The 234262-nt window shown below is 46.4% G+C and overlaps 2 protein-coding genes across 3 annotated transcripts; one reads left to right on the forward strand and one right to left on the reverse strand.

The window, feature by feature from the left end:
• Positions 1–7530: 7530 nt before the first annotated feature.
• PARP12 (poly(ADP-ribose) polymerase family member 12) lies at positions 7531–51812 on the forward strand. 2 transcript variants are annotated; one of them, XM_060305238.2, is made up of 12 exons: positions 7531–8239; positions 12057–12192; positions 14930–15230; positions 17567–17665; positions 22990–23113; positions 33651–33837; positions 37745–37886; positions 40784–40880; positions 46489–46561; positions 48341–48471; positions 49349–49500; positions 50731–51812. In XM_060305238.2, the coding sequence occupies exons 1-12, from the start codon at positions 7950–7952 to the stop codon at positions 51054–51056; spliced, it is 2058 nt and encodes a 685-aa protein (XP_060161221.1). In that variant the 5' UTR covers positions 7531–7949; the 3' UTR covers positions 51057–51812. The 2 variants fall into 2 exon arrangements, with proteins under 2 accessions (XP_060161221.1, XP_030709843.1); XM_030853983.3 differs by having other exon boundaries at positions 7532–8278.
• A 1691-nt stretch (positions 51813–53503) lies between these two features.
• Positions 53504–204926, reverse strand: TBXAS1 (thromboxane A synthase 1). The gene is made up of 13 exons (XM_030853987.3): positions 204684–204926; positions 169287–169380; positions 166285–166337; positions 137232–137328; positions 129046–129162; positions 113011–113099; positions 111112–111260; positions 109234–109364; positions 104902–105216; positions 63297–63388; positions 58449–58586; positions 56374–56536; positions 53504–54002 (listed from the first exon to the last, which is right to left on the reverse strand). Exons 1-13 carry the CDS (start codon positions 204770–204772, stop codon positions 53928–53930), a joined length of 1602 nt encoding a protein of 533 aa, XP_030709847.1. The 5' UTR covers positions 204773–204926; the 3' UTR covers positions 53504–53927.
• Between the last annotated feature and the right edge of the window lie 29336 nt (positions 204927–234262).

The following is a 234262-nucleotide window of genomic DNA, read 5'->3' on the forward strand; positions in this document are numbered from 1 at the left end:
AAGTGGGATGCTGAAGCTTTAAGAGCATTTTTTTCGATTCATAACAGTATTTCCCATCTTTTGCCTGCAGGCAGGGAAAGTGTACAGTATTTATTTTGTTTCTGTTCTAAATTTGTAAGTTTTTAAGTAGCTTACATTGGTTATTATAGGGGAGGACAAGTGACTTGTTTAAAGTTGTATTTGGTATTCCTACTTTCCAATTTCTGTACTTTAAAATATTGAAATTAAAATTGGTATTAATTCTGTTCTGATTTTTTTTTTAGCACTCGGTGTATTTTTTGCTTATTTTGTTTGAAAGCATAAATGTTGAAAGTTATATAAAATGTGTCTTTGAAAGAAAAAAATCTGAATTCTATATCCAGCTCTGTCTTTCTGTTCCCTTTTTCTGCTTATTGAGTCTTGGGAGAATTATTTAAGAATGTGAAAAACTGTGTCAAACTTATGCTCCTTACGAGTTCTGAAGGTTTCAACGTAAAAAGTAATGCGTCTTATTGCTTTATGGGATGCGCTGCTGGGGAAGCAGTTGCTGAAACAGAGGAACACAGAGGGGTGACTGGGGAGAAAAGGCTGCTCTGTGGCCACGGGTGCGGGTGCTTCCCGACGGTCACTTAAGAGCCCTCGTTGTCCCCAGCCTGGGCCCCCCCCGCAGACGTTTCCTGAGCACCTGCAGAGTCCCGGGCCCAGCTCTAGTGCCAGAGCTACAGGGTGAACAAACAGCCCCAGTTCTCAGGGAGCTTCTGTGGCTGTGAAAGGCGAGGGAGAGCGAGGCGCCCTGGGCCTGGCTGCCTCGTGCAGGTGAGGGCGGAAGTGCAAGTTTACCGAGGAGGACCAGGGGCCTTCTGGACACGGTGCTCTGGGGGCTCCCAGCTCCGGGCCTGGGGGGATCTGAGTGTGCCGGTACAGAAGACCCAGGAAGCAGGACCAGTGGGGGCAGCGCTTCAGGGCGGAAGAGGGGCCTGGGAAGGGAGCGGGGAGGAGCAGCCCGAGCGGCGCTGGTTTCTGGAAGGCAAGACAACCGAAGGGCCTGAGGCCTCAGCTCTTTCACTGCCCAATACCTGCAAGAGCGTAGGGGGTGCAGAGGGCACACACCTCAACAGCCTCACAGGAGTGCTACCCAGGGCACGTTTACACCTCCCCTTTCTACTTCCTGGCCTGCTTTCGTCCGGCTGATGGAAACCCGGATCTGAACAAATCTGTTCTTTGGTAAAAATCCGCATACTGTCTGTAAGCCTTTGGGCGTGTTGACCCTTCATTAAGCTCGTCTGTTAGAATTGATGATCAGGACGTGCTGTCCTTAGACTTTAGCCGGATTTCCGTGTTTCTGCCAAGCAGTGAGACGGTGAGATACACCAGTAGGGATGCGGGGCGTCGGAGAGTGCGGGAGGGGTGGCGTCTTAAGTCCTATGCAGGCAGGCAGGGTTTGGAAGACGAGCCCTCGGTATCTTTGCTTGAGTCCTCACTGTGGACCACGCATATTTTCCTTTCTTCCTCACAGCAGCCCAACGAGCCAGGTGCTGTCCTTCCCATCCTGCAGATGGAACCGAGGCCAGAGGGTAAATGACGTGTCCGGGTTCACACTGCTAATGAGTGGGACTGAGACTGTAATCAAAGCCCAACTCTAAAGGCCGTGTTATTTCTCTGATTATTTTTAATTATTGTGTACTTTCAGTTATTGAAAAGGAATAGATGGTCTTTAGGAAAGGTTTTGTTCAAAAATTGTCTTTGTAGGCACCCATTCTGAATCAAAAATGTATTTTCCTACAGACGTTTCCTGTCACTCAACTAAAGTTTTGAGTCTGTACTTCCCCAGGAGCTGGGCACACATGAAAGAGTGCGGTTTCTCTTCTAGGACCTCACCTTCTAGTGAAGTTCGGGCTGTACACAAGGGACACGTGACACATGAACCGAGCATGAATTCCCACGGTTGCGGTCCCCAGGGTCTGCACAGAGGCCGTGCCTGTGCACCCTCCGCGGGCCTGCGCAGCCCCTGCGGGATGCGGGGATGTGGGGATGTGCTGATGCCTCCCGCGCTGCCCCTCGGCCCTGGTGAGTGGCTCGGCCCTGGTGAGGAAGGAGAAAGAGAAAAACGGTTCTGGGTTCTGCCGGCGCGAACGCCTTCCGGACCCTGGCTCCTCTCTCACCCCCACTCCCATCCACGTCTGTCTCCTCATCTTCATTCGCTTTCGGTCTCCCCCATCTCCCCTTCCTTGCCGGGCTCTTCCCACCCTCGGTCCCAGAAATACTCTTTAGGCTTTTTGAAGGGCTAATTCTGAAGTTTCGTAGATTCCCATTCCTTCCATGCCAGAGCTGGAGAACAATAAAGGGCCTAAAAATAGACAGTAATATGTGTAAATTTCCTAAGTTTTTCTAAGGCAAATATAACCTGGGACAAAAGATTCACAAGAATAGTAAGAAATAGTATTTGACCTTCCCCTACACATTTATTCTAGAAGCTTCCATACCTAGGGAACTTGAGATACATTTCAGGTTCTGGAATAACGCACACCAAGTTAGTGGTGGCCGGTGACCTCTGGGGACTGGGAATAGGGATGGGGAGATCACTGAGGCTGGGAACTTGCACACACTTTGGTTTAATGATTTTTGTTTTCTAATTCAAATAAAGTATCAAATCTGTAATTAAAAAAGACAAATGTGTTCTACCACAGGGTATGGATTAGCTGCCCTAAGGAGGCTAATTGTACCATGGTACACATTCACACCCATCAGAAGTCAGGCCCTGCTGCTCCCTGGGGTTCTGCACTGGTGACCTAGCAGGGCTGGGCTGGGTCAGGATGCTGCACGGGACACAGCAGGTCACCAGGGGGGAAACCCTCCCTCCTCCCCAGCTCTCAGCCTTGTCCGTGCTCCCATCGCTGTGCTTCTCACTCACCAGTGTCCCTTGTTTTGTCTGAAGAACCAGCCAGCGTTTAGGCCTAGGACTACATGTATTACTCTCCTGTCATCAGCACCTCCCCAGAGTTTGGCATAAATCTCACTAAAAATACATTGAATAGACACATGAACAAACACAGATAGTCCTCATTTTCATGATTCCCTCCCCCAATCCCTCCCTCCCTTAGAACCTGAAACAAAACTTTATGGTAATGCTTTGCAAACTTTACTGTATATAGGTGTGACTTGATTTGAAAATACAGATTATACTAATGGTTATTGTGTAAAACTACAAAACAGATTAATTAGGTTAAGAAAGGATTTTTTTTTTTTTTTTTTCCTACCAAAAGGAAAGGAAGACGTGCTTCCTGAAGGAGTTACTGAATTCCACGGAGCAGTATTTTCAGAGCTTTGAGGCAGGACCCTTCATGGGTGCTGCTTGCTGTGCTTTAACTCCTGGGCAGGGTGATGATCAGGGAAGGGATTGCTGTGTACTCCCCTCCCACCCAGAGACCAGCTCTGTGTAAGGCAGGGTATTGGGAGGGCAGTGTTGTCAAGCCACACAACAACAAAGTCCTGTTATACGGTTGCTCAGACAATGAGACTCCCACTTCCCCATGATACACACTAAAGAGGGGTCACGCAGTGACTGTTCCCAGAACAACTGAGGTTTGCCCACGGTGACTGCTACTTCCCACAAACAGTAGAAGGACCTTTCAAAACAGGCTCAGTCCCTATAAAAGGATTTAATTGCCTCATAAGCAAGTCTCTACTATGTTTCAAGTCACCACTCACCATCTTCTATCCTCCCAACTCTTTTACCTTCTGTGTCTTCACTGTCATTTGTATAATTTGTATTATTGTCTTTATTTATTTATTGTCTTTATCACGTGTCATGTATTCCCCCATGTTTTCATTCCTGCAATGGTTTTTTTGGTCTAACTTGGATGTCCAACCCCTGATCTTTCCCACTATCTCTTACACTCCCTTCACCTTCGCTCTCCTTCCAACCCAGATTGGTTTCCATGATCTATTAAGACAATTTCCCCCTTGCAAAGGCCCTCTACAACTTGTCCTGATCTCCCTCCAAGTTGTTCTCAAAAGGTAAAAGCCCAATCCAAGTTGAACCCAACTTCCCTGCAACTCAGAAGCAGCTAATCTCTGCTGGAAAAAAAACCAATCGCATAACCAGGTTGACTGGTTTAAGTTTAAATTTATGATCCTCAGACTTACATGGGACTTAATATTGTCTAGCACGCCTGTGTTTTTGTGGGAAACTTGCTCTTCCATTCTCTGAAACAAGCTACGATCCCGGGCTTACATCTTCTCCCTCCCTGGTCTCCACTCTAGCCCCACTTGCAGCTGAGAATCCTTCTTCACATCTCACTTGGAAAATAGAAGTCTGAATTAGTTTCCCGGGCTGCAATAACGAATTACCACAAACTGGGCTTAACACAACAGAAATCTATTCTCTCATAGTTCTGGAGGCTAGAATCCGAAATCAAGATGTCGGCTGGGCTGTGCTTCCTCTGAAGGCTCCAAAGAATCCTTCTTTGCCTCTTCCTAGCTTCTAGTGACTGATGGCAGTCCTTAGCCTTCCTGGATTTGTGGGCATCATTACAATCTATGCCTCCATTGCTATATTGTAAGCAGATAAGGTAGGGGATCCCTGGAGAAAGAAAACCAGGCATGGCTTTCTTTTTTTTTTTTGGCCACACCGTGTGGCATACGGGATCTCAGTTCCCCGAACAGAGATTGAACCCATGCCTGCTGCACTGGGAGTGTGGAGTCTTAACCACTGGACTGCAAGGGAAGTCCCATGGCATGGCTTTCTTGACACGAGAGAAACCATTTTAGGCCTAAGCCATTTTGAGATCTAGGCCTGGACACAATGCTTGCCCTTGAACAGGTCTCAGTAATTATGGTCTTAAGGGAACAAAAGAACAAACTGTCATTAGGCAAGAGAAGTAACAAGAGCAAAGATAACAAATCAGTTGTAAAGACTCTCAGTTCTGTTTCAATGGTAAAGACTAGTCTGAAGCACTTACTTGAGCTGTTTTGCAGAATTTAAACCCCCCTCAGGTGCTCAACCACCAGATAAACTGGAACCTAAGGGATGATACTGTTGACTTTTCTGAACCTCATGACTTCAATTAACTAAAGCTTGGGCTCTGTCAACTTGGCCCCAATTCTATGCTGACTTCTGCTCAAGCCCTTTCATGAACATGCACCTACCCTTAGCTTAAAACTTCCCCAATTTTGCTGTTTGGGGAGACAGTGCTTTGCGAAAGCTCTCCCGTGTTCTCCTTACTTGCTGCAGGTAATAAATCCTTCCTTCTCCCAGTCGATCTTTGGCTTGGTTGTATCTTTTGGCTCAACACCCAACCAAGAAACGAACCCAGTTTTCGGATAATAGCATCATCCTTCCTTTCTTTTTTAAAACATGTTATTTTTATTACAAAACAATACTAAAACCACAATTAAAATTTAAAAGTTAAGGGAATTCCCTGGCGGTCCAATGGTTAGGACTCAGTGCTTTCATGGAGGGTGGGGCCCAGGTTCAATCCCTGTTCCAGGAACTAAGATCCCACAAGCCTCATGGTGTGGCCAAAAATAAATAAATAAATAAAATTTAAAAGTTAAATTAAAAATAAAATTTTATTAATAATTTTTTACACAATCAAAAAAATTTACCCAGCAATCCCACCACTGGGTATATACCCAGAGATAAACATAATTCAAAAAGACACATGCACCCCAGTGTTCATTGCAGCACTATTTACAATAGCCAGGACATGGAAGCAACCTAAGTGTCCATCAACAGATGAATGGATAAAGAAGATGTGGCACATATATACAGTGGAATATTACTTAGCCATAAAAAGGAACGAAATTGGGTCATTTGTAGAGACGTGGATGAACCTAGAGACTGTCATACAGAGTGAAGTAAGTCAGAAAGAGAAAAACAAATATTGTATATTAACACATATATGTGGAATCTAGAAAAATGGTACAGATGAACCGGTTTGCAAGGCAGAAACAGAGACAGAGATGGAGAGAACAAACGTACTGACACCAAGGCGGGGGGAGGGGGGGAATGAACTGAACTGGGAGATAGGGATTGACATGTACACACTAATACGTATAAAATAGATAACTAATAAGAACCTGCTGTATAAAAATAATTTTTTTAAAAGAATTAAAAGAACAATTAAAATCCAAGAGAAAAATTGTCCCTCATCCCATCCCCTAATTAATTCATTTTTATTTGTCTGTGTTACTATCTACTCTTGATCCATACACTTAATAGATTTTTGCACTTTCGTAGTAATACTATAAATAGAATTTTATGTTCATTTTAAGTTAATGTAATACTATATCTTTCCCCCACAATTCTTCCGCCCCTCAACTTTCCTTTCCCACTTTCCCTGTACCTCCTACTGCGTACTCTCTACAACCAGTGTCAGTGCCAACAGCACTGGGTCCTTCCTCAGCTGTCTCGACGCCCATTCAAAAATATCCCGCCACATTCACACACAAATGGGATTCTCTTCTTGCTATCGATTTAAACTTTTTTTTTTTTTTTTTTGCGGTACGCGGGCCTCTTACCGCAGTGGCCTCCCCCGCCGCTGAGCACAGGCTCCGGACGCGCAGGCCCAGCGGCCATGGCTCACGGGCCCAGCCGCTCCGCGGCACGCGGGATCCTCCCAGACCGAGGTACGAACCCGCGTCCCCCGCATCAGCAGGCGGACCCCCAACTCACTGCGCCACCGGGAAAGCCCTAAACATTTTTATACAGCTTTCTTTTTTCACTTAACAACACATCGTGGATGTCTCTCTAGGTCAATAGGCAGAGATTCAATGCACGCTGGTTCGAGCTGTGTTAACAGTCTGGACAACGATCAACCGCGTTGCTCCCAGAACCCTTCCCCCTCCACACAAACGCTTTTATACATAACTTCTTTACCGTTCCTTTGACTTCTAGAAGATTCTCAGAAGAAAGATTTCTGGGTCAAAGGTGACGCACATTAAACATGTTAATTAATTAATTTATTTATATTTGCGGTACGCGGGCCTCTCACTGCTGTGGCCTCTCCCATTGCGGAGCACAGGCTCCGGACGCGCAGGCTCAGCGGCCATGGCTCACGGGCCCAGCCGCTCCGCGCGCGGCATGTGGGATTTTCCCGGGCCGGGGCACGAACCCGTGTCTCCTGCATCGGCAGGCGGACTCCCAACTACTGCGCCACCAGGGAAGCCCCATTAAACATTTTAATAACTATTCCGGGATTACTTTCCCAAAGGGCTCTAACACTTCACATTTCCATCAGCGACGCTTGTGAGGGTCCCTGTGCCCCCAATGGCCTTTAATATTCCATCTTCACTCAGCAGGGGTGGGGAGAAACGGCTTTTATTTTTAAAAGGATATACCCTTTCATGTTTAAAATAAGGGATTCACTGCCTGCACTGAAAAGAAGGCTAACACTTAAGCCCGTTTTCCAATTCAGCGTGATTGCTTTCCCCTGGCGAAGCCCCTGTTCCTCTTTCCAGTTTCCCTGAGCGTCGTCTAGAGTTCGGCTTCCGCGACGCAGCCCGGCCGTTTGCAGGTGGGCGTTCCCTGCCGCGCCGCCTAGCGCCGGGGGCAAAGGTGCGGGGTCAGCTAGCCGCGCTACTTCCCGAGGCCGGACTCTGAGGGGGCGGCGCGCGCTCCCGGGCGGCCCCACCCCCCTCGTCCAGGCGAAGGCGCTTCGAGAACGCCGAGCGCGGCCCCCAAGGCTGTGGTGACTCTTATTCTTTCACCACTTTGAGGGACCCGGCGAGGAATCCCCGGGACGCCAAAGAAGCGGCTGCGGACTTCCGACGGGGAGGGCGTGAGGCCTAGAGCCGCTGGGGGTGCTGGGGCCGGAAGGCGCCGAGCCCCGCTCAGCTGTGGGCCGGGGGCGTGGCGAGGCCGGATTCTGTTTCCCCCCAGGCCCTGAGGAGCTTTCGGTTTCATTTCCGGCCGGCGTCTCCACCTCGCGGGAACCGCCCACGCCCCTCCAGTCCCAGGCTCGACGGCCATGGCTCCCGACGCCCTCCTCCGTGAGGTGACCCAGGCGCTGTGCGCGGCCGGGGGCGCCTTGGAGCTGGAGGAGCTGCGGCGCCGCTTGCGGGCGAGCGTCGGCGGGGACGTGCTGGAACGGCTGTTGCGGGAGCGTGGGCGCTTGGCGGTGGCGCGGCGGGCGGCCGGGGACGGCGCGGCGGCCGTCGAGCGTCTGGTGCTGGCCGTATCGCCGCTGCGCGTGTGCGGCGCGTACCAGGGCTCGAAGCCGAGCTGCGTGGGGCTCTGCGCTCAGCTGCACCTCTGCAGGTTCGTGTTCTACGGCAAGTGCAAGATCCTGAGGGACAGGTAAGGCGCCGCGCCCCGGAGCCCGACGAGGGGAGACGGCCTCTTCGCTCCCAGCCCGGTCGTGGCCCTTCGTAAATTCGGGGGCGACAGTGAGGTGGCTGTTCCCTGGCCTCTCCCCGGAATTCCCGTCAGCGAACATTTATCGAGCATTTACTGAATCCCCGGAACTGTGCGCCGGACTCCGCGTCGAGCGGTGTCCTCTGGGCCCCTGCGGTCTCGGAGGGCGACTTAGAGCCCAGCAGGGGGTGGGACTCCCTGGGAGGGGCAGTACCGGGGTGGGGCTGGAGGGCGTTGGCCGAGGGAAGAGGGAGGGAGCTCCAGAAGGGAAGGGGCTGCGGCTGACTTCTGCTCGGAGCTCCAGAGCGCCCCGGGCCCCAGAGCTGGCCGTGAGGGCCCACGCAGAGGCGGGATCTGTGCCCAGCAGCCGACGGACTCTTGTGAAACCTTGCTTACAAGCCGGCAGTGGCTTCTGCTGCATTTAGAATAAAATGCAAGCTCCTTACCGTCGTCCCTCAGGGAACTGGTCCCTGCCGGCCCTCCATCCTGGTCCCCTCCGTTGATGCCTTTCTGGTCCTGGAACACTCCCAGTCTATCTCGTGACCTCTGCTCTCCTGGACCGCCTTTCCTGGTTTGCCTGCTGTATCGTTCAGGACTCAGGCATCACTTTTCTTCCTCTCCATCACATTGTTCCGTTTACTTTTCTCATAGCGCCCGTCATGGCCGCGCATTCCTTCAGTAGAACTGAACACTCGGAGAGCAGGGGCCCCTCTGTCTTGGCCCTGGCTGGCCTTTTCCGGCCCTCAGCTCTGTGCTCTGCGCCTGGCAGGTGCTCAGTGAGATTTGTGGAGTGGATTAATGAGGTTAATGCTAAAGAATTTGGACCTCACCCTGAAGGTGATGGGGCCCGTCAAATGGCAGGCGGGTAGCCATCAGGTGTGCGTTTGAGGAAGAGATCTTAGTGGCGCGGTGCTTATTTAGAGGAGGATGTGATGCAGACCTGTTTGGAAGCTAGCCCCGTTATTTAGAAGAATTAGTTTCTTTTCTTTTTTCTGCCGTAACATGGTGGACGTTATTTGTTGCTCACATCAGGTCTAAGGGTAAGGTTTAATAGTCAGCATGGGGTAGGGACCTTGATGTACGCAGTCATTTAGGGACCCAGGCTGGCGGACCTAGACTCTGCCCTCCTCACCCCATGGCTCCTAAGGCCATCTGGGTATCAGGTTCCGAGGAGCAGGTGGAGGAGATGGAAAGTAGAGAGCTGGTGGGAGGTTTTTATGGGCCGGGTCTGGAATGGTAGCTATCTTTCTGTCCATGGCACCTGCACCACAGGATGTCTCATGACTCTGCCTGGGTGCAGGGGGAGCTGGGAGATGTGATCTCTGGGAAGCACCGTGAAGAGGAAGGGACATGTGTGTGAGGAATTTGGGAGAGTTGGTGAGAGGGTGGTGACAGGATCCAAGAGGCGATGACTCATTTTTCTTTATTAGTGTTGACACAGAGCTGACTTCCCTTTCTTACTGTTGACAGAGAGCAGGAGAGGGTTTTGTTTCAAAGTGTGCCCAGGGGGTAGCTATCCAGGTCTGAAGCTTGGGAGGATCACCAGGGCCCTGAGATGCTAGTTTTGGGACTTGCTGGGCAGTGTATGCCATGGCTGCAGCACCAGGAGTGGGTTTGATCCGGGTGGAGGCTGAGAGTGGAGGGAGCCCTGGGGCAGTCGGGCCTGCAGGGGGAGCTGGTGGAGAGGCAGCACCTCCGGGCGGGCGGAAGGAGGGCACACCTGGAGAGGAAGGCAGACGCAATAAATGGTGGATGGAGGGACCTAATGACGGGGACCACTGGTGGGCCTTATTAATGTCCGTAGTGGGTAAAATAAAGATGGCAGCCCTATTAGGCTCATTCCCAAAATTTGGGGTCAGATTTTATTTGTCTTGGAAATCTGGTATTTACTGGCCTGGTTGATCCGGAGTTTTCTTCTTTTTTCCCTCTTCCTTGTGGTTTACATAGGACAGTTTGTTGAACCTTCCTTTTCTGGCTGTTTCTGGGTTGCATAAGGGAGAGTGGGTGTGGTCAGCTGCACATTCTATACTTTCCCTGCGAAATTACTTGTCTTCCTCAACCACAGGGTCAGCTGTCTCAGAAGTAGATCATCACTGCTGCTTTTGTTCATTGGCGACAGTTGGGGAGGGTCCCAGGGCCCCAATTCCATCTTGTGCTTAGGGGGCAGTGAGCACAGTGGTTCAGAGCCCAGCTCCAAGGCAAGCCTGCCTTGTCTCTACCCTGGCTCTGCTCCTTGCCCGCTGAGTGATCTTGGGCAAATTAGTTTTTATCTGAGCCTCAGTTCCCTCATCTGCAAAATGGGATAGTATTACCCACCTTATAGGCTTGTTGAGGACAGTACGAGTTAACTCACGAAACATTTAGGCAAACCCTAAACATTTAGGCAAACCCATTTAGGCAAAATGAAACCAAACATTTAGGCAAACCTAAGTTTGTGGGAGATGCCCAATGAGTTTTAGTAGCCATCATCATCATCGTAATTACCAAGCCCCTCTGCCTAGAATGTTCTTCCCTGCTCTCCGTGCCTGGTTCCTCAACCCTAAGTATTTGGCTCAGGTTTTATACCTTCCAGGCACCATCCCTTGATTGCTTCCTCCACTTCTGTCGGGCTCAGGTGCCCCCTCTCTGCGCTGATGCATCCTGCGCATAGCTGACCTTGCATTTCCCACAGCATTTTAGAGTCATCTCATGTCTGTGTCTCCACTAGAGAGAAGGAGAGGAGTTGGATGACTCCAAGGTTTTCAGCCTGTGCAGTGGAAGAGGGAAGTTGCCCTTTACTAAGATGGGGGAGCCCATGGGAGGCGCAGGTTTGGGGGAGTAGATCCAGGGGTTCAATTTTCTTTTGAGATGCTTATTATAGGTATGGCAGTGTCTTGAGTCAAGCAAATGCTATTTACCTGACTCTTCTGGGTCCTGTTGACTCAGGTGATCATTTGAAGGCTTATCTTTGGATCATTGGGGCGTGGTGCCAGTGCCTGGCTCACAGAGAGTGTTCAAGAGGGGCTTGTTGATCAAAAGAATGCAGGAGGGGAGCAGAAAAAAGGGCTGGGCCTCAGCAGTGGTGTGTGTGTGTGTACACGCCTGTATCCACACTCATTTATTCAGCCAATGTTAAATGCCAGTAAGTGCCCAGAGACTGGCACGCTGTGACTCTGGGGGAATGGCTCCATCATTCTCATCAAAAACCTGCTGAGAGGTGCTTGCAAGGCACCATCTCTTCCTTTGTAAATAAGCACTATGATTTTTCATGGCATAGACATGCTGGGTTTCTCTGGTGCCTCTAAATAATGTCAGGAACTATTCCTGAAAATTTTTCTTAAAGATTGATTTTACCAGCTGTATTAGTTTGCTTGGGTTGCCTTAACAAGGTACCACAGACTGGGTGGCTTAAACAACAGAAACTTATTTTCTCACAGTTTTCAAGGCTAGGAAGTCAGAATTCAAGGTGTCAGCAGGTTGGTGTCTCCCGACACCAACCTTGGCTTGCAGATGCCTTCTTCTCCCTGTGTCTTTACATGGTCTTCCTTTTGTGTCCTGATCCCCTTTTCTTATAAGGACGCCGGTCAGATTGGATTAGGCCCCCCAGTGAACTCATTTTAACTTAATCACCTTTTTGAAAGACTCCAAATACAGTCACTTCTGAGGTACTGGGAGTTAGGACTTCAACATAAGGGTTTTGGGGAGACGTTTCAACTGTGACCCTAGCCCTGCTTCTTTGCAGGAAGGACTGTAGGAACGGTCACAACTTGACGTCCGAACACAACATGCGCGTGCTGAAAACTCAGGGCGTGGACCACCTCAGCTTCAGTGAGCTCTCCGTGCTCTTGTTACAGAACGACCCCTTGCTCTTGCCGGAGGTGAGTGCCAGGAGAGGGTGGGCCTGAGTGTAAGTGATGAGGGAGGGACCAGTAGGTGGGGAGACAGGAAGACATGGCGGAAGAGAGGCTAAGGGCCGCACTGTGATCGCTGGGGTCTGCCTGGAGGGAGACCTGGACTGAGCTCCTGGCTCTGCTGATTTTTAGCCCTGAGATCTTGTGCCAACCTTGCTCCCTCTTGAAGCCTCCTTTCCCTCTATGTCAGTTGGGCTGGTACCTCCTTTGCAGGGCTTCTGTGAGGTTGGGGGAGCCCATTTGGCCAGTGGCTGCAGCCAGTTGTTACACAGAGCGGAGGGAGTGAGAGATTCCAGCTGGCCCGTCCCTGTCTAGCAGGACTTAAGAAAAATGCAGGTACCACCAGACCCCGGAGGTCTGTGGGGAAGTTTTCTAACTTGGGTTGATGTGAATTCTCATACTGCATTTCAGACAGTAACCACCCACTTGTTTTGAAGCTCACTGCAATGGTCATGGACTAGCTTGAGTCCTAAGAGAAGCGGACACCAAGGTGGGATTGGAAGTGTGAGAGATTTATTGGGGAGGGAGCAGAAGAAGGTGGGGAAGGCTTCAGATGGCGTTGGTGCTCTGACATCTGTGGCAGGAGAAGGGGAAGGAAAGGGACCCGGTAGGAAGAGACCCTGACTGCAGTGCAGTTCTCAGGAAGCTTCTACCCAGCCAGCGAAAAGTTCTGAGCTAAAGTCCCTGTTGGTTGGCATCCTGTGTCTCCCCAGAACAACCTGCCCAGTCATTGGCTGAGAGCAGCCCTTGGGAGCTCCCTCTGTGTAAAGAGGGCGGCTGCAAAGGGCAGCAGCTGGGCCGAGAGTTGCCTGTGCTCTGTGGCAGGTCTGAGTGGTCGTTCTGTGGCCAGCACAGGTTCCGTGGGATGCTCTGGCACTGCTTCTTGGATGAGGCAACAGGGATTAGATGGGTATATTTTAATGACAGTGCTTCCTTATTACTCAGTTGGAACCTCCCATTTGAGAAGGATGCTACATAGCAAACGACTGGCACATAACAGGTATTAAGTGTTTTCCTTTGCCTTTTGAAAACTAGTATAGATTTAATTCACCTAACCTTTGTTGACAATCCATTACAGATGAGGCACTGGTGGTAAGGAGGTGAAAGACCCTTTCTGCTCTTCCGGGGGGCACAGCTACTGGGTGGGACAGTAGCGGATGATAGCAAGGTGCTGTTGTAGGTGCTTTAGCAGGAGTCAGTGCTCTGGTCTCGGGGGCACAGTTTGGGCACCGGGGAAGGTGCCCTGGAGTAGATGGTGTCTGCTCTGGGTGCTGGAGGGTGAGTGAAGGATGAAGGTGTGGGAAGAGGGAGGCAGAGAACGGGGGCCTACCTGGTCAGGGCACAGTGTGTAAGTCCTGGATTTAGGGGGAGGGGAGAGAGAAATGCGAAGGTGGAGGCTTAGCCATACAGCCTCCTGTGTCACAGGCAGGAGTTGGGGCGAGGTTGTGTTGGGAGGGTAGGCATTAACTTTTTGGAGTGATCACCTTGTTAGTGGTGTGAGAACTGAATCAGCAGGTGACCGGCCTGGAATGCGCAGCCTCTGTCTCCTGGGGTGTGTGGGGTGCTTCAGGACACAGTTGCCAACACATGGGGGCTGTGACCAAAAGCTCGGATCCAGGGCAGCTCTCCTGCCAGGTCCGCTACTCTCAGGCTAGCCCCCTTATCAGTTGACCATTTGGCGGCCGCCACCATGAGTTGAGCACCCACTGTGTTCCAGGCATTGTATTAGTCACTTGGTATATTTCTTATTTAATTCTCACAATAGCCCAGCAATGTAGGTGGCATTATTCCCATTTGGTGGATTAAAAAACGGAATCTCAGAGCTGGTGAGTGGCCTGCCCAAGGTCAGACAGCTTGTAAGTGGCAGGATCAAGGTTAGGGCCCAGCTCCCTCTGATCTTTTCCCTCGGGGCTTCCATTTCCAGAAGGGACCCCCTGCTGATCTGGGCCTGGGTTCTGTAGTCCTCTGTTCAGTGTAATGCCTGTGAGTTGAGTGAGTGGGCCCTTGGTGGTCTCTGGTTTAGTTCCCATCTCCAAGAACATGGAATGTAGAGGAAAAGGAACAGTTGATTCAAGTTCAAGCCCCACCTTACCAACAACCCAGTCCAGCAGGTACTGTATGTGCCAGGTGTGTTAGACAGCTGTGTGACCCAGGTCAAGCCTGTTAGCTTCTCTGAGTCTCATTTTGCACTTGGGAAATGAAAGGGCTGTATTTGGCTTTCTTGAAGATACTTTAAACCCTCAGAGCCTCTTTGACCTAGAATTGGAGAAAAAAAGTGTTGGGAGAAACTGGGCCCTGGGTTAGAGAGAGTTGGTGAATCAGTGGGGGCAGGGGGTAGGTAGCATGTAAGGTTTGTTAGTAGTGTAAGGTTTGCTGTGTGAGTTACATTAAAATGTTGTTTCATGTGAAGGGAGCAGCTCTGATCAGCTGGATGTACTTTGGATTTTCCCGGCGGAGGGGCTTGTTCTGAGCAGTCCGCTGTCCTCCCCGGGTCCCATTTACCAAGGGCATGTGCTAGCGGCGTCCATCTAGAGTGAGGGGTGTTCTCAGAGCTGTGCGACCAGTGTCGCGGTGGGATCGCAGCCTTGGCTAGGTCTCTGGAGGAACCTTTTCCTCTAGTAGGAAGTAGTAGTAGGTTCAGTAAGGAGGTGGTGTTGTGTGAGGCCTTTCTAAGCTGCTGTCTTTTTTCCTTCTCTGTTAACAGATCTGCCTTCATTACAACAAAGGACATGGACCCTATGGCTCTTGTTCCTTTAAAAAGCAATGTGTCAAACTCCACATCTGCCAGTATTTTTCACAGGGTGAATGCAAGTTTGGCACTGGCTGTAAGAGATCCCATGATTTCTCTAATTCTGAGAACCTGGAAAAACTGGAGAAGTTGGGCATGAGGTCAGAGCTGGTGAGCAGGCTGCCTTCCATTTACAGAAATGCTCATGACATCAAGAATAAGAGCTCTCCCTCCATCAGAGTGCCGCCTTCTCCCTGTGTGTCACAGGGGACTTCTGGTAAGGCTCTGGGCTGGGGCTCCTGGATGCTAGCTGACTCCTAAATGGCATGTGTAACTTTGGGCAAGTCTGTGCTGCTTCTAGTAAAATGCAGTTGGCCATCCCCTCCTGGCCAGTGGGGACTGTGAAGATGAGTTGAAGTCAGAGCTGTGAACGAGCAAGACATTCTAAACAAATGCCGACTGGTGTCGAGGGTGGGTGAATTCTCTCTGGGCCTCATCTGCATAGAGATGGGAGATGCTGCTTCTCCCTATCCAGTCTTCCCTCTGCCCCCCTGGAGAGCTTGTTTTCCAGTGAGGGACCCCAGAGTTAATGCCGTGCTGTACAACTCTGGGGCCATCCTTTGCGTTGCATTCTGTTTATATATATATATATATTTAATGAGTGAATGAAGCATATTTTATTTACTTACTTATTTTTGAATGAAGCATATTTTAATTTCAGCTTTCTTCTTGACATGAATGGATCTTTTTCGTCACTGCAGATTGACTTTGTTCACCGCTCATCTCTAGACAGTGCCGACCACAGTAGGCACTGAGACATTTGTTGAATGGATGAATCTGTCAGGACACTTTTTAAAAAAATTTTTTTTGAGAAATATCAAGCTTAGTGACAGGCAAATGGGATTTTGAACAGAGATTGTTTATTTAATAAGCATTTCTTGAGTACCTGTTGGTTGGGACGTGAATACCATGGTCCCTCAGGGAGGCTGTGATGCCTTGGTGTCCTTTGGATTTTCACAGTATCTGCTGTAGGCTGGCCATTCTGATGATCCATTTTCTCATTCAACAAATTTGAGTCCTGGCCATGTGCTGGCCACTGTCCTGGGCCTTGTTTATACCTTAGTGACTGTGAGCCGTGGCTCCCCCCCACTTGTTAGCTGTAGTGATAATCTAGGATTTTTAATAGAACACTTCCTAAAATACCAGTGCCAGGATGACCAGCAAACAAACTTATCACTCTAATCTTACCTGATTTTTATATTTGAAAGTTGTCCTTGTCATATGTTTTTTCTTTACATTTTCTTCAATTATTTTTGGTTAGTTTCTTTCAACAGTAAGAAGCCTAGAAGCAAACAGGTTTTGCTTTAAATAGTTTGTTAAAAGTGTCAATTGGATTATGGCCTTGTTAGAAAGGGAGGGGAGGATACCTGCGCCTGGGGGGAGAGGGAGGCCAGCTCTAAGGCTCCACAGGTGTGGGTTTTAAGGTGCAGCCTGTGGCTGTCTGAGGGGCCTATAAAACAACAGGGAAGATGAATAACAAAATAGGGAGGGTTTGCTAATGAGTTTTATATGCTTATATGGTGGCAGTTGGGGCCCACCGAAGTGTAATTATTGGGTAATGGCTCATTGAAGCACTTCTAGTAAAGGTAAACTTTGAGAGCACTTGCACGCTCTTGTTATATTACAATATTTGAAAAAAATTATTTATTTTTATTTATTTTTGGCTGCGTTGGGTCTTCACTGCTGTGTGTGAGCTCATTACGGTGGCTTCTTTTGTTGTGGAGCATGGGCTCTAGGCACACGGGCTTCAGTAGTTGTGGCTCGCGGGCTCAGTAGTTGTGGCGCATGGGCCCTAGAGCGCAGGCTCAGGAGTTGTGGCGCACGGGCTTAGTTGCTCCGCAGCATGTGGGATCTTCCTGGACCAGGGCTCCAGCCCGTGTGCCCCGCATTGGCAGGCGGATTCTTAACCACTGCGCCACCAGGGAAGTCCCTACAATTTTTATAATTAACCTAAATTAGGTTTCATTTTGAATTGTGGGCTTTCTGTTTATTGTTATTTTTTTGTTGGTATTGGCACCCGATTCTAATAGTTCATTGACAAGTATTTGCTTTTGCAATCAAATCTAGTTTATAAAATGCAGCCTTCACTTGCTCTCTGGGCTCATCACATCAGTAGGTACAGAAGGAAAATGTGTTGGTTAGTGGTTCCCCCCTATTAAAAAAGTGTCCCAGGTTCCACTGTTGAAGGCTTCTGATTGAGTCAATCTGAGGTAGAGCCGGGCACTTCTATTTTTAAACAGGTCTCCTAGTGAATTGGGTGCACAGCCAGAGTTGAGAAAAGACTCACCCCCAGCCCCCAACAATGACATCCTGGATTTGGCAAGCAGCCCTGTGACCTTGGGCTCCCTGATTCCTCCCTAAAAAGCAGAGGGCCCACCTTATGTCTGAGGGTCCTTTCATCCAGAACTTTATAAGATTTTGTGAGGTTGCCTTGCCCACTTTTGCCTCGTGCAGAGGGATGAATGAATCCTTTTTTCTCTCCTTTGTACCTTGAACTACCCCAACTCCGTGTCAGAAGCATCGGTGATACATCTTTGCAGTGTTTCTTTGTAGAAAGAAGAGATGCAGGTTCTGTGTCCCCAAACACTGCCAACCAAGAGGAGAGTGATCAGATTTGCTTGTTCCATATCTGGAAACGTTGTACCTTTCAAGGTGAGTCAGGGGAAACCCCTTCATCCACTTGTGGGCGGGATAACTGCTTCTGGTTCCCAGAGCTCTGCTCTGACACCACCCCTCGAGGTCCTCTCCCCGCCGTCCAGAGAGGGTCAGGCCATCTTAATTGTGAGCTGGTGGCACTTCAGTGATTTTGTTGAGGAGTTGAGGGTGGTAGGAATTACTTGAGTTTCTAAAGATCAAACTGTAGATGGGGAGCATGACTGTTTGGTTCATGCAGCAAATGAGTGTCAAGTGTTGCCCCTTGGTCAACGTAGCGTGAGGTCAGAGACCTGCAAAGGCACTTGGATGCCCAGTCTAGTGTCCCTTATGGAGGGAGGTTGTAGTCTCAGAGATACCTTAGAACCTAGGAATGCCCTCCCTCAGGAGGAGACACCTGTGTTCACTCTTGGGGGATGAGTATTTATTTAAGTTTGGGGTTTCTCTCCACATTCTCTCTTTTATCAGAAGTAGCAAATCTTGTTTTTTGTGTGGGTGTGGGTGTGAGACTGTATTTTCACTAAACCTTTGTTCTTGCTGCTGTCCTGGGCTTTGATTGAAGAAAGATTCCTTCTCAAATTGGTGACTCTGCTTAAAAAAAAAACAAACGCCGAAACTTCCTGTTTTGTTTTCAGTCTTTAAAAACTACCCAAGCAATTCATGAATACTTTCACTTTGTAAAAGAGTGAAATGATACAGAGTAAAGTCTGAAGTCTTCCTTCAGCCTTCTCTGAAGGTAAACACGTGATGTGTGGTCATATTTGTTTCACATATTTTTCAACAGATGGGAACATGCACGTTATTTAATCTGCTTCTTTTACTTAATGGTGTGTCCTTGAGATTTTTTTCTACATTAGTGTGTATGTGTATGTCTACCGGGATTTTAAAAACAACTTTGTAGTATTTGATTAGAGTGATTTTTTTCCCTTGAGCATCTGAGTACACATGTGTATTTCCATAGATAGATTCCTGGAAATGGAATACTAGGTCAAGGAATATGTGCTGTATATATACATATATATATATGTGTGTGTGTGTGTGTGTATATATATGTGTATATATATATGTATATATATATATATAGCCTTAAAAATCAACGTTATTAGTTATAATTTACATGCAATAAAATGCACCCATTTTAAGTATACCCTTTGAGTTTTGGTAAGTATGTTTGCCCCTGTAACTATCACTATAATCTAGATACGGAACAGTTCTCTCATTCCAAAAATTCCCCTTATGCCCCTATACAGTCGATCCTCACCTCCCAGTTTCCCGACCCAAGGCAATCCTGATCTACTTTCTGTTGATGTAGAGTAGATGTGTGTTTTCCAGAATTTTATATAAATGTAATCATACAACATGTATTCTCCTGTTGCATGGATTAACTACAAGTTGTTTATCCATTTATATGTTGATGAACATTTGGGTTTCCAGTTTTGGGCTTTTATAAATAAAGCCTCTATCAGTATTCATGTACAAGTTTTCATGTGGATGTATGTCTTCCTCTCTTGGGTAAAGACCTAAAAGTGGAATGTCTGATCATATGATAAATGTGTGTTTAACATTATAAGATACAGCCAGACTGTCTTCCAAAGTGGATATATTTCACCTTCCCACCAGCAGTGTGTGAGTGTTTTGGTTGCTCTACATCCTTGTCAACACTTGGTATTGTCAGTCCTATAAATTTTAGCCATCCTAGCAAATGAGTAATATCTCATTGTGGCTTTCATTTGCATTTCCCTGATGAGTAATGATATTTAACATTTATTTTCATGTGCCTGTTGGCCATTTGTATGTCTTCTGTGAAGTATCTGTTTAAATCTTTTGCCTATTTTACAGGCAGATAACAGTTTTGTTAAGATATTAAGTATATTTCATACAGTATACAATTCACCCATTTAATAGTTTTTAATATAGTCAGAGTTGTGCAGCCATCATCACAGTCGATATTAGAACGTTTTCATCACCTCCAAAGAAATCCATAACCATTAGCAGTCACTACCCATTCTTTCCTCCCCCCAGCTCCTGGAATTTACATTATGTCTCTGGGTTTGCCTGGATATTTCATATAAATGGAATCATACAACGTGTGGTCTTTTGTGACTGTTTGGCCCATTTTTTTATTGGGTTGTTTGATCTCTCATTATTGACTTCTAGTAGTTTTGAATATTCTTTATTCATGTCTTTGTCAGATATAGGTATTGAAAATATATTCTCCTAGTCTGTGTCTTTCATGTTCATTTTTTTTTTTACAGTATCTTTGGAAGAATATGTTTTATGTTGATGTCCATTTTAATATATTTTTTAATGGTTTGTGTTTTTTGTGCCCTAAAAATCTTTGTCTCTTCCAGGCCCAGGAAAATGTCTCTCCTATGGTTTTTTTTTTCTTTCCAGAAGTTTATAGGCTTAGCTTTTATGTTTAGGTCTGGTTGTTTCTCTTGATCTGTTTTCTCCAAAAATTATTTCCTTAGGGCTTGATTCTTCTGTGTGAGTTAGCTGCCTGTCTGTGTTATTTTTCCTCGTGTGTTGGGTGGCTCTTGGTTGTGTGCCCATGTTGGTACTCAAATCCCTGTGCCTACTGGTGGAGGCCGATTCTGATTCCAGGCTTAATGGGGAAGAGGCGGTAAGTCTTGCTTGGTTGCGGGGGCTGCTAGCGTATGTTCGAAGGTCAGGGCGGGGGCTTTGATGGCTTTCTCGCATGCTTCTCTCTCCAGCCCCTATATCCACACCCACGTGTTCCATGGGACAAAGAACAAGGTTGCTGGGCACAAGCAAGGCGCTGATGGGGCACTTGCTCCACTGGGTCCTGATTCCTCTCAGTGCTCTTGTCCAGGTGTCTTTCTTGCTCCTTGTTACATCTGACTCTGAGTTTGTGAAGCCCCCAGCTCCTTCCTACTTCTGGGGTGGCTCTCTTCTGCATATTCTGCATGTATTTTTCTCTCTTTGTTGGTTTGGTTCTTACTGCTTCATATTTTTAGGAATTCTTTAGTAATTCTGGTCTTTTGATGGTACTTCTGTTTTCCAGTGCTTTTCTCTGTGATCTGTCATTTTAAGGGAAGTAGGGAGAAAGGGGATGTGGATGTGGGTACTTTGCCAATTTGATTTGGTTTCTGTGACTAACCTTCTAGAAAACCTAGACTTGGGAATGCAACAGTGAGGTGGGGAACATTGGAAGAAGGGAGGGAAACTGAGAGACGGGACAGAAGGACCAGGAAAGTTGTAGCAGAGAAGGGGCTTTACACCCCCAGCGCTGAGCTAGGACTCCGCTCTTGCCATCTTCATGGCTGCAGTGGCCTGCGTGGCATCCTCCTCCTCAGGGCACCTGCCAGCTTGTGAGCAGCATGGGCTCCATGCTCAGGTTGGATTAAGAGCTAGAAGCCTCAGGCCTCACAGTGCCTTCCCCTGGCCCCTATGTCCTTCCCAAGGAAGTGTCAGCCTGGAGAGGGGTGGGTGGTGCTCCTACCCTGACAGGTGCCTTCTTAAGGGGAGAGCCTTTCTTCAGGTTGTCCAGGACTCACCTGTGCTGGGCTGTATAGATGAGCGACTGAACACTCATTCCTCATCATTTCCCTTAGTGCCCCTTAGGAGGAAACAGGAAATCTTATTTGGTCGTGACCTCTGGACCACAGCTGTGGCCTTATCTCTTCAGGTCGAGCCCCTGGTTATCACTTTATTGTCCACACCCCTGGTCAGGAGTCTAAGAGGGCTCCGTTTGGCCTGGTGTGAGCCATCCCTGCCCTAACTCTGGACAGGTCAGGACATCCTGACTCCCCAGTGGGGCTGTTTCCAGCCTGGTTGAACTTGGCAGAGATTTCCTTGGTTGGGGTCCCTCCTGTTCTCTAAGCCCTGTCGGCCTGGCCCCAGGCCTGGTCTTTGACAAGCCCAGGCCGTCTCCCCACTTCCTCCCCGGTCCCTGCCACCCCATTGCTCCCTGGCAGGGTCTCTGGGAAAGAAGTGGCGTTAAGACTTGCCTGAAAGACTGCGTACGATGTTAGAAAATTTTAATTTTTTTCAGATGTCAAGTTAGCCATGCTTTACTGTTACTATTTTGAAAGATGAATTAAAAATGTACAAAAGACAGTAAGAAATGTCTTCATCACAACCCTTTTCCCCAGCACCCAGATTCCCTTCAGAAACAGTCATTATTACTAGTTCCTTGAATATTTTTCCATCAAGATTTTATACAAGCACAAGTGTGTATGTTTAGTCTTTCTCTTTACACAGGTGCACTCTATGAACGCTCTTTTGTATCTTTTTTCACTTAACTAGATGTTTAATTTTTTGGACTATATATTTTTGCGGTTCAAAATTCAAAACAAATCTCTCCTCATAACTTTGTGCTGTGCCACCCAGTCCTCCCATCGCCCCCACCCCCCCACACGCAGCAAGGAATAATGTGTGCATATATGTGTATTTAGTCCGAGTCTGGCTAATCTTGTTTTTTCTGTTCTTTTACCCAAATAGAGGCATTCCACACCTATGTATCTTTCTATCTAATAGTATAAATCCTGCAGGTGTCAGTGTGAAGATTCCCATTGCTCTTCTTTCGTGTCTCTCTTTCCTCTCACAACATTCCTCCGTCAGGATGTACCAGAACCTCACAGTCTGTTGAAAGGTAGAGGGAGGGTGTGGGCAGCATTCCAGGTGAGCGGCTGGCATGAGCCAAGGCAAGGTGGGCAGGAAGTGCTAGGAGGTACAGGCCCTGGGAGCACACGGAAGGCATGGGGGAGTAGTTGGATGGAAACCGTAGACCAGGGCTGTGTGTACAATGCCTTTGGGGGGTGGGGTGTGTTGAGGATGGGTGAGTAACTTAGCAGCCAGAAAGATCAAGGTGGGCTGAAACCACACTGCTGACCCACCTGCTGTAGGACCTGCTGGGGTTGGGATGGTTCTGGTAGAGACGAACCTGCTCCCGTTTCTGGTGTGATCACGCCCCATCCAAGTGTCACGTGTATAGCAGTAATGCACCGACAGACTGCCCCTGCAGACATGGAGCCTTCGACCGTCTATCTCATGATCAGCTTCTTTACTCTCATGACATGAAATTCATACATAATGTAACCCACCAACACACAGTTTTTAAAAAATCAGTTTAATGTGTTTAATGTCCTATTAACAAGGGAGAGATAAAAGGAAAGTGTATATCCTAAAATGCATAGTGTTTGGTATCTAAATGCTCAGGTATGACTGCATTAAAAAAGGCTCCCTCACAGATTTCCAGAATGTTCCCAGGTCAGCAGGCAGCCTCATACCCTTTGAGAACCGTGGGACTGGGCCAGGCTGTGTATTGCCAGTGTGCTCACTTCTTTATATCTTTATTTCAGAGAGGTGCAGTAGAGTTCACTTCCATTTGCCATATCGGTGGCAAGTCTTAGATGGAGGCTCGTGGAAGGATCTGAACAAAATGTACCTTATTGAAGAGGCCTATTGCAATCCTGCAAGAAATGGGTATGAAATATGTCACTTGTGTCTGCTTTGTGCCTGGGCTTTTGTGTGTGGTACGGGAAGTTTAGACACAGAAGGGTTTAGTTTTGATGGGCTTCATACACAGACGCACACACACAGAGTAAGGAGGCGGGAAGCTCCCTGCACGAAATTGGGAGTTGATGGTCCTGCTGGTGGCTGGTGCCCTTGTTGCCCCATCTTCCTCTTTTTTCACGGAGGAGCTATGGGGAGAGAAGGGGTGGGTACCAAGTAAGTTCTGAATTATTTGATGCTGAGATTGATCATGTAAATATATCCTCATTGATTAGTCCAGAAAAGGAAGAGGCAATCATTTGTGAAATTTACAGCCTTTGCCTGTAAAGTCATACAGCTGAACTACTGTTTATTGTTCAACCTTTTTTATTTTCCTAAGTATGTCCTAGTATTTTCACTTAGTCAGTTGAGAGTAAATGGGGAAGTCCTGGGTAGCCTTATTTTCAAATCTTGGATTAAACTTGCTAAAATGTGTTGCCAAGAAGAGAATTTGAGCCCGTTTTTTGAGTGGATAAAATAAATTTGTGCTTAGGGTGCAATTATATGCAAATTGCTACTGGTAAAGCATGTGAAACAAATTATCCCCCTTCAGAAGATTAAGTGGCTCACATAACCAGCTCTTACCTACGTCCCCCCTTTCTTTCTCTTCCCTTTTTTTTGAGGCTTTTTAAGTTAAAATTTATACTCGGTGACATGCACAGATATTAAGTATATAGTTCAGTGAGTTTTGAGGAAGGTATGTACGCTTGCAGTAGCCAACGCTCTGATCCAGCTGTAGATCATTTTCATCACCCAGAAGGTCCCCTCCTACCCCCTTCCAGTCAGTGCCCACCCTGTAAACCACTGCTGTTCCAACGTCTGTCAGCACAGATAGTCTCTCCTGTTCTTGAACCTCATCTGAATGGAGCTACTCTGGACTGTTGCCTGGAGGCTTCTCTCAGGGCTCTGTTCTTGACGCTCCTCCCGGGCCACGTGTGTGCAGGCTTCCTTGGGGTAGGCGTTCAGGGGTGCGCCTGCTGGGAGGTAGGCTGGTCCCTCCTCAGTTCTGCCAGGGGATGCCAGATTCTTTTCCACAGTGATTGTACTGCACATTTGGTGTAGTCTGACGTCTGCGCTTTTCTAGTCTTCGGTGTAAAATAAGGTCTCCATTTTCATATCCCTGAGTCCTGGTGAGGGAAAGTGTCTCTTCACATGTTCAGTGGCCATTTATGCTTCTTCTGCTGTGAAATGTCTGTGCTTGTAGTTTGTTTTGTTGAGGGGGAAGGTTGTGTTCTTCATTAGTTAGTTTTGGAACTCTTCAAGTTTCTGAGTATTAAATGTGTGTTGAAAATAAATGAACTCCTGTCAGCTTATGATATCTGTTAATGAAGAGAAGTATTTATCCATTCTTTCCTTTATAGTTTTATACTTTTTTTCTTTTCTTTTTTTTTTGGAGGTTTTATACCTTTTGTGTCGTAAGAAATCCTTCCTTATCCTGAGACCATAAAATATTTGTCCTGAATTTTGTTTAAAAATTTTTAACATTTTAAGAACTGTATTAACCTCTCCTTGCGTGTGGTGAAGTGTAGGTCCAGTTTCATTCTTATGCAGATGAATTACCAGTTTTTCCAAAGACCACTTTTTAAAAATATATTTAAAACATTTAGAGTTTGGGATTGACATGTATACACTGTTATATTTAAGATAGATTACCAACAAGGACCTATCGTATAGCACAGGGAACTCTGCTCAATATTCTCTAATAACCTAAAGGGGAAAAGAATTTGAAAAAGAATAGATACATGTATATGTATAATTGAATCACTTTGCTGTACACCTGAAACTAAGACAATGTTGTTAATCAACTATACTCCAATATAACATAAAAAATTTTAAAGAAAGAAGTAAGCCATTAAAAAAATAAAATGTTAGGATAAAAAAAGTAAAAAAAAAAAAGTATTCAAAAAGTAAATCAAAAAAAAAAACCAAAACAAAAATCAAAATGAGACAAATGAACCAAAATATATATGGGATAAAGGATAAACCGCATAGAGAAGAAATATTCCAAGTGATTTGTTTAATATGTTGTAATTCGGCTCTACATCTTTAGAAAGATATGTTCTTACGGATGAAAGAACAGCAAAAAAAAAAAAGTCTTAAACTCTACTCAGCAAAAAAATAAAATTTAAAAATTGTGATAAAATAGACATAAAATTTACCATCTTAACCATTTTTAAGTGTAAGGTTCAGTGGCATTAAACACATTCACATTGTAGTGCAGCCATCTACCATTCATTTCCAGAAGTCAGTCGATTTTTAAACCCGCCAAAACTGAGCCAGATTTGGCAAAATGTGAATACATTTTATAGCTTAATTTCAGACTTAGCTGCTAAGTACTGCTTTTGTAAGTAGGCCATCTTTTTTGCACCTGTTTTCAGTGCTGTCTGTGTCAGGTGTTGAGTTAGCAAATACACACCCGTCTGTTTCTGGCCTCTTCTGTTTCATTGGTCTGTGTGTCTCTGTGTCAACATCACACTCTCTCATGTAGAAGAGCTTTACAGTACGTTTAAGCATGTGATAAGGCAAATCCCCACCTTATTTTTCCTCAAATTGTCTTGCCTCTTGGTCTTTTGCTCCTCTTTAGAAATTTTAAAATCTGCCTGTTGGTTTTCACAAAAAACACTGTTGTGATTTTTTTTAACTTGAAATTGCATTGTCTATTATCAGTTTGGGGAGAACTGACATCATAATGATGCCAAGGCTTTCTATTCATATACGTGATAGCATCTCATTTAAACGTTCTTTACTATTTTTCAGTAGTTCTCTAATTTTCTCCATTAAGGTCTTGTATATCTTTTGTTAGATTTTTTTTTTCTTTAGGGATTTATTAGCTTCTTCATTTCCTTTTTCAAAAAAAATTTCTCCAGTTTTTTTGAGAGATAATTGACATACAACACTGTAGAAGTTTAAGGTGTAGAGCACGATGACTTAACACAAGTATATATTGCCAAATGATTACTGCAGTAGGTTTAGTTAATATCCAGCACCTCATATAGTTACCCCTACCCATTTTTTTTCTTGTGAGAATTTTTAATATTTATTTTCTTAGCAACGTTCAAATTACCATACAGCATCAACTATAGTTAATCATGTTGTGCATTACATCCCTAGTTACATTTTTTTGTTGCTGTATTTTCTCCCTGCTGATGTGTAGAAATGCAGTTGACTTTTCTATCTTATATCCTGCAACTTTACTAAAATACCTTAACTCAGAATCTACTGATAATTTATTTGAATTATCTGTATAGTTATCTATATGTTCTAGATATCTGTATAGAAATTAATATCTGTGAATAGCAATTTGTTTTCCCTTTTCAATTCTTACACATTTTATTTCTTTTTATTGTCTTATTATAGTGGCTAAGATCTCCTGTACCGTGCTGAATAGACGTGTTGATAGCTGAAAGATTATTCTTTTCTTCTTTTTTTCCTAATTGTAAAAGGAGTAATTTTAAAATGTTTTTCCTTAAGCATGTGTGAATGTTTGGAACCTTTGGCATTGCTAATCAATTCTAGTTTTATTCCTAGTATGCCAGGAGTTTTTTTTTTTTAATTGTGTATGGAAATTGAAGTTTATTGAGTGCTATTTCTATGTTAATTAAGAGCCAATGTTTTGTTCTCCTTTACTTGTTAACGCAGTGATTTGCATTAATTTTCTAATGTTAAGTCCATTGCATTCCCAGACTGAAGTCATACGTAGCCTGTGTACACATGCACATATGCACATGATGGTGAACTTTGTATTGCCAGTATTTGGTCTAAGATTTTTGTATTTACGTTTGAATAAGATTGGTCTATAATTGTTTCATACTGTCTTTGCCTGTTTTTTAATTGAAGTATAGTTGATGTACAATATTATATGAGTTACAGGTGTACAGTATAAATGATGCCTGGTTTTTATATTATGAAATTCCTAGCCTCATAAAAATGAGATTGGGATGGATTCTTTTCCTATCCTGAAAAAATCCTGTGAAATTAGAATTATTTTTTTCCTGAATGATCATGTTTCTAAAAATTTCTGGGCCTGATGTTTAATTCCTGAGAAGATTTTAAACTACTGACCCAATTTCTTATAATTGTTTTAGGACCAGTCAGGTTTTCTGTTTTTCCTTGAGTCAACTTGGTAAGTTGATATTTTTTCTAGGAGTTTGTTCATTTTATTTATTTTCCAACTTTTACTGTCATAAAGTTACTTATAATATCCCTTTTACTGTCTATGCCATCTTTAATTTTGTCCCCTTTTACAGTTCTAATCTTTTTTCTCTCCCTGTCTTTTTTCTTGATCAATCTTGCAGAGATTTATTAATTTTACTAATATTTTTCTTTTTTAGAGGAACAAACTTTTCTCCTTTTTTGATCTCATAGATTAGATGACCCATGATTTATTTCTAAGTGTATTTTAAAATTAGTTTTAAAATTTAAATTCAAATGGATTGCATTGTGGTCAGGCTATATAAGAGATTCTTCGAATTTTGTTGAGGCTTGCTTTATGGGTGTAGTACATGGTTAGTTTTGGTAAAATTCTGTGTATGCAGAGTCTTTTGGATGTGGTGTTAGATGAAGTGTGTTAATTGTGTGGTTCTAATCTTCTTTATCCTTATTGATTTCTTTGTCTGCTTCTTGTGTCAGTTACTCAAAGGTACGTTAACATTCACTATGAATTTGTCGGTTCTCCTTGTAATTCCATCAATTTTTATTTTATATATTTAAAAACTATTATGAAGTATATAGAAGTTTAAAACTTTTATCTTCCTGTTAAATTGAGCCTATTAGCAATAGAAAGTGGATGCTTTTTATTTCTAGTAATGCTTTTATGCCTTAAGTCTGTTTCGTTTGATATTAATATATATAACTAAGCCAGCTTTTTTTTTAGCTACTGTTCACTATTTTACTTTCAAGCTCTTTTGTTTACATTTTAGTTATATTTCCTGTAAACACTGTAGAACTGGTTATTTTTTCAGTATGACAATCTTTCTCTTTTAATCAAAAGTTAAATATTGTGGTTTATCCATTTGTTGTGATTACCTATACATTTGAATTTATTTATTCTACTGTCTGTTTTGGTTTTTGCTATTTGACCTGCTTTTTCTATTTTTCTTTTCCCTTTTTGATCTTCTCTTAGATGTTTCCACATTTGATTTTTTGTTTTCCCCCTCATCTACTAATTTGGAAGTTACATAGTGAATTTCTGTTCTTTTAGTGATTACCCTGGAAAACAGACCCTGTAACTTAATATACCTTAGTTTAACAATTTAAGCTAATCTATACCTTTTATCATTCTCCTGAACAATAAAAGAATCTTGAACACTTGAATTCTGACTAGTTCCATTCATACTTATATACTACTTGTGTGAATTTGGGAAAAGTACTTAGCCGTCCTGTGCCTCAGTTTCTGCATATGTCAAGTAGATAAAAATAATAGTTCCTATATCAAAGTGTTATTTTGAGAATTAAAAGAATTAATGTGTGTAAAACACTCAGAACAATGCCAGGCATGTAAGATGTGCTGTGTAAATATTGCTTCTATTATTTTCTTAATCCCAGAAGTTAGAAATTAGCCTTGTTTTATACATTCAGTATTTGTTTAAATTTAAATGTTTACCATTTTGGTTTTTTTAATGTTTTCTTTTAATCAATATTTATTTCATATTGAAGTATAGGTTTTTTTTTTTCTTTTTTTTGGCCTCGCCACACAGCTTGTAGGATCTCAGTTCCCTGACCAGGGATTAAACATGGGCCACAGCAGTGAAAGCCCGGAATCCTAACCACTAGGCCACCAGGGAACTCCCCGAAGTATAGTTGATTTACAGTGTTGTGCTAATGTCTGCTGTACAGCATAGTGATTCAGTTATACATGTATATACCTGTTTTTAGATATTCTTTTCCATTATGGTTTATCATACGATATTGAATATAGTTTTCTGTGCTATACAGTAGGACTTTGTTGTTTATCCATTCTATTTATAAAAGCTTACATCTGCCAAACCCCACCTCCCACTCCATCCCTCCTCCAGCCCCCTTCCCCCTCCCCCTTGGCAACCACCAGTCTGTCTCTATGTCCATGTTTCTGTTTCTGTTTCATAGATAGGTTCATTTGTGTCATGTTTTAGATTCCACATATAAGTGATATTATATGGTATTTGTCTTTCTCTTTCCGACTTCACTTAGTATGATAATTCTAGTTGCATCCACATTGCTGCAAATGACATTATTTTGTTCTTTTTTATGGCTGAGTAATATTCCATTGTATATATGTACCACATCTTTTTTATCCATTCATCTGTGGATGGACGTTTAGGTTTACCATTTTGTTTTTGCGCACAATTCTTTTGTTCATATGTTTCTGTGAGGATCATTTTCCTTTGAGTTCATGTTCTAGAAGTTAGTTTAGTGAGAGTCTAGGGGCAGATGTATTTTTTGTTTGTCTGAAAGTGTTTTTATTTCATCTTCATTCTTGAAAGATAGTTTTATTGGGTATTTTCTCTCAGTTCTTCAAAGATTATTCCATTGTTTTCTGCTTCCATTGCTTCTATTTAGAAGTTCGCTGTCAGTATAAATGTGTTAGTTTTTTGGGGCTACCATAACAGATTGCCAGAAACTTGGTGACTTAAGACAACAAAAATTTATTGTCATAGTTCTGGAGGCTGGAAGTCCAAAGTCAAGGTGTCAGCAGGGCCATGATCTGTCTGAAGACTCCAGGGGAAGATCCTTCCTTGCTTCTTCCTAGCTCCTGGTGGTTGTTAGCAGTCCTTGGTGTTCCTTGGCATTCCCAGGTTTATAGCTGCATTGCTGTAATCTCTACCTTTGTTGTCTCATGGCTTTCTCCCACGTGTCTCTGTCTGTGTCCAAATTTCCTTCTTCTTATAAGGACACCAGTCATTGAATTAGGGCTCAAGCTAATTGAGTATGACCTCATCATAACTTGATTACATCTGTGAAGACCATACTTCCAAATTTACAGGTACCAAGAGTTAGGACTCGAATATATCTTTGTAAGGACACAGTTCAACCCATCATGATAGGTAATCTCTTTTTTCTCTCTGACTACTTTAAATATCTCGTCATTCTTTGGTGCTACAGTTTCACTAAGATCTGTCTATGTGTGGATTTATATTTATTTAATCTACTTATAATTTGTTGTGCTTTCTGAGTGGGAGGCTTTATGTTTAATCAATTCTGGAAGCTCCTCAGGCATGATCTCTTCAAGTATTGCTTCTCTGAACTTCTGGTTAGACATATGTTAAGGTCTTCTTGCTTTATCTTTTATGTCTTTTAACTTCTCTCATTCTCTCTGCTGTATGCAGGGGAATTGCTTCACTTGTTCACCCAGTTCACTAGTTCAGCCTTGTCTGAGTGCACTGTGTCCTATCTATTGTGGTTTAAATTTTTTAATTATTATATTAATTCTAAAGGTTAATTAATATTAATTAATTAATATTAATTAATTAATAATATTAATTTCAAAGTTATCTGGTTAATTCTTTTTTTATATAAATTTATTTATTTATTTGTTTGTTTTTATTTTTGGCTGTGTTGGGTCATCCTTGCTGTGTGTAGGCTTTCTCTAGTTGTGGCGAGCGGGGGCTACTCTTTGTTGCGGTGCACAGGCTTCTCATTGTCGTGGCTTCTCTTGTTGCGGAGCATGGGCTCTAGGTGCATGGGCTTCAGTAGTTGTGGCACGTGGCTCAGTAGTTGTGGCTTGTGGGCTCTTGAGCGCAGGTTCAGTAGTTGTGGCACACGGGCTTAGTTGCTCCGTGGCATGTGGGATCTCCTGGGGCCAGGACTCAAACCTGTGTCCCTTGCATTGGCAGACAGATTCCCAACCACTGTGCCACCAGGGAAGCCCTACCTGGTTCATTCTTATAGTTTATTTTATTTTATTTTATTTATTTTAATAACATCTTTATTGGATAATTACTTTACAATGGTGTGTTAGTTTCTGCTTTGTAACAAAGTGAATCAGTTATACATGTACATATCTCGCCATATCCCCTCCCTCTTGCGTCTCCCTCCCACCCTCCCTATCCCACCCCTCTAGGTGGTCACACAGCACCGAGCTGATCTCCCTGTGCTATGCGGCTGCTTCCCACTATCTATCTATTTTACATTTGGTAGTATATATAAGTCCATGCCACTCTCTTAATTCGTCCCAGCTTACCCTTCCCCCCCCCATGTCCTCAAGTCCATTCTCTACGTCTGCGTCTTTATTCCTGTCCTGCCCCTAGGTTCTTTAGAACCATTAAAAAAAAATTTTTTTTTTAGATTCCATATATATGTGTTAGCATACGGTATTTGTTTTTCTCTTTCTGACTTACTTCACTCTGTATGACCGACTCTGGGTCCATCCACTTCACTACAAATAACTCAATTTCGTTTCTTTTTATGGCTGAGTAATATTCCATTGTATATATGTGCCACATCTTCTTTATCCATTCATCTGTCGATGGACACTTAGGTTTCTTCCATGTCCTGGCTATCGTAAATAGAGCTGCAGTGAACATTGTGGTACATGATTCTGAATTATGGTTTTCTCAGGGTATATGCCCAGTAGTGGGATTGCTGGGTCATATAGTAGTTCTATTTTTAGTTTTTTAAGGAACTTCCATACTGTTCTCCATAGTGGCTGTATCAATTTACATTCCCACCAACAGTGCAAGAAGGGTTCCCTTTTCTCTACACCCTCTCCAGCATTTATTGTTTGTAGATTTTTTGATGATGGCCATTCTGACTGGTGTGAGGTGATACCTCATTGTAGTTTTGATTTGCATTTCTCTAATGATTAGTGATGTTGAGAAATGTCTAAGTCTTCTGCCCATTTTTGGATTGGGTTCTTTGTTTTTTTGATATTGAGCTGCATGAGCTGTTTATTTATTTTGTAGATTAATCCTTTGTCAGCTGCTTCATTTGCAAATATTTTCTCCCATTCTGAGGGTTGTCTTTTTGTCTTGTTTATGTTTTCCTTTGCTGTGCAAAAGCTTTTAAGTTCCATTAGGTCCCATTTGTTTATTTTTGTTTTTATTTCCATTTCTCTAGGAGGTGGGTCAAAAAGGATCTTGCTGTGATTTATGTCATAGAGTGTTCTGCCTATGTTTTCCTCTAAGAGTTTTATAGTGTCTGGCCTTACATTTAGGTCTTTAATCCATTTTGAGTTTATTTTTGTGTATGGTGTTAGGGAGTGTTCTAATTTCATACTTTTACATGTGGCTGTCCAGTTTATCCTTAACTCATACTTGTGATACTCAATTTAACTTTCAAAAACACTTCATACATATTGCATATTTATATCCAAGAACTCTAATGTTTGTTGTCTTTGGTGGACTGATTGTTTTTGCTGGGTTTTGCTCATGGTGTCTTGTTCCTGATTTATTTGATTGTAAGCCCATGTTTGCTGAAACTTTACCTGTGGAAATTCTTTTGAGGCCTGAGTTGAAGGTGAATTCCTTCCAGAGGGGATTTGTGTTTGCTTCTCTGGGAATTGCCACGGTGAGTCTTTCAAGTTAATTCTCACGCAGGAAGTGTGAATTAACTTTTGTGAGGCCTGAGTGGTTTATGAGTTCTCAGTGGAAGTTTTCTTCCTTTCCATCCAGAGCTAACACTGACACAGGCAAATTTCCTTGCTGACTTTCTTTGCAAAGCAGATTCCTTTCCTGGCCTCCCTTCACTAAGGATATATGTAGTCTTTTAGGATCATGGTTTTATGCAGAAGTGTCTCTTCGGAGATTTGACCCCTGACCATATTCAGATCCTACATTTGTTTTCTGTTTCCTCATTGCTGCTAAAAATAGGGCTTTTTGTCGTTACTCACTGACACTGCCCTTGGACAGCCACTGGCTTTAGTCCTCATTCACCTGTCTGGTTCCAGACCTTCCGTTTGCTCTTGGGGCACTTCAGCATTTGGAAAGGGAATAGATCCTGGTGGCTCAGAGTACAGGCTGTTCTGCCAAACTGCTTGACTTAAACCCCAGCTCTGCCATCGATTAGCTGTTTGACCTTGGACAGGTTTCTGAACCTTCCTGGGCTTCTGTTTTCATATCTGTGAAATGGGGATAAGTTGCAACTTCAGTGTTATGAAGACTTAATCCCTTAATATGTACAAAGCACTTCGTACAGGGGCTGGCCCACATGCATTCAATGTATGTTAAACTATTTTTGGCTTCTGAGGATTTCTGTTTCTTGCTATCTCAGCAATGCATTTTAAAAAAGAATATTTTAACCAGCGTTTTCTGTGTAGTGAAAGGAATGTCATGATAACAGGTTTTCCATATTACTGTGATTTTATTATTTTCACACAGCAAAATGGATCTTAAAAAGCAGGTCCCGCATCCCACCCCAACACATTTTTGTAAATGTTCAGGTCACATGTATGTTCACATCTTCCAGCAGAGTATCTAGAAGACCATGGGGGAGCTGAGTATCTGAGTCCATGTGGCTGGTGGGTTTTCAGTTTACTTCTCATGTTCTTTTGTAGGATCGTGTGCACCAGTAGCTTTCTCACTGGTTTTCTGAACTTTAACTCCATGACGTTTGGTTCCACCTTGGCTCGCCGCCTCTCCACGGCCTCCTCGCTCACCAAACCTCCACACTTTGTCCTCACCACTGAGTGGGTTTGGTACTGGAACGATGAATTTGGCTTTTGGCAGGAGTATGGAAGACAAGTAAGTGTCACGGAAAGAGGGTGAGTGTTCCTTCCTGAGGGTCCATGATGGGGGAGCCTTTCCAAACATGGGCACAAGGATTGCTCTGGGGAGCCCTTGACAGAACCAAAGATCCCCAGGTCCCCTTATGACGCACTTGCTTTGCAGGAATTATGGCAAAATGGGATAATTTATAGTTCATTTGTATGAGGTTCCATCTTTGAACAATTAGCTATCTGTTCGTTCATCAGGACTGAATGACTTTAGTTGTAGTGAGATCACATTTCGTTAAATGGGGTAGAAAGATGCCTCTCTTACTGTTGAGCAGTAACTCCAGAGCAAGTGCCTGTGTGTGCTGGAGTGTTTGTGTAGCTGTGGAATAAAGCTGAAGGCTTTTCAAAGCTAGCTTTCTGCCTTATCTGTAGCAGCAACTTTACAGAAGGTGGGCAAGTATACGAAAATTGACTGATTTCAGCTGTTGATTTGGTATCTGTGTCGAATAATTGCTGCTGTTAATTATTCAAAGATGTTTGTGGATGAATCAGATTAAAGGGAGCCCCCTGGTTACCTGTAGAGGTATAAGTATAGGGAGGTCACCATTTCAATAGTGACACCTTCTCCCAAATGAAAATTGGGATATGTGGTCTAATAGACATTTGTATTCTTCTGGGTTGTAAGATGCTATAGTAGTAAGGCTTTAGTTTCTACTGCACTTGGGATATCTTTTTCTCTGGGACTCGGTAATGTGAGCTTCATGGGAGCTTTTGCCACTGGTGTGCCCCCCTGCTGAGGGTGGTGCCTGTACCTGGCAGATCCTCAGGAGTTAGACTGGCCAGTTGAAGGACAGAGGTGTTGCTGCCTATGCCCACTGGCCAGTTGGACACGGTCACTCTCAGGAGATGGCTTGTGCCCTCATTCTTCCCCTCCACTTCTGCCAGTGCCGGCCTTCCCGCTTCACTGCTCTGTCCGTCCTCTTCCCAACCCGTCTCCCTCTCTGAGCGTCCTGGGGGTTCCTTCTGTCTTCCCTGGATTTGTCCAGGGAGGCTCTCCAGCATTGCTCTGGGTTTGGTCAGGAGGGGGGTGCAGAGGCCAAGCCTGGCATTGAGCGGGAGAGATGATGATGAGTGGAGCTCACCCGGAGGCGTCATGGAGGAACACACAGCAGGCAAGAAGCAACTGGCAAATGTGACAGCCGCTCACGTTTTGTTTGGTGATTCGTCCCCCTTCTGGGAGCTGAGTGGGATGATACGGGACCCTGGGTGACTTCAGAAACTGCGTTGTCACAACTTTGGGGACAGGGGTCTTTCTCCTCCAAACAACCGAACTCAGGGTTTTCCCTTTTTCTTTTCTAGGCTGCTACTCCTTTATTGCAGTGTAGCCAGAGTGCATAGTTTAGAACATTGAGTATTTAGAATAGCGAGAATCTCTGGGAATAAACTGTGGGTTTTACCAACATACCACACGCTGGTGCATTCAGATGTGCACGTGCGGACTCGGTGACTTTCGGCTGTATGGTCTCATTTTGTACCAACGGCAGGGCCCCTCATAGGGTGACCTGTCCATTCTAGCTCTTCCTTTTCCACACACTTCTGATGTCACCCTATAATTGGATTTCTTTCTTAGTTTTCTGCTAATTGCCAGTTCAAGACAGTTTTCTCTTGATTATCAGAAAAGCTGGGTTCTTTTCTGCCTGAGCTCAGGATATACGCCCAAATTTCAGGTCCAGGTTGCCTCCACCCTGTATTAATTTCCTGGGTCATCATAGCAAAGTACCACAAACTAGGTGGCTTAGAGCAGCAGGGGTTTGTTGTCTCACAGCTCTGGAGGCTGGAAACTGAAATGCAGGTGGCAGCAAGGCCATGTTTTCTCTGAAACCTGTAGGGAATTCTTGCTTGTCTTTTCCTCAGTTCTGGTGGTTTGCTGGTGATCTGTGGTGTTCCTCAGTTGTATTTGCATCACTCTAATCTCTACCTGCTCATCAGTAGCATTCCTCATGTGGCCGTCCTCTTATGAGGACATTGGTCATGTTGGTTAAGGGCCCACCTACTCCAGTATGATCTCATCTTAAATAATTACATCTGCAATGACCCTATTTCCAAATAAGGTCACATTCCGAGGTACTGGGGGTTAAGACTTCAACATGTCTTTTTGGGGGTTACAGTTTAATCCATAACCTAATCTTGTGTATAAATGTGTTACTCTTTTTTGGCCCACTGAGTTTTCCCACGTTGAACCTGCCGTCCCTGAGGTGGTGGGCTCCACGACGCATTACCCCAACCTGTATCCGGGCTGGATTATTCTCAACAGTCTTCTTGTGTCGATTTACCTTTTGCCTTTTCCCCTCTCCTGTGATCTCCTTTGGTTTGATCTAAAAGCTCTACAATTGCCCTCACCCTTTTGTACCCAAACAACCCATCTATCTCTGCTTGAAAGGGAAGACTTCCATTTATTCCTCCACTTGCCAGAATCTTACTTCTGTTCATCTGGTCACCATTCATGGAACGCCTGCAGGAGGTGGGACCCGGTTCAGCACAGCCGTCACCAGCCATAGCCACTGGCAAAGGGCCCAGGTGCCAAATCCTGTGGCATTGCCAGTCTCCACCCAGCTTGTTGCCCACTCCCTCCTTCCTTTCCTTTCTTTCTTTAATTAGATTAATTATTCAGTTACTTATTGTTTTCTAATATTACATGAGTTTCATGTGTGCAACGATGTATCTTGACTTCTACATACACTGCAGCGTGCTCACCACCAAAGGTTTATTTTCCATCTGTCACCGGTTGGCCTCCTTTACCCATTTCACCCTCTCCTCACCTCCCCTTTGTTTCCCCTTTGGTAACACCAGTCTGTCTGTGTATCTGTGTGCTTGCTTTTGTTTTGTTTGATTTGTTTATTTAAAATTTTAAAAGTTCTTATTTATTTTATTGAAAAAATGTTTCATATGTCACATTTGAGCCTCACTCTCCTTTTTTGCTCCTCCTCTGTCTCCTTCATGGGCTTCTTTTTTCTACTTTTCTTTGTGAATGTTGGCGTTTCCCGGGGTCTAGCCTGAACCCCAGCTCTTCTGACATTGGTGGCCACCTTGAGTGATGTCTGCATCTCTGTCTGTAGACCAGATTCCTCTCCAAACTTCAGACTTGTATGCCCAGGTATCTGCCTCTATTTCTGTGGCACCTTTGCTTTTTGTTCCAGGCACTGTGCTAAGGGCTCTCTGTGCCTTATTTTAATCATTTTTCCAGGTCTTTGAGGATGGGATGGTCCTATTGTATAATGACATGAGTATGATTTAAATTCTGTTGTTATTCCTGTCATAGAGTTGAGATCATTGAGGTTCAGAGAGGTTCCAATAACGTGCTGAGGTTATAGAGGAAGCAGATTCGAGAGCCAGAATTCAAACTCAAGTCCATTCCAAAATCTTTGATATCATGTAGGTAATGGGAAAGAGGATGAGGGATCAAAATGGATAATTGAAAAAATAGAGCTCTCCAAGAGACCAGAAAAAGACAACAGCAAGGAGAACTGAACTCTGATTAAAGTGTGGTGGGAACAAGGGACAGAGGAGGTAGCGTCGCTCAGGCCCTCAGTGAAGCAGCATTTGAGAATTCACCATTGATGTTTCACCTTCCTTTGAAGGGTTGTATCATCCGTCATGAGTAATTGAATGCCCTCTCTCTCATCGCTCCCATGCATTGTCCGGGTTAGCGGGGTCCTCGTGTATGGGCTTCTGTTTCCTGAGCAGCTTTCAGGAGGTAGTTGCGTCGGCTCCTTTCCTGTGCCTCCCTCTCCTGCCACCGCACCGTGCCCGGCTCCTCTCCTCTGCCTCCCCCAGGACACAAACAACCACCGTGGGCACATTTGTGGGTGGTGCAGACGGCCCCCAGCGTCTGTCTTCTTCTTGCCTTCACCTCGTATCTGGCTTTGCCTTCACAGGGCGTGGAGCACCCCGTGACCAGCGTCAGCAACAGCGATGTGGAGAAGGCCTACCTGGCGTACTGTGCCGCAGGGTCTGACCCCCAGGCTGCCACTCTGAAGTTCCAGGCAGGAAAGCACACATACGAATTAGACTTCAAAGGTACTTCCTGGAGTTCCCTGGTGGCCTAGTGGTTAGGATTCCGAGCTTTCACTGCTGTGGCCTGGGTTCAATCCCTGGTTGGGGAACTGAGATCCCGCAAGCTGCTTGATCTGGCCAAAAGAAAAAAGATACTTCCTGACCCTCTGCACTCACCCAGCAGGACCTGGTCATCTGCTGGCTTTGCCTTTTCCATTTTAACCCTGGAGAAAGTCCGCACACACATTGAGAGCCAGGAAAGAGAAGGATGGGGTGGTCCCTGCTCCTGAAGCGCTGCCAGACTGGAAGGGGGCATAGAGGCCCGCCAGAGGGATGGGTGGGGAGCTGCCTGGGGGGTGATAGGAGGGGACAGGAGCCCTCCTTGTGGAGGACAAGCAGCATCAGCCTGTGGGCAGTGGCGGTTGTCCTGTAGGCCATGGGCGTCCCTGTGTCCAGGTCGCTGACACGTGTCATAGTGGTTCTGCTGTGCAGCTCTGCTTTCTGTAGACACCTTCAGCATAGATGGCCGGCCGGCTAAACACGTGGTAGGCACACACTTCAACTAAAAGTTGTTGGGAAGCAGATTTTCAGATGCTCTGCTCGTGGTATCCTGAGTCTGGGCCTTGGCTTGTTCTGGTTGCCTTGACAGACAGGCAGATAGACAGAAACAGACCAAACGCCCTTTGGTCAGGCCTTCCAGTGGCTTATTTGTGACTTTTTTTTTTTTTTTTTTTTTTAAGTTTCAGGTTTTTTGTGGCTTCTCTCAAGCCATTTTCACAGAGATTTATCAGTCCATCCCTGTTCAGTTCAGTTTTGCCTTTAAATTCACATTTTAAACTCTGAATCCCTCTGAGTTTTCATCATTTTTCAAGAAAATTAAGTGGGCCTTCCTTTAAGCATAGTTTATTATTTTCTTTATTTTTGTGGACCTTCTGTTTGGAGGGCAGCAAAGTGTTTTTGGTGAATTATCCTAAATCCACTCTGTCTGCTTGCTTTTAGCCAGTTGGTTTTGCTTGTGGTTTGTAGCACTTGTGGTTTTACTTAAAGTAGAATTGCTGCCCTCTCAATGTGCCTGTACAGAGAGCCTAAAAGTTTCTTCTACGCTACAGCGAGAACTGCTTACAGTCTGCAGTGTCAGCTGGGGAACACAAGTCATATGTGAGGTGGTTTGCAATCCACAGTCTGATAAACTCAAGTGCATTAAAGGGGATGGTGAGAAATATATGAAATAATAAGTCAGGACAGGCCTGAAGAACAAGTCTATACACCTAGTACCCATCTGACTGCTGCTGACCATAGTTTGAAGTATTTCTTTAAAGTATCTGGACTATATCAAAACAGATCAAACAGAAATGTCAGATGTAGCCTTTATCATTCTCAACATAGGCAGCAGCCCCAGGGGACAGAACAGTTAAGATGAGGGTGGGGAAGAGCACACACATTGAGTTCACTGCAGACTGCAAGAAAAAGCATGTTTGCTGCAGACTCACTCAAGCTCACTTGGGTGGACACAATTCTTTTGTTTGTTGGTTGGTACATAACAGTAGCCACAGAAGTACTTTGAGGTGAGTTAACTTCTCCCTTCATAACCTGACTGCTAGGTAGAGTGAAAGCAAGTCTCAGACCGCAACCTGCCACTCACATTTATTAACTAAATATTTATGAGGAAGCAGGGACGTTTAAGAAACACGCACAACTGACTCATTCTGTAGGATCAGGGAAGACTTGGCTCTGCCTTTTAGACTCCTGTCGTGAAACAGTCGCTCAAGGCAAATGCCAAGACTCCAGAGGCAGAATTCTGACGTCTGTTAGCTGGTATCAGCTGGGCAGAATCCCCAAGATCAGGGCTTGTTTAGGGACTTCGCCTAGTGTATCCTCTTTGAGGGCAAATTAGGGAGAAGGCCTCATATTTACCCTGTCTAGGGGACGGTGGGGAATGGGTCTCACATATATTTATCCAGTTCACTTATCTTGAATACCTTTTCATTTCACCAGTAAAAGCTCATTTCGGGTTCATTGCAGTGTTAGTCAACAAAAAGCCCGTTTAAGCTAATTAGCAGAGTATTGGTGGGAGGTTGAGTGATGGGTAACTGAAGGGGTTGTGGTAGCCATCTCTGGATTATATGGGCTCCCGATTAGAATGTGGGGACCCCCCAGGAGTGCCCATCGTGATGACCATGTGGGCTGTGGCATAAGGGACACAGTGTCGCCTAGGTGATCACTGGGTGTATGCTGAAATGCAGTAGGGTGAGTTAGTTTTTCAAGTGAAAGAAAATTGTTTGTACTCTACTGCAGAAAATAAGACTTGACAGAGTTCTCCTGGTGGGTCGGGACATGTAGTCTAACTTAGAGGTATTGTGATTTTTTCAACATGAACGATAGTTCCCCTGTCCCCCCACTGCTGCCCTCAGGAGGAATCTGAGAATCTTGGGCATGGGGCAAGGATTTCATTTATTAAAGACAGTCCAGTTTTTAAAAAGTTGAGAAGTATTTCTGTAGGGTAAGTTTAGTCAAAGTAAGAAAAAAAACTCATAAGAGTAAAATTATTATATTAACTCTAAATTCCACTGGCTCAAGATGGGGTAAATCGGTCTCAGGCTGGGCTGAAGCTTTTTTATATCCAAGCTGGGAAAAATTGCTGAGCAAAATAATAGTTTAAACAAGATTGGAAGGAACAATTTAAAAGCACTCATGTATAATTGATATGTCAATTACTAATCATTCATCTAGTCATTAAACCCAGTCTCCTACAGGTACCTGTTTTCTTTTTGAATATTTGAAATGTGTAAAATTGCCTTATTTTTTTAACAGACTGATTGTGAGCTTTACATTTGGATTAGCTTTCCAACCCATTTAATTTGTGTTTATAAAACATTGCTATCCCATATGTGTATATGTGTGTGTTTGTTTGTTTTTCCCAGACTTCGTTCAGAAAAACCTGGTCTATGGCACAGTTAGAAACGTTTGCCGGAGACCCAAATTCGTATCTCCCCAGGATGTGAAGCTGAAGCAAACCTGGTAGGTGGCATTTGGGGAACTTGTGTGTGTATCAGTTGTTGTGTGCTCTGCTGCAGGTACAGAACCTACTCAGACTAGCTACAGCATTAAGAGGGTTAGCTGGCTTGCAGACTTATGCCCTGGCACTCTCTGTCTCTGTTTCCTGTACCTGGCCCTCCTCTGAGTGTATTTGTACTTTCCTTCACTTAATACCAAAGTGCTGCTGTTCATTTGAGTGATCTGTAAGAAGGTTGAGGCTTCATGAAACAGAAAAATCAGTGTATATTTACCACATTCAAATGAAAACATAGTAGCATATATTATAAAGCTATAAAATACAACATAAATTTATAAAAAGTAAATGTTTGGTGTATAATCATTTTAATGATGATGCAGATGCAGTTAACAAAGCATTAAATGATAAGCCAAACACAACATAAAATAAAGGAAAAAGACACCAGAAAAATCACTTAATTAGATGTTTTATCTTTAAGTTTGCCAGTGATGTTACTGAGACATCAGGTATTCTTGTGCAGATCTTTCCAGAAGCCAAAAAGTTCTTTCTTAGTTTAGACTAACTTAGAGAATGGTGAGGAAATAGTAATAATCTAACTCCTGATATTTTCTGTTTCCATCTTCAAGTGATTATATCTTTTGTTTTATAACTTGCAGGAAATCTTTTTAAACAGCCCTTGGGGTTTTTCTGTTCATTTGTGTGTATGTTTGTTAGGTTTTTTCCTCTGGTAGCAAACTGTGGTTTTTGTTTCTAACAAAGGGTTTTAAGTTCCTCTTTTTCCTCCAGTTGTGTCATGTATGAATGGCAATTCCAGTGTAGAGTCACCTGTAGCAGTTTGACTACTGACATGCGTATTCTACTAGTTGGAAAGGCTTTGAAACAAGAGAAAGGATTATCCTTGTGGGTAGAGGCTTTGTGACATGTAACTATAGGGCTGCTTGTTGTGATCTGCTAGCCACTCTAGACTTGAAGCCAGCTCATCAGCTGGTCTTTTCAAGTGAATAATTGAGTCACAGACCTGAATTTTTGTAAATGTTGAAATACACCAAAAATTACACCAATAAAACCCCATTATTTTAGTACTTGGATATCATGGAATACCAAAAACAGGTGCTGCAGGCACTAATTGGCCAACTTCATCCCCAGGGTGGGATCCCTTATGTCACAGGCTGCCAGAAGCCACAAGGGTAGTGCCTGGCCTTCTGTGCATTTAGGAGCAGGCAGGGCCCTCCTGCAGCTGATGGGCAAATCTGTGAACTTTGCAAACTGATCAGACCCCTCTGAATCAGTAGTTTTAGACTTGAGGCAAGTGTGCTAGGATTGGAGCTGGGGGAGGGGTCAGTTCTCTCCAATCCCCACGGCCACTTACTGGGGGAGGGTGGCCTGGATGGTGAGAGATACCATGGTGCCCATTAGTCTGGGTGTGTGACAGCAAGCCGGGACTGTAGCCAGAGCTGTAGCCAGCGCTGCTGTTAGCGGACTGCACCTTCCATCAGCCGGAGAAATCTGGCTCGTTTCTGTTTCACAGAGAACTTACAGTGTTTCTGTTTCTTCTTTTAAGATTTCACAGATGGACTTCAGTGGTTGTGTTTGTGGAGCATGGCAGGGTCATTTAAAGAAGCTAGAGGGAAAAGGTATTATCAATCCAAGCAAATAGAGTACCTGTGAGTCTAACAAAGTAGCCTCCTGGGGTTTCCGCTCCCTGTTTCCTTCGAAGCCAAGTGTGCCTTCCTTCCTCCCTTTCTTATTAAAATTTATTTTTGGCTATGTGTAAAACATGATTTAAAAGTCAAAACTATATGAAAAGGTACACTCAGCAGTCAGTATTCTCACTGTTATCTCCACACTGTTCCTATGATGGGCAAACATTTTCATCAGTTTCTGGTTTATCTTTCTGTGTTTATTTTTGCAAAAATGAGCAAATGCATATACATAAAAGTATCTTATTTTCTTTTCTTGCATAAAAGGTAACATTCTATATATACTATTCTGTACCTTTTGTTTTTTGCTTAAAAATAGATCATTACTAGATTTGTTGTGATCATTTCACAGTATATACAAATATTGAAAAAAAAATTACTCCCTTTCAGTTCATTGAAGTCTTCTAAATTCTGTTTCTGTCTTCACAGTTCTCCATCATTTGCATACCATAGTTTAATCTGTCCCCTTTCGAGGGATGTTTTGCCCTTTTTCAGTGTTTTGCTGTTACAAGTATGATACCACAAAGGATGTCTGGTGTATATGCTATTTCATATTTGTGGAGGTGGGTCCTCAGTTTAGAGTCCTAGAAGGTAAATGCAAGTTCCTCTTTGTGGGGTGGAACCGTTAATGCACTCACCCCAGAATGTGTGAGGTGCCTGCTTCCCTCCCCCTTGCCAACAGAGGGAGTCATCAAGCTCTTGGATTTTCGCTGTTCTCATAGGTGGGAAAGGGTGTTTCAGTGTATTTAATGTACTTTCTCTTATAAATGAGGTTTAATATTTTTTCCTACATGTAAGGGCCATTTGCCTTTCTTTTTCAGTGGACTGTTTGTCGTTTTGTCCATTCTTCTCTCAACATTTTGGTATTTTTCTTAAACATTAAGAGTCTTCTATCTAATGGGGAGATCAGCCCTCGGTTTGTTATATAAATTGCAGTGTGTTTTCTTCGTTTGTTGTTTGCCTTTTGGCTTTGTCTATGAAGTATTTTACCATGCAGAAATATTTATTATTTAGTTAGTTAAATTTTGTTTCAGTCTCTCCTGTGAATTGCTTCTGGATTTAGTTTTGGTTAACTATGAGTCATCCTACTTCTGGACGTCATGTTTTAGTCTCTCCCTATCCAGAGCCTACCCTAGATGCAGTTTAGAAAAACTTACCTGTCTCCTTTCTGAGACTGGATCTCTTTTGTTGTCACTCTACTTAGTTGTCAGGGGACCATGGCAGACACCACATGTCAGAAATAAGAGTGGTTATTTTGGTTAAATTCAGAGTAAGATACGAGGGATTCAGGATCTCCCTGCTATGTCACACACATTGGTGCAGTGAAGTGCGTCGTGCTTCCCTCTAACTTGTGTGACAGTAGCTGGTGGTCATGACTCCAGCAAGCAAGTCTGCTTGGGCCTCTGTGACCACCTGGGACTCTTGTGTGGGTCACTTGTAGTTATTTTCTCTTGAAACATTGAAGATATCACTCCACTGTGCTTTGGTTTCCATTGCTGCTTTTGAGAAATCAGCTGTTGGTCTAACTGATGCTTTCTTCCAGAATCACTTTTTTTCCCCTTCTGGCTGCTTTTAAGATTTTCTGTTTGTCTTTGTATTATGCACTCTCACTGTGATGTGTCTGGGTATGTGTTTTTATTTGTCCTGTTTGAGATCCTTTCTGCTTCTTAAGTCTGTAGGTTGGTTTGTCTCATTAGTTCTATTTGAAAATTGCCTCCATGCTGTTCTAGCTACTCTCTTTTTGGAGATTCAGTTTGGCTCTGACCAGGTTCAGGCCTTTTCACTCTGCTCTCCATGTCTTGGCTTCTTCCCTGCCTTGTTTGTCTCCTTCCTGCTCTGCGCCACATTCTGAATAATTTCACTGCCCCTACCTTTCAGCTCGCTCACCCTCTCTTTAGGTCATCTCATCTGCTAGTAAGCCTGTCCATTGAACTTCTTCTTCAGGGATTGTATTTTCATTTCTACAAGTTCTGTTTGTTTTTCTTCTTTTCAGACCCTCCAGGTCTTTTTAACAGTTTTCCGTTCCTTGCATATGATTTTTTTAAATAGATATTTATTGGAATATAATTGCTTCACAATACTGTGTTAGTTTCTGTTGTACAATGAAGTGAATCAGTCATAATGCATACATATGTCCCCATAGCCCCTCCCTATTGAGGCTCCCTCCCACCCTCCCTATCCCATGTCCCTAGGTCATCGCAAAGCACCGAGCTGCTCTCCCTGTGCTGTGCTGCTGCTTCCCACTAGCTAATATTTTACATTCGGTAGTGTACGTATATTGATGCTACTTTCACTTCACCCCAGCTTCCCCCTCCTCCCCCATGTCCTCAAGTCCATTCTCTATGTCTACGTCTTTATTCCTGCCCTGCCACTAGATTCATCAGTACCATTCTTTTTTTTTTTTTTAGATTCCATATATATGTGTTAACATACAGTATTTGTTTTTCTTTTTCTGACTTACTTCACCTTGCATATGTTTTAAAGTTTGTCTTTTATTTCTTTAAACATAGAAAGAATAGTTGTTTTATAATCTGCCTGGTAATTTCAGCATCTTCAGTCTTCATGGGTCTGTTTCTGCTTGATTCTTGCTTGTGGGACCTTTTCTTTAGTTATTTTTAAACTGTGCCATTTTCCTAGGAAAGTTATTTGTGGGAGTTCTTTGAGGTTTAGGATGAAGGTATACGTCTCATGCCAGCAGAAACAGAAGGTAAATCTGTTGTAGGAAGAACAGCATTCTGAAACTGAATAGGAATGATTTGGAGTTAGAGTTTCACAGTCCTTATTTCTAAATCCTTTGGGCCATCTGTTTTTTAGAAATGGGTTTTTATTTCATTTTTAGAAAGAGCATGTGCTGCTTTGTATTATGTGACATATGCAATTAAACATGCTAATATTTTTTGCAGTAAAAATATGCATAGTCACTTTAAGAAGGAAATATATATAGACCACAAGTAGCCTCTTAGCAGTTCAAGTCAAATTTCTACTGCCAAATGAATTTTGACATCAATTTTATGTTTTAAAAACTGTTTTATTTGCCAATTATACGTCATTGAGGCTGTTTTTTTAAATTAATTTGTTTTTTATTGGAGTATAGTTGATTTACAAGGTTGTGTTAGTTTCATTGAGGCTGTTGGGTTTTAAAAATTTTTTTATCATTGTGTTCTGAATTCACAGCATTTTTAATTTATTTTTTATTTAATTTATTTTTGGCTGCATTGGGTCTTCGCTGTGCGCAGGCTTTCTCTAGTTGTGGCAAGCAGGACTACTCTTTGTTGAGGTGCACAGGCTTCTCATTGTTCTGGCTTCTCTTGTCGTGGAGCACGGGCTCTAGGCACACAGGCGTCAGTAGTTGTGGCATGCAGGCTCAGTAGTTGTGGTGCGTGGGCTTCAGTAGTTGTGGCTCTTGGGCTCTAGAATGCAGGCTCAGTAGTTGTGGCGCACGGGCTTAGTTGCTCTGCGGCATGTGCGATCTTTCCGGACCAGGGCTCGAACCCATGTCCCCTGCATTGGCAGGCGGATTCTTAACCACTGTGTCACCAGGGAAGTCCCATTGAGGCTGTTTTAATGAAAGTTTCAGGGCTCTTTGAATTTCAGAATCATGGATGAGGGTTTGGGTGTGCTGCTTCAGTCATATGCTCAGTCCCTTATGTGTTGGAGTTGGGATGCAGGTGAGAAATGGATCCCTCTTGCCTGATTGGTTTTGGGTTTGGTTTTGGTTTTGACCACATCGGCAAAGATGGAAGTGCTGTTACGTTGTGGAGAGTGTGGTTATGTGCTTCCTCGCCTCCTCCCTGCTTTTACAGAACCATATGCTGACGCTCAAGACTGATGGCCTCGGCTGCTGGAGGCACCTCTGGGAAACCTACTTATGTCTAAGAACAAACTAAGTGTTTCTCTTTACATTTTGTAACAGCGTCAATTCCCAAGGCCTAAAGAGTATCCCTGAGCATTGGGACCACTTGGCCCTGTCGGACACCGGCTTTAAGGTATGAGACTGGCACTGCCCCAGGCTGGGGAGGAGGTGTCCTTAGACACAGGTGAGTGTGAGTGGACCACGCTGTGTCCTCCGCCTCTGAGAGGTGCGTGCGAGGTTTGGTTTCTTTCAGATCTTGGGGATTTTACGGCTAGATGACTACCCAGGAGGTGGCCATGGCTCGAGGGGAGAGGATGTATGGTGGAGGGAGGATGACGAACTGGAAATTTTCTAGGAAGGGCATAAATAAGGAGCTTAAGAGCTGCTTAGCTAATAAAAGTTTTACTAAGCAAGGAAAGGGAAAGAAGCCAGCAGAAGGTGTGGTGTGATGAGGACCATCTAGAAGGGGAGTTGCTGTTGGGAGGTGCTAGGAACTTACTAGAAGATGAGAGAAGGACAGTCTATTCAGCGAGTTGCAGTGGGTGCCACGCTGAGTTGAGTAGAGAGCTTAGGCCGGTGTCCGATGACGCCCCATGTACATGGAGCACCCTGACTGGCCTCTGACCTGGCAAGCACTGTGCAGACTGGTTTTTCCAACATGTGCCTGGGAGTCGCACAAACACACCCAGACACCAGCAGCCCTGGCAGGACGTGTGGAGGGCTGGGCAACTTTCAGACACAGTACTCGGCCATCAGGGGACCAGGCGACTGTATTTCAGGGATCAAGGAAGGTGTCACCGGGTCCACACCTAATGATGGCTGGCGCTTACACTGGCAGAGGGTGGGGAAGGACACGCCAGTTGATGGGAACTGGCTGGGGAAGGAACCCAAGTCAGGACACAGAGTGTCTCGGGTGGCGGGCGTGCATAGGCGGGGGCTGGGGGACAGGAGATGGAGGTCAGGGCCGAGCTGTGGAGTGTCCTGGTCAGGGGGCCGAGCCGCGGGCCATGATAGGTGCGGGAGTCCTTGCCAGGCTCCATGCTGGGAGGGCAGGGCTTGAGGGAGAGGGTTTGGTGGCATCTAGTGAGATGGGAGCAAGGAAACCAAAGTCAGATTTTGGGTTGCAGAGACCCATGGATGTTTACATAGAGTCCTGACCATTTAGGGTCTTTGCGGGGTGAGGTGGTTATTATACAGCTGCACTCGGTGGGGGAGGACGGTGATCCCGGGTCAGGCTGTCACTGGGCCAAGCCCCGTGGAGCCAGGAACAGGGAGGCTGCTTGGGGTCCAGGCTGCAAGGGCAGGGATTTGTGGCTTGTCACTCTGTGAGACAGTTGGGGGCTCTGAGTCAGGGGCCCCTCTGGGCTCATCAGGAGTGTTGCTTCCCAGAGCCAGACGCTAAGGGAAGGGCGGGCTCAGCTGGGAGGGCGGGGCGCCCGCGGGTCTTGCTGAGCTCCTGGGCTGCTGTGTGCTGTCTGCCGGCCTGGCCTCTCGCTCAGTGCTCGCTGTGTGTGGGGCTCACGCAGCATTGCTGCCTGTGGCAGGGTTTGCCCCCTCTCTGCCAGATGTGTGTGTGCCACATCTGTTGGCACCAGCTCCGTGGTCTTGTCGACTCTGTAGTCGGCCCTGTGTGGGGTCAGAAGAAGAGCAGCGGTGTGCTGGGGGCAGCCAGGGTGGTACTCACATAGCATTGCCTGCCTGTCCTTTAGGCTGGCTTCACAGTGGAGAGGAGAGAAGTGACCACAAATAGCGTGCATCCGGAGCCTGCAGAGACTGCCCCTTGAAGTAAAGGGGAGCGTGGTAGACGCCGTCTGGGTTTGCCTGTGGTTCTGGCATTTCATGAGCAGCCTTGGAAAGAGATGTATATTCTACACTTTGATGATAACAGAGTAAAAATATTTGCCCCTTACAGAGGATCACCCTCCCTTCGTCCTCAGAGGAGTTTCGAAAGATCTGGAAACTCTTCACCCATACGATGCCTCTCTATTACGTTCAGAAGATTGAGCGGGTCCAGAATGTGGCCCTTTGGGAAGTCTACCAGTGGTGCGTTGGGGGCTCGCTCTTGGTGGGCTGGTGCCTCTGTCCCCTCAGCCAGCTGCTTACCAGACATGCCCCAGGCTACAGGGACAATCCGAGAAAGCAGCTTCTGTTTGTCCAGTGCTGCTGGGATCAGGAGCTGTTTCCCTCTCCTGTCCACCTCCTCATCCGTACAAGCTCAGTGCTGGCATGTTCTTCCAGGGAGATGGGAGGCTGCGGCTTCCCTAGAGACAGAGCTGGCTCCTGCACTAGTGCCCTCGGCCTCCCTGAAGACCAACAGGGGACGGGTCCGAATAAGCCACCCACACCCTGGGGAGTGTAAAGCTGCTGTCCTGGCAGCCAGAGAGCAGGGGCCTCCTTCTTGTGCCTGAGGACTGGCATGTTCTCAGGCACTTGTTTGTGTGGGGAGGAACCCACATCAGGTCACCGCAGTGGGCCTGGGCTCCTGCTGACCTTCCCCACAAGAGGTTGGAGCAGTGTAATCTGAACTCTGGTTCCAGTGATGCGATCAAGGTAACTTACAGGAGAGGGAGAAGGAGGCCCTCCCTCCCACCCCCAGCCAGCATCTTCCAGCTCCCCTGGCTAAGCTCCAGGCGGAAGCAGGGTGGTGGGAAGAAGCACACTTGCCTTCCAAGGGCTGGTCTGTCTGCTTTGGGGGTTCATGGAGCAATGCAGGCCTGGAGCCCTGGAGGGAAGGCTTCCCTCTGCTTTCACCCAGGCCCTGCTCTCACCTTTTCTGGCCCCTGGCCCATGGCTGGAGTCTCATGGACCTGTGGCTTCTGGCCTCATGACACATCTAATTAAATGTGTTTCTTGGGCCGGGTGGCCTGTGTTTGGTGGCAGGCATTCTCTGCCGCCAGCACGTTCACTCCCGTGATTCTAGGCAGAAGGAGCAGATGCAGAAGAGAAATGGCGGGAAGACAGTGGATGAGAGGCAGCTGTTCCATGGCACCAGCACCAGTTTCGTTGACGCCATCTGCCAGCAGAACTTTGACTGGCGGGTCAGTGGTCTTCATGGTACTTCCTACGGCAAGGGTAAGTGCGAGGCGGCCTCTGCTGGCAGAACCCTCTTTGCCTTGCTGTCCAGGGCTCGGAAACCACTTTAAAGCAAATTGATGGAGGGCGTGTGGGGAACCAGCATGAGCTGAACCAGCGGTTCAGACTCAGCACTGGCCAGGATGTGGGATGCCCAGCTGGCGGCACCTTACTGTCATCCCCCTGTGTGCAGCCCTAGGCCTGACCCAGGGTTTGAGCAGGGGTGGCCCTGCTTAGGCTGTGGTTTGGCTTCACTGGGAAATGGGTCTGCATCCCTGTGGGACCCTTCCCAGCCCTGAGTCAGGTCCCCACCTGCCTGTGCTGTTTCCTTAGAGTAGAAATCTGAATGCTCAGATACGCTCATGTAAATATGTCATTCTTACTATAATGTGAGTTCCCCGTTTTCCTGTCTCTTAGTTATTTTTAAACTTTGTTTGAAAATAATTTCAAACTCACAGGAAAGGTGCAAGAATAATATTAAAAAAAGAAACCTCCCATGGAAATTTTACCTAGTTCATCAGCTTTAACACTTCACATTGGCTTTATCACCCCTTCCCTTATTTCTGAACCATTTGGGAGTAGGCGGCATACATCATACCCCTTCACCCCGTAACACTTCCTAAGAACAAGAACATTCTCTTCTGTAACCACGACACGGTTACTAGATGCAGAGAGTCTCGTAGTGGTGTGATCTGCAGTCAGCATCCCCTCTGCCGAGTCCATCCGTTAGCTTCCGTCCTGCATGCTGACGGCTGCGGGGTCCAGGTGCACAAGAGCCAGTGGTGGGCTGTGAACCTGAATATGTAGGCGCAGCTTCCAGCTCAGGCCCCCATTCGACAAGGCTCATGAATCTGTACATTGGGCTGCCGGTGTCTGCGCCGTGTTCCTTGTGTGGGGAACCACGGAACGTTCCACACCAGCCCTGGGAGGACGGGCCCGACAGCCCCGTTTTATGGCTCAGGAAACGGAGGTTCTGGGCGGGGGATGGGGGCTCAGTAATGAGGTGTCCAGAGACCTTTAGGATTTGAGTGACAGATCTTAACTTGAAAGGAGTTTTCTGTCTAAGAGTTTGGTGACCCCTCTGATGCTCCTTACAAAGGAAAAGCTGGAAAGACAGGGGCTGAGGGAGGGCAGAGGCCACTGACCTCACCCGGGTTGCAGGACACTGGCGTGCCTCTTCCGGCCGCGGGCTGTCCCCCGGTGCCCAGCCCAGCCCTGGTGTCCTTGCAGGGAGCTACTTTGCCCGGGACGCCGCGTATTCCCACCACTACAGCAAAACTGACACCAAGTCCCACACGATGTTCCTGGCTCGGGTGCTCGTGGGCGAATTCGTCCGAGGCAACGCCAGCTTCGTCCGTCCCCCGGCGAAGGAGGGCCAGGGCGACGTCTTGTACGACAGCTGCGTGAACCGTGTGTCTGACCCCTCCATCTTCGTGGTCTTCGAGAAGCACCAGGCCTACCCGGAGTACGTCATCCAGTACACCGACTCCCCCGGGCCCACTGCCGCCACCACCAGCCAGTTCACCTTTGCGTCCTTCTTCGGTGTTCGGCAGTGAGCACCCCGATGGTTTTATGCCTTTCTGGCTGATCTTACTTGAAATAGCTATTAGGGAAAGTTGTTTTTTTTAAACAAAAAATTTTTAATGAGCTGTTCATTTAACATTGACTTCGTGATGAAGTTACGTTCTTAATCTCTGGCTGATAATATTTTCACTTTTAAGTCACTTTTGGACTAGCCAGTAGTGATTGTAGGTGAACCCATTATTGCTTTTTACTCAGGTGTTAAAGTTTTGTTTTTTACTCTTTGTTGACTTTGCTGCAGATTGGCCCCAGGCACAGAGTTTCCAGACACTGTTTTATCGATTGGTTTTAATTTTCAAGAGTTTCTGTCTCTTCAGTGGTTTGGTTTTTCAGGGTCTTGGTGGCACCTGGTTTTGTTTTTGTCCGAATGACACAGCAGCCGTGGTGCAGGAAATCCTGGGTTGTGGGCCGGTGAGGCACAGTCATTGTGTCCATTGCTGTGTCTCTAATCTAGGCGGCTCTTCCGCTGCTTCTCCTGGGCTTCCAGCCTTGAAATTGGCCCATATATCATGTTGTTAGGACCATGGCTACTGTGTGGTGTCACTGAGTCCCTGTCGGTCTCCCTTAGTCCTAGCAGCCGTCACCATCACCCAGGAAGTGCACTCACCCTGGCAGGTGCCTCTGCACCGAGCACCCTGTGAATAAGAGTTTTATGTCCCCATGAGATCTGAATACCTGTGCTGCAGCGTCACGTCACAGCAGAGTCTGGGAATAAAAGAATATTTATCTGACATGGGTGATGGCTGCAGCTCATTCTTCAGTGTCTGTTTATTGAGCACCTGCTGTGTACAGGCACTTTTCTGGGGGTCGGGATATAACAGCCCCCGTTACTGGCCTCGGGGAGGCTGTGTGTAGATTTATCTTGCGGCCAATGAAGCTGAAGGTTCATGGCCCCTCATTTGCTGGGACCCTTTCCACAGCCTGAGGAGGGACCCCTGCTGTATGGCTGCGTGATCATACATTTCGGTTAAATTTGCAAGTTACATATTTGTTTTTTTTCTTTCCCTGAACTCAGCTTTCAAGCCCCACAAAACCCAGATCCACTATTGCACACTGTTGTGGACACGGAGCAGGTGGTGTGTTCTTGTGTCCTCCACACACAGTGGTTGGTAGGGGTCTCTGCTGGGCGGTGGAGGGGCCGGCAGGATGGCTCCGCCTCATAAGGCCATCTGCCTCCTCCTGGATGGCTGGTCCCATTGGCCTCAGGTTCAGTCCTCAGCAAGGTGTCCTCTCCTCACCTGCACCCTTCCTTCCCGTTCCCCAGCCTCCTGATACAGTGTGTCCAGTCTCCACACGATGCCTCTGCCTGTAGTTCTCAGATCCAAGGCAGCTGGGAGCTGGGTAGTGGGAAGCAGCAAGAGTGGTCCGTCTGGGAGTGTGGGCGAGGAGCGTGGCAAGGGGAAACCTGGGGCGGGAGATGATGAAACGCTCCAGGGAAGTCGGGTGCACTGTGAAGACTGCCGAGGGCTCTGCACTTGCTGACCTTTGAGAAAGCACACTGGCAAGTACCTGGACTGGACATTTGAGAAAGGGATGGGGTACATGTAGCTCAGTTGTGGGTGGGAGCATGGGGCAGCTGTTCCTGTGGGCACTGGAGGGGGTGGGCATTGTGATGGGAAGAAGTCAAAAAGACCTCTCAGAATTTTCATGCAGAGGTAGTAGGATCCAGAGCAAACGTGTGTGTGTGTGTGTGTGTGTGTGTGTGTGTGTGTGTGTGTGTGTGTGTGTGTGTGTGTGTGTGTGTGTGTGTGTGTGTGTGTGTGTGTGTGTGTGTGTGTGTGTGTGTGTGTGTGTGTGTGTTTGACAACAGAGTCGTGAGGCTGACCTCTTTTATATTCTGAGAGGGGAGTCTCCAGGGGAGCGCTCTGGGGAAGCATGGCGTGCTGGACGCAGGGAGGGCAAACAGCAGAAGCAGCTGCTCGCAGCCTTGGGTACGGGAGACCCCTTCTCCCAGCTCTCCTGCAACAGCCTGCACTTCGTAAAGGTGGCTCAGCCTGGGTAGCCCAGCCTTGCTTGCGGGTCCCTGCTCTGTTATTTATACAACATCAGCCCCTTTGCACTGTTCGGATGTTAAGTAGAGGAGGGCGCTGTGACCTGGGTCAGCAGCCTTGTTTTACAGGTGAGGAAACAGAGGCACAGAGGTGGCAAGAGCAGCAGCCATGATCACAGGCTGCTGGTGGCAGATCCGGGATTCAGTTTGCAAGTTCTTTGTTGCATTTGAGCTTCTCAGGAACACAATAATTACTTTTACTAAAATTCACCTCTGTATTTTGATTATTTGATCAAAATTAAGATAGGATGTTCTTTAAAAGAAAACGTACACTTCAGCCTCTATCACTTTTCTGCACATTAAACTTATAAAGTTAGTAGTAGCCTACCTAGGAAAATCGAGGCATGATAAAGCATTTGGACCACGCTTGAGGTTGAGCTTCTGACGAATGTTATTCTCTAAGTTAAATGAACCAGACGCTGAAAAGGCCCCCGAGCTGGGGCCATCAGGACCACTCACCTGAGCGTCCATGTGTCCCCTGCCCTATCGATTCCTTCCATCCTGAGGCCAGAACTTCTTTAAAAATCCAAGTACTCAATCATTTTGTCAAAACTACGTTTTCACTCATTTATCAGCAATCGCTGATTCAGAGAGGTGGATCCGTTGCTCAAACACTATTGGCAAAGTCAAAACTAAGTGCAACAAACATTTATTAAGCATTTAGGAAATGTTACGTAAGTGGCCTCTTTTATACTCATATGCCAGGCACGCTTTCAGTTGCTTCGGTGATGTCTTTCCAAAAATCTGAATTTCCACATGAGGGTTTTCTTTGAATTAGGGGCTGGTCATGACTTCGTCAGCGGGAGACGATCCTGATGTAGACGCCATTTTTTGGACCTAGGGCAGATTTGGATTCTAGCTGCAGCGGTACCTAAAATAGAGGAAATTAAGATATTTGTCATAGTTAATCCTACCGACAGGAAAACTTCCTCAGAACGGGCCGTGAAGCAGGGTTATGGGAATTCGGCTGAGGGCTGAGGGCCGGCAGGCTGGGAGTGAGCAAAGCAGCTTCCCCAGGGGGACCTTGAGAAGCAGCAGAGCTGTGTCTTGGGCCGGGTGTTGGACGGCGGCTCACCACCTTTCCCCTGTTAATAAAATACCGCAGGGGAGAGGTCCCACATTTATCCTTCTAATAAGCCTGCCTAAAGTGGGAGCAGCTCACTTTGCAAATGAAGAAATGGAGGTTCAGAGAGGACAAGCGACCTGCCCAAGGGCACATGACTGGAAAGTGGTGAGCAAAGCCTCAGACCTTCCTCATCTCCCCTCGTCTCTCACCCTGGAGCCCAGCCAGTAACTGAGTAGATCACTCCCCAGGGGCTTGGGGAGAGCTCCCTGCTGAAGGCCCACTGCCATTCAGAAGGCTTTCCTTATGTCCAGCTTAGGCAGACCGATGGAGGACTTGGAAGAAAAGCCACAGAATTACTCAAGAAGCAGGACCTTGAGCTGCGTGTAAAAGGACTGTTCAGTGGCTACCATGAAACCTTTAAAGGAAAGAAGGGTCACGAGGCCCTAGTGCTGGGGCCGGGTGGGCTTTCAGATGTCTTTGAGAGTTCAGATGGGAGACCAGTTATATGCTCAAGAAACAAGACGATCTAGACCTGCCCTATCTCGTGCGGTAGCCACTAGTACGTGTGGCTGCTCGATGCTTGAAGTGGGGTTAATGCAAATGGGGGCAGAATTTTTGATTTGATTTGATTTATTATTAACATATAAATAGCTGCACGTGGCTAGTGGCTACAGTATCAGACAGTTATAGGCACACTTCGACTTCAAAAAGAAAGTAGAGGTCTGTTGTGGCTGGCAAAGTCAGGGAGGGCTTCCTGGAGGAACTGGTGCCTGGGGTGGGGCTAGGAATAGGAGACGCCCTGTGAGCAGGGCTTCTCAGGGACCACTTCGGGATTTGAGGGAACACCAAAGGACTTGGAGGATGGGATTAGACTGGGGGTGGGGAAGGGGCAGGGATGGCATTCCAGAAGGAGCAACAGACTGAGCAGGCAGGGAGGAGTGGGTGGGAGGCTCTTGGAGTGGGAAGTTGGGGTGGGGAAGGCAAAGTGAGCTCAGAGTTCTCCCTGGACCCAGCAGGCTTGGGACTCAGGGCTGGATCTTGAGCTGGGGGAGTGCCAGGCATAAGCAGTGTTCTGGGACATTGGTCTGGCTGCTGTATTGTATGTCAAGATCAAGGGTAAATGAGACAAACCCCCAGAGAAAGTCCTGTACCCATGGAATGCCTAAGGCAGGCAGGGGCCTGCTCTCCTCTGCTCCTTCATCTTGATTTGGCTCTCTGCTCCCAATTTGCCCCTCCCTCCCTCCAGCCTTAACCATCAGACCTTTATGGACATCATCACATACAGTTCCTCAGCCTTTTGTATTTCAACCCAGCTCATTATTCCTCCCCAGCCAGCAGCTCGCCCCAGTCTCCCTGTTTGTCAGAGGCAATGCCACTCTGAATCTAGATGTTGTTACCATCTGTCATCGTGTCCTTATTATCTGTCCCCTTACTCCCTCCTGTCCAGGTCTGCAGCCGTGCTGAGGGGTAGTGAATAGGCACAGAGGAGAGCACTGTTCGGGTTGTGTGGGGAGCCGCTGATACTGTGCAGAGAGGCACTACATGTAGAGGAAAGAGGGAGGGCTTGAGAGTGAGTGAGATCTGGTTTGAACCTCAATTTCTTCACTCTCCGGCGATTCATTCCTTTGTTCATCAGTGTTTGTTGAATGACCGAGTGGGCACCTGCCACATGCCTGGCCTGAAGCTGGGTGCTGGAGCCTCCAACAATGAATAGGACAGTCTTTTGGTCCCTGATCTCAAGGAGTATGCAGTCCAACTGTGTGACGTCAGGCAAGTTATTAATCTCTCTGAGCTTTATTTTAGCTCCTCATCTGAAGAATGGGAATCATATAATTTACTCTGCAGGGTTACTGGGTTCTCTTTGCTGAAGAGGGGAGAGCTACAGCATGGTGAGGCCCAGCCTTGCTGTACAGAGGACAAGAATGATAATAGATAACACAGACTCGGGTTATGTGCCAGGAGCTTATCTGAGCACTTATGATTGATTCAATCCTCACCCCACAAGAAGAGGGAGGAGGTGTGCTACTTCTGCTACTGTTACTTCCTTTTACAGATCAAGGAACTGAGACCCAGAGAGCTTGAGGAACTCGCCCCAGCTCACGCAGAGCCGGGAAGCCACCGTAGGCATCAGGGAACTGGGGTGGGCACCCCCTGCGCCCTGAGCAGCAGGGCTCACCTGAGTCTCGGGACAGGCTTCGAACCGGAACTTGCGCAGGACGTGGAGCAGCGTCAGCTTGGCCTCCAAGAGCCCCAGTCTCACCCCGAGGCAGCTCCGGGGACCTGCCCCGAACGGCAGGTACGTGAAGGGCCGCTGGCGCTGCTGGGCCTCGGCTGTGAACCTACGGGGCAGCACGGTCAGCGTTGGCCTGGGTCACCACCTCCCTTCCTGGGGCTTCAGCCACTGGCTCTGGCTGAGGGACCCCATCATCTGAGGCCACGCTCCCACCACGTGAGGCCTAAACCCCACCTCGGTCTACAGGATCCTGTTTTTTCCTGGACCGGTCAGTCCCTAAGGCTTTGGAGCTGGTGGCCACTGATCCATGTGCTCCCGTGCGGCTCCCCTCCTCCTGTCCTGCAAAGCCCCGAAGGCACCGCTGAATTAGTAGAATCACCCGGATCGTCAGCATGGCCCTCTCTGCCTCTCCTGATAAATTCACTGTGGTGTTAATGAGCTTTGCAGGCTCCCTAGAATCCAGGATGAAAGTCTCAAAGAAACCACAGCTCTCGCTTCACCCATGGCTCCAATTTCCCCAGTGGCCAGAGGGTGACACTGGCTGGCTGGCATCCCCTTCCTAAGCAGAGTCCCTGGGCACCAGACCCCTCTGGAGGCCATGTCCTGCCAGTTTGTCTCCTGATGCCATGCCGGGCAGCTGTCTCCCTGCCCACACTCACCTTTCTGGTTTAAACACTGAAACTTGAACCACTGGGGGTGGCAGTATTTGACCCGCTGGAAAGCTCTTCTTCAGAATGAATTGCCGTATCTGCTCCCAGATGACAGCATTTGCCACGTGTGTTCTGTGACAGTAACGCTATGTGACAACCACAGCTCCCTTCTTACTACCTCTGGACTTTATGGGCCCAAGAAGCCCTTGACCCACCTTTTCAACATCATATTAATGCACTTTTTGTTTTCAAAGGTGATGCTGCAAGCCTTGCAGCTGCTGTTTATGTTTCTTGATATTTACCATAATTCCAGGAGCTGCTGGGCAGCAGAATGTTATTTATCTGGGTCCCACTGCCCATGGTTTCCCAGGGACCAGGTTGTAGAGTTGGGGCCGCATTAACAGGAAGCTGGAGCCACTAACAGTGGGAACAGAGCTGCAGGCTGGCCAGCCCCCCCATTTGCCAGGAAGCGATATCCGTCGACTCTGATGGGGAGGGGGTGTAGATGCCTGCTCAGACACTTTAAATTGGGAGTATAGAAATGAGATCTAGACAATGGACCAAATCCATGCAGGGGACAGGAGAGAGGATCCAGGTCTACCATGTTAGGGTAGCTGGTTCTCATGAATTCCTGGAGAAATTGTTGATGCTCTTGTATTGGAACAGGCATTAAGTTTAAAAAAAGGAAACAACATTCTGCTACTTCTTAATGCATTCCTGAAATGTGTCCTTGTTTCTTGGAACAAATAGTGGACACCCATTTGAAATTGCCTTGTTGGGCTTCCCTGGTGGTACCGTGGTTAAGAATCCGCCTGCCAATGCAGGGGACACGGGTTCGAGTCCTGATCCGGGAAGATCCCACATGCCGCAGAGCAACAAAGCCCGTGCGCCACAACTACTGAGCCTGCGCTCTAGAGCCTGCGAGCCACAACTACTGAGCCCGTGTGCCACAACTACTGAAGCCCGCACGCCTAGAGCCTGTGCTCCGCAACAAGAGAAGCCACCGCAATGAGAGAAGCCTTTGCACCGCACCGAAGAGTAGCCCCCGCTCACCACACCTAGAGAAAGACCGTGCGCAGCAACGAAGACCCAATGCAGCCAAAAATAAATATAATTAAAATAAATTTATTTTAAAAAATTGTCTTGTTACCTGTATGCAGTGCTGTGGAAATGCTAAATCTCTGGATTATGTTTTGGGCTTTTAAAAATGGTACAATTATTTCCTTTAGAAATTATGCCTAAAAAATGTCTCACTGCCATGACTTTTGAGTTTTGGGGGACTTTACTAAATCTGTGTCTCCTGGCAGGCGCCTCCAATCCCCCCACACTCACATCCCCCAGGGCCTGTTTGAAGGGGGCAGTACTCACCTCTCAGGGTCGAAGGTCTCCGGGCGCGGCCAGTGCTCAGGGTCATGGTGCAGAGCGCCCACGGCCACCTCCAGCACGGCGCCTGCGGGGATGTGCTGCCCCAGCACCTCGCAGTCCTGTGCCGCCTCCCGTGTGAACCTGCGGGGACACATGGGTCACCCCCGCCTTGAGGCAGAGCAGAGACGGGGGAGCTCCAGGGTGGCCATGCTGCAGTGTGGGATGAGGCTGGGGGACAGGAGGGTCCGCCTTCTTCCCGGGGTGGCCGGGATAGTGACCCATCCCCCATCCCATCCCTTCTTGGGCCATTAACCCTATGCTGCTCTGGACCCTGTGGTCTCTAGGTTCCTCCATTCCTTCCTTCAGCCACCCATCAAGACTGAAGAGCCCATTTTATGCCTGGTGTTGCGGTGCACAGGTGCCTTGGAAGTGGAGGCTTTGCAGGGTTATTCCGCCGGCCACCTCTCCTCCTTCTTCCCATTCCCACTGGGACCTCTTTCCCCGCACACACACCCTCGCTTTACCTACAGGAGATTAGGGTTTGAAAATCTGTTCCCCTTCGTTGTCTGTGTCGCTATGGAGAACTGCTACTAGGGAGGAAAACATCTTGGTCAGATTGTTTATTTTACCAACTGGCAATGTGATAATCCCATTTATGTTTTGTTTTAAAAGGCTAGACTACATATGTTTGCATATGAACATGAAGTTTATGGAAGAATACCTAAACTTCTACCATCACCTCCTCTAAGGGATGGGGCTGGGGTGGAGGTTGGCAGGGTACCAGGGGTGCCAGTTTTTTCTTTGGATTCTTCTGTATTTCTTAGGTTTTTTTAAGTAGAAGCATATCATTTTGGTAAATATAAATAATTATTTTAAAAACTAAAAACAATCTAGGATGGCTTTTACCTCAGGTTGCAGGACTCGGCTTCCCTAGATATCTCAGAGGAGATACAGTTATTATACTAATTACTGTTATACCCTGTTCCTGCTTATAAAAGAAATTAAGAGTACCAGCAGCTCCTTGCAGCATTCATCACTCTATTATGAGCCTTTAATATATCAGGAACATGAAAGGCCAGGGCTGTGAGACACCCATTCAGATCCGAAGCTCCTAATGCAATTATTCTGTGCTTGGGGCTAAGTCACAAAACACTCTTACTCAAATCAGAGCGGGCAGGGGGCTCTGACGTGCGCAGCCTCAGCTCTGAGCAATCAAATAAGGATATACTTTGACTTCCTTCTTTTTCATCTTTACCAGAAATAGCTTGGACCTGGATGCAAGACCCCCTAAAAGCCGGAAAATGAGGGCTTCCCTTCTGTAAGTGGTTGGGCCTCCTATCTGGCTAGACTGCATACAAAGCCAGAAAAATCCGCTGAATTATACTGCCTGGGTTCCTGGGTTGACATTAATAACACTTCAGTGAGAATTGTTATGTTTTCCACAAAGGCCATGTTGAGTTTTTTATGGATAAAGGTGTCAGTCAAGTGTGTCAATGTTTGGGAAAAGCCAAGCATTTTTCTAAGATTAAAATAATAAAGTAGGGACTTCCCTGGTGGCGCAGTGGTTAAGACTCCGTGCTCCCAATGCAGGGGACCCAGGTTCGAACCCTGGTCAGGGAACTAGATCCCACAGGCATGCCACAACTAAGAGTTCGTATGCCACAGCTAAGGAGCCTGCCTGCTGCAACTAAGGAGCCTGCCTGCCGCAACTAAGACCTGGTGCAACCAAATAAATACATATTTTTAAAAATTAATAAAGTAATGGGATTTCCCTGGTGGTCCATGGTTAAGACTTTGCCTTCCAGTGCACGGGGTATGGGTTCGATCCCTGGTCGGGGAGCTAAGATCACACATGCCTCGTGGCCAAAAAACCAAAACATAAAACGGAAGCAGTATTATAACAAATTCACTAAAGACTTTAAAAATGGTCCACATCAAAAAAAATCTTAAAAAAAAATAATGTAAAATAAAATATAAAATAAAATTCTCACTGTCGCTATGTTCACCCCCAAATCCTATGCCCAGGGCCAAAACGAATTGACCTCTTGTCTGGGTGAGAATAATGATGACTTGCCTCTCTCACTTCTGTTGTTTGATAACAGAAGTCAGCAGAGTGATATGATTAAAAACACCAGTGGAGTAGGTATGGGGAAGGGAGAGTGTGGCTTGCCCGAGACTGGAGCCACACGGGGTCAGGCCATTCAACTCTAAGCTCTGTGCTTCTTTTTCTTTACTTCATACCTTACACGGCACACTGCCTGCAGGGGTACTGCGTTTCTACATCTACTGTCCCACTGATTCTCCCAACACTTCTGGGGTAGGCAGAGCAGGTGTTGTGTGCCCTCTGAACACACAGGAAACAGAAGCCCGGAACAGTCTGGAACTTACCCAAGATCACACAGTAAACTAAGGGCAGGACCGAGACTGTCTTGACTTTATGTCTAGACTCGCTCTGTCATTATGGAGAACTGGCTCTATGTTTTTACTGGGAATTTTAACGAACTCATCCAGATACTCTGGTTTCTGTCCTGTCCTGTCCTGCCCTCCAGGTACTCTCAGATCACGAGCATCCTGGTTCCCCAGAGCAATGCCTTCGCTGACTTCCTTTTACACTTTGCTGTTTATAAAGGGTCAGAAGGAGAATTGACTGCAGAATTTTGGTATTGAAGAGACTGCTGACTTTGTCTCTCAACATGTCATCTATACCAGGTCTCAGGTGATGAATTCTTCATTGAGTTTAGATCCAGGAAATGATGTGTCTTTGATCAATTTATACACTTTCCTCCCACTAGAGAATATGACTGTTCAACTCAGCTGCTTTCCCTCTCTGCCAGGAGTCTCAGCTACCAAGCCTGACCCCGGTTATTGCCATCTCTGGGGTCCTGTAAAGGATTCTTTCCTTTAAACAGCCTTTGTTCTGTTTTATCACTGAATGTCTTATTTTGAATTTCACGTGTATAGCAGCTGCCCACAGTTCCCTTGGAAGGAAGCTGGTATAAATCATGCAGAAACAAAGATTGGATGACAGTTTGCTCGGCTCCTAAAGAAGTCGGGGAAGGCCTGTGGAATCAGGTCTTAATGCTGGCGTCAGGAGAGCAATGAGGCAAGCCCTGGCGTTCCTTGTCTGCTCCCAGACCAGGAGACTGAAACCATGTGTGCTTGAGGATGATGTGATCTGACTCACACCCCAGGAATTCTCTATATTGGCTCTGGGTCTGAACATTTTGGACAATATCTACAACCACACTCTCTATGATATTTTCGGTTTGGAATATAATTTTGAGATACCTACAAATCATCCACATTTTCTCTTTTTAAAATGGCAAAAGTTATCTCCATATGGTTTCTGTGGTACATTACTTCCTAGAGATGCAGAGTGGAATTTATGATATACAGTTAAATGCTTTGTGTCGCTTCTGTTTCTAGAACCTGAAATCTGGCAATGTGTCACTCTCTAAGGGCCTGGGGACCAAAGTGAATACCCCTGTGCTCCATGGGATGCCTCTGAAACCAAGAGTACTCATCAGTTAGACCCATTAAACTTGCCTTCATTGATCAAGCTCACTTTAATTGTTGCTACAGAAAAAGCTGCGTGTCCTGCAAGCCTCACGTAGCTTAAACAATAAGATGTTTGCCCAAGTTGTTTTTCAGGAGCTTGGAGTCAGCTGTGTCTAGTTGGAGCTTGAGCCAGTTGAGACTGATTAAGACCACCGACCCTCCAACTGGGCATGCGCGAGTGTTCGCTTGGTGACCTCTTGACGTCAGAGGGCCCAAAACTCCATCCTCGGAACGCGCTAACGCAGACGTTTTCTGAACTTGGGTCCCGTGGAGAAGCCTGTAGCTTAGCTGCACCTGTGCAGAACTACGATTGCCTCACCTTTTTCTCATCTCCAATCATTACCTTTTCCCATGCTCCCAGGACCCACCACGCCACAGCTTTGTCCCATAAATACCCAGCGCCCCTTGCCATCGGGGAGGCAGATCTGAGATTTGTTCTCCTGTCTTCACGCTTGGCTGCCTTGTGAATGTATCTCTTCTCTGCTGACAACCTCAGCATCTCAGCACTTGGCTTGCTGTGCGTGGGGTGAACCAGCCTGGTTCGGTAACATCTTGTTTTGGGGGAGTTTGAAAGAAGCAGAAGACCTGATTCCTGCTCTCAAGGCACTTACAGGTTGGTGTGACTGGATGACTGCACACTGGTGAAATGTTGCAGAGCAGCTGAGAATTATCCAAAAATATAATATGAAGTAGAGTTAGCGTGCAAAGTGCTGGGGGAGGAGAGGCAGGAAACGGGTGAGGCTGGCCAGGTTTCCTGGAGTGGTGAGTCTTGGATTGGAGCTCTGAGGATGGGATGGGTGTGGAGTGCTGGAGAATAAGAAGGAGCGTCCCAGGCCTTGGAAGTTCCCCTGGAACATCAACTCCAAGGGCTGGCATTTTATCTGTTTTGGCTGATTTTCCAGTGTGGGGCACAGAGCAGATGCTCAATAAATAGTTGGTGAATGAATGAATGAAGTGACCAGGGGAGCAGCAAAAGCCATCTAAGGGCTAGGAGGTCAGAGTTCGGCTTGGGTTGGGGAGGAAGGTCATGTTAAGAAAAGACCAATGACGCTTTGAAAACATGGTTAACATATAGGAATATAGGCCAGACATTTATTGCTATGGTGACCCTATGTCAGGCATGGCGTCCAGTGCCCCAGGGGATTAAAAAACCCAAGTTTCAGACCTCGACCTCCAGGAGCTTGGGTCCAGCATTCTTCATAACCCAGGTGGTGACAGACTGAGGACTAACAAGGACTCCAAACAGTGATGCTGAAGGGGTCCTGGGGTGCAGGGGCCCTGGGGTAGGCTTACCTGAAAGCCGGTGGGTACATCCTCAAGGTCTCTGCAATCACCATGTCCAGGTAGGGCAGGTCTTTCTGGAGGTGGCGGTACTCAGGGGCCGGCTGATGGAGGGGTGGTGACAAAGAATGTTGAGTTAGACCGAGTCACACGGTGTTCTGTCTTTTCTGCTAACTTTAGAGTCCCAGCTCCAATGTTTGCACAGACTTAAATGGAAACCCACAAGATGAAAAGTGATACTATGCGAATTGCGTTAGATTAGCACTCTATCAGAATATTCCGCACGTTCTGTCGTGCTTGTTTCCCAGTGCTGTCCGTCACTGAAGATGGCCAGGCCAGGCCTGGGACTGCGGGGCCTTTGAGTGTCAGAGAAGTTTGTAATAAAGCAATGGCAGCAGCTGCACTGCTAGCGTTTATTGAGAGCTGAAGATCTGGCAGGCTACATGTTGTACACACTCCCTTATGAGGAAAGAAATTTTTACATATTGAGATATAGGAAAGCCAATCTGGCTTATACGTGAGTTAACTTGAATTTTATGCTAACTAAAATAGCCTGTTTGTGGCTTACCAAACATACATTGTACATCTGCTTTAATTATTAAAGGAAAGGGCACACTGACCAGAAGTAAAGAATGTCCATGTTAAAAATAGAGATTAAATGCCTCTCTTCCTGGGACGCCAATGCTTGTACTTCTTCAATGATAAGTCTCCCTTCCCAGGTGCCAAGGCCATGTTGATTTGCTGTGTACGTGCTGGTCTGTTTTTTTTGGGGGGGTTTTTTTTTTTTTTTTAACCTTGAAGAAATGTAACCCTGACCCGTTTAATGTTCCTTGTTCTGAGAAGATATAAAACTGGACTGAAAACCCTGCTTCTCCAGAACAGTTTCTCAGAGTAATCTGGGAAGTGGGCTTCCAGGCTAGTTCTCAGTTTGGCTCAAATAAAACTCTTTTCTGTTCTTATTATTGATTGTTTATTAATTCTTTTCTTTTTTTTAATTTATATTTTTTGGCCGTGCCACATGGCATGTGGGATCTTAGTTCCCTGACCAGGGATCAAACCCGCACCCCCTGTAGTAGAAGCGTGGAGTCTTAACCACTGGTCTACCGGGAATGGCCCTGTTTATTGACCATTTTTGTTGACACTTAATTTAATGCTCCAGCAAACCAATGGAACAGCTGTTCTCCCATCTCTTAGATGATGAAACTGAGGCTCAGAGAGGTTGTCACATGGTAGTAATGGGCACATCATAAAGTTAAAAGACCAATAGTAAAGTAACAACAACAACAAAAATCACCACATCTAGAAAGGATCAATGGTAACAAGAACCCAAAGGGCTACAATCAATCAGTCAGAAAAGAAACTCATCAGAAAAGTGGTCAAAGGAAATAAGGAGGCAAAAGACAGAACAAATATGAGTTGCCATGGTGAAAAATACAAATTAAAACCGTGAGCTTTGGTCTTCACTCATCAGATTGTAAAAAGCTGTAAATGTTGATTTACCAGCATCTGCTAGGGAGGAAGGTGTGGAGAAGCACAACTCCAGCACCCCGTGTTGGGGAACCCTAGCATCCCCTCGACGACTTCCACTGGGGTGACCCTGTCGCCCTCTGGCCCTCACCCCGTGGCCTGAGGAGGAGGTGATGGTGAACTGAGAAGCTGGATGTGGGCTCGCATGTGAGTGGGATGAGTTAGGGTGGGGTTATAGAAGCTTATTAGCTGCTCTGCTAGTTTCCGCAAGGAAGGATTTCCCCCAGATACTCCCGTCCTCTCTCCCCACTCCCAACAGAGCTTGAGTGAAGTTACCTGCCTGATAGGTGACAGCCTCATCTTTCTAAATCACTTAATGCTAATCAAAGAGGAGTCTTCAGTTTGGGAGGTCGGCTTGCTTCTGTCCTCCCCTCTCAGGACAGCAGGGGGCAGCACTTGGGGGCAAGTCCATCTTGCCGGCCCTGCAGTAGCTGCCACAGGGCTGCCCTGCGTAGGCTCTATTCCAGTGGTCATTAATGATGTGCATAAAATACACAGTATTTTATGCGGGGACCAGGAGGGGCAGAGGGGAGAGTGATGGGGCCAGGACACGTGGAGGCTTGACGTCCCTGGTAAATATCTTAGCTAATCTATTGGAGTCTAGCCATCAATGTAGTGTGGCCATTAATAATGTGCATAAAATACTGAGTAAGAAAAGTCCAGTTGCAGAGAACATGTGCAGTCTAATGTTTAGGAATTTGAAGGGCAAAAATGAAAACAGTTGGCTTTTCCAACATTCTCCATCTTCATTTCTGGGAACTGTTTCTTTAGAGGGTTATCTCTCGACCCTACACTTCCACCTCCATCCCAGGCTATGAGGGCGGGCCCGATAAACACGTGGCCAAAGAGAGGGGCCCTGTGCTTGGGGTTTAATGCTCTGTGGGTTGCCATCTGGAGATTCTTAATCGTCATTATCTTTGAATTTGTGTTTTGGGAGTAGAGTCTGAGGGGACCATGGAGCATGTGCTGGGGGCTTGGAGCCTCGCCCACGAGTGGTCCCACTTTGGCCGCCTCCCCAGGATGGGTTCTCAGCTGCCTGCTGTCTTGCCCCTGTGCCTGGGGCCCAGCCCGGCCACCCGTCTCTGCTTTGCCCTTGGACCACTGTTGCCCGTCACCCCCGACAGGGGCCTGGGCTCAGGCACAGAGAGGGTAGGAATGGGGTGCATTCACCCTGAAGCATCTCGTGGTGGGCACATGTCAACCGTCCCTGCCCCGGGCTGGCAGCACCATGGCTGTGTCGGCCCGAGCAAGCCTCTGCCCACCACTGGTCCAGGTACAACACGTGTCCTGGCACAGAGGTTTAAAGATCTCTGAGAGTCACAGCCTACTGTGGGTTGGGGGCTGAGCCTGTGGGAAGGGGGGACACCTGGCTCCGCTTCCCTAGACACTGCCCCAGGATTCATGGGCCTGGCGGCTGGCCAGAGAGGGCAGGGCTCTCCCAGCCCACCCCGTGTCCCCACACCCCAGGGCGAGCCCCCTTGGGGAAGCCTGGCGCACCCTCTCATCCTCCTTCCAGTCATCAATAGTTTGGTTTGTCTTTGTCTCTTCTGTCCCGTGAGTCACGAAATACAAATTATGTAATTCAGTGATTCTGCATGTGCATTAAATGCTCTGATCTTAACATTTAAAACTGTGGTGTTGCATGATCCAGAGATGAGTGGTAAAATTCGTGCTAATAATGTATAATTTAGAGTTTTCTTTACTTAGACTGGTATTAAATAGAAAATTAAAAAACCACTGTGATAACTTGAGAGATGAAAGAAGATAGGAAGAACTTTTATATGCACTGTTGTTGTTTTTATAAATTTATTTATTTATTTATTTTTGGCTGTGTTGGGTCTTCGTTGCTGCTCGCGGGCTTTCTCTAGTTGCGGCAAGCAGGGGCTGCTCTTTGTTGCAGTGCGCAGGCTTCTCATTGTGGTGGCTTCTCTTGTTGCGGAGCACAGGCTCTAGGCGTGCAGACTTCAATAGTTGTGGCACATGGGCTCAGTAGTTGTGGCTCGCTGGCTCTAGAGCGCAGGCTCAGTAGTTGTGGCACACGGGCTTAGTTGCTCTGGCATGTGGGATCTTCCCGGACCAGGGCTCAAACCCGTGTCCCCTGCATTGGCAGGCAGATTCTTAAGCACTGCGCCACCAGGGAAGTCCCTGTATGTACTGTTAATGGCATTGTCCCCCGCTTTTTTCATTTTGCCTCAGGTCCGACAAATTATATAGTCAGCCCTACAGGCCACGGTTGGTTGGACCAAGAGTGGGTCTCTGATACGAGGGCACCAGCCTGGACATTTGGACCTGAGACAGAGGAGAAAGGAGTTTTTCTCCAGCAGGTGGAAGCTGAACACGGGTGAGTTATGGTCTGTTGGTGGCCATGTTCTGCCTTGTGGATTAATGAGCAGAAAATCCGTTTGCCATGAGAAAGAAGCAATGAGTTAGATGTGTGGAGAAGCAGAGGCAAAAGACCGTTTCCTGGTGTCCTGATTGCCATCTGCTCCTGGCAAGTAGCCCTGTGGGTGGCATCTCAGTACTCTTCCAGTAAGTTCCCTTTATTTATTTATTTTTTAACATAAATTTATTTATTTATTTTTGGGTGTGTTGGGTCTTTGTTTCTGTGCGAGGGCTTTCTCTAGTTGCGCCGAGCGGGGGCCACTCTTCATCGTGGTGTGCGGGCCTCCCACTGTTGCGGCCTCTCTTGTTGCGGAGCACAGGCTCCAGACGCGCAGCTCAGTAGTTGTGGCTCACAGGCCCAGTTGCTCTGCGGCACGTGGAATCTTCCCAGACCAGGGCTCGAATCCGTGTCCCCTGCATTGGCAGGCAGATTCTCAACCACTGCGCCACCAGGGAAGCCCTAAGTTCCCATTTTTGACCTAACTTAGTGACAGATGAATTCTGTTATCTGCAACCAAAGGAGTCTTGACAAATGCAGAAATGTAAACAAAACAAAACAGTGGTACTGTGCACCAAAATATAGAACTCTCAATATATCTCAAAAAGAAAAAGAAACCAGATCTGGGAGTAGCATCCCTAATGAGTCAATGGTATTGGTTCCTCAAACAGAATTGGCTGGGAAGCTGTCAGTACTTGAAAGGGAACTTTTAAAGCTAGGCCAAGGGAAATTTGTATTATAAAGTCAAGTCTTCATTTATTTTCCCCGGATGAGCTTTTCACCACTTCTTAGCTTTGGGCTCAAGATACACGTGTCAACATCAGCGTGCTGGTCCAGCAGTTCTTGATGTGGTCGAATATTAGAAGTGACCAGGTGGCTTTTAATATATAAGGATGCTTGAGCCCTGCCCCCCAGGGGTTTGATTGTTGGTCTAAGGTGGGGGCCTGGGTACTAGTTCTGTACAGCCAAGGGCGTGACACCACTGCATGAGTCTCTGTCTGACCTGCCCCAGTGATCCTCTCTGCTGGAGGCGTGGATGGATGGAGTCGGGGAAGGCTCAGGCCTCTACGTTTTAACCGGATCCAGGTGAGGCAATGCAATTCAAGCGCCCACTCACTCACGCACGAGTTCGCCCCTGGGGACCTGTTTTTGCCCGCCTATAGTTCTTTCAGGAAAATCCGGGATGGGGGGGGTCCTGCACCAATCCTGCCAGCAGAGGGCAGCAAGCCTATGGCAAATGGAGACTCCCTGCGAGGCTGGGCTGCTGCTCCGAATCACAAACTGAACCCAAAAGGACCTTGGAAATCTTGAATCCAAATTCTTCATTATAGAGATGAGCAACGTGAGACCCAGAGAGCAAAGGCTGTGAGCTCAAAGTCACACAGATAGGATGTGGAGTAGAAAAGCCAACCCCTCAGGGAACACCCACTGGTATCAGGTGCTAGGCTGGGTGTTTGGAATCCCAGAATGAGTAAGTCTCTGCTCTGGGGGGAAACAGACTTCTGAGCAAGTCATTGTACTGAACGTGGGTCATGTTACAGAAGGGGCTTTGGCGGGGGCAGGAGAAGCAGTCCCGTGTGGGAACTCATTTGTTACTTATTCATTCACCTGCAGAGCTGGTGCCTACTGTTGACCAGGCACTGTGCTAGCACCGACGTGTCCTCGGATAGGTTACAGTCCGTCTCAGGATGCAAACCAGGGCTGCGGGTTATAGGGTGGTGAGCACAGGTGCTGTGGGAGAGCAGACGAGGGACACACATCCCAGCATTTGGGATCGGGGAAGCTGCCAGGAGGAAGTGATGTCTAAACGGGGATATTTATGATGAATAAGAAAGGCCAGTGAAAAGTAGATGGGTTTGTTTGGGTGCTGGTTCAAACAAACCCAATCTAAAAACAAAATTATAACGCAATCATGGGACCTTGGACCCTGAGTGGGTATTCGGTGCACTTAGGAAATTATGGTCCATTCGGTTTTTAGTGTGAGGATAGTATGGTGGTCATGTTTTGTTTTGTTTTGCTTTTCTTAAAGCATTAAGAAAGTTTTAAAATTTATTTTTGGCTGCATTGGGTCTTCATTGCTGCGCGCGGGCTTTCTCTAGTTGCAGCGAGCGGGGGCTACTCTTCGTTGCGGTGCGCGGTCTCACTGCGGTGGCTTCTATTGTTGCGGAGCACGGGCTCTAGGCGCGCAGGCTTCAGTAGTTGTGGCACGCGGCCTCAGTAGTTGTGGCTCGTGGGCTCAGTAGTTGTGGCTCGTGGGCTTAGTTGCTCCACGGCATGTGGGATCTTCCTGGAGCAGGGATTGAACCCGTGTGCCCTGCATTGGCAGGCGGATTCTTAACCGCTGCGCCACCAGAGAAGCCTCTGGTTGTCAAGTTTTAGAAAAGAGCCCTTTTCTTTTAGAGATATGTACTGAAATGTTTGCAGATGACATGTATACGATGTCTGGGATTTTTTAAACAATGATAGTGGGGGAGGGTGGGGAAACTGGAGGGGCCATAGCTGCCATCTGTTGAAGCTGGGTGATGGGTACACAGGTTCTCAGCTATTCTGACAATTTGTACAGGTTAAAGTTTTCCTTCATGAAAGGTTAAGGTGCTATAGCCAAGTGAGATTTCTTCTAGCTATGATAGGCTATTTCAAAAATCAATCAACGTAATCCACTACATCGGCAGGCTAAAAAAGAAAACGCTGTAATCTTGTAATTTGAGAAAGAAAAAGAAAGATACCTATATAGTAGAACTAAATCTGTATTAGTGGTTACTTTCTCCTTGGTGGAAGAAATATAAATTATTCATGCTTAAAAAAATCGGTTTAACTGGAATAACTATTAATTGTTATTCTGAAAAAATAAAGTTTGAGAATACAAATTAAAATGTAAGGTGTTAAATAGAAATTGAAATAGCAATAGTGTGTGGAAGAGCCATGTAAAGACTCTGACATGCGTTAAAGAATTAAAAATGGTTGTGTCAGGCTGGCTGACAGGGAGAGCTGCTGTTCTGGGGCATCTTGGAGGACGGAGGGCAGCGCTCCAGGCGCAGGAGAGAGAAAGGCCTCTGTGCAGGGCGACCTGGACCGGGGCAGATGCGAGTGAATGCAGGGGGCATGGTACCTGATGGGGGGCGTGGCCGTCAGGAAATGAGATGGAAAAGGTGGGCGTGCTGTATGCGTGCTGCATATTTCTCTTTGCCGTCTAGCAAAACTAACACTTAAAACTGGGGGTGGGGGTGGAATTTATTTGAAGTGAAAAAGGGAAAGAAAGGGAAGTTTAGTCAAGAAAGTGCTTTTCCTTGGAAGAAAAGGCTTCTTTTCTGGTGAGCTCACCCCAGATGTTTAAATAGAAGCCTCGTCCTTGCAGGCGGGAGTCTGGGAGCCGGGGCCGAGCTTTGTGCCAGCCCTCCCTGTGCTGTCACCCTCGGCATGCCAGGCCCTCTGTCTGTGCTGGTAAGGGCCAAGGGGGTCTGCTTGGCCTGGAGTGTTGGGGGACTCAGGAGGTCTGAGCAGAGTATTTCAAGCCAGTAAGCACTTTAAGCGTCTGGGGTTCCAAAAGATAATGTTAAAAATGGATCCCCTAGGGCCCTCTTGGGAGCCTGTAGCACAGGCCATGTTACCCAGAATTCGAATTGGGAGGAAACTTAAAATCAATCTGCCTCTCCCCGCAACGAGGATGCCCGTGCAGCCTCTCTCCCTGACCTGGGCCAGGCCTCAGGGTGGTCACCAGGTCCTGCCAGGGATTCTGTCCTGGATCCATTGCCCAGCGGCCCTGGCCTTGGGCCAGTCACCAAGGCAACATCAACAGGTCACCTGGTCTCTAAGTTCCAGGTCATGATGTTTCCCCACCCATCTCTCAGAGCAGAGCCAATGAGGTGGTAAAGGTGAAAGGTCTCCGGAAACTAAGGTACCAGACAAGCAGACAGTACTTCTGGTTAAACGTATTTGGAGGCAGGGAGCATGTTTCATCATCTGTTCTATGTTCTAAACTCTCCTGTAAGGATGTGTCAAGGAGGAAAGCGATTATACAATCCTACAGAATTCACCTCAGCTGGGACCGATTCTGTAAAACAAGTAACTGTACTCTTAGAAGGTTGAAAATAATATTTAATATTGGGAAATACTAAAGTACTAACTCTTAAATATTGGGGAAAATAGAAACAAAAAAAGCAAACGGAATCTTTGCCTTATGGTTTATGTTCTCAATCCAGAGCTCTTTAATTTTCAGGGAGACTTTTTCATCTATATTTGATTTTTCAGTGGGCAGTCACTGCTAATTTTGTTTCTAAGTTTCTTGGTCTATTAGTCTTTCTATCATTTAGTTTAGGCTCTATAAACCAATATTTAAATGCAGCAGCTAAACCTGATGGTTAAGGGAACTCTATGGAAAAATCTACTGATAAATACTTTTAAGTAGGAAATATTGCCCTTGCCTATTAATCTCACTTTGCTACATTTGGATTTTTGCGTGCCATTTTCTCTGCAAATTACACACAGACACACACACACACACACTGAGTCTCTCACACCTACACGTACACCTCACACTGGGTGTGTGCTGAGATGGAGTCTAAATGAGAAAAAGAAAATTAAAATGTCATGGCTTTCAAAAAGATTTTTCCTGGAGGTTCAGGGACCTAATAGAGAAATTAGTATTTTCTTATTTTCCTAAAGGAAGTAGAAGTGGGGGGGGTGGCCTCAGTTTTGTTCCTCCCAAGAAGTAGCAGCATCAGATAGTATTGCTAAGTGCTCACCTGCACGTGCTGGACTTGGTGTTGCATGCAGTGGGCGGGGTCATGCCTGCCCTCACCTGCCCGCTAGAAGCTGGGAACTTGCAGTCCCGTGAGACTTGGGGTTCCAGCCAAGGGGCAGCGGGGCAAGACAGCCACGGGAAAAATCGAGGTTTCCGCTTGCACTCCTTCTCTGGGGAACACAGACTAGAAGATGAAACCCTACCGTGGAAAACCTGGCAGCTCTCGCTTTGCCCTTTTGCCCACTGACCCCAGGAGAAAAGCCTGCAGTTCCCGGGCCTGGGCTCTTCACAGACCACTTCTTAAACTGGGGTGCTGGGGTCCTTCCAGCTCTAACTCTTCAGATTTGACATCCATAGATGTTCTGAGTGAGTTGTTTCAGGCCTGGAGCAAGAAGCAGTGGGGGAAGGGGGTGGGGCGGGGCGACCCGAGAGGGATGGCATGGGGCGGGTTCCTTTCTCTCAACATGGCTGGCTTGCCTAGCCAATGCCCAGACAGTCCTGTGTGCCGGTCTAAAGAATGTGGCAGATTTAGATGTAGACGGGCACCCCCACCTTAGAAAAGGTAATTAGGAGAGTGTGTATGGCATCTATTTATATCCACTTTCAAAGGAATGAGACAGAACCCATATCACATAAACACAGGGATTATTCCAGGTGCTCTTGTACTCTGAGGCCCAGGCCATTAAGGGATTAGGTGAGGAGATGTAATGAAAGAACGTAAACCGCACACACACACCACGGTGTCAGCCCTCCCCGCCAACGGCCCTGGGTTCAGCTTTGTTGATGGTGCTGACCCTCTGCAGGAATTCCTGTCTGCAGAGATCTGTGATAACAATGGTACTTCCCTTCCTGCAGTACTGTACTGCCTTCTGAAGGATTTTTACATCCCTTATGCCATTTGGTCCTCACAACTGCACTGTGAAGCAGCTAGGGCATTTTTGTTGTCTATTTTATGGATGAAGAAAACAGACTCAGAGAGGTTAGTGGCTCGTCCAAGGTCACACAGCTAGTACATGGCAGAGTCAGAACTAAACCCAGATCTTCAGATTCCAGATTCCAAGGATTTTCCATCATGCGTTGCTGCCTAAACTGCCCTCCCTCTCTCCTTTTATCTCCCCTCCCTTCATTCCTCCCTTACTTTCCTCTGTACATTTTCGAGAAGAATAACATGCACACAGAAAAATAGAACACAAACAAAAGTGTAGCGCTCAGTGAATTTTCACAATTCTCACAAAGATGTGTCACCAGCATCTAGATCAACATGCAAAATATTTCCAGCCCTCAGAAGTGCCCCCGTGACCCCTTCCAGTCATAGCCCCCCAAAAGCAAACACTATCCTGACTTCTAACACAAGAGGTTATCTTGCCTTTTAAAAAGCTTTGTGTAAATGGAACATCCAGTACGATGGCTTTTGCACCTGCTTTCTGTGTTCACTGCTGTGTCTTTGAGACTCATCGGTGGTGTGGTGTGAGTTGCAGTGTGTCCATTCCACATCTGTTCATCCTTCCAGCTGTGGATGGACATTTGCGTTGTCCCCAGTTTGGGGGCCATTATGAATAAAGCGGGGCATTCTTGTATATGGCTTTCAGTGAACATAAGTCATGTTTCTGTTGGGTATGTACCTAGGAGTGGAATTGCTGGGTCACAGGGGATGTGTGTGGTCAGGTTTAGTAGATACTGTAAACGGTTTACAAACTGGTGTGTATACTGCCTAAATTTTAACGGTGAATTAGTTGAAAGGCAGCTCGTTGACACCCCTGTCCCCTCTATTTACTGTCACTGTGGGTTCCTCTCTTCTTCCCTCTGCCTGCCCCCTCCAGTGTGCTGGAACGTAACCACCATCTCTATTTCAGGAAAAGGTTGAGAGAAAAAATAGTGTATTATTTTGGGAACTGTGTTATGTATTCCTATAGTGTGTATGGTCGGGGGGGGGATGGTGATAGGAACAAATAAGACACATCTAATTACCTAATTTTAAAATTGTCTCAGTTACCAGACATAAGCCCTCATAAGCATAAAACACGTTCCCAAATCAACTAGATTCGAGTTTTTGAATTATCTGCTGTCTTGTAATATTTAGGATTTGGTTCTCTCCATTAGCATGGGTCGTCCACAGTTGATTATATGTGATGTTTAAAGAAATAAGCCCCTAAGTAAATGATAGTTAAAGCACCCAGCCCGTTTTCTGCGCTGGGGAAAGAGTGTATGGAATTAATTTGCAGATAAATATTTTTTGTTCACTCCTCAGACAGACGTGAAGTACCTGACAGGCACTTAGCCGAGCGTTGGGGGAGAGGAAAAAAGGGAAAGGGGCGATAAGATACAGTCCCATACCTACAACTTATTATGTGTTCGGGAAACCATCTACTTGTTCAGAGATTTGTTATTTTGGTAAGAGGGAGCCACTGAAGGTTTTTTTTTTCTTTTTGCGGTACGCGGGCCTCTCACTGTTGTGGCCTCTCCCGTCGCGGAGCACAGGCTCCGGACGCGCAGGCTCAGCGGCCATGGCTCACGGGCCCAGCCGCTCCGCGGCATGTGGGATCTTCCCAGACCGGGGCACGAACCCATGTCCCCTGCATTAGCAGGCAGACTCTCAACCACTGCGCCACCAGGGAAGCCCGCCACTGAAGGTTTTTGATGAGTAGAGGTAACATACCGAAAATGGTATTTTGTGATCTGATATTGACATGGAGGGATATTTGGAAGAGTTGGGGGGATAGGGCAATAAAACAGGAGATGACAGCAGGAGTCCAGGCAAAAGTGATGAGCTCTGATGACGCTGTCAGCTGTCAGAACGGGAAAAGGGGTTGAAAGAGGGGAGCAGTGCAAGCCGTGAGTCTCCCTCTCGGTTGCTCCCTGCTGATGCTTGGGCCCCACTCAGAAATATTCCGTTTTAATTGGTCTGGACCGGGCACAGGAATTAGTCTGGTTGTAAAAGCTCCCAAGGTAATTCTGAGTAACATCCAGAGTCATTGGTAGAAAGGATGACTCACCGGCGAGGTGAATCCCTGGATATAAGGGGTCAGGGAATGAAGACCTAAAAACGATTTCCAGATTTCATCCCTGGGGGGCTGGAAGAAAGACGGAGACAGGACCGACCTGGGTAAGGCTGCCCTCCTGCAGGAGGAGCTCGGCTTTGGCAGGCCGGTGCTGGGGGCCCCAGCAGGGGCTGGCGTCCAGTTCAGCCCACAGAGATGCGTGAGTGCTCTGGGATGGAGGTAGGAGAGGAAAGCACGGAGCTGAGCACCGAACCGTGAGGGCTGCCTGGGGGAAGGTGGCAGAGGGACGGGAAAGGCCATTGCGTCGGTCAACTGGAGGAGGGAAGTGAGGCCAAAGCCAGCATCCATGGGGCCAAGGGATGGGCAGGGAGAGAGGGATGGAGCTAGAGAGAGTGAGGCAGGACTGACATGCTTCTGTGAGTCACACTGAACGCATTCAGGAGAACAGAGCAAACCAAGGGGAGAAGTGAGGGCATTGTCACCTGAGTGGCAGGCACGTGACAAAGGAAAAGGATGTAGGTGCTGAGGATGGAGTCAGGCCCAACAGTAAGTCCCAGAGAGACAGATTTTGACTGGACATACGGAAGAATTTTCAAATGACTAGAACGTAACGATCAAGCAGGCAAGCCTCATGCCCACTGGAGATTTTCCAAAGCTGTTATTGAGCATCTGAAAAGGTCGCTGTAGGGTATTTATGGATCCCTCATCAACAGGAGGGGGATGACTCCACGGTGCCTTCCATGTCTGGGGTGGTCTGACGCATCATGACTGCGCCCTGGCCTACCCAGGGACAGCCTGTGACATCAGATCCCCGTCACTCTGCCAGGCCGAGGAAATGTCACGTGAAGGTGGAGAGCCAGCGGTCAGCCTGCTCTATTTATCCCCCTGGCCCAGCCCCCAGCATCCCATCCCTCATTCCTGTGTGCATCTTGGTTGATAATTCAGTCTAAAAGCCATAGTCCGGGTCACTTACTGTTTGGGGAAACGGTAAACAAAGATAAGAGCTTTAAGCACTGCAATTCATTTTTCATCCACTTGGCCTAAAAGCAACTGCATGTTAAATTTAGAAGGCTGCTTCCAGACCCCTCCCTGCCCTCCTGTTTCCTGCCGCCTTTTTCCCGCCTATGCTCAGAATATAGTCTCGCTGACCACGGAATCTAAATGTATTTGTAAAGCCCAGGAGTATTGCAAGGCTGCCTGCCTGGATGTTTATAAAATGTATCATCTGAGGGCCTCGGGCAGTGGGCTCCGTTCGGCATCCCACCAGCAGCCATGTCGACCCAGATGTTCACCTGAACGCCCTTCCCGGGCAGGGCCTGGTGCTTCGGCCTTGCGTTGCCAAGAGGTGAGATGCTCCCCGGGGAAGACGCCACATTTTCAGCAGACCACCTTACAATTTTTTTTTTTTTTTGTACAAAGGTCTCCCTCACGCCTGGGAATCTATAATTGAACAGCTCTCTTTTCTATGTAGGTTACACCCCTTTACAACCAACTCCAAGAACCTGTAGAAATCCTTTTGTTGGCCTGGAATTCTGTTGTATTGAATATTGTTGGAAATAAATGAGCCATTGTCTGGGCTGAGAATTTTCTGGTTAGATAGAGATCGCCACTGTGATGCGATTTATTGTAGCAGGATTTTTTTCCCCCCCAGCTTATTTTAAATTCTCTGTTGCCTGCTCAGTCCATTTTTACAGCTCAGGATGTAAGCGGGGAGGGCTAGGCCTGAGCCAAAAAAAAAAAAAAGAGAAAAAGAAAAAACATCTCCTTTCCCAAGAACGATATCCAGAGGCTTTAAGTGGCGTTTGGTACCAGATTGTAACAAATGCAGGAAGTGAGGTATATCTGTTGGCCAGTTTAGGGGAAAGGAGAGTCGGTCGCCCAGTGCTCTCAGCTGGCACGTGACTGGGAGAAAAGAGCAGAGACTTGGAAGTGACACGAGTTTAACCTTCGCATTGTCCCGTTGAACAGCCGCAGCCCAGAGAGGTGAGGTGACCTGCCCTCACTTTTGCCCATACAGAAATTCTCACTTAATTGTTTTTTTTTTTTTGGCCATGCCACGCGGCTTGCGAGATCTTAGTTCCCTGACACAGGATTGAACCCAGGCCTTCGGCAGTGAAAACACCAAGTCTTAACCACTGGACTGCCAGGGAAGTCCCCCCTCACTTATTACTCTTTAAAAAATCCATTAACCCAGCTCAGTTTTAAAATAAACCCAACTCTAGTTAAGAGTACGTTTTGAAGTTATAAAAAAAGTCTAGAGAGCAATTTACTCTTTTTTAAATAATGAACTCCTGAGATTTTGAATTTCAGGACCGGCAGGCAGAATTGTAAACAGGGAAGAGTGGAGACGTGGAATTGGTCAGATCTAGCTGGAAGACACTGAGCAAGTTATTAAAGCCATGCCGACATTCAGTTTGCTCATCTGTAACATGGGGAGAAACCACACCTTGAGGGCTGTAGTGAGGATTCCTCATAAGTGCCATATAGGGGGTTTTCTTAGGAAGTTTGGTTTGTGACTCTTCTGCTTTGGGACACATGTGACCCTGTGAGCAGAAGCTGCAAGCCTGGAGTCATCCCAGGAGGGATGGAAACAGTTGTGCCGATGAGAATTAAGAATTTAGTGGGGGCCGCCTTGGGGGAGCTGCTGGTGAGAAGTCCCCACTCCTGTCATCAGAGGAGGAAGAAACTGGAAGATAAACCCTAGAAGATGCAGCAGGGGCTACAGCTGAGAGGCGGCTGGTCCTTGGAGACCCACCTCAACTCTTCCATCTGCCAGGAACCGAGCTGAGCACCTCCCCATCATCTTGTCTGGTCCTCACAAGAGCCCACTTTGCACAGGAGGAGACGGGGTTTCTGGAGCTCAGGTGGCTTGCCCAAGGCCACACAACCAGGCCCTGGGAGAGCTGGGGTTTGTCTGAGGGCCACCTCCTACCTCTTCCACCCGAGGCACTTTTAGCCTTGTCCCCTTTTCTGCAGCTGGTGGCTTTTAGTGAAAAGGCTTCCTTGCCAAGAGTGACCTCGACAGTGGCAAAGCGAATAAAAATGGGCCTCAGAGTAATAGCTAACTTGAGTCTCCCCACCGTTGTGGGCCTGGGTACAAAAAAGCATCCTTCCCTTTCTCTGGGAGCTGTTGGAGTAGGCTTGGATAAATAAGAATGAGGTTCTTGGGAAGGAAATTTTTTTTTTCCTTTAAATTAAATTGGGGGTGGGAGGAAATCACAGCTGGCATGTGCCTCAGGGCCTTGCGTTCAGAGTAGCTGAGATGCGGCATTCAAGCCTCAGCCTCTGGTCTGCCGGGTGCAGGCTGGGGCCCCAGGTGAAGGGGGCTGCCAAGGACAGACGGCCGGGCTCCTGCCAGCTGGCCTGCAGGTGGTCCCCACCAGGCCTCTCAGGAGGGGCCTGGCACATCCTGCCCCTCTTATCATATTACGGATGTGGAAGGCTCAGCTCTGTGGGGTGGGCGTGGGGAGAGATAACGTCTACTGCATGCCATCCTCCTTCCCTCGTGTGCCCCATCAAGCCTGCAGGGAGGGAGAGAAGGTCACCGGGAGGCCTCCCTGAAATGAGACCTGCGAGCTTCATCCCTCATGGAATGGGGAGGGTCTCATGGAATGAACTGGAATGGAATGAGTTCTCCCAGCCCAAGCCCCTCTCCTTCCCTCCAAGCATCCAACAAAGGCTTCAGTTAGGAGCGCCCCCTTCAGCAGGCAGCTGCTCATCTGGACAGAGCTGCCCAGCCCCGGGGAGCTTCCACCCAGTCCCCACCCTGGGCCTAACATTCGTTATCCGTTTTTGGTTTTCTCACCTCTGCTATTGGGCTGTTCTTTTAACGTGGAACAAATCCCAGAAGGGTGACTGTGGCCACATGAGGGCAAGTCACTACTCCCCACCCGCCCTCCCATGATAAAAGGTTCTGTTTAATGTGTTCCTACCTTTATGCTTTTATTTTTAGTATTTATTTATTTTCGGGAGCTTGCTAATAAGATCCCTTCCATTCAAGAATTTCCCCTGTCCTACAAGGGTCCCCTGAGCAACCCCTGGGGTCCCCTTGATGTTTACAAACTACCCCTTCCATGCCTTGACAATCATTCTGCTGGGCTGGCCATCACCTAATGCCTGCTGTGTGCCCAACATGGTCCCAGGGGTGGGGTGGAGATGGGCAGTTCTCGGTCCCCAGAGGCAGAGAAGCCCAGGGGACACCCCGCTGCTGAGGCTCTGATGGAGGGAAGCGTGGGTACCCTGGGAGCTTGGAGGGGCCATCGTGGGACCCCATCTGCCCGGGGTGGGGGTGGGGGGGATTAGGAAAGACTTCCCAGGGAAGGTGAGGCTTATGCTGAAGCGGTTTTCAAAAAGCATTTGTTTTCTTTCACACAAACAATAAAAGCACTTAAACAAGGTTTTGGAACAAAACTGAAACGAGTTCCCTCACAGCCGCACCGTTTACTGCCGTTTCATTGGCGCGCGTGCTCTCTGTGGTTTATGCCTCTGCCTCGCGCCAACCGCATCTCAGCCCATGGATGGTTGCAGCGGCACGTGTTAATTACGGCAATTTGTTTTGGATCTTAAAGAATCATTTGTTTCTTTTGTCTTCCGTGTCTGCTGCTTGTGTCAGATGGCCTCCATCAGCCTTGCAGCCGGACTGCATTTCCCCCTGCACAGGAGTGGGGCTTCTCAAAAGGACTTAACCTTAAGGTGGGGACAGACTGGGGTCTCTCCAGGTACCAGAGGTGACAGTGTCGCGCAAGGAGACCCTGAGGGAGGCGGGACCAGCTGGCTGGAGGGATTTTTGCAGTATCACAGGTGCAGAGAGCCTGGGGCCAAGTCCACCGCCATGGACCAGGTGGGGGGACTTGTGGCAGCACCCGGGGGACAGAGAAGCAGCCCTGAGAGGGTGGGCACAGCTGAGCTGGGCAAGGTCTGTCTGGGGGGCCCTATTTCCTGACCATGATGGGGTGATGTCAGTCCCTCGGGAGCTCAAGGGCTGAGAGCCTCAGAACCCTGCACCCCAGGGGTCAGGACCAGGGGTGGTGGGATGACCTCCCAGCAGACAAAGGAGGCTGGGCTCCCCGGAGGACACAAGGGCCAGGGGCCGCTGCACAGCAGACGGGTCTGGGAGGCCGGCTGCCACTTCCCCCAGGAGGCCAGGCTGCTGGCGGCTCTCATGCTGGAGCTGGTGTATCTGCCCGTAAATGCCGGACCCATGCGTGCGTTTATGAAAGAGGAGAGGCGTGCCGGGACAGAGCACACCCCGCGTCCCCAGACGCCAGCTGCTGCCGTTGCAGCTGGTCTCTGTCTCCCCCAGAGCCGAGGCCCTGAGTGAGGGGCGGGGAAGTGGGGACAAGGTCGGGAAGGGAGGGCGAGCCCGGCGTGGGGGGAGGGGCAGCGAGCAGACCAGCACTGTCTTTCTAGGCGGGTGAAGTTACGCAGCTACGCTGAGTACTACTGACCCAGTTCTGTGGGGCGGCCCGGGGTGAGTTTCACCGGATCATCTCACTGAGTTTTTATGTTACAGATGAGAAAACTGAGGCTCGGAAGGGTTTGTGTGTAAGGTCAGTAGGCCGAGAGAGGGTGGAGCCTGGCAGAAATAGGGGCTCATAGGGCCCATCGAAGGACCCGTCTCCTCAATTCCAGAGGCCATGACAAGGCCAGGTAAAGACAAACAGGAAAGGAGGGCTTTTCCCTTCCTCATTCAGCAGGACACTCGGGGATGTGTAGGCGCGGCAGGGGAACAGGGGCGGATGCTTCATAAGGCGGGACATAAACCCGGGCAGAAGCACGTGAGGGGCCGGCTGGGAGGATCCAGCAAGAGGGAGGACCTGGGTGCGTCCTGAGTGTCCCTAAACCCAGACCAGGGAGATGGGGAGGGGGCCACGCAGAGACCTCACGGTCCCCCCGGGTGCTAGCCGGGTGCTCCAGCTGGCCAGGCCCAGTCTCACCCCGAGGCTCCCAGGAAGGGAGAGGAAGCAGCGGAGAATTCTGTGGCACCTGCTCTCGTGTGTTAGGTATGGGGACGCTCTGCCTTATTGTTTTCCTTGGCCTCGTCCTTTAATGTCCCTAAGCATCTGGGGAGGCGCTGGGCCCACAGGCAGCTGCTGCTCTGCCCTGTAGTCTTTGGAGTTGAATTTGGGGTGGCGGCTCCCCGGCCCAGGCTGCTGACCCGCCTTCTCTCGCTGCCCCCAGCTGGCTCTGGACTCTTCTCAAAGAACAATGGGCCAAAGTGGGCCACCCCTGAGGGTCCTGGTCAGACCAGTGAGTATATTTGCAGAGTTTACTGAAAATAGCATGGTGCCAAGCTGCTCTTAATTTCTGTTAAGGGCTTGGCAGGAGGAAATGGACTTAAACTCCAGCAAAAGGAGGGGCGCCCTCGGGATCTTCTCAAGGCCTGTTAACCCCACATGGAACCGTCGCCTTCCACAGAAGTCGTGCTGAAAACTGTTTTCTTGGCCCAGCTCACAGGACGCTGTGGGTGCTGCCCCAGTGACGACAAGAGAGTCCTTTCCAAAAACTTAGACTAATGCTAGGTAGGGTTGGGTTTCTGGTTTGGGAGTTGAATTTTGTAAAATTGAGAAAAACCGCCTGATGAAGAAACACCATTCCTTCATGAGTGCCGCTGCCCTCTGAGCTCCAAGAGGGCCTGTGACCCACAGAATCTCTTAGGTCAAGGCAAGGGTGGCCTGGTCAGCTTGCTCCGATCTTTGGGACCCCTCAGATTACTTATTTTCCCAGTGGCTTTTATAAAAGATACATTAAAAATACGGCAACAGTGATATGGATTTAAAGGAAAAACGTCTGGAACGCCTTTTAGAAAGCTCTTAATATCCCTGTGGGTTACCTTTCTGATGAGTAATCTTAGTGGGAGGATCGTGTCATAATCAAACATGTGTTTTATAATTAGGTGACTGTTTAAGGCTCAGAGGCCCTGAAAACTGATTTCTGACGAATGAAGCTGGGAAACACGGGGTGAGGCTTTATATGTTGTGGTCGGGGAAGGAGCCTTTGGTCCTGGGGGTTCCTGTAAGAATAATGGCCAGACGAGTTGAAAAAAGTGAAATGCAGTCAAAAGAAAATGCACCCAGTCTCTGGCCGGGGCCATCAGAACTGTCGGTCAGCCTTCTGCGCCGAGAACTCTGGCATCTCACTCAGTATGTGTGGTTTTGAAACTCTAGTCTCTGTTGGTGGGTGGAAGTGAGACCCGGGTTCTGGGCTCCCCCAGGCCTCTGAGCTCTGCCATGGAAAGCGCAGGGGAAGAGCATCTTCCTCTTGCATTTTGATTCACAGTGGTTCACTCTGGGATCACCGGGGACCCTGCGCTATATCCGAGGGAAGGCTTTCAAGATAAAGGCTGAGTATGGGCCCGGGGCTGCTCATTTAACCTCCCAAGCCCACAGCTTCTGGAACACTGTAGAAAGTCTAGCTCTGTGCAGAGAGCCTGGGGAATTTTTCCAGGGTCTGCCCCCTGCTTCCCACTTCAAACTTCCACCCTGGAAGCCAAGGTGACACAGAGCTTAAAAGCACACAGGAGCCATACTGCCCACATTTGAATTGGTGTCTCATCATTTACCAGCTGTGTGACTGTGGCCAACTTAACTTTCAGCCTCAGTTTCTCACCCGGTAAAATGGGGACAGTACTAATCCTCCTCCATCGGGTTGTAGTTGGCAGAGATCCTGGTTCGTGGACAGCACTTAACGCTGCCTGGGCCTCACAGGCCTCGGGGAGTGCTTGCCGCTGCTGCAGCTGCAGCCTCGTATAGCCTCCCCGGGTCCATCCAGGCTGGTGCCCTGGGTACCGCCCCTCAGCCAGCCAGGACTGACCGCTTCTCTGTAGGCCTGACCAGCTCCTTGGCTTGGTTTCTCCCTGAAGATGCTCCTAGAACGCCCGCTTGGGTCTCACGCCAGAAACTAACACAACAGTGTGAAGCAACTATACTCCAATTTAAAAAAAAAAAAAAAGAGGGTTATTCTATGTGGTCCCAGAGTTTGAAGCCATGGGTGGAAGCTATAGGGAAGCAGATCAATGGATTAGCAGTCTGGTCCCGCCATGTGAGATGGAAGAGGGGCGCCCACATTCCTGGAGTGAGCTGGAGGGCCATCCTCCGGCAGGGCCTGGGAAAGGGCATTCCAGCCTTGGTTGCTGGGATCCACCAACAGTCCTTGGAAATCCTTCCAAGTCCTCGGATTTGGTAATTTTATCATGTTGTTGGTTCCTAGCAGAAAATAGTGTCTTGGCAACTGGGATGTTGAAAGAGTGAGTTTTGCTGGAAGGAAAGGGGGGCAGAAAAGTTCTGACTGAAAGTGGGTGGGACTCGGAGGAACCACGCAGTGAGGGACCTAGGGGTGGCAGGGAGGGGCCCTCTTTTCCGAGGGGAGCAGATGCTGAGACCCTGGGTGGAGTAGATGCTTGGCGGCAAGGCAAGGAGGAACACTCGGAGGGGACATGTGGCCACTTAGGGTTTCTGGAATGATCCGTAAGATGTGGATAATGGGAAGATCTGAAACAACCAAAACTGAAACAGATTTTTCTAGAGGGCCACTAGGTGCCAGGCTCTGTGCTGAGTACTTACATGTTACCTCACTTAATCAGATATGATTATTATCCCCTTTTACAGTTGAGGAAACTGAGGCTTAGGGTCATATGGCTGCTTTGGGGGCTCAGCATGGCTTTGAGGTGGGGAGTCTGACCCGGAGCCCGTGCTCTTAGCCATCAGCCTGGCTCCATCCAGGATGGGTGGAGATCAGTTGGTACAGGGGCCATGGACCTGCAGAATTCTGTCTGCGGGTCTTGCTGTGGGCATCGTTGCTTCGCACCTCCCTGGAGAGGTGGCTGCGACTCCCCTGCGCCAAGCCCTGTGGGGTTGCCAGAACCACCTTCTCCACTGGCAGCTCAAGCAGGCGCCGCTGGGACCAGGAGAAGCCGAATGGCAAGCTCATCCTGCGGGGTGGAGGGAGAGCGCCAGACCGACGTCCTGCGCAAATTGACTGACTGCTGAGCTAACAAAAATATTGTAGGGAGTCCCTGAACGTGGATGCTGCAAGCCAAGATGGACTCTTGTAGACTCGCGGGAGGTGGAATGGGAATGGTGCTTCAGAGACCATGCATTTCTCTGGATTTTTTTGTTACAACAAGAAAATAAAAGGTGTGGGGTGGGTGGCCACGGAGAGGATAGTAAGCTGAATGATAATGTTCCAGAAACTTCTGTATGTGCTCTGAAAATCTAGACTTAGCGTGTGAGAAACATAGACAATATACATGGATATCTCTTGGCTTGAGGTCTTTTTCCTGCCAGTTTGCAGGCATCTCAGCTTAGCAGACCTCCATGTCCTGACGACAGAGTGTAAGAGAGCAAGAACACTTGAGTTCTGTATTTGCTGTGTGACTCTGAGAAAGACACTTAACCTCTCTGAGCCAATGTTTTCTCAACTCTTTTATAAAAGGCAATATTCATAATAGATACTCTATCAACTTCATAGATTAGGGAGAACAAATGCTAACGAGTAATAGTTACTGTTCTTATGTTTCTCTTATATCTCCGATGGTGCCAGTCCAGGGGTGGGCACAGGGAAGAGGCACTGTAAAGATCTCCTGAGGCACTTGTCTCACTAGACAAGACTGGGGTCAGGGGGGCAGTAAGATGCTCGAGATCAAAGGGTAAGTACCAAGATGAATTAGTTTAAATGTTGATATAAGTCAGACGGATGTCATAAGCAATGACATAGTCAGTTTAGATCAGAAATTTATATAAATCTTGGAAATTTTAGAAGAATATGAAGTGATAACAAAATGGTATAGATGTAATATAATTAGATAAAATAAAGCCAAAAAAATGCTACTCTCAGAATGTGGATTATAACTTGGAGAACAGGAAAATGGATGCTAGAAAGTGTGGTAGAATGAAACCAAAAACACAGGCTTGGGAGTTGGGAGACCTAAGTTTCATTCCTAGTTTAGCCACAAATCAGTGAAATGGACTTGGAAAGTCTCTTAACTGATCTGACATGTTTCCTCATTCGTCAAGTGGAGTTTTTTTTAAATCTCCTCATTCACTTTCCTGACCTGTAACTGTCTAACCCAGTGTTTTTCAAAATGTGGGCTATGGTCCTTTAGGGAACTATGAATTCAATTTAGGGGATTAAGACCAGAATTTTAAAATGAAATAGAACAGAATAGAAGACAGAGTCTTCTATCACAAGTAGAAGACTACTTATTGCATCATAAAAGTTTTGTTTCAGTGACATAGGTATGTGTATACTGGGGTGAATTATACATTATGTTTCTTATGATGGGTTGTGGTCAAACAAGTTTGAAAAACATAGCTCAAACACCCCCAGTGCTGCCAAGAAAGCACAGCTGTCTGCCTGCCTCAGTTTTCCCCTTTGCACTGTCTCTTCTATAACCTGATCCCTTTTGACTCTGCATGAAGATACCAAGGGCCAGAGATCAGGCCCTTCCCTGCACACAGTCCCTCTCGCCCTGCCAGCAAGGAGCCAGTAGAGGCTCAGGTGTTCGTGAAGTAAGAATCAAGGTGCCAGATTTATCAAATAGAAAAACAAGCATCCAATTAGATGTGAATTTCAGATCTACGGTGCATCATATTTTAATAGAAGTATGTCCCAAATACTGCATGAAAAATGCTCATACTAAAAAATGATTAGTTGTTTATCAGAAATTTAAATTTAACCAGACACCTGTATTTTATCCAGCAATCCTAAGTAAGTAATAAATAAACAGCAAACAGGAGGGAAAGTTTCAAAAGTGTAAGTTTTTTTTTTTTTTTGCGGTACGCGGGCCTCTCACTGTTGCGGCCTCTCCCGCTGCGGAGCACAGGCTCCGGACGCGCAGGCTCAGCGGCCATGGCTCACGGGCCCAGCCGCTCCGCGGCGTGTGGGATCTTCCCGGACCGGGGCATGAACCTGTGTCCCCCGCATCGGCAGGCGGACTCTCAACCACTGCACCACCAGGGAAGCCCGAAAGTGTAAGATTTTTAAGTGCCCCAAACTACAAAACTTTGTGTTTTAATATGCTCATAAATTAACAGCTGTATTGTATTATGCAAATTTATGTTAAGTTATTCACTATGTCATCACGCTCCAATAAAAATTGTATATATGCACTACCAAACGTAAAATAGATAGCTAGTGGGAAGCAGCTGCATAGCACAGGGAGATCAGCTCAGTGCTTTGTGACCACCTAGAGGGGTGGGATAGGGAGGGTGGGAGGGAGGGAGACGCAAGAGGGAAGAGATATGGGGACATATGTATATGTATAACTGATTCACTTTGTTATAAAGCAGAAACTAACACACCATTGTAAAGCAATTATACTCCAATAAAGATGTTTAAAAAAAAACAGATGAGTGATAAAAAAAATTGCATTTAGATAAAAATGACATCTTCTGATAAGAGTTTTGCTCTGCATTTTGGTGGCGCTGATTACCTTTGGCTTTTGCCCAAATGCCGCGGCCACGAACGCACAGAGCCAGGGTCTTTGTGAGTGACTCACTGAATTACTTATAGTCTGTCTCGAATCCTTCAAAACAATCCCAGTGAGTGACCAGTTGTCAGTTGTTGTTTTCCCTCCATTTTAATGCCTTTCAGAAGAAACACAGCTTGGTGGTGAAAAACAGGAGAGTACACCCCTGTCTTTCATCTAGAAGTTGGCGGTTTCCCACCGATAAACACTGCATTGTGAAGGTTGTCTTGACTGGACAAGCGAGAAGGGAAAAAATTTGGTGTTTGATCTCTGCCTTCACGTTTCTTGGTGAAGGGAAAAAAAGCAATTTCTGCTGTTTTCCTTTCTATTGCATCACTGTAGAAATGGCCACCAGTTGGCTAATTTCATATTCAGAGCATAATAGATATGCCTTATCTTCAGGCTGATTTTCTTAATTTTTTAAGTGATGACCGTCATCCTCTTGAAGGCTCCTGGTATACCACCAGTTTTGGGTGTTTTTTTTAAGAATTTATAATTTTTTTAAAAAGTGTGGAATACTATTTGTGGATGAAATGCCCATGTCTCTTCTGGAAAGTAGGGGTAAAATCTTGCTAAGGACACGTTACATCCCCAAAGGGGTCCCGACAGCAGAAGCTTACAGGAGGGCAGGGAGCCAGATGGCCTTAAGGAATCTTCGAAGATTGCCAGGCCAGGCTTGGAAGGCAGGCTGTTTGCAGCAGAAATTACAGGAGTAAGGCAGGTGAGGCCTATACAATTTAAAAAGGACTCTTGGGCTTCCCTGGTGGCGCAGTGGTTGAGAGTCCGCCTGCCGATGCGGGGGCCGCGGGTTCGTGCCCCGGTCCGGGAAGATCCCACATGCTGCGGAGCGGCTGGGCCCGTGAACCATGGCCGCTGAGCCTGCGCGTCCGGAGCCTGTGCTCCGCAGCGGGAGAGGCCGCAACAGTGAGAGGCCCGCGTACCGCAAAAACAAACAAACAAACAAACAAACAAAAAGAACTCTTTGTTCATCCGGAAGAGAAAATACAGGCACTGAGGAAGGGCTCAAAAGTGGCGTGCTGGGGGTGTACTGTGCTTGCCCCCACATTGCAAATTCGAACTCACCCTTCCCCAGCAGTGGCGGGTAGGGACAAGGGCACACCATCTACACTCTGTCTTAGGAGAGGAGGACAGGCTATTAGAACACATGGAGAAACGAGGATGGGCCTGGGAGTCAGGAAACCACACCCAAACAGCGTGGTCTTGGGTGGTCTCCTAATGTCCTTTGCCTCAGTTTCCTCGTCTGCAAAATAAAGGGATTAGGTTGAATGATCTCTAAGTTTATTTCGATGTTAGCTTTCATTCATTCATTCAGCTAACGTTGGGCACCTACTATATGCCCAGATGTGAGGACCAAGAGGATCCTGCACTCGGTGTCAACAGCTGAGCCTGTCTAGGGGTCAACAAGCAGAAGCATGTCATTCTGCCTAAGAGGAGAAGGAGGAAGGAGACGGGGAGGCAGGGATAGGAAGTGAAATTACTTCTAAGGTTGCTGACTCTTGACTTTCTGAAAGTGACTGAGGAAAACAAATTCTAAGGGGGAAATCTGTTGTTTTTCTGGTCACTGACTTTCCCAGCTGAAGAAGGAGAGGCCTCTAATGACCTAACATAGTCAACTAGGAAGTGCTGATTTCTAGAAACTTCTGTCCAAGAGGGAGCTTCAGCAGAGGTGGATTAAACCCATGGGCCAATTCTCACTTCAGCTGATTTGCATGGACACGAATGGACTAACCAGAAGAAACCCGCAGTGCATCTCCAAGGCTTTTATATTCATTGTAGGAAGTAAGATGTGGAGGCACGGACGATGTTTTCATCCTTACTTCAGTTGTAGACAAGGAAAGCAAGTATGGACATTTAACAGGATGCTGTTTAGATGCCAGCGATGGACAGGATTTGTTTTGCTAGATTATGGCCTATCTCCCCAGAAATCTCATGGCGCCTAAGGAGGATGTTTCTCAGGATATTCACAGACTTTATTAAGTGGGCTTGAAGCTAAAATTTGAGGGACAGGACACGGTGATAAATGACAGGTTTGACGTATGACTTATTCCCAAAGGGAGAAACTGTCTCTCTGAAACCCAAGGGACAGAATGAATAGAGGCATTCCTGATATGGTAGATTTTACATGGAAACACATTTTTTTACGTGGAAATATCAATAGAATTTTAAGACACCCAAGGGCAGATGAGGAGAATATACATTTATCAAATGTTAAGTAAAAAGAAGCTGTACTTCTTGTCTTAGGGTTTTTTCCCTTTCTTTCGCTATGGATTTTAATTTTGTGTGATCTGTTTATTGGTTGTTGAAATAAATTAATCTGTTTGTTGTTTTTATGGTAAAGACAGACACATCTTGACTTGCTAGGATTTCTTAGTTTCTCAGAGCCAAAGATACAAGTAAAAAAAGCCATTATTCTGATAATGTCCTTAGGTACTTGGTGGCAGAGGGCAGGGAGGGGACACCCAAGAGAGGAGGACTTTGGGAACTCCCCAACACCCTGAAGAGACCCAGCTGTCACAGTGCTAGCAAAATGGTCATAAAGGTGTCCGTGTGCTGTGGCTAACCATTTGCTCTCGTAGAACAATCTCCTGCAGACCAGGTGGTCATTCCCAAAACAGTGCCCAGGAGCTCTGAGCCCGTGGATCTGAGTTCACATCTGGGCTCTGCTTCCACCTTTAGCCAGTCACTTAATCTCCAAGTTTCACTTTCCTAATCTCTAAAGTGGGAACTATTTTCTATATTTAGAAAATATCGAATTGGCTGTTAGAATTGCTTGGCCCAGCGCCAGGCACAGAGCATGTGTTCAATGACTAGTAATTCTTCTTCTTCTTCTTTCCGTCATAATTATTATCAGTATTAATCTATAGGGAACACTTGATCCCTAAGGATCACTCCTGGATGAAACCCAGCTGGACATGGGGTGTTTCTGCACCCGACCTTAACGTAGCTCACGTAAACAGCAAAGGGTTACAACCGGCCACAGGTCACAGACTGAGAGCCGGGAAGAGGGATGATAGCCCTGACCCTGTACAAGGAATTCACAGAGATTCAAGCCCAGAAACAAAACCGCCAAATGGTAGGTACGTGTGTCATGGAACCTGAGACATTTCCATTAGATGCTTCTGGAAGATTTCTAATTAATGTAACATTCTTGGTTTGCAAGGGCCTATTTCTTTTTTTTTTTTTTTTCGGTACGCGGGCCTCTCACTGTTGTGGCCGCTCCTGTTGCGGAGCACAGGCTCCGGACGCGCAGGCTCAGCGGCCATGGCTCACGGGCCCAGCCGCTCCGCGGCGTGTGGGATCTTCCCGGACCGGGGCACGAACCCGTGTCCCCTGCATCGGCAGGCGGACTCTCAACCACTGCGCCACCAGGGAAGCCCAAGGGCCTATTTCTTTATAGAGTTAGGTCAAATTTATTTACCACATAAAATTTATGATGAATGATTATGGTGCTTCATAAGTGTTTACTGTTTCGATGATGATGGTGGTGGCCACCATCATTAGTATCTTTTAAGTCTACGAATCACTAATTTGCGGGCAGGCTGGGGAATCACTAAAGGAGCTTTTCAGGGAAAGGTGAGAGGATGGAGGAGGGGAAGGCCCAGGGCAGCCAGAAACACACCTCCTTCATTCAGAGATAAGATGTGGCCTGACGGAACCTCCCTGGGGCTCAGTCGTCCTATCTGTAAGATGGAGAAATAGCCTCTCCCGCTCCTGGAGGTGGGGCACAGACCAGATGACCTCTTGCGTTTGGTATCCTCCAGACTGAAGGACCGTAATTCTAAGAAGTTCTTTCAAACAAGCGGGTCTGCTGAGTGTTCCAGAGCAAGCACGTCGTGGGGCTCTGGGTCTCGCCGGGCAGGGCCTGTGTTTCTTGGTGCTCTGGGTGGGCTGGATCTGAATGACAGAAGAGTCACAGAAAACCCATTGCTTTCTGGTGACCCGATGAGTGAGTGACCTTCTAAAAAGCAAAAGGCAGCTGCAGTCATTAGGCGGCGTATTTATAAAATGAGTCTCGTCCTTAATAGCGCAAGCCGAGGTCACTATTAAAGTCAAGCTTGCATGTATACACCTCATGGGAGTATATACCTCATGGGAGTATGGCCATGGCTCTTCACTTGATGCATCGTAGAATCACCTGGGGGCTTTTAAAGACGGGATGCCTGGGATTCATGGCAGGCCAACTACGTCAGAACCTCTGGGGTGGATCCCAGCAAACGGGATTTTTGGTGAGTTCTCAAGGACGTGGGGATCCCCCTGGCGGCTCTTGGGCCTTGATTTGCACGTGGGCCCTTGGTCTGAGCTGCCGCGTGGATGAGAGGAGGAACTGTGAGCACATCTCTCGTTGCCTGAAGTCAGATTCTGCACCGAGGCGGGCTGGGGTCTGCTCTATAACCCCAGGCCTCAGCACACTTCAGTCAGAGACTCTGGGAACTTGGGGAGGTCCTGCTCTGTGTGGCGTCCGAGGGTAGCAGGGCCTGCGGCGGTGATGTCAGGGAGGGGTCAGGCAGGAAGAGCCTACTTCTGGGTTGAAGGCAGGCGGCACCTCTGCAGTCTCAGGATGCAGGGCTGTTCCCTGGCTCTTGACCATTTCCCAAGGACTTTCCTAAATCAAGATGCACATGGCTTCAGCAGCAGTTAACAGCTGGTTCCAGCCAGGAGAGCATCAAACCTGGCATCCAGCAGAGACCCGGGCAGAGGGAGGACAGTGCTCCTCTCCACCGTGGCACAGGGATGGACAGATGGGGAGCAGGCTGGCAATGAGGCTGCCAGACAAACGTCTCGGATGCACATTTCATGCTCTTTACCAAAGAATACAGTGACAATGAACTACAAGGAAAAGCAGCTAGTGAGAAATTCCAGGGTCATGGGACCCAAAGAGGAAGTCTGGGATGGCAAGAGGAGAACTTTCTACAATGAAAGAGACAAGGTCAGCTTCATGGAAAAGTGAGAAAAGCACCAAGAAGGGTGTCTGCAGAGGTAGAAAGCAGCCTGGGGGTACGATGTTCCTGCTTCAGGAATGTTCCTGCCTCGTAGGGTAAGCGTCCAGGGGTGTATGAGCACCAGGGAAGAAGCTGTCCCCGTGCTCTTCATCTCGACTCTGTGGGCCATGAAGAAAGAATTCATAAACTCAGAGAACGGACCCTGAAAAAGCCCCAACAAACCCAGGATCTTCCAGGGAAACGTATTATCCTCAAGGCCGAGGACCAGGATGACAGGGCAAAGATGGCGCTGGCAAAGTTGGGCAGTGACGCTGTGTGCCCTGGGCAGTTGACATGTTCTCAATGCCATGAATGTGTGGTGCAGACACAACTGCAAGCCACTCATCTCCGAAGGCAGCCCGGTAGCCCCTCTTTAGCGAAATGCTAGCGCCGTCACCGACCCTCCCCCCGAGGCGGGGCACAAGCCATTGAGGAATAACTGCAGACTCGTGATGCTAGAGACAGTGCTGAGAAGAACAGAGGTTAACTGGCCGGAGATGTGAGCTCCAGTCCAGACTAGGCCCTTCCTAGTGTCTGACCTTTGACAAGTTGCTTATTTTCTGAATGCTTCTGTGATGGTTAGTCTTCTGTGCCTATTTGGTTAGGCTGTAGTGCCCTGTTATTTAACCTAACACTAATCTCGGTGTTGCTGTGAAGGTATTCTGTGGATGTGGCGGACACCTACAATTGTTAACTTTAAGTAGATGACCTTTGATAAAGGAAATGAGCCTCATCCAATCAGCTGAAGGCAAAAACTGAGGTTTCCTGGAGAAGAAATTCTGCCTCAAGGTTGCATGATCGAATTTTGCCCGAGTTTGCAGCCTGCTGGCCAGCCCTGCAGATGTTGGCCATGTTAGCCCTCACAATGGAAGGAGTCAGCTCCTTAAAATCTCTCTGTCTTACCCCCTTTCTCTCTCCTGTTGGTTCTGGTCCTCTGGAGCTCCCTGACTTATACAGCCTGTCTTTCCCCGTCATTTAAATGGGGATGGTGATAGTTGCTACTTCATAAAGTTATCGTGAGAATCAAGTTAACTTTTGTATGTAAAATATTCAGCTTAGGGCCTGGCATGTAAACATTCAATCATCATCATCATCAACATCATCATCATCGTCGTCATCACTGCCAGCAGAGAAGAGGTCTAGTCCTTTCACAGATAAGGAAACTGAGGCACAGAGAGGGCATGAGAGTACAGGGATATATATATATATATATATATATATATATACACATAAACACCCGGGCACTGTGCCCAGAATCGTACATGGATTCACTCACTTAGGCCTCACGACAGACTTATGAGCTACACACTGCTGCTATTCCCATTTTACAGATAGGAAAACTGAGGAGCAAAGAGATTATGCCAGTCACCCACGTCACACTGCCAGTGAGTAGCAGCTCTATGCCCCCGTGTGGGCCCTCGGCAGGACTGGGCCTGGCACTCTGGGGGGCAGTGCTGCTCGGTCAGAGAGAAGTCGAGTTTTGTCCAAGTGTGATTGAGAGCCCCTCCCTAAGTGAGCGCTTCTTGGCTCGCCACCTGCCAGGTATCTCAGCAAGAGGCGATGCCTGTCCTCGGTAAGGGCTGAGAACCACCTTCAACGAGTGGGACCCCAAACACAGTGAATGACGGGGCAGGATACCTAGCTGTGCCATTTCCATGAAAAAGTTTGTCGAGAACCACCCTCCCGCCGGGCCTCCCTCCTTCTCAGCACTTGAACCGGTTTCTCGTGGAGCTGAAGTCCTTGCCTATCACTGAGGAGGTGAGGAGTTGATCCTCTTCCTTCCAGTCTTAAATTACTAATTAAAATGTCTTGGAGACTAAGCCCATTGCAAAAAGAGCCTGGGTGGCTTTCTAAAGCTTCTTGCTCATAACCAGAGGAAGGTTGATTCTCTTCTCATCCTTATAGTAAGGATTCTTTGCGCAGGGTATCTGTCTTATGTTTCCTACAGCTCTGGCCCCAGCTTGGTCCCAGCAGGGGGAGGCCAGTGGAGTTTAATTACATTCCTCCTATAGGGAACATTCAAGGAATGAGTGTTTGAAACTCAACTTGTGCTACCAAAAAGAAGAAAAAAAAAATCAAATGAAGCGAGTGAGAAACAGGTGTTGCCTTTTGTGTCCTAGAGACCCAATCTAAATATTTGAATTTTAAAGACAGAATTCTAAGTGCTTAACTTTATAAACCTTACACATTGCAATTCATAGGGGAGTCAGACATTCTCTCTGATCTGGAATATTCCTATGCCTGGAGTAGGAGGCTCACGTGGTTGATATTGTCACATGTACCATACTCAGCTATAAGCCACAATGCTGGGGGGAAAGGAAAACACGACACACAACAAAACAAAACGTAATGCTGTCCACAGTCCTGGGGCAAAACAGACTTACCAGAAAACTGAAAGTAAATGGACTGTCTGGACCACAAGCAAACATTTTAGAAAGGCCTCTATATCCTCTTCTGATTTCCCAATTTTCCTTCCTCTCTCTGTCTCTGAGATGCCTGATGACAGACTATTAGTGAGTGTGGAAGTGGCCCCCTAGACAGAAACTATTAATTTGCTGATTGCTAGTGGACAAATACCATGAACTGAGAGAGAAGTAGGACAAAGGCAAGTGGGTGGGCAATCAGCAGAGGCAGATTTCAGCCCTCAGTAAGGAAGAGAGAGCTTCATCAAGGATAATGGGAGGACGATAGGTAGTGAGTCCTTTGCTCCTGGGAGCATTCAAGCAGAGTGGCATGCCCTTCTCTCAGGTATTGGTCTTGGGTGGGAGGCTGCCCTACATGGCCCCTAAAGTCTCCTTGGACCCTGAGGGCTCAGGTTCCCTCCTTTCCTTGGCATGACAGGTTCTGAGCCCCATGGGAACCCTGTGGGAGCACGACTAGGTCTGTAGGGGCCTCGAGCGCCCTCCCACCTGCCCGCATCTCCCTCGGCGGTGCCTTCTCTCGCTGACTCTGGTCTGCTTCCTTCCTTCTAGCTTGCAGTAACCTCCCTACGACTCCCTCCCTCCAATTTGCTTTGAGTTAGTCTCCAGTTAGAAAAGGAATGAACATTCATTCATTTGTCACCTATTTGTCGCAAGCCTCCTGTGTGCCAGGTGCTGTTGGAGGCCCTGGGATATACCAGTGTGACAAGCAGAGTCTCTGCTCTCATGGGGCTGACATCCTAGTGGGGACTTGAGTATATCACCCCTCCCAAGAGCAGTGGCATTTAATAATGGATGTGTGTTGAAACAAAGGAAGCACCTCCTAATGGCGAAATCTGATGCCTAGCGATGGGTAGATCTAAAAAGTCTTATCTAAAAAGTCTTTACGTTTGCCCGGGATGTCACCATTCTGAGGTTCCTACTCCACCACTGGTCAACAGAGTCCAGTGAAGTTTTTAAAAAAAGTATGTGTTCATTTGTTTATTCCAAAAGCCAATTGTTGGGAATAAAACGCATACTTTTGATGTCTTAAGAGCCCATGATGTGAGCAGTAGTTAAATAAATGAGCCATTCAGTTGAGAATCTAGCTCAATGCCAAGTGGACCCACAGAACACCAAGCTTCACCTGTGGCGTTCACTTTCCCAAGTTTGTTTTCAATTCTCGCTTTCCTGGATTGATGTGAACCAACGCCACCAGCTTATTTGCTTTGCAAAGCCTGGCCCCTCTAGAGGCCCAGATATTGAATATAAAATACTCTGAGTCGCCACATGAAAGATGCCAAATATATGCTGATCGGTGTGCCCCATTCCCAGGGGGAACATCTCTTCGCAGGTCACCTCTCCTCTACGGAGACGGAACTGCTCTGCAGGGACTCAAGGCAGGGCGGGAGTTGGAGCATTCATTGCTAAAAATTCACAGCACTTCACGGTGCGGAAGTACCACACTTGGTTAAGCCGGGTGGCCCAGAAAGGCCCACTTGCAAGTCCCTCCTGCTTCCAAGCAGCCTCCCACGTGACCACCCACAGCGCACCCATAGTGGGACATCACCGTGCAGTTACAGGCTTCTGGGATGGCCAGGGGCTCCCAAGTTGGCAGTGGGTCACGGGGCGGCGTGGGGAAGCTTCTGTGTCTCTCTGGATCCTAGAGCCAGAATAAGGATCCGGGAAAGAGAGAGAGCAAGAAGCCGAAATGGTGCTGCGAACACTGAAGAAAAGAGAGAAAACAGAGAAATGGGCTGGACGAGGAGGGAGAGGGAAGACAGCAAGAGGCCAGGGAGCCGCCCGGATCTGGAGGGCACAAGCCCGGGGGATGTGGCTGCCATCGCTGAAGCCCCTGGGGGCAGTTCAAAGTCAAAGCGGGTCAGTTTCTCCGGGGGTCACTGTGGCCACGGGCTTTGAATGTCTCCAGCCGATGTGGAAGAGTTTGAGTTCTGGGTGGTGTGTGTTTCTGAGAACTTTAAAACCGGGGCCTCTGTCCCCGGTCCAGGTTAGCTGTTCACCTTGTTTTGGAGACTCTTGCCTTGTCTAATGATGGGGCACAGAGATGCCTCCCATCCTGTGTTCCTTCTTCCTTCCCAGAATTGGTGCTTTGGAAGCAGTAGCCACAAATCTTAACTTCCAAGATGGAGGTCCAGGTACACACCCGAGAGGCCCCTCTTGTAGGCTGTCAAGACTTCTCTGCTCTGGTATTAGTTGTTGGGATGCCAGGGAAGGGTGAGAGAGTCTGCTTCTCTGGGTCAGACACTTCCAGAAAGAAGGACAGGAAGTGAGCAAGTTGGACACTTTCCAGGGTTCCCCCACTGCAGCCCCTGCTTCTGCAGTACAGGTTTTGCTCTGGGCCCCCGGGGAGAGAGCATCAGGGAAGTTCTCTTTGACCATGGTGCTTTGACATGGCCTCTCAATTGACACCCAGAGCCGTCGTATACACCAAGGGCTCATTAGAGGCGCATATGGTCCAGATGGAGCTCCCTGCCTGAGAGGTCCAGCCAGGTGGGTGCCTGTCGAAAGTGACAGATGCCCAGTCTACACGTGAATCTGGAGAGAAGGCTTTGGTTGCCCCTTTCATCTGCCTTGAAAACAACTTTAAATCAACTCAAAAGCTCCCCCCCAGATCCCCAGCCCCGACTCCGGAGGACATTACAGTTGTCCCTTGAACAACACGGGTTTGAACTACACGGGTCCACTTATAAGCAGTTTTTTTCCAATAAATATTTTGGAAAAATTGTTGGCGATTTGCGACAATTTGAAAAAACTTACAAACCACGTAGCCTAGAAATATCAAAAAAATTAAGAAAAAGGTATGTCACGCACGCATGAAATATATGTAGATACCAGTCTATCCTTACACAGGCATAAAGGTGATATTTAATATAAAATTTTATAATGTGTTAGTTTTCTTACTCTTCTATAACTTTGCTTTCAAATAATTATATTACATACAGTGTGCTTCTCTCCTAATTGGAGAAACTGTATCAGCCTGTCATCATGGGTCAGTGGTTTTTTTTAAAAACGTAACTATGTTTCCAATACTGTATTATGAATGCGACTATAGTACTGTGTGCCATACACAATTTTATACTGATTAGTATATAGGCTAGGCTACCATAAAGCAAGCATATTATTGCTGCTTCTTCATGATCAGTGCATGAATCATTATAGCTGTAAATAAATATGAATTTCTTTTTAACATTATCTTTTCCTTTTTGCTGTCTAGTGTTAGTAGCACCTGTAACATCTGCAGTGTTTTGTATCATATAAGACAATACTGATGCAGGTACTGACAGATGATTCGTCTTGTAAACAGACGAAGTAAGCTTATGGTATTAATAAATACAGGACAGTATTGTAAACGTATTTTCTCTTCCTTATGATTTTCTTAACATTTTCTTTTCTCTAGCTTACTTTATTGTAAGAATACAGTGTATAACCTAACACACAAAATATATGTTAATTGACTTCCAGTCAATAGTAGGCTGAGTTTTACTTAGGCTACTGTTACTATTACTATTAGTTAGGCTAAGTTACTATTACTACTATTACTTAGGCTAAGTAGTTAAGTTTTCAGGGAGTCAAAAGTTATACGCAGATTTTTGACTGTGCAGCAGGTTGGCACCCCTAACCCCCGTGTTGTTCAAGGGACAACTGTATTTAAGGAAGCAAGATGATTTTAGGGTTATAGGCAGTACACTTCTGAAGACACATCCAGAATTAATTCCTGCATCACTTTCTCTCTCTCTCAGTCAAGTGAGAGTGAAACCATTATTGTTGGAAGAATTTTGGAACTGTTTTACTTTATTAACAAAAGGTAAATCATTGGCAGAACGTCAGTACTTTAGCTATCATTAGAAATAAATACTTGGGCTTCCCTGGTGGCGCAGTGGTTGAGAGTCCGCCTGCCGATGCAGGGGACGCGGGTTCGTGCCCCGGTCCGCGAAGATCCCACGTGCCGCGGCGCGGCTGGGCCCGTGAGCCATGGCCGCTGAGCCTGCGCGTCCGGAGCCTGTGCTCCGCAACGGGAGAGGCCGCAACAGTGAGAGGCCCGCGTACCGCAAAAAGAAAAAAAGAAAGAAAGAAATACTCGTTACGTACTTCACAACGGAGGGAGGTGCAGTCTTTAGGGTTTGGAACCTGGCTGCTCAGAGGGTGGGCCACGGACTGGCAGCATCAGCGTCACCTAGGAACTCGTTGGGAATGCAGAGTCTCAGGCCCCACCCCAGACCTACTGCATCGGAACCTGCAGTTTAGCAAGATCCCCAGGGGATTCATGTGTACATTATATTTTGAGGCGTTCCACCCTAAGGCTGGTACTGCCGTCTGTTGACACTAACCTCACCGTGCCGGCGTCCCGGTTCTCGTCTTTGTTTCACAGTTTGACTTTAGAGCTCTAAGTTGTTCTTTGTTCCTGTCTCTTGCTTTGTACCTCGTTGCTTTGTGTTCTGTTGTACTATTATGGGATCTGTAGGAAAGGGAAGCTTCCAGAAGAACCACTAAGCCCTGTGTGGCTGGGAGATTGAATCAGGGGAGCAGCTGAGTGGACCCCTCCTAAACTGTCACACAGCAGGGCCCCAGCAGACCTGGGCATAGGGCAGGAAACCTTCTCAATGGGGAAAAACCCATTTCCAGTTTTTCACTTGAATCTTAAAATCAAATTTAAGATTGGCCTACTCCCTGTGAAAATGGCCCTGAAGATTGACCCTGAGTGGAATCCAAACTGGGAGACTTTTTTTTTCCCATAGTGAGGATGAATTTGTGTTAAGATATTCACAGTTTTTCCACCCAACCCTACCCCTGTGAAAAAGGACGTGTATTTATGAAACAGCTGGATGGGGCAAAATGACTCTGTGTGTGCGTGTGCGCGCGTGCGTGCGTGTGCGCGTGTGTGTGCGTGCGTGTGCGTGTGTGTAGCCACAGAATATGCTCTTTTCCTTTGAGATCCTCTGGCTACTTCAAGGAACAAATCCTCACCCTTGCTCACATTAGCAGCATGAGCTAATCAGCTGAAATACCCAGCATAGAATGTTCTTTTACCCTTAAGAGAAAAAGTTGTATTTTAATTAGATATTTATAGTGGTTACAAAGCAGCTCTTCAAGAGAAGTTGTAAGAATCTGGCCTTCCTTCTAAGGCATCACTGTGTTCACATCATCCTGAAGAGAGGCTGTGTATCAATCTAGTCCAATTGGTGATAAATTTACAGCTGGGTTCTGCACAGCAGATTTACAACAACAAATTAAGCAGAAGGAAGATGGGTCATAAATTTTGGCTGCCACAGTCCGGCACCAAAGAGAAGGAAAGAGAATGGTTTAGCCAGATCAAAAGTCAATAATTTCAACATAAAGTGCTAAAGCTACAGCAAAAACAATTTATATGGAAAGAAGTTTTTTTTTTTCCCTTCTCATCCTTTTCAAAATTAGATATTGGAGAACACAATGAAGCACCCATACTACAGAGGTCTTATTAAATAATCTGTGTGTTTTCTCAATTTTACAAGTGGTCCAAATGGCACAAATCTTTCCCCACTCCTCCCCTATTGAAGGTACCTCCCCTTTAAGATGACTGAGGAAACACGTGGGGAAAAAAGAGAGTTCCCCATGAGACTGGTGACTTGAGAAAGAAAGTTTTGTGAAAGGAGGGGAGGCCAGACACAATTCCAAAGCCAGATGATTTGGGAGGAAACATACATGTTCTAGAAAGAAGCAGCCCCAAGGCATGCGTTATAGACTATTATAGCTATATTTTATACTGGAACAGAGATCTCTGCCCTGAAAGGAGAAAAGCAGTCAAGGCCACTTGAGTCAAAAAGGGTGGTGAGAGATGGGGTATTACCACACTGAATGCGTGGGGTGTAAAGCGTGTATCAAGATAATCCCCAATAGTGAAGGATGGCCTTGGAGTGTCCCTATATGTGCCAGAAGTTTAGTTCTGTTCAAGGAGAGCCCCTGAATCAGTGGCCTCACCACCGACAATTTCCCATCTTCACTGGTAAAGGATGCTATAAGGCCAACTGCCAACCCGGGCATCACTCTAACCCATGAAGAAGCATTGGCTGGCTCTGTGGACATCGCCAGGCACTTGGTGTGAAGTGACCACATGATTTACAAGAAGCACACATCATTTAGAAGTGCAGAAGAGCAGGCAGTACTAGTCACTGTTGGATTTATACCTTCAACTGTGGAAAGCTTGTTTTTACACGTTCAGGGGAAAGGTGAGTGGGATTGCACAGCACAGAATTTGAAAGTGGGAGCTTCTAATCTGGACACCGTGGATTCCATGTACATGGGTGGACACACTGTTTTCTGGCCACCTAGCAGCCACTCACCCCACTTCTAGTAACGGGTTTAGGGACCCACTCCTCCTCCATTTGAGTTCTGGGTGGCTCCGGCGAGGCCCCTTCTGGGCACCAACTCCAGGGATGGGGAGTGACCCAGGTCTAAGCCAGTCAGAGCATCATATTCCCCTCAGCCCCGGTGATGGGCTGAGAGGCAGGCGCATGACCCAGTGTCTATCAGTGAGATGCTGCAAGACTTCCACTGAGAACCCCCAGGACAGAGACTCTTCCTTCATGCTGGACCTGAACCAGCTCTCCACTGCCCCTATCCTCAGCCCATGAAAAGATGAGAGGGACTTAAGGAAAACGTATCAGAGCAAGGGGTCTTCAGCCTGGAGAAGAGTTCTGCTGTCCTGAGTCGAGGAGGTCGGGGGGCGCTCCAAAAAACCGTTCCTAGAGACACGAGGCAGCCACCCGAGCATGGTGGCCGTCTGCTGACGCAGCACAATTGTTCCTTTGCCCTCTCTACCTACGTGAGCAAAGGAAAAGTAACTGGAGAGAGATGTCAGGGCACAGAGAGGGGACAGCAGAGGGAGTAGCCCCTGCGGGTGTGGCCAAGATGTGTGACTCCTGTGTGCCACTCAGATACTGCAAGGCATCATTGGTCAGCTCCAGCCACCTTGCCAGTACCCTGCTTAAGAGGGGTGGCTGCCACCAGGAGACCCCAGCACCCAGAAGCTGTGAGGCAGGAGCCCCTCCCCCATCAGGGAACTGTGGGCATATGGGGTGGTCGCAGGAGCCAGCCCTCTGAATAACGCCTGCATCCGTCCGCTTCATACCAGAGGCCACATACCTTCATACCACAGGGGAGGGGCTAGGAGAGGATTTAGGGATCTGTTAGAAGCCCCACCCCTGGGAGGAGATGGGGGTACAGGAGACACCGGGGAAGGAGGGGAAGGTGGGTGAAGAACAAACCACACCGCCTCCCCCAGACAGCTTCCTCAGGCCATAGGTCAGCCCGAGCTAAGGGGATGGACGGGCATTGAACTGGATCTGAGACTGAAGTTTTAGCCTGGACCAGACTGCTGAGTTATTTAAGGCCAAAGGGAACAGAAACCTCTGCGATCTGTCCGAAGTATCATCAAGGAAAGGGGATGAGATTTGTCAGAGCATATTTAAAAGAAATAATTGGAAAAAACACAAAAGGATTCCGTGTTCAGGATTCCATGTTCACTTAGTTCAGGCTGTTCAACATACTGGTTACACAGTTGTCTTGAGACCACTAGGGGAGATCCTGTCTAAGAACGGAGTGTGCCCAGCATGACTGGAGCTGAGAGAGGGGGAGAGACAGCAACCTGGGTCCCAGTGACGGAGTTTGAGCCCCTGCGTCAAGCCATACCTGAAGGCAGGCTTACTCTGCAGTTTTCAGTTACGTGGGTCAATAAACTCTCTGAGCCAGCCTCGGTTGAGTTTTCTATTACTGTCAGCAGAAAGAATCCTGATACAGTACACACATACATACTTTTTCTTGGGGAGAAAGCATAGCTTTTGTTGGATTCTCTAAGGGCATTGCTAAAAAAAAGGGTATGGCTCAGGGAAGAGAAACTCTAGAGCTCAAATCCAGTGACCTCATTGACAAATACAAGACCATCTAATGAGATGTGCAGAACTCTACAGGGATATCATGGAAGAACTAGGTCAGAACGTCCTTGGATGTAGGGTCTGGAGCCTGACTCTGGTATTAACTGGCACTCAGAAAATATTTGTTGAATGGAAACCAGCAGGAAAATTATCACAAGTCATACTTTACATGCAAATTTTCAGGAATATTTTCAGGAAAATATCTAATGTGTGAACATCTAAACTGCATTTCCATGTTCTGACAGATGGCCCATATTAACAGAACTCTGATTACAGAAAAAAGAAAAGAAAAGAAAAGAAAAAAAAGAACCTAAAATTATTTATTGCGTGTGTACCACGTGCAAGCTATACAACTTTTAACACTATTGTGACTACCAAATTTATTTTTTAAAAAGACCAGCTCTATATATTCCCATTTCTCAGAGACAGTCCCACCTGTTACCTAGAGAAAGAAAATGACCCAGGGGCTTTCATGGCTGGGGCAGGGCTTTGGACCCTGAGAGTCCAAGGCTGTATTCTCAAGGTGGAACCAGGGACCGCCTGCGTCAGAATCACCTGGGATGTGTATTTAAAATACAGGTTCCTGGGCCCTGGCCCAGACTTATGGAATGAGAATCTCTGCAGGAAGGGCCCTGGACTCTGCAACTTAGCAATCTTCCCAGATGATTTTATGTACACTAAAGTTTGAAAAACTTTACCTCCTGAAATCTGTTTGTTTGCCCATGTGCATTCCGCACAGCCCCACGGGAGGTCGTTCTCTGGGGAAAGAAGCCCCCATCCTAGGTTGGGGGGATTTGAAGGAAGCCAGGGTTTAGTGAGATCGTATCACCCTCCTTGAGGTCAAGGTCAGTCTAGGCCATGTCAGAGGTAAGGGGTTGTGTGCGTGAGGGCCTCTGAATGAAGGCCTATGGAAACCCTCCCTGTGCAGGTGAACATAACCAGTGTAGCTGGGGGGACAGACTCCCGGAGCCCCGAGCTCTGTGAATGACACCACACATTCTAGACCTGATTAGGTGCTACCTTCTGTTGCCCTGGAGAATTTCATTTGGAAGGAGGGATTGTTGAAATAGACATAACTTATTGTTTTATTTGGCAATTAAAGTCCCTGAAGGTGAGAATCATGGCTTCTACCTCTCAGAGCTGCTGTCCCCTCTCCAGGCCACTACCGTGTCCACTACATGGCTGACCACTCTCTAGATGCTTCCGAAGTCTTCAGTTTGACCGGCCTTCTGGTTTATTTGAGACCAGGGGGCTAAATTCCCTCTCCTGCCTTGACCGCCTTCCTGGGATAGCTGTCGGAGCTTCCTCTGGGAGGTCGCTCTCCCAAGTTCTGCAGACGTCTGACTTGGGTACAATTGACTCTGGGGGTGGGATTGATTGACTGAGGCCCATGCATGCCCCCCTTCCCCTGGCCACAACAGTCCGTTCAAGAATGGGCAGTGACTTAAGCATTCTGACCAGAGTGAACCTGATGACTCTTGCTGAGAATTTGGGGTCACAGGCTCTCTTTTCCATTGGTTATGAGCAAGGAAACCTGTAGTCCCAGGTGTTCTTAGCAGGCTGCTTGGGGCTTCAAGACGAGGGCACAACTGAGAGTGGGACCAGTATGAAGGAAGCACAAACAAGAAGTGGGGAGAAACTGGGACCTGAGTGCATCTTTGAGCCTCGATAAAGAGTTTCTTGAAGCCACATCTACCCCTTAGCTGCTCAGTGATTTGTATTAATAAGTACCTCCCTCCTTTTATGTGTGTATTTAAATCATTTGGGGTTGGGTTTTGTTTCCTGCCCGAATTGCATCCGAATATACCTTCAGCTCCCCTTATCTCTCTTGCAGTAATGTACCCCAGTCATCTTTGATCCTTCCTCCTTGACCTCCTCAACTGAAAAAACCCCACAACTACCTATGAAATGGGGTGAGACGGGTGGTGGAAGTAGGTAGTAGGGTTAATGGATTCATGGCTTGTTGAGACTCCATGCCCAAAGAATATTGATTAATAGATCAATGTCAACCTGCAGGGAAGACCTGTCCTGCTCAACATTTTAATCAATGACTTGGATGAAATAGGAGACATGCTTAGCAAGTCTCAGATGACACAGAGCCGGAGGAATTGCTAATATGACAGATGGTAGAATCAAGATTCGAAATTATTTTGGCTGACTTGCCCAATAATCAGGATAAATCGAAACTCTTGCACCTATGCTCAGAAGATCAATGGTCCAAGCAGTGGACTGGGGACACCGGGCTTGGCGGATGTCATAACGTCACAGAACTTTACGTGAACCATAAGCTCGTGGTGAGCCAGAAGTTGAGGCAATTAGTAACACAGGTAGTGCAGTTTCCAAAAGAAAGCCTCACCTTGCATCTACTTTCCCCAGTGGGATAAAGAAGTGGAATTTCCTGGGAAGCAGTTTTCAGCTCGATGTATGAAAAAAATTTCTGACGGTTCCAATAACGGAACAGGCCTCCTCCCAACATTGTGAATGTAATAGTCATTACATCAGAATGTACTAGAAAGATTTCTATTATGGTGGTCTTCCTTTTAAAGCACAGAGTTTTTAAATGACTTTCTTTAACAACTCATAAGTCAAAGCAGTACACACATAAGCAGAAAAAACAGTAGCCGAGCTCAGCACCTTTGGAAGTTTGCTTCCAGTCCAGCAAAGAGCAGCCCCATCTAAAAGGAATATCTAGAATCTGGACTTGGCCCCGTTTCACATCACTCCAATCACAGACCTATTCCTCAGCACTGCCCCCATCTCCATTCCGGCTTTGACTTGGTCCATCGTTAGGCCTGCTTCTGCCTTCCACTTGGCTCCATTTCCCGGCTCACATCCACCTCCCTGAGCATGAAGACCCCACAGACAGAGCATTGGGAAACCAGACCTCCTTCCCCATCCCTGATCGTTGACCCTGACTGCCCGGGACTCTGCAGCTTCTCTGAGCCAGGCTTGGTTTCATGGACCACCCCAGACCATGAAGGCATGGGACAATTTTTCTTTTCTTTTTTTTCTTTTTCCCTGTTGTTCTGAGCACTCCATTTTACTCGTTAACCCAGAGAGATTGGGAAGGCAGGCCATGGCATCCTTATAAACTTAGAATGTGATTTTAGCAAGATGGTTAGGAAAAATAAGTTTCACTTCTATGAACATACAATCGCATGGACAGCTGTACTCACATGTTTCTCGCTGAAATGGTCCACCTCTCTCAGAAGCTTCTTTTGGCAGTCAGGGTTGGTGGCCAGGAGGTAGGTGGCGAAAGAGAGAGTGTTAGTGATGATCTCGTAGCCGGCGATGAGGAAGATGAAGGCCTGGCCCACCACCTCATCCACAGTCAAAGGCTTGGACAGGAGTCTGGGCTGGTGTTGCTGGGAAGGGTTCACTCTGCATTCAGTGGCAGAGAAGACTTGCCCGACCATGTCAAAGTTCTCCACACCCACGGAGGTGGTGGAGTGTCGGGCATCCAGGACCATTTGGAGGAAATCTCTCCGCCTCTAAGGAACAAAAGAAGGAAGAGCATATTTTGGCCTTAGCGTCACATAAGAGAGGCTTCTTGGAGCACAAAAGAAGATGTGCACACGCAGCTTTTATTTATTTATTTATTAAAAATTTCTTATTTTTATTGAGGTGACATTGGTTTATAACATTATATAGGTTTCATGTGTAGGACACTCTATTTCCACTTCTTCTTTTTTTTTTTTTTGGCTGCGCAGCGTGTGGGATCTTAGTTCCCCAACCAGGGATGGAACCCACACCCCCTGCAGTGGAAGCACGGAATCTTAACCACTGGACTGCCAGGGAAGTCCACATGCAGCTTTTAAAGAGCTCGAGAGGAACGAGGATTTTCATTGCAGGGTTGTCTGAGAGGGAGAGAACCTGGAACCCCCCTGCCCATCCCTCACTGTGGCACTGGTTCAGAGACTAGCGCGGCCAGCAGCAGACTGTGATGCTGCCGTTACAGAGGATGAGGCTGCTCTATCTGGGCTGAGTCGAGAAGATGTTAAGCCACTTCGATAAGTAAAAAGAGCAAGTTGCCGGACAGTATACATAGGAGAATCTCATTTCTGTAAGAACAGAACATGGACAATATCTTTAATTATGTTTGTCCCTGCATAGAAAATGTTTAGCAACATCCATACGCCCCAGTTCACAGTGAGCTGAGGAGCTGGGAAAACCAAGGGGGCTTTTATTGTTTTTACTTTATCCGTGTTTGTATCGTTGGCTGGTTGGTCTTTCCAGCAAGAAAGCAACTGAAGCATCATATGGATTTAAATCGAAGCACGTGCTCCACTGTTCACTTCCCCACCGTCTAGGGCTTGCTTCTCACAGCAGGGAGTTAACAGGACCTGGGGGCGGGGGAGGGAACTAGCTTTGGTAAAGCCTGTCTTCAAAGTCTCCAGTCTGTATTTTGCATCCCTTAGCCTAGCCTCCTCATGTGGGTCCTTTTATCCTCAGTAATCTCCTACCCCATTTAAGCGGTTAGAGGTTTCTTACCATTTCCCCCTACCTTCCTTATCAGCAACCTGCATATTCTTTATATTTTTACTACCCCTAATGGTAGCAATGGAAGTGTTTACGTATGGCTTTAGGGTTGACAAAGTGTGTACCCGGCACATCCCATCTTTGAACAGCTCTTTGATGTGATGAGTGACAACCAATACGTTACTCTTTTCTGAAGTTTATGGGACTCAACAGCATAAGGGAGAACATTAGAACCACCAACAGAAAAAATGATAATTTCAGAGAACTTTACTTGTTGTATCATTGTCTCAACCGGTTGGCTTCTGAATTCCTATTGCATTAATAATCTATGTCACACACGTTAGCATCTGTTAAGGTGGTTGTTATGTCACGTGGGGTCGCTTGCGTCTCCAGGGCAGGATCCTGCCCCACCCCGCTCACACACCATGCCTGTACTGTGCCGAGCACATGTTAGCCATGCAGTAAATAACTCCACAGGTAAACATGCAACGCCCTACGTGCATTTTGAGGAAGGCTGTGTTGGATCTGCTCGCAACTGCGTGCTACTTGGAGCAGGAACCTTGGAGACATGAGGCGTTTGCGGCTCTACTGCTTCCCAGCTTTGTGACCTTGGGAGGTGTCTGCTGAGATTCCAGCAGGGCTCCCAGCTAAGCCTGTGGGTGGCAAGAACCTTGAGACTTAGGAGGCAGGGCCTCAGTGTCCTGCCAGTCTGCTTGGGTGGGAATGGCTGAAAGAATGGCCCTTTCCACCCTCTTTCCACCCTAGCCCTACTCGTTCTGCTTCCCAAATGGCATCCACAAGGGTTGGCTTTCCGCCAGCTGCCTTCCTGTTGCCTGGTCAACAACTGGGACTCTACCCCTGGTCCCGGGGCAGGGCACGATGGCACGCGTGGGAGGTGAACATCCTCTGCTCTGTCGGCTCCTGGATGCTATCTGGGGACCCCAGCGCATCCCCGGGCTCTCTCTTGGCCGGCACGTTTGAAACTCCTTGGGTGCGGTACAGCTGTGGTCCCTGAGGCTTGCTTGTGGCTTTGCTGGATTCGTGTGGGGGCAATGATGGGAGGGAGGGCACAGGCACATCCACACTGTTGGGTTTTCCCCGTGGCAGAGCTGCAGCTGGCAACCTTTCCTCTCATCCCGGCTCAGCCAGGCTGCTTCAGGGCTATGGAGCCTTACAGAAATCTGTCTTAACCTCCAGCTCCAGAGGCCAGAGGAAAGGGCTGCTCTCTGGGGCCTGTGCACTGGAGAGGAGCATTAGTGTAGATGGGTTTCTTTTGTTTGCACTGCATCACGGAGGCTATTTGAACACTGCCCATTTAGGACTGCAACAGTGCTGGTTTATGGTTATATCCAAGAGAAATATGCACCCTGATAGATGTAGGTGTCTAATCCACCCATCGGCCAGAGCTTAGGAAAATATTTACCTTTTAACATCTGTGCTGCATTTTCCACTGCGCAAACACACATCTGCTTGATGGAATGTCTACAGAGTTTAGATGGGTTTAAAGCAAGTTTTCTTAGTAACCATATAGCTCTGTCTTGACACGGGCAGTCCTGGATTTGTGGTTGGGAGGTTTTTCTCAGATCAGCTCATTGTTTGAAACAAATAGCTCTCGAGTTTATAAAAGGAAAAGCTTGAGGCGATCCCAGTAATTGGACCTTTAATAACCCCTCACCTCTTAGTAAGCTATTTGGTGCAACGGGGTTAGAATTTTCAGCCTGATTCTACAACCAGTGGGTTTCAGGCTGGGGGCGGGGTGTGTGACAAACCCCATATGCGTGAAGGAGGACCTTCACCGCAATACTAAGGTTTGAGAATGGGACTTCCCTCGCCACTCCTTCCCCGGGCTCCATCCTCACCCTGGAGAGGCATGAACCTGGATGAGAACGGTCTGTCCTTTTAGACGGCAGAGCTGGGCCAGGGACACCAGGGAGCTGATTCTTCCCACACCTCTAAGGGCGGCAGGTTGAGTTCTCAGTGGTTTGGGGCCAAAGGGCTGTGAGCTCGTCTGCACCTGTGAGCTTCCGTCACCTTCTGGTCTAGGACACGTTGGCTGCACAGGATCCAGAAAGTGAAGCCGGGCAGGCCGAGGCTGTGCCTGAGGCTGCTCCGTGCTCCCAGCCACTAACTGAGCCCTGATCTCCCGCTCGGCCAACGCTGCAGCGCTGGCCCTCCGTCCCCCGCTTGGTGATCCCCCCGAGCCGCCCAGTCTCTGAGAAAACACGCCACAGCTACATCTGACACAAGTCAGCTCAGGAAGACACTTCAGCCTTGTTTCTTCCTTTTACGTGGTTTCCTTGACTGCAGTAAGGGCCATAAAGAATAGCATTATACATGCATGAGCACAGGCAATATTGAAATTCTTTTCCTTAACGCTGAAAACTCCTATTTCTATTCTCAGCCAAGTTCAGTCAACAAATATTTACTCGATTCCTACTGTGAGCCAAGCATAGGGCAAGTCTTCAAGGAGGAAAGCGATTTCTAGGTCTCAGTGAAGCACGCGAAGCCCTCAACCACGCATTTTGCAGCAACGCCCTCCACGCAGAAAGGGAACGCGGGGCTGGTGACAGCTGCCTGAACTCCCCTCTAATGATGATGCTGTTGGTGCTGTAGAGCCCCATCTTGCTGTTTTTCAATATAAAGAATACACCGATGAAAAACACGTGGGCGAATTTACCCAGAAAACTCTCTGAGGCTGCCCGTAACCTGGGCTGGGAGTGATGCTTGAAATAGGGAGGCCCGTGGGCTTGGGGGAGGACAGCTTGAATTCTACTCGCCTGGGTCAGAGTGTGGACAGATTGCTCTGGGCTTCTCCCCACCGCCCTTCCTGCTTGCTTTCACCTTTCTCTCCTTATTTACCCCTCCTCACTGCCCCGCCTCGGCCGCCCCGGCAAGCTCTAAGGGGTAGGCCACCGAAGGACAGCATGGCGTGGGTGTGTGGGGTTGGGACTGGAGGGAGAGAAAACAGACAGCGACGCCAGCTTAGCTTCTACTCCATTTCGATGCTGTGTCCTATTAAAATACGTTACCTCGTCTGCTGCTTGCTGGTCCCGCAAGGCCATCACATTCCTAATGAGTTTGTTAAAAAAGCCATTCAGTTCATCTCGGTTCTTATTGGGCAAAATCCGGGCCAGTGGGACCATTATGGATGGAAATGATACTTGAAAGAGAAAAACAAAAGTGGCATTGAAAAGGGGGTGAGAATAAACCAGGGCTATTAGATGCCTGTTGCCAGGAAGCGAGCCCTGGCCTTGAATCGGTCTTTTGAAGGCCTCTCTTCCCCTCTGAACTGCCGCTGCTCCGAGCAGGGTTCTATCTTATTCTACCTCGGGACTCCTTCCCCTTCCTTGCCATAGTAAGCCCTTCATAAACGTCTGTACAGTTGAATCCCCACTTCCATCTACCCCTCAAGTCTCATGCTTATAAGTTAATTTCCCAGGTCCTAGAGATGAGGGTCCAAGGTCTTTGTACTTCATCAGGAAAGAACAGATTGCAGGCCATGTTTCAAGTCTTAGCAAGCAGTAGAAGCCGATCTACTTACTTAACTTTCTGGTCATTTGCATTTTTTGTTTTTCCTTTGGATCATTTTCCCCAGAGCTGCCACCTGAATTGTCTCTAAGAGCTGCCGCTGCAGCTGCTGACAAGGATGCCGGCCTCGTCCCCTGTGGGCACGTCCCTGCACACCACGTGCAGCCTGTGCCCTTGCCACCATGCCCTGGGCATGACAGGCCTCCATGACGAGGCTCCCCGGGTCAGGGACACTTGTCCCCTCTTGGACGGTAGCCTGGGCCGTGGGCCAAGCCCGTCTCTGGGGAGCTCAGCTCAGTTCAGCTCCTCAGCCTTCACGGTGGGCCTACTGTGCACAGGCATGTGTGGGAGCCGGGTGGGAGGACCCTAATGGACCCACACCGGTCTCAGGATGCTCCGCCCCTTTTCAACAGCGGGAGCCTGAACCAAAGTGACGCAGCAGGGAGGGAGGGCTTGGAGTGGCAGCAGCCATGGAACAACGGACCCACCTGCCCTGCAGGCACTCCATGGTTGACGGCGAGGGCATTTCCCTGGAGTGCAGAGGGTGAGGGGCGAAGGAGGAGGCTGCTTGGACCCCCAGAGCGACAACTCCTACGATGTCAGTGCAGAGCAGAGGGAGGCGACAGGGGCTTCCACAGAAATTGACTCAGAAATGGGAATGAAACTAACCAAGGAATGAATAGAATTTACCAGCCCAGCAGAATGGTTAGGAATCATGGCAATAATCAATAACCATAATAACAACACTTCATTGCTTCCATAAGAAGCAAGAAGGTACCGGAATTGGCCAGAGGGTAAAAACTCACTTCTAAAACAGAAATAAAATAAATGGACTGGTCTCCACAGCATTCGGTAATCTGCTAGTCACCCATCACATATGATTTCTAATTCACTCTGCGTTGGCTTCAAGCAGAGAAGGGTTCTAAGGAGGAATCTGCTGGGGGTGAGAAACATGCCCTAGAAAATGAAAGGTTTGGGTTCCAGTCTTGGCTCTGCCTTTCTAAGCCTCAGTTTTCTCATCTGTAAAGTGGGGAGGAGAATGCCTTCCTGATGGGGTGAAAACCAGCACTAACAGAGGCGATGCAGGCGAAGCGCTCAGCCCGGTGCACGGCGGCCATGCTCGCTAAGGCAGTGATGAGCCAGGCCAGGGCTACCTGTGTTGGTAATAAGTAGCGCCAGACTGGTGCAGAGGAGCCTGGGCGGCTCCAGGAAAACAGGGGCTCTGCAGGGCAGACTCTGCAGGGTGACTCTCAGAGACACCCTGAGTACCCTCTCCAGGTGGCAGGGGCTGAGCCCCGAAGCTGCCTGGGGCCACCGGGGTGTCACGGGGTCTGCCCAACTTGCCCAGTTTACCCCCCCTCCACAGGAGCTGCGCTTACAGATTAAAACCAGGATCGGTTTGGGGATGGAGGTTGCGAAGAAGCGCCGGCAGTGCTTCACAAAGGGGTGCCCGGGAGCCTTCTGGGAGTTCACCTGGGCGCCAAAGGCGACGCTGGCAACCACATCTGTGGTGTAGCAGCAGTAGCACCTGTGGGAGAGAGAACAGTTTGCGTTTGGAAAGGACTCAGCCACGGGCCTCCCCATCCTACGCACTCCTGGAGGGGCACGACTCCATCGTCTACCTGTTTGAAAGGGGAGCTTCTGGCAGATCCGAAGCGAGGTGGTGGGAGAGCAGCCCCCAGGATTAGATCCTGGGGGCATGAGAGCAGAATTTGAGGGGGAAACATAAACACATAACAGCCCATCTAGACAAAGTTGGGGGAGGGGAGGAGAGCCTCAGGTATTCAACTTTCAGCCTTCCGGTAGCTGCAAACCGGACTCAGTCAAAACCAAGACGTACACTTTACATTTTCCTCCCCAGGAAGGAGGGAAAACACTTGACCCGAAGCCTATGTGCTTTACAGAGGCCTTGCAGAGGCGATCCAAGGCCAGGGCCTAACGACTGATGGATGTACAGCAAATTGTGATTGATGAAATTCACAGCCTGGTTTTCTAGTTTTATTAGCTCTGTCTCCCTCTTCTTCCTAGTGATTTTACAGTTTTCGTAAGAGCAACAAACAAAAAACCGGGGCCCTTTTAGGCTCAAATAAATACAAGACAAACTTTGGTACCAGCTTCGTGAGCATATGTATATTATTATAGGAAACACACATTGCACTTTAGAAACAAACACGAGGAAAAGGGTCTGGCAGTAGCTTCAGAAAAATTAACCTCTTAGGCTCTAGGAAACCTGCCCCCCAAATGGCCCTTTTAAGCTAGAATAATTCTTTTTTGCTATGTCATAGGGGTAGCAGGTTGCTTGTAAAAGGCTCACACGGGGTGTTCATATCCTTTTGTAATGAAAAGGTCTGTTTTTCTGGCTTGAGGTAGGCGCATGCTTAGTTCCTTTTCTTCACAAATCCTATAACCAATCACTTATCGTCAAGGACTACACGACATTCCTCCGGGTGACGTCTTTTATTCTGACTGTTTTTACTGAAAACGTTTCTATAATCGATGACACATTTCCCTGTGACAGCAAAAACAAGAATTCGACTACTGAATGTGATTTCTTCTGATCCTAACTGTTGACGATGTAAAGGTTTTAAGAGTTGTTTACTTTGTTTTTATGGCTGCTGGGCCCATCTTTTCTTTATCCAACTCACCATCTCATGACCAGAGAGAATGTAGAGGAGAGAGTTTTGTAAACAATACGGTAGAATGTAAATGCTGGTGATGATTATGTTATTATTTTATTAACAATGATAATAAGAGCGAGTTGGCTTCTGGCTAATCTGCTGTGTGACTCTTCATCTGGTATAAACCATAATTTAGCACAGGACAATTAGGCAAAAAGCCAGACAGTCAGTCGTTTAAACTGAGGGCCCACCACTAAGTCCTGGCTTCTAGCCTGAGGCGTGCCACCGTTTTTCTTGAATTAAAAATGCATGGACTCCTCCCCCCCAACCCCCCGCCCCCCAGGACCCTGTCCTTTCTGCCCAGACATATCTTGCCCACTCCTGGGTCTATAGAGGTCGGAGGGCAAGTCCACCCACAAAACACTGCCCACTCAGGGTTCCCTCCACAAGCCACCACCCCCTGGGCTTCGTCTGCGTTTGCTTCACATTTTCCGTGGGTTTCATTTCTTCTTCTCAGTCCACCCATACTTTTAGGAGCTTCTAGCATTTCCATAGTTTGCTGGTCCCAAGGTAATTGTCTGGCAATTACGTACAGTTACAAGAAGCAGCAATTCAAACGCGTGATTTCTCATCTGTAATGTAGCCACGCGGCGCCCTTACCTCTGGATGTCGAAAGCGTCCCTGGATTCTGCGTAGTGCTTTAAGTGGGCCAGGAGCAGGTCGCAGGCTTGTCTGATCAGAGGTATCATCTGATAGCAGATAACAGAGGTGTAATTAGGACACCATGCAGGGAGCACACCTAAATTAGCTGCAGATGAAGAGGTTATATGCGGTGCTTCCCGGAAAAATGGTCATCGTTTCGAATGTAGCTTTCACGCACCTAAGATTCAAGAGGAAGATCTAATACTCACAAATATTATAAAATACGATCGCTGTAAACGTCTATTTTAGTTGAAGCAATCTGTTTTTTTTTTTGAAAGCAAAAAGAAGGAAGGATTTAGAGTAAATACTGTGAAATAATTATGAAAATGATCATTAAATGCTTAGAAATGAGACTCAGTACTCAGTTTCGTGACATTTGGTTAGTATTAGAGAGTAAATAGGCCACAATCCATATGTACCAACTCTGGAATTAGCCCAAATCCCTGTTTGCTTGGTTCCAATTATACTTCAGATCCTCCACTAGCATATAGAATCTCAGTATTGAAAGGAACCTAAGGTCGTCCATTTCAACTTCTTGTTCAGTACGAAAGTCATTTGTACAGCATGTGGATGGACGGTTATTCACTTCTGCTTAAGCTGTTCAAACCTTCAAATATAGGGAACCCTGGACTTTAAAAGCCTTCAGTGCCCATGCAGGACAACTACTGAATTTCTTTTTTTAATACTAAAATGTCTTTATTATGGAAAACACCTAACATTCACACAGAAAGAAAGAATGGTATTATGAACGTTCATGTAGCTGTGATGCACCTTCAACAAATTTCGGTCTCATTTTGGCTACCCACTACATTGACCCCAAAAGTCCGGCTTGAGTGGGTGGAATTCTTTGTGGAGCCTGATGGGCACGCACGTGACCTTTTATTCTCTCCTGTATGTTTGAAAAGCCAAGTCGGAAACGACGAGGGGAATCTTTTTTTTTTTTAACATCTATTTATTTATTTATTTATTTTAAACATCTTTATTGAGGTATAATTGCTTTACAATGTTGTGTTAGTTTCTGCTGTATAACAAAGTGAGTCAGCTATACGTATACATATGTCCCCATATCCCCTCCCTCTTACGTCTCCCTCCCACCCTCCCTATCCCACCCCTCTAGGTGGTCACAAAGCACGGAGCTGATCTCCCTGTGCTATGCGGCTGCTTCCCACTAGCTATCTATTTTGGTAGTGTATATATAAGTCTATGCCACTCTCTCACTTCGTCCCAGCTTACCCTTCCTTCTCCCCGTGTCCTCAAGTCCATTCTCTACGTCTGCATCTTTATTCCTATCCTGCCCCTAGGTTCATCAGAACCAGTTTTTTGTTTTTTTTTTAGATTCCATATATACATGTTAGCATATGGTATTTGTTTTACTCTTTCTGACTTACTCCACTCTGTCTGACAGACTCTAGGTCCATCCACCTCACTACAAATAACTCAATTTCGTTTCTCTTTATGGCTGCGGAATCCTTTTAACCAGTGTACATTATGGGCAAACATTGTAGCTAGAGAAACATGCTGTGAGACATTGTCCTGAGCATTTCTTATGGAAAACATACTTTGAAATGTTACTTACGTTTAGAGTTTACTTTTTTGATACCAAAATATCAGTTCCTGAGATCAGGAGAGACTTTTGTCTGTTTGTTCATTTTTGTATCCCCAGCACTAAGAACAGCACTTGGTATATAGTAAAAATGGAAACAGCATTTCAGGTGCAATCCCGTAAATCGTAAATGGATCCCTTCCCTGCAAGTCAGTTGCAAAGCCAGGGGTACGTGTTGACTTTTTGAGAAGACACATAACACAGACAAATATTGACATTCAGGTCAATGAAAACCACAAGGTTTCTTTCCATGAGTCATCATCACGTGCAGTTGATTTTTTGACCCTTGAGGGTCCATTCGTTGGAAAGGCTTTACACTGACCTAACACGTATTGCTGTAGAAAGTTGTCCCACCATCTGTTCTGAGCAGAGCCATCTCTTACCTGCCCTGAGACAGTCAGGTGATTGGAGGGGCCCAGCAGGGGGGCCGGCCTGGGCTGCTGCTGCCTGAGGCTGGAGGATCACAGGGTCTCGTTGGACCCCTCCTTCCTATGGCCCCCTCCAAGCCAGCCCCATGTGCTCTGGGATGTAAGGAAAGTACTGTGTCCCCAGGGACCCCACTGCTGGCTGTGGGAGTTGGTCCTGAGAAGCAGAAGGGGCGCCCCTGTTGAGTGAGACTGAGTGAACTAGTCTGAGTTCAGGGCTCCATGGCCCGGGGCGGGGACAGTAGCCTGGGTGGCACCTATGGGCAGCTGGTCAAGGAGCAGATGTGCAAAGCAGAACACACCTACACACCCAGTGGAGGGATGGCAGAGCGTCTGAGACCCTCCCCTTGTATTTTGTTGCCGGGACTCTTAGAGGGAGTATCTGGAGAGGAAATCTGGGGAAAAAGAACTTTCTGCTCATCAAGCCATAAGGGCTTAGAGCACTGGGGTGATGGTACTCAGTGTGGGTGGACCAAGGGTGTGCTCACACATTCAAATGTCATCTCCTGTGTCCCTGGCTATTCCTTCTTTGTTCCATTTGAAATTTGGTCAGTGTGCCTTCTAAGCCTTTAGTTTGTTGCTATGTACACAGGATCGGACACAGAGCTGTGGCCCTCCACTAGACTTTAGGCAGCCACGGAATTGGTCAGTATCACTGTTTCCAGCTCTTTGGTCAGCTGTGCATGAACCTAAATAAATAGCCCACCAGGCAGCATCTTATCAATGTCAGTGGCGGAGGACTTGTCAAGTAATTTGCCAGAACAGAAGTATAATTTACCTCATCTACCTATCCTGAAGTCAGCTCAAAAAAAAAGAAAAGGAAAAAATGAGGATGACTATCCTGAATTACTATCTTGGTAATTCTGAGCGGACGCTTATGACTGCTGCATTCTTTTCTAAATTCTCACAAGCCATCAATTTAATAATCCATCAGTGCAAAAGTGTGGGCAAACGGGTCACTTCTAGTAGCCTCTAGGCTTTTACTCTCAGTAAATCTCTGACTAACTTAATGCTGGAGAAGTTAGTACTATCTAAGTCACATTTCTACGACTCGCTCACTGACTACATTCCTTCCATTATTTTAATAAAATTAGCGGTACAAGTGAACTCTACCTTAATGCAATCTCATATACCAAAATGTCTTTTAGATTTATTTCAGAGGGATAGTAACATGGTCAAACGAAGAATACTGTTTGAAAGGAAGTCTCTTTAGATATCAAACTTGAAGCTTCTTTCATGCAACAAAACTGGGATGCAACATAAAATTTGATTTACACGCAGCTCTTCAGAAGCATGCCCTGTGTATAAAGAGGTAAAGAGGGGTCTCTCCATATTGAATCCAATCGTATGCCTGGACAGTGCAAAGTGGAGGCTGGACCAGCTGCCCACCATCAGTTCTTCTGTGTGCTGTGATTAGCATGCTTTGTTGTCGGCTGGCGTGATTATAATTTCTACCACACTCTGCCTGCTGTCTGTTGAGCTGAATGGATAATGACATTTTTATTTAGGTTAATGTGATATGAGATGGGGCATGTACTATGAAAAATGTTTTAAAAAGCGATGCAGAGAAAATATTGTAAGACACTGGAGCATGATCTGTATGTTGGACAATACCATCACTTCAGGTTTGCTTCCTTGCCTTATACCCAAGCAGTTATGGAATATTTACTCTTACACGAGTTGCATACAAACAAAAGCTCTCTTTGATGGGCTTGCAATCATCTTTATACAATCCACAAACCCCACAGTTATTCCCCTAGATTTGCAGACAAGCAGGCATAGGTGGCTTGTGCAAACACACATGCACAGATGAATGCACAATGCTATCATTACACAGATCTTAACAAAAGACTCTCATTTGGTTGCTCTGTTTCATCTTCTTTGTAGGATAATGAGTGAGTTCTATTTTTATTTTTTCCACATTTTTTTCCTAATGCACATATGTTATATTCATAATCAGAAAAAATATTAATGTTATTAATTTTTAAATTAATGATTAAAAAGAATGATTTGGGGGAAGGATTATAGTCCAGCAGCCAAGCCTGGGGATAAAGTTTCCCATTTTGCATCTCTCACCTCTCACATTGGTTATCTTTTTCTTTTTTTTTTTTTTAATTTATTTATTTTTGGTTGTATTGGGTCTTTGTTTCTGTGTGAGGGCTTTCTCTAGTTGCTGCGAGCGGGGGCCTCTCTTAATCGCGATGCGCGGGCCTCTGACTGTCGCGGCCTCTCTTGTTGTGGAGCACAGGCTGCAGACACGCAGGCTCAGTAGTTGTGGCTCGCGGGCTCAGTAGTTGTGGCTCACAGGCCTAGTTGCTCCGCGGCACGTGGGATCTTCCCAGACCAGGGCTCGAACCCGTGTCCCCTGCCTTGGCAGGCAGACTCTCAACCACTGCGCCACCAGGGAAGCCCCCTGGTTATCTCTTTTCTAGATGATGCTGAGTGTACGGATGGTCAGATTTTTGGTAACTAGCAGTAACCATCAAGGGAAAAGCAACATCCGCAGCCTGGGAAGGAAATTCCCCAAGGAAGGAAGTCCTTGCTCACCTGGAGTTTACTGTATAATTGCTTAGTTAAAAAAAAAAATGGAATCTTTACTGACTGAGTCTGAGGAAGTGTGAATCAAGGTGTAGACAGAGGACAATAGAGTTAATTCCAGGAGGTAGAGAGGTCTTCTCGAGGCTAAGACTCTGAAGTTGTAAAATACACTTGGCCTGGGGAGAGAGAACACTCAAAGCCAATAATTAGGTTTCCTCTCCTTGGCACTGTCTAGTTGTGTGATGGGCAAATAGCTTAACCTCAATAAGTCTATTTATTCATCTGCAAAATGGGAATAATAATACCTCTGTTGAAGAGTTGTATCCAAGATTAGAAACAAAATGTGTGCAAGTTTTAGAAGGCAGTGAGTGTTCCGAGCCTGGCGGCTGTCCTCTGGAAGAGTCCCATGCTCCCAGACTGGTTGGGGTGCCCCGCATCATTGTCTCTTCTCTTCTTCCACGCGGGCAGTGTCCTATTGGATCCACCTGTCTTGCCTCACCATGTTAACATCACTTCCTCTCTTACATCTGTCCCTGCATCTTTTTCTCCCTAGGGACCACTCTCATTCAGGCTTTGCTGCCTGTAGCCTGGAACATAGCTATCATCTATGAGGCATCATCTATGAGATCATCTATGGGATTCTTGAGAACAAGGACAATATCTTAAGCATCTTTATAGTCTGAGTACCTTGTGTAGTGCCTGGCACATAGGTGTACTAAGAAAACAATTTTTGAAAGTGCCTCCTGTCTTTTCACTTTCTAATCCATCCTGTACTCAGTCACCAGATTGGTCTTCTGAAAATACTTGTCATCTGAGCAATGTTTTGTTAAAATTCTTTGGAGATTCCCACTGACTTAGGGATCGCATGTTGGAGCCTTTACTGCCCCCAACTAGGAAGCTGCCTGCTCTTAGGACATAGAACAAGCTTCTTATCCTACCCTCCAAAGCCCGCTAAGAACTGAATCCTGCCAATAACCATGTGAGTAAGCTTAGAAACAGATCTCCTCCCAGTTAAGACTTCAGATGAGATCACTGCCCAGGCCAACAGCTTGACTACTTGACCTTGATGCAGAGGCACCCAGCTAAGCCATGCACAGATTCCTGACCCACAGAAGCAATGAGCTAATAAAGGGTTGTTGTTTTAAGCTAAGTTTTGGGGTAATCCGTTACACAGAAAGAGATAACTAATACACTTTCAATGACACCCTCTTCTGGCAACTGTTGTATGTTGTCATGTATTATTGAAGTTTTTGGTATTTGCTCTGTTAGAAATGAGCACAGTGCAACACATTCAGTTGATTCTGTAGAACAGGATGACTGAATATTCCTTGAGGGCCTTGACATAGAAGGTGTGCAAGAAACGTTAACAGAGTGAGGTGCTCTTTCCATTGCAGCATGAATGCAGTGCAGTTTGCTGGGAGCTGGTCCTGAATGAAAGACCTGAGACCCATGCTGGTTCTACCTCTTACTTTGGACAAGTCGTTTGAATCTCTCTGAACTTGAGTCCTCACTCACTCCCAACTGAGGGGCTATTTGCAATGAGCTGCAGAGTCCCTTTCCATGGACACGCTAGGATTCCGAGGTCACTAAGCAGCAGCTGAGACAGTTGCTTGGGGACCATGGAAAGAGCAGGCAGCTTCCTAGTTGGGGGCAGTAAAGCCTCCAGCAATGCCATCCCTAAGAAGGCCTTTTGGCATCTGTTTGACGCACTGACTTCAGAATTACATAAAGATCTAAAAGGCAGAATCTGATTATATTTATGCTTACATAATTTAATAAAAGTGAGACTCCAGATCCACTGACTCCTGGCTTGTTGCTTTTTTCTCCAAAATCAGCATCCACATTCCTTTTGCTCCTTAGTTAATTAACTTCTAGGTTATAATTTTGCTCAATGCAGCTCTGATGCCATGAACTTGAAAAGCAAGCAAACACGCACAGTTAAGCCTCTGGAGCTCCTGGAAGTTTGCGGAATGGAGTCAGCCTGAGTGCTGGGGGGAGACACGTTTCCTGAGCAGGGAGAGTGTCTCTCCTGTGTCAACTCAGACTTCTAAACTGAGATGCCCACCCCCCCTTCCACCCCCCCACATGGATGGTGCGTAGGCTGGGTGCCGCACCTGTCCATACACGAAGAGAGATTCAGAGAAGAGCCCGAGCAGAGGCTGCCACTCTGAGATCAAACACGGCCCCTGGGAGCCACCCGCCTGGGGGCCACGGCAGAGCAGAGACTCCAGAGGGACCACTTGCGGTTTCCCTGCTCCGCCCCAGGGTCCAGGGGACGTCTGGCATCTTGGAGGCTAAACAGCTGAAGTGGAAGCCCTCTTCCTTACTCCCCGCCGCTTTCAAGGATTTAATAGCTCCTCACTCTACAGTGAAGTTTGTACCAAGCCTTCCCCTGACACAGAACAGCCGACTCCATGCCTCTAAGTCTTCTTCCAGTTTCTCCTCACTAATCCCTTCCACGTACGCCGTGTTCCAGCCAATTTGTACTGCTCTAGTCCCTGAACACACCCTGTACTTTCTGTCTAGATGCCTTTGTTCCTGCCGCTTATTCCACCTGCAACGCACCTTCTCCCTCCGTCAAAACTCAGCAAGATCTTCAGGGCTCAGTTCCAATGCTGCTCCCCGCCCTGCCCCCTAAAGTGGTTTCTGATGCTCAAGAGAAGATGTGCGCTCTGTCACTGTCCTGGTAATAATGCAGGAGTTTCTGCACCTTCTACATTATAAACCCCTTAAAGACAGGAGCTGATAAATATTGGTTGAATTTTATGAATTTAATGTTTCATTCTGTTTGGCATTCTTAGACCTGTTTATAATGCTGTTTAGGAACTCATCAGAGGGGGGATTTTCTGAATAAATAAGGGTCAGCTAATGGAGATGGGAGATGGTGTGTAAACATATTGTTGGATTAGAAAATAGAAAAGTAATATGTTAGAGTGCTCTAAACTGGTGACTAATAAATGTAAAATTAATACCAGTTAACGAAACTTGTAGCCTCCTTCTGCCACCCAGATATTAAAAATATCCATGACTTATTTTATGCAAAATCTCCCGCTGGTAAGTATCAGCTCTAGCCGTCTAGGTGAATAATCAAGTGTCATTTCTAATAAGTCAGTGGCTCCTGTCAAGAGTTGTAACCAATGAGAACTCACCCTGATGAGGTGGTGGCCACTGGTGTTGCCAAGCAACAAGCAAGCTGGGAGGCACGTTTAGATGCTCTTTTAGATTTAACCAGCGGCAAGTCAGAGTGACATTATGATGCTGGCAAAGGAAAACCAAATTATAACCCAGGATGGGGTGCCCATGATGAAGAGTATGTTTTCTTTTGAATGCAAATGGAAAAGGAACATGTTTAACCAGAATTTAAACAGTCCATCGTTATACCAGTTTTAATTAGGAGACTAGGTGTCAGTGGAATACAACTGTGCTGCAGGATAATGGTCTCTTGCTGCTAGATAAATACCTAGACGTTCTGGAAACTGGGCAACTGGTCAGGCAGGGACAATGTATTTTTGGACTCTGAAGTATTTATTACCACAGCCATACTTGGTTATAATGACTTTCATTTTTATTGTCTGGAAGGATTAAGAAATAAAAGCAAATATTAAAAATAGGCTTCTGGAGGCAGATGCAGCCCAGAGAAAGCTGCTTGCTCCAACATTGCAGGAAGACCATGTTCTGTGACAGAAGCCCTCGTGCGTGATTGTCTGAAGCGTTTACAGTGAAAATTTAAAGGCCAAACTAAACTGTGATGATGACTGTAATTCTGCAAAGACTTTTGCTCTGAAATGGTCATGGCTAGGCATTTACTCATAAGCTGGCCAGATCAACTTAAATTTTTAAAAATTGTAGTCATCCCCGAGCAATATGTCTTCTCCAAGGCAGAAAAGGCCTAGAGGGAATAATAACCACATCTGTCTCCGTCTTTAAGATTCGTACATTATTGACTGTGTCTTCCTGACAGGAAACATCTGGATGAAAGTGAAAACTTAGGCATTGAGCTGGATCAGCAGTGACTGGGAGGGATACCAGCCTTCCCTGTAGGTCTGATTTTTCTGACTTTTCTTTCTTTCTTTCTTTCTTTTTTTTTTAAAAATAGTCTGGTCAATCAAGATTTTATTATGTGCGATTTAAAGGTCATTAAAAATGCTGAAGCTAATTCTTTTTTTCTGGCTGCGTTGGGTCTTCTATGCTGCGCGCGGGCTTCTCATTGCGGTGGCTTCTCTTGTTCTGGAGCACAGGCTCTAGGCGCTCGGGCTTCAGTAGTTGTGGCGCGTGGGCTCAGTAGTTGTGGCTCGCGGGCTCTAGAGTGCAGGCTCAGTAGCTGTGGTGCATGGGCTTAGCTGCTCCACAGCATGTGGGATCTTCCCAGACCAGGGCTTGAACCCATGTCTCCTGCATTGGCAGACGGGTTCTTAACCACTGCGCCACTAGGGAAGTCTAGTCTGACTTTTCTTTAGCTGAGTCCCCATGTGCAGAGATATGATTTGCTCTTACTCTTGGGTGACACACACAGCCAGCTTCAGGCTCTCCTGTTTGGAGCTGCCAGTTCTCTTCTATCCACTCAGTGGGTCACCATCAGCTTAGTTCTCTGGACAAATGAGCAAATGTCCACCACTTTTATGGGGCTTTGAGGACTGAGAAGATTTGAGCTGCCGTATTGGGTTGGATCTGTGGTCCATCCAATGTGGAGCTTGGTCTCTGCTAGAAGTACTTGGTAATGGAGTTCCCCATGCATCTGCCTCCAAAGGCATGGTGCTCAAAAGCCTCACTTCTCTCAGTAGCCGACTATGATATTAACGCCCCATGTTTTCACTTATTGAAAACTTATTTGAACCCAGAATAAACAAAATTAACCAGACTTATTTACTGCAGTTTTCCCCCCAAACTTTTAATATGCACAGTGAATCCCTATGTGTAGAGGAAGCCCGTTTACAATATTTTACTGAATTAGATGACCATGGGGCCTTTCCAATCCTCAATTTCAAATCCTTTTCCCTGGTAGTTATTCATAGCTTGAAGTTCGTCATCATATAAGTACGGTTTACATGCTTTTCTCCTAAATGTATTATTTTAGTCTTGCTTACACTGAAGGTTATCTGACACTTTTGTGCTGACTTACACAATCTTAGAAGAGTCTTAGAAACTTACTCCAACTGATTTAATATTTTTCAAACCAGAAGAACTTAGAGAAATATACAAATGCATAAATTTCATGGTCGTCTCCCTCTCTCAGATGAATTATAAAATTTAAAAATAAAATTAGTGCTAACCCGGGTCCCCAGGGAATCCCCTTATTTATGTATTTCCTCAGAGAAGGATTAATTCAGCCCCAGTTTTGTTTCTTGAAACTAAATTTTTTACTTCCTGACCCATAATAAATTTTTACACAATCCCAGCGTTACTTATTAATAGTCTTTGGTAAAGAATCTAGCAAAAGAGTCTGTAAAAATCCAAGTCCACTGGTTGCCCCTTTAAAAACAATTAACCTCTTAGGAGATGGGGTGAAAATTCCGATAGGCTAATCAGACAGAATTTTCCCTAATAAAAAAATCAGTTGTTTTCCCAGCAATGCTCAGCCATCCTTTCCTATAAATCCCAATAACTTGTCTGTCACTGGACTCTGATTTTGATGGTCTCTTCCGGGATCAGGAATGCACCAGTCAAATTCTCACTGGTTCTCTATCTCTCTATATTATCCCTGGTAAGACATAAACCCAAAACCAATTTTATTTTAAATAAAACCATGGATTCATGATAGAATGCTAATTTTAAAGTAACTTTCAGGCATTGTTGGCCAAGACAGCCTAAAATCCACACAAATAAAGACAGTGCCATCCAGAACTTTATGAATATTAATGACACCTACAGTCACAGGGAGTAAAGTACTTAACTTAGGCTGCCAGGGGCTGAAGGAAAAAGCCTCAGAATTCCAAGGGAAAACACATCTTTATTTCAAGAATAAACTCTCAAGTTTGATAATAAAAGTCCCAAAGCAACTTACTAATTCAGAAAGGACTGGAGATTATTGACATTCCATAGCTATTTGTGGGAAAACTGAGCCAGGTTCCCATGTCCCCGGGGGAGTGCGGGCTCCCATGGGTTCCCCGAGCTTCTCTCTTCTGTCTCCTCTGCCCCAGGCCCTCGGGGAGCCTTCTTCTCCTCTTTGCGTCTCTGTGACCTGCTTTCTCTGTTTCTACATATGCCTAGACTTGAGACCCTCTAAAGAGAAAGCCAACAAGCGGCCACATCCTCTTACGTAATTTTTCTTTGATGAAATTATTTCCTTCTTGTTTCCCTTTTATCTCAGTTGTAACATATATCCTTAGGTAGAAGGCTTCTTGGTTCTGTGATTCCCTATCCATCCATCCATCCATCCATCCATCCATCCATCCATCCATCCATCCTCCAATCCAGCAAATCACTGTTGAGTGTCCGTTATGTGTGTCATGCTATACAGTTAACAATAAAGAAAAAATAAGTAAAATAAATGGAATGTTAGCTGGTGATAGCACCACAGAGAAAAATAAAGCAGGGGAGGAGGATAGGGTTCTGGGGCCCAGCTCTTACAAGCCTGGGGAGTCTGTGGGTCTGAGAAGGTCAGACGAGGGACCAAGAGGAGGACTCGCACCGCCAGTGCTTTCCAACAGGGCTCTAACCAGGATCGTGCCAGGGCACTTGTAAAGCATACAGATTCTCAGTCGCCCTAGAAATTGTCATTCTGTAGGTCCTGGGGTGGCTGGAATTATGTGTTTTAAACAAGGGTACTAGGTGATTTGGGCGCAGCCCTTGGTCACACAGGGTTTGAGAACAAGTGACTAGAAAGGGAAAGCCCATGTGAGGTTAAAGTCCAGGGAAGCATCCAGAAACTTGGAGGGTCCCGGGCGCTGGAGGAGGAGGCAGTCAGGACACTGACGTCTGGCAACCAGCCCTCCCATCTTTCTCCCCTCCACCCATCTTCCGTAGGATAGGAAGATCCTCCATCCGGTCTACGCTTTGGTGTAGAGTGACACTCCTTGCTCAGAGCCTCAAACCCTGCTCTTCATATACAAAGAGCTGCTTTAGGAATTAGGAAAACTTTTCACTCCCAACAAAGCTCGCAACTCCAAGACCATTGTCTCAGTAGGGCTCAGGAAAGCCTCATGTGCAAAACTGAGCAAAGACCTCCTCGTTCTGGAAGTTGCCCACTGCCGCCTCCTTCTGAAGCAATGATTCCGTGGGGGAGAGAAAATCCAGGACGTGATTTATGGAGCATGAAACACACAGATATTGGCTTAACCCTTGAAAACTATTATCTTTGTCATGTACTTTTTAGTCCTCATGTTCCTTTCTTTTTAACCAGCATTTAACACCTTTGTCTGCTCCTTCCTCCTTGAAAAGCGTTTCCCTTCCACATTCTCCTGGACTTCAGTTTCAAGCTGTTCTTCCCAAGTCATCTCTGTAGGTCTCTCCTCTGCCCCTCACTTATATGTGGTTCTCCCCAGCCCTCTTCTCATGCTATATACACTCCTGGGGTGACCTCACCCATGTCTGTGTTTTCTCTCTCTTTTTTTTTTTTGCGGTACGCGGGCCTCTCACTGTTGTGGCCTCTCCGGTTGCGGAGCACAGGCTCCGGACGCGCAGGCTCAGCGGCCATGGCTCACGGGCCCAGCCGCTCCGTGGCACGCGGGACCCTCCCGGACCGGGGCACGAGCCCGCATCTCCCGCATCGGCAGGCGGACCCCCAACCACTGCGCCACCAGGGAAGCCCTGTGTTTTCTCTCTTATAAAAATTTTCTTTTTTTTTTAATTGAAATATAGTTGATGTACACTATTAGCTTCAGGTGTACTACATACTGGTGTGACATTTGCATTCATGATGAAACAATCACCACAGTAAATCTAGTAACCATCTGTCCCCAAAGTTATTACAGTATTATTGATCATATTCCTTATGCTGTATATTATATCCCCGTGGCCACTGTCTGTGTTTTTATTTTTTCATTTTTTTATTTTTGGCTGTGTTGGGTCTTCATTTCTGTGTGAGGGCTTTCTCTAGTTGTGGCAAGCGGGGGCCACTCACTGTCACGGCCTCTCTTGTTGCGGAGCACAGGCTCCAGACGCGCAGGCTCAGTAGTTGTGGCTCACGGGCGTAGTTGCTCCGCGCCATGTGGGATCTTCCCAGACCAGGGATCGAACCCATGTCCCCTGCATTAGTAGGCAGATTCTCAACCGCTGCGCCACCACGGAAGCCCCCTGTCTGTTTTTGATGACCATCTTTCCTACCCTTCTCTCCTGAGCTCTATATCTGCAGCCAACCTCTGCCTGATGCATCTACTTAGATGCCTCCCAGACACCTTAAATTCACCAGGTCTAAATTCTCCACAGGTGGGGACGAGGATGACTAACTCTGCTCCGGAATGGCATCCTTTCAACAGAAACCCAAGAACCTAAATTGAACTATATTGAGTAGAAAGATGATTTCCAATGGAGCTTTAAGTTCACTTGTAGCATATGTTAAACAATGAGCTAGATCTGAAGCAAAACCCGGGTAATCTGTCTATGAAAATTTCTCTCCCCCTCCCTTCCCCCTCCCTCCCCCTCCCTCCCCCTCCCTCCCCCCTCCCTCCCCCTTCCCCCTCCCTTCCCCCTGCCTTCCCCCTCCCTTCCCCCTCCCTTCCCCCTCCCTTCCCCCTCCCTTCCCCCTCCCTCCCCCTCCCTTCCCCCTCCCTTCCCCCTCCCTTCCCCCTTCCTCTTATTTATGGCTACTAGGTGTCTCAGTGCTATGAACCACTTGGAGGAACTCTATTTTCTGCAGCTAATTCAGGCGCTAAGAATTTGATTTCTGAACCAAAAGGAGAAAATGCTTGGGACTTCAGGAGCCCTGAATTTGTTTGGGCAATGATGCTGTATCAGTTTCTGGAGTGTGTCCTGTAGGGTGTTAAAGAAATCTAGACCCTGATAAGATTCTTTTTTTTTTTTTTTTCCTCTTCAGTGTCAAAAAAACTTCCTTTCTTACTTAAAAAAAAAAAAAAATCAGATACCCTTCATCAATTTATTTTTTAACAAATGATAAGATTCTTTCTGTATCTATAGCATTGTCAAGTCATTGTTTACTCACAAATGAGGAAGTGGGATGCAACGTGTTGGAGCTCCTTATGTCAAGCCACGGTTTACCTACCTCTCCACCCCAGCCTTCCCCTTTTGGTTAACTCAGCATTTTAGTGACTAGGTGTAATAAAGGTGACCCAAATAATGCTTTACAACTTTTTAAAGAAGCAGATCCTTCCTTCAAACAAATTCTCGCATGAAACCTCAGTATATAACAGGGCTGACTGTGGCGCAGGGCTCCTGGTTCCAGCTGTAGCAGGATACCCCCCTCCTCATGTTTCCTTGTGGGTAATTTCTGCCAGTGGTGGTTCCCAACTCTGGCTTTACATCAGAATCGCCTGGGGAGCTGTAAGATCCCCTCAGACCCAGGCTGCCTTCCAAACCAAACCAACTTAATCTAGACGTGAGACCCAGACAGCAATGGTTTGCAAAGCTCCCCAGATGACTCCAGTGTGTACCTGAGGCTGAGAAAGGCTGGGTCCTGCCCTCCCTTATCAGGCCGAGGCGTTTAAAGAAGGAACTGAGCCTGCGTGGGCCAGCCCTGGGGGGACGGGGTGGGGGGGCATGTTAGTGTGCGCTCTCGGCTGCCCTCCTGCTGGGGGGGAGGCTGCAGCTGCCCACTCCGGGTGAAGCATTAGCAAGCCCACACCACCAGAAGGCAGGCTGTATTTCTCAAACAGCTTTACCAGTGAGAAAGGAGGTTTCTGTCTGAAACCTGTTTCCGTACCTCAGTTGGTTCCAAACTTAGGCAGCAAACGGAGGAGTGTTGCTTCTGATACCCCTAGGTTTCCAAAGAGGTCCCATTTGCTTCATCTCCCTTCCACCACCCTCCAGACAGTCCCTCGGACAGTCCTAGGGAGCTTCAGAACAAGATAGGAGAAGCAGTCAAGCAGAGAGCTTAAGAGCATTCTGGAACTGGGTTCTAACCTTGGCTTTGCCACACTTACTAGCTATGTGATGTGAAGTGCATAATCTCTATGGGCCTCAGTTTCCTCATCTGTAAAATGGGATTGATAATAGTATTTACCTCACAGAGATGTGGTGAAGATTAAGTATGCTAATACGAACAGGAAGCCTTACAGTGATGTCTGGCACATGGTAAGAGCTGTGTGAGTGTTAGCTGGCTATGTAAAGGCTACGTATGGAAACACAAATCAAAACCGCCTTGAGGAAAGAAAACAACAGAAAAACCTCACTGAGGATGGGCAGGATCTCTCGTTTCTGAGTTTATTTGGATGGGATTAATTATGAAGTCTGGAACCCTCTCCTCTTCTGGGGGACTTCAGAAGACTTAGAGGAATTCAGCAGGACCATATGGGTGAACATCTTGAGTTGAAGCTCAGAGTAGCTCTCATGTATTGAACTGAAGACAGGCCACTCCAAGGCCAGGCGTTCTGCAACAGCTAGATGTGGTGGCTGACTCTGGAAGGGCACTTGCTCTGGAGTTTCCCATGTACCTGGGACTCACACCGAGGCAACCCTTCAGCCACGTCACATCAGAAGGGCTCAAGGGCTCAGTCCTGAGCTGTTGCTGTTGCAGAATTCAGAACAGGCATCAAAGCCAGATGAGCAATTGAGGGGCCATCAGTGAGGATCAGGTGTGAGAGCACTTGGTCAGGAAGCAGGACAAACAGTAAGTTTTATTTACACAGCTGGTAGGGAAGGGTGGGTCCCTGGGTGGGGGAAGGCGGCAGCCCCGGGTTTAAGAGCATCTTGTAAATGAGAATTTGCCCTTTGACCTGGCCACAAAGATTAACTTGGGCATGCCCACCCCCCTCCCAAGAGTTCTGCCCGAGGACATCCTCGTATCCATGGCCATCTCTTCCCTATTTCAGACTTGATTCAAAGCTCACCTTCATTTCAAGATGTTCTCTAGTTCCTTGCTATGTAAAGTGTGGTTCATTGTTCAGAAGCATCCACGTCACCTGGGAGCTTGTTACAGATGCAGAGTCTCAGGTCCCACCCCAGACCTACTGCATCAGAATCTGCATTTTAACAGGATTCTCAGATGATCCGTTACACATGAAAGTCTGAGGAGAGCCCCTCCAGTTTTCTCCTGGGTGCCCCCAAATTGCCCAGGACAGAGCCTTGGGATTTAGCAGAAGTGCCCTGAGTGCTTGCTGACTCACTACAGATTCATGGCAACTGGGGCTGCGGAAGGCTGGAGAAAGGGCAGACACTCCAGTACAGTTTCCTGTGCTTTGGGGATAATAGGGAGGTTTGACGGGCATAGCGGGCGGGGCAACGGACAAGTGACGCAAAGTGAACCGGCTCCCATCATAATCTGGCGAGAGGAAACCTGCTCTTCATGGAAGAGAGTCTGCGTTTCCCAGGTCTTACCTCATTCAGCTTTTCAGGACTGAAAGCAGACGTCAGGACACTTCTGACCTCTTCCCATCTTTTGTCACGTAAAAACAGGACACTGTTGGCTACCGGTTTGGGCTCCAAACCTGATGCCTGGTGGAAAGCGATAAGCAGAGAGTTAGGACACAAGGGAGCCCAAGACGCCTGGGTGGCAATACAGTCCACGCTAAAGACTCTGGTTCAAGTCACCCGTGACCAATAATTAGGAGACTTCTCTTGCAAGGATGGAAAGAATATAAAGGCTCATGGACAATGGTCTCTAGATCCACGGCCGCGGACCCACCGGGAGCAGAGGGGGAAGCGCTGCTGGCCCAGTTCTATCTTGTTACTCTGTGGTTATCACTGTAAATAACTGAGCGGCTTCTGTGTGTTCTGCAGCCCCCCTGCAGAGTGGGGGTTCCCGGAGGACCCAACAGCTGGCTTCTTGGAGGTGGGCTCGTCTTTCCTGGGATTGAGTTTCATGTCTGATCTATTTGGCAAGGGGTTTTGTGTGGCTGGATGGGTTACGTTGGGCCAGGAGTTGACAGACTCGTGTCTGGGTCTTTGGAATATGCCTGGGGGTGGGGGAGGAGAGGGAAAGGGGAAAAAGAGGGTCCTTCAGAAGCCTGCCCCAACAGAGCTGTTGCAAGAGAACTCCTTCCTGTCGTGATGTTTCTGTGTTCTTCCTCTCATTCATTCACGCATTCTTCTCATTCAGCGAATGTTTGTTGAATGTCTAATATACACGAGAAGTTGGCTATACGGTGCTGAATAGAGAAGACATTGCATTGGCCCTCAATGAGTTGATAGTCTAGTGGGGAAGCAGACAGTTACCTCCTAAACTAACAAATAGCTGTCATTACATTTCATGGGAAAGTGGGTGTTATGAAGGGGGAGAGAGGGCAGCGAGGTGAGAAAATGATAGGGGATTAAATGGCCAGGAAGCCTTCTCTGAGGAGGAGACAGTCCAGCTGAGTCTGGAAGCACACAGAAAATGAGGTCTCCTTATCCCTTCTTCCCAGGCCACTCTCTTCTTTCCTAAGACCACCTACTCCCGCCAAATGGTCAAAACTGGGGGCCCTCACAGCTGTTCAGAGCCCTGAGCCCCAGGGCTGCAGGGTGAGGGGAAGTAGGGGGACTGGAGGACAAAGCATTCTTCAGAACTGCATGTGATATACGGTTTTGCTATTTCTTTTCACTGTTTTAATTATAGTTGAAACATGAAGCCAGCCACCGTTAACTCAAAAGCCTTGTAAAAACTCCTGTTCAGAGGAAAATGATAATTTTCTGATAAAATATGAACACTCAAAATAACCTATAATATGTAACTGCAAAGTATCTGGGGGGATTTAATTATATATTAGAACCAAGTTGCTGGGATATTTTTTCTGCAGAGAAATACCTCTCTATATTTAGAATAAAATTCTTTAGGAGTGCTGTGGTCACTCTACAGAATTGTGGTTTTATGGAATTTTTAGAACATAACCCATTTGTTTGGGTTCCAGGATCAAAGGAGGAAATGGTACATTCTGTATACTGGCAAACGCCGGTCCCCTGCCACGCTACCTGTCCTAAAGCATTTCGCTCCAAGGAAAGCTGGGTGGTGGTTTATGGGCTTCTGATGAAACAGAGGAAATTGGAGATAAGAGTCAAGGTTGACTGGATTTTGTCTCTGTCCTTTAGACCTAAGGATTGGCTCCGTGATAGTTTTTTTTTTTTTTTTTTTTTTTTTTTGCGGTACGCGGGCCTCTCACTGCTGTGGCCTCCCCCGCCGCGGAGCACAGGCTCCGGACGCGCAGGCTCAGCGGCCATGGCTCACGGGCCCAGCCGCTCCGCGGCACGCGGGATCCTCTCGCACCGGGTCACGAACCCGTGTCCCCTGCATCGGCAGGCGGACCCTCAACCACTGCGCCACCAGGGAAGCCCTCCGTGATAGTTTTTATCTTGCCCTTGGAGGACAAATCCAGCCCTTGTGCAATATGTCAGCATTGTCTCCCTCACCAGCTTGCCATGACAATACTCTCCCTTCAGCCTACAACTCCCATTAGAATTCTTCATTCTCTGATGGAAGATTTCAGAAGCATTGGTTAGAGTAACCAACCTATTTTCATTTCTAGATACGATACTGGAAGAGGGAAAGTGGCAAGTTGGTCATTTCAGAAGAGCAGTCGGTTGGTGAGGGGACGGTCTGACAGATTTTAGAATGCGTAGCTGGAAAGAGAAGCCTTGGAAGATCAGATTGTGGTCCTTAGTCTGTACTTTAAAAATATCTATTGAATGCGTATTACATGGAAGAGATTTGGCTCTTTTTTTTGACCCTGGGTGGTAGAATTAGGTTCAATGGTGGGAGCTATGGGGAAAATTCCAGCTCCTCTAAAGGAGAACTTCCCAGTAGTCTAAATAACTACTAAAAATAACCTGCCTTGAGCGATGAGCCCCTATCCCTAGAGCCTGTACCCCACTTCTCGGAAATTCTGAACAGGAGGTTTGAGCGATCTGTGGGCAGCCCATCCCGGGATGAGAAGCTCCCAGCTCAGGCTGCAGGGTTTCCAGTGCACAGCACAATGTTTCACATAAAACAGTGAGACCTGCCTCAAAACAGGGGTCAGGCAAATGAGGTTGCACACCTGGGTTTCTGATTCTCTGCAGTCTGTTCGGTCTTTTAAGTAAGAACGTCTACCTCTTGGAACTGTGGACCCATCATGTGAGTTGACCCTTCTCCAATAAAGATGTTAAAAAAAAAAAAAGGAGGGGCTTCCCTGGTGGCGCAGTGGTTAAGAATCCGCCTGCCAATGCAGGGGACACGGGTTCAAGCCCTGGGCTGGGAAGATCCCACATGCCGCGGAGCAACTAAGCCCGTGCGCCACAACTACTGAGCCTGCGCTCTAGAGCCTGCGAGCCACAACTACTGAGCCCGTGTGCCACAACTACTGAAGCCCGCGTGCCTGGAGCCCGTGCTCTGCAACAAGAGAAGCCACTGCAATGAGAAGCTCACGCACCGCAACGAAGAGCAGCCCCTGCTCGCCACAACTAGAGAAAGTCCGCGTGTAGCAACGAAGACCCAACGCAGCCAAAAATAAATAAATAAGTAAATTTATTTTAAAAAAAAGAAATACAAAGCTGAAAAAAGTAGTCAGGTTTTGAATGCAGTGACGAGAGCTTCCCTAAGTCATGGGCCAAACCATTCTCATTTAAACTTAAATCTCCCTGCACCCATTTGAAAACCAGAATGCTTTCTTTTACTCGATGTTTTATTTAAGAGAAAGGGGACCAGAAACTCTAGATGAGTTAGTTTTCAAAAACTGTTGGTGGAGAGGGACTTGTTGCAGGTGTGGGCGAGGCATATTTGTGGCTAACTTCCTGAGGCCCCTCTGTCCCTTCTGGGTAGCAGCGAGCAGGTCCCTGGGGGTCCAGCACGGGTGGCCCGATCCATCTGGAGCCCCGGGTGGAGTCTGCCTGGCTCCCGAGCTCTGTGACCAGCTGCGCTTCTGCCCCCGGGATGGGGCACTGCTGCAGGCACAGGGGCTAATAAGGTTTCCAGGGCCATATTTGCCTCAGAACTTTAGCAGTCTCTGCCAGTGCCAAGTGTCGCGTGGTTTCACAGGAACTCATCCTATGATTCCGACATCCGTGTGCTGAGAGGGTGAAATTAGCCTTGGAGAGGTTGTACCTGGGGAGCCAGGCCCTGGGGGTCCTGAATAAAACCACTCCCCAAATCTATCACGTGGCTTTAGATGTGAGTCGATGGTGTGAACCAGTGCCTGGAGAGCTGACCCCCATGTTGCCTGTGAGACCCTGAGGGCTGGCATCTCACCCCACACATGGGTGACCACCACCACCTTCCACTCCACTCCACAAACATGTGATGGAACCTGGCAGTGGGCATGCCTGCTGCCTGACCTGCTTGCCATGCTCATCTCAGACCAGGGCTCAGAGCTCCTGGCAGCAGGTTTAGTGATCAAACACACCCCTCTCCCTTCCCGTATCCAACTAGACCAACCCAACACGGGCCAAAGGCCTCCCTACCTCTCAGCACCCTTCCCACGGCTTTCCCAACTTGGGCCTTAATGACAGGCCAGGAGTACAGCGTTCTACTGCTGGTTAGGACCATTTCTGCTGAATCAAGTGGACCCAGCTCCAGTTTCCGCAGATAATAAAAAAAGAGCTGCCCGCGTGGCCTCATTGAGTACCCGATAGCAAGAGGAGCTCATTAAAAATACCTGCATAAAAATAGCCAAGTCCAGACGTGCTGGGGCAACTGAGGTTCTATCATGCTAAGGAGACTGATTGGGGTTTACAGATAAACTGTGGTTGCACCACTGGAAGCAACTTGAGGAAGTGTTGAGGGCAGTGATAGAGGCCCAAGGGGTCCATTCGGAAAACGGGCAAGAGAAAGCAGTCACGTTCCATGGAACTGAGCGCCTTGAAAATGTGAATGGGGAAGCGTGATATAGGAACGGCCACCCTGGGTCCAAGCCGTAGAGTCTGTTCAGCCCGGTGTTCTTGAATTGGAAAAAATATATATCATTCAACAATTTTTGAATTCAAGTATTTGCTCAATACTGACTTATGTCAGCGAGTTCCCTGTGGTGTCGTCCCAACTCCAGCCAGTGTGCTCTGTCAGTCCCTCATGGGATGCCTACAGGTCACACCAAATTTCAGAGCTAAGCCCAGCTTCCCCATCCCGGCCGCTCAGGGGCACACAGAAGTCAAACCTGGCTTTGTGAGCAGAGATGGGTTCTTACAGCTGGAAAATGAAATCATGCGTTATTTAAGTTCCTTTTCACTTCATGTATCAAACTAATATGCTGAGGTATTTTCTGTCTCACAAGGGACCATTTGGTAGAAGCTTGCATGGAGTAAGTGTTTAATGTTTACTGAATGAATGTATAATAAAGCTGAATTGCTGAACACTTAGGTAAACATGGCTTATCAGAGGGAAGGTGGCATGGTGTCAGGAAGAAAAAATCGTGCCACGCTAATCTCCTTGAGTTCTTTGAGCAGATAAATAAGCAGATGGATAAGGGGGAACCACAGAACCCAATGTAATTTGACTTTCAAAACCTGTGAGAAAATCCCACTCTAAAGTTGGTTTTTTGAAGATTGAGTCACTAAGTATTGTTTCCTCATGAATATGGGATTGGCTTAAAGACCATAAACAAAGCTTAGGATAAGTGGCTACATTCCCAGATGGAAAATTACCAACATTGGGGTTTCCTAGAGATCTTATCTTTGATGGACCTTTTTACATGTTTGTGAATGACCTACAAGAGGATGTACATATTGAATCTCCAGGTACTACCTAGTTCTTCTGGGGAGAATGTCAAGTTGATGGAGAGCCAATTCTGCTTGAACGAGAATATATCGGATACTGAGTAGTCGTTATGTGTTTGGGCCCTGGAGTATAAAAAGAGAAGGACAGGGCTTAAAGTTAATCAAGTTAGGGTGAAAGCCATGCACTCATTCATGGTAAATTGTAGGAGGCACGACGCGGGCGATTGTGAAAATGAATGATGCAGGTGATCAATGCTGTGAGCGTTCAGAGAAGGGGAAAAGTAAATGAGGGTTGAGGTAGGGAAAGCTTCATGGGGGGAGCAGAATTTGAGGAGAATCTGGACGAATACCAAGGGTTCGGATGGGTGTAGGAGAAGTGGAGGATTTTCTTGTTAATAGCAGCTAATGCACGGTGAAAACTTGTCTTGCCTGCGTGTAAAGCAGGACTTACACACATCATCTCATTTAGCCTTACAACAGCCTAGTAAGGCAGAGCATATCCCTGTTTTCCAAAGGAAGAATGAGAGGCTTAAAGAAGTAATTTGCTCAAGTTCACATTGCTAGTAAATATAAGACCCACTGCTGTGCTGTCTCCAATTCTAGTGGAGGTGTCAGCATGAGCAAAGGCCCTGGGGCAGGGCTTTTGGAGAGGTTGCAGAGAGAATGGAGAGGCCGCTGCAGCTGGGGTGACTGCTTGTACTGGGGAGCAGTGAGAGCTGAGGTGGGAGCATATGTAATGGATCTAAATTATAGGGGCCCTTAAATCTCACCTGAGGAACTTGAACTTTGTCTTGAGGACACTGTGTTGAGTGAAAGAAGGAAATTAGAACCACATTTTGGAGGTTGGGGCCTAGAGATCTTAGTCAGGGGGTGGGGAAAAATAGGGAGGGTAGACACATGGTTTGGAGGAGAAATGGACTGAAACTGGGCAGCTTGACTTGGTCCCCTCTGCTTGAACGTGTATTTTGAGTGTGTGTCTGCCCCTTGGACATCAATCCAAGAGCAGCTCTATTCCAGGTCAGCTCGAGGGGTCTTATACCTTGGTTACATCTTGGATGTCATGTGAACATGATGGTACGGAGGCACATGGCTGACGTGTCCCATCTCACTGCTCAGAGGCTCAGCCGTGGCCAAGAGCCGTGGCAACCCTTGGAGTGCTTTCCACGCCTGCCAGCACGTGGGTTGGTGGTCAGGGCCCTTGACTCACTGGCTTCCTCTGTTTCTCTAATCAACCTTCCTTGCTGAGTCTGGGGGAGCAGCAATCTATGACTGCCTTTAACCATCAGACTCAGTCTCTAAAATCCCAAGGCCACAAAAACCTTCAGGGGACTTTGAACAGGGGAGTAACAACAGAGTATCTGGGGGGAGAATCAAACGGAGGCAGAGACGTGGCTAAGCTTCTGTATTTCCTTCAGCCATTCTGAGGTGATGGAGGAGTTAGCAGGCCAGGCGATCACCCCCTCCCAGATCACCTCCTTCTAGTGGCCACGTGGTGCCTGGAAGTGTGCATGGTGCTCTGGGGCTGGAAGATGAGTGTGCTTTGGGCGAGTAACAATTACTCAATGAAACCTTGATAGTCCAGAGATGTCACCTAGGCAGCTATTACAATAGTGACAGTAGAAAGAGCTCCGGACTTGAGTTGGGAGATGGCACCTAAACCCTATTAATCTTCCTCCTGTGAGTCATGTGACCAGGGTTGTCACTTAACCTGAGTCTTAGTATCTTTGTCAGTAAGATAGAGATGATAATTGTACCAGTCTCATAAGTTCCTGTGAAATTTAATGAGGGAAAAAAAAAAAACCCACTCTGGACAGCTCAACCAGTACAGAAAGCTAGGGGGCTACTGCTAATTTCTTTAGGACTCAGTCCCAGTCACCTTACGTCTAATAAGCCTTTCCTGGTTCCCATCCTGGAGGGTGCAGTGTTTTCCATGCTCACCGTACCGTATTGTACTGGTCTCTTTCCTCTCTGCCTCTGTCATTAGACTATAAGCTCCTCAAGGACGAGACTGAGTTTTCTATCTCTTTCTAATCATTACCTAGACAGTGCCTGGTATATATGGCAAGTGTGCAGAAGTTTGTCAAATAACCAACAAAAGAGTGCCTACATTGCTTACTACTCCTATAAGAATGGAAGATGAGTTTAATTTGCCAAAAAAAAAAAAAAAAGGTTGGCTCATAGTGATTCTCTGAATTCTCACAAGCAACTATTTATCAACTCCCTTTAGACTTTTTCCAAAAATCAACATGAACGTTATTGATCATCTCTCCTAGAATTCTCATCTCCTCATTTTTGGAAAATATGGACAGCACTGAGCTTTGCCATTTTCTGTCACCTCTTCAATTCTTTGGGATTTCTCATCAAAGATAAAAAGCAGGATATGTGCTTTCAAAAAAAGATGGAATATGTACATCCTTCAGTGGGTTAGAGACTTGTTACTTGGGGATGAATTTCCCTTGTAATGTTACTTGTCTTCTTTTTCCAGCCTTAAGATGTTTATACTCTCTGGGAAGGATGTACGCGCGGGAAGCTTGATATCTTGCATTCCCTCTGATGTTTATTAACCTTGCTCGGTCTTCCTCGGTCACTTGACTGAGGTCACTTGAGCCTCTGGATTCCTCCAGCTTTGAACACAGCTTTCAAAACCCTCCCGGTTTTAGAATTTTATTAGCCTCAACTCCTCTTGAGGTTTAGCTTTCTTGAAGCGTCTCTTAAATGTAAATGCCATTCTTTTGTAGCGTCCTATACATCCCTTTTGAAAACTCAAATTCACTGGGGAGCACAGTTTTGAGTTGAACTGATCTAAACCCTACAAAAGGCCCAATCACATCCCTGTGAGATGTGATGTGCGGTCCTTGCATCTTAGAATGATTCCCCATCCATCCATACGAAGAAAGAAAATTCCATACCATTCTGTTGGTGAAGTTACTGAACTTCTCAACCAATATCTGCTTGATCATGTCCGGGTCAGAGATAACGATAAACATCTGACGACCAAGATAGTACCTGGGAGGAATAAGAAAATTACTTTAAAATGTGTTGTATTCATCTGCCCTCTTCTCCTTTCCAAAAAGAATTCACAGTGGCTTAGAATGAAGGATAAAAGATAAATAGGAGGTAAAGGTGTGGAGAAGATGAGGGAATGCATGGCTGAGCTTGAGGAAGAGCAGAGCTGAGATGATGTAACACCAACTTTCATTCCACAAACATCTATGGAATCCTGCCACACCTACCTGTGGAGGAGCTCAAGAGATACTTATGACACTAATGAAGAAATGGAGGAGAGGCTTCGCCAGTCAGTGGTGGTGGTGAATTCCCACAGGAAGCTGCGCTTAAGGGCGTGTTATGTTTATTAAAGTGCTGGGGCTCAAAAGTGCTGGGGCACAAAAGCGTGCGGACCCGGTCACAGCCTCCAAGGGTCTCACAGTCTGGTGGCAGTGACAGGTAATCACCATATACTGTGACATCTGGCAAGCATGGGTGATATTGGAGACACACCCAACTCAACCCCTGGAGAAGAGAGAATGAAGTCTTCCTAGAGGTGGTGCTTCCTAAAGTGAGTTCTGAGAGATGAGCGAGAGTTACTGCAGGAAGGTGGGTGGCGAAGGTGAGTGAGGGTGTACCGGGCAGACGCATCCGTTGTGCAGTTATCCAGGGACAAGACTGCTTGGAGGAACTACGTGTGCTTGGCTACCAACTGTATAAAGCAAACGAGAGTGATGACAAGTGGGCCCACTGCATAATGCCACGTTTCTAGTACTGTATATGGAATTATATTTTCAGGATGTAATGTGATCACTGGCACATCCAGCTCAGATCAGTAAGGAACAAAGTCACACGACATGAAAGGAGCAAAGTTTACTTTGATTTCTTAGTTACTTAAAACTTCTCATGAGCTAAAAGTGTCTTTAATGTTTTAACTCTTCCCCTTCTCACTAACCAGGGGAAAAAAAACATTTGTCTGGCACATGTCAGGCACCCAGAAATATTCATCTGAGGGATCGTATTTCCCAAAACGGTTAGAGAAACCTCTGGGACACAGGAATTCAACAGATGTGGTAGGAGGAAGAATACTAACTAGTTTTTAAAAATTGGTTTTAGCCAAGAAGACCAAAAATAACCCAATAAGGCCATAAACCAATGCTTTTGTAAACTTTATGGGGCGTGTCATGGAATTTTTTGAGAATCTAGTGAAACCTGTGGACATTCTCCTAAGAAAAATGGACATTCACAGCATTTTCAGATAAAATTTGAGGGGTTCTTGGACCCTTGAAGCCCACTCTAGAGCAATGCTTCTCAAACTTAAAATGTCACCTGGGTTTGAAGAAAGAATGGCTGAAAATGTCTCCAATTTGGCAAAAGGCAAAAACTTACAGATTCAAGAAGTTGAGTGAACCCCAGTAGGAGGAACCCAGAGAAATTCATGCCAAGACACATCATAACTACACTTCTGAAAATCTTGAAAGCAGCCAGAGAAAAAATAACATTATTTACAGGGAACACCAATGAAAGGAGAGCAGGTTTCTCCTCAGAAACCATGGAGGCCAGAAGGAATTGACACATTTTTCAAAGGCTGAAAGAAGAAAACCGTCCACCACAAGTTCTACATCTGGTGAAAATATCCTTCAGGAAAGGTGAGAAAATAACAATATTTTCAGATGAAGGAAAACTAAGATAATTTGTCACAAACAGACTTACCCTTCGAGAGTGGCTAAAGGGGACTTCTCTGATGGTGCAGTGGTTAAGAATCTGCCTGCCAATGCAGGGGACACAGGTTTGCTGCCCGGTCCGGGAAGATCTCACATGCTGCAGAGCAACTAAGCCTGCACACCACAACTATTGAGCCCACGCGCCGCAACTACTGAAGCCTGCGCACTTAGACCCATGCTCCGCAACGAGAGAAGCCACCGCCATGAGAAGCCCACACACCACAACGAAGAGTAGCCCCCACTCGCCGCAACTAGAGAAAGCCCGCACGCAGCAACGAAGACCCAATGCAGCCAAAAAGAAAACAACAAACCCCGCCCCCCACCCAAACCAAAAAGAATGGCTAAAGGAAGTTCTCCAAATAGAAGGAAAATGATAACAGAAGAAATCTTGGAACTTCAGAAAGGAAAGGAAAGAACAATGGAGTGGGTAAACAATTATGTTTCTTAAATTTGATGATTGAAGCAAAAATTATAACACCATCTGATATGGTGTACAATATATTTAGAGAAAATACTTAAGATAATTATATATATATATATATATATATTTTTTTTTTTTTTTTTTTTGCGGTACGCGGGCCTCTCACTGTTGTGGCCTCTCCCGTTGTGGAGCCCAGGCTCCGGACGCGCAGGCTCAGCGGCCATGGCTCACAGGCCCAGCCGCTCCGCGGCATGTGGGATCTTCCCGGACCGGGGCACGAACCCGTGTCCCCTGCATCGGCAGGCGGACTCTCAACCACTGCGCCACCAGGGAAGCCCAAGATAATTATATTTTAAAACTAAGAGGATAAAGGGATCAAAATGAAAATAAGTTTTCCTCACATTACTCAGAGTGGTAAAGCATTGATACCAGTAGATAGTGATAAATTAAGCATGTACATTTATGTAACCACTAAGAAAATTATGCTATAAAAAGTGATATACAAAAAGATGTTTTGGAATAAGTCATGATAGAATTTTTTAAAAATTTGGCCAATACATTGGCCAAAAATGAACCTCACACCTTATATAAAAAATCAACTCAAAATGGATCACAAGCTTAAATGTAAAACAAAACTTTTAGAAAAATTAGGAGAAAATCTTTGGGATCTAGGACTAGGCAAACAGTTTTTAGACTTGACACCAAAAGTGCAATCCATAAGAGACATAAATCAATAAATTGGATGTCATAAAAAAAGGCTCTTTGGGGCTTCCCTGGTGGCACAGTGGTTGAGAGTCTGCCTGCCGATGCAGGGGACACGGGTTCGTGCCCCGGTCCGGGAAGATCCCACATGCCGCGGAGCAGCTAGGCCCGTGAGCCATGGCCGCTGAGCCTGCGCGTCCGGAGCCTGTACTCCGCAACGGGAGAGGCCACGACAGTGAGAGGCCCGCATACCGCAAAAAAAAAAAAAAAAAAAAGCTCTTTGAAACCTGCTAAGAAGATGAAAAGACAGTCAACAGATTGGAATAAAATATTTGCTAACCATACATCTGACAAAGGACTCACATCTAGAATATATGAAGAACTTTCAAAACTCGACAGTTAAAAAACAAAAAATCCGGTTAAAAAATGGGCAAAAGACATGAACAAACATTTCACTGAAAAGGATACATGGATGCCAAGTAAGCACATGAAAACATGTTCAACATCATTCGGCCATTAAAGAAATGCAAATTAAAACCACAGTGAGATCTCACTATACATCTCTCAAAATGGCTAAAACTTTTTAAAAATAGCATTAAATGCTAATGAGCATGTGGAGAAACTGAATCATTCATACATTGCTGACACGAACATATAACATTACAGTCACTTTGGAAAATGGTTTCGCAGTTGCTTATAAAACTGAACACGTATTTACCATATGACCCAGCGATAGTGCTCTTGGGCATTTGTCCTAGAGGAATGAAAACTTCTGTTCTCATAAAACATGCACATGAACATTCATAGCACCTTTATTAGTAATAAACAAAAACTGAAAACAGCTCAAATGTTCTTCAGCTGGTGATGGTAAAACAAACTGTGATACATCTATACAGTGGAATACTATGTAGCAATTAAAAAAAACTCAAGCTATTGAAGCATGCAATGATTTGGATAGATCTCAAGGGAATTGTGTGTGAAAAAAGCCAGTCTAGAAAGGTTGCATATTATATGATTTCATTTATATAACATTTTTGAAATAACAAAATTATAGAGATTGGGAAGACATTAGTAGGTTCCAAAGGATAGGGGTGTGTGTGTGTGTGTGTGTGTGTGTGTGTGTGTGGTGTGTGATGGGGTGGTGTGGCTATAAAAGGTAAAACTAGAGAGCCTTGTGGCGATGGAACAGTTTTGTATCTTAGCTGTGCAGTAGCGGTTACACAAACCTACACGTGATAAAACTGCATAGAACTCTACACACACACACAGACACACACATACACAAGTGCATGTAAATCTGATAAAATCTGAATAGGTATTATGGTTTGTACCAATGTCAATTTCCTGGTTTTGATAATGTACTATAGTTATGCAAGAGGTTACCATTGGGGGGCAACTGGGTAAATGGTACACAGGATCCCTTTGTACTTTCTTTGCAACTTCCTGTAAATCTATAATTATCTCAAAATTTTTAAATGGTTATTTTTTTAAGATTGATTTATTATTTATTTATTTTATTTATTTTTGGCTGCGTCGGGTCTTAGTTGCGGCACACAGTATCTTTCATTGTAGCGCACGGGCTTCTCTCTAGTTGTGGCGTGTGGGTCTTCTCTAATTGTGGCGTGTGGGTCTTCTCTAGTTGGGGCACACAGGCTCCAGGGCACGGGGCTCTGTGGTTTGTGGCACGTGGGCTCTCTCGTTGAGGTGTGCGGGCTCAGTAGTTGTGGCGTACAGGCTTATTTGCCCTGCAGCACGTGGGATCTTAGTTCCCTGACCAGGGATCCAACCTGCGTCCCCTGCATTGTAAAGCGTATTCTTTACCACTGGACCACCAGGGAAGCCCCCCAAATTTAAAATGTATAAAAGTCACCTGGGAGCTTACTAAACTATAGAGTCACAGCTCTGTTCCTCACTGGAGCAGATATAGTAGGCCTGGGAGGGGCCTAGGAATCTGCATTTTAACAGGCTCTCCAGATTCTGATGCAAGATGACTACTCCCACATTTCAAGAAACACTGTCCTAGGGCAGTTGTTTTCAGCCTCAGCGACTGATCAAAAACACCTGCCAAGCATTCAGAAAATAATGATGTCTGGACCTAGCCAGACCTACCTGACCAGAATCTCTGGGGTGGGACCGAGTCCCCTCTAAATTTAATAAGCTCTCCAGGAGATTCTGATTGATTGACAGTAACCAGACTGGGGGACCCACAAACCCCATGTTAAAAACCCTGCTTTATATTTAACTCAAATTCACACCCATTCTCATTTCCTTAAATTCTTAGATCTAAAAGGAAACATTTACATTGGGATGCACACATACTTTGGTAATATATTTGTATTGATTTAGTTATTACCAAGAAAATTTTTTTTGTTTTTCAAAAAGAACAAAATAATACTTCTACATTCAAATGAAAGTTGTCCTTCCAAGTAGGCACCTTGGGAGTCTTTGTGTTTTTTTCTAGTAATATTGCTAATGCTAAAAACAGTTTTGTCACAATTTCTTTAGAATTGCTTCAGAGCTGGTTTATGAACCTCCTGAGAAAACTGGCCCCATTTTACATGTAAATTGTGTCATCTTGTGAATTTATATTTACACAAATACTCTTCTGCAATTTGAGGAGCTCCTGGAAAGATCTTGAACAGAGAAACATGTAAATGAAGTTTGTTTTTCCTTTTGGGTGCCTGGACGGCTCCACTGTTTTTGTCTGCCCAGCCCTCCTTGAAGAAGCACCCTCTCCCATTCCATGCAGTGCTGGAGGAGCTGTCGATGATAGCACCCTGTCCCTCTGGTCACAAGGATGGACTCAACATCCAGGCATGGCCGATCATGGTATCTCATCTCCTTGGCAACGGTGACTGGTCCACAGGGTGGACACACATGACTGGGTCAGGGCCAGTCAGAATCCTTCACTGGATGTATATACATGGAAACTACATGAGGAAAGCTCTGTTTTTTCTCCTAGAGATGCTAAACTGGGAATATATGAATCCAGAGCTGTTGGTGGCCATCTTTTACCACATGGTGAGAACTGCCTGCAGAAAGCTCTAACAGGGACAAGCAAAAATTTAAGACAAACATGGAGAATGTCAAGGACGTACAAATTCCAGGTCAAGGTCTGCTTCCTGTAGTCTTCCTTGCATCCTCCAAGCTTAAGTTAGCTTGTGCTTTTAAGTTTGTTTGAGCTGAGTTTCTATCATTTGTAATGCAGAAGTCCTAACTAATACGGTGCCCCTTTTCCTTCTCAACCTTCTGGAATACCTATGCCACTCTGCCTCTCAAAACGTTACTTCCCCACGAGGGTCTGATCTCAGTTTCATACACTGGTGTGAATGTATGGCCGCGTCTTACTGCCTCCTGAGGTGGGTTGGGATACTGCAAAGGCACATGGGCTAGGGCCTGGGAGTCAGGATCCAGGATCATCCAGCTCTGGTACTCAGTCAGACAACCGTCGTCGGCAGACTCTGGAAATGCCCTGCGTTTCAGCTTCCTCGCCTCTGAAATATGGGAGTAGACCTAGGCAATCTCCGCAGTTTGCTCTATCTTTAAATCCTCTAATTCTTATGAATTAAAAAGGACACTGAATTATGGTCTTTGAATTTTAAGTCTACTCTCTATAGGGCGTGAAAGAACATCCTGTATCAGTGAAGTATTTGAATGGCTTGAGGACCCTTCTCAGAACCTTTGGGGAAACCACGATCGTTAGTGTTTATTGAGTGCTTACTACCTACCAGGCCTTGTTCTAAGTGTCCTGGCCTGTAGGATCTCATTTAATCCTCATAGAAAATGGATGGGGTAGTTATCATACCCACGTATCAGAATAAGAAGCTGAGAATTAGAGACATTAAGAAGTTGCCCAAGACAGGAATTTGATCCCAGTCTGACGGCTGCCAAAGCTTGGGCCCCTGGCCGCGACCTTGCCACCCATCTGCACCAGAGACACGCTTCCCCGGGCCAGCCTCAGTGGAACAGCCCCAGTGCTGAGGAGGTGTGCAAGCAGCCAGGCTTCCAGCTGCGTAGACTGTGTCTTTTAAAGGTGGAAATTCAGAGCAGCTTCTGGTTTAAATAACCCCAGCCCAATGGTGAAGGTAACTTCTTGTTCCCGCTAATTTAAATGTATGTATAGTCACTTTGGGGGGCAAAAAGTTCTTAGCCAGTTATGCATTGATACTTATGTAGGTACATAAGCATGTCCTTACTCAACTCTGAAGCACCTGGTGGAAGAGAAGATTTAGGCAAATCAGTGAAGTATTGTGCAGACAAAAACAACTCTTGTTTGACTTGTTTAATTAGCCGTTTTCTTTTTTTTTTTTTTAACTGGCCAGTCAGTTTGACCAAACTAGTTCACAGCTGCCTTCTGGGACTCGAGGTTGGTGCACTGCTGCCCTTAGTCTGTGCGCTGCCTGGCCCTGTTCCGGAAGGCCTGCCCCCATCAGGGGTGGCCGAGCTCTAAAGACTGGGGATCAGGAGGTACCTATAGGCACCAGCACGAAAGGATGTCCAAGTCACACAGCTGAATGGAAAAGCACATTGTGAAACAGTACATACAGTTGTGGAAATAAATAATAGCCTATCTGACAGTTCATTCAACAAGCGTTTATTGAGCACATACTCTGTGTCAGGCAATAGGCTCAGGTGATATCTCTGGAAGAACTCTAGAGTAAGATATATTAGCTAACTGTGCGTATATCTGGATCAGGAAATCGTGGCGGACTTCTACTTTTCACGTGCATCTCTTTAATGTTCCAGTGGTTTACAATGAGTGCTTTTGTGATAAGAAAAGGAAAGAAAAAAGACTTTTGTCATTGGATCGGCCCCACTGAGTCTTTCAGGAGTCGAGGTGGGTGTTGGCAGTGGTGCAGCTGCCAGGACTTGGGTTCAAGGCCCTGCCCTGTGATTTAACAGCTGTGTCACCTTGAGCGAACCACAACCTTCCTGAGCCAATTTCCTTGACGAAAGAGGCTGTTATGAGGGTCAGGTGAGAAACATGAGAATGCACTGTCCACAGTAGAGTTTTAGGCAAATGCCGGTCATGAGGTCATGATAACCTCCCCGTGAGGAGTGAAGGCCCCTGTTCCCGGGGAGGGGGGCTGTACCCGGCTGGTGCCACTTTGTAGGGGATGAAGAAGCTGGGTGAGAAATGCCCCTAGGAGATCGGGTGACATGCCACTCCTTTCCCTCGCTTTAGCAGAAGCAATCTGAATGTGCTTCCAGAGACTTCTGCTTTCCAGGTCGGGGCTGAAGGATTGATGAGGGTCTCTAGCAACTCTGACAGCTGCTACACAGCGAGCAACTGACGAATCCTTGCCTCGGTGACAGGGCTGTGTCCCAGCAGGTGGAGGATGCTAATAGGGTAACTGCTGTCCTGCCCTTAAGCCTGACCTCTGGCTTGGACTGTAGACACAGAAGTGGTGGGCAGCTCAGCGGGGAAGGGTGAGCGTTGACTGCTGGAGATCACGTGGTGAGCGTCAGAGACTCTCAACCTCCAAAACGTTCAGAGGGAGCTAAGCAGGCGTTCAGTGCTGGGAGCGCCGGGCGTCTGGCTTTCACAGGAGTGCGCCCTCGGCTGGGCGGCACTCAGTGCTGCCGCGAGAGCACGGTCCCCGCAGTCCTGCGGGTCTGTCCCTGCCCGGCTCGGTGGAGCACACTGCCCTTTCTCATTAGCCACCTGATCTGTCATTAGACCAAGGCAGTCTTGAGTTAGCCAAGAGGCGGAGCCCATTCAAGCTGCCAGGGACACTTTTCTAGAGGAGCCAATGACAGTCATAGGTGTGCATTTCCTGCCCAGGGAAGCCTCAGGGCGCTCATGCCTGGGGACTGACCCTGACCTCACAGAGCCCTGCAGAGCCTGATGGACTGAGTCAGCCCTTCGCCCCTCTGCGGTACCCGGGGCCTGGTCGGCTCCCTTTTCCTGCCCTCAGATACTGGTGGAGTCTCTGGTCCTTCACTTCCTGGATGGACTTTCTCAGATTTATGCCTCCATCACTCTGGCTGGTTTTCCTGACCTGCTGCTTGTCTACACGTGGGCCCTGACTCAGTTACAGAGGGCTTTGCAAAATGCGAGTCTGATTGCATCACTTCTTACTTCACACCCTTCCGTGGTTTGTCTCCATCAAGGCCTCTGGGAGTCTTTAGCACGTTGTATCACTGCAACGTCCTTCACAACCCAGCCCCCGCCTTGCTTTTTGGCCTCATCCCTCCCTATTTCCCACCACCCCAAAGCCGGTACTGATGACCAACCTGATTTACTGAAACTCTCCATCACCTCCCCCATGCATGGGGGCCTTGGCACATGCTGTTCCCCTGCCTCCCTGGAACAGCCCTCCTTCTTTTTATCTTGCCAGGTTAACTCCTACTGCAACAGCGAGAGGCCCGCGTACCAAAAAAAAGAAAAAAGTCCAACTTCTTGACTGTAACAAGGAGCTCTGCAGAACCTCTCTCCCTGTCCCACTCCTCTTCCACCAAGGTTTCCAAACCGTCTCAATTCATGGTACCCTTAGTGACTCAGTAACTTTTCATGCCCTCTGCAAGGCCCAAAGAAGTACCCAACAGTCTCATTTTTAAGCAGTTATGCCCAAACAACTTAATAAATATTCATGTTGTAACAACGTAGTAGACATTTGAAAAAAGAATGCGCATACATTGAAAGTAGTTCTCACCATGACCAACAGATGTCGCTGTGTTCCCCGTGATATCCCAGGAAGCCCCTGTGAATTCCCTATGGCACCTTTGGGGGCCTTAGTGCACAGTTTGGGAACTACAGCCATACAGTGTTGCTGTGAAACAGTTATTTGTGGTTCCCCACACTTGCACTATTTCTCTATGGTTCCATTTGAAGTCCTGGTCTCCATCTTGTCTGGAAAACCTTTCTGACAGTCGGGTCACCTGTCCCTTCTTCTGCGGACTCTTCTCAGACCCTTTGCTTCCCGCAGTTCCCATAGTACCTTGTCCATTCCTCTATTGATTTGCATCTCAGTGTTTTATTTCTTAACAGGCTCCTTACTACTCTGTGAGTTCTTTGAGGACAAAGCAGTGTCTTATTTTTCCTTTCATCCCCAAGAAGCTGGCAGAGTGCCTCGTACCAATGAGTAAATGGGAAGATGATTCTGTGACTGCCTTTCTAGTTCTGAGAAATCACTTCTTGTCCTCCTGGTTTCCCAATTCCTGCCACTGGCAGATCTGAAGCCAGACTTGAACCTTGTGTCTCTTTGCTCATCTTTATCTTGCATTCCCAAAGTCACTGGTCTCTGTCCCTTCTGAAACGTGTGGGCCACTCTCTCTCCTTCTCTTCTACCAACTGACAGGGGCATCACCTGCATGTCTGCCCTACTGGCTTCTTCACCTGGGCGCCTACCTTGGTGGCTGTCTTAGGTCTGCCTATGCATGGAGTCACCGTTGGGAGCTGGGCCCCCATTGCAACCCAAGGGCTCTGCCAAAGATCTTGTTTGAACCAAAGTTTCCATGACGTGGTGGGCCGAGTTGTGCTACTCAGATCCCACTCCCGCAGAGACTGTGGTCGGCAGAGAGCCTCCAGCTTCCCTCCAGGGTCACCTAACGGCAACCGGTCGATCCATCTGTGTCTCCATTTCCAGCTGTCAACTTCCCCGCCTCCCACCATTCCCACCCCAAAGTCCTTCTCCAACTGTTCTTACTGGGTAGACCGTTCTTCTCTCTTCCTCTTCATCTCCCCGTTATTCAAGTCTGTGCTCGACTACTTCCTCCTCCTGGAAGGCTTCTCTGCCTTCACTGGCCCATGATTCTGCCCAATTTGTGGCTTCAGGTTGTCTGCTCGACATGGCATATTCAGTCACTCGTTACCTGGCATTCTTGAGCAACGTGGACCAGGTCTGTGTTTTTCTTCTAGATTAGATGCCAGATTTCTTCAGGAAAAGAGACATGAGTGATACTTTTGGGGAAAGGGAGGGGCGGTATCTCCCACCACCATCAGCTCAGTGTCATACACACAGCGGAGGTCAAAATAGCTGTTGAGTGGACGATGTCTGGTGTGAGGCCCGCAGCGAGTTCTCCCAGATGTGGGGGAACTGTCTCGTCTGTCTTTGTGCCATTGGAAGACATAGACACAGACTGACGTGAGTGTGGGAGAGGTCATAAAGAGGGGGAGGAGTGCACAGCCCTCCCAGGAGGAGTGGGGACCTGATGGTAGAACGAGCTTTGCATTTGGAGTTAGAACTGGGTGACTTGGGGCAAGTCCCTTGAGTCTCGGGGTCACAGTCTCTACACCTGGTGGACTTCTGAGGTGTTGGGTAGGAAATAGGTCTCAGCGCTCTTCTTTAAGGACCTTCTAGGCTACTGCTGGGGGTGTGCTTGCTTGGTCCCTGGGTGGGTTTCTAAGCAGTGAGAACAGGGGATTAATGAGGACTTGGGTCTGAGTTCACATAAGCCGGCCTGGAGGAGCTTTTTCATCCACAAGACGAAGGGCCCTTCTAGCCCTGCCATGGCCACCTCAAGCTCCAGGCAAGCTCTCTCCCAAACAGAGCTATGGCTAAACGAGGGAACTGGGCAGCAAGGGGGAAAATTATCTGAGACGAACCTATAATGATAAACCTCTCTACTCTATTGGATATACCTGCCCATTTAATTTATTCAGTTAATAAAACTTATTCCCCAGAGGGGGACAGGCAGAGGTAAGCTACAAACCAATCTGCCTGCATGACTATGGATATATATGTATATCTCATAACAATAAAAAAAGAGTAATTAAGAGATGTATTGAAGTGTATTGTATAGAAATCCTGAAGGACACTGACGATTCCAGTTCAAGTTACTGTCCTTGGCGCAAATGGAATTCAATAGGGAACAGATAAATAAAAAGAAAGAAAACACAAATTCAGAACAGATGTTAGGCAAGCAATTTTTTTCACAGTAAGAATCATAAACATGAAGAACTTTGCCTATAAGGCAAAATTGTTCATGCAAACAGCATCAAGCTACTAAATAAATAGTCAGATGGCACTGCAGGGACGGAGAAACATTAAAATAGTCATTTGGCTGTCCCAGAATATTTGTGCCCACACGGTTATGCCCAGGCATGTAGCTTCTCAGGCATCAGAGAGAGCTCTGTGTGTGTGTATACGTGTGCGTGTGTGTGTCCTATCACATAGAATATGTGCAGGACATATATTTGTGTGAGAGTACGTAGCAAAATCTCCCCTCCCCCAATGATATGTGGACTCAGTATGAACTGAGGGGCTTGGCAAAAGCTAGAATCAGTTCTGAAAAGACACTGTGACCAGGAACCCCAGGCCGTCAGAGGAATGTGCTGTCCTGGGCTAGGTATAATTAGAAAGCCCAGATGTGGAACTCTCGAGAATGGAGAATTTAATGGCCAAAGAATTTTAGACGCAGTTGGAGAGAAACAAGAGGCGGGGGGATAATTAAAGCACAGATCATAGTATTTTAGAAATAGAAGGAAGCTTCAAGATGATCATTCTAGCCCAATGCCCCCATTTCATAGCTAGGAAAATAGAGATCCAAAGAGGTGAGATGCCTGGGTGGGCAGTGCCTGGACACAGGCCATCTGCCTAGAGTAGCCCCACAGCCAGGAGGAGGCATGAAAGGCCAGAGAAATGCCTCCCCAATTTTTCTGAGTACCCACGTACAGGAACTGGGCAAGTTCACCCCAGAGCTGGCTAGGGATGGGCTCCTGCTGTGAGCTCTGCCCCGGGATGGCAGGTGGCTGCAAGAGGGCCTTTCAGAGCCCGCCCTGGTGGGCTGAGGCATCATGGCCAGGATCCCTGCTCCCTGGGCGGGCTGTGCTCATGGAGAGCACTGATAGTTCCTTTAGTCTCACATGAGACCTGGGAGGTAGGCAGGCGCTCAGGTATTTTTAAAGGCGAAGATGGTGGTTAAGTCACTCGTTCTAGTCCCACAGCTGGGAAGAGCTGAGCTCAGACCAGACCCAGCTCTGCCTCCGAATCCAGTGCTCTTTCTGGCACCCTAGGCAGACCCCTAAGAGTTAGGCTAGAGGAGAGGGTGGCCCCTGGGGAGGGATACCAATGGTCTGAGTGAGTGCGGCCCAGCCAGTGCGTCATAAGAGCCTGCCCTTCACCTTACCCTGTATATCCAAGATGGCCTGACATGGTAGTAAGTCAATTTTGTACTGTTATGGGCTAACTCCTGGATTGATGGAGCGTAGGTCACTGATGGGGAGAGATTACAGACTCTTCTACCCAAAGCCTTGATTTTAGGACAAGAGACTTCCCCCAAGTCCTTTCGTTATGTCCCAGAGAAATAATACAAATGACCAAAATCAGCAACATAACTAGACCTTCCTGTTTGAGGTTTTCTTGGGGACAAATTTGTTCTGAAAGGCTTGTGCTCAGAGGAGATTCCTTTGGTTATTCAGCAGATAGTTCCTGAGCACTTTTTGCGTGTCAGACTCTGTTCTAGGCCCTGGGAATATCCCAGCAAATAAGAGACAGAGTACCTGTCCTCATGGAGTTTGTGCTCTAGCAGGACAGCAGTACAGTAGACAGTACGTGACGTGTTGTTAGGGCTGGAGTCCAAAAGCAGGAGTTCGGGGAGTGTCCAAGGAACAACAATAAGGGACAGTGGGACAGAAAAAGGCTTTGGATTAACAAGGAGAACCCACATAGCCCCGTGCTCGCCTCTTACTGATCACGTGTCATTCTCGTCTTAAAGGCACTGATGTTTCTATATAAACTGAAGCTCATGCAGTCAGCCCAGGTAAACTCGAAAGGTTGTTGGGATGGTAGTGAAAGGACAAGACCCAGACAGAGCACTGGAAACCTGCTATGGAGTAATAATTTACTACGTAAGTGGCCCCAGGGAACAAAGATATCTCTCTCTTACCGTCATAAAAGCAGGACACACAGCACGCACGGGGCCAGAAAGGGCCCAGAAAAGGATGTCCACTGCGGCGTTGTTTGCTGGACGCCACTGGGTGTCCCCCCCCGCTGGGAAACTGGGTGGGTAAGCCCGGTGGAGAATTGCTGCAGTGATAGGCGGTAGCCAGAGGCAACAGACTCCATGGGAGCACAACATCGTGATGGAGATTCAAAGCATAGCACTAAGTGAAAAAAACTAAAGGATAGAACGAGCTATGTGACACTACCATTGGTGTAAGCTAAAGAAAACATACATGAGACCATATTACCCAGTTTGCAAGAATTTGCACCAAAAAAATACACATTAAGCACAATGGAACAATGGAATGGTTGTGTTCTGGGGATAGAAGGGGAGAGGAAAAGGTGTGGGGCTAAAAGGGAATCAATAAACACGCAGAACATGTGGCAGTGTGTCCCCAGTTCTCCACAGCGCCACAGAATAAACACACATACACCCACACAACCTTGAAAGGGAGGTGATTAATAATTACTGGTGGCAACACTGATAATTTACGATGGTGAAGTAAACTCTTCTTATCGATGCCTGTTTTCAATGTGGAATTCTTTAGGAGTAAAATGCTACCGCTTATTAGATCAGTGTTTTCTCTCAATGCCCGTTCTCCATATTCTAGTCTAGTCCCAAGAGATATTCCAGCAAGCAAAAAAAAAAAAAAAAACGTCTGTGGTCAAATAAACACACTACATACTAAATTTCTCACTTGGAGATTTTCCATGCACATTATTATGTGAACAGTTCTGAGAAGTCCTGCAATAAAGAGACCTGTGTTCCTTTGACTAGCCCAGTGTTTCCAGCAATTGGCCAAGGGGAACTCCTCACTTTATTTCCACGGAACAATTATTATTCTCAATGGAAATGGTCCAAAGAACACACTGTGGGAAATGCCACTGAAGGATGAGAGGCGGAAGATTCCAGATTCCAAGCGTGGGCTGGGACTCACCCCCTCCCCACTCCTTCCCAGTGTGGCCAGGTAATCCTTCGAGTGCTTTGTTCCCAAGCCAACTTGGACCCAATGTCGCAGTTGTAGCTACAACTTATGGTGGCAAGGATGGAGCTGTCTCTCCCTCTGCCATGTTCCATCTCCTCATGATGGTGGGAATGACCGTTTTGTCTCTAGAATTCAAAGCCAACCTCAGTGACTAACGTTGACTAGTCGTCTTTATCCTTATCATCAGTGAGTAGTTCAATTCTGCTGTACAGCACATTTCCTTTATAAAAGTCTCCCTCTCTTTTCCTTCTGTTTCTGATGATCCAAATCACTGTCATCACTCACCTGGGCTGTTAGAGTGGTTGCTTGTTCGTCTTTTATAGATTCCATCCTCCCCCTTCATCCCTCACCTTGCCCTTCTCTATTCTGTGCATCTGCACAATAACCCACTTCCTTAGCACCATTCCTTAGGTCCATCTCCTCTCCTGCCACTGCAGAGAGGTTGTCCTCACACTTTCCTAGCATATTGTCAGCCTCTATAGTCTCCCTTTCAATATTTCAGCCAAAACTCCTAAACTTTTTCTCAAGCCTATGTGCCTGGGTCCACGGGCCACCTGCCAGCTCTCCTTTACCTGGATAGCATGGAATTAGCTAGCCTCTCAGTGAGAGCGCATGCTGTGTCCTGGGGGGACCGGGGGGATTCAGTATGTCTCCTCCAGCAAAGGGCCACAAAGCTGGAACACAGGCCTTGAAAACGGTGAAAAGACTGAGTGAAAGAAACACAGAGAGGGAAAACTCATAAGCCACAAATGACAAGGACATGATCTTGACAAATTACTTTAGGTAGGAAGCCCGGAGATTGAAGGGCTGGTGCCAGGGAGAGAAGTGTGGGCCCAGTGAACAAGAAAGAGTCCCAGACAGAGAAGGCTAAATTTATATGAGACACAAAGGCCACCGTGACCTGGTGGGAAAGAGGAAACTTGGAGGGGGCTGAAAGCAGAATCGAAAAGCAAACACATAAATTGTAAAGGGCCTGGCAGAGAGGAGTGAGATAAGGCGAGAAAGGGCTCTGGGTAAGGACTACTGGGAATTTATTAAAACGAACTGAATTTATGGTGCAGTACAAGCATTTGTTGATAACAGGGCTAGTCTGGTAAAGAATGTGCTCACTGGCTTGTAGTCAACAGGAAGTTGGGGCCAGATCACGGGGGCCTTGCATTCTGATCAGAAACGTGTCACTCACACTGACCAGTTAGGTTCCCGAGCACAGGGAGAAGTTTATATTTCTTCTAGAGTTCACTTGTGAGGTTTGAAGGCAAGAAGTAATGGCCACTCAGTCACTGTCAAAAGGAACAACAAAGCATTGCAACTCCAAATGCAGTTGCTACAGAAAACAGTATGGCAGTTCCTCAAACAATTAAACATTGAATTAACATATGATCCAGCAATTCCACTTCTGGATATATTCAACAGATCTAAAAAAAAAAAAAACGGAAAGGGAGGTATTGAAGAGAGATTTGTACACTGGTGCTCATAGCAGCGTTGTTCACAATAGCCAAAAGGTGGAAGCAACCCAAGTGTCCATCGACAGATTAATGGACAAACAAAATGTGGTATATACGTACAATAGAATATTATACAACCCTAGAAGGGAAGAAAATTCTGATTCATGCTCCATGGATGAGCCCTGAGGACATCATGCCGAGTGAAATGAGCCAGTCGCAAATGGGCAAATACTGTACAATTCCACCAATATGAGGTACCTAGACTAGTCAAATTCACAGAGACGGAAAGTAGAATGGTAGTTGCCCGGGGCTAGGGAAAGGGGGGAATGGGGAGTTATTGTTTAATGGGTATAGAGTTTCCATTTTTCAAGATGAAAAGAGCTCTGGAGCTGAATGTTGGTCATGGTTGCACAACAATGTGAACGTACTTCACGCCACTGAACTATACGTTGAAAAATGTCTAGGATGGGGCTTCCCTGGTGGCGCAGTGGTTGAGAGTCCACCTGCCGATGCAGGGGACACGGGTTCGTGCCCTGGTCCAGGAAGATCCCACATGCCGCAGAGCGGCTAGGCCCATAAGCCATGGCCGCTGAGCCAGCATGTCCGGAGCCTGTGCTCCGCAACAAGAGAGGCCACGACAGTGAGAGGCCCACATAACGCAAAAAAAAAAAAAAAAAAAAATGTCTAGGATGAGCAATGTTATGTCGTTTGTACTTTAACACAAGAAAACAAAGTCCTCCAGCCAAAAGTTCTTCATGCCATCCTCAACATCTGGAGGTGGCTAGGAAGCAGAGGACCCATCCATCCCACGGCCGTGGGTCATAGAGTGCCTCTTGCTGACCATGTTGTAGAAGCACGAAACCCCATTCCGATTACTGAGATGCAGTCTTTATTCCGTGGGTGTCAGTTGTGAGTGCTCAGGCCCTGAAGCCTGGTACTCGTTAACAAGTATGGACTGGAGGAGGGAGGAACTCAGGATTCTAAGCATCCGTTCAGGGTTGGAGATAAAGCATTACAGTGGGCCCCCAGCCTAAGGAGGATAAAGAGCTGAGGCTTCTTGCTCGTGGGGTGGTCTGGAGAACCCAAACTCTAGCAGAGAAGTCTAAGATTTGGGGGAATCAGTTAAGAATCTTCGGGCTGGAGTCTTTCGGAAGGATCCAGGGGCCATGTCCATCATAAGAAACACCCTGTGGTCTGGCAGTGAGATGGAGAGGAGAACCTGAAGAGTTACAGACAACTTTCAAAGGCAAATGGAAAGTCCACTGAAGAACTGCCTCTCTGGTGGGTCATATGCCCCAGGTACTGCGTTAGCAATGGAGAAGATAGAGGGGGACAAACTAGGGAGGGCTTGGATTCCCTTCCCCTGGGGGTCCAGTTGTGAAGGGCAGTAGTTTCGATTAATACCTGGATGCCCACTTCCCCCGTAGTCTGAGTAGTATCAGTAGGTGCCAGTGGGTGTTGTAACACAACAGACCACACTTCCCATGTCCACCTACCATGCGGGGACAGGCCATCCACCAGCCGTGCACTCAGGGCAAAGGTTAGTAAGTTCTGCTTTAAGCAGAGGCAAAAATAGAATCATCTGCTAACAGTGCCTCCTTAGTGGTTAATGTGGGGAGCCTGGGGAATATGTCAGAGAGTCAAGCCTTTTAAAACAGGCCAATAAACTGAGAGCCTCACCCAGAATGGAAAAGTTGATATAGTGGGTTGCAAAATTCTTGCAGCTTGTGGGCGAGATGGGGGAGAGGTTGTTAGGGGCATGGTCTTGAGATGCGAAAATTAATCAAGGCACTTATTTTTTTTTAATTTATTTTATCTTATTTATTTTTGGCTGCGTTGGGTCTTTGTTGCTACACATGGGCTTTCTCCAGCCGCAGCGAGTGGGGGCCACTCCCCACTGTGGTGCTCGGGCCTCTCATTGCGGTGGCCTCTCCCGTTGCGAAGCACGGGCTCCAGGCGCGCGGGCTTCAGTAGTTGTGGCCCGCAAGCTCAGTAGTTGTGGCTCACGGGCTCTAGAGCGCAGGCTCAGTAGTTGTGGCGCACGAGCCTAGATGCTCCACGACATGTGGGATCCTCCCAGACCGGGGCTCGAACCCGTGTCCCCTACATCGGCAGGCGGATCCCCAACCACTGCGCCACCAGGGAAGCCCCCAAGGCACTTATTTGAGTAGTTAGATTTCTATGATCTGCCCCAGGTATGTAGGCATCATAAAACTTGGCAGTGCCTTGCTGGGAATTACTGCATGTGCACAGCTGCAGAAATGTTACACATAAGACTGACCAGGAAGAATTGGAAAGCATAGTAAACAACCCAAACTCTGAAAGATTTAAGGGTCCTGAGGAAGAACGGAGAACATGTTCCATTTTAAAGATAAACTTTGATTACTCACACTTCAGTAGAATTTCAAATGTTTGTGTGATGGTGTATGACTTTTTTTTTTGTTTCAAAGTTTACACTGTGTATCTAAAGTGATTTAGTTTATACATGTATTGCTGTCGCCTTTTGCCCTACGTGAGGAACACAATTTAAAACTTTTTTAATAATTCAAGGGTTCTGAGAATTTGTTTGGGAAAAGTTTTTCTGCTCACAAAATAGTGATCAAAGAGGAACTTTAAGCTTCATGGGAATTGGGAATTTGTTGCTTCTTTGAATTTAGCAAAGATTTTCTTTTAATTACGAAATCAAAGATGGTTCGTCATTCGTCTTTTTGAATAGAATGGGAAAGCTGTTTGCATTCTCAGTTAATTAGGGTTAAGAGCCATAAGAATTGGGTAAATGTGTGCAATTTTTGAGATTATCTATGCAAAAGAGTTCTTGACAGAAGATATATGCGTAGTGCCATTTGTTCTCTGGACCTACTTCCAGATGGGAGAACGCCTTGGCAAATGCCACAGTGATTCATGACTATGTTACATAACTCTATTTTGCATTCTGGGTTGAACAACTTGGATCTGTTGCAGGTACAATACAATTAAATATGAAATTCATTATTCGAAAATATTAACTAGAGACAGCTTTTACGCAATTGTAATTTGAGATGTTCTATTGTTTGGGAACACATCTGTGCAGGGCTGTCATTTGGGGGCATAAAGAGGTTGTTGATACCAGATCTGATTGTCCCTGATGGAGCATGAACCCCCTTCCACTTTGAACCTGATATACTGGTGGATTTTGGAAACACACGTCAAGGAATGCAAAACTGAAGATCTGTGGCTGCCTTCCCAGCTGGGTGCTCATCCCCCACCCCCAGTCCAGCTGCCCCTAGAGGTGGACCAGTCCCTAGCATCCTCGGCCTCGTTCTGTCCCAGCCAGGATGGACCTTTTGTCCCCAGCTGATAACAGGGATTGGGGCTGGTTTCTGAGTCCTGGGCCCCACATCATGCTCTCACTCTTAGGACTGGTTATCTGCACATGACTTTTTCCCCAGGCTCCTCCCACTGAGGCCCTGCTTGTTCTCCTGCCAGACTCTCTTCTCAGGGCCCAGATCACCCCCTAGTTGGGCCCTAATGTCCACTGACAGGCCTTCTTCTTTTTTTTTTTTTTTTTGCGGTACGCGAGCCTCTCCCATTGCGGAGCACAAGCTCCGGACGCGCAGGCTCAGCGGCCATGGCTCACGGGCCCAGCCGCTCCGCGGCATGTGGGATCTTCCCGGACCGGGGCACGAACCCGTGTCCCCTGCATCGGCAGGCGGACTGTCAACCACTGCGCCACCAGGGAAGCCCGACAGGCCTTCTTGATTCCTGCTTTAGTGGACTCCTGACCACCATCCAGCCAACACCTTCTCTGTGGGCAATTTTCTCCTGGACCGTCCAGTGATTACTGGAATGGGGAGTTGTCAATTTCTTCCCCTTTCAATGCTGTGCTTTGCTCATCAGCGGGAACCTGCTCTGTCAGCACACACAGCCTGGTCGGGTTTCCATGCCCAGACATCCCAGGGAATGGGGCGATTTCCGGTCCCTAAGCCATTCCCTCCTGCCGCCCCACCTCTTGGAACTAAGCCATCCACTGGGCACACCTAGCTAAGATAGGGCATCCACATAATTACTTACTTAGACATTTACAATCAATGCAGAAATCTTAGGGAGAGATGTTTTATATTGTCAACTAATATGTTTTGATAAGGTTTTTAGCTTGTAAGATTCTGGTAATGCTTCAACTTATGATTTTAAAGAAGAAGGAATGACTATCGAGCAGCAAGGTCTCTGCCCAGGTCCACATAGTGCAAGAGCCCCATCCCTGGAGGAATAGTGTTTCATCTTAGATTCTACTGCAGCTGACAAAATCTCTTTTGTCAGAAATTTCTCAGAATCTTAAACCACACTGGAGCAAAACCAGGGGCTTATAAAATTTTTCTAATGTAGACTTTTGGAGTTGAGTCACCTAGTTTTGAACTGGAAAGGATGTCAGATATCATCTAGACCTTTGCTTTTCAAATTGCTCACCTTGACTCACTAGTGGTTATGAAACCAATTTTGTGGGTTGTGACCAGCTTGTATTTGTTTTGTTTTTTCATGAAATAGAGTAGAATAGAACAGAGTAGGAGAATAGAATAGATCCAAGTGGATCTTTTATAGTAAAAGATATTTAGTAAAACTTTTATTTCAGGGGTGTGTGTACAGGCTCATAATGTGAAATATATTATTTACTGAGGCTTATAATTAAACAAAGTCACTGATCTAGTTCAAGGCCCCTCGTTTTATATCTGAGAAAACTGAGGTTCCAAGAGGGGAGGTGACTGGCCCAAATCCATTAAGCTAACAGGTGGTAGATAGAAAGAGAGTCGGAGCTGAAGTTTAAACCCCAGTTTTCTATCGTAAGTTGGCATGCTCTATTTGACGTTATTCTACCCAAACAAGAGGAATTAAATATAGGCTCTTGGTCTTTAGGAGAGTGGGTCACAAAAACTTGGACAGCAGTAGTCACTAAAATATGCAGCAACCGTCACCTGCAGGTAGAGTGAAGATGGGGGGCAAGAAAGTGGTATGAAATAAGGGGTAAAGGAGGAGGTCAGAAGGCCAGAAAACTGGGTACTCTTCAGAAGGGTCTTTGGATGAAGACGAGGAAGAAGCCTTAAACCATAAGGAAGAAGGAAGCTTTGTAGTAATGAGTCTATTAAAGTTTCATTTGAGAAAACTGGGGCTCTAACAGAATTCTTCTTACTCTTTTTGGTCTAAATCGCCTAGTTGTCTGAGGACCATTGTTCCTTCGATAATTCTACCTGTTGGGCTCTGCATTTGGATCAGTGATAACAGTCAAATATATTCCTGCTGGCACCTTTCATCCTATTCTCAGTGGCCTCCTAGAAAACAAATCAGCCCATTTTGTCAGGGTACTTGCTCTTATACAATAAGGTGCCCCCTAAAGTACAGTAACGCTTTAATAAACACTCACTTAAAAGTGTAGCCTAAAGGGCTGAGTGTTAGCGATTGATCTATATTGACCGGTGAGCCTATTGATATTTAACTGACTGAAATGATTCTCAGTAATTACGACATAGGGACCATCAGGTGTCATATTCATTTTGGTTTCAGACTCAAATGACTTGAAGCCAGTGATCCTAAGCTTTGCTTTCAACACTCATAAAAGATTCCGCTTTTACCAAGCTAGGGGACCCCAATATTGCCCCCAGTCTAGCGTTATGGCCAGAAATGTGAGGATAATTTAGGATTTCTGTACCCCATTCCACAGTTTCAAGGGTACTGTGGTTTCTCAGTGATCATGGTGTGTTTTCATTTTCATCAATTCCTCTGAAAACGGAGTTGCATTTTTAGGTCACTCAGTAAGTGAGTCTCATTCTGAGGCGTGCACTCCCTATTAGCAGAAACTTAAAAGTTTGACTTCTGCGCATTGTCTGGGAGGCAGTTTCGCAACTGTGGCTTCACTTCAACCTAAGATTTCTGCCTTTCTTCAACATCTATGATTCTATGGAGCTCAGTCCAGTTTAAAAACAAGAACCACCTCCCCATACCAGCTGCCCAGTGTGAGTCTGAATACTTGTATTTTTTCCAACAGATCGGCCATAGTTCCCCCCCACCCATCCTCTCCCTCATTTTCAAGTCCAGCATATTCAGATGCCTCAGTGTCTTCTAAAGCAAAGAGCAGTCACGTGACACAGGGTGCAACAGGCTGAGTCCTTAGGGGCCTTTCAGTTCCCAGAGTTCTGGATCTATGGAAGTAAGCCAGCAAACCTCCCACGTGTTGATGACAGAGACATATGACTGCATTTAAGTAAACCATCTCTATGTGGCTCTTCAACCTCATCTAAATAGTACGCAAGCACGATGGTGAAGAGCGCTTACGTGAGAAGTTTTCACACCTTAGTTCCGGAGCACACGCTCTCCTCCTGGAATGGAATCTTAAATGAGCCTAAAAAAATGTCTGAACGATCCTACTGTTATCTTTGCTGATGCCACATGTTTTTTCGTATGTATCCCAAAGTCCTCAGCTTCCTCATTGCCTGGCGACAAGGTGTTATTAGTTCATACGTGCTGGGTAGTTAAATAAAACATGGTGCTGAGAACCTCCAAGTTGGAGGCATATGAGACACATCTACCTCCTGTGGGCGTGAACTTTGGGTCTAAGTGCCGGGCCCTTTATGCTAAAATCTTTATATTTGCTAAATTGATTTTTTTTTTTTTAAGTGCAGAGACCTAAGGTTCCCTGGGAGATAGACTGCTTTAGCTTCTGATACTTACAGAGATGTTCTTAGAATACTCTGTTGCTGCTAGGTATAAGAAGGTGCTATAGGTACCAAACGAGAGTATTCAGCGTGACACTAGCCTATGATCAAGCAGAAGAATGGAGCAGAGAAGTCAGAAATACATATAGGAACCAGTAAATGATAAAAATGACATTTTAAATCAATTGGGAAAGGATGCATTTCCAGAAGGAACGCCACCATCTGGAAACAATGAGGGTGGATCCCTACCTCCATCCTTACCCTCAAATAAATACCTGGTGGATCAAATATCTAAATTTTTAAATGAAATAAAAAATACTAGAAAAAAATGGAAGTTTAAACATATATATCCTTAGTGGAGAAAGCCTTACTGGGTAAGATACAAAATGTAGACACCATTAAAATAGGTTAAATTCAATAATACAAAAACAAATGTTTTCTGATGGGAAGAGATACACAATAAACAAAGTCAAAGATGTGATAAAAAGGAGAGAATGTTTGCAACATATATTAAACATAAAGGGCTATTTTTTTTAACGGTGAATTATTACTGTATATTGACTGAAGCAGGTTGGTAACATTGCAAGTCTTTTAAAAACCCATTTTATTAAAGTATAATACACTTGTATACAGAAAAGAATCATATACATTATTGAAAAGTGTACCGATCATGAATTTTCACAAACTGAACACTCCCATCAGCAACTAAATGAAGAAGCAGAAGATTTCCAGTGACCCAGACCCCTCGTGAAGAGCTATTTTCTTTCATAAATAAAGAGCTTCTACAAATAAATTAGGAAAAGATCAATAACCCAATAGAAAAGTGGCAAAGGATTCTTCAGAAATTTTAAACCTATGAAAAGATGCTCAAACTTTCTCATAATTAGAGAAATGCTAGTTAAAACTACCATCAAACGGTAAAGATTTCGAATTGTGACCACACATTTTTAATGTGTGAGGAAACCAGGTGCCTTCATATGCTTATTTATGGGAGAGTAAATTGCTCCCTAGTGAGAGCAATTTAGCTATATTTACCAAAATAAAAATGTAGATAACCTTTGACCTGATAACTCCATTTCGAGGAATTTATCCTACAGACATCCTTACACAAGATAATAATGACGTATACACAAGAATATTCACTGCTGTATTGTTTATAAAAGCAAAAAGCATTCATCAACTGAGAACTTGCTTTTAAAATTAGCATACATCCCTACGGTAGAATCTTTAAAAAAAATAGAACAGCATTTAATAAGAATGAGTGTGTTGAAACGGAACAGTTTCCCCAATATCATTAATGAACAAAGCAAGGTGGAGAACTACATCTGTCATATATTATTCATTTGAGAATTCAGAAATTGATAACAGAGTTTGCTTCTGGGGGAACTGGCTGAGGGTCCGAGGTGGGAGTCCATTTTACTTTTTTTCTGTGTCTTTGTACTTTATGAATTATGTGCAATGTGTATGTTTATCTACTTACAACCTGATGTTCTAATGGGAGTTTATAAGATTATTCAACAAATCTGGCTTGATGAAGGGATGGATACAGGAATCAAATGGAGGGGCATGGGTGATGGATACCAGGAAGCATGGAAGTCAAATTCAACAAGACGGAACTGAGGGTCTACTAGAAATCAAGATGAAAGCGATGCGGGAGGCAAAAAGAAATGGGGATGAGGCTAAATAAAAGAATAACTGCAGAGCTACCACTTACAGCAGAGATGAGATAAGGGGAAAAGGGGCTTTGGATAGGAGGCTTTAGGAGTTGCACGTGAGCTGAACTTAGGCTGCTGTGTATGTATTTCTAAGTAATTCACGGTAACAGCACAATAAACGCTTGTCATCCACTGGCTTACAAAGTCAGTCACGAATTGGAGGGAACATAATCTCTATCCTGTTTACACTCAATCCCAAATGTATGATGATTATGTTGATACTATTCTTTTAGGGTTTGGGAAGGAATATAAATCCAGTTTGGGGCTCAATCTCAGACTGAAGGAGTTAACAAGTAATCATTAATTGAAGGTTATCTAAAGCAGTAAAGCCTTTCTTTCTTCATAATATGTTGCCAGGGGTACATTAGTCCCCAGCTTACCTGCAGTTTTGCTTTCCCTGGTTTCAGTTACCTGTGGTCAACAGTGGTCCAAAAACATTAAGTGGAAAATTCCAGAAATAAACACTTCATAAGTGTTCAATGGTTAAGTGTTAAAATGTTCTCAGCAGTGTGATAAACTCCACTCGCCGAGGATGTGAATCATCCCTTTGTCCAGCATATCCCGCCCACCCATTGGTCACTTAGTAGCCAAATCAGTTTCCAGATCGACTGTCGTGGTATCTCAGTGCTTGTGTTCAAGTAGCCCTTATTTTACTTAATAACAGCCCTACGGTACAAGAGTAATGATGCTGACAATTTGGATATGCCGAAGAGAAGCTATAAAGTGTTTTCTTTCCGTGAAAAGGTGGAAGTTCTCCACTGAATAAGGAAAGAAAATAATCCTGTGCGGAGGTTGCCAAGATCTACGGTAAGAACGCATCTTCCGTCCATGAAATCGTGAAGAAGGAAAAAGAAATTTCTGCTAGTTTTGCTGCCACACCACAAACCGTAAAAGATACGGCCACAGTGCCTGATAAGTGCTTAGTTAAGATGGAAAGGCATTAAATTTGTACAGTAAGGTATTCTGAGAGAGAGAGAGACCACATTCACATAACTTTTATTACAATATATTGTTATAATTGTTCCATCATTGTTGTTGTTAATCCTTACTGTGCCTAATTTATAAATTAAACTTTATCATTGGTATGTATGTACAGGAAAAGCATGATTTACATAGGGTTCAATACTATCTGCGGTTTCGGGCATCCACTGGGGGTCTTGGGACATACCCCTCGAGGGTAAGGGAGGGGGCTGCTGAGCTAACGTGCAGTTCAAGAGCGTTCTAATCATGAATTGTGAAGAAAAGTTGTATAGGTGTGCATGCCAGCCCTCCTGCTTTACAGTCAAGTTCAAAGGAGCCAGAGACAATGTGCATAGTTTTATTTGCACAGGGCCTAGCAAAGAAGGCAGCATAATTAGACACTGGCTGAAGACACTGGATTCTCAGTGGTGGTCATGGTGATGGTAACAAGCATTGGTGCTGTCAACCCCTCTCAGCAGAAGGCTTCTCCAGCACTACCTTCCTCAAAGCAGGAAAGGGAAAAGGGGAAGAAGCAGGTTTCCAGTTTGGGGACCCAAACTCTGACTGAGTTGCTATGGTGACAACAGATAATAAGCATAAATAATCATCAGGTTTGGTTTTCAGGTACAGAGCAAAGAGAAGACCCTCTCTGCCCATATATTCTCCCAACGTATAGTACTGCCCTGTCATCTAAGGACACATGCATCTCTGTATGGCATCAACTGCATGGGGTTTCACTTGTCAAATGAGGAATCAATCTACTATTTCAATTTTAAGGGGACCAATATGGGATCAATGATGTTTCCTAATGACAGAAGGAGTCTAAAAGTTAAGACAATTCAAACCAAATCATTTCCTAAAAGAAGGATCTTTCATTGATCATGGTTCATCCTTGCCATTCCCAGTCAGTGAAACCATTTTGTTCAAATTTAAGCAGTAACAAAATCATTTTTAGGGCTAGAAAGGACCTTAAATATAGTCTAGTTCAACCCTTTCATCTGAAGAGGTGAGCATACTGAGTCTCACCCAGGTTACAGAGCTCAGACAGGGCTTTACCCCACCACTGCAGTGCCTCTCAATCCAGCAGTGGACACGTTGAAAAAGAAGTTAGCGTTTTAAGTAAGGCTCATCATTTTTTCTAAGGCAGAAAAAGTTGATAGCTTTGTATGAAGAAATTATGCCATCACCTTTCATTGTTTTCCCTTTTTACCAGAGTTGATACTGCAATTTCTCTCTCTACAACCTCACTTGAAACCATTCTCTATGATTTAAGTTTTCTTGAAACGAAAAGGGTACCTTGTGTTAAAGTTGGAGGTGAAAGTTGATTGGACATCCTGTTGTCAAGGAAATCAGTTGTTTCTCTCTCTCTCTCTCTCTCTCTCTCTCTCTCTCTCTCTCTCTCTCTCTCTCTCTCTCACACACACACACACACACACACACACACACACACACACACACACACACACACACACACCCCACCACCACCACCACCACCACCACCACCACCACCACCACCACCACCACCACCACCACACAATCCACCAGTTAATACAGTGCAATTTAAACCCTTCATCTGACATTTAAAAATTATTTTAAAATACCCAAGGGCTGTACTCTGAAAATCTGTACAGAAGTACTCCAGGGAGGTAATTCCTAGAACTCAAACTCAGGAAGGCCTTTATCTAATTCTGGGGAAGCCACCGTCCTTCTGAGTCAGTGCTATGTCTCAGAAATGTATGAGACAGTCTCCAAGGTCAATGTCAAGTCAACTGCAGAATGAGACTGTTGGAAAGATAAGTTCTTGAGTACCTCTTATGCTTAAAGCAGGAAGCTATGAACTAAAAAAAAAGTAAGTAAAGACCGAGCTAAAAGGCGTCTTAGAGAGTGAGGTGGAGTCCCCTATTACTAAAAATATGCACCATCTCCCCACTCTTCCTTTAGAGGAATACATCTCCCTGCTCCATCAGTGTCGGGCTTGGCCAAGTAACTTGTTTTGGACTCACTGCACGCGGAGCATGCTTTCTGCCTTGACTTTGGGTTTGGCCAATAGAATGTTAGCAGAAACTTAAAATGTTCTTGCATTTGGGGGCTTGCTCTCTTGACCCTTTGCCTTCACCATGAGAAGAGCCTGCCCTGGCTTGCCTGCCATTCCAAGGAGGATGAAACAAGTGTGTGGAGCACAGCTGCCCCAGCTGGGCCTGGCCTAGATGAGCCACCTCCCTAGCTGAACCTGCAGAAGCACCAGGAAGCCCAGCGGAGCTTCCCAGCGAGGCGAGCTTAGATCAGCCAATTCCAGCCAACCCTTAGGCACATGATCAATAATAACTTATTGTGTTTAAATCACTGCATTTTGGAGTAGTTTGTTATCCAGGAATAACAAACTAATCAGAGACCATCCAGTAGAATATCTTCATGTACTACCTTTGCAGTGTTACATAGTAAATTAAAGAGTGATAGCAAACTGAGGAGAACTTGGCCAAAACCATGGATCTCCTGGCATTTCCACAAAGAATACAAGTGAATCCTTTTTGAAAATCAACACTGGGGGAGCAGCCGTCATGTCGTGTGTATAGAAGGGCTCACAAACCACTGGACCCCGTTAGGATATACAGTAGGGACACCACAGAATTTCGCTGCACCTAAAAAAGTTATCAGAGACCTGAAAATCTGGAAAAGAACTACCAAAAATCATCCATCCAGTAGCTGAGGGAAAATGTCTAGGACTCCAGTGTGGAAGGATGTGTGCTGAGAATCAATATGATTCAAGTCTGTTCAGTCTTGAATAGGGTAAATGGTCTGATCGTGGGTTTGTTTGTCAGATTCTCGAATTTTCTTTTTAAAGAAGCATACTCTGAAGCATAAAGGGGGAAAATACGGGAAACATCAGGGGAAGGCCTCTATTCCTTTATGTGGCTGAGAATTAGGGTGACCACGTGACCCAGTATATCCAGGTCAGTCTTTGTTAGTTTCTGCCGTTGTCATGGGGTAATTGGGAATCGCATCCCCTTTAACTTTCAGATGTGTACTGTGTCGGATAACAGATTATATGGCCATATAGCTGACAGCATATTTTACAGGTCCAAGTAAGGTTTAGATAAGTTCGTGGGGAAAGACTTGCCATGGGTTGTCAAGGCGAATTAGACTGAGGTGTGGACGGCCATTGTGTCCTTTGCAGCGCACCTTTGGCACAGCGGTGAGAGATGGTCAGGGCAGCCAGGGCCTGACTCAGATGGTCAGGGTTTAGAGGCTGGGAAGTGGTGCTCTTCAGGCTAGCACCGTGCACACTGGGGACCCCTGGGGTCTTCTCTAGGAGCCCTGTCTATACTGCTGGGCACTCGCTTTGTGGATCCTCAGAAGTTATAAACACATGCCACATTCCCGTTCTTGTCCCTCCTTCCATATCAATTTAACACACACAAATCAAAATATATGGTAGAAGAATGGAGTTTCCCTCTTACCCACTCAGAGGTCCGTATTGCTTTCTGAGCTCCATCTGGCTTTCCCAGAAACCCTGCAGCAAACAGAGCACTGTAGTAAGAATCAGATGAAACAACATTTCAAATATTCAAACTTATTCAGAAAGAAAGTCTGGAATAGTGAGAACACAGTTACATAAACAATAAAAAAGAATTGAAGTTATATTGTTTTCAAGTATTTTGAAGTATTAGAATAAACTAGTTGCGTGATGGGCTTCCCTGGTGGCGCAGTGGTTGAGAGTCCGCCTGCCAATGCAGGGGACGTGGGTTCGTGCTCCGGTCCGGGAAGATCCCACATGCCTCGGAGCGGCTGGGCCCGTGAGCCATGGCCGCTGAGCCTGCGCGTCCGGAGCCTGTGCTCCGCAACGGGAGAGACCACAACAGTGAGAGGCCCGCGTACAGCAAGACAAAACAAAACAAAACAAAAAACACTAGTTGCGTGAAAAAACAATACTGCCAAGAGAAAGTCTCAGTCAGCTCTGCTTTAATGGACAGAAGAGATCATCTGTACTTATCCTGTTTTTGTATAATTGCTGCTAAAATATTTGAAAATTTTTTGCTTTCTCAACTATGTTCACATTCTCCTCTGCCATTTGGTTTATATTATTATTTTTGGGGGCCAAACCTCTTTTGACAGCCACTATATGCGTAAACGTCTGCTGAGTGTACCCAAATGATCACAAATTCTGAATTATGATCCAAGTTAAATTTTAACTAAAATCAACGTATTCAAAGCATAAGAACCTTAGAGCGACTTTATATATTAGACACACTTTGGGGTGGGAAAGGAGGATTCCTGGAGATATACCTGGGGTGGAGTAGGGGTAGAGGGTCAGAAAATGCTAGACCCATTGTGCTGTAGGGGTGGAGTATGTGTGCAGATATACACAGGGGGATGGTGTGGGTGAAGGCTTGGAGATGGCTGGATCCATCGTGTTGTGGGAAAGAAGTAAACATGAAAATATTCTCAGGTTGGGATGGAGCCAGTGGACAGGAAAACGCTCTAGACTTGTGCTGTGGGAATGGAGTGGTCAGGCAGATATACGACGTGTGGGTGAGAGTAGAGAGTTGGGGGGTAGAAGAGGTGGGTGCTCTTAATGGAAATCCGTCCCAGGCTCATTAAATCTACCTATGCCGTCTAAGCTTGCCGTCTATCAAAGAAAGCTCATGTGACTATAGAAACGGTCAGTGAGATAACTGTGTTCTAGCAAGAACTGGGCAGGGTTTGCAGCTACAAGGATGACGAGCAGAAAGGGAGCATATGTGGAAATTATCCAGAGGCAGGGCACAGTGTTCTTGTCACATCGACGGGAATACAGCTTTCCTCAAAATGCTGAGACTAAATTAATTACTTGACTGAAGGCAACTGATCATTTCCCCCCAGAAATATGTGACATTTATTTGCTTTAATTTCCTATCTGGTCTGTTGTTCTGTTTTGGTACTTAGAAATGTCTTCACACTTGCTCCAAGGAGCTCATGGGGAGCCTTGATGAGATGCTGTTTGTGGGCTGAAAGTTGTGGCCTGGCCACCCCTGAGCTAGAGAGGAGAGAAGGAGGTGTTTAAAAAGAACGCTGGGAAGAGAGAAACAGCAATGAAGAGTGGAAAGGGGTGTTGGACTGAGAAAGGGACAGAAAGGAACAGAAGAGAAACTGAGATGGGAAGGAAAAAGGACAGAAATAGTCTATGTTATTTTCTATCTAACGCCAGGGGCCAGCCTTTCCGGGGGCAGGGGTGGGGAAATCCTAAAGAGATCTTCAGGGGATATTATCAGGATTGGCCCCAATTTCATACTTCCTGCCTTTGTTTGGCTTAGTGGCTCTTCACATGCAGGATCTGTAGGCTCCTGATGTCGGGTCTGGTGGCAGCACCCCCAGGAGTTAGCAGAATAAATCATCTGGCTTCTGAGAAAACCCAACGTGAGAAAAAAAAATAACCTCCGAAGATAGAGTCCTGGGCCCCTATCTCCAAATGCCCTCTGGCATTTCCACCTCCATGTTACTTTGGCAAATCAAAGGTACCTCCTTAAACCAGCCAACCTCCCGACTTTGATTTTTGTCAACTCACGGCCATTCTCCCTTGAATCCTCCACACCTAATTCGCCACAAGAGTTACTAATTTTGCCCCCGCTGTTCTTCTCTTTCACTCTCATCTCCACCCGGGCCAAGCCCTCACCACTTCACATCCAGACAGACCTCAACAGCAGTTGGATTCTACAGACCTGACCTAAATCCTCCCCCTTGCAGAGAAATCTTCCTCTTTGGTGTCCCCCTCCCCACTTCTATGCACCAGTGATGGGACACGCACAGTTCTTCACTTGCCTTTCTGGACTGTCAGTGTTCTAGCCTGTCTCTCTGTCTCTCTGTCTCTCTGTCTCTCTGTCTCTCTGTCTCTCTCTCTCTCTCACACACACACACACACACACACACAGTGGTGTTCCCTAGCACTCCCCAATCTCCTCTTTCTAGTCCATGCTGCTTCCCAAGCTGTGCCCTCTTTCTCACATGGTGCAATCACACACGTCATTGCTCCCCACCTGGTGTGTGTGTCCTTGTCTTTGTGTCTATCGCTCCTGCAGATTCCCTCCTCCAGGAAGTCCTCCAGGATGACTCTAGCCCTGACGGAACTCTCTCTCCTCTGAAGGACAACCGCAGCTACCATCTCTACCACCCATGCTAGCGCTAGGGCATGGGCAACTTCTACTTCTTCCACATTCCAGGGCCTGGCACACCTTAGACACTCATTAATTGGGTTTTTGGATGAATGAATGGATACCAGGACTCAGTATGTATTGACGAGTGATCAGTGAGGGATCATTCTCATCACATAAGAATTGATGCAAGCAGAGGAAGGCTCATTCCGTGGCGCCTTCGCACATAGACCTCCCTGGGTGTGGGCGACCTAGACGAGAGCAATGCTTTGTGGGTAAAGCTGCACTGGGCTCAGAGCATCTTATGCCGAAAGACAGTGGAAGGCAGCCCTTACCTGGCGGAAAAATGTCAAGTTTCCAATAAAAGGAGAAGCCTTGGGATGTCTGATGCCCAACTTCTCTAGTCTTGAAAATGCTGAGGTGGAGTACCTGAAGGGAAAAGCACGTTTTAAAAACCAAGACACAGGTTTGCAGTCACACTTCTGGCCCTGTTAGAAATCAGAATTATTGAGTTCACTAGAAGTAAGGGTAGAGAAAGTTTCCAGTTGACGGCATCTAAGGACTGAAGAGGTGGAGGCCTAGAGGTGAGGGAGTGGCATGAACAGAGCTCAGTAAACTCCTGATAACAGGCTTGAGATCAAGTCATCCTCAGATCTCTTAGCTGGAAGTCCGCTTAGAGATGATGTAGCCCAAATGACCCTTCCCCACCTACAATTTCCATCAGTAACTTTTTTTAAAATTTAATTAATTAATTTATTTAATTTAGGCTGCGCCGAGTCTTAGTTGAGGTGTGCGGGATCTTCCTTGCGGCATGCGAACTCTTAGTTGAGGCATGTGTGCGGGATCTAGTTCCCCCACCAGGGATCGAACCTGGGCCCCCTGCATTGGGAGCGCGGAGTCTTACCCACTGGACCACCAGGGAAGTCCCAGTAAAATTTTTTTTAAACTGCACCTTGGGAATTCCCTGGCAGTCCAGTGATTAGGACTCTGCCATTTTATTGCCTAGGGTCCGGGTTCGATCCCTGGTTGGGGAACTAAGATCCCACAAGCCGTGCAGCGTGGGCATCCCCCCACCAAAAAAAAAAAACCAACCAAACTGCACCTCTCCCCACTTCAGCTGCTCGGCCTTTAAGTCTACCATGAACAATTGTCTTACAAGGCAAAGCAAAAAAAGTAACAATGGCAAAAATCAGTTCCCTGTGCAGATATGTGGTTTTCCTTGGTCAAAACTGACCCCTGGACATATCCCTCATCCCATTCCATGGCCTAATAGAGAAAAATAAAAAATAGGGATGGAAGGGACACACCATGGAGACAAGACCTCATCACCAAGCACTTACAAACTCTTTATGTCTGTTTTCATGGCCTGAAACCATATGGGAAGCATATTTTCCTTACCCCAAATCAGGAAACGTGGCCCGACAGATTTCTGTGCCACTTTCCAGGAGAAAGCGGCAGTCTGAGGAGTGCAGTGTGGCTGTCAAAACACTGGAATTACTAGGATATTTCAACAGTTTATGGGAACAGAGGGATAACATAGTGAAAGTCAGAATTGGCTTAGAAAAACCTGGACATATGGCTGTAATCCCTAATCAGCCAGCCAATTAGGTCAAAAGTTCAGTTAGTTCAGAAAAATTAATGAGTCAGACTGGGTGTTTAGCATCATGCAAAGATTAGCCAAATCTCAATTTAAGAGCAAGGAAAAATATGGAGAATATTCATATAGCCAGACTTCAAAGGAGTACTGGAACTTAAAAAACCCCACTGCTCTAAGGCTCACATATCATTAGAAAGATGGAATGTTTGCTGTAGACTCGGACCTTCCCCTTTGCTGCCTGCTGTCCAATAAGGAGCACTTAAAATAAGAACATTGCAGTGAATACTCAAATAATCAGGGAAGTGACAACAGGTTAACTGTTTTGTGTTATTCTGAGCAAAGCATCTACCTTTAAAGTGGCTACAGGGAGAGCCAAGCCAGGGCAGAAAGGGAAAGCGGGCTCTCCTCCCAGTTTTCCCGAGCAAGGTTTCCACCATATTAGCTGCATTATTGGGTTTGAATGAATCCCCAGGACATCACATTTAAGTCCACGTTCAAGTGTAATTACAAACCACACTCAAGGGCCATGTGTGAATTACATGGATTAGTCATGCCAACATTCCTCTTCATTAGTGTGTATGCCAAAGGTTGACAGCAGAGTGTGTAAAAGTGATTCAAGTAGACTATGATGTTTTAAATAACCCCCTTCACATGTAAGAGGAAAGACCAGAGGAGACTTACCAGTCCACTTAACACTCCCTTCAACATCCTCAAATCTGGTTTCTAGTTCATTTTTTCATCGGTTTTTGTGAATTATTTTCTAAATGTAATCTCTAGTGGGTAGAAAGAAATATGTCGATCTTGGGCCACGTAATTACATCTTAATTTTGTAATTAGATGTCTTGATTGTCTAATTAAAGGACAAGAAGTCTGTGCCTAATTACACATGCTAATTATCATGCAAGCCCATGCCCTAATTATGTAACTCCACTTACAAAAATACCACTGTGTGTCTCTGCACAAAATTCAGACATTTCCAAGCATATGGCATCAGCAGAGAATGTTCTGGACACAACCATAAACTTCAGTTTGCAGCCTGGAGTCAAGTATAGAACTTAAGCGTCTTCAGCTAGGAATTGGCCAAATGTTGCCATCAGTAACTAGAGGCCTTGAACTAAAATCTGCAGGGAGAGATCACTGTCTCCAGACTTCTGAGCAAAATTGCAAAGTGGGTTCCATTTGCTCCCACTTCCTTCTCTGCATCCATGTTTCATATTCTCTGGTCCCAGGCTCCGCTCTGTCTCAGGCTCCTAAACCAGAATCCATGGACTTAAGGAGTTAGGGGTTGAATTGTGTCAACCCCCCCGCCGCACCCCCGTAAAATAAGTTAAAGTCCTAACTCCCAGTATCTCAGAATATTACCTTATTTGGAGATAGGGTGGCTGCAAATGTAATTAAAGATGAGGTCATACTGAAGTAGAGTGGACCCCTAATCCATTACGGCTGGTGTCCTCATAAGAGGATGCCATGTGAAACATGGAGACACAGGGAGAATGCCATGTGATGACAGAGGCAGAGATTGGAGTTACATGGCTGCAAGTCAGGAAACGCCAAAGATTGTCAGTAAACCACTGGAAGCTAGGAAGAGACAAGGAAGGATTGTTCCCTACAGATTTCAGTGGGAACATCGTCCTGCAAAAACCTTGATTTCAGACTTCTGCCTTCCAGAACTGTGAGACAACAAACTCTGGTATTTTCAGCCCAGTTTGTGTTACTTTGTTATGGCAGCTCTAGGAAACTGGTACACCAGGAACACCCATGAATGAGTTTTAGAGAGTCAATGAAAAAATAATTTTTTTAAATGTCTCCTGTTACCCTAAAAATTGTCATTGTGGGGAGCTTCCCTGGTGGCACAGTGGTTAAGAATCTGCCTGCCAATGCAGGGGACACGGGTTTGAGCCCTAGGCCGGGAGGATCCCACATGCCGTGGAGCAGCTGAGCCCATGCGCTGCAACTGCTGAGCCTGCGCTCTAGAGTCCGTGTGCCTGGAGCCCGTGCCCCACAGCAGGAGAGGCCACCGCAGTGAGAAGCCCACGCACGACAACGAAGAATAGCCCCTGCTCACCGCAACTGGAGAAAGCCCGCGCGCAGCAACGAAGACCCAACACAGCCAAAAATAAATCAATAAATTTATGATTTTTTAAAATTGTCATTGTGAAAGAAATTTTTTTTTTTTTTTTTTTGTGAAAGAAATTTTTTATGTCAAATTGGGCCATTAAGTCCTGAGCCATCAAAAACGTGCTGGTGGCCAGGGATGCTAGTAAATCAGGTAATAGGCAGACATCATGCAGCCACCATTTCTCAGGGCTGGAAACCATCTAGCGATTTTTAGAATAGCTTCTCTTTGATGGGAACTAATGCAAGTGTATTCCACAATTATGAACATGAACATCTATCATTGTTTACATTAAGGATACTTAAGTTGGAAAACGCCAACGGAAAGGATATGTAGTAGCTTCAGACAGCATCCTTTGGTTTCACTTCTACAACCAAAGTAGTCAGTTATCCCTATAGGATACAAATCCTGCAGTACCGGTGGTGCTCCTTCTACTGTCCATTCTCAAAATAAATGGAACCACATGGGATCATTTTCAAAACAAGAAATTCCCCAATACTTTGTCTTCCCCAAGACAAAGCCCTTTCTTGATGCATTCAACAAGAGTGGTCAGCCCATCGCTTAGCCCAAGAAGCCACTCGTGATAAATTGGGGGACATTTGGATAAATTGTGTATTAAAGAGATGAGCTGATTGAGGTTGGAGCCAAAGTAGAAAAGAGTCAAACAATGGCTTGTCCTCTAAGAGTCCCTCATTGTGTCTCTTGAGCAGCGGCCATAGAGGAGGAGTTGGTTTCTCTCTTGTGTGCTTCTGGGAACAGCCAGCTCCTCGGCCCATTCATTATGTCTTCACAATCCCTATCAAAGAATGTCTACTGAGTGAGCTGCTTTTGGAAATTTCAGTAGCTATTTATATTTTTGAAATGGTGAAAGATTCTTTTGGCAAATATCAATTTTCCTGGGATAAAAATCACGGTGTTCCAGGAAGAGGTAAAGCCCGGGGGGTGCGAGGTAACCCACCTGTCCCAACTTTGAAGAAGAGAAGCCCTTTGTCATGGTTACTCTACGCTTGGTGACATGCACGACCATTAAAGGCTTTGCCAGCAATTCCGTAAAAGGTTGTGACCACATCAGAAACTTTATTAGACAAGGGCTTACATTTTTGCCTCTTCAAAAGATTTTAAGACATGGGAGCTGAAGATGAGGTTTGCTAGCTTTCCAGAAAATGAATCTTGAAATGCTTGACAGAAATTTGAGCAAAAAAATCTAGAAATATTAGGGAGAAAGCCTACCCTCATTTTATTATAATTGTAGTTTTTTCTGAGTATATTTTTTATATATCTGAGGTCCTGTTCTCTATAATTTTTTTCTGTTTCTCTATATTTCCACTTTTTCCATTTACCATCAGGAAAAAAATCTCCATATTATGAATCCTTTATGAATATTATTTTTATGGCTATATATTCCTCTTGTGGACATATCATAATTTACTAAACTATTTTTATTGTTACATATTTAGGGTGTTTTCAGTTTCTTAGTTAATTTAAGTTATGCCACAACAATAAACATCTCTATGCGTCAAGCTCTTCTGGCACTTTACACAGGAAGCTTATCCAGATCTGAAATCCCTGAGTCACTGGTTTTAAGCACTGGCGTGCAACGCCAAACTGCTTTCCAGAGAGTTTGTCCCAGTTAGTCTCAGTGTCAGTGTATCCATTTCACCAAACACTCTCATAAAGTTTTTCCAAATTTTGTAGACACATCAGTATATCTCGATGTCTGCATTTATTTTCATTCCTAGAGAGAGAGAGAACATTTTTTGCCATCCCTTGTCCTCCAACTTAAAAAATATTTCCCAGCTTTGAAATTACTCTTTCTTTTCCCCCTTTATTCCCACCACAGTTTATCTAGGTGGCAGGCAGAATTGTGCTACACCAATTGGTTAAAAAATTAGTTGGGGGCTTCCCTGGTGGCGCAGTGGTTGAGAGTCCGCCTGCCGATGCAGGGGACATGGGTTCGTGCCCCGGTCCGGGAAGATCTCACATGCCGCGGAGCGGCTGGGCCCGTGAGCCATGGCCACTGAGCCTGCGCGTCTGGAGCCTGTGCTCCGCAACGGGAGAGGCTGCAACAGTGAGAGGCCCCAGTACCCCCCCAAAAAAAAGAAAAAATTAGTTGGGAAATGAGCAGTCATCAATAGGTGACTGTGAGTTGACTCCAAGCACACGTTTGGGCAGGGAGAGGAAGATTAGCAGATGAATTCTGACCAGACTTTGTTTAGAAAATAACTAGCTACAGTCTTGTTAGTTGACTTTAAGTTCTGTTTCCTTCCTCCTTGCCCCATTCTTCCCCTACAATGACGATTAAAGAAACTATATAGAAATTGCTTCAGTCATGCCTCAAGACAGGAGTTCCTGGAAACAGAGTTTCCATATGAGGTCTTCTCAGTTCCCCTTTTAGCACCTCATCTTTCTTTTCACATCCTCATCTTCATGTTCAGTGCCCTCTCTTGACCTTGCTCTCAGGGCTGGAAACCATCTAGTGTACATTCATTCATGTGTCAGTTAGTAGCCGTTAAGTTAGCTCCTAAGATATAACCTGCAAACCAGAAAGTTCATTAACTAATTTATAAGAGTAGGTGTCCTTTTCCAGGAGCAAGAAACCGATGTATCTACTCAGAGCACCTCCTTTTCAGGTACTTGAGAAGCCAAATCAATCATCAGAGGATGATGTGTTAAGCCAGGTTCTACAGTAGGAGGTGGCCCATCAGAACAGATAAGTCATTGGGACCCTGGGAAAAATAATCTTGCCCCACAGCTGAGTGCACCTCTATAAAGGGTTGGCAAAGAGACAGTGTGCTTGCTGCACCAGCCCCTCTCTGCCCAATGATTTATAATGCTGCCTCCATCATGCACCTCGGTAAGACAGGTGCTTGAGTCTATTCTGATCCATTTGTCTGACTTATGCCAATGCCTCACCATTATAACTCTATTATACCTTTTTATGTAGAGAGTATATAGTATAGAGAAAGTATATCTTACTTTCTCATATTAATTTTAGAATTAGTCTAGTTTGATGAAAAATCCTGTTGGAATTTTTATTGGAATTGCATTAAATTTATAAATTAGTACCAATGTTATTACAACACTGAGTCTTCTCATCTGTGTATATGTTATATCTCTCCATTGATTCATTCTCTGTCTTAGTAACGTTTTGTAATTTTATGCACAGAGTATCTTTTTGCTGTTTACATATATTGGTTATTTTTATTGCTCATGTGTAGGAACACCATTTGGTTTTTTATGCCCATCTTGTAATCATGATCCTGCTAAACTTTCTTATTAGTTCTTCTGGTTTACATGTGGATTCTCTTTGATATCTTATGCTGACAATTCTATTTTATGCAAATAATATCAGTTTGTTCTCTTTTTTTTCCTAATCCTTTTGTCTCACTTTTCATTTTCTTTTCTTATCACATTGGCTGTGACCTTGAGTACAGTGTTTAAAAGATACAGTAAGAGAGAACATCTTTTTCTTATTTCTGACTCTATGTGGATGTATCTAATGTTTTAAAATTAAGTATAAGATTTTACTGTAGATTTTTAACAGATATCCCTCATTGGGTTAAGGACATTTCTTCCATTCCTAGTTTTCTTGGAAAAGTTTTCCTTGATTAGTCTTTCTATAGGTTTGTCTATTTAATCTTTTCAAAGCACCAACTTTTTACTTTCGTTGATTGTTTCTAGTTTTCTCTCTTTTGCTGTTGTCTAGTTCATTATTTTATGCTCATTTTTTATTATGATCTTCCTACTATTTTCTTTGGGTTTACTCTTTGTTTTGTGTGTGGGTGCGTATGTGTTTTCTTTTAGCTTCTTTTTTAAAAAAATAAATTTATTTATTTATTTTTGCTGGGCGCGGGCTTTCTCTAGCTGTGGCGAGCAGGAGCTACTCTTCATGGCAGTGTGTGGGCTTCTCATTACAGTGGTTTCTCTTGTTGTGGAGCACGGGCTCTAGGTGTGCGGGCTTCAGTAGTTGTGGCATGTGGGCTCAGTAGTTATAGCTCGCAGGCTCTGGGGTGCAGGCTCAGTAGTTGTGGCGCATGGACTTAGTTGCTCCGCAGCATGTAGGATCTTCCTGGACCAGGGCTTGAACCCATGTCCCCTGCATTGGCAGGCGGATTCTTAACCACTGTGCCACCAGGGAAGTCCCTCCTTTAGCTTCTTAACATTTTGGCTCACTTATTTTCAGTATTATTTTGTTTTTAATAAATGCTTTTAAGGATATAAATCTCCCTCTTATTACTTCTTTAGCTGCATCCCACACATTTTGAAATGTAGTACTTTAGTTGTCTGATAGTTTCATTCTAATAGGAGACTTCTGAATATAAAATGTGCTGTAAGATGCACACAAGCAAAACTCAGTGGGACGGATATTTTGGAGTTGAAAGGCTTTCCCATTGCTTTTCAATTCTGTCCATCTCTATCCATGAAATTAAGTAACAGTCGTTTATAGTTTGTTCCCAAAGACCCAGAAAAGGAGACTTCTTATAATCTTCACTCCTCTGGGGAAGAAAAGGAGGACTACTGTGCAGTTCTTTCCCCAGTAGGAACCACAAAAACAGTCATTGTAGTTAGTAGTCTGACAACAACTTTGTCACAGCACAAGAAAAATACACTTACATAGACAAAGAGAGGTATATGATTATTATTATAATTTATAATAATTTTTAATCTTTCTTAAGTACCAGGGACGGTGCCAAGAACTTTTTATACATTGTCTTGTATGAGCCTGCCAACAATTATATAGAGATAGAAATAAATATTCTTCTCATATTACTGATTAGGAAATTAATACTTAAGGAAATTAATTAGTGTGCCCAAGGTGGCAGTGCTGCTAAGTGATTGAGTCAGAGTTGTCACATTTCAAACAGGTGCTGTACGAACTCCACTAACCTGTTTCTTTCTGTCCTCTAAGCTAAGATGTTGTCGGTAAGCCACTGCATGAGAACATGGCAGAGAATATACTGAGAACAAAGGCAGGTTTCTTAGAAACCAAAGGTATAATAGTAACAGATACTAATTAGCTGATGACCATGATGAGAGAGAAAGAGAGCCTTTGTCTTTCTAAAGCCAATGGCTTCACTTCTGCTTTTACTCAGAATTCTCAACTGTTTCTTCTTTCTGTTGCATCAATTTCTCCCTCTCTACTGTATCACTGCTATCAGCATACAAACATATTCTAGTGTCTTCCATCCACGGAAAAAAGCAAACTACTTTGATTCCAGCCATTGCCTTAGTTTTCTTTTTTCTTCCCAGTAAAATCCCTTAAAAGCATTATCTAGACATGTTCTCTTCCCTTCTATAGCCATAGTCTCTTCATCTTCCCAGGTAAGCTTCTGTACCTACCACTTCACCAGCACTGCCCTTGTCAAAGTCAGCCATGGTTTTGATCTTGTCCATCCAGTAATTTCTTGCCAGTTTTTATTCTTTTTTACTAGCTTCTCAGCAGCATTTCGACACAGATGAACATTTCCTTCTTCCTGAGACATTCTCTTTTCTTGGCTTCATGACATCACTCCTCAGGGGCTGATCCTCAGAGGAGTCTTTTCTGGCTCCTTTCCTTCTATTAGTCCCATCACTTTCAACACCATCTATATGTCAGTAACTTCCACATTTCTATCTCTAGCTCCATTCTCTCCACTGAGCTCGTCTTTACCCAGACACCACCTTGGCTGCACCCTTTTGATGTGTGTTAGGCATTTTAAACTTAACATACCTAAATCTGAACCCAATTTTCCCCCTAAAGTTCCTTCTCCTCTTTCATCTCTGTATCACTGTTACAACCACAACCCACCAATTGCTCAAGCCAGAAACCTTTGAGACATGGTAGAGTGTGTAATTATTTAAAATATGACAATCCCTCCCAGTTGGAGGATTATACATCTCTACCCTGTTTACATAAGGCTGATCACGTGACTTTCTTTGGCCAACTGAGCATGAAAAGACACCATGTGCGCTATGTCCAAGCAGAAGCTTTGAGAGCAACACATGATGAGCCATTTGTCCTTTTCCCTCTGCCGTGAGGCCAGTAGTCTCCCAGATGAGAGCTCTTCCCGAAGCCTGGGTTCTGCAATGAAGATGATGATGAGCAAAGAAGGAAGTGGTCCATGATAGACATTTAGCGTGACCAAGAAATAAATATTTGGGCTTCCCTGGTGGCGCAGTGGTTGAGGGTCCGCCTGCCGATGCAGGGGACGCGGGTTCGTGCCCCGGTCCGGGAGGATCCCACATGCCGCAGAGCGGCTGGGCCCGTGAGCCATGGCCACTGAGCCTGCGCATCCGGAGCCTGTGCTCCGCAACGGGAGAGGCCACAGTGGTGGGAGGCCCACATACCGCAAAAATAAATAAATAAATATTTGTTGATGTAAATCACTGAGATTTGTTGAGGACATGAAGGGCGTCAGTTACTACCCAGGCAGAACTTACTTGAAGCTGGCTGATATTAGACATGCTTAATTCTTCTCTTTTATTTTTCAGACTTTACATAGGATCTGTCAGCAAATACTTTTAGCTCCATCTTCAAATTAGCTCTGTCTCCATATCTGCCCTCTTCTACTTCTATCCTGGTACAAGCCCATAAGGAGGGTTCTTTGCTAGTATCTTGCATATGCATTTATCCACTGATCCATCACATTTGCTTCTGGGAATTTATTCTACACATATATGTGAACATAAATATGTACAGGGGTATTTATTTTAGTGTGTTTATAACAGCAAAAGAGTGGGAATAGCCTACATGCCCATCTGCTTGGGACTGTTTAAATAAATTAGGATGCATCCATTCATAGTATACTATGCAACGAAGATGGAAAGCCATCAAGATACAGTATTACATGAAAATAGTAAGATGCAGAAAATTGAGTTTAGTATGTTTCCATTTATGTAAAAAAAATGGGGATACAAAAATAGCTGTTTGTATAAGCTTGTACGTTTATTTAAAAGATCTCTATAAGTCTAAATAAGAAGTTAATTGCAGAGGTTACCAATTGTACAGATGGAACTGTGGGGATGAGGATGAGGCAGGAAGGAGATGTTTAGTTTGATGTTTTAGTACAGAAATGCAAAAGTAGGCAAAACAGTAAAATGAATTCCCAGGTACCTACCACTCTGTTTAACAATTATCAACTTGTGACCAATCTCGTCTCAGCTTTACTCCCCCCCACCTCATGCCCAGATTTTTCTGAAGCAAATCCATGACATCAAATCATTCCAACTGTAAATATTTCCGTACCCTTTACTAAAATATAAGGACTCTTTCAAAAAATAACCACAGTATCATTATCACAATTCAAAATAAAAATAGTTCCTTAGTATCCTCAAATACCTAGTCAGTGTTTAAATTTCCCCGATTGTCTCACAACTTTTCTTTACAGTATGTTTGTTGAGTGAGGATCTAAATAAGGGCCATATGTTCGTAATTGGGTCAGATGCCTCTGAAGTATTTTTAAGTCTCTAAATTCTCCTTCCAGTCCCACCCCACCCCCATTTTTCCCTATGCATTTTTACACAACAAAACCAGGTGGTGTCTCGTAGGGTTTCCCGCAGTCTGAATTCTGCTGGTTGCTTCCCATGGTGTAGATTAACCCGTTCTGCAGTCCTAGTAGCTGAATCTAAACCATTGGCTCCCGAATTTGTCTGAAGCTGGAGGAGCTTCACAAACTTCTGATGCCTGTGTCCCATCCGCCCCATGCCCCCCTCACGCCCCACCCCCAGGTGCTGACTTCACTGCCTAAGGTGTGACTTGGGCCTTAGCAGCTTAAAAAGATCCTCAGGTGTTTCCAGTGTTCAACCAAGTTTGAAAACCACTGATCCAGAGGCTTTTTCTGCAAGACTTCTCCACAGGAGTTTCACAATCTACTTGTCTCTTTTATTATGAACTTAGCAGCTGTGAGGAATACCACCTAAATCTATTCATTCACCAGGGGCTGCAAAGCGGTGATATTTCTTCATTTATTAGCTGGAATAATTCTGAATTTACCCTCCTCTGCTAAGGACAGTTCACATAAGAAAAGTAGGATCAATGCTTGATTCTTTCCTTTTAGTGTTCGTTTTCAAAATAATGAGTTGATTCCATAACATCTTACATTGGGTGCACATTGCTATTTTTGTATCATTACGAACTCATCAATTTAAACATACTTGATGTGTTTTGATCCATTGCAATGGTTATTTTTTTCATCAGATTGTGCCATCTTTGGATAGTGGGAGCACGTGTAAGTTTGTTCCCGAGTACTTTTTGGGAGAACAGCTTCCCCACTCTCTGAAATGACAAGTTGTTCCAGGTACATCTTGTACGTTTCTTGCCCCAGACCTGAATCAGCCATCATCCCGAGAAACTCTGTTTCCTTTTAGTGGAAAATGATATCTAGGGACCATAACAGAAAGAAGACCTTCCACTGTATTTCTTGGTAATACTTCATGATATCATGTTTGAGATTTCAGCCATGTGGATGCCTATTCAAAAACTTTAATAGATTTTGAAACTTGTGAATTGAATCCTTTGTAATTAGAATTATTTTGAATGTATTAGTGGTACATTACATAAAAGATCAATATGGTGAATCCTATCAGAAAGTTAAGGAATTGTTTCAGTAAATTAATCTTTCCCAACTGCATTCGTTTCCTACTGTTGCTCTAACAGATAACCCCACACTTGGTGGTTTAAAATAACACAATGTGTTATCTTACAGTTCTGGGGGCCAAAAGTCCGAAATCAGTCTCACTAGTCTGAAGTTGAGGTGTCGGCAGGGCTGGTTCTTTCTGGAGACTCCAGGAGAGTATCCATTGTTTGCATCCTTAGCTTATGGCCATATCACTCCAATGTCTCCTGCTTCCAGGGATCACATCAACTCCTCTGACTCTGACTCGTACTGTCTCCCTCTTATAAGGACCCTTGTGATTACACTTAGGGTCCACCCAGGTAATTCAGGCTACTCTCCCCATCTCAAGACCCTTAACCACATCTTCAGAGTCCCTTTTGCCATATAAAGTGGAATTCACATGTCCTGAAGATCAGGGTGTTTGGAGGCCATTATTCAGCTACCGCACCAGCTTGTACTGTGTATAGACGCTGACTGTATTTTGGAGTGTGCTTGAAAAAAGTGTCTGGGGTGAAGACCATGAGGTTATCAGGGCTTCCTGTTTAGAGAGAACTGATGACCCAGCTGCAGAGGGGTGGGTAGCAGCCCCACCCAGAGCTCGCAAGGCACTCGGCCTCTGCCTCAGGCGCCCCCGAACCAGGCTTCAGGGGCCCTACCACCTAACCAGCAGACAGATAAGTATTTTACAGAAAAGCCTACACTTTAAAAACAATAAAGTCACCCCATTGTTGGTTACTATAGTGCATAGAGTTAACTAACTTTTCCTTTTTTTTTTTTTTTTTTTTTTTTTTTGCGGTATGCGGGCCTCTCACTGTTGTGGCCTCTCCCGTTGCGGAGCACAGGCTCCAGACGCGCAGGCTCAGCGGCCATGGCTCACGGGCCCAGCCGCTCCGTGGCACGTGGGATCTTCCTGGACAGGGGAACGAACCCACGTCTCCTGCATCGGCAGGCGGACCCTCAACCACTGCGCCACCAGGGAAGCCCTAACTTTTCCATTTTTGTCCCAACTTTTCAGTCAATTGAGTCAATAAATCTCAATTGGCGTTAAGAGGTTAATCTTCTAAATTCAGTCATTTGTACAACATCTTTACAATTTTTGCCATATCTGCAAATCACCTAGGCTAGCACTTGCTTCCAACTTCCCTTCAAATAAACTTAAATAAAAGGAAACTTTATGTCATGACCATAAATGAAAACCATTACCACTTCCATAAAGAAAAACTAACAGTAAAGGGCTTCCCTGGTGGCACAGTTGTTGAGAGGCCGCCTGCCAATGCAGGGGACACGGCTTCGTGCCCCGGTCCGGGAAGATCCCACGTGCTGCAGAGCGGCTGGGCCCGTGAGCCATGGCTGCTGAGCCTGCACATCTGGAGCCTGTGCTCCAAAACAGGAGAGGCCACAACAGTGAGAGGCCCGCGTACCGCAAAAAAAAACAAAAAACAAAAAAACAAAAGAAAAACTAACAGTAAAAATAAACACTTTACAATGGGAAATTTTAAAGCCCGGGAAATCCCTAGAATGATCCCACTGGCCACGCACGGACGGTCCAGAAGGGCACTTCCAGGAAGACGGGGCTCTCGAGGCTGGTCCAAATAGGCCACATTTTAAAATGTGCTCTGTTTAGGTTGCCCTGGCTCAGCTTGTAGTCTAACACTGCGGCCAGAGAACGATGAAGAAAGCTCAGTCCTTTTTCAGAGTACACGTGGAGAATCAGTTCTAATGAACCTTGTTGTCCTGTATTTCATTTCTCAGAACCTGAGAGAGCTGGTCTGCATTTGACATTGGATTTATTCCAAACTACAATAGCAGTTTACCCTCACGAAGGGGAATAGTCCTGGGAATGACATCCTTCGTCACTCTTAGGGCTAATGGTAACCGACATGTTACAGGTGACGTGTTACAAGGATCATCAGGTGGACACGCGTGTCTCTTACAAGCCAGGCATGTGCTGGGCGCCAGGGAAGCTGCGGGAACATGGCACTTACAGCCTAGGAGACCCGACACACGTCCGATGGCTAATGCCAAGCAGTCAATTAAGCATTTACATTATGATCCTTGCAGCAAAGAAGCATCATGTGTCAGAGGATGTGCCTGCTGAAGTGTGTTTTGATCACTTAAGAGCACTTCCTCTGTCCAACCATTGGATGGTACATATTTGTTGAACTGGAAAAAAATGGCAAATGGTCCTTATGCTTATTATTTTCCCCCAAGGCTAGTTTTCAAAAAACAGGGACCTCCAAAGCAGGCCAATTTCCAAAAGTCCATTAAACTGAGGATAGAGGTGTGAAAGCTGGCACAGTAAAGAAGAACTGTGTCACCCATAGCCGGTGAAGGTGCTGGAAGAGGCTGCTGCTTTGAGGGGGTGGTGTCCCAGGAGGTCCCTGAGAAGAGCGAGCTCTGGGGGTTCCTGTGGAGGAAGCGCTGGGCACCTGCCTTAACACTGAGTGAGCTCTGCTTTCTAAGGTGTGCCTCCCGGTGCCCAGCCCGACCCAAGAAAACTAGCTGACACCTTCTAGGACCGAAGGCAGCGAGTGGCGCAGGAGACGCAAGAGGGAGGGGATATGGGGATATGTGTATACGTATAGCTGATTCACTTTGTTATACAGCAGAAACTAACACACCCTTGTAAAGCAACTATACTTCAATAAAGACGTAAAAAAAAAAAAAAAAGAAAAAAGAAGGGAGAGGACCTCAGCCCCGCCTCCGCCTTAGTTCCCCATTTCTCTGCCACTTCTCACAGAAGCGTTCTGGAAGCCGCCTTGCCCTTTCGTGCCAGTGAGAATTAAAGGAGAAGAATGATGAAGATAGCACAGAAAGTAGTTTCACGATACAAATACACACGTGACTCGTCTTTCTATTTTAAAAATAGAGCAGTTGAATTATGTGACAAGACCAGTTAGGTGTCTGATATTTATGAAACACTTCTAGAATTTTTTTTTTAAGTATTGGTTATTTGACTGAATTTAACTAGACTGAGTTCCCCCTTCCGCCCACAAGAAAAACCAATGACATATATAAATGCAGCAAAAAATCTTCCCCAAAACCTCTCTTCTAGGTGGGGAGAGGGAAAAAAAGAGTCACAGCTTAGTGCATTAAAAAATATATTTATATTGGGATTGATGTATATACGCTATTGACACTACGTATAAAATAGATAACTAATGAGAACCTACTGTATAGCACAGGGAACTCTACTCAGTGCTCTGTGGTGACCTGAATGGGAAGGAACTCCAAAAAGGAGGGGATATGTGTACACGTATAGCTGATTCACTTTGCTGTACAGTAGAAATTAACACAACGTTGTAAAGCAACTATACTCCAATAAAAATTAAATGAGAAAAAAATATTTATAGTAAATATTTTTAAAATAAAATATATTTTAATTTATTATAATATATTTAAATGTATAACTTTAATTTTATATGTTTATATATTTTAAAATGAAAACCTGCTTCTTTTATTTAGGCCTGGAATTCCTTATGTGTCAGGGGACTGTCAGCTCAGACGTAGCATCCTACAGAAGCCCCGGCCTCATCCCACTTGTCCCAGAAGCTGGAGGATTTGGCTCTTGTGAGGGAAGAAGCAAGCCAAAGAATTTCTTACCAACTCCCTTGAAGCAAGAACTTTGCTTCTGTGAACGCTTCTGTGTTCCCCCAACGCTGAGTCCTGTAGCCCTGCCCAGGAGCATGAGGTTCTCATCCGAGAACCACGGGCAGCTTCTGGGTTTTAGAGACTCAAGTCGCCCAAGATGCATTTTTGCGGAGATGGACAAATAACTAGGTCGTCCCAGATCAGCAGGAACATCGCCGCGAGACGCTTTAAAAGACTCTCACTCCTCCCTGACAGGTAAGGGTCCAGGCCAGAGCCTGAGTTCCTTTCTATCTCTTCATCTGCCGATTAGTAGACTGGGCCTCACTGGTAATCGTGCTCTCAGGGTAATGGCTTGTTTAAGTAATTGACGATGTTTGTTCTCACCGGGGAATCTTAGCACATCAAAAGATGTTGAGAAAGCCAAAACTCACCTAGAGTCTGAGTTAATCACTTTGTCAAGCACAACAAAGGCTGTCTCGCTTTGCTAATAATCCCAAATGAGGTAGCAACCCTCAGTTAAATAAGGAAACGATGGTGTCTTTAATTAATGTTTTAAAGAGCTCTGACTCGCTTTTTCACTCCCTTTATTTTTCTGAGAATGTCGGGAAACGTGTGCAGAGCTGATATCTTCCAAACTTCTCAAGTGCAGGAAGGGCGGGAGACCTTCCCTGAAGTTCATGGGAAGGGATCTGCGGCCTTTAGTGGAGCACAAGGTCAGTGCGTGTGGCTGTACCTAGCTCCGAGGAAGTTCATCCCGGCGTGTGCCTCCACGTGAGCCCTAGTACTTCCCCCTGCTCCGGGCTTGGCCCCCCCGAACAGGGCCCTCCTTCCCCCGCGTCGCTGCCTCAGCCTTTCTGGACGGCACCTCAGAACCCAGCTGCCCTCCAGCTGCCTTTCTGATCCCAGTTGTCTCTCGTAAGGCTCTTCCCAAGCGGCTGAAGCTTCGCCAGCCTCCCGACAGGCCCTCACCCCCTTGCGTCCCCTCCCTCGCCTCCCAGAGCCCCAGGCCGGATCACGCAGGCAGGTCAGAGCCCTGGGGCCTGCGTGTCCAGAATGGAAGGCTGGACTTGGTGATGTGTCGGTCTGAGCCCAGCTGCACAGTCTTTAAAAGGACTTGGACAACCTTAAGGCTACTTGGAAAGCCAATGAGTAGATGGGGGGATGGGGTCTGGAAGTGGCTCATCTCAGGTCAGCAATACTTAGAGAGTGTGGGTACCGTACAAAGGGTAAGACACATCTGACCCCCAGAGACTGCATCCTATGGAAAACAAATGGGCCGTGGGGAGGTTTCCCTTGGACTTGGGGAAGCCCTGATAACTGCCGTCCGTGTACTTCTTATCTTACCTAATAACTCCCCATGGTTTCTAAACTGTGCCTTTTTTTTTTTTTTTTTTTTTTTTTTTTTTGCGGTACGCGGGCCTCTCACTGTTGCGGCCTCTCCCACTGTGGAGCACAGGCTCCGGACCCGCAGGCTCAGCAGCCATGGCTCACGGGCCCAGCCGCTCTGCGGCATGTGGGATCCTCCCAGACCGGGGCACGAACCCGTGTCCCCTGCATTGGCAGGTGGACTCTCAACCACTGCGCCACCAGGGAAGCCCAACTGTGCCATTTTTGACTCTTCCCATCAAACCTCATCTGCAGTCAATCACCAGGTACCGTCAATTCTACCTTCAAACCACTTCTCTAGTGAGTTCTCCTTACTTCTGACTGGCACTGCCCTATTTCAGGCCATCATTGTCTGTCCCTTGGGCATGGACTCAATAGAGTCCTGGATTGGCCTCCCAGTCTCCAGTTTCTTCCCTCATCCACCAATCTGCCATCCGTGCTAGTGCCAGAAGAATCTTGCTAACATGCACATCTGATCATGTTGTGGACCGGTTCAGAATTCTTCATTGGCTACCTGTCACTTTTAGACCAACGCTAAACTCCTTTATTTGGCGCATAAGACCTTTGATGATCTGGCCCCAGCCCAACTGCTCAGCCTCACTCCAGGTGATCTCTGTCCTCAAGCAGTCTTTCATGACCTGGACATTGCTAGTTATACCGACTTGTTTCACCCTTCCAGGCTCTTACCCGTGCTCTTCTCCAGGGCCAGGATTAAGGTGACACAAGAGAGGCATCTAGGATGCAAAATTTAAGGAGGCACTCACTCCCAGGGAAGTGCAGGTGCTGACCCTGCTCCTACACGACCCTGAGAGTGAGTGCCTCCTTAAATCTCGTGTCCCAGGTGCCTGCTTACCTCACCCTGCTCCCAGCGCACTCTTCTCTGCCTGGTGTACCCAGCCTTTTTCTTTACCTGGCAAATCCTGAATTCAAGTCTCTGCTTGAGGGATGCCTCCTCCAGGAGCCCACCCAAGATTATCCTGGGCACACAGAGACATTCTCCTTGGCCACCGGCTCCTTCATGGTAGGGGGATTGCAGACAAAGAACAGGAGAACTTGGTGTATTGTTTGTAGGAATATAATCCTGCCTAAGCTCATTATTTACTGTACCTGGTTCTGCGTCCATCATGTGGGCTTAGTCATCTGTAGTTAATCCTTTTGTTTTTATGAAGTCCTTAAAGAACCCTTTAGATGTTGTGAAAGGGAGACATCTGCCTTGAGTGAACCCCAGAAGACAATTATATTTGAGCCCAGCGAGGGCAGAGGGGGCTACTTTTGCCTCTGTATCCTGCATAATAATAGCGAACAGTTACAGACTATTTCCCAGGGGCCAGGAGCTGTTCTAAGTGCTTCACACATTAACTCATTTACTCCTCTCCACACTCTGTGTGGGAGGTGCTATTATGATCATCTTGGTTTTGCAGCTGGGAAAACTGAGGCTCAGAGAGATTAAGTCACTCGCCCAAGGCTGTCCAGCTAGTAAGTAGAGGAGCTGACATTCCAACCCAGGCTGTCTGGCTCTGAGTCTGTGCCCTTAGCTAGTAGTCTCTGTGTCTCTTGTTTTACATTTGCAGAGCAGCAAATTGCCTACAACTCGACCAGTCTACAAGATCGAGGGTGTGGGAAGCTTTGCTCACTTCTGTGGAGTAAGGACTCTGATGCCCCTGTGAAAAGACAGATGCCATTCACGGGACTCTATTATCCCCTGGGATCAAATAACTGATCAGATTTGCCACTGAGTCAACAGGGCCCCAAGACTTGAAACAAGGACAGGTCAATTTAAAGGGGAAACCTGGCCTGTGCAAAGAGTAAAGGAACTGTTTTTTTCGCCTGTTGAGTCTCAATATCCCTGAGTAGCCACGGGGAGGGTAAGGAGCATTAGGTACCTGTACTAGGTGCACCGGATGACTCTAAATTCTCTTATAACTAGCCTGGTAAGCATTGAGAAAACATTTGCCAGTTGGATTTCATGTACATCTTCATAAACCCAGCCAATATTTCCAACTTTCTATTGCACTGTGACCTGCCCAATAGCCTGGAACAGGCCTAGGAAATCCCATTCTGCCTCCCAGCTTGGCAGATAACTTAAAGAACTTAGGCAGTCAAAATAACAAAAGAATATGGTGAGTGTTTCAAAAATTATAATCCCATCGCATTTTGTTTGTTACCATAATCTCCATATCTTTGTGTTGACCTAATTCTTGGCAAATTCACTCATTGGCCTTTGATGACCCCATAGCTACAGCGGTCAACTGAAGGTCCAACTGGAAATTGTGTAAAACAAGGTCTCCAGTCTAAGGTCACCAAGATCTCAGTGACTTTTGCTCAGTGATGTGGTTGGTTGTGGCTCTCACCCCCCTGGGCTCTGGACCAGATGTGCAGACCCACAGAACCTGCCTGACCATCTGCATGTCTGACCCATCTGGGTTTGGCCTCTTGCCTGCCTCCTGTGTTTTATAATGTCTCCCATTACAGTCCCTGGTCCCAGTCCTGGCTCATCCTGGCCATTCCTTTCTCATCGCCTGTATTGGTTATCTAGTGCTGTGTAACAAATTACCCCCATCTCCTAAGTGGCTTTAAACAACAATCATTTGTCATCTCACATGGTTTTCAAGGGTCAGGAATCTGGGAGGGTGTTTCCTGGGAGGTTTGTGGATGAGGGTTTCTCATGAGGATACTGTCAAGCTGTCAACTGAGGCTGCAGTGATCTAAAGCTTGCCTGGGCTTAGAGAATCACATTCACGCCCACTTATGTAGCTGTTGGCAGGCTTCACCATATGGGCCCTCCATAGGGCTGCTCAACATGGCAGCTGGTTTCCCCCTAAACAAGCAACCCAAGGCAGAGAGAGAGAGCCCGCGGAGCGGCTGGGCCCGTGAGCCATGGCCGCTGAGCCTGCACATCCGGAGCCTGTGCTCCGCAACGGGAGAGGCCACAACAGTGAGAGGCCCGTGTACCACAAAAAAAAAAAAAAAAAAAAAAAAAGTGATACACTGTCACCTCTGCTGTATTCTGTTGGTCACCTGACTGACTCTGGAACAGTGCAGGAGGGGACTAAGCAAAGGTGTGAATCCTAGGGGACAAGGATCATTAGGGACCATCCCTATGCCCCAGCATGAACAAATTTGATTAAAGTACATTCTTCTTCCAAAGTTTCACCTTGGGTTTTTCCAGATGGTTACTAAAACTTATGAAGTCTATAAGCTGTTTCTTCCTATGATGAGTTGTAGTTGTGCCATTCTTCATTCCATAAAGTTGTTTTTAGTGCCTACTTTGTGCCAGATGCCATGGTACATCCCCAAGGGAATAGATATCTACTTGACTCTTACTGGAAAAGTAAAATCAGGGAAACTTCAAACTGAGGTGGAAACCATATGGCTGATAATAGCAGCTAACATTTATTAAGCATGTGCTATGGGCCAGGCATTATACCAAGCACTTTATAAACATGGTGGTCTTTAATCTCCACCAACATCCTTGTTATGTCCATTATACAGATGGGGAAACTGAGACATAGAGACCATCCCCAGTGTCTGACACACTGGTCAGTGGCCAGCCCGCAGCCCAGGCCTGGTCTCTCTGACTGAACAGCCTGAGCCTCTAGCCAGGCCTTCGACCGGTCTGTCCTGGCTCAGCAAGGCTCATGAGGGGAAGGAGACTGCAGTCATCTTCTAGGGCTGCTGTAACAGTACCACAAACTGGGGACTTACAATGACAGGAATTTACTCTTTCACAATTCTGGAGACCGGAAGTCTGATATCACGATGTTGGCCAGGCCAAGCTCACTCAGAGCCTCCAAGGGAAGACCCTCCCTTGCTCTTCCTAGCTTCCGGCGTTTGCCAGCAGTCCTTGGAGTTCCTGTGCAGATACATCATTCCAATCTCGGCCTCCATCCTCCCATGATGTTCTCCTTGTGTGTCTGTGTCTTCACAACATCTTCACTCTGTGTGTCTCTGTGTCCAAATTCCCTCTTATAAGGACATCAGTCCTGGATTAGCACTCACTCTAATTCAGCATGAACAACTTGGTTGCCCCTAAGAACACACTATTTCCAATTAAGGCCACATTCGGAGGTGCCAAGTGACCATGAATCTGGGGGTGGGAGGACACTACTTAACCCAGTACGAAGACCATCAGAGCTGTCACCAGCCATGGGAAAGGCCAACACCTGGGTGTGTGGATGGGGACAGGTCCCTGTGGTCAGAGGAGGCAACATGGAAAGAAACTGACTCTAATGAAAGAAAACGCTAATTCAAATACATTTTTCCTTGGCTCACTTTGAACGTTGGGCTTTGGGTTTGTTTGTTTGTTTGTTTGTGGGGATTTTTGTATATTGAGGCGTGTATTTTTTGGTATTTATTATTAGTATGCTAACTAATCTATATTTTAGTTGTTTCAGTCAGCATATCCTTTTTAGAGCAAAAAAGGAAATGAAAGTTTATGGCTGATTTTGGATTGCAAGAGCACGTCACTACTGAGATTCACCAGCAGCTTCCTAGAGGAGAATGTAATTTGTATCTTTCAGAGCTCAAGCTCAGTTCACTGTGTCTAACAGGGCTTGTGATGCTGGCCCACACCCTTTCTCCTTTCAGCCACTAGCCAGCACCAAGGGGTAGTTTCTGGAAGGGCAAGCGACCATCCTAAAACATATTTTTTCTTTAATAACTCAGTAGGGCCCCAGCACCCGTGAGAATATTTATAGTAATTCTGGAGCAATTTATGTTTCCAGCCATAGCCGTGTCTTGGTATAACAGCATACATACATGTATTGCCGAGTATAGAACAATGAATTTGTCCCAAATGATACAGCTCACAGTCTATGAGGATATCCCCTGCTTGTTGTATTTCAGGGTATGGTGAACACACTAGGCTCTCTGCTTTCAGGCTTCCTCTGGTCTTTCTGGACTTGAGAAATGTTTTCCCTCAATCCTGCTTTTCCAGACTAGAATTGGATCCTTTATGTGGCAGCTGCTCTCTTCCCTACCCCATCCCTGAATCAATATTTACTCTTCTCAGGGTATGTTGTACCTCCATCATTGGTCAGTTCTTGATCTCTACCTCTTATTCATCTAGATATTCCTGGGTTCACCCCCAGGCTCAGCCCAGGTCCAAGCTGAGCCCCTACACTGAGCTCACAACCCTGCTTTAGCCCTCTTGGTGCTAGTTCCTCACTTCACAGCCAAGACCCACTGTGACTCACCATCTCGTTGCCTCAGCTGGCAAACGTCCCATCAATGTCTGTTCTTTTTTCAGAGATCATTGTTGTCATTTATGATAAAAATCCAGACTTCCATTAGCTTTACGTTTTTGTTTTGTTTGCTCTTTGTTTGTTTTTATCTTTGTTTCCTCTTTTGTTTTGTCTAGTCACTCATGGCCTCTTGCTCTTTTGTCAGAGATCACAACCCACATGTGCAATCTTCAAGCATGTGGTAGATTGAACCATTCCTCCCAACTCTTCATGCCCTCCCTTTATCAAAATTCGACATCATCAGCCTTTGTGCTATGACTTTGAAGTACCTCCCACTACAATGGAGTCTTCTTCCCCAACCCATTAATGTTAGGCTTGGGCATGTGGCTTGCTTTAACCAAAGGAATATGGGCAAAATTGACATTAAGCCACTTTAAGGCTGAGCCCTCAAGAGACATTGCTTATTTCCTGTTGCGTTTCTTGCATCCCTGTGATCTATCAGGAGCAGAACTTTCCTGAAGTATCCTCTTCAGCCTACACCCCGTCACAAACCCATGTGGAGCAGATCTGAACCCCACCCAAGCCTGGAACAGAACTACCCCAGCCAACACACAGACCATGAGAAAAATAAATGTTGTCGTTTGCCAGTGAGTTTGGGGTGGTTTGTTACACAGTGTTATTTCAGCAGTAACTGACTGATACAGGGCAATTCACTTCTCTAGACCTTCATTTCCTTATCTGTAAAATGAGGCCATTGGACTATATTCGAGGTGCTCAGCCTTTTCTCTACCCCTACACAACTGAGGGCCCTGCAGTAAACCCAACAGTAAGAGACTAAGCATATCAGAGTCAAATACTGCAAAGCACTCAAGAAAGAGAAGGATTGGGAAATGTGAATTCTGTTTAGGAACCAGGGACTAACTGGTGGCCTTGGAGAGAGTCGTTTTGGTGGGCAATGGAGCAGAAGCCCCATTGTAGGGCTGAGGGTGAATGGGAACTGAGAAAGCGAGCAAGCGTGGGGTCTTGACTGGGAAGGGAAGGATGAGATGCAGTCGTGGCAGAGGTGGAGCATGTAGTCAGAGAAGAGGTGCCTGTTGGTCGGCTGACTCACTTGTATGTTTTAAGACGGGAGAGAACTGAACCTGCAAAGAAACGTTTACGGTGTCATAATAAAGGGATGACGAAGTAAGGGGCTTGGACAAGAGTGTGCAGGAAACCAGAGGTCTGGTCTGTGAGAGAGAAGAGAGTGAGAACTTCCCAGGATTTATTTACTGATTTGCTATGCATCGTTTGCACTTCAAGTTCTCAAACCCAAGGGCGAGGCACGTGTCAACCAGTGAAACAAAGGCTATTCTTCTTTCCCAGTCGCTTCTAAACCTGCTGCAATCTGGCGTCTATTCTTACCACCTCCAACATCACCTAAAACTTCTTAGTTGCTAAATCCAATAGGTATTTTTTAAACCCCATCTTACTTGTTCAAGACCAAAAGCTACCTTATGGTATAAGCTCAAGATCGTTCAAAATGAGGCCACGTGTTTGACACGTGGCTCTCTTCACTGTTCACTTCAGTGCAGTCTTGGGGATCATGTGAGAAATCCAAACGGTATTTTAAAATGATAAAATAAAAACCACGATCTACCTACCTAGCACCTATGCGATTATTGTGGAGTCCAAACCTGCAGTTAATAATGGGGTAACAATAGCTAACACTTACTGAACGTTAACCATGCCCAGCACGGCTCCAAGTTTAATCCTTCCAGCACGCTGTGAGGTGAGCACTGTTATTATCCCTACTTAAAACTGGGTGAACTGAGGCACAGCGACCTTAAAAACTTCCTTAAGGTCACGAGCTATCCAGGACTTGAACCCAGGCAATCAGGTTCCAAAGCCCAAGCTCTGGACCATTACACATGTGGGGAAAGGCAGCCAAGAGTGAAGTGGTTTTAGTGTGTTTTTTAAAGGCGGTGTTGATGAACTAACGTCGGCTAACGTGCTTGGGAGTAGTTTATTTTCTTAAATGGGTTCAGCAGTCACCTTTGCACTAAGATTTTGTTTAGCAAGCCTTCCCTCATAAACCACGCAGAGATGAACTTCAACCCACAGCCCAGTCTTGCCTGAATTATAAAGATGAAATTTTTATTGAGATTCAGAGTTCAATTCAGTGAAATTTTGTTTTATAACATGTAGGGGTGGCAGCTGGCTGCAGTGACATGCATCCAGAAATAAATGGAAATTCTCTATGAGGATATTCATAGCAGCAAAGAACCGCTAACATGAGTTTGTGTCTTTATATGCCAAGCGTGTGCCACATGAAATCCTATACACCGTCCCTCTTAATTCAGCTTCGGTCAACAAATCATCGAATGCCTATTACCCAACAGAATTGTACAGGCACAGTGCTAGGCACCTCAGGGGAAAGCTGGGTAAGACCCAGTTCTGCTCACCTTCTAATGGGGGAGCCAGGGAAGTGGTACGAGAGAGAGAGAAGGTACCGGCTGCGGTAGGGCCAAGACCACAGGAGATGCAGGGCTCTCGCCGGAATGAAGGGGTGAAGAGCGCCCCAGGAGAGGGAAGGAAATTGAGGGCAAACAGTGTGGCGTGGGGAGAACTGGAGAGCAAGGGGCCAGGTGAGGAGGTGACCACGCGGAAGTGGACGGGACCAGGTCAGAGAGGGCCTCCCGCGCCAGCCAGGGTTCCCCAGGCGGGGAGGGGCCACGGGAGGGTTTTCTGAAGCAGTGGTGAGATTCTGGTGTGTTCTTCCGGCTGCAGAGTTGGAGGACAAATTTGAGGGGCACAAGACACGAGGTAGGGAAATCAGCTGGGTGTCTATTTCCAGCCAAGGGACGCTCTTGAAATCCTGAACTACAGAGTAGAAGAGCAGAAAGAGGGGAAAGAAGGATTCCGACACCACTTAGGAAACAAGACTGGGCTAACTGGGAGGGGTGAGGGAGAGCTGGCCTGGGGGGCTGGGTGGAAAGGATGCCGTATGCTGAGAGCCAGGGACCGTCAGCCCTCTCTTATCAGTGAGGAAACTGGCAAGGATGGAGTGACTTGCCCAAGGTCCTCCAGTGGAAAAAGTACATCTGCCCTCAACTGGAAAGGTCTTGCTGATTTCCACAGTGCCATATTTCTCCTAAGAGCTTCCCAGTTATCTCCCTTATATCATGAGACGATGCTAGCAATTTTGGTCACTCTCTGTGTACAGACAGTGTTGAAACCATTAAATGTATAACTGACTGTGCTTTACAATGCTCACAGCCTGGGCTTCCCGGATGCCTATTGATTTGCGAAGATAGGAAGGGGGTACGTGAGACATTTTCAACATTGCAAAGAGCCTAAATGTAAATCGTGCCTTTATTGACAATAAGATTGTGCAGGTTAACTAAAATGTCAAGTTTCTTTGCTTCGGAGCAGAATTATAACCTGGTACCCTAATGCTGGTTCTCTCATTGATCACTGTTCTCATCGGCAGAGCTTCCATCGGCTTGTCTTTGAATAATTAAAATGGGAAAATAAATCATTCATTACTTAAATATACATCGTTGTTTGGACAATAGAACACAGAACCTATGAGGAAATAATATAAACAGTAGATGTTGGTGAAGAGTTTAGATAGCGGTGCTTGGAACTGTGGGGATCAGCGGTTAATGAAACAGTGAAGAAGGAAGTATTTGCCCTTTGATGCCTCTGCTGGGGGCTGGCTGCGTCCCCTTCCCTACACTGTGGTCAGGACGCCCCGCTCACACACCAAGTGTTCTGTGCTCCCCGCATACCTCATCTTCTAAATGGCTGTGTCCTGCATTCTATCCCATCCCTTCCTTTTGCATCAGAGCCTCGCCCTTTGATTTCTAACGTGACAGTTACTTTATATATCTGAGTGCATGGGCATGTGATCTATAGCCCATCAATGAGGTGGACCCAGCACATAGCCTAGAAAGCCTTCAGCATTCAATGAGGGTATGAACTAAGAAGGAATTTATTTACTCTTTCAATGACCCGCACGCAAAGCATTCTGCCAGATGTTGAGAACATGGTGGCACTAGTGTGCCAGTCAGAGGGAGACTGGCTCGCACGCACACGTGACGGCAGTCGTTTGGAAGCAGCGCCGTGATTGTGATCATTAACGTTTACTGAGCAGCTACTATGCACAAGGCACTCACCGTCTTAAGATGCAGCCCCTGCCCTCAGGGCCTTATCATCAGGCTAGGAAATAGGACACGGGCATGAACAACAGAATAATACAGTGTGTGCCAAGGGACAGCAGGCACTGCTGGAGTTCAAAGGAGGCCAGGCTCTTGAGGGCTGGCCTGGCTAAGGAGACGTTCAGGAAGAGCAACGTTTGGACAAGGTTTTGAGGGGTGGGTGGGATTTCATTTACACAGAGAGGGGAGGGCATTCGGGCAGCAGGAGTCTGTGATGTGCAGGCAGAGTGTGGAGAGAAGGGGTGGAGGAAGGAGACTCGGGGAGGACTTCAGTGCGCTTTCCAGCTCAGAGGAGGCAGCTGCTGGGTTTGGTGCCCGGAGCTGTCTCTCTCTGGGGTGTTCTGGGCAGGGCTCGGGAAATGGGGTTGTGGTTGAAGCCACTCTTGGTAGAGATTGGCCTTGCTGTCATTCTCTGACACGATTTTCCCAGAAAACTTTGAGCAAAAAAAGCCATCTGTTTCTGGGACCATATTCAGGAATTTCCATCTGCTGAGGCGAAACCTAAGAAACACACCTTCGCAAGGCCACCCAGAGGTTTAGGATGACCCTGCAGGGTAGCCCCGTACCGGGCTCTGCCTGGGGGCCCAAAGACACCAGAAATGGCGGGGGTCTCCCCACTCAGATGACGCCCCTCCCCCACCCCCAGGACATTGTGCAGCATCACAGATTTCTGGCAAACCAGGGACAAGGTGGCGCTTAATAATTGAAGTGCCCATCCACAGCAGCGCGAGACCTGCCCCCTGTCCCTGCTCTCCCCAAAGTCTCGCCCCCTTGTTGAGACGTACGTCATTTTTACAAACAGAAACAAGTCCTTGCCACGCTGTTCAGGTTCCCAAAGATGAGGCCCTTGCCCTCAGTGGCAGACGACAGCCTATTTGGTAGGTTGTTATCATGGTACTCAGGGGTGGAGGGGAGGGTCCGTTCAGTGGCTTTATTTCTGGAAGAACCACTGTCCTCCCAGGAGAAGGGCACCAAGCATTGACTCAGCAGCTCAGTAAGGCACCGACATAAATCCGACGGTCTGCTTTGTTTATAGAATGAATGAGATTCTCCTTTCATCTCTGACCAAAGAGTCGATGCTACCAATTCCACAAGCCTGAATTCCTTACAAGATGAGAAGAGGTCTAACCATAAGGGTTAAGATTATTGCTGTTGTTTTCTTTAAAACAAAGCTAAACTAAGAGCAACTCATAGACCCAATGAGTGTGGCCTGACAGAATCCCCCGGCTTCCAGAAATGCCTCATAAACTTCTCAGTAAAGAACCACAAGTTTTATTGTCTTATAATCATATTTTGTTTTGGATTAAAAATAATATTACCCTGTCTAATCACTTAGCTGCCAAAATTGGGGCTGTTTTTTAAAAATCAATCCGTTCTCAACAAAGACGATGATTTGTTGCCTTGAGGGCGGTCAAAAAACCGCATTCGCACAGCAAGGACGGTTCCCAAAGAAAAGTGCTAAGAATGTGTTTTCTGATATGGCATATCTGCAGTAAGGGTATAGCCTATCAGGAAACTGCCTTGGAAGGTCATAAAGTTCATTTGGCTGTATAAGTTCTGGTATGTATGCTAAAATAATCAGTCACCTTACTTTATAATCACAACTCGTACTCTCGTTCTGGAAAATCAATAAAGTGAGAAGAAGGCTGGGGATATTGTGTATAGCTATTTAAAAGAGAGAAAACAAAAAATAATATTCTGTGAAAATGGCCCTCAAGGAAACACAGACCGAGTTTTCATAAGGGGCTCAATTTTATCTCCAAGCTCATCACTGAATTATTAAACTGAAGTACCCATAATAGCCTAGACAAAAGCACAAAAAATAAAAAAAGGCAAATAGCATTCATCCTTCTCTACATGCTCTGGGACGCTGGAAATTACCCGCGGCCTTTAAAATGTATTTCTACAATGCATCTATTATTCACACTCTGAATGGTCTGTTCCACCAAATGTTACAAACCCCAATGTTGCCTTCACCTGTGATACTTGCCCACCTAAAATGTCCACCCTCCTCTGCTAATCCTTCCCTGCGTTTCAAGACCTAGACCAAGACCTTTCTGCTTTCCAAAGCCACCTGTGACTGGCTGGAGACCCAGAAAGGCTGAAGGATTGGGGCTGGAAGGCGAGAAGCAAGAATCATGCACGAGAGGGCTTCCCTGGTGGCGCGGTGGTTGAGAGTCCGCCTGCCGATGCAGGGGACACGGGTTCGTGCCCCGGTCCGGGAGGATCCCGCGCGCCGTGGAGCGGCTGGGCCCGTGAGCCATGGCCGCTGAGCCTGCGCGTCCGGAGCCTGTGCTCCGCGGTGGGACAGGCTATAGCAGTGAGAGCCCGAGTACCGCAAAAAAAAAAAAAAAAAAATCATGCACGAAGCTAAAAGGCCCCCAAAAGCCACTTCCGGAGAGTATTTCCCGGCTCCTGGGACACTCAGCACCATAGGAACTGCCACTGAGGAAGAGTAGGGGGCCCAGGCAGGAGAGGGAGCAGTCACTAGTGGACCCATTGGGTCTTATCTGGCTTCTTTTTCACCACCAGCAGCTGCAGCTGCATTCAGCACAGACCAGCCCAAGCAAGACCATCAACAGATGAAGCAGTCATGGAGTAAATCTAGAAGGTACTGGGTGGCCTTTCATTTTGTTCAGTGTTTCCTTTGCTGTGCAGAAAATTTTAGTTTGACGCAGTCCCACTGACTTATTTGTGCTTTTGTTGCCTGTGCTTTTAGTGTCGAAAACACCAAAACATCATTGCCGAGACCAATGTTGTGGGGCTTTTGCTCTGTTTTCTTCTAGGATTTTTACAGTTTCAGGTCTTACATTTAAGTTGTTAATCCAATTTGAGTTTTTTGTTTGTTTATGGTATAAGATAAGGGTCCAATTTCATTACTTTGCATATGATTATCTAGTTTTCCCAACATCATTTATTGAAGAGACTATCCTTTCCCCATTGTGTATTTTTGAATCCTTTGTCAAAAATTAATTGACCGTTTGTTTCTGGATGTTTTATTCTGTTCCATTGATCTACGTGTCTGTTTTTATTCCAGAACCATACTGTTTTTTTGTTTTGTTTTGTTTTGCAGTACGTGGGCCTCTCACTGCTGTGGCCTCTTCCGTTGTGGAGCACAGGCTCCGGACGCGCAGGCTCAGCAGCCATGGCTCACGGGCCCAGCCACTCTGTGGCATGTGGGACCCTCTCGGATGGGGGCACGAACCCGTGTCCCCTGCATTGGCAGACAGACTCTCAACCACTGCGCCACCAGGGAAGCCCAGAACCATACTGTTTTGACTACTATAGCTTTGTAATATAGTTTGAAATCAGGAATTGTGATGGGGAATTTCCTGGCTGTCCAGTGGTTAGGACTCTGTGCTTCCACTGCAGGGGGGCACAGGTTTGATCCCTGGTCAGGAACTAATATCCCACAAGCTGCGCGGCCCAAAAAAAAAAAAAAAGGAATTGCAATGCCTCCACATTTGTTCTTCTTTCTCAGGATTGCTTTGACGATTCAGAGTCTTTTGTGGATCCATACAAGTTTTAGGATTTTTTTCTATTTCTGTGGAAAATGCCATTGGAATTTTGATAGGGGTTGCATTGACTTTGTAGATCACTTTGGGTAGTATGAACATTTTAACAATATTAATTCTTCCCATGCATAAACACAGGATATCTTTCCATGTACTTTGCAACCTTTTCCATTTTTTTCATCAGTGTCGTATAATTTTCAGTGCGTAGATCTTTTACCTCCTTAGTTAAATTTATCCTTAAGTAGTTTATTCTCTTTGATGCTATTGTAAATGGGATTGATTTCTTTTTCAGATAATCTGTTGTTAGTACGTAGGAATACAACTGATTTTTTATGTTGATTTTCTATCCTGCAACTTTAATGAATTCATTAATTAGTTCTAACAGTTTTTTTTTTGTGAGTCCTTAGGATTTTGCATATATAAGATCATATGCTCTGCAAACAGAGGTATTTTTACTTCTTCCTTTCCCATTTGGATGCCCATTATTTCCTTTTCTTGTCTAATTGCTCTGGCTAGGACTTCTGGCATTATGCTGAATAAAAGCAACAAGAGTGAGCATTCTTGTCTTGTTACTGATCTTAGACAGAAAACTTTCAGCTTCTCACTGTTGGTTATGGTGTTAGCTGTGAGTTTGTCATATACTATGGCCTTTATCATGTTGAGGTACATTCCTTCTATACCGAGTTTGTTGAGAGTGTTTATCATGAAAGGAAGTTGAATTTTGTCAAATGCTTTTTCTGCATGTATTGAGATAATTATAGGATTTTTTATTCTTCATTCTGTTAATGTGGTGTATCATGTTTATTGATTTGTATATGTTGAACCATCTTGCATCCCAGAGAGCAGTGGTTTCTTTTAAATATGGCCTGTGATTAGATGTAGGTCTAGAATTAGAATCCAGTTTTTCCACATGTAAAGGAAGCTCTCTGAGAAAGAAACTTCCAAGTACAGGGATGGACTTTTTCATTGTAGTCTTAAGTCTTAATAATCACCATTCACAATTTAATTTAACCTGGTCTTAGAATGAGACTAGATCGAACACTAACTTACCCTGATTCCTATTTTAATGTCCATTTGATTTATACCTCTGGGTCTCAGGCTCCTGAGATTTAAATGCAGCTTGGTGTTGAAAGCCCTTCCACCTTCCCAAGACAACTCTTCTCAGTTTCCACCATATTTATATATTTAACTGCTTTGACTGTTTAGTTACTTAATGCAACAACCACGGTTTACTTTTCTCACTGCTTCATCAGCCAAGAAGCTCCCTGATTACCCCAAACTCCCCTGTACCTTCCACTTTGCTGTAGAAATAGTTAGCTTACAGTCTCAAGACCTCTATGCCCAAAGCATAAAACTGCTTTCCTCTTCAGCACTAGAGAGGAGCAACTCCCTGTTCTTTTTAGTAAAATTTCTCTTTTTTTGCTCAATAATTGATATTCATTTAAAAAAAGAATATGGAAGATACAGAAAGACTAAAGGAAGAAAAAAATCACCCATAATCCCACCATTGGAAGAAAACCACTATTAATATCGGGGCTATTTCTTTATATGCTTTCTCTCTTTTTTTTTGTTTTTCTTCTGGGTACATGAATTTTTTTATTGCAATATAATTCACACGTCATAAAATTCATCCTTTTATTAAAGTATGTGATTCAATGGTTTTAGTACATTCACAGAGTTGTGCAACCATCACCATCGTCTAATTTCAGAACATTTTCATCAGCCCCAAAAGAAACTCCATACCTACCAGCAGTCACTTCCTTCTCCCCTCCTCCAGCCCCTGGCAACCACTAATCTACTTTCTGTCTGTATGGATGGGGCAGATGAATTTGTACATAATTATATAGGGAGTCCTTGCACTCTTTCTTAATAAAGAAACCCTCATCTTACCAAAAGCTGCCAGTTCGTAGGTACACTTGAAAGTTTAAATACGCTATACTTAAGATTGCCTCTACCACTATTCAACTCACACAACTTATTTCTTGTACATCAAATCTCTTCCGGAAGTCAGCATTTCCAACAATTTTATACAGAAAAAATGAGTTTAAAAAATGTTTTATCACGAGTTTAGATCACCTTCGCATGTGCTTCATGTGCTTCTAGCTAATGTATTCTACATACCAGCTCATCTCCAGCCCCAGTGGAACAGCCGTGATCTCCTCAGACCCCAGTGCACACAGCTCAGCCTCATAACTGTCACTTTAAGTGACTGTCATCAAAAAATTGTGTCAAATGCAGTTTGGGGAAAACTATCAAAATCTATGCCTATGTTATATTAGTCTCTTTTTAGATGAAATTGACTCTTTCGTCTTCTTTCTAAATTCACACAACACTTAATAATTAAGAAGTGTTTATTAAGTACATGCCATGGTCTTGCTGTACAAGGTGAGTGGAGATTCAAAAACAGTGCACTTGTAACTATTAGAAACGTGGACACCAAGTTGGTCCAAACTGAAAACACAATAGGCTTTCAGGAAAAGGGTGATGCACGTGGGCAGAAGAATTAGATTTGTATTGAGCTGTGATGCCTAAGAGAAGAACCAGCAAGAAAATATCAGTGGATGGGAATTCCCTGGCAGTGCAGTGGTTCACTGTCCAGGATTGGCCCAGGTTCAATCCCTGGTCAGGGAACTAAGATCCCGCAAGCTGCATGGTGTGGCCAAAAAAAAGAAAGAAAGAAAGAAAGAAAAATGCCAGGGGAGAGTCGAGCCAACATTTATTAGGCACCAACTGCATGCAAGGGTGGTTGTGGAGATGAGAGTGATGAGGAAAACAACAGTGAGTGGGACTTCTCAGTGTCTTGGGCAAACAGGAGAAGCTTCCCTGAGGAGGTGCCCCTGAGCTCCTTGAAGGAAAGAGAGGAGGAAGGGGATTCCAGGCATGGAGACCAGCAAGGGCAGAGGCACAGACGCCTGCAGCAACGTGACTGTTCACAGAACTGCCAGGCCCACAGGTTGGGGTCAGAGCCTGGTGGATGAAGCCGCTGAGTCAGGGATCAAACCCTACGTCCCGGGTGCTGGGCTGATGAATGTGTACTTCTTCGCTTTACCCGCATTCAACCAGATGCTAGAAGAACATCTGAGTCATGGACAGAAGTTTCCAGAACTGCAATGAGATACAGGACCTCTGTCCTGCCTTGAAAGAACTCCTAGGCTCGTTGAGCAGACAAGAAGTGGTCCTCCTCTTGTTACCTTTCCAGAGTCAAGGCTGTCATTGCACACTTGCCTGGTCCAATGGCAGGGGGAACTCTTAAAGGAAAGACTAAGGAGTTTAAACGTTGAGGACAGCACCCTCCACAAGATCTCCTCGGGGGCCACATGGCTGTGAGGGTCTCTCCACCCCCAGCTCTCCCAGAGTGCCCCTCTGTCTCCCACATGCACCCTGTCGAGAAAATGAAGCTGGAGGGAGGCCCTGCCGCATTCAAGCTGATGTCTGTTGCTCAGAGGCTCCCTGGAGTCTTGCCTGGAAGAGGAGGGTTGAGAGCCCAAGGATGGTGACCTTGAGCTGATCAAGGGATAGACCCAGGAGCACCAGAGCCACGGCCACGGCCATGGCTACTCCCTCCTGCTGCCTCCTTCTCTTCGGCATTCTCCTCAACAGACACCGAGCTCACCCAGAACCTCCACGTCTCCCCAACCTTGGGCATCTGACCCAGACCTCCTGTTTTCTGACCTTGTACCAGGGCCTCACGCCATGCCTGGCACACACGAACAAATCCATAAATATTTTTGCAAGAACCAGTAGAAGTCGGCCCTCGCTTCCTATTCACCATCTCTGCTTCATGCATCTCTCCTATCTCTGTGTCTTTGACCCAGGGTATTAGCATGGCCCCAGAACAGATTACAAATGCACAACTGCCTTGCTGAATGGTATGGTGTTATTGGCCGTGACTCTGATCTACGCTGATTAGAAACACCCAGTTACAGCCAACTTATCAGTCGGGACACATGCCTCTTTCCGTGACCAGAGCAACAGTAATGTATGCCATTCACTCATCCATTCATCAGACGTTTATCGAGGTCGTACTGTATATCAGGCACTGAGCTGGAAGTCAAGACTACGGAAATTAAAAAGACCCAATAAAGACAGAAACAGAAGCGCAGTGAAGTGTGCAATAGAAACAATGATGCTGCGAGACCACCTGGAGGCCTCAGGTTGGACACACTTTGAGAATCACAATCAGAGCACAACTGTCGATGAGAAATTAATAAACATATTAATGAGAAATTTTAAATATACCTAAAGCACTGAAGACTTATTTTCCTGTGCGTTTAGGTTATATAAATGATAGTTAATGATAGTGGCTGACGTCTACTGAGCACCTGCTACGTGTCAGGCACTGCGCTAAGTGCATCTCCTCTCTGAGCAGAAGCTGAGGTGGATGAATGGAGTTGGGGGGGAGAGGGGGTACCACTTGCTCCTGGGTTTGCATGTGGCTGGTTTCAAGGCAAGATAAGCCACACTGAGAAAAGTTCAAAAGATAATTAAACCAGTTAGAAAGCAAAACAGCACTGGGACTGAAGCTGGGTTTCAGAGCCAATTTCTAAGAGGTAATTTCATCATCCTAGAACATCAGACGTGAATTCCATTTTCAGCTATGCAAATTCCAAAAGAATAATACCTCACATTTGCATAATGCTTGATGCTTTTCAAAGTACTTTCCCAGTTATTAATCTAGAGGAAGCTTTATTACTACCGGAGACATAAATTGAAATTCTGTTCAAACTGAAGTTCTCCATTATTTTTTCCACTTTCCCCTCAAAAACCAGAGCTGCCTAAATTCAGGTGCTTTTGATGGAGTGGGTAACTTTAATAAGTTTTGCCGACAGGGTGAATATGCACAAATAGAACATATTGTGGGGCCTTCCATCCAGCCTTCGACCAAGCCAGACTTCAGAAAACCTCCTGTTGAATTAACTAAATCATGGGAGGTTACTCCCAGTTTAAATTTGAGATTCCCCCAGGGTCTCAGACTTTGTGGCACTGCACACACTGCGTTCATTGGAATCCATTCCCTTCCATCAAATATTAGAAAATGAGGAAATTAGTTCCACCACTTTGCCCTTAAACCTATAGAAATCCCTGTCAATGACATTCTACGAAGTGGCCCACGTTGCCAGACAGCTCCTGTATCTTTTTTTGTTTTTAATGTCATCAGACCCAAGAGGCTGCATCTGCTGTAAATGCAACCTGGGGAGAGGATCTTAGAAAAACGAGGTGAGAAGATAGGATGGGGGTGCAAGGAGCTACTTCTCCCCAAACCTTTCCAATTTGTTGCTTTTTCCATCTCTTTCAAACTTAATTACGTGTAGCGTTCTCAGCCACTGAATCACCAGTCTTTCCTGACACCTCCATCTCGTGCATTTGAGCAAAAGATTAACCTGGCTGTTTGCTTTCAATTCTGAAGCTGTGTTAATACTCAACTCCCTCTAGATTAGAGGGGAAGAAAAACACACTCCCACATACCCCACCCCGGCTCCAGCAGGGCTCCACGGCTGCTATTCCTGTGACAATGTCACAGTCATTGGAACATGCTGGCTGCACTTACCACTTCAGGAGAACCAAGAGGACCACTGACAGGGCTACCATCACCATGGGGCCACTGGCTTCCAGTCTGAGGAACCCCAAGACTTCCATTGTTCCTCAGAGACCCTAGAGGGGTGGTCCTCCAGAGGAAAGGGTGGGGCTGGTCCCCCTGCAGTTACAGGAACCACGATCTGCAGATGAAAGATTTAGGCAACCAAGAAAACATCACATCAAGTGGGTCCCTGAAATGTGCTCTTTCTCAGAAGTGTCTTCTTATAAAGAGGAAGGAAGAGGAGGGAAAAACAAAGGGTTTCAGTGTGAGGCAGTGAATCAGCAACTTTATTTTCTTGATGACTGTACAGTCAATAAACATTTACATTAACTTCCCCAGGAAGCAGCAGCAGAACTGGCTCCCTGTTTGCTGGGAAAGAAAATGGTTGCAACCATAGATTTCTGCTGTGACAAGTAGTCCTTAAAGAAAGACCCTTCGGGCTTCCCTGGTGGCACAGTGGTTGAGAGTCCACCTGCCAATGCAGGGGACGCGGGTTCGTGCCCCGGTCCGGGAAGATCCCACGTGCCGCGGAGCGGCTGGGCCCTGTGAGCCACGGCCGCTGAGCCTGCGCGTCCGGAGCCTGTGCTCCGCAACGGGAGAGGCCACAATAGTGAGAGGCCCGCGTACCGCAAAAAAAAAAAAATAAATAAATAAAAAAAAAAATAAAAAAAAGATAAAGGCTCTAAGGTGGGGAAGAAGTCCCCGCGTTGTGGGAACCTGAGAGAGTCCAGTGGGCCAGCTGGGGGAGCAACTGGGGGAGGTGGAGACATCGACAGAGAGCAGACAGCTCAGGGCCACAGTGAGAAGCCTGGGCTTCATTTGATGTGCAACTTAGCAGTTTAGTGTGGTCGTATTTCTTCTCCTTTTTTTTTTAAAATAAATTTATTTATTTATTTATTTGTGGCTGCGTTGGGTCTTCGTCGCTGCACGCGGGCTATCTCTAGCTGCGGCAAGCGGAGGCTACTCTTCGTTGCAGTGCATGGGCTTCTCATTGCAGTGGCTTCTCTTGTTGCGGAGCATGGGCTCCAGGCGCGCGGGCTTCAGTAGCTGTGGCTCGCGAGCTCTGGAGCGCAGGCTCAGTAGTTGTGGCGCACGGGCTTAGTTGCTCTGCGGGATGTGGGATCTTCCCGGACCAGGGCTTGAACCCATGTCCCCTGTATTGGCAGGCAGATTCTTAACCACTGCGCCACCAGGGAAGTTCAATGTGGTCGTATTTCTGTTTGTTAGAGTTGTTCTGGCTCCACGTGAAGAATTCATTGAAGGAAAAGCAGGAAGGCACTTGGAAGACTATTTCGTTCATCCCGAGATGAGGCTGCTCACACTAGAATAGGGATGGGAGGCAGAAAGAAGTAGAGGAATTAGATATCTATTCTGGGATTGACTCTGCAGAATTTCCTGGTGGATTGGCTGCAGAAGGGAGGGAAGGAGGTGGCACGTCTGACCCCCCAGGTTCCTGACTTGAGGGAGCACCGTTCACTGAGATGAGGAAGGCTGGGGAAAGATGTGGTATTGTTGGGAAGATCAAAAGCTGGGTTTTGCAGAAACAGACTCACAGACATAGAGAACAGACTTGTGGTTGCCGGGGGGAGGGGGAGAGGGAGAGGGATGGACTGGGAGTTTGAAGTTGGTAGATGCAAACTATTACATTTAGAATGGATAAACAACAAGGTCCTAATATATAGCACAGGGAACTATATTCAATATCCTGTGATAAATCATAATGGAAAAGAATACAAAAAAAAGTGTGTATGTGTATAAATGAGTCACTTTCTTGTACAGCAGAGATTGGTACAACATTGTAAATCAACTACACTTCGATTTAAAAAAAAGAAAACATCAAAAGAAGAAAAAAAAATTGGGAAGAGTGAAAAATGTTCAACAGTAGGGACAAAGTGATATTAATTATGATGTATCTACTTCAAGGGCTATGATACCAAAGGCCAATGGCAACATAAACAACTCAAATTATAATCACAAATAAAAAAATAGAAAAAAATGCTATGTGCATAAAAGTTGAATTTTGGTCCTGTTAAGTTTGAGATGCCTGGGATGCATCAGAGTGGAGCTGTCAAGTCACAGAGGAATCTCAGCTGGAAATGTAAGTAATAATAATGAATAATGACAATACCATTTATGAAGTACTTACTATGTGCGAGTTACTATTCTAAGAACATCCAGATATGTTAGCTCATTTAATCCTCATAAACTACTCTATGAAGTAACGCTTATTATTAACCCTATTTTAGAGAAGTAGAAACTGAGGCGTGGGATGTATGACTCTAAAGCCCATACTCTTTTTTTTTTTTTTTTTTTTTCGGTACGCGGGCCTCTCACTGTTGTGGCCTCTCCCGTTGCAGAGCACAGGCTCCGGACGCGCAGGCTCAGCGGCCATGGCTCACGGGCCCAGCCGCTCCGCGGCATGTGGGATCTTCCCGGACCGGGGCACGAACCCGTGTCCCCTGCATCGGCAGGCGGACTCTCAACCACTGCGCCACCAGGGAAGCCCTAAAGCCCATACTCTTAATCAAAAGGTTATATTCAAACGTAGAAGGCACCAATACGCAAATGGTAGTTAAATCCAGAGGCCTAGATGAGCCACAAATAAGGGAGTGAACCACACAAGTATCAAGTACCTTCCAAGCACCTTCCCCTTTCTCTAACCATTTGCCCTGACTCCCTATTTTGCATCTCTACTTAGATGTCCCCCAACAGCTGCATCACATCTGGACCAGTGCCCCATGCTCCAGCTCAGCCCTTTAGGACTTCCTGTCCTCTCTCCATATTCCATGTCTCTTTTGTCCCATATGATCAGTACCATACTGAGATGTTAACGGATCTGTGTGTCCTCCTCACAAAACCAAGCTGTGCTTCCACAAGGGCCGTCAGAAATATGGTGCTTTCAGCCACAGGCACCACTGTGTGGGATGTGGGAGGATCAAGAGCTGGCGTGGTTCATCATGGCCACAGATTCAGAGAGTTGGAAGAACCTCGGATATTACTTAGACCAATGTCTGTAACAGAAAGATGCTCAGGAAAAGAAATGAAGGTTCCAAGGTGAAATGAAAGTGAGAAATGCTGGTGTGAGCATTGATACGTAAGTTTATTTACTCAAGACCTCTCAGAAACTTGAACCTGCCGATGTGCATGGGAACTCTCCGAGAGGGGGGTGCAGAGAACAGCATTCCCCAAGTGCATTCGACCACAGGATCCCTCTTAAGGGACATTTATGAACAGCCCAGATGTTGTGCTTTTAGGAAAGTGGTTGGAAAGTCTGTTGACCAAGCCCATGGTGACCTCTTATTTACAGAGGGGGAAACAAAAACCCAGAAAGGTAAAGTGATGGTACAAAGTCCCACAGCTGCCTGGTGATAGAGCCCAGGGCCCTCATCTTCCTTTTCAGGATCTGCATCTAGAATGTACTCCTCCCGTCCCGCCGTGGACCTGTGGGCCTAGCACAGGCCCTGCCTGCTTCACGGAGACGGCTTTGATGCTGGCCACCAGCTCAGAGATGTCCTAAGGGGTGACCACCTCCCCTAGTGACATCAATTTCGCACATTCACTCCTCCGACTAATATTGTTGGAACCCTTTTTGTGTGATTTGTGATTTGTGGAAGCTGTAAATGCCGTGGAGAGATAATCACCCCCATTCTACACTCGCCTCAGAGCAGAGATAATACAGTGAATTGTGGACAGTAAGTGAACTGGGATGGAGTGGAAGGGTCAAATATGAGAGGTTTTAAGGCTTTTCATCAGGAGAATAATGTGATTAAGGATGTATCACAATTTCGGTATCTGTGACACAATGCAGGGACACGCTGGTTGGGATTTTTCCAGGATGGGAGCAGACTGTTGCCATGATATTTACCATAATTAAATATTAGGCCTTTATTCTCTGGATTTTTTTTATAAATTTATTTATTTTAATTTTTGGCTGCATTGAGTCTTCGTTGCAGTGCGTGGGCTTCTCATTGCAGTGGCTTCTCTTGCTGTGGAGCACGGGCTGTAGACGCGTGGGCTTCAGTAGTTGTGGCACACAGGCTCAGTAGTTGTGGCTCGTAGGCTCTAAAGCGCAGGCTCAGTAGTTGTGGCACACGGGCTTAGTTGCTCCGCGGCATGTGGGATCTTCCCGGACCAGGGCTCGAAACTGTGTCCCCTGCATTGGCAGGTGGATTCTCAACCACTGGTCCACCAGGGAAGAAAATATCTCTGGATATTTTCTTTTCAATATATATCTATTAAAAAAACCAACTCTACAGAACTGTATAGGAAATAGCCTATAATCCCAACTCCCAGAGACAAACTCTTAGCATGCAGTTAGCATATGCCCTCTCCTATCTTTTTCTATGCATATGCAAGCACAGGTGTATTTTTAGTTTTTATGAAAACAAGATCATCATATCCGTGCCATCTACAACTGGCCTTTTCATTCTCCGTATGGCGAATATCTTTCCATGTTCATACCCAGAGATATACATCATTTGCTTCTCGGGATTCCCCTGGTTGGATGTGTTGTAATTCATGTAGCCCATCCTCTGTTGAATGACATTCAAGCTGTTTGCAAGTTTTCCCAACGACAAATGAGGCTTCAGCGAACATCCTTACGCATATCACTGTGGCCTTGCTTGAGTATAGCCCAAGCAACATTCTCAAAAGTGGAATTTCAAAAATGCAAGTAGGTGCTACCCTCTGCAGAGACAGTCAGCTTCCCTCCCCCGAGCTGTGTACTGAGGTTTTCCCTGCTCCATGGGACACTCCACAGAGCTTACCCTTCTGTCTCAACCCACTCCAAGTCTAGCTCTTTTTTCTCCTACTTCCAGGCAGACGCCTCCCCCAGCGTTGAGTCAACTGTTTTGACTTAAGTCTCGTGTTTCTTTTTAAAGCTTTCACTCCATAAATTCTGTGGTATTTCCTCCATGTTCCCTGTGTTTAAAAACTGCCTGTGTGGATGCTTTCCTCCTCTGCGGAAGCTTCCCACCTGGCCTGCACGAAGCCCCACGTCTCTGACGAGGTTTGAGGCCTCAGAGCGTGTTCCCTCTGCCCTGCAGGAGCCCGAGGGAAAGGACAACAGTGTTTCCTCAGCACTGTAGACGGTCAAGGAATATTGACCTATAACCTTGTTTCAGCCTCATAGCAACCCTGGGCAGTAGGTGAGCAGGACTTTTCATTCCTGGGTCCCAAGTGGGAAAAAAGAGTTCAGAGATGTTACAAGACTGTCAGAAATCGTACATTTCATAAATCCTAGAGGCCGACGAACTCAAACCCTAATCTTCTGGCTTTAAACCCAATGGTTTATCCACTAAAGCTAAAGCCACATCTTGGTTTAAATATTCATAGTTCACCCAGCAGCCCACAGTTGTGATATAGCTTGCTTCCGCTCCTGGGATGCAGAGCTGCTGCAGTTAAGGAAGACAAAGTGATGGTGCAGGCCTGCCGGCTGCTTTATCTCCACGGAGAAGCTACTGGGGCCCCTTTGGAAGGTGGGAAACCTCAGCTAGCCCCAGTGCAGCCCAGTCTCCTCAACGTCATCCAGTATCTTAGGGACTCCCTGTCCAGTTTCTGAGAACAGGGGTCGGATTCAGAGGCTCCTCCACTCTTCATTCCATCACTTAGCACACACGCATTGGACAGTCAGTAGGCACTTGGCACCAGGAGTGGAATCCCAACGTATAAGGCCTCACGTTCCAGGTGTTGCTTCCAAGGAACTCAGCTTCCAGGATAGGGAAGCAGACTGGTAAACACCTACATGCTGTCAGTGTTACAGGGACTGTGACATAAATAGACAGGGCACAGAGGGGGCACAAATAGGAGGAAGGAGACTTTTAAAGGCTTTGAACAGATGACATCTGAGCTTAGACTGGACCGATGGCCATGCAGATGAGAGTAGGACAGATGTGCTTGGGAGAGGGCGCACGTCTAGGGCTTGCCTGAGGGCATCGGAGGCTGGGGGTGAGTGGAGGGGACAGATGCTCAGAGGCCAGGTCAGGCAAGGCAGTGTGGACCACACACTTTATCCTAGGAAGCCAGGGTAGGACCAAAAATTGAGTGCAACCTGATTGGATTTTTAGGAATACTCCTTAGAAGGCAGATTGGGTGGGTTACAGCTGAGATGGGAGACCAGCGAAGAGGCACTGGTCTAGGTAAGAGAGGATGGTCTGAATGAAATAGTAGATGTGGAAATGGGAGAGAGAGGACTGGGAGGGCAGAATCAAGAGTATTTGGTTATTGGGCGTGGTGGTAAAGGATTGCTGAAGATAACTCCCCAATTTCTGGCTCCTTGGATGGAGCCCATATGGTGCCGTACAACACAATAAGGACTTGGGGGAAGGAATGAGTGGAGGGAAGTGACTGTGACTTCAGTGGTGAGCAAGCGGAGCACGAGGCCCCTGGTGGCCACACAGGTCAGGACGCGCCGGAGGACTCCAGACCCTGGAGCGGTCAGGAGAGAAACCTGAAGGAGTTTTATTTTCGTAGTGGGTCACAGAAAGAACAGTAACGAGAGCAGCCTTGCAGGGGAGGGGCCAAGAGGGGCCTGAAAAGAGGTGGAGGAAGGATGATCTGGGAGACAGCAGCAGAACCAGCAGAGGGACCCTATTTTAGTGCTTAAAGATACAGCCTTTTGTTTTCAAAAGTCCTGGATTCAAATCCAACCGCTTCAGCTCTCTAGCTCGGATGCTCTTGGGAGGCTGCTTAACCTTTTGGAGCCTGTTTCTCATTTGCGAAGTGGGGATAACTGTACATACTTCCCAGGGCTGTTGTGAGGAAAACAAGGTACCGTGGAGATGCTTCGTGGAGCCCTGACACGTGGGAAGCACTCGTACACATGGTCTGCGATCGTTTCCACCAAAGCCACGGGGAGACTGTTGAAAGAAATAGGAAATGGCCACAGGTGTGAATGTTACAGAAAAACCAGGTGAGGTGCTTACCGAAGTACCTTTGGATTCAGCAATTTTGATCATTACCACCACTCCCAGGGTGGCTTTGGTGGAGTGGTTGGTGTAGAGACAGAACTAGAGAAAAGCAAATATGAAAAGGACTGACTCACACTTCTCTGTCCATCTCTGTGGCCCCATGGCTGAGACGTGGGGGAAGACACAGGTTTGGACCAGCTAGCGTAGAATTTCCAGGTGCCATTCTTTGTGTGACCCACGTGAAGTCAGAACATCTCCTGCATTAGGGCACGGCCGCCATCTGTGTGTGTCTCCCTCCTGAGATAAGGACAGAACTATCTCTTCTCTTCAAGGTTGCTATGGAGACATGGATGGGTTTGTAAACAGTTTAAAGGTCTACATCAAATTTTGATTTTGTATTGGTTATGAGAGCAGGGACCATATTTTCTGTATCATTATACAGCCATGCTGCCTGTCACATTGCAATCTCATACACTGACTTGGCTTTAAATTAACACCCATAGGCTGATCCCTCTCCAATCTATTCTCTCCAGCCCAGTTCTCATTCCTGAGCTTCAGACTAATATATCCAGCCGCCCACTGGACCTCTTCTCACAGGTATCCTGCAGATGCTACAGACTCGCAGTGTCTAGAACTGGCCTCATCAGCACAGCCTCCTTCCTCCATTAACCTCGTCCTTGTCCCGAGTTCCTCATCTTAGTGAATTGTACCTCCTTCCCCCCAGCGCCCAAGTCAGGAATTTGGGCTCATCCTTGCCTCTTCCTTCTCTCCCAGCCCCTCCCCACCTCCACATTCATTAATCACCAAACCCTATTGGTCCTGCCTACTGAGTCTCTCCCATTTCTCACTACTACTCCCTTTATCCATTCATTCTTTCATTCATTCCACTTCATTTCACTCGCTCAATAAATATACCGGCATCAACTCAGTGTTAGCTACTGTTCTAGGCAGAGGGGCAGCAAACAAGCTAGGTTTCTGATCTCAGAGAGCTTGTATCTGGAGATCCACCCAAATCGCAGCACTATGATCTCTCACTAGATTGCAACTGTCTCTTAGCAGCCTCCCTGCCTCTCGTTCATTCATCAACATTTATTTGCTGAGTTTGTGCTCGGTGCCTGGCACTGTGCTGGGGGTGCCTGAAAAATGCAAAGGAGACCAGCTTGCCTGGGAGGCACTGGGCAAGGGAAATGTGAGACTGGATGGTGGAGGGGGAGAGGTGGGGGTCAGAGCACCTAAGACCTGGTGGGCTGTGTGCAAAGTGTACTACTGCCTTCCCAAAGGAAGGGGGAGCCATTGAAGGAAGGGCTTTAAGCAGGAGAGTGACGTGATGCTATTTACGCCAACTGTATCTCAACTGGTCTCATTATTAAAATGAGTATGGAGCTCATCAGATAATAGTCTAACCTCCACATGTCAACATCGCCCAGGTCCCCAGTCACACAGTGGGGATGTTGAGGCAGTGCCACCACCCGGACCTTGGCTGTGGGCGTCATTGAGAGGCAGGATCCGGACTTGTCGACGACAGGCTGCTCTTGATATTGCTAATCAGACATGGCCCATCCCATTTCCTTCACATCGCAGCCTGTCAATATGTGTCACCCATGATCTCAGCTTGTCCGATATTCGCACTTTCTAAATTGTCATCGAATCTCTCGAGGCACTGCTCGTGGCAGAGTGTGGCTACATGTGGACAATCAGGCATCCTCTGCTTGTGAAGCGGAGAGTCAGCAGATGGCTTGACTGCCTTAAGGCAAGTCTTGGAGCTGCCTTAAGGCAAGCTAGTGTCTGGAACAGCCATTTTTCACCTCTTAGCCACAGGGGGTGGGGCAGGCATGGTGGAGACAGACGACATGCCCAGAAAGAAGAATCCAGCATCCGCAGGGTTTTGACAGCAGACTGCAATCAGTTCAGGGATCAGGGAGAAAGTGGATCTAGCCTCCACAATGATGGAGTGCTGACATCTGACCAAGTTTTCCCAACTCCTTCCAGGAGGCTGAGGCTACCTCCCGAGCCCCAGCTGCTAGCTGGGGTCCTGCTCTAAATTTACTGCCAGAGCCTGCCTGCAGTTCCATGAGATCATTGGTGCCATCCATCCACGTGTGATGCTCATCTAGACCCAACTAGACAAGACTTGTCCACCCAACTAGACCCTCTTAGACTGTAGGGCTGCTTGAATCAAGCCTCAAGTCTCCACATGCCAGTGGACAATGTGAGCCAAAAACATTTGCTCTGTCTGAAGAAGTCAACCTTGTACCTTGAACATTTTGTCAAGCCTCTGCTTCTACTGGTCCCAGCTCCCTCCCTGTCTGCACTGGTCTGTGTACTGAAGTCCCAGCTTGCCTTGTACCTGTGCCTGCCTGAGTTATGACAAGCCCTGTGTCATCTTATATCCTCACCCTCCTATAACAGGCCAGACTCCTTCCTGTGCATTTTCAGGACCCAGGCTAGATGTCACCTCCTCAAGGAAGTCCTCCAGGACCACCCATGATGATGACTTCTGTGTCCTGCTAAAGCACCCCAAGCTTTCTCCACTGAGGTTGCCTGACTAATTGCATGTCTACCCTCTAGATGTAAATGTTTTGAGAAGAGAGACCTTTTCTGATTCAACAATGTATTTTCAGCGGCCAGGAGAAAGCCTGTCTGTCACTCAATAGGTATTCACGGAATGTTTGTTGAATGAATAAATGCACTTCTGCCTGTGTTTCAGGTAGTAACCACCAGATGGCAATAGTGTTCTTTGGGTCATGAAGGTACGTGGTCATGCTCTTTCTGCAAGAACACCTGAAAATCAACTGAGATTTGTTCCCATAATCCAAGCACTTGGTTAATTTTCTATAAAATATATCAGTTTATTGGAAAAAACCCACAAAATCATTTCTAAAGCTAGACTTTATAATAAAGATATAAAAAAGGAAAGGAAGAGATACAGAGAAAGCACCGTTGAGTCCTTGAGTCCTTCGTACCATTCTCCACTTGATCTGAGTATGGGACTATTTATCAAGACCCAAGAGTATCCATTTGGACTCCTAAGCATTTGAAGTTTCTGCAGCCAGCCGGACACCCTTGTGGCTGCCTGTACCTGTTCCGGGTTCACTGGCTCTAATTTGACTTGCTTATCTTATCAGGGTTTTACCAGTAGACCAGTTTGGCTGGAGCAGAGAGTTCACGAAGAAGGCTAGGAGATAAGGTTGGAGCCATAGGGAGGGGCCGGCGGGAGGAGGCCTCTGGGTACCAGGATGAGTGTGAACTTTACCCTGCACGCAACAGAGATTCTTGTGGCGTGTGCACGTGCGGGCGTGCGTGCACACGTGTGTGTGTGTGTGTGTGTGTGTGTGTGTGTGTGTGTGAGTGAAAGGGCGGTGGAATGGGGAGGGAGGGAGGGACATGTACCAGATGGTGTTGAGAAGGATGGACGGGGGGCAAGGGAGACCACTGGGAGATTGCTGCGGTGACCTGGTGAGTAGAGCTGAGGCAGGAGACAAGTGGAGAACAGGGCTGGTGGACACCTGGGTGGGTTCAGGAGATGCTCCATAGGCAGAACACCTGGAGGATTCGACGACGGATTGGGAAGGAGAGCGAGAGAAGAGAGCCTGGGCAAGAGCCCCACCTTTGATTAGAGCCTGACTTGGTGCAAATTAGAAAAAGGCATGGCTTCCCCAGGAGACTTTACTTCCGCCTGCTGGACAATTGTCTCGTCTAGCAAGCTCCCGGGTGACCAGCACCCCTGGACTCAGTTATTCCGTGCCCGCCACGCTCCACAGCAGCCCTGCGAGGCACACTCCAAGGTTCCCAGCCTGGATGAAGGAGACATGGGTGGCGTTTCTGAAAGAAATGGGGAAGATGGAGGGTGGGCCGTTTTTAAGGGAAGGAGCATCTCGAGTTTCCTATGTCTCTAGTGCAGCGGTTCTCAAACTTGAGTGGACGTCAGACATACGTGGGAGGGCTTTTAAAACACAGACGACCGGGCCTCCCCTCCCCCCATCACTTTCTGATTCTGTAGGGCTGGGCTGGGGTCTGAGAATTTGCATTTCTATCAAATTCCCAGGTGACGCTGCTGCTGCTGGTCTGGGACGGGCTCTTTGAGAATAGAGCTTTTGGCCCCTAGCTCTGCGTTAAAAGTACCACGGGAGATTTTCTTTCATGCTAAAGTCAGAGCCCTACCCAAACCACCAGCATCCCATCCCGCTGGAAGAACTCTCCCAGAGGGTTTTCCGTCCACCTACACAGTAGATTCAGACAGCACCTCTGGGGACACCGCAGGTCTGAAGTGCTGCTGTATTTGGGCGGCAGCGTATTAGCAATTCTTTGGTTTTCGTTTATGAATTTCCCCCATTTTGTCTCTAATGCCCTCCTTTTTCCCTCAGGAAAGGCCTCAGCTTTCCCTCTTTCCCTGACAGGTGTACTAAACTGGCCGGAATTGCCCAATCCTCCCTAAGGATCAATGTGAACTATTTCAAACTAGGTTCTTTCACAATGAACACTTGTCACTTTGTTTTTCCTAGCTCTTATTCCAGAAATTTCTATTCTGCATTTCCTGTGGGTGGGTCATGCCTGCTCACCTGCTTAGTAGGTGCTACCTCTCCCCCTCCTGCCTGCTACTACGTGACCTCCTCCTGCCACAGCCCTGGTTTCACCCCACTCTTTGGATGACATCTGTCTTCTCTCCCAGTAGGACTATTTGCGGCTCTGCGGGAGCTAAGAGAAGATCTGTGTCCTTTCTCTCAATATGCTAGTGGGAAGATGGAGGAACAGAAGGTGTGTGTGGGATAGAAGTAAATATGGGTCTGAAATTCCACATAATTACATAATAGAGAGGTATTGCCAAGGTAAATTAATAAGAAAACAGTTGGATGCTGTTTACCAACAAAACCAATTTGGGGTGTGTTAGTCTCTGCTTTTTCTTTGTCGAATGAGCCACGAATTAGCAGAATGCACATCAGAAGAGGCACCCTCTTCGTGGAGTGACCGAATTATCCTGCCTGCTTGGTCAGGCTACCTAGCAGCTAGGAGAATTGCCTGGGCGCTGCATGGGAACCTCTCTGCCCACGGGCTTCTTTGCTGAACATCTTCCCATCTGTCTGTCTCTTTTTCATGCATGCCCTGTCCTCCCATCTGTCCTGCTCCCTCTGCTACTTTCACAGCCACGGAAGGGCAAGGCCAGGTTCTCATCTCAAACCCACAATCCTAACGTCTGCCTGAAACTCACAGCCCATTACATGAAACACCTGGATGGCAACACTGAGATTCAAGTCACACTAATTGTCAGTATCATGAAGACACCTCTCCTTCTCCCAACAAGTTATGTGAATTGGCCAAGCCAGTTTGAATTTGAGACAGGACTTGGGCTCCAAGCTGAGGTCAGGAGAGCCAAGCATGGCATCGTCCGTTAGGAAACACTCTGGAACACCCATGAGGTGAGAGGCTCAGGGACAGGGGCTGGGAGAGGAGGGTGGATGAGGAAAATGCCTGGGGAGCTCGCCGCTCGGTGACCCAGGATGTCAGACCCCAGTCAAGACCACAGGAGGCAGTGTCTGTGTGAGGACTCCAGGTCAGATCTCTTTTGGGCATGAATCACCATCTTTGGAAAAGTCTGGAAAATCACAATCTTTGGAAAACCAAACGGAGACTCCAGGCACCTAGTCTAACCTTCCACCTTCATAGCATCCCTGGAAGCTGTTGGTCTCTGCTTGAATTCCCCCAATTCTAGGGAACTCGGTTCCGGCAAAGCCACCCTTGTCTTGTTACACAGCTTCAGAACCTGCGTCTAACTTCCCCACCTGTACTAGGACTCCACATCTGTTCTTTTATCGGATAGTGACAACCATCCTGGGGTTTAGGCAGGGCCAGAGAGTGCCTGCTTGACCAAGCAGGTATTTTCCAGCTTGGTCAGGTTCAGTGAACTTTGGCAAAGGCAAGACTAGAAATTGGGCCACGTGCCCCCTGGCCCGACAGTGCTTTCATCACACGGCTCCGCCATCATGTTGAGAGCAGTTGGAGTCCAGCTTCCTAAATCTGACGTGAACCCACCATCCAACCTTCCCAGCAAACCTGAGGGAGAACGTGAGAGCTGGAGCGCTGTGCTTCAGGCTTTCCTCTCCACGGAGAACAGACCGATTGCCCAGGCCGTGGCCCGAGTGGATGGAGAAGGGAGCTGAGGGAAGGAAGGAAGCCTGTTCTTCACAATGCTACCGAGAGATGGACTCAGAGACTGCTTTCCTCTTAGAGGATTCGTCTGTAGTGAAGGGTTGCCGTGTTCCATCCAGGGCAGGCAGGGAGGGGTGGTGGTGCGGGGGGAGGGAGGCATTCAAGCCACACGAACAATCCAGTAGAAACACTATCCACAGGGGGCTAGACAGAGAGATGGAAGCTGGACCACACCGACAGACCGGGGGCGAAGACTTTGCTCCCGGAGAAGAGAGAGAGCATAGGACCTGGAGGCTCCCACTTTGCCCTCGCCTCCTGCATCCCAGCTACCTTCGAGACTGGGTCCCAAGTGTCATAACTCCCCATCTTGAAAACTTTTCCAGAAGCTCTAAGCAGTCCAGTGAGCAGTAAATTTTCCTCAGCCCCTTCAGCAGAAGCATTTTTTCTTGGTGGCCAGCCCTGTGGTGGTGTGGAATGACTTACACAAGAGGGGAACGATAAGATGCCTCCAAGGTGGGTGGTCAAACATATCCCAAAAGGACATCATTGGCCCAATGCTGGAGGTGTCCAGAATACCACATATTAGAAGGACTGGATATGAAAAATCCATGCCTTGTCCTCCAACAAAACGGCTCCTCCTCAGAAGATTAACCGAGTGACCCATCACGTTCTTTGCAGACGTTCAAAGCACTTTGGCTGACGTAGGATGTCCATTTTTCATGGGAAGCTGATCAGGTGCCATGTTACTCGTGCAGGAGCATTGAGGATCTCCATCCTTTCCCCCAAAGAAAGGGAGTGGGAATGTGGAGAAATGTTATATTCTACTTCCACTCCTTTTGTGACCCTCCTACTCATTTTGAAACCTGTCTCTAAGAACAGTGCTGTCTTTACTGAGACCTGATCCACAGAATGCAACACAGGGCAAAAAGACATGTTTTTGCATGTACTTACGGAGAAAACAAAGGAAATTTTCTTCCTTATGTTTTGTCTGAAGTTCTTAAAAATCTAGCTTGAATATGTATTACTTTTGAAATGGAAAAAAAAATCTTCTAGAAAAACTTCTGATTTGGGCTGCAAGCATCTGATAGGAGGATAACTTCATGGAAGGTGTTTATTCCATCTGAGTCTGAGAAGCTCACCCTGGCAGTGTGGGGTCCATATCACCTCCCTGTGCTCGTGCATATTTGCTCAGTAGGAATTCAGCCTTGGCCACAAAGTGTACAACATTTCAACCTAATTATCTTTGCTTCAGAAAGAGCTTCCATCTAGCCTTTTATGGTGTGATGGAAAAAGAGAGCTCTTTTAACATTCCTATACACTGCGGCTTTTCAAGGATGGTGATTAGAAATATACATAAGACACTGAATTTCCACCTGTGGAAGACAATTCTATGGCAGGAATTCCAGTTGTGTCAAGGTCAGCACTTGAGAACCTTGACTTTGGGGGCTGGAAGCCACTGAGCCCCAGACTTATGACCATCCCCATGTCTCAACCACCTGTTCTTGGCACGTTCCTGTAATTTACGAGATGCTCTAAAGGGTACAGGCCAGGAAGTGCAGGATTGAAATATTCCACCTGGCCAGACACTGTTGTGTGGACTAACTTAAGGCTTTGCTCATTTTAAAGAGGATATTTCTCATTCATGATAGAGAACTTTCCATGCCATCTGAAGTATTATAAAGCAGTCAGTCCTGCTTGAAATGCTCAGAAAATGTCCCTCACCAAAGGTCATTTGCTGTTTCTATCTTCAGGGTTAACTACTCCTGTGGTTCTTGTCAGAGTGAAAAAGTCCTTTTCCTTTTTTCTTCTTTCCCTTATTTTTTTCTTTTAACAATTACTTCTCGAGTCTATAGACCACGCCTAGATTTTCCTTCTGGAAGTGAGTTCCATAGTTCCAAGAGCTTCAATCATGCCAGGGGACCACATCTAGTCCAGAATCATCAATAACAGAGAGATTCAGTCTCCTAAGATGCTGGTCTTTTCAAAGACTGGCGAAAAGAGCCTGCCCATGCCATTCTGTCCTCCTCTGATGGGGCTCATTCGGCTGCCGGACAAGCTGTGGGGCACAGCTCTCTTTTGACACATCCATTCAGAACAGGCACCACTGTCACCTGCAACCTACCTTTTGCTCGTGAATCTTAGACTCTTTGGAAACATCTGTCCACCACAGATGGGACTCATTATCCAAGGTGACAAAGAGTGACGTATGTGCAGAGTATATATAGATTTGTGCCCCGCATAGGCAAGAAATAATGTTTCACCTGTGAAAGGAGATATTAAGAAATCTCAATATCCTTTAGGCTGAATCCAGTCGAAAAGCTTGTTCTTTCAAATTCTACTTACTTGCATTAGAGTTAAATCTGAGTGAGCTCAGTCCTTTGATTTTGCTTTTCAGACTGATGTGTGTGTGCGTATAGATAGAATCGTAAAGACACCAAACTTTTCTTTAGGGAGACAGTGAAATCGACATAGGTTTCAGAAACACCTAATTCCTTGAAGTGGACCCAGACTAACTGGTGTCGTTTGGGTATGTGTGGTAGTGTTGGTTTTGATGGTTGTTATGATTTGCTTTTAAATATTTATTTGTGAAATATAAGTCTTGCTAAGATTGAAATCTGTTAGGGAGAAGTGACTACTGCTTTTGCTGCTGCTTAATGGAACTGTTGAATCTTCTTGGAAAACAGAAAGATTCCTTTATATAAACAAGTCATTCTAGTGAAGTATAAAATCACAATTCTAGAAAACGCACTGCTACCCCTTCTCAGGCTGCAGCTACGTTCTACAGATGTGTCACTCTAGATTACAGTCTCTGTGTTTAATCAGCTACAAAAAATATGCATGACTCTAAAAATGCTGAGAAATTAGAGTCTATCTCATTAAAATGACAAGCATTTGGTTGAAAAACTGAAAAAAATATCATCAATACCATCGGGACATTTACAGATTCCTTTTCCGTTGATCCATCCCCGTGGTTAATACGCTACCTGTTAACGTAAAAATGCTCAGTCCCTGTTCCATTCTGTCTTCCTGGTGGACTGGTCTGATTTTCTGTCAGAATGAGGATTTAGAATGTTAATTTTCATTCAGTAAAAAAAGACTAAATCTGAGCTTTGAAGTCTGCAGAACATCAAACGTGTACAAGGGCTTTGAATGACCACTTTCCCACAAGTGATGAATTTGCACCCTATAGACATGAGCTGTGATGGGCAAGGGCGTGGGGACCCCATGTCTGGGGACTTGTTGGGAGAGCACACCCTTTCCTACCTCTAATGTATGTGGGTAAACTATTCTTTTTTTTTTTTTTTTTTTTTTGTGGTACGCGGGCCTCTCACTGTTGTGGCCTCTCCCGTTGCGGAGCACAGGCTCCGGACGCGCAGGCCCAGCGGCCATGGCCCAGGGGCCCAGCCGCTCCGCGGCACGTGGGATCCTCCCGGACCGGGGCACGAACCCGCGTCCCCTGCATCAGCAGGCGGACTCTCAACCACTGCGCCACCAGGGAAGCCCAGGTAAACTATTCTTACCTGTAAATGTTCTAGTGCACTTGGTCAGCTAATCCAATCAACAAGCATTGTTTTCACTGAGACCTGGAACACTGTTCCATCTGCAGCCAAAGACCCTTCCCATAGTAGATGGGAAGGGATGTGGATGAGGATAGGATGGTACCAATAGGAAAGGCATCATCAATTATTTAAACGACAGGTTACTGAGTGTCTAGTACGTATCGGGCACTGTACTGGGATTACAAAGACACAGCCTCTGCCCTTGAGACGCTCGCGGACTAGGAGGGGAGACAGGTGTGTAAATAGACTCAATGTGGAAAGAACAATGATGGAGACAAAAAAGAGGCACGTTGGGCTTCCCTGGTGGCGCAGTGGTTGAGAGTCCGCCTGCCAATGCAGGGGACACGGGTTCGTGCCCCGGTCTAGGAAGATCCCACATGCCGCAGAGCGGCTGGGCCCATGGTCCATGGCCGCTGAGCCTGCGCGTCCGGAGCCTGTGCTCCGCAGCGGGAGAGGCCACAACAGTGAGAGGCCCGTGTACCAAAAAAAAAAAAAAAAAGAGGCACGTTCCCAGCGTGAGCAGAGCTGACTCCTAATAACCCTTGACCAGATGTCAGGGATCTCTGGGAAAGGGGTCAGTGGTGCCCTGGAGCTGGTTCGAACCAGCTCACGAGGACCGATCGTTAAATGTTCAGTCTTGCAAGCTGGTTGTGAAACGTGATCATTATTAACATTTAAATTATATTCTTTTACAATTAAATAAATCACATTAAAAGCAAAGGTAACAAATACTAGAAATATATTACTCCCTACTTATTTTCCTACATTTTACTATTATCTATGGCTTGAGGTTTTTTAGGGCTATTGTTAAGTATATGGTGGAAATACTGTCTAATGGTTGCTACTTTTCCCAACTTCACGTCATGTTAGTTTGTTTTTTTTTTTTTAATATTTACTGATGTATTTATTTTTGGCTGCATTGGGTCTTAGTTGCAGCATGTGGGATCTTTTCTTTGCAGCACGTGGGCTTCTCTCTAGTTGCGGCGTGAGGGCTTAGTTGCCCCACGGCATGTGGGATCTTAGTTCCCCGACCAGGGATTGAACCCTCGTCCCCTGCATTGGAAGACGGATTCTTAACCACTGGACCACCAGGAAAGTCCCACGTCATGTTAGTCTGAAATCTGCCGTGGTGGTAGTATTTACACCAGAAGAGTCACAAATGCTATAGATCAGGGATGATTTCCTCCCCAGAAGGCCATTTACCAGCAGGCAAGGACAAGGCCACAGAAGATAAAGTCCTCCAAGCTGTGCAGAGATCTGCGAACAGAACGCAGCAGGGAGCAGGGATCGAGAGGCCAAATCCCCCGTGACCTTGCAGGCCACCTTGAGGAGCTGGGGCTGGGGGCTTCAAAGGACGTTAGGAGGGGGTGATCACCCTCGCACAAGCGGGGAGTGTTGTCTGGCTGGAGGCCGGCCGAACTAGAGCCTACCGCGCTAGATGGACTCGCTCACCATGCAGGACGCACATTCTGTGAGAAAAGGTGACTAGTGCAGCTTCCAACATGCTGAGTTTGCGATGTCTGGTCTTTGAGAACGGGGGGAGATTGTCCAGCAGACAACTGGCTGTTTAAAGGAAGCTTCAGAGGCATCCGGGCTGGGGCGCTTGGCTGGACACCCTCGACGTGGGGATAATAGTGAAAGCTTTAGGGCGTGTGAGCTCACCAAGGAGAGTGTCTAGAGTGGAAAGATCAGCAGGCAGAGGATGGAGCAAAAGGCAGAAGCAAGGTGCAGATGGAAAAGGAGTGTAGGGAGAGGCTCATCCAGAGAATCTCTTTTGAGAACCAAGCATAATGGAAGGCAAAGGAGAAGAGTGTCTCAATAAGTAGGAGAGGGACTTCCCTGGTGGGTGGCACAGTAGTTACGAATCCACCTGCCAATGCAGGGGACACGGGTTCGATCCCTGGTCTGGGAAGATCCCACATGCCGTGGAGCAACTAAGCCCGTGAGCCACAACTACTGAGCCTGTGCTCTAGAGCCCATGAGCCACAGCTACTGAAGCCCGCGTGCCACAACTACTGAAGCCCACGTGCCTAGAGCCCGTGCTCTGCAACAAGAGAAGCCACTGCAATGAGAAGCCCGTGCACCACAATGAAGAGTAGCCTCTGCTTGCTGCAACGAGAGAAAGCCCGCGTGCAGCAACGAAGACCCAACACAGCCAAAAAAAAAAATTAAATAAATAAATAAATAAATAAAGATTCGATTAACATGCCAAAAAAAAAAGCAGGAGAGAGGGAGAAAAGGAAGAAGGAGGGGGAAACCTGGAAAGAGGGGAGCAGAACACAGGCAGTCAACCCCCAGCCCCCAGCCCCCAGAAACCACTGAGAGGACCCCCAGATTCTTTTAAATAAAAAGAAGGAAATCTTGCTTCCTGCCAGAGAAGCACTAAAATCTTCTATGTAATTGTCCAAAAAAATCTAGGGATTTGTTCTACATATTAAGGCAAAGGGGAACCAAAATGAGAAGGAAGACCTAAAATTAGACTCACCAGAAAGTGATGTGTGTCAGCAGATGGCACAGGACAGACCCTCCTGGTGCTGGAGCTGACTTACGGTGTCAGGGAGAAGCCGCTAGAGAAGGACGCATCCTTCTACCCCATGACCAGCAGCATTTGTGTCCCAGGCCCAGGAATGAGGCTCGGCCACCCCAAAAGGGAAGCCCTTGGGCGGCTGGGCTCCTCCCAGATGTGGCAGGGACCCTCCCTAAATCCACCTGAGAAAGTGTACCTGGTGATTTCAACCAACACTGCTGGAGGATGTGACCACAGGTTGACCCACGAGCTGGACCGGGGCAATGGGAGGCTCCTTACCACCTCCTCTGTCCTTGGAATGTTTTGTCCACTGTTCCCACACTAAGAGCTGTTTCAAGGATGCAGCCTTGAGACAGTAAGGTGTTGTTGAAACCATCTGGACTGAATATGTAAATGAGCCCCTTAAGGCTTCTCTATAAACTTGACATTGTGGTGGGCTGGTGTGGAGACGTACTCGTCCTGCAGAGCCCAAGACAAGCCTTGCGGGTAAGCTCCTTTGTTTATTCACCCCGCTACCTACCAGTCTGCTTCTTTCTTCAGCCTCTCTTTGCCCTCCATGTACCAGAAACAACAGACACAGAAGAGAAACAGGCATAAATGAAGAAAATATACAGAAGAGAGGCAATATAAAATAAAAGTTAAGCACATGGATTCCTGAACCAAACTCTTTGGGTTTGAATCCTGGTTCTACTAATTATTTGCTTGGATAATTTACTTCACTGAGCCTCAGTTTCCTCATCTATAAAAGGGGGATAATGATGGAATACACCTCATGGAGTTATTGTGAGGATTAAATAAGGAAATACAGGTGAATGTCGAGAACAAGTCCTGGTATATAGTTGGAGCTATCAATGATTATGATTGCCTGAACTCAGGTGTGGTGACTGTGGAGACGCAAAGGGGGAGATGAGTGAACGCACTGGGGGGAAATCTGCAGGGCTTGGTGATGGATGGTTTAAGGGAGAAAGGGAGGAGTACAGGATGATCCACAAGTTTCTGGCGTGAAACCTCGCTCCCCGCTGGAGAAGATGCCGTTGGAGGGTGCCCAGAATTGAGCAGATAAGACATATAATGAGTTGGTGGGGCAGGCTAGGCTTGCGGCCAGGGCAACTGGGAAAACTCCTGGGCTCTGAGATCGGATCCAGATGAAAGCAGTGATGAGAAAGTTGTTCTAGGACGTGTGTGCTGTGAATAAAAGGAGTGGAGAGGGAGGCCAGTAAATTAGGACCTGGGCTTAATTCAGGGCAGTGAGAATGGTGAGGAGGGACTGAGAGGTTTTGAAGAAATATTTAACAGCCCACGGAGATAAAGAAGAGAGAATCAAAGGTGCAATGAGAGATGAATGGTGCCAATGTTCCAGAAAAGGACAGGTGGAGAGATGAGGCTACTGCTTTTTTTTTTTTTTATAAATTTATTTATTTTATTTTATTTATTTTTGGCTGCTTTGGGTCTTTGTTGCTGTGTGAGGACTTTCTCTAGTTGCGGCGAGCAGAGCCTACTCTTCATTGCGGTGCGTAGGCTTCTCATTACGGTGGCTTCTCTTGCTGCGGTGCATGGGCTCTAGGTATGCGGGCTTCAGTAGTTGTGGCACGCAGGCTCAGTAGTTGTGGCTCGCGGGCTCTGGAGCACAGCCTCAGTAGTTGTGGTGCACGGTCTTAGTTGTTCCGTGGCATGTGGGATCTTCCCGGACCAGGGATTGAACCCACGTCCCCTGCATTGACAGGCGGATTCTTAACCACTGTGCCACCAGGGAAGTCCAAGGCTGTTCCTGTTAATGTTTTTGAATGACGACAGGGCTCTCAGAGAGAAATGTCCACTAGACAATAGATATAGTTACAGAATTGGAACTAGGATCTAAGGTCCAGACTGGTTGCCAAATGAGCTGCATGCTAGGTAATTGAGGGTGATTCTGTCTTTCACATGTGGATTCACAATCTCCCCAAAACGAGAATATAGCAACACACACTTAACATTCAACTGGCATTCACTAGTCAAACTGCACTCAACATACCTAATCTTTGAAAATTCAGAAGTATCCTTTAGGTTCTTGACATGCTTCAGGGTTACCATTAGGAACATTAATTATGGTTGGTCTGAAACAACTTTATTTGAAAGAGAACTACCATGGTTTGGGGAAATGTCCTCTTTGAACCTCAATATATGAAATGTACAAAGACACTGATCTCCCACTTTGAGGGTTCCTATTCTCACACCTCTCAAAATTTACAGATTCTTTTTCAGTGTTAGAACAACTGACTAACATTTTATTTTCTGCCTTTGCTTTCCCCACATATCTCAGAAGCCATATGGTAGGCAGCTAATAACGTGGTTTGCAGACCAATATACCTGGCTGCCCCTGTTCACAGCACACGGAAAACTTGGCCCACCCTCTCGGTCTCCCTGGTCGCTCCCTGGTTTTCCTCCCCTGCTGACAATTCGCTTCTCCCCCTCTGCTAGCTTCCATTTCTTATCTTCCTCCCCTTTAATGCCTTTTTCTCTTCCTGCTTCAGCAACTTCTTCCTTTCCCTCTGGCTCACTTGTCTTCTCAGTTTGCCTGCTCATCCATCTTCTTCCCTTCAGAGCTCAGAGATTCAGAACAGCACTTGCTGGAATCGCATTGTCTGAGCAATGACTGCCCTCCCTGACTTCTGTCTGTTAAAAAAAAAAAAAAAAAAAAAACCCTCATCATCCAGGCTTCATGACCGCCTGGATTCCAGATAAACTAAGATTTATTGTGTGTATACAATGGCGACCCCAGGCTACACACTTTAAATGCACGTCACGAATGATTGAGAAGAGTTGAAGCAAGTAGTCTCTTTGTTTTATCTGGAAAACATTATTTTTATAATTATTGAAGAAGATAATAAGCAGAATCAAATTAATGCTTCACACGGCCAGAGCCGTGGTTGAGGTCAAAAGAGTCACTGAGAGGGCACCGTGGCCCTTCTTGGAAAGCTTGACTGCTGTGTCCACTGTATCCTCTGTTGTGAGTGGCCCTAGGGGACTGCAGAGCGACCCACTGACCATGTGGGAGCCTTCATTTGCTGACCCTTGACTTAACTCTTCTCTCTTTCCCTCCATTCCCCCCAAGGCCAAACAGCAAACAAGAAGGTCAAGAGCTGGGAGATTTGTTTGGAATAGAAAAGGATGGCCAAGGAGAGGGAAAAAACTTTCATAATGGATGACTTTCTACCCAACCAGCTGAATCACTACATGCTTAACTTTATTTGTTAAGATGGACAGAATACTAGGACTTTGGCATGGTTCATTCCATCAATTCGAGCTTTTAAAAAACCAAACAAGATGATACTATGTAGGAATCAATGTGGGGTAAATGGCTAATACTGTGGCCAACATCCTTGTCTGACCTCAGAATAATCAATTCAGGCGTAAACAGCCCCGGGGGAGAAGTTTCCTGGGTCAGTCACCCCTAACTATGTTCCTTCAGAATTGAGAACAAGACACTGAATTTGGCCCTTTACTTGCTAAACTGATGTTCTGTGGTTCCAAATATTCATTTTGTTCCAGATAGATACGACTTTTCCTCAAAGCTCCTGTTAGGAATAGAGAGACAGACCAAGAGAAAAGAACTCTTTTAAATAACTACCATGTCTTGGTGGGGTTTCTTTCTGCTTATGTCTAAGACTCACTAATTATAAGCTAATAGTATTTTTCACATTGAAATTTGTGTGTTAAATGTTGAATTTTTCATTGACATTAGGATTGGGCTGAGTCTATATCATGAGAACCCATCTTACTAACTCGGTTAGTTCATTGAAAAATCCTGGATATTGTGTCGACGTGATGTCAAGCAACAAGTTTAACTGAGTTTAACATCAATAGATACAACCTTTGAAAACCTCAAATACACGCATTGCATTAGGAGTTGCCTATTCTTTATCCCAATACTCATTAGAGGCTACGGTCAAAATCTGAAACTCTTTCTTAAAAAAAATTAATAGACTTTATTTTTAGGACAGTTTTAGAAGTTTAGAAATTTTACAGATAAATAAGCAGAAAATGCAGAGAGTTCCCATTATTATCCCCTCCCCAGTTTCCTCTATTATTAACATCTTACCTTAGTGTAGTACGTTGTACAATTGACAAGCCAATATTGATACATTATTATAAACTAAAGTCCACAGTTTATACTGGGGTTCACCCTGTGTGTTTGTACGTTCTGTACAAATGTGCAGTGACGTGTAGCCACCATTATAGGATCAGACAGAGTAGACTCACTGCCCTAAAAATCCCCTGTGCTCTACTTTTTCATCCCTCCCTCCCCCTGTATCCCTGGAAACCACTCATCTATTTAACGTCTCCATAGGCTTGCCTACTCGAGAATGTCATATAGTTGGAATTATATAGCATGTGGCCTTTTCAGACTGGCTTCTTTCATTTAGCATTTAAGGTTCTTGCATGTTTTTCTGTGGCTTGATATCTCATTTGGTTTAATCACTGGATGATATTCCATTGTATGGATGTACCACAGTTTGTTTATCCATTCTGTTTTGTATTATTATATGCCTCCCATGGGCTCTACATTCTACCTAGTTCTAAGAGGGTTACCAAAAATTTCTAAAATAGCTTTATTTTCAAGTTTAGTCTAATTATGACAGTAAGACATACGTTAGACAAAATAATATAAAAGTATATTTGAAAGCATTGAAGTATATGGTTTGTACCAAACAAATGTGTTCTATAAAGTGATGTTTTCAGAGAAACATGAGTCTCTTGAAATTAGGAACATTTTTTGTGTATATGTGTTCATCAGATTCTCAAAGGGATACGTTACACCTCCTCCCAATAGTAAGAAGCATTGCAGAGATCAGGAGGGTGCAAATAATCACCACTGGCACTTATAGATGGAGAGGAGCTTGTGAAGGTGGTAGGGCTTGATCTAAAAACTGAAGGGTGATGGTAGGACCTGGTTTGGTGGAGCAAGCAGCATATAGCAAGAGAGAAGTAGAAAAGCCAGATGGGGCTGCGAAATAGGGAGGAAGAATAGATCTACTTTGACCTGGGAAGGGATGAGAAGTAAGATTGGCTAAGAAAGAGAAGTCCTTCAAAGTCCAGGAGTTACTTAATTTGGGATTATAAGCTGTAAAATGTCGTGTTCACCCCAAATAGAAAGTGTCCCATGCCAACTGTTAGTTGGCACACAACACACACGCGAGATATCCAGAAGAATACAGCTTCCTGGCTCCCTTTGCCACATCTGTGGGGAGAAATTCACCTGTAGAAGGGCTTTAGATTAGCAAGTCCATATGAAACCATGAACCCTGATCAGGAAGGAAGGGTAGAGGGGAAAGGAGGGATGTTTCCCTTCTGATAAGTCAGCTTCATTTCAGAACTTGACTCTGAAAAACTTTGCTCATTTTCACCTCTACAGCATGGATGAGAAAATGCTCCGCAAACTGTAAAGCACTTTTAAATGTTCCCGCTATCATGCTGTCCCATCTCGTGTGGAATGTTTCCTTTTCTTCTCTGATTTCTAAATCAAATCTATCCCTAAATGTTTGGCTCAAAATTTAAGCTTTTCTTGACTATTTCAGCAGACTGCGATCTTTCCATCCCTTAAAAGTCAATAGAATTTACAATATGAATCTTTCATCTGGCCAGTATCACATACCGCCTGGATATTATTTGTTCATTTCTTCTGGGTTTCTGTTTTGTCTTGCACTACAAGCTTGCGAGACAGAGGCGTTCACTGATGTATGCCACGCACTAAAACAGTGTCTGGCACATAGTAGGTGTTCAATAAATACTTTAAAAATGTACCAATGACTAATAGGATACCCGCAGGAATGCTTTATGCTATTTTTCTTCCTCAAGAAGTGTTAACTTATGCCATCCACCTGGTAGATAACCATTCGATTACATATGTAGAAACTGGTGATCTGATCTGAACATCTTGCCTAGTCAGCCATGAATTAGGCAGGCTGCAGGCAAACAGCCCACATGACCCTTCTTGGTGTTTACTATTTTGCCTTATTTCTTATCTATGGTCTCTTCTCTGAGCCTCAAATAATACCAAATGACGCTTACAAATTAAAAAGTGCATTTTCCAAGACATCTCTTTTGGAGGAGAGGAGTGACAGTAATCCTTTCTCTCTTCCCTCATTCATCCTTTGCCGCAGACTTGACCTAGTAGTCAAAGCCCTGGCTCAGAGCAAACTCGGCTCCTATGACTGTGTAAGTAGATGAGGTGCCTGAGCCCTCTCACTGCCTCACATCCCTGGTGGCTGAAGAGGACCAGCTAACCATTCATCCAACTTTGTTTCATGGAATTCCTGAAGGATAACCGCCTACATGGCCATCACTGTTTTAATTTGTTTGTTTTGTCAATAAACTATACGTAGATGCTGGGCTAAGTTCTCTAGTAAATTGACCTAAAAGAGAGCGTCTTCAACCTCTGGGAACTGCGGAGAGAATAAAGACGAGAGTGGGTGATAACACAGGCCAGAAACCAACCACCAAACAGATCATGGGTGAGGCTGGCTGGCTCTTTGGCCTCATAGGGGCTGTATCTCTGCAGAATCTTGCGGAGCCGTGGTCCAGGTCTCAGCCTTGTGGTTTTGGTAACTCTGTTTTTTCAGTTTACCAAACAGTCATCAGGATCTGAGGAGTTGATGCTTTCTAACCAAACCACAGACTAGCTTTGTTTTTTCTCCCAAATCACAGCACGAGTGTATTAGAGTGAGAGATCTACGGTCCAAATATTTAGGTCCAGGGCACTTACCTTCTGATATACACAAAACTGGTAAATGACATTTCTAAAGAAGAGATAGCTTGCTAAGCATGGAATCGGAGTCTTGGGCTGCACTTGCTGTGGAGAATAGCATAGCCTGATACACACACCAGCCCTGCCTGGCTTTGGAAACTGCCTTCCCAGGGGAAAGAATATTATAATGTGGAGATACACAGACACATTCTTCCTCTTCACTTCTTTTTTCTAAATTTCATGAGAACTACCACCCACTTACATATGTTATTATAAAATGCATCTTTGTTTAGCATCTTTCAATCATACTTTAAATTGTTTTAATTCCAAAGTATGCAATCATTGCAAGAGATGGAACAAAAAACCCACTCCAGAAATGAGTAAAGGAAAAGTTAATAATCTCACATCTCCATTCCTGACCCTTGTCATCCTAGATGTGGAAAGACTGGGGTTAGCAGCCTTCTGCACCTTTCACCAGGATCTTACTAAGACACACAGCACAGTTCGGGACTTCCAAATTCTTTCTATACACGTGGGCTTATATGGGGCACCTTACTCTGAAACGTACTCTTCTCACTTGATATGTTGATGAATATAACTCAAACATGTTATCTTTTGGTAGCTGCATCATATCCTCTGGTTTGGGGAGATTTGCCCAATGTCCTGCTTCAGTCGAGTCTAGTCTTTGGCCACTCCAATTACAATAAAGTATTAAATAATAAATTGTTAAATACTTCTGTGCCTGTATTGTTAGATATTGATATTTTTGCTTCTGTAAACTGGATTCCCCAAATTGGGAATGCCTTTTTTAAAGAAATGGTAGTTACAGTTCTATAAGCTGTTTTTCATGAATGGCAGTGAATTTCATTGACCATTTCTTAATGACACAAAGAGAAGGACCTTATTTTTATCAGAAAAATCTATTTCCTCATTACGTGAAGGGGCTGTTAAACAACCCCGTGGGGTATGGATTCTCATAAGACTTCTGCCACTTTGAGGGAAAGTCCCTGATTTAAGCATTTTGCCCTTTTCATAGCATCTGAGAATGTCTGAGCTGGCCTAGCCCAGCGGGCACTTAATAAATATTCACTGAGTGTTGAATACATGAAGGTCATCTGGTTCAAGTTTCTCATTTCACAGATGGGGCAATCGAAGGCTAGAGGGCTAAGTGAGGCACAGTTAAGGTGAAAGGGAGGGAAAAGTCCGAGCAATCTAAGTTGCAAAGCGATTCGGGAGCTTGGAGTAGGGAGGAGAGGACTTTGGGAGGTGGCTGCCGTGTGTACGGGGTACACACATGCAAAGGTCAAGACGCAAGAAGACTTACAGAGTTTGTGCATTTAGAAGATAATTCTTTTCTGAAGTTTTCTTGAGTGACAGCAGCCAGGGATTAAATTTACCTTTCTTACTGTGATGATTTCTTGAGGCTGAACCTATGTTTCTTTGAACATGACCCAGTGCAGAACTGGGCCCTTGGCGGTTCAGGGATTGTATGGTCTTCCTGTAACTTGCTCTCCTTCTCTTGGAGAAGATCCGTTTCCCAGCCCACTCTTGTTAGGTAGAGCCACGTGACTGAGTTGTAGCCCTTGGAGTGAAGATGGAAGACAGGGACGCCACCCCTAGGCCTGGCCCACGAAAACCTCCCATTGGGACCCCCCATTCTCTCCTGTCTGCCAGCTGGAAGCACAGGGCTCTGAGGTCCCACACAGCAGTGGGGGAAGCCTCAGTCCCCGCATCACTGCACGAAAGGTCACCTGCTGAACACCCACTCTGGGATGTTAGGAGAAATCAACTTCCATTGTGTTAGGCCATCGTTAGCTTTGATCTGTTACAGCAGGTGTGTGACGGAACCGAGGCCGTGGCTTCCACTGTACGTATTAGGGTTTCGGTTTGTTGTTTGTTTGGGGTTTTTACAATGAATAACCAGATATGAAATCCAGAACCTGTCTCAATCAATAGCGCCATCATGGTTACCCATTCTCTTAACATCCACTAACTCATCCAAATTTCATATAGAGACCTAAACCTCCCACCTTATCCATGAGAATGAATGCACAGGAGCAAGGGGAAAAATGGTCTGACATTAAAGATTTTCCTTACTACCACGTAACTTAGTTTAGTTTGATCACAGTGCAAACTTGATTTCTTTTCTCCGGAAGTTTAAGGAATCATTTCTCTTTTGGAGTACTTTGTGTCAATTGCTCTTGCCTGATAGGTTTTGCTGTCTTGACAGGAGGGGAGATTTTCTAAATAATTATTTCAGTTTTTCTTGCTTTAAAAGTAGGATAAAAGATGAATAGAAAACAGTTGGGGATGAAAAAGAAAGGAGGATGAAAGGAAATTAACAGGACTTGAATCGTTCCAGTTGTCAAAAATCATCAGCCTGCTGGTAGTAGTAGTAGTAGTAGAAGTGGGGCACGTTTGAATACTTCATTCAACCGTGAAACCCAAAGGATCCCCCTGGTCCCTACTTGCATTTTAAATTAAAGCTCCACTGACTCTGTAGCTAAGACAAATTATTTAGTAAGCCTAAGATCTTGATGCAGCTGTTTGGGATAGAATGATTGCCACGTGGTCACAGGTATGTGGGATAAAGGGGAAGTTACTGTAGAAGTTATGTACACTTGATGATGAAGAGGAAATAAATGATGGAACATATAAACAGATGCCTTGGCATTTCACCCGTGGGCCTAACTAACCATACTGTTCAGATTACGAAGCAACAGTTAAAGCTCAGTGTCGGTCGAAGGAGGAATTGACCTAGAACTACACATACAGACCTAAAAATACTCTAGAAAAAAATACTCTTACAGGATGCAGTGAGCTGAGACCATAGTAAAAAGATCATCAAATCCTAGTCACTCGGGTGGCCATTTCGTTAATAAAGAGATACTAAAAGTATAGGCATTTTCTGTAATTTCTCAAATTATTACAAAGCAGACCGAAAGGTGAGTCTGTATGTCTGGGGTGTGGGTGTGCTAAACCCGGTCAGAGTGACACACCCTCACCCCAAGGACCACCATTCAGCATATAGGCAGGTGTCATGCAGAGAGAGCTGGGGAGAGGGGTTAAGTCTTATTTTGAGAATAGTTTACAAGGTAGGATTGACCTGGACTCAAAACCTTATAGCTTTTGTTTCCCAGCCCTTCCTTTCCATCTTTCACTCTCTACCAACTTGGACTCCTGCTGGAAAATATTCAGTGCTTCTCCATTGCTTATAGAAATAGAGTCGAGCATCTCTGCTTGGCACTAAAGGCTATCCTCAGTGCAGGCCCAATCTAACTGTCTACATGTGTGCTGTATTCAGTCTTGCCTAACCTCTGTCCCCTGTTGGGCAGGGCACTCTCCATTCGATGCACTACGTTCATCCCTCCATCCTCAACCCTGAGCCTTTTCTCCCCACTTCTCCTCTTCCCTCCAGTCCAATCCTATGGTGCTCTGGGCACAGCTCAGCATTCTAAGGCGCCCCCCCCCCCATAGGTCTGGCTGCCCCTTTTGCAAGGGCAGGTGCACAGGACCATGTGCTTGGCTTGATGCTCTGCTGACACTGTCCTGAAATTCGCAATAATTTCTGAACCAGGGCCTCACATTTTCAACTTGCCCTGGGCTCCACAAATTATGTCACCAGGCCTGTGGGTGGGAACTATTTGTGGGGACAACTCCAACACATGACCTTGTGTTTTTATTTA

This window comes from Globicephala melas, chromosome 9 (assembly GCF_963455315.2).
Source record: "Globicephala melas chromosome 9, mGloMel1.2, whole genome shotgun sequence".
Lineage (NCBI taxonomy): Eukaryota > Metazoa > Chordata > Mammalia > Artiodactyla > Delphinidae > Globicephala > Globicephala melas.

What these genes read in the sequence shown, in the direction of transcription:
- TBXAS1 (XM_030853987.3), bottom strand. Translation starts at nt 204,772, where the DNA reads ATGGAAGTCTTGGGGTTCCTCAGACTGGAAGCCAGTGGCCCCATGGTG. An exon ending in ACCAGCAAGCAGCAGACGAG is followed by an intron (nt 105,217 to 109,233) that starts GTAACGTATTTT and finishes TTTGTTCCTTAG; the next exon opens with AGGCGGAGAGATTTCCTCCA. An exon ending in GAGACCTTCGACCCTGAGAG is followed by an intron (nt 56,537 to 58,448) that starts GTGAGTACTGCC and finishes GCTGCCCCGTAG; the next exon opens with GTTCACAGCCGAGGCCCAGC.
- PARP12 (XM_030853983.3), top strand. Translation starts at nt 7,950, where the DNA reads ATGGCTCCCGACGCCCTCCTCCGTGAGGTGACCCAGGCGCTGTGCGCG. An exon ending in TGCAATCCTGCAAGAAATGG is followed by an intron (nt 23,114 to 33,650) that starts GTATGAAATATG and finishes GTTCTTTTGTAG; the next exon opens with GATCGTGTGCACCAGTAGCT. An exon ending in GGCAGGAGTATGGAAGACAA is followed by an intron (nt 33,838 to 37,744) that starts GTAAGTGTCACG and finishes TTGCCTTCACAG; the next exon opens with GGCGTGGAGCACCCCGTGAC.